Below are 255,394 nucleotides of genomic sequence, written 5' to 3'. Positions count from 1 at the left end.
GACGGCGAGGGAGGGGCTCGTCTTCTCCCCTCAGGCGTCTTTCGCGGAGGGAAAGGCCCTGAGGGGAGAAAGCTCGGGATTAGCCCCCCCCTCCCGGGATATTTCCGCCCCCAAAGGGAAGGGGGTCGTTCGAGGGGGGGGGGCCCTGACCACGCGCAGAGTGGCGCTTTCTCCTCTCCTCTCGATTGTCGGACCGCGCTTAAGAGCCGCTCGTGGCCCCTCTTCCACGCGCGCACACCCACCCACCCACCCACCGACCCAACCTCTGCAGCCGCGCTTTTTATTTTTTTTTAAATAATTTTTATGACTTTCCCATTCGAACATATATAATCACATCATTATTATTATTTTTTTTAAAAAAATAATATTTATTAAATTTTTAACAAGAAAAAGAGTTGCAAAAAAGTAAACGAAAAACACACAGACAAAAACCAAAGTTTAACAAAGAAAAAATAATAATAAAAATCCCTCTTTCTAATATCTTATCACTCATTAACTTATTTTCATGACTTCCTCACACCTCCGTTTTTTGTATTCCATTTAAAAATTTGTTCAGCAAATCCATACCCTCTTAATTGACCCTTAATTGTTTATCCTCACGTATTATAATTTCATATTTTCATCTAATATCAATCCATTCTTGCATATTCTTAGTTTGCCTTATTGCTAGAACCACTTCGTTTCATTCCGTCATTAACATTCAATAATTTTACAGTGTTTCTGTAAATAGATTTTAAATTTCTTCCAATCTTCTTCCACCGACTCTTCTCCCTGGTCTCGGATTCTGCCAGTCATTTCCGCCAATTCCATGTAGTCCATTACTTGCATCTGCCACTCTTCCAAGGTATATAATCACATCATTATTATCCTCTTTGGCTCTTTAGAGCCTATCGACTTCCTTCCCTCCCACATCTTGGCTTTCAAAACTAACCTTTATTTTTAAGCATTTTATATATTTTCCAGTTCTACGATAACTCTGTACTAAATACCTCAAAATTTAAGTAAGTATAGAAAGGTTTAAAAAAAAAAAATCATTACAAGTCTTCAGATAACCCTACTAGTGTTGTTAATTGCTTACAATGATCTTTCAAATAATGAATAAATCTACTCCAGTCTTTTTGGAATATTTGATCATGCTGGTTTCAGATTTTTCCCGTCAGCTTCTCCAGTTCCGCAAAGTCCATCATTTTCATCTGCCACACTTGTAGCCATGCTTTTTAAGCAGCCCTTCTAATATTTGACTGCATGTCGCTTACTGTATTCTGTGTGTGCGTGCACATAAACATAAATTTACACAGACACACAAATATTTATGTACCATTGCGTTTGGAATTCTTCCCCTCCCGTTTTACCATTGCAACAGCGTCGCTGGACTCCAGCTCCCTTCAGCCCTAACTATTGGTCATGCTGGCAGGGGATGATAAGAACAGTGTTGTTGTTGTTTTAATTAATTTCTCATTTTATTTGACGAAATCCATATGCTGCTTGATGGCAATAAAACCTCTCAGCAGTGGAATTTTAAGTTTTTGTTACAGCCTGGAAAGCTCTTTTTTAAAAGGAGCATTACGTCACCCACGAAATCCATCTTTCCACTATAGGAAATGATATGTAGATGAATGACAGCAGTATCTGTGCTTTCAACATTAATAAATAATTTTCTGCAGATATTGTTCTTTCTTTTTTAAAAAATACATTAGAAAATACATCTATGTCTGTTGAAATCTGATCTCACACCCATCAAATATATTTTCAGGTTGGTGATGGAGCCAGTGGCTGCTTTGCGTAGCTGAAGGGAAAGAGGAGGAGAAACTGATTAGTACAAATACAGTGGTGCCTCGCAAGACGAAAAGAATCCGTTCCGCGAGTCTCTTCGTCTTGCGGTTTTTTCGTCTTGCGAAGCAAGCCCATTAGCGGATTAGCGCTATTAGCGGCTTAGCGGATCAGCTGATAAGCGGCTTAGCTGCTTAGAAAAAGGGGGCGAAAAGGGGGGGGGGGAACCGCAGGAACTTGCAAGACATTTTCGTCTTGCGAAGCAAGCCCATAGGAAAATTCGTTTTGCGAAGCACCTCCAAAACGGAAAACCCTTTCGTCTAGCGGGTTTTCCGTCTTGCGAGGCATTCGTCTTGCGGGGCACCACTGTAGTTTATAAGCCAAGAGGAGTCTGGGGAGAAAGCATGTCAAAGCAACAGAACAATATGTGAATTGCCTCCCCAAATCTGTGCCAGAATGGAAGAAATGCCATATCGAGGCATATGGTCCTCTTTCCCTCCCCATTTTATTCTTGTGAAGTACGGTAGGTTAGGCAGACAGTTGGTGACTGGTCCTAGATCACCTATTGAGCTTCATTAGGGGTAGGCAACCTGAGGCCCGGGGGCCAGATGCGGCCCAATCGCCTTTTCAATCCAGCCCACAGACGGTCCGGGAACCAGCGTGTTTTTACATGAGTAGAATGTGTCCTTTTATTTAAAATGCATCTCTGGGTTATTTGTGGGGCCTGCCTGGTGTTTTTACATGAGTAGAATGTGTGCTTTTATTTAAAATGCATCTCTGAGTTATTTGTGGGGCTTGGGATTCATTCATTCCCCCCCAAAAAATATAGTCCAGCCCCCCACATGGTCTGGTGGACCAGCCCACAGCTGAAAAAGGTTGCTGACCCCTGAGTTCCACAGGTGAATGAGAATTTGAACCTGGGTCTCCCCGGTCCTTGTCATATACTCTGATCACTACACCACCTTCATGTTAACTTTGCAAATGTAGATTTAAAAGGTAGTATAGGAAAGAGCAATGCAGGAGATGTAGAACCATCAGCCGCCTCCAAGAGAACCAGTGTAGTGCAGTGTTGGACTAAGACCTTGCAGATTCAGCCGTGAAGGTCCTTTGGGTGACACTGGAGCAGTCTCTGCCTAGCCTGCTTCACATGGTTCTTGTGGTTTAGAGCAGAGCCGTGTACACCACCTTGAGCTCCTTGGAAGAACAGTGAGAGATAAATGCAAGAGTAAATAAATAAATCATAGAATCATAGAGTTGGAAGAGACCACAAGGGCCATCGAGTCCAACCCCCTGCCAAGCAGGAAACACCATCAGAGCACTCCTGACATATGGTTGTCAAGCCTCTGCTTAAAGACCTCCAAAGAAGGAGACTCCACCACACTCCTTGGCAGCAAATTCCACTGTCGAACAGCTCTTCCTGTCAGGAAGTTCTTCCTAATGTTTAGGTGGAATCTTCTTTCTTGTAGTTTGGATCCATTGCTCTGTGTCTGCTTCTCTGGAGCAGCAGAAAACAACCTTTCTCACTCCTCTATGTGACATCCTTTTATATATTTGAACATGGCTATCATATCACCCCTTAACCTCCTCTTCTCCAGGCTAAACATGCCCAGCTCCCTTAGCCGTTCCTCATAAGGCATCGTTTCCAGGCCTTTGACCATTTTGGTTGCCCTCCTCTGGACACGTTCCAGTTTGTCAGTGTCCTTCTTGAACTGTGGTGCCCAGAACTGGACACAGTACTCCAGGTGAGGTCTGACCAGAGCAGAATACAGTGGCACTATTACTTCCCTTGATCTAGATGCTATACTCCTATTGATGCAGCCCAGAATTGCATTGGCTTTTTTAGCTGCCGCGTCACACTGTTGGCACCAAGTTCCCAGGAGTCTCCCAGCACTGGTTAAGCCAGCTACCAAGCCTTAATGCAGAGCTTCCCAAACTGTATGTCGTGACACATGTCGCCTGCAGTGTGTAGGTGTGTCACATGAATGCTCTCCAAGCTGCTCCCAGGGCTGGAAAGGGGTTAGTTTAACCTCCGGTTTGCTAGTAAAACTGAATTACTGTGTCATGATGCATGTCTAAAAAGTGTGTCACCAACATGAAAAGTTTGGAAATCTCCCTTGATGTATTAAAATGCAATGCTGACCCCAACCTACAGATTAAGTCCCAGAGAACGTAGTGTTGCCTCTATTGATGGCAACGAAAAGCCTTTCAGCTGAGAGGTTGGTCATCACAAACTGGGATGTAGAAGAAATGGATGCCAGGGTACTACAGAGGATTGTTTGTTCAACAGACTGAAATTGAGGAACGGAGCAGCTTGGGCAACTGTGTGGATTGGTGTCAGAACCCACACAATCATGACCATGACAGTGACTACTAGATATATATGTGAATTGAAGGTGTCAAGCTTTATGTTTTTGAAAATACTACAATATTTGAATATGTTAAAATGTATTCAATATAATATTTGAAGATAATATTTTATCTGCTATTTTCTTCTTTTTTTGCAGATTAAAAATGCAGTATTCAAACCATAAATGTATCAGAACTTGTAATGTTACACTAATGCTATAAAATACATGGGGTTTTATTCATAAACAAGTCCAGTAGGGTGATAAATTAGAAAAAAAATGGGAATCTGGGTAAAACAGCATAGTACAGTGATTGTAAATGAAATGCCAATTTTCCTTTGTTCGATCCGACAACCTAGATGATAGTGTCTTTTCTTCTTCTCCACCCCCCTATGCCTCAACTGTTTAAAAAGCAAAGACATGTTTAAGTCAGGTTCCGTGTTAAAATATCATTTGTGTTTTAAAAACCAGAATAACTAGAGAATCTCATCTGGAAGAAATGCTGCTACTTGCTAACTCTTCAATGTTCATCTTACACACTCACCAACACAACTAGAACATGCTAACTTGCAGTCTTTCTCAACCTTGGGTCCCCAGATGTTGAACTACAATTCCCATCATCCCTAGCTAGCAGGGCCAGAGCTCAGGGATGATGGGAGTTGTAGTCCAACAACATCTGGGGACCCACAGGCTGAGAAACACTGTGCTAAGGAAACTCCAGCCTGTGGAATCCACACACAAGGGCAGGCATTTCTCCCTAGATTAATGGAATCATTATTCTGTCTTGACCATTGCGAGGGTAGATCAGAAATTCTCATTAGAGCTCTCCGCCTGAAACTGTTTGACAAATTACAACACTGGAGGGGAAGAGCTTCACTTGTTGGATTTCTGCCTGTCACTGCAGCTGTGAAAGGCACAGGTGGCCAGCCTCCCACAAATACCAAATAAACGTATTCATTTCAACCCAAAGCAACATCAGAGGTTTTTAAACTAAAGTTGGATGGCCATTTGCCAGGGATGCATAAGCTGTGATTTCTGCATTGCAGGAGGCTAAAGTAAATGGTCCTTGTTCCTTCCGACTCTACAATTCTATGATTCTATTGTAAATCCTCACCTAAAGGAACTCTTGCCATTTTGTATGGGATGAGCAAAAGAACTGAGGGATAATTCCTTGAGGGTTGTTAAATATGAGACAATTACAGCAGAGTCTTCACCCTTTTTAATATTAAAAGGAAAAACAATTGATGTGGCAACTGAACCACCACTCCGTACCTCACAGGAAATGGTTTGGGAATCACAGCCTTGCTTACTTCCCTCTTCAGTTATTAAAACAAAACCAGCCAACCCCCCCCCCCCGCAAGTGCAAGCCAGAGTTATATACTTCTTTCCCCACAGCCAAGCACCACTTAGGCCCCAAGACATCAAAAATCAGATGAAGCTAAGCAGCGTTGGTTATGGTCCATACACGACCAGGAAACTCCCAGATAGACACCACCTTTATTTCAGTCGTAGAAGAAAAGTGGGGTAAAAGTGTATAATAACAGCTGCAATCCTATGCACATTTACCTGGGACTTGCTTCCCAGCCAACATGCATTAGAGCAGGCATAGGCAAACTCTGGCCCTCCAGATGTTTGGGACTACAATTCCCATCATCCCTAGCTAACAGGACCAGTGGTCAGGGAATACCAGTTGCTGAGGAACATGCATATATTATATACGTAATTTGACTTGTGTGTCCTCTTACCATAGTTAGAACCATGCTCAAGGAAATTTACAGCATGGGGGGAAATACATAATTACAAACATAGCAAAAGTAGTCACAAGCAATAAATAAAAAATTAAAAAGTACACAAATTAAACAATTTCCACATGAATCATAATAAAATTTGAAATAAAGATGTAAAATATTAATATCAAAAACAGCAGCAACATCCTCTAAACAGTAAAGGTAAAGGTAAAGGTACCCCTGCCCGTACGGGCCAGTCTTGACAGACTCTGGGGTTGTGCGCCCATCTCACTTAAGAGGCCAGGGGCCAGCGCTGTCCGGAGACACTTCCGGGTCACGTGGCCAGCGTGACATCGCTGCTCTGGCGAGCCAGAGCCGCACACGGAAACGCCGTTTACCTTCCCGCTGGTAAGCGGTCCCTATTTATCTACTTGCACCCGGAGGTGCTTTCGAACTGCTAGGTTGGCAGGCGCTGGGACCGAGCAGCGGGAGCGCACCCCGCCGCAGGGATTCGAACCGCCGACCTTTCAATCGGCAAGTCCTAGGCGCTGAGGCTTTAACCCACAGCGTCACCTGCGTCCCTTCCTCTAAACAGTATCCCAACCCAAGCATCTGTTCAGCAGCGTCAGCTTTTGTGTTAAGTCAGTCAGGGTCCTGCCCTCCATGGCCAGGTGGGGAAAGGCCTGCAAGCCAAGGAACAGGTGTTCTAGGACTGTCCCAAGATAGATCGCGCTATGGCACCCTTCATAGGATAGAATTCCTGGCTAGATGGGTGCCCTTTGGTCTGATTCAGCACATCTCTCCATTATGTTCTTATTTTTAATTGGTGGTGTGCAGAGTCCCCTCTAAAGCCCTATTACCTGTTTCTCTGCTTTCTTTTTAAAGCTCTCACGCCTTTTAGGATTTGTACCGAATGTGCGACTATTTAAAGCAAGGTCATTCTGTGCACATTCATGAAAGAGAACACAATGCAGCGTTTACACACAAGGAAGGTGGAGGAGGTGTAGTCATGGTTACTCCAAAATTCTTCGAGATGCATCCATTAAAAGAAAGGTTTCCTGGAAAATAATATCCATATATCTATTTCCAGTGCTACTTCTTTACATTCTGCAAAAGAGGGTACTCATGGCTTAGAAGAATGAGAAGTATGGATTCCAGTGCAAGTAACATTGCAACATTTCACAGCTTTTTCCATTTGCATTTCCTGTGCACTTAGGGTGCTTTTTCCTGGTTTTGTTCTCCCTCCTCATCCTGAAGAACGATGAGTTGACACAATGTTGGATCACCCAGTAGTCGTGCTTAAGGCACCAACAAAGCAGGGGTACCCAGAAAAAAATGAGACTTTTCTTAAAGGAATTTGACATTTGATTTTTTTTTTAAATCATCTTCCCCATTTTTCTGTTCTCTATTTATTGCTGTGCCTTTCCCCGCCTAAACGGGGGGGGGGGGGGGCATCCAGCTAATGTAGATTGAAATAATGTGAGGGAATCAGATGACATACATGCTTGTATATTTTAGCATGCATGTGAGCTTTGTGTCATTTTGGAAAAAAATAATAATTGCAGTTTAGCATTGTTTTTGTTTTGAATTGTGCATGGGCACCACAATATTCAGTGCTTGTGGCCTCTAAAGTTCTCAAACTGGCCCTGACTTGACATGTTGGCTGGGGAACTAAAGAAGATGCCTACTGAAATGAGCCCAAAAAGAAATAACATTTTCTCTTCATTTGGGGAATGTTCACGCGCGGAATGTTCACCAGGGACATGAAAAGCTTCACGACTTTTCTAGCCTACTTGTAGTTTTGTGGCCAGTTAAAAGCCATTATAAAACATTCGGTCCAGGAAATTCTACCGTACTTATTATTTCTGTGTGTGTCTTGAAACGGCTTGCCAAAGTTATTTCTAATGCAAGTTGCTGTGAAGTACAGTCTTCCAAGGCAAAATATTTATATAGCAGTTTAGACTCTGCAATGTACCATATTGGCCCTAATATAAGCTGCACCTTTAAAATTCAAGGGGGGGGGGGAGACAATACCAAAATAAAAGCCGCTCCCTTAAAATTCCGCAGGCACTCACACTCGTTCTGTTTTACCGTATGTCTGTTTCAGCAGCAATATCATAAAAGCCAATTTTTGTAAGGTTGCAAATTTAAGCTGCACTTTAACTTTGCACGGTTGGAATTTGGGGAAAAAGTGAGGCTTATATTCAGGCCAATATGGTACTTCACACAGGCAGTAGTAATATCCTATATGTGAAATTTCATGTGCAACTTGTATCCTAGACACTTTTGGTAGAGGTTTGTTGCATGCTTTTGTCCCCATTCTAATCTTTAAACAAAATATTTCCATTAATAATGAAGTGCTATGAACCACCCTGAGATATCCGGATGAAGGGAAGAATACATATCAAATAAATACATAAATAATGACCAAAAAAAGGAATGATGAAAATTATTCTGGGTCTCTCCCTGACCCCAAAGCTAAGTTAGTTGTTGGGCTTTGCTGTGGGGGTATTGGTTGTGGTATAGTAATGTTGGATTGGCTTTTTGTTCTTAAAGGCACATGGTCAGTTTTGCCATTTCAGCAAGTCTCCAGCTCTTAGCAATCCTTTCTTTCATTTCAATAGAAAGGGCTTTTGTGCGACGACTGGCAGACTTCAGGCTTGCAGGATCTCCATTGTTTTTACTAGAACGCTGAGATCCACCAACCAGAAGCAGGTGCACATGACAGGAGCTTCTAATGAATGAATTCTGAAACCGGGAATTTGTTCTACTGTACCAGAATGAACCTGACCTCACAGTCTTTCACACACAAATCTAGTTCTGCTCACCCCCAAGCTACCACCATTTCTGTTCTTTGGATAAGAGGCAGCCATTGTGCTGCTCCTACTGTGGAACAATTGGATGTCTGAAATCCTTGCATTTACTGCAAATTCCCCAAAGTTCTGAGAGTAGATCCATACCTACCTTCTGCTCCCATCCCACCCACAATGCCATTTACTGAAATACCAGAGATTCAGCTCTACAGCTGCAAATAAAATGTTTTGTGTGTTATAAGTGTAATATACAATATGAGACTAGATGGCAATGGCGAGCCTTATGGAAAATTCAATGTATTTTAAAAAACGCTTTTCATAACATTTTTTATATGGGTGTAGATTCCACCCAGGGTTTCCACCACAGCCTACGTGCTGGATCAACTCACAGCACCCATTTTGTACTGTTGTATCCAGTTTTTTAATACAGTGGTACCTCGGTTTTTGAGCGTCTCGGAAGCCAAACGTTCTGGTTTTTGAATGCCAAAAACCCAGAATTAATGTTTCCGTTTTCAAACATGCCTCATTTTTCTCCGTTTTCTCAACTGAACTTGCAGCCAGCCCTTTGCGCTTCGGTTTTCAAACATTTCGGAAGTCGAATGGTCTTCCGGAACAGATTATGTTCGAGAACCAAGGTACCACTGTATGTGTACAGTGGTACCTCGGGTTACATACGCTTCAGGTTACAGACTCCGCTAACCAAGAAATAGTACCGCTGGTTAAGAACTTTGCTTCAGGATGAGAACAGAAATTGTGCACTGGCGGCGCAGCAGCAGCAGGAGGCCCCATTAGCTAAAGCGGTGCTTCAGGTTAAGAACAGTTTCAGGTTAAGAACAGACCTCCAGAACGAATTAAGTACTTAACCCGAGGTACCACTGTATATCAATTTTAAAGGTGTGCAAAGGCATTGAAATGGAAGGGGCCAGTGAAAGCATTATGCGACCGCTTGTCACCACGGCACAGAGCAGGGATAATGAAAATGGTGCCCTTCAGATAGTGCTGGACTACAACTCCCATCAGTCCTTGCCAAGACCACACTCCCTGCACTTGTGGTTACCTGCAACTAGTATACAGCGGGTGGCGCTGCGGTCTAAACCACTGAGCCTAGGGCTTGCCGATTAGGTGGTTGGCGGTTCAAATCCCCACGATGGGGTGAGCTCCCGTTGCTCGGTCCCTGCTCCAGCCAACCTAGCAGTTTGAAAACATGTCAAAGTGCAAGTAGATAAATAGGTATATCCCTCTGGCGGGAAGGTAAACGGCGTTTCTGTGCACTGCTCTGGTTTTGCCAGAAGCGGCTTAGTCATGCTGGCCACATGACCAATGTCTGCCTCCCTCGGCCAGTAAAGCGAGATGAGCGCCGCAACCCCAGAGTCGTCCACGACTGGACTTAACTGTCAGGGGTCCCTTTACCTTTAGTATATAGCTATCATGTGTTCCAACATACACAGTGGACTAACTGGATGAGATTGTTAAGAGGTTTGGACTTTGGTGGGGAGCACCACTGCAGTCACACCCAGCTCTGTCCTTCCCATCTATGGAAACTCAGCTAAAGCAACGGAGTTCATTTGGTTGACCTTGGATGATGGACTCAAGGGCATCCTGATCAAATTTGCAGATGCCACCAAACTGGGAGGGGTGGCTAACACCCCAGAGGACAGGATCACACTTCAAAACGACCTTGACAGATTAGAGAACTGGGCCAAAACAAACAAGATGAATTTTAACAGGGAGAAATGTAAAGTATTGCACTTGGGCAAAAAAAATGAGAGGCACAAATACAAGATGGGTGACGCCTGGCTTGGAGAGCAGTACATGTGAAAAGGATCTAGGAGTCTTGGTTGACCACAAACTTGACATGAGCCAACAGTGTGACGCGGCAGCTAAAAAAGCCAATGCAATTCTGGGCTGCATCAATAGGAGTATAGCATCTGGATCAAGGGAAGTAATAGTGCCACTGTATTCTGCTCTGGTCAGACCTCACCTGGAGTACTGTGTCCAGTTCTGGGCACCACAGTTCAAGAAGGACACTGACAAACGAACGTGTCCAGAGGAGGGCAACCAAAATGGTCAAAGGCCTGGAAACAATGCCTTAGGAGGAACGGCTAAGGGAGCTGGGCATGTTTAGCCTGGAGAAGAGGAGGTTAAGGGGTGATATGATAGCCATGTTCAAATATATAAAAGGATGTCACATAGAGGAGGGAGAAAGGTTGTTTTCTGCTGCTCCAGAGAAGCGGACACGGAGCAATGGTTCCAAACTACAAGAAAGAAGATTCCACCTAAATATTAGGAAGAACTTCCTGACAGGAAGAGCTGTTCGACAGTGGAATTTGCTGCCAAGGAGTGTGGTGGAGTCTCCTTCTTTGGAGGTCTTTAAGCAGAGGCTTGACAACCATATGTCAGGAGTGCTCTGATGGTGTTTCCTGCTTGGCAGGGGGTTGGACTCGATGGCCCTTGTGGTCTCTTCCAACTCTATCATTCTATGCCAGGTTCTGTGGTCTCTGCATTTGCTCAGTGGCAAAGCAGACTCCGCAACCACCTCCCTTACTGTGACAAAGGGTTGAACGATTGTTTCGCTGGCTTCTTCATTTCAATGTAGTCTTTGTGTTGCACTCTTTAGCTTTCATTGTGTGGGTGTGGCATGCCTCAGGACATTTTCTCTGCTTCTCAAAGAGGTAATCTTTTATTAAGAGGGGAAATGTTAGAGGGGACAAAAGCCAAGCAGCTGCTACAGGATCATTGCTTTATTAATAGAAGCTTCCAAAAACCACCTTGCCAAAGTTCTAGTCCATGTAGTCCAAAACGTCTCAATGGCAGGATGGCAAACACTGGGTTAAAACGTCAAGACCATGGGTAGGCAAACTATGGCCCAGGGGCCGCATCCGGCCTGCGGATGGTCCGGGAATCAGTGTGTTTTTACATGAGTAGAATGTGTCCTTTTCTTTAAAATGCATCTCTGGGTTGTTTGTGGGGCCTGCCTGGTGTTTTTACGCAAGTAGAATGTGTGCTTTTATTTAAAATGCATCTCTGGGTTATTTGTGGGGCATAGGAATTTGTTCATTTTTCTTCTTCAAAATATAGTGTCCCCCCCCAAGGTCTGAGGGACAGTGGACCAGCCCCCTGCTGAAAAAGTTTGCTGACCCCTGGTCAAGAGTGTACAGAGGAGCAGCTGTATTAGTCTGTTACAGCTAAAACAAATGCCCTTGCTTAGGGAATCTTAAATAACTCAGGCCAGCGGTTCCCAAACTAGTCCACAGCATCTACAGCATCTTGGAAGAGCTATAACATCATGGGAGGAGTGTTTCCAGGTATCCCAGGGACAGTAAGCAACATCACAAGGGTAGGGGTTTCTAGGACCAAGGCGAAAGTCAAGCTCTCGTTTTTGCTCTTGAATGTTGTTAATGTACCATAATCTTGTTTTATATACTGAAATACTGTTGGTTTGTTTTTTGTATGCTGTCATGTTTGCTATTGTGCTGTTGTTTTATTGTGCATTCCTCTTTTCTTTGCTATATGCCACTTTGAGCATATAGGAAACCATTGGGAACCAATGGCCTAAGTTTTCATGTACCATACTAAAGCACATGTAAGATGCATGGAGTAAAATCTTAATTGGCAGCTCTATAAAGAAGAAAATTGTAAGGGGTGCGAGCAAACTAGTCCGTGACAATCAGCTTAAAAGCTTAAAGAGAGCACACCCTTTTCACAGGTTGGTGATAATTCCCTGAGCACTGCTAGTATGATTGCATTATCAGCTGTAGTGGGAAGGGAGCCATAAGCACAAAACTGTAGATGGCAGAGATATCCTGGCATTGATAAGCTAATTAAGACATGTACAGTGGTTTACGAACTTAATCCGTTCTGGGAAGTCCGTTCTTAAACCGAAGCGTGCTTTCCCATAGCAGCGGGGGACTCAATTTACAAATGAACACACTCAACAGGAAGCGAAACATGTTCTTTTTCCAAGGCAAAATTCACAAACCAAAATACCTACTTCTGGGTTTGCAGTGTTCTTAATTCAAGTTGTTCATAAACTAAGCTGTTCTTAAACCAAAGTACCACTGTAGTGGGTGAAAAAAATAAATAAACCCTGTCTCAATTTAACCCACAAGTGATGGCACTGAACTTCTTGTTCTGGAATGGTGAGCAGGACTAGAGTACACCAGTTTGAAGAGGATGTAAGATGTGATTTAGTAGTCTGCAAATGGCAGACTTTTTCGTTATGCCAAAAAGCATATTTGTATTTTGTTCACCCAGCCCTTTTAAAAAGCTTAGGTAGTTTTCAAAAAGCAGGGCAGCACAGAGAGTTCCATTTTGTTGTGTGCCTGTAGTTTTTTCCCTTTTATGGTTTACTTTGCTTCTAACTTATTTATTGTAAGCCACCAAGGGAACAAATGTCAAATAAATGGCTGAACAGTCACTTCAAAGAAGCATTCGGGGGAGTCTGGAAGAGCGATCTTTGCTTTGTGAATTGCGGTGTAACCAGTTGCACTGAGTTCAATGGGATTTTCTCCGCTAAATAGGTATAGCTTTGCACCCAGACTTTTTAAGGCAGGGAAATAAGCAATGTCTACCCACCAACTCTTCCTATATCCACAGATCTGCTCACCCATCTGGTATCCAGACCCACGACAGTTCAACCCTTTGGACTTTGAATGACAGGCCCTAACCAACTTTGGTTATAGTCTAGGGCAGTGTTTCCCAACCTTGGGCCTCCAGCTGTTTTTGGACTACAACTCCCATCATCCCTAGCTAACAAGACCAGTGGTCAGGGATGATGGGAATTGTAGTTCAAAAACAGCTGGAGGCCCAAGGTTGGGAAACACTGGTCTAGGGGACTGAGTGGGGATTTCAAACCTGATCTCCCAGGTCCAAGTCTAACACTCTACCCACATCACCACACTAGCTTCCTGGAGTATTTCTGCTATGGGGCATATATATAAATAGGTACATAATTATGGGAAAAGCAAAATGTCACTTAGAGAAGGCTCTAAAATACTTTCCTTGAAGCTTGAATTTGCTTTATTCTGGATTGTTTTGTTTGATGTTTTAATGTGTTGTAAACCGCTTTGAGGTTTTTTCTCTTTAAAACATAAAGCAGTATATAAATGAAATTAATATTAAGAACAATAAATCCCATGGGGGGGGGGAATGGTGCCTAGACATTTTGTTGCGCTAATTGCGGGTGGTGCTGTGGGTTAAACCACTGAGCCTAGGACTTGCCGATCAGAACGTCGGCGGTTCGAATCACCGCGACAGGGTGAGCTCCCGTTGCTCGGTCCCTGCTCCTGCCAACCTAGCAGTTTGAAAGCACGTCAAGTGCAAGTAGATAGATAGGTACCGCTCTGGCGGGAAGGTAAACGGCATTTCTGTGCGCTGCTCTGGTTCACCAGAAGCGGCTTAGTCATGCTGGCCACATGACCCGGAAACTGTACGCTGGCTCCCTCGGCCAATAAAGCGAGATAAGCGCCGCAGCACCAGAGTCAGCCACGACTGGACCTAATGGTCAGCAGTCCCTTTACCCTTTACCCCCGTCTAGAGGTAACTGGCAGGGGACGCAGGTGGCGCTGTGGGTTAAAGCCTCAGCGCCTAGGACTTGCCGATCGAAAGGTCGGCGGTTCGAATCCCTGCGGCGGGGTGCGCTCCCGCTTCTCGGCCCCAGCGCCTGCCAACCTAGCAGTTCGAAAGCACCTCCGGGTGCAAGTAGATAAATAGGGACCGCTTACCAGCGGGAAGGTAAACGGCGTTTCCGTGTGCAACTCTGGCTCGCCAGAGCAGCGATGTCACGCTGGCCACGTGACCCGGAAGTGTCTCTGGACAGCGCTGGCCCCTGGCCTCTTGAGTGAGATGGGCGCACAACCCCAGAGTCTGTCAAGACTGGCCCGTATGGGCAGGGGTACCTTTACCTTTACCTAGAGGTAACTGGCACTTTGGTCGTCTCTCAAAAGCCACCTATGAACAGAGGATCGAAGTATTGGAAGACACCAGATCTACCCACTCTGGAAGAATGGCAGATGAAGATGACAGACTATATGGGACTGGCAGAGATGACTGGCAGAATCCGAGACCAGGACAAAGAGACAGTGGAAGAAGATTAGAAGAAGTTTAAAGACTATCTTAATAAACATTATAAAATTAATGAAGGCTAAAAAGATATGGGTTTAAAAATTAGGGGTTTGCAGGGGCACTGATTAAGGAAAAAGAACAGAATTATTAAAAACTATGGGAAATAAGGGAATGGATTTGCTGATTCGATAATGAAATTAGAATACAGAAGGGGGAGGTACGAGGAGGTCGGGGAAGTTAGGTTTAAGAAAATAAGGTTTGAAATTATACTTGTTTTTTGTCTTTTGTTTGTGTATGTTTTTATTGTTGTTTGTGTTTATATGTTTTTATTGGAAACTTTAATAAATATCATTTAAAAAAAAAAATGAACAGAGGATCGAAGAAGCCATGTGGGAAGGCTTTTATCCACTAGAGCAGGCATTAGAACGTACGACTTTTCGGCAGGAGGCATTCCAGAACTGCTTCGCTTGCTCTGGAACAGCCTTGACCAACATGTTAAAAAAAGATACCTGTACCCCTTTTCCCCAGGGCGCATGCCTACAAGCTGGGGGATCTTTGGCCCTTGTTTTAGCCAGCAGCGAATTAGATGGTCTGACTCAGCAAAAGGCAGATTTGCTTTTCCTCGTGACTATCGGCATCCCTAGTGTGGAAACAGCAGAACTCTTCGCCCACAAGCTTGCTACTTCAATGTACCTTCTTCCAAATTATCGTAGATATTAGTAAATCTGCTATCCAAGGGAAGCACATACACAAATGTCACTGTGCATATTTTAATCCAGTTTAATAAAGTCCCATTGCAGATGTTACAGTATATAATATTATAACACACACCCATATTAATCAATGGGTGTTGCTAGTGTCAGCCAAACTCCAGTCTATCCTCTGAATAAATCTGACTGCTCTTAGCTCAGCAGGGCAAAAAGCTTGGCAGATTTAACAGTGTTCAAACACAGCACAGGTGGCATCTTAAAACGTCAAGCAATTATCCTCAATTTCTAAGAGGTTAGGACTAGAAACTAAGAAGAAGAAAAACATTTCAGAGGAAATGAAAGGCTTCTCAGGGAAGAATCCAGATCTTGCTCCAAGCCCTGAAATTAGGGAAGTAACGGTGCCAAGGAGAGTCTGAGCGTACACTGATCTTTCCAAAAGATTCCCTGATAAGTAACACATTTCAAACAATTACTCTTGGTGCCCAGGTTCATCTTTATATGACATGGACTTAGTGGTTTTTAAACCGCGTCCTCTCTTTTCCGCTTGAACTTTTCTCCCCAGATGAAGAATTTCCCTTCTTCCCTAGCACACCAATATTGCACAAGCCTCATCCTAGCTTCAGGGGACCCAGGAGGACAGAGGAGATCACGAAGCAAGAGTAACCAAGTGCAAAAATAGGATTGTTTCAAAAATAAGCAGAGTAGTTTCTATAGAAGAAGGGTACACTGACCATTTAGCTTTTAAAATTATCGTATCAAGACTGTACAATGCATGTGCACAGAACTTTTTTTTTTTAACAGATACATTTGTGCTACAAAATTTGATCAAAAAGAGTCAGCAGCAAGGAGCTCAGAAAACTACTAGTCAGCTGCAGGTGGCAAACTGCATCAAGTGAGTTTGATAGGCCTATGTTAAGTTGGTGGTGGAGTGGATGCATTTTTTCCCCTTTTCAAAGCAAAACATAAGCATGTTGTAGCGGAAACTTGTAGGTTTGATTTTTTTAAAAAACTATAATTTTCAATCCAGCCAGTAGAATTACTACCAATGCCAGTATCTCGCCCTCTGGCTCTAGTTTGTTCAGCGAGGGCCAGCACTCATTATACCTCCATCTAGACAAAGCGTACACTTGTACAAAAAACCCACAAGGGCATTAACTTCTGTAGCCCTTGAGGTGTGTGCAACGCTTGCTGCTGAGTGTAAAGTTGCCGCGGACAAGGCAAAAGAGCAACATTTGGCATGGCAAAAAGTCTTCACTTGAGGAAATGTGCCATTTGGAGGGGTGGGGGAAAGACCCAAAGCAGTGCTCAGGTTGCAGGCAGAACCTGCCTATTCACAGCTCTCTTACGATGTCGAGAGGGCATTAGGGCAGCCACACACATTAGCAAACAGAAGAGATGAGGTTTGCTTAAAATGCAGGCGTCTTCCAACCCCTTTCTGACCACCTCCACTTGGTTTTTGTCCTTACAACCCCCTGAGCAGGGTTCTTTTGTGTGGAGGAGGGTTGGCTTCTTAAATACCTGCTGATGAGCTCATTCTGCACAGACTGATGAAATTCTGCTATTTCCTGCTAAGGGCTAACTAAAATAGAATTGACACACAAACACACATAACCAACTCCCAAGATAGTTGCAAGGAAAACCACATGAGTGGAACCCCACAGCGGAAACACACACTTGGGACATTGGGAGCAGTTAGGAAGTGAAGAAGCAGCGGCAGGGGACAGGTTAGGTACATGCACACAGCTTTTCCATTCTAAATCACTCTCTCTCAAGGCAGGTTTCAGGGTCTGGTCACATGTGTTCACATGCAGTGCATAGTCAGGTATCAAGGCAGAAAACACTGGTTGTCAAGGGGAGGAGCATTTGGAAGAAGACAGGGAGAGGATGCAGGTCCAGTGCAGCACAAGGAACTGGGGCATTGTGAATGAACTCGGGGACACCCAGCGTGGTAGTTTTGCAATTTCCCAGAAAGCTCCCTAGCCAGCGTGGTCCTTGCTTTGCTGCAAGCATCAACCTTTCTACTAAGCCCTAGGCACCTGAGATTTCAACAAGGCAAACCTTCAGTGCATTTCCCACCCCTTAAGCAGATTTCTCCCTCGCTTTCTGGACAGCCCTTCAAAGTCTGGACAATGCTCTTGATTAACTCAGCCCTCCGTCTATGATTCACCAGCCAAGGCCTCCCAGAAGTTTTACAACCGGGGGGACAGGCTTAGGACAAAGGCCTCAAAAATGATGCATCTCACAGAGATGCAGTTCTTGCACCCAACACCTCGGAGCTCTTCAACGCCAACATTCAGCAAGGCTCCCGGCACAAAACTTTCCAGCCGAGCAGAACTTTCCCACTCGACTGGCAATTCTGCCACTTTGCAGCGCACACCTACCAAGAGGAGAGACTGCCTGCATGTGCTTTCAGCCACGTGCCTCAAAATCAGGAAAGGGAGCCTGGGTCCAGGTGTACTCCTAGCTTACAAAAGGCACAAGGCCACAACGTCTCTTCCTGCGCCCCCCTGGGAAAAAAAGAAATCTAAGGCTCTTGTCATTTTGGTTTTTTTGCGCTTAGTTTAAAGTATGATTTCAAGCAAACATCTAAAACTTGAACACAGTGTTCTCAGGTTATGCAGCAGAGAAGGGGAGGCTAAATACGGCCAGACAGCCAAGGAGTCACTACATAGTGCCTATGAGTAGCTAGATAGCCAGCAGAGGGAAAGAGCATCTTAAGGGCTGCCGATGGCTATTGGCTAGTGCACTGGGGTAGGAAAGGCTCTGCAAACTGGTCGCTCATCCCTTGCTAGACTCTTGCACCTGCTTCACCTGACAAGCGACTCTCCTTCAGCCCCCCCGGCCACCCCTCTGTGGCCAGTTTCAGTAAGGTCAGCTGCGGCCACCTCATCTCTCATTTGCCCCTCTTGCCTCTACCCTTCCGGGATGAAGGCTTCCCGGGACCCCCCGCCGATGAGCCGGCTGACGATGCCATGGCAATATTGATCTGTCCATCTTGGATTTCCTGCCTAGCCTCAGCGGGGAGGTGATTGATCTTCTGCTGTGTCTCCAGGTAGAACATGACGTCCCGCAGTTGCTCCTGGACCTCCGTGATCTGCAGGTCCTTCTGCTCACATGTCTCCTTCAGAAGCTTCTCCTCCTCCTTCAGCTTGTTCTGGAGCAAGATCTGGTTGGCTCGCAGGCACTTGTTCATTTCCTGCTCCTCCTTCAGCTCCGTGGTCAGCTTGGACACTTTGGTGTTTAGTTGGGTGCACCTGAAGGGCAGAAAATGAGAGGGAACTATGTTACATTCAGAGACTACTCTGTAGGATGTGGGTATCAAACAGTAGTCCCAGAGGCCATGCCAAGGTAATTACCGTATTTTTCGCTCTATGATGCACCAGACCACAAGACGCACCTAGTTTTTGGAGGAGGAAAAGAAGAAAAAAAAATATTCTGAATCCCAGAAGCCAGAACAGCAAGAGGGATCGCTGCGCATGAAAGCAGCAATCCCTCTTGCTGTTCTGGCTTCTGGGATAGCTGCGCAGCCTGCATTCGCTCCATAAGACGCACACACATTTCCCCTTACTTTTTAGGAGGGAAAAAGTGAGTCTTATAGAGCAAAAAATACGGTACTTCATTATGAATGCAGCAGGCCAGCAACACATGAGCATTCGGCTTTTCATGTGCTCAGCAAAACAATTTAAAAACATTTAAAAAGGGGCAAGCGCCCAGGAAAAAAGACTTTGGTAATCCCACCTGCCATTGAACCCAATGTGGTTTGACTGCACATGATTTTGGCTGCTTAAGGATAAACACAACACAAAGCACGTACTTCCTTTCGACAGATTGCTTCTCTTTGACCAGGTCATTCAGTCTGTGCTCGAGCGAGTCGCATTTCTCAATCGTCTCTTTAAATTTAGTCTTCATGTTGTTAATCTGTTTTTAGAAAAGGAGAAAATGGCACTTTTCAAGCAGGCCAAAGTCTAACTGGGTGTTCTCTCCATAAGGGTTGAGTGTTCTGGAGTGATTCCTAGACTCTGGCCATTTCCTGGGGGAGTCAGTGAAGAAATTTCAAGAAGAGAGATAACAAAGAACTACATAAAAAAACTAAGAATTTGAACTGGAGCTTCCTTCCTTCCTTCCTCCCGCTCCATTTTCCTTTTGGGTTGTGTGTTTTTAGATTGTAAGCCTGAGAACAAGGGTGGTCTTTTTTGGGGAGCCTTTTCTAATGTGCATTATGCAAAGGGCCACAGTTCAGTGGCAGACCACCTGCTTTACTCGCAGAAGGTCCCAGGGACAATCCCTAGGCAGGGCTGGGAGAGAACCCTGCCTGAAATCATGGGAATCCATGGCTAGCCAGTGGGAAAAGTGGCAAGAGCGGCTGGTACACTCATGCCATGTTCATCCTCTGCCCCCAAAAGGCCTGGGTAAAAAGGTCTAGGATTACGTCCAAAATCCTCCCAACCCCGAACTTAGGACCATCAGAGAAGATGCCAACTTGTTGGACCAACTTTAGAGGGAAGAGCAGTATCACCAATTTTGCCCAACCTCCCTCCACTACCAGCATTTCCTTCAACCTGCCATCCTCAGAAGAGCTGAAAGTGCTGCTAGTGCCCATAAGAAACTCACCTCTTCGGCCGTGTCCTTTTCTATTCGGACTATCTTGTTCTCCCAGTATATACGCTGGGACTCCAACTGACTTGTCAGCAAGTAAGAGTACTGTGTTCAGAAGGAAATAAGAGGCAATGAGAAGGGAATATTCCACAGGGAGAGCCGTTCCTGCATTTGACATGGGTCCAGGATTCTGCCCTGACAGTCCCACAAACTCAACAGCTAGCTTGCAACTGAAAAGGACCTGCGGCCTCAGTTGTCCGAGTGCCACTCAAGCTCACACGTAAACAGAGGGCTGCCTGTTGTCTCCATTCATTTGGGTTACTTTGCATTACCCACCCAACTTGCACCAACCGTTAAGGAAGCCAGAGAGAATGTGCAGAAGCAAGAAGAGAAGAAAACCAATGTGGACTTGCCTCTAGCTGTAATGCATCAATCTTCTCTTCTTGGCATATGTCCCCCTCGCACTCATACTGAACTAGCTTCCCGTCTGTTTTGCTGGCCACGAGCCGGTGGACATAATTGTCTAGAGAGAGAGAAATGCAACAACCCTGACTGACTAGCTCCAATTTCCTATTTGGAATTACAAATAGATACAGAAAGCAAGAGTAAAATTCAGTTACTAATTCTACCCACACCCACCATACAACAAGCCCACCCTGTTGGGAATCTCGCAGGCGGAGCACTCAGCTACTTCCAGTCTCGCCCTACAGGAGGAGTTGGCCCCTGCTGAGCTAACAAGCTCAAGCTCAGCCAACCTGCTTCCTGCAATTGTCCCACAGGACCCAGGACCCTTCTTGATTAAAGTTCCATCTAACTCAATACTGTCTATAGTATACCAGCCATTCACAACCTTGGGTCCATGGATGTTGTTGGACTACAACTCCCATCATTCCTAGCCAGCATGCCCAGTGGTCAAGGCTTATGGAGTTGTAGTTCAAGAACATCTGGGGGCTCGAGGCTGAGAAAGGCTGGTCTATACTGATTGTCACTGGCTCTCCAGGGTTTTAGACAGGGGATATTCCCACCCAATGTGAAAATGCCAGGGAATGAACCAGGGACATTCTGCAAGCAAAGCCGGTGCTCTGCTACTGAACTTTTGGGAAACTTCAGTCCTGGCCTTTCTTCAGTTCTACCAGAGAAAGTATTCTGTATATGATTTGCAGAGGAGAATACTACTGAATTTATGATACTGTCTCTGGAAAAAAAAGGAAATGGAAGATTCTAGAGGAGAAGATAGTGATACTATCATAAACACAACAGGAAATGTAATTTGAACATATGGAACTGGGCATGAATTAAAGGATATATAACAAGGGGGGAAATTATGGAATATTATCCCAATATGTGATTGCAGTGGAGATTTTATAACATGGCCATTGATGGAAGGATTTACTATTATTCTATATGGAGGAAGGGTGGTGAGAATTAACAGAGGTAAAGTTAATATTAAAGAAAGAACATGGTTGACTTTTACCAGTAATAATCATAGTTCAGGAACCCCTCTTGGACTTTTTGTGAGAAAAAGAAATGAATGATTCTGAGAGACTTTGACTTAAAAGAAATACTGTTTAACAGAAAGAAGAAAAGACGGGTGTTATCATGGACTGAATGTCTTAATCTTTTCTTTCCCCCCCTGTAACTGGCAGATGGAAAATCAAATGTCCTTTTTACTTTTCTGTAATGTTACTTTTCCTTTTGTCTGTTGCTTTCTGTCTCTTTCCTCTCTTCTTGTTTCTTTCCTTTTCCATTTTTGTCTCTTTTTCTTTTGAGTCGTATGTATGGGGCCTTTGCTAATGTCCAGGGATTGTGTACTCATGGGGGTGGTTCATGGCTGATGGAGGTCCCTGGGTGGGAGACAGGGCAATGTTGGTCTACCTGGATGAGAGGCTGGGAGTAGGAAGGAAGGATGCCAGGTGAGAGCTGGGAGGGGTGCCTACCTTCTGTGGGTGGTGGGGGCTGAGAACTGCCTTTAGGAAAGGACTCTGTACTCTTTTTTCGCAGTAATTATCTTACTGTCTTGTGAAAAACTTTAATAAAAATCTTCTAACAACAACAAAGAACAGTGTTCTGTCCGGCTCAGTACTGCCTACACTGGCTTGTTGTGGCTCTCCAGGGTTTCAGATGCAGACTGATGACATTCCCAGCCCCATTTTGAACTGAACCTGGGACTTCCCACATGCAAAGTAGATGGTCCATTTTCCCTAGAAGGACCAAGAGCCTGACATGGTACGAGGCAGGTTTGGCTCGGCAGCTAAATACCGAAGCACAGATTTAAGGCTCAGCAATGGCTGCTCCTCAAGCAGTGTCAGGTAGAGGAAATACCTCCAGCATAGTCCCAGACTCTGTGATTGGTCAGCTGCATGGCATAGGTGTGCTGCGTCTCCTCAAAGTGCTTGTAGGCGTGCCGGCTAACATAGCGCCCGCATCCAATGTGCCCGCAAATCAGACATATCCACAGGTTCTGCATGAAAAGAAGAATTGTACTGAAGCTCAGAAAAAGCAGACAGACAGCCAGGCCGTGATCCTTACACATGCTGCAAAGTCCCAATGAACAGTGGAATAGCGAGTTTTGAGTAAACATGCAAAGGATCCCATCGTCGGGCAACGAGAGGAACAGAGGGATACTCAAAGGTGGGCTGGGGCACACTGGGACAGGGGGCAGGCCCTGCTTGCCTATCAGGTGCCTAATAATAATAATAATAATAATAACAATAATAATAATAATTTTTTACTTGTATCCTGCCCTCCCTGGCCACAGCCAGGCTCAGAGCGGCTAAGAACAAGTAAAAATAGCACAGTGTACATAAAATTTCACAATCAATTAATTAAAATGCATTCTAGAATCAATTCAGAATCAAATTAATGGCAACTATCGGGTTAGGAGAGAGGGGGTCAGACTGTGCCTTGGCCAAAGTCCTGGTGGAACAGCTCCATCTTGCAGGCCCTGAGGAAAGATGTCAAGTCCCACAGGGCCCTAGTCTCTTATGACAGAGCGTTCCACCAGATTGGGGCCTCGGCCTAAAAAGCCCTGGCTCTGGTCGAGGCCAGCCTAACCACCCTGTGGCCCGGGATCTCCAATATGTCTTTCTTTTGAAGTTGCTCCGTGGGACATACCAGGAGAGGCAGTCCCATAGGTACGAGGGTCCTATTGTGGTATAGGGCTTTAAAGGTTAAAACCAGCCCCTTAAACCTGATCCTGTACTCCACCGGGAGCCAGTGCACCAAAGACTTTACTGATGTGCCAGTTTGCCTTAGCAAATGGGAAATTTGTTTCTTTCTTAGCTTATCTTTTCTTCAAGCAACTGCATGAACCATTTGCAGTTGGGTGGGGACACCCTCTGCGTCTTCTGATCCCTCCTTACTGCAACCCCTATCCCAGTGAGATTTAAAAGTGCATTCAGGGTTGGTTAGCCTGGAGAAAATGGTTCCCTCTGTAAACAGCCCCCGCTGCAGACGATACGAGTATCAACATAAAAATTGCCCCTGTTCTGCGCCCACTCACTTCTTGGACTCCACACTCAAAGCACTTGTTCTCTTCCACAGGTTCCGGCGTCTGGCAGTACCTGCACACAGGACACCTGGAAGAGGCAGGGGAGAGAGAAGTGGTTACAATCCAGGCCGATTAACTTGTGGGAGGTGCAGGGCAAATTCAGCTGCTGCTGAAGTACAACTGCCAGCATACATGAGTCCAGCAACCTGCAGAGGGCACCGCGTTGGCTATCCCTGTTCTAGCCATTTTAAGCACTTCCTAGATAACTCAGTAACTTAAAAGAGAAAGCCAGGACAGGAATATAAGAAATCTGCTAAGAATATGGGATGGGTTAGACCAGGGGTCAGCAAACTTTTTCAGCAGGGGGCCAGTCCACTGTCCCTCAGACCTTGTGGGGGGCCGGACTATATATATTTTTTTTTTGGGGGGGGGGGAATGAACAAATTCCTATGTCCCACAAATAACCCAGAGATGCATTTTAAATAAAGGCACATATTCTACTCATGTAAAAACACCAGGCAGGCCCCACAAATAACCCAGAGATGCATTTTAAATAAAAGGACACATTCTACTCATGTAAAAGCAAGCTGATTCCCGGACCGTCCGCGAGCCGGATTTAGAAGGCGATTGGGCCAGATCCGTCCCCCAGGCCTTAGTTTGCCTACCCATGGGTTAGACTAAGCAACCCTCACTGCTGTTGCTGAAGAGACAGACAGAAGCAGAGGGAATAAAAAGTAGCAACAACATGGTCAAAAAGAGCTTTTGAAAATCGGGTCCACCTTGGCCAAAAGGGTATGCCATCATCTTTAACAGTTTCAGTAATTTTATCTTCCCCTATATCCTAGGTCAGGGAATCACATAAGCGGTGTCCCTACTTCTAATTTTCTTTTATTATTATAGCAACTCTTACAACCTGAGGAGGAGGGTAGGGCACATATGCCAAAAGCTAGTCTTGTAAAAAAGGTTAGAAAGAACAGCTGGCCCAAGGTCATCCAGCGAGTGGCAGAACTCAAGAGATTGAGCCCTAAGAGAAAATATTATGAAAATGATCTACAGGTGGTACATGACCCCAGTCAAACTTGCGAAGATTTATCATCTGCCCAATAATAAATGTTGGAAATGTAATGAGACTGAAGGTACCTTCTTTCACCTTTGGTGGACCTGCCCAAAGATTAAAGCCTTTTGGGAAATGATTTATAATGAAATTAAGAAGGTACTTAAATGTACTTTTCATAAAAAACCAGAGGCATTTCTCTTGGGCATGGTCGGCCAATTGGTGTCATGGAAGGATAGGACTTTTTTTATGTACGCCACTACAGCAGCAAGGATCCTTCTAGCAAAGTATTGGAAGACACAAGAACTCCCCACACTGGAAGAATGGCAGACGAAAGTGATTGACTTTATGGGATTGGCAGAAATGACTGGCAGAATCCGCGACCAAGAGAAAGAGACGGTGGAGGAAGATTGGAAGAAATTTAAAGCTTATCTTAAGAACTGTTATAATATTGATGAGTGTTAAAATGTCAAGGGGAAGGAAGATGCAGAATTACAGCCGAAAATGTTTGATGATTTAAGGTGAAATTGAGAAAGATAACAAATTTAAATTTAATTGGCTAAAATGGTTGCTGAAAAATGGTAAAATAAGGATGTAAAAAGGGTGAGGTATGGGGAAGTCCGAGAAAGGAGGCTTATGAAAATGAGGTTAAGAACTTATATTTGTGTGTTTGTTTGTATTTGTTGATGTTTTTATGTTGTTGTGGTTGTTTTGTTTTAAAATTGGAAAACTAATAAAATTTATTATAAAAAAAAAAGAACTCAAGAGATTGAAACCCAGACCTGCCCTCCATCCATCCCATCACCAAGTGTATGTGCTTCTTCCGTGAAGCCATGAGCACAACCACATCATTCTGTACCCCCACTGCTGTTAAGCCCAAGTGCTTTTTCTCTTCCTTTCCCCCGGCAAAAAAACATAAGAGCAGCCCTTATCAGATCTAAGCCCTATCTAGTCCCAGCACCTTGTACTCACAGTGGCCTCTCAGAAGCCGACAAGCAGGGCCCGGGCACAACAACACTCTCCCCAGCAACTGATCTATAGGCAGGCACCATGCCTCAAACACTGGCGGCAGTGTCAGGTTATGAACTGTTGGCTATTTTAGATGGGGACCTGCCCTACTGTGCAGACTAAAAATAGTGGTGTTTATATAGCCCATTAAAGTAACATGATTTGTTGAAAAAGTCAAGTGAACACGCTAGATCAAACCAAGTCCAGTTTGGGGGAGGTTTGTTTAACCTACATCCCTCCAGGACTTGTTGATCTCGTCCGCCCCAGCCACCAGGGCCATGGCTCATGGATGATGGCAGTTTCAGCTTATGGAGGACCCCTGATTCAGGGCACTGGCAGGTTTTCTGGAACCCTCACATTTAGGCCCACTGCTACATGTTGGAAGGGCAACAAAATTGGGAAAGGCACGCAAACAGCTCGCTCTCTCTCTCTCCCCCCCCCCCCTCCCCGGCAATACTCCAGAATGAAGAGCGCTTCTTACGTGGTGTCCTCCCACCGCTGCAGACACTGGCTGTGGAAGCTGTGGTTGCAAAGCGTTGTGAGAATCCCATTGACGGACTCGTCCATTCTCTCTAGGCAGACAGTGCACTTGGGGAGTTCAGTCAGGTCCATGACAGGAAGACTGGCCCCCTGCAGAGGAGGAGGAGGAAGAAAAAAGGCACATCCAGATTTGTCAGGGTGCTGTTTGATGGCACATGCAACCAAACACATATTTACACTGGCAAAGTGTTCATTTCCCCCCATTCTTCTTTTCGCCTTCTCAATAGCGAAAGGGGATTCTAAGTCCACCAGCCACTTTATAAAAAAAGGTAAAGGTACCCCTGCCCATACGGGCCAGTCTTGACAGACTCTGGAGTTGTGCGCCCATCTCACTTAAGAGGCCAGGGGCCAGCGCTGTCCGGAGACACTTCCGGGTCACGTGGCCAGCGTGACATCGCTGCTCTGGCCAGAGCCAGAGCCAGAGCCGCACACGGTAACGCCGTTTACCTTCCCGCTGGTAAGCGGTCCCTATTTATCTACTTGCACCCGGAGGTGCTTTCGAACTGCTAGGTTGGCAGGCGCTGGGACCGAGCAGCGGGAGCGCACCCCACCGCAGGGATTCGAACCGCCGACCTTTCGATCGGCAAGCCCTAGGCGCTGAGGCTTTAACCCACAGCGCCACCTGCGTCCCAGCCACTTTATACAGAGGCCAAAAACAGCAGTGGTCATCCATGGCGGCACACAGAGCTGTAGTGCCCTAAAAACCGAGCCCAAGTTAGAAACAAAAGCCCACCTGACAAAACAAAACAGGAAGATCGTGTTTGGAGATATAGCTTTGATGGAAAAAATTAAGCCAGTGTCAGATTAGCTAAAGTTCAGGCTAAACCTGGTGCATATATGGCTTCCATGATTTAGCACCTGCAAATGAGGAATAAATAAGTACAGTGGTACCTTGGGTTACAGACGCTTCAGGTTACATACGCTTCAGGTTACAGACTCCGCTAACCCAGAAATATTACCTCGGGTTAAGAACTCTGCTTCAGGATGAGAACAGAAATCGTGCAGCAGCGGCGCAGCGGCAGCAGGAGGCCCCATTAACTAAAGTGGTGCTTCAGGTTAAGAACAGTTTCAGGTTAAGAACAGACCTCCAGAATGAATTAAGTTCTTAACCCGAGGTACCACTGTACTTATTTATTCCTCATTTGTAGGTGCTAAATCATCAGCCTTACATGGGATACAGATTTCTAAAGAGATTTAATAAACTAACATGATTCTGTCTTTATTTTCTATTCCTTATTTGTCTTCCCTATGCGTGTATTAGCTTATGGGAATAAATCACAAGAGCCCTGCATTGGCTTTGCTGTCATTGTTAGCTCTTTACTGCATCTTTTAGATGGTACAAAATGCCTGGAACACGCTCAATGCTTTCCACCAACTGCATACAGCACAGGAAGATCACTAATGGTGGAGAGGCTGTCATTCAATCTGCCAATCCCACCCCCTCCAATTACAGTGGTACCTTGGTTCTCGAATGGCTTAGTTGTCGAACAAATCGACTTTCCTTCCTCTAAACAGAGTCCTGGGCAGTGAACAATGATCAACAAACCGGGAAGTAAGTGTTCCGGTTTGCAAACATTTTTCGGAAGCCAAACATCTGACACGGTTTCTGCTTGAGTGCAGGAAGCTCCTGCGGCCAATCGGAAGCCATGCCTTGGTTTTCGAACAGTTTCAGGAATCGAACGGGCTAAGTTTGAGAACCAATGTACCACTGTACTGATCTTCTCCCCAGACTTCCTCAGAACAGAGTTTGGAAGTCACTGGGCAAAAGAATCAAGGGGCAGATTGGTGTTTAAAAATGCACACAAACAGAGACAAGTTCTTTTGTAGACATTCACAATTGCTGCTGGAACCTTGAGGTGCTGCATCCAGCTGGCTGAAGGAACCTGGGATCCTGAGAGGATGCCAGAGTTGGAAAAGTGTGAAGGAACTTACATCTTCTGACTTGAAGACCTCTGCCCTCTCCACGTAGACCAGCTGGCAAACATCCTCTTCTATGGAATTGAACTGCCGGCCATTGCAAGTCATGTAGAAGCTGTCTGCATCTGCCTACAATTAAAGCAAAAGAGAAGAGACCGAGCTGTTTGTATGGAGAGAGCACAGCCCACTACAGTGAAGAGCAGCACAGAAGCATCTGTGCCAATAGGAGACAAATTGAGATTACTTCCCAGGCCGGTGGTGCTCAGAATCTAGAACACTTTTTAAAAAAGGAAATACCGTATTTTTCGCTCTATAGGACGCACTTCCCCCCTCCAAAAATGAAAGGGAAATGTGTGTGCATCCTATGGAGCGAATGCAGGCTCCTTGGCTTCAGTGGTAGCAACGCAAAGCCTCTGAAGCACAGAGGAAGAGCTCCCCCCCGCGCTCCGGAGGCTTCAAGTTGCTTTCACTGAAGCCGCCTGAAGCCCCCGGAGCACAGGGAACTCCCGCTGCCTTCCGGGGGCTTCAGGCAGCTATCTGCAAGCCTTCGGAGTGTGGCAGGAGTTCCTGCTGCGCTCCGAAGGCTTGCAGATAGCCTCCTGAAGCCTGGAGAGCGAGAGGGGTCGGTGCACACCGATCCCTCTCGCTCTCCAGGCTTCGCTTCGCTGGAGAGGTGCTGCACAGTTTCCCTCTCTGTGCAGCGCCCCTTCAGCGAAGCGGGAAGAGAAATGGAAGGGGCTCCGTTTCTCCTGCCGCTTCGCTGAAGGGGCGCTGAGCAGAGAGGGGGAGATTTTTTTTTCCTGTTCTCCCCCCCCCCCAATAGTCCAGTGCATCCTATGGTCCGGTGCGTCTTATAGAGCCAAAAATACGACAAGTATTTATAATGCACACATTCTAACTCTGCTGAAATCTCAGATGCTGCTGCAAATCCAAATGTTTATTTTGAAAGCACCTGGAGCTGTACAGCACCAAGATTAAGCAAGGCAAAGATAAGATATAAAATTTATAGGTGCCAGAATCAAGTTAAAAACCCAGATTCAAGTTTTAAGAAGCCTGGGATTTTCCATATATGGATACTGCTACATTCCAATAGATTAAATCCTAACTTCACAAATGCACATGAAAGACTTGTATGTGTTTTCTGGTCAGGTTTTATTGGAGACAACCCACCTCCAGCTTCCCTGCTTCTTGCCACCTTAATGCTCAGTCAGAATCCCCTAAGCCCACCTGAGTCAGTGCTTCAAGTCAAACATACAAACTGAATCATTTTAGACAACTGCAAACTGCTTGTGCTGTGTCCAGTAACTGACTGCTGACTCCAAATAGCCCTGAACTGCAAATGGTTTAAAATCAGCAACAGGATTCAAACCCCTGAGTGTCTCCAAAGAAGTAAAGCTGGCAAAAAAAGGTTGTACTTTCCCATAAAAGCCAAGTCTCCCCCACCAAAGGAACCAAACAGCAGAGACCTGAACTTACTTCTCTCCCCTCCAAAATCTTAACACTCTAACACAGCCTTCCCCAATCTGGTACCCTCCAGATGTTTCAGATTGATGGGAGTTGTAGTCAAAACACATGGAGGCCACCCAGTTGGTGAAAGGTTTTCCAGCTCTCAGAACAATCACACAGAAGGTACCCATGGACAGCATAACCAGTTAAACCATTTAAGATGGCATATTGGGCAGATGAGCTGGTGGTGGGTCTCACAGACCTTTATGAACCTAAAATGGCCTCCAGTAGCTCTGGGCTGCATCCAGGTACTCCACAACAGCAGTTTTAGGAAGGTACATGCAGAAGAGCATATGTTTTACTGATGAATGTGCCTCAGTGAATGGTTAAACCTGTTCAGTGGTTACTTGGGTTTGAATTTTGTTTCATTTTTTTCTGGGGTAAAAGTGTGCTTGCCAATCTTGTTCACTACTTCTGGCATCCTGGGAAGAAGAAACAGCTGGGTGTTTCTAAAGCATTTTTTGAAAGAACTGTGTACTTGGAGAAAACTGTTCCCCGCCCCCCTTTGGCCAAAGTAACATTTCATCTCTTGGCTTTTTACCTGTGTACTAAATTTGATCAGGACCATATACTGGTTTGGGGTGGAGTCTCGTATGATCTTCATGTGCTCGATGACATCATAAAAGGAAGCCACAAACTTCATGAGGTCGTGGCTGGTCATCGTGGCAGGCACCGTGAGAATGCACAGCATGGCACTGCGCCGCACGTCTTCTTTCAAGGAGGTCATCTTGCTGCATGAGACGGGAATTAGAACGGTCAGTACGTTCACCGGCATTTTGAAAGCCTCAACCCACCAGTGAAAGCCTTAATTAAAAAGTACCAATGTATTACAGATCTACTTCATGTATTACAGATCTACTTCATCCAAAGGCTTCCACAGCACAGATATTTTGTGTAACAGGGTCTTCTGACGAGGGAATGTATTACTTCTGTCACTTCCCTGCAAAATTGCACTAATTAACCCAAGGGCAGTCAGTGTGGTGCTCCTCCATAGGTTTTGAACTCCAACTCCCATCATCCCGGCCATTGGCCATGTTGGCTGGGGCTGATGGGAGTTGGGAGTCCAAAACATCTGGCATCACACTGGCTACTTCTGGATTAATCTGTAACTTCGTTTTTGGTTTGTCAACCCCACTGAACCTGGTTACCTATTATTGAAAATCACTGCTGTGATAACAAACAGTACAGCAGAAAGGCTCATCTCAAGTTCATCAAGAAGAGGATTAGCAAAGGAAGACGGGCTTCCTTGGTAGGCAGCTGCGAGCTACTGTGGATCTTCTTTTACAAAGGGAGTGGGCAACCGCCAGTCTGCGGGCCAATCTTGGCCCACCAAGCCATTTCCCCTAAACCATGCCCATCAGCGGGCTTCATGATTTAATGCACCACTGATACATGCGTCTGATGCGCAAATATTTGTGCTAGAGTAGCATGAGAATGAGAACTTAAAACGAAAGGGATGGGGGAGAAACTCACAAAAGTTTATGTAAGGCGGGTGGCACTGTGGTCTAAACCACAGAGCCTAGGGCTTGCCGATCAGAAGGTCAGCGGTTCGAATCCCCACGATGGGGTGAACTCCCATTGCTCGGTCCCAGTTCCTGCCCACCTAGCAGTTCGAAAGCACGTCAAAGTGCAAGTAGATAAACAGGTACTGCTCCAGCGGGAAGGTAAATGGCGTTTCCGTGCGCTGCTCTAGTTCGCCAGAAGCGGCTTAGTCATGCTGGCCACATGACCTGGAAGCTGTCGGAGGACAAATGCCGGCTCCCTCTGCCTATAGAGCGAGATGAGCGCCGCAGCCCCAGAGTCATCTGCGACTGGACTTAATGGTCAGGGGTACCTTTACCTTACTTCCCCTTTAAGATTGGCATGAAAGGTACTTTGACAGGTGGTCAGATTTGGTCCCCATGACAGATCCTAATAAGTACAGTGGTGCCCCGCAAGACGAACGCCTCTCAAGACGGAAAACCCGCTAGACGAAAGGGTTTTCCGTTTTGGAGGCGCTTCGCAAAACGAATTTCCCTATGGGCTTGCTTCGCAAGACGAAATGTCTTGCGAGTTCCTGCGGGTTTCCCCCCCCCTTTTCCCCCCTTTTCCTAAGCCGCTAAGCCGCTTATCAGCTGATCCGCTAAAAGCCGCTAAACCGCTAATAGTGCTAATCCGCTAAGCTGTCAATGGGCTTGCTTCGCAAGACGAAAAAACCGCTATACGAAGAGCCTCATGGAACGGATTAATTTCGTCTTGCGAGGCACCACTGTACACAGGTGTGGAGCCAAAAGTGTTCCCCACCTAATGTCAGGAAGAGGCAGACCACTGTCTCCCAGAACCAGGAGGGAATTGAAAAGGGGTGCAGAGAGAAAGTTTCTATGTAGGAGCGCTCTCTGGCTGTGTGCACACAGCCCATTAGGGAAGGATACATAAACTGGGGTGAAGAAAAGGGAGGGGGGGCTGTTTCAACTGCTGCATAGTCCACAGAGCTCAGACCTGGGAATAGCTGCCTAGATTCTACAGTGGTGTGCGTAGGTATTCAGAGCTGCAGAAGCAACTGTAAATGTTATCGTTAACAATAAATACTTAACTATCTGCCATGTGCATTCCTTGGCTGTGAACCACCCATGGCCGCCCCCCCCCCCCGCCCTACAATATGCAGCAGCTGAAAGAATAGCTACAGTACACCCTTGATTTGTGCAAGACCACAAAGAGGCCCAAGACTCAAGGCAGTGTTCAAAATATGAGCAACCGATTTGCACCCTGAAATATCCCAGAACCTTCTTCAACATACAGGGGCTGCATAGCAATGCACAGGGTTCCTAAACAGGTAACAGGAGTTTCCTAAATGGTAGAGAGCCACCACCGTAAAGAAACTAGTGCAAGATTGTGCTGTCAAACGTAACCAAAGTGTTGAACCAAAGTGTAAGTAAATATTTCAAATCAAGAACTTTCCCCCAAATACTTTCCCAGACCCTTTAAAGCATCAGTTAAGGCAATTTTAACCTGCCTCCCTGGACTTTATCCTTTTATTGCACTTTTAAAAAAATGACTAAACCAGAGTTACCTCTTCCAAAATAAATAAAAATAAAAATCCAGGAACTGGATTTATCACATTTCAAAGAGTACCTAGGGATTTGCCTTAAATTAGGTTCAGTTTGGGCTAGTATTGTCTACTCAACCTATTCCAGCACCCACTAACTGATTCATTCATTTATTTCTTAGACTTATATCACACTTTTCCTCTAAGGAGCTCAAGGTGATACCCATTGTTCTCCCTTTCGCCATTTTATTCTCACAACAACCCTGTGAGGTAGGTTAGGCTGAGAATGCACATCTGAGATCTTCAGCAAGCAATAGGTTTGCTCTTCCACTGACTTAAAGCCCTTCCCCTAAGGGAGCAGGAGTTTCACAAAAACCATATAAGGCTTGGATCTGTGACCCGCTTCGCAGAAGCCACCTAAGAGAAGCACTTCCTTACTTTGTCTTGTAGAGGTGCATGATGCCATGAACTATTTCAACCGACGGGTTTCCACTGAAAAAGGAAATCTGGTCTGGAAGCTGCTTCGAGGGGGAATCCGGTGCTGTCCCAACACCCCCACTTTGGCCATTATGTTTACTTCGGTCATCAGGGGAGGATGCCTCAGACGCTTTGCCTTCCTCCATCACTGCTTTCAACGCTTCTTTTTTCATGAATCAAGAAAAGTATAGGTCAAAAATTAATTCATGAAAAATTCAACTGATCTTCTAAAACACTATTTCCATACGTTATAAAGGGAATCTACTCAGAAAGGGCCCTTTGTAAATTGTGTACATCAATGACTACTTCCAAGCCGCAGTTCACTATTTACCAACCCAGGAGCATGTCCAACAGAGTCAGTGAAACCAATCTGAGGGTTTTGTTTCAAGTAGGTGACTTGCAAACTGGTCCTCCAGACGATTTAGTTATAGAAAGGATCAAGAGGACACTGACAGCTCATTTCCATGCATACTGATTCCAAAGCAAGCTCCAGTGTGCCAATGGGGATTCCTTCCTAATAAGTGTGTTTAGGATTGCAGCTCTAACCTAGCAGCCAAAAGGAGCAGCCCCTAGCAATTAAAAACATTTCTCAAGGTAAGTTTGATCACAAAAGGTTGCATCCAATGAAGGCGTTCCATTCACACAAGGACTTCTGCATGTGCAACAGAACATCCCCTCCCTCTTTTCTCCCTACCCCCACAACCAAAAGCTGCTCCAGAGGATTGCAGGAAAACCCAGAAGAGTAGTTCAAAGGGGTGGGGAGGACAGGGAGGGAAAGGTCTGTTATGCTCATGCAAGTCCTTTCATGCAGTTCAAAGCATTGTAAGGCAGGAAAGTTAATCCCTGATCACTCAATACTCCTTCATATCATTGTAGAATTATTAGAATGGGCTTTCCCTATCTGACTCCATCTAGACTACCAAGTCTCATCAACTAAAGTCAACATGGACAATGGTCAAAGATGCTGGGAGTTGTAGTTTAAAACAGCTGGAAGGCATCCTGTTCACTACCCCTTCAATAGGCAGGCATCAGTTCTGAGAATACTTTAAAACTTTAGAACAATCTTGCAAACAAATCTACAGAAGTTGCAGGCTCATAACTATTCACTGTTTGGGGCATGTCCTCGTCTCTAAGAAACAAGGGCCGAGAGCCAAGTCTGTTCCTGTCCTGCCCTCTCTCCCAGCCTAGCCAGTAACAAGAACAACAAAGTTTTCCTGTTTGGTCAATTAGTTCATTCTGGCACTTAACAAGTCTGATTTAGGAGTGGTCCTGTTGTATGGCTAAGTGGAAAGGAAAAAGCTCACACTATCATATGCATGTTAACTGGCTCTGCCTGACACCCACTGATAGTTGTACATTTTCTCGAAGCATAAACTTGCACCTGCATTCTGCCCAGAAGCACGTGGAAGCACCATACCAGTACCTGCATCAGGCTTTATAGTTTCAATGATCATATCAGTCATCTCCCTGCGGCCAATGTGTTGGTGAATGATAGCTGCTTTCTCGACAGGCTCCTTTCCGTCTAAGGAGGCTGTGGCAGCTGCTAGTGATTTCTCCTGGATTTCCTCATCAGACATTTCAGTGGCTAAACAAAAACAGTGATGTGTATTATTATAATAGCTATCCACAAGCTAGAACAAAAACAACAAAAGCAAACACGCCCTTTCAAATCTAAATGATTATATCCATTGCAGTTGAACTAGCCTATTAATTCATTCTTCTTTAAACTTGTTGGAAACTATCCAGTCAGATGGGTGGAGTACAAATAATTAAATGTTTCCGGCCTCCTATTGGTTCAGCATTTGGGCTACAACACACCTGTGACATCATTTAGCTGATCTCAGAGGCACTTGTAGATACAAATCAGGTCATGAGCAAAGCATTACACACACACACACACACACACACACACACACACACACAGTGTAACACAGGTATCCAGGTTTTCCTGTTAGAGCAATTGATAGGATGCTTAATTAGACAACTGCCATCACAATCTTATGAAAGGGCCCTGTTTGATAGGGTCTCTGTCTTGTGCTTCCCCCATCTCCTCCTTGCCATTGTATTAAGTTGTTATTAACAATTTGTCACGTACAATGACAGACATATACGCAGAAACCAGGAGTCTGTGTAGCATTACCCAGGGGGGAAATTAAACATTTTCTAAGATGCCACAGATGAAGACGAGGGCACACTTCTATACCAGTGACTGCTTATTTTATCATAGAATTATTGCCTTGAGTGTACATCCTGCATTCCCAAACATACCACACATTCTGGAAGGGATTTGTTCTGTGTTGTGCACACAAAACGTTGCATTAACTTCTCCTACATAGGCTTCTGCCAGAGGGCTTATTAGTAAACCAAGCACCCCAACTTTCATATATAACTGTTGTTGGAGGGGGAAGCCCTTTTTCATTTCAAACATTATAACACTATGTAGAGTGATACCAGTAACTCTTCATAGTAAATAGCAACAATATGAAGTTTGTCATTAACTTGGGATCACTGCTCTACCTTGCTCAACATGATCTACTTCAACCGGTATCACCTGTGTGATCTCACCTACAGAGACATCTGCTCTTACATAAGCGCCTTTTAACTAGAGGATATAATTCGGTTAGGCTTTCTACCTTGGGGGGTAAAACAATAATAACTGCTGTGCTTTAAAAGTTGTGCTTTTTTCTCCTAAAACACACTGGGGGTCACTGTAGTAGAATTTAAAAAATATTTATGTTTTAGTCCCTCTCTGAGGGACGCAGGTGGCGCTGTGGGTTAAAGCCTCAGCGCCTAGGGCTTGCCGATCGAAAGGTCGGCGGTTCGAATCCCTGCGGCGGGGTGCGCTCCCGCTGCTCGGTCCCAGCGCCTGCCAACCTAGCAGTTCGAAAGCACCTCCGGGTGCAAGTAGATAAATAGGGACCGCTTACCAGCGGGAAGGTAAACGGCGTTTCCGTGTGCGGCTCTGGCTCGCCAGAGCAGCGATGTCACGCTGGCCACGTGACCCGGAAGTGTCTCCGGACAGCGCTGGCCCCTGGCCTCTTAAGTGAGATGGGCGCACAACCCCAGAGTCTGTCAAGACTGGCCCGTACGGGCAGGGGTACCTTTACCTTTTATAATTCGGTTAGGCTTTCTACCTTGGGGGGTAAAACAATAATAACTGCTGTGCTTTAAAAGTTGTGCTTTTTTCTCCTAAAACACACTGGGGGTCACTGTAGTAGAATTTAAAAAATATTTATGTTTTAGTCCCTCTCTGAGAGACTTCCCTCCCTTTCTCTCCACCCCCCCCGGCTTGTTTCCCCCTCATTCTCCCCCGAGCCCCCTCACCGGCCGCGCTGTAAGGAAAGCCGCCCGGCACGGGCGAAGTCTCGGCCAGCTCCAAGCGAAGCACCACCAGCGACACACTCATAGGGCCCGCCCTGGAGGGGCTCCCGAGCCCGCGGGGCCCGAGCGGGGCAGGGAAAGGGGGAAAGAGGCCCAAACCGCCCCTGAGGCGCCAGCTGGGGCTCCTGCTGTTCTTCCGCCGCCTTCTCCGCCGCAGCTCCCTAGGATTATGAGCCACTTCCGCCCCCTGGCTCCCTGACCCTTGACCCGCGCGCGCGCAGGCGCAGAGAGGGAGCGGCGGAAGGGGGCGGGGCGAAGGTTGCCCGATCTTCTGCTGCTTATAAGTGGGCGGGGCTGTCGTGAGGACGTCGCTCGTCCCTCCTTGCCCGTGTTCTCGCGAGAAGCGCCGAGAGGCAGAAGCTGCTGCTGCGAGGGACTCGACGCAAGGCTCGTCTCGGGTCAGAGGTCACCACAGCTGCTTTCTGGGGAGAGGGCGGAAGTGAGGGTGGAGGACAAAGGAGAGAAGGGCAAAATGCGGGGTGCTGGAGGTTGTGGCCTCAGCTTTAGGGAAGGGGGTGTCAGGGACCTTGAAAATGGTCTTTTGCGCGGTGGGAGTCACTCGTGGTGTTTGTCTACTTTTTTGTGATCTCACGTCCCCCATTTTCAGTGTAGAGCTTTTGTTCTCAGGTTGCCCAACCATACAACAACAACAACAACAACAACAATAATAATAATAATAATAATTTTTTATTTATGGGACGCAGGTGGCGCTGTGGGTTAAAGCCTCAGTGCCTAGGGCTTGCCGATCGAAAGGTCGGCGGTTCGAATCCCCGTGGCGGGGTGCGCTCCCGCTGCTCGGTCCCAGCGCCTGCCAACCTAGCAGTTCGAAAGCACCTCCGGGTGCAAGTAGATAAATAGGGACCGCTTACCAGCGGGAAGGTAAACGGCGTTTCCGTGTGCGGCTCTGGCTCGCCAGAGCAGCGATGTCACGCTGGCCACGTGACCCGGAAGTGTCTCCGGACAGCGCTGGCCCCTGGCCTCTTAAGTGAGATGGGCGCACAACCCCAGAGTCTGTCAAGACTGGCCCGTACGGGCAGGGGTACCTTTACCTTTACCTTAATAATAATAATTTTTTATTTATACCCCGCCCTCCCCAGCCAAGGCCGGGCTCAGAGCGGCTTACAAGCAATAATAAAAACAAGATGAATGATTACAAACTTAAAAACAAAAATAAAATACAACATTAAAATAATGGAACATTAAAATATCAAGATGTAGCCTCATCGCAGGAGGAGAAGGAAAAGAAAAAGAAAAAAGAGAGGGAGGGAGGGAATCAATAATAATAATAACAGTAACAACAGTAACAGTAACATGCAAATTATTCAGCAAACTAAAAGCAATACCCAAATAGATGCTAGAATTAAACTGCTGTACGTTAAAAGAACAAATCTATTCAAATATTTATCTATTTCCTATTTAATATATATTCCTTAACCCCGCTTTTCAGGAGATAGCTTTACAAAGCCACACACGTTAACCGAACGCGGCAAAACTCAGTTTAAAACTTGTAAGCAGCACTGCCACTGCTAGAATTTCTGTAGCCCAATTAACATTCTCCCTGGAAAGCAGCAGAGAACTACACTCCCGGCAATTGTGCCTGAGCATTGACTATGCTGGCGGGGGTTGGTGGGGGTTGTGAACAACTGACACCAGACAGAAAGAGTGCACTGATACTGTGCAGATTTACAGGCACAAAGTGATAAGGATAATCTTCAAAGCCTTATACCACCTTCCCTTATCCTAGACTGTTCATACCTTACATGACAGTATGCCCACAACCAGATTGTTGGACATGTAGTGGATATTATTTTCAATGGCAACTCCGCATTTGTGGAAACCTGATCCAATTATAAGATCAGACAAGACTCATTCTACAAGTTTTAAAGCTGCGTTTGAAAACATGCTTGTTCAGTAAAATTTGGAGGGCCACAGGTTTCTGATAAGAGGTGCACAACCTAGCCCTCGGGAAGGAGCCACCTGCATAGACATGGTAAATATTTATAGCTTATCACAGGAATATGGAACTTGTGGCCCTCTTGGTGTTTCTAGATAATAGATCACCACACAGATCCAAAACATCAGATGTGCTTAGTAACCTGAAAATCTACCATTGTAAGAGAAACCTGTGCAGACAAGAAGTTATCCCAAGATCTGGAAACTACTAACTTGCAACAAATCTCTAAAGCGTTTACTTTCCACTTTATATACACAGTTCCAGAAAATGTGTGCTGGGCGGTTCTTCCAAGCCTTCTGTAACCACCATGTCAGGAGATCACACTTCGTACAACGGTTCTGGTACAGACCTCCACACACACGATGGAGAAATTCTTCAACCTGTCCCTATAAAGCTGTGATCTTTGATATGGGTGGTGTTCTCCTTCCTTCCCCAATCAAACTGGCAGCAGGTGAGTATATCAGTGGCATTCCCATCCAGTCTGATATTTGCTGATTGAGCTGCCTTAATATGGAATGTAAAGTGGAATATTCCAAGTCCTTTCTCTGCTATGTAAAATGTGTCTTGTATTATTGTGCCCAACCCCAAGCCAGGGGTGCCTGCGCTTTCCCAGGGTTCAGTTGCCTTGGAAAGAAATCAGTGGAGACTGTGGTGTTCTGAAGATAAATTGTTTTTATTTCCACCTGAGCATAGGATGGAGGGGCTCACAGCATTAACACTCACGACAGAACTTGTTTCTTCATTGTCCCAAGCACACCAGCCGCAATGAGGACACACAATTGGATGTTTAGTTCTTTATTGGCAAAGCACTCAATTTCATAAGCTGCTAAGGTGCAATAATCACATACACTGCTCATGCTAAGTAGTTTGCTAGGCAACTTTTTCTTCAGACTTGTGCTCCGATCCCAGACCCTCCAGGTGTTCTTATTTTCCAGGAACGTCCCTGATTTAATGAAGCCATCCCGGTTTCTGATTTGATCCTGGAATGTCCCGTTTTTTAGGACGTCCCTATTGGACGTCCCTGTTGGAGGGTATGGAGTTATCCAACCCCCAAGTTGTCTGAAGGCAATCCTTTATAGGAAAGTTTTTTTTTAATGTTTAATGTTTTATTATGTTTTTATATATGTTGGAAGCAACCCAGAGTGGCTGGGGCAACCCAATAAGATGTGTGGGGTATAAATGGTAAAATTATCATTATGGAATGGGATGTCCCTATTTTCATTGGAGAAATGTTGGAGGGTATGCAATCTGGACAGGATGGACATGCCTTCTTCAGCTCGTTTAAACCACCTCTTTTGACACAAGCATTGGCGACTTCTGTGTGGGATCTCCAGCTGCTCCTGGAGCCCCTCCTCATCCTTGGAGTGGGAGAGGAGACAGATTTTAATGGCCCCTCTCGCTCTGAGATCCTCTCTTCTTCCATTTCTGTGGCTTCCTGCACCCTACTTCTGACTTCCTGTACTCTTCCTCTTTCCCCTGCCTCACAGGTGGCACAGATCCGCATTCCCCTGGAACATTTTCCTGTCTCCTCTGCTGACTCTTCCAGACACTTGCCTTTCCCTGACACCCATTAGGCTTCCAGGGAAACCAGCCACAACTTGGTTCCAGACACGTTTCTATGTCTCCAGTTCCAGCATCAGCCCAAACTCTCATACACAATTCTACGATTCTATTCTAGACTTCCCCAGGCTGCATCATCCTTGACGTGACAGGTATACCCGATATTAGGGAACAACATTCCTTTCCATAGGAAACACTTGTGGCTGGTAGGAAACCTTTCATGTCCCTGCTCCAATTATTAATGTTGGCTCCTCACCCATCTGCCTTCCTTTATGTAGACTGGGAGTTTCGGCACCATGTGCCCCCTGGCACCATCAAGCAGGCCTTGAGATCGGGAGGGGAGGACGGACCTTGGCTGAGGTACATGAGAGGGGAGCTGCAGCCAGCAGAGTTTCTGCATGAATTTGGAAAGCAGTGCTCCGAGATCGTAAGCCAGCTTTTCTGCTTGTTTTCTGTCACCTGAATCGGGGCCAAGTAGAAGGGCTCACATACAGAGTCCTTATCTCAGGGGCTGGAGAAACTGCAGCCACCTGGCTGTTGCTGGCCTCTGCCTCTGTTCAGCTAACATGGCCAGTGATCAGGGATTTAAAAATTTTTTAAATTTTTTTTAATTTTATTAAAATAATTCAACATTAATACATTCATATAACGAATATACAGACAAACATACATTGAATACAATCCTTAAAAATATTCATACATACCCACACTCAATCCCACACATACTGGGAAAAGGAAGTATGTGATCAGGGATTGTGGTATGAAGTGTCCAGAAACGCCTAGAAGGCTGAAAGGTTCTCCACTCCTATATTTCTATTTAAATTATTATTCTACCCATCACCCTAACCTACAACATTAAAAATAGTTTAAAGCCACTTATAATCGCAGAAATAAGATGCGTCCTAAAAATACGCATATGTCAAAAGCCAGGGCAAAGAAGCTGTGTCTTCAGCATTTGCTAGAAGCTTTGCCATGAATGTGCCAACTGTACCTCTGTGGGGAGAGAATTTCCCAGCTTAGGGACTGCCACAGAGAATGCCCTTTCCTGGGCCGCTGCCACCACCCCAAGCTTCTGAGGACAGTGGGTGATATCGGCACCCAGGGAAGTCTGTAGGGAAGGGGGTGTTTGGTATTTAGGGTCTGAAACAATAATGGAAACATCCATAGGCAGGGAGACATCTCCACCATGAACTGCCTAAGTGCCTTAGCATATTTGCAATTCATACCTCTCACTACAACCCTGTTGGGTAGGCCAGGCTGAGAAAGCATGATCAGTTCAAACCCACCCAGTTTTAAGAGGGAGGGAGCCCTCTGCTCTTTCTTCCATCTCTTCTTTAGCCGTTTTCAACCATTCAGTTCAACTTTGTTCTTTCACACTATAAAAAATGATTCAGTGTGTAGAATATGGCCTGGTATTATTGGGTTGTGTGAAACGTTTGGCGTGATCTTTTCCACTCAAAGATGTTTCAGCCACCGTTTTCCTTTCTCTTTTTACCTCTTCCCACAAGGCAAACTCCTCTGTCCCAGTGGACTCTTTCCTCGCAGATTTGACCAGCATTGGAATGTCAGAGCAGCTTCCCATTATGACTGAAGCTATAAAGTGCATCCGAGCAGAAGGCTTGAAGACGGCCGTCCTGAGTAACAATTTCTATTTGCAAAGTGGAGAAAGTTTTCTGCCCCTTGATCGGCAGCAGTTTGATGTGGTGAGTTCACAGCGTGCAACAGAGATTCCAGTTTTTTTTAAGGCTCTCTTCTCATTAGAGAAATCTTATTATGCTCCGAGAGTTTTGTGTGGCGCAGTGATTCGAGTGTCAGGCTAGGACCTGGGAAACCAAGGCTGAAATCCCCTCTTGGCAATGAAGTTCACTGGGTGATCTTGGCCCAGTCATTGCCTAACCTACCTCACAGGGTCATTGAGCTCATTGGAGGCAAAGGTGAGATATAATTCCACTAAATAAATAGTGTACTGTATTTTTCGCTCTATAAGACACACACTTTCCCCTCCAAAAAGTAAGGGGAAATGTGTGTGCATCTTATGGAGCGAATGCAGGTTCCTTGGCTTCAGTGATAGCAACGCAAATCCTCCATAGTGCAGTAGGAACGCTCCCACCGTGCTCCAGAGGCTTCGCCTTGCTTTCACTGAAGCCTGACGAGCGAGAGGGGTTGGTGCACACCGACCCCTCTTGCTCTCCAGGCTTCAAAGATAGCCGCCTGAAGCCTCCGGAGTGTGGTGGGAGCTCTCCCACTGCACTTCGGAGGCTTTGCGTTCCTTTCGCCGAAGGGTAGGTGCCCCTTCAGCCAAGCGGGAGGAGAAATGGAAGGGGCTCTGTTTCTCCTGCCGCTTCGCTGAAGGGGAGCTGAGCAGAGAGGGGGAGAATTTTTTTTCTTGTTCTCCCCCTCCAAAACAAGGTGCGTCCTATGGTCGGGTGCGTCCTATAGAGAAAAAATACGGTAATCAGAAGACTGACCGGTGAGCAGCTCCACCCAGCTGCCACACTTGGCTCGCAGTGGGCGAGCTCTCCATCCCTATCATAGACAGTGATCCAATTAGAACATTGGTTTATCTTACTTGCATTTAGTAAAGAAAGCTAAAAAGCTTGAAACTGCCCATTCTGCATTTGCAGTTACCATCCATTCATTGTGACTAATGAACTTAAGAAACACTCCGAAACGAGAAATCTCTGACTTCCTTGTGTGCACCCAATCTAATTTTTACTTTACAGTGGTACCTTGCTTCCTGAACTCAAGCCATTCTGGAAATCTGTTCGACTTCCAAAACGTTCGCAAACCAAGGCGCGGCTTCTGATTGGCTGATTGGCCCCGGAAACAATGCCGACGGCCGAAACGGACTTTTGACTTCCAAAAAAGTTCGCAAACTGGAACATTTCTGGATTTATGGTGTTTGGGAGCCTATTTGTTCAGGAGCCAAGCCGTTCAGGAACCAAGGTACCACTATATTTTATTGTCTTTTGTCTTCTAGATAATTGAGTCTTGCCGGGAAGGGGTGTGCAAGCCGGACCTTCGTATCTATAAGTTGTGTTTGGAGAGACTGGGCGTTCAGGCCAAAGAGTCTATCTTTCTGGATGACCTTGGGCAGAACCTAAAAGCAGCTGCCCAGCTGGGCATGAAGACACTCAAGGTGAGCAGAGGTGCAGCTGTGTCAAAGACCGTCACCGCCAGACTTGTAAAACCAGCCTGCCTAACTCACCTGCTCCCCTTCCTTCCTGGAGCCCATGCTTGCTACTTCATCCACCTCTTCATCTCAGGTTGATGACCCAGACTCAGCACTTCAAGAGCTGGAGAGCCACCTGGGCTTTGCCCTGAGATCGTCTGTTCCTTACACATGTTCCGTAAGGTTGGCAATGCAGATCCCCACAGCCCCTCTCCAGAAGTACATTGAAGGCATCCTGGGGGCTCCAGGTATAGAATCTTTTTCCCCTCCCCCACTGTCAGATACCAGGATGAGGAGTAATGTTCTGATGAGGAATGGTGGGAGCCCCCCCCTCCCCCTGCTCATGACCAGGATCCTGCAGCTTCCCAGGAGCAGTATAGATTTGGAGCGGTGGTTTGCAGAGGGGCATAGTTCTGAAGACAAAAGTTGGGACAAACCGGTGGGGTGAACAGCAAGGTGAAGAAGAACTGGAAGAGAAAGAGCCAACAGGCTCTCTCTCACTGGAAAGTGTCCAGTCTGTCAGTCCAAGGTCACATAGGGCAGATAAGGTGGCTACACAAAAAGCACGGTGGTTGCAAGATCAGGTTGCAAGGCGTGGAAGTGACTGGGGGGAAGTGGGTGGAAAACTTAATTGGGGACACCTTCATTCTGAGAATGGCTGCTTTGTTCATTTGCTGTGATCATTAAAGACTCTTTAAATGGTAAGCGACTCTTTTCGCTTTGTCCTGCTTATCTACGGCCAAAGGGTGGGGAGGAAGCTGAGGCCCCAAAGCCTGATACCCGACCTCCAGTATTATGGCATTTTGCACATTCCCGCTTTGGGTGCCCTTCACAGCTAGAAAAGATACAGATCTTGAAAGTGCCAGGACATTCTTCGCTACTCTTCTGTCAGCAGATGACTTTGTGTTCTATAGAGACCCAGCATTGTGTAGTGGTTAGAACAGGGTAAAGGTAAAGGGACCCCTGGCCATTAGGTCCAGTCGTGACCGACTCTGGAGTTGCGGCGCTCATTTTGCTTTATTGGCCGAGGGAGCCGGCTTACAGCTTCCAGGTCATGTGTCCAGCATGACTAAGCCGCTTCTGGTGAACCAGAGCAGTGCACGGAAACGCTGTTTACCTTCCCGCCGGAGCTGTTCCTATTTATCTACTTGCACTTTGACATGCTTTCGAACTGCTAGGTTGGCAGGAGCAGGGACTGAGCAATGGGAGCTCACCCCATCGCAGGGATTCGAACTGCCGACCTTCTGATTGGCAAGCCCTAGGCTCTGTGGTTTATTTTTTATATATATAATAATTTTTATTAATTTTCCAATTTTAAAACAAAGCAACAACAACAACATAAAAGCATCAACCAATACAAACAAACACACAAATATAGATTCTTAACCTCCTTTTCATAAGCCTCCTTTCTCGGACTTCCCCATACCTCACCCTTTTTGCATCCTTATTTTACAGTTTTTCAGCAACCCTTTTAGCCAATTAAATTTAAATTTATTAAATTTCTCAATTTCACCTTAAGTCATCAAACATTTTCAGCTGTAATTCTGCATCTTCCTTCCCCTTGACATTTTAACACTGATCAATATTGTAACAGTTCTTAAGGTAAGCTTTAAACTTCTTCCAGTCTTCCTCCACCGTCTCTTTCTCTTGGTCACGGATTCTGCCAGTCATTTCTGCCAATCCCATAAAGTCAATCACTTTCGTCTGCCATTCTTCCAGTGTAGAGCAGGGTAGGGGACCCTTTTTCAGCCCCTGAGCCCGAAACCTTTGTGAGGAGGTCCAGAGGTCACATTTATCTTTATAGAGCAGGGTACATTCCAAAGTCAGAGGTTTCTGTACAACTCACTCCCCCCCAATATATCAATCCCTCATCCAGGTAAAGGAGAAGCATTATCTCATTTCAGGGACACCTACCATCCAGGCAACCTTCACTCAGCCTCAAAGCTCCCTGAGAGGCATTGAGTCTGTCACCTGTCTCTTTTTCCACTCTCTCCACCTGGCCTACCTGACAGTAGGTTGTTATGAGAATAAAAGGATGGGGGCAAGACCACAGACACCTTTGTGAGCTCCTTGGAGTAAACCCAGTTTCTCTCGCTAATGGCTCCCACTCCCACTTTCAGGGCCTCTGGTGCTACGGCAGTTCAGCCACGGACAGTCCAACCCTACCTACTATGTCAGGTTTGGGGATCGTCAGTTCGTTCTGAGGAAGAAGCCGCCAGGCCCCCTCCTTCCCTCTGCTCATGCTGTGGAGAGAGAGTACAGGTGAAAAGTCTAGCAACTGTCTCCATCCTAGCTCAAAATAGTGGTAAACTGACATACTGGATTAGCCACATGTAACTTGGTGGAAGCAGGAGCATGCAAGCCTTTGAGTTTCATAGTACAGTGGTGCCTTGCAAGACGAAAAGAATCCGTTCCGCGAGTCTCTTCGTCTTGCGGTTTCTTCGTCTTGCGAAGCAACCCTATTAGCGGCTTAGCGGATTAGCGCTATTAGTGGCTTAGCGGCTATTAGCGGCTAAGCGGCTTTTAGCGGCTTAGAAAAAGGGAGAAAAAAGTGAAAAAAATGCAAGACTCGCAAGACGTTTTCGTCTTGCGAAGCAAGCCCATAGGGAAATTCGTCTTCTGAAGCGCCTCAAAAACAGAAAACCCCTTCGTCTAGCGGGTTTTTCGTCTTGCGAGGCATTCGTCTTGCGGGGCACCACTGTATTATAAGGCAGAAGGAGTTCTGCGTTGTTGGAAAGTGTGCAGTCTTTCACTTAACATAAATTGCACAATTTAAATGTCCAATTTTGGGGGTTTGTTTTCCCCTCGTGTTTTGCTTCTTGGGGTCTCCGTTCAGTCATTCCTGAACACATTGGTGAGTTTTCAAGCAGCAGCCTATGAATCACCCTTTTCAAAAAAGGACGGGGAGAGGCAGAAATGCTAACATTTTGTTTATTCATTCCCTTTGTTTATTAGTTGCTTTTTGAGGCTAAGCCCTCACAAAATGAAGCACAAAGAGAAGTAAAAGCATCAGAGTGTGAGAGATACTGAATTAGACCACTGTCCTAAGCTTTCATGAGGAAGGTAAAGGTAAAGGTAAAGGTACCCCTGCCCGTTCGGGCCAGTCTTGCCAGACTCTAGGGTTGTGCGCTCATCTCACTCTAGAGGCCGGGAGCCAGCGCTGTCCAAAGACACTTCCGGGTCACGTGGCCAGCGTCACAAGCTGCATCTGGCAAGCCAGCGCAGCACACGGAACGCCGTTTACCTTCCCGCTGGTAAGCGGTCCCTATTTATCTACTTGCACTTTGACGTGCTTTCGAACTGCTAGGTTGGCAGGTGCTGGGACCGAACGACGGGAGCGCACCCCGCCGCGGGGATTCGAACCGCCGACCATGCAATTGGCAAGTCCTAGGTGCTGAGGTTTTACCCACAGCGCCACCCGCGTCCCTTCATGAGGAAAGGCAGTAGTAAAAAAAGTAAAAGTTTAAGGCCTTCTTGGATGCCAGGATTCCAAGGGAGCAAGCAAATGTTAACTGTAGGAGAGTTCCACATCCCCGGGCCACCAGCTGCAAAGGTCTTGCCTCGTGTGCTGGTCAAGCTAACAGATTTCACAGGCACGGCCCACAAGCAAGGTGTCAGGCAAGGGTCTTGGATTATAGGCAGGTTCTGAAGTGGGACAGGCAGTCCTTATGGTAATTATTTTTTTAATGCAGTGGTACAATGTTCTTTTTAATGTATCTTGTTTAACTTGTCACAGTCAGGTTTTTAAAAGAAATATAAGCACACTTAACAAATTCTTCCGGCGTTAATTCTGGCTTCCTTTACCCTGGCAGGGTTTTGAAGGCTGTTGCAGAGGCTGGTGTTCCAGTTCCTAATGTCCTTGCCTTATGTGAAGATTCAAGGTGCATTTATGGTGTTTGTGTGTGTGTGTTTGAGAATGAATCACTGGGCCTGTGTAATTTTCAGTCACCTCATAAACTCTATACGTTGCTGATTGTAAAAAACAAACAAACAAAAAACCTCCCAAAGCAGCTTAAAAAAGGAGAAAACAATAAAATTATCAGTAAGAACCCCTATTTAAAACATTCAAGCAATAATTAACATCAACGAAGGGCTAAAGACAAGATGGAAATACATGTCAACATTCCACTTGTTTGGGTTGACTTGTGTCAGCAGAAAGGTTTTTAGCAAGCGCCAAAAAGAGTGCAATGAAGTGCCTTATGTCAAATAGGCGGGGAGTTCCAAAGTTTGTATGCTGCCACATTAAAAGATTGATTTATTACAAATTCAGAATGGGTATTATGTGGCACTTGTAACGGTGCCCATTCCGCAAATTGAAGTGGTTGTGTGGGCATATTTGGGGTGAGGCGATCTTGCAGGTAAACTTGTCCCAAGTTGTTAACGGCTTTATGTATCAATAGTAACACCTTCAACTTGGCCCAGTAACATAGCTGTCAACTTTTCCCTTTTCTTGCGAGGAATCCTATTCAGAATAAGGGTATTTCCCTTTAAAAAAGGGAAACGTTGACAGCTATGCCCAGTAATGAATTGGTAACCAGTACAGGTCTCTGAGCGCAGGTGTTATATGCTGAAAGGGTCTTGCTCCTGCCAGCAATTGTGCTGCAGCATTCTGCACTAACTGCAGCTTCTGAATCAAGCACAAAGGAAGCCACACATAGAGTCCATTGCAGTCACCCACTATTGAAGATTCGCCTCTCAAAGCCCTTTCTGCTGCTGCTCAAATCAATCAGTCAGTTTATTATGGTCATAGACCCGCAGTTTTGCTGATGTTCTTGCACTAACATCCTCGTGTCACCCCAGTATCATTGGCACCCCATTTTACCTCATGGACTACTGCACCGGACGGATCTTCAAGGACCCCTCCCTCCCAGGACTGGAGCCCAGCCAACGGACAGAGATTTACACCGCCATGAACAGAGTCCTCTGTAAGATCCACAGTGTGAACATCAAGGCGGCCGGCCTGGAGGATTATGGGAAACATGGTGCGTAAATGTTTGGAGCAATGGCGTTGCTTTTCTCACAATGTGAGGGTATGGAACTGTGATAGCCCTCAAGATGTAGTTAGGCTCCCAGATCCCATCAGTGTTAGTGGTCGGGGACAATGGGAGCTGGAGACTGATAGCTTATCCTCGGATTTGACCTATACAGTGGTACCTCAGGTTACATACACTTCAGGTTACAGACTCCTCTAACCCAGAAATAGTGCTTCAGGTTAAGAACTTTGTTTCAGGATGAGAACAGAAATAGTGCTCCAGCTACGCAGCGGCAGCAGGAGGCCCCATTAGCTTAAGTGGTGCTTCAGGTTAAGAACAGTTTCAGGTTAAGTACGGACCTCCGGAATGAATTAAGTACTTAACCCGAGGTACCACTGTAAAGCCTCAGGCAACTCAGGACCCCAAATCCTCAAGGACTGCCTCTCCCCATATGAACCCACCAAAACCCCCTGACCATCATTTGACACCCTTCTCCATGTAGCCCCTCCATGAGAAGTCCCAAGGGCAGCAACAAATACATGCCTTTTCAACAGTGGCTCCCTGCTGCTTTCCTCAGGGATGCTTGCCTGGTGCCATCATCTCCAGGCCCAAATAAAAAATGTTTATTTTCCTCCAGGCCTTTGGCTTTTAGTTAACCTCCTGGAGTGGGTGGAAGTTTTAAGCCTGCCTTTAAAAACATTATTGTCTTTTAGAGGGTTTTTTCTGTTTTAATGTACAGTGGTACTTCTGGTTATGTACTTAATTCGTTCCGGAGGTCCGTTCTTAACCTGAAACTGTTCTTAACCTGAAGCACCACTTTAGCTAATGGGGCCTCCTGCTGCCGCCACGCCACCGGAGCACGATTTCTGTTCTCAACCCAAGGTACTATTTCTGGGTTAGCGGAGTCTGTAACCAGAAGCGTATGTAACCGGAAGCGTATGTAACCCGAGGTACCACTGTATGTGTTTATTGTAAGGCACACTGAGTCGCTTTCATTAAAAAAATATCAACTACAGTGGTGCCTCGCAAGATGAAAATAATCCGTTACGCAAGTCTCTTCGTCTAGCGGTTTTTTCGTCTTGCGAAGCATCCCTATTAGCGGATTAGCGCTATTAGCGGCTATTAGCGGCTTAGCGGCTATTAGCGGCTTAGAAAAAGGGGGGGGGAAGGGAAAAAACTCGCAAGACATTTTCGTCTTGCGAAGCAAGCCCATAGGGAAATTCGTCTTGCGAAGCGCCTCGAAAAACGGAAAACCCTTTCGTCTAGCGGGTTTTTCGTCTTGCGAGGCATTCGTCTTTCAGGGCACCACTGTAATAAGTTTAAAATAAGAATGACAGCAATAGTAATAGATAATATCTGAAGGGCCACAGGATCCCCATTTCATAGAGCATGGTGCTGGTGTGACCAAGGTTGCAGGTTCGATCCCCATATGGGACAGCTGCATATTCCTGCATTGTAGGGGGGATCAGACTAGATGATCCTCAGACCCCTCTCCAACTCTACAGTTTTACAAACCTATGATTTCTGTGCTCGGTTCTGCAGAACTTGTTTTTTTCAGTACATGCAGAACTTGTTTAATACAGTGAATGCAGTAAACGTAACCCCTTTCTTCCACAGCCTTTCCCAATCTTCCAACATCATATTGTGTCCAACATCTCTTGCCCAATCAGTCATCACAGATTTGACTTGTTCGTCCTTTGTATGCCATTCTAACAACAAATACATTTTGGAGAGATTTTTAACATTAGCGTCTAACAATTCCATTTCCAATTTGGATTTTTCTGTTGCAAAACCATTTTTCTTATCAAGTTTATGCAATGCGTTAATCTGATAATATTGTAACCATCCATCCAATTTATCTTTGATTTGATCAAATGATCTTAATTGAAATCCCTCATTATCTTCCACCAGCAAATCAGCATATTTCAACCATTTACTCTCCATGTTCAACTTTTTCTGTGTCTTTGCTTCCATTGGTGAAAGCCATCTGGGTGTTGTCCTTTCCAAGAGATCTTTATATCTTATAGAACTCTTCTTGGTTGATTTTTAGTGCCGAGAATTTCCTCTGCCATCTTTAATGACATCTTTCTGCTGCAGGTAACTACGTTCAGCGGCAGGTCCAGACGTGGAGCAAACAGTACCGTGCCACAGAGACGCATACCATCCCAGCCATGGAGAGGCTCATTGCCTGGTTCCCGTCCCACCTGCCGGCCAGCGAGGGCCTCTCTGTCGTGCACGGAGATTTCAGGTGTCAAATAACGGCATTCTCTCCCCCTCCAAACACAGTTTTCAGGAGTACCTTTAAACCAGGCATGGGCAATCTCGGCCCTCCAGATGTTTTGGGACTACAACTCCCATGATCCCTAGCTAACAGGACCAGTGGTCAGGGATGATGGGTATTGTTAAGTTGTGGGTGAACATATCAGACGACACAGCGATTCTCCAAACAGCTCTTGTTTATTCACAGGTCAGAACAGAACTGAACTGAAGGGTTCAGCCAGCCTGCTTATATAGAGCTCCAGCACAACGTAACTGTAACAACTTTCTGTAACTATCCAATCACTGAGCATCACTTTTGATCCCTTATTTGCATATGTGGACCTGAACTATCTTCAGTATCCCCCTGCTGGCCCAGGGTGAGAACTTCAGTACATAACAGGAATTGTAGTCTCAAAACATCTGGAGGACCGAGGTTGCCTATGCCTGCTTTAAACCATACGTTTTCAACCTTTTTCAGTCCATGGCTCCCTTGACCAACTCTATTCTTCCCGTGGCAGTTATGTCACCCCTTGCCCAGTTATATCACCCCTTGCCTGCAGAACTGGCAGCCTTTCACCCTTTTTTAAACACACTCCCTTGTGGACTGTTCCCTAAGCCTCCTGCCCTCTCCTTGGCAGTCCTCTGGGCAGCTGCTGCTGTTGCCACCCCTGGTCTCTGAGCTGCCTCCCCTGCCCCAGAGAGATGTGCCTTCTCACATTACCCCATAGGTGCCTGGGAAGCACCCCCTGGTGATACCCAGAGGCACCATTTGCCTGTGGAGCTTGTAGCCAGGGCTGCTGCAACAAACAGCTATGCCAGCCTTTAGGAGGCAGAGTTGCAAGAGGGCATTAGAGGAGGGAGGGAAGGAAAAAGGGATGGAGGCCAATGTTGCCTGCGGCTTCCCTGACCATCATTCAAGACACCCTACGGTGCCACGGCACACTGGTTGAAAACCACTGCTTTACATTATATAAAATAAAATAAATACATAATATGTACCACTTGGTTGTAAAGAAAAGGAGGGAAGAAATCCCTCGAAGCGGTTTACCCCAAAAATAAAACAATAAAATTACCAGCAGTTAAAAACAGCTGCTTAAAACATTCAAAAAATAATTAAAATCAGTGATAAGCTAAAACACGTTTCTACATTCCACATATCTGGGTAGGCTGGTTTAAACAAAAAGTGTTTTTTGGTAGGCACCAATAAGAAGGCAGTGAAGGCACCTACCTGATGTCAACAGGCAGGGAGTTCCAAAGTGTAGGTGCTGCCGGACTAAAAGATTGATTTCTTACAAATGTGGAATAAGTATGTTATGTGGCACCTGTAACAGTGCCTGCTGGGCATGTTACAAATGGCAAAGGTGTGTTCAGATCACGGTTTCTCTCAGAACCTGGGAAAAGGTTAGGGCCAGAGGTTCTGTGAAGGGGAGCTCTCTGTCATGATTCACAACTCCCTCTGTGACTGTCTCTTCTCATGATTGTTTAGAGCAAGGAAGCCAATAGGATGGCCCCTGAAGGTTATGGAGAAGCTGGGGGCACTTATTACAGTGGTGCCCCGCAAGACGAATGCCTCGCAAGACGGAAAACCCGCTAGACGAAAGGGTTTTCCATTTTGGAGGTGCTTCGCAAGACGAATTTCCTTATGGGCTTGCTTCGCAAGACGAAAATGTCTTGCGAGTTTATCCGGCTTTTTTCCCCTCCCCCCCTTTTTCTAAGCCGCTAAAAGCCGCTAAGCCGCTAATAGATGCACCACTGTACAGTGGTGCCCTGCAAGACGAACGCCTCGCGAGACGGAAAACCCGCTAGACGAAAGGGTTTTCCGTTTTGGAGGCGCTTCGCAAAACGAATTTCCTATGGGCTTGCTTCGCAAGACGAAAATGTCTTGCGAGTTCCTGCGGGGTTTTTTTCCTCCCTCCCCTTTTTCTAAGCCGCTAAACCGCTTATCAGCTGATCCGCTAAGCCGCTAAGCTGCTTAACAGCTGATCCGCTAAGCCGCTTATCAGCTGATCCGCTAAGCCGCTTATCAGCTGATCCGCTAAGCCGCTTATCAGCTGATCCGCTAAGCCGCTTATCAGCTGATCCGCTAAGCCGCTTAACAGCTGATCCGCTAAGCCGCTTAACAGCTGATCCGCTAAGCCGCTTAACAGCTGATCCGCTAAGCCGCTTAACAGCTGATCCGCTAAGCCCCTAAGCCGTTAATAGCGCTAAGCCGCTAATGGGCTTGCTTTGCAAGATGAAAAAACCGCAAGACAAAGAGACTCGCGGAACGGATTCTTTTCGTCTTGCGAGGCACCACTGTATTATATGATTTATGATTTATGATTTTATTTTAAATGCATTGGGTTTTTAAATAATACTTTGTGGCGCCCCTGAGAACTTTTCTCATCCTGGTTTTTCTTCTCCACATATTATTAGACAGTTCCCATAATCCCTGACCACTAGCCACACTGGCTGAGGGGAGTTATAGTCCACATCTTTTTGCCATGTAGGGAAGGTCTGCTTTAGAGGAAGCTGGTTGCAAGAAGGTTTTTAATGCACAGCATATAGGAGCCCACACACCTCCGCTTTTAAGGTGGCACCTGCCAGAATTCCTCTGCATCTCCTCCCCTTTTCCTTTGATAGGCTGGACAACCTGATCTTCCACCCAGAGAAGCCTGAGGTGGTCTCTGTCCTCGACTGGGAACTCTCTACCTTGGGCAACCCTCTTTCTGATGTGGCCTACAACTGCCTGGCGTATTATCTGCCTTCCAGCTTCAGTATCCTGAAAGGTACACGCTTATTATCAAGTCATTGGAGAAATATCCATGTGGGTTTGAATAACACAAAACTCGGGAGGAGGTGGGAATGCTTGGTGGAAAATGGTCTCTGGCCCCACGTAGAACTGGAAGCATGACTATTGCTAGAGGTTCTGGTGGAACTCATAATAATAATAATAATAATAATAATAATTTATTTATATCCCACCCTCCACAGCCAAAGCCGGGCTCAGAGCGGCTAACAACAGTAAAATAATACAGCATCCTAAAATCAATTCATTATAAAATCAGTTCAAATCAAATTATTGGCAACCATTGGGCTAGAGTTCTGTGAGGATTACCAAAGGAGGGGGTCAGGCTGTGCCTTGGCCAAAGGCCTGGTGGAACAGCTCTGTCTTGCAGGCCCTGCGGAAAGATGTCAAGTCCCGCAGGGCCCTAGTCTCTTGTGACAGAGTCTTCCTCCAGATCGGAGCCACCGCTGAAAAAGTCCTGGCTCTGATTGAGGCCAGCCTAACCTCTCTGTGGCTTGGGACCTCCAAGATGTTTTTGTTTGAAGACCGTAAGGTCCTCTGTGGGACATACCAGGAGAGACGGTCCCGTAGGTACCAGGGTCCTAGGCCGTATAGGGCTTTAAAGGTTAAAACCAGGACCTTAAACCTGATCCTGTAATCCACCGGGAGCCAGTGCAGCTGGTATAGTACCGGGTGAATGTGATCCCGCAACGAGGACCCTGTAAGGAGTCTTGCCGTGGCATTCTGCACCTGCTGGAGTTTCTGCGTTAGTCTCAAGGGCAGCCCCACGTAGAGCGAATTACAGTAATCCAGTCTGGAGGTGACCGTCGCATGGATCAAAGTGGCTAGGTCATGGCTCATTCTCCTGCATAAGCCACATTGAAATTGAAGAAGGGTGACTCTGCCTGGTCTTTGAGGTTGCCTTCAGGCCCTATTCCATGCCTTCCTTGATTGCTTTTGCTTACTTGGAATGTTCCCCTGAATGGTGACAATGTCTCTTGCTTGGCCTAGAGGGAGAGATCATGTACAAACCCCTCTTGACATCCCCATGACTTCAGTGTAGCCTGTTGTAATTTTTAAAATGTCATAGCCAGCACATTTAAACAGCTGTCAGCCTTGTAAGACCATAAAACACAGTATAATCTGAAATACTTTGCACCACAAAATTTACCTATTCTAATCAAAATCCTTCCACAAAAGTGTCAGAAAACAGGAAAGGCTTGCTACAATTTATGCACAGATAATACACAGATGAGACTTTTTAGTAATTGTATCAGATTGTTGTCACATGTATGATCTTTGCTGTCTAATTTGTTGTTTCTTCAGCTTGTAAACTGCCTTGTGTATACAGTCATACCTCGGGTTACAGACGCTTTTGGTTTCGTGATTTCAGGTTGCGCACTGCGCCGAACCCGGAAGTACTGGAACTGGTTACTTCCGGGTTTCGGCGCTTGCGCATGTGTAGAAGTGCTAAATCGCACTTTGTGCATGCGCAGAAATGCCGAATTGCAACCCACGCGTGCACACATACAGCGCTGCGGGTTGCGAATGCTGCAGGTTGTGAACATGCTTCCTGCACGGATCACATTTGCAACCCGAGCATCCACTGTAGTAATATAGAAAGGCGGTATACAAATTAAAAGTGAAATGAAATGAAATGAAATGAAGAGTCACATCCATCGCTCCACCTAGTTTTGCTTCTGGCCCCACCTCCAGAAAGTTGCCCATGGGGAAATGTAGCCCTTTGACTGAAAAAGGCCCCCCTCCCTCCCTCACACGCTTGCACACCTTGCAGTCTGTGGTGCCAGGCAGCAGCATCCCAGAGTGCTCTTGCGTGGGAGAACTCAGAATATCAGAGCAGACCTAGTTCTTCCCCCCCGTGCCACCATGGTTTCCCCAATTGCAGCTCCTAACCGTTCGCTCACGGAGAAAAGACAAGGGGCAGCCGAGCCAGGAAGGCGAACATGGAGAACAAGACCCTGACCCACCTGACACCGTGTCAGCATCAAGGCATGGAGCCTGGGAGCAAAAAGGCTTGTTTATTTAGGACAACCTGTGGCCCTCCAGATGTTGCCATACACCTAGCTCCTGCCATCCCTGATCGTTGGCCATGGCGGCTTAATAAAGGGCTGCTGGGAACAGGAGTCCAGCAACACATGGAGAGCCACAGATTCTCCCTCCCCCCTGCTTTACACTAGTACAGTGGTGCCTCGCAAGACGAAAAGAATCTGTTCCGCGAGTCTCTTCGTCTTGCGGTTTTTTCGTCTTGCGAAGGAAGCCCATTAGCGGATTAGCGGATTAGCGCTATTAGCGGTTTAGGGGCTTAGCGGATCAGCTGATAAGCGGCTTAGCGGATCAGCTGTTAAGTGGCTTAGCGGATCAGCTGTTAAGCGGCTTAGCGGATCAGCTGTTAAGCGGCTTAGGGGCTTAGCGGATCAGCTGATAAGCGGCTTAGCGGCTTAGAAAAAGGGGGGGGAGGAAAAAAACCCCGCAGGAACTTGCAAGACATTTTCGTCTTGCGAAGCAAGCCCATAGGAAATTCGTTTTGCGAAGCACCTCCAAAACAGAAAACCCTTTCGTCTAGCGGGTTTTCCGTCTTGCAAGGCATTCGTCTTGCGGGGCACCACTGTATCAACCTTTTGGCCCCAGCACCAAGCCCTGATCCTGCTTTCCGTGACTAGCGTTGCTTTCCCTCCTTGCAGGTTTGAGGGACTGCGACCTGAGTCGGCTAGGCATCCCCACGGCGGAGGCCTATTTCCAGATGTATTGCAAGCACATGGGCACCCCAGGAGTCGAGAACTGGAACTTCTACATGGCCTTTTCCTTTTTCCGAGTGGCTGCTATCCTACAGGGTGTGTACAAACGCTCGCTCACAGGTGAGTGGACAAGGACACCAGGAGAGTCAGTGGCCCTTTCTCGTCCAGCATCCTGTTCTCAAAAGTTAAGGAATAATAATAATAATTTTTTATTTAGACCCTGCCCTTCCCTGTTCAGAAAACCGGGCTCAGGACGGCTAACAACAAATTTAAAGCACTTAATTGATGCTACAAAAAACAGCATAAAATACAGTATAAAACGTGAAGGCCCTGGTGAAACAGACCCCTCCCCTCCTCCCCATGGGTCAACGTTTGAGAGGTGGGAGGGACCCCTGGTGTCTCCGTGGCAGCAGGTGATTGGCAGGTGGGTGACCCTGTGGGGGAAGATCCCCACCCCTATTCTACAGCAGCTCCTCAGGATTTTGGATCGGGAGCCTTTACCGTCCCTTTGTTGGTTTCTGTCTTCCTTCACTGTGCAGCAAAATGCTTGTCACAAGACAGTTGTTTACATTCCACAGTCAGAGTACTGTTGGGTTTCCCACGGGAATGGGAGACTGGATGTGACGTTCACTGGTTTCCTGTTTTTCACTGTTCTCCCGGTGTTCTTTGTTTCCGAGGGGAGTTGCTTCTCTGCTCTCGCAGAGGCAAGATGCACGTTTGTATTATCTCAGCATTGAAGTGTAAATAAAGTTAAGAATGTGGCACATACTGCTCATCCTTCCGCTGTGTGGACTACGCTGTTTAGGTTCCAGATAAGGAGCCTATAAATCTCACACCCTTACCTGGAGATGCCAGCAGGGATTGATCCTGGGCCCTTTGGCCTGCAAAGCAACAAAACCTGCTTCCATGGAGATGGCGGTGCTGGCAGTCAGCAGCTGGTCCCTGGCAAGCGGTCAGCCCCGTCACCCATAGTCAGCCATGCCAGTGAGCCTGAAGGTGGTGCCAGGCAAGCTCTTCATATCCACGTCACAGGAAGGTCCACCTGCATATAGAGATGCAACTATAATGGGTAGGTTGGCGAGGAGTGTGCTTCCAGAGGGGGCACAATCACACCATGCCCTTTTTTCTTAAAAAAAATAATTTTTATTGATTTTCTTTTTTTACAACAAATGTCCATCATCATTACTAAACATTCATTTTCCAATTTCCCCCCCTCCCTGTGGCTTCCCTCAGCTTCCATTTCTGGTCTGTTACATCAAATGATACAATCTGCTGTTTGTATTTAGTACTATGTTGTCCCATTGTTTTACAGTCATACCTCGGGTTACAAGACACTTCAGGTTGCGTTTTTTCAGGTTGCAGGCCACCGAAACCCGGAAGTACCAGAACGGGTTACTTCCGGGTTTCAGCAGCTGCGCATGCGCAGAAGCGCTAAATCGCGCTTTGCGCATGTGCAGAAGCCCCACTGCAGGTTGCAGATGCTGCAGGTTGCGAATGTGCATCCCGCATTGATCACGGTCGCAATCCCAGGGTCCACTGTACTTCTTGTTCTCTTTAGATAAAGTTGTAAATGTTTATTTAAATCCTGCCAGTGAATCACACCATGCACTTAAAGCACTTTTGAGCCATGTGACTTCCCCCAGATAATTTTGGGAACTGTAAATTGACATACACACAAAGCCACAATTTCCAGTACCAGTGGTACCTCGGGTTACATACGCTTCAGGTTACAGACTCCGCTAACCCAGAAATAGTACCTTGGGTAAAGAACTTTGCTTCAGGATGAGAACAGAAATCGTGCTCCGGCGGCGCAGCAGCAGCGGGAGGCCCCATTAGCTAAAGTGGTGCTTCAGGTTAAGAACAGTTTCAGGTTAAGAACGGACCTCCGGAACGAATTAAGTTCTTAGCCCTAAGTACCACTGTACTCTTAACAAACTGCCATTCCCACCCTCCTTTGCAGGAAGCCACGTGCTATATACATACGCTGGGTGCTCTTTCAGTGTGTGGTGCGTATCTGTCCACACTCCTGGACCCTCCACTTGAGGCTCCAGCTTCTTCCCTCCAGGCAGAAAGAGCGTCATGTGGACTCAGGCGTGGGGGGTTTCCCTAAAGATGTAGCCTCTGTTCATTCTGCACAGGCCAGGCCAGCTCAGCGACTGCCGGGAGCAGCGGCAAACAGGCCGAATTCATCGCAGACCTCGCCTGGGATTTTGCTACAAAAGAAGGCTTCCGGGTCTTCAAGGGACTTCCAACTCCCATGGCCCCCACCAGGGCGTTCGGTACCTGGGCTGGCCCGAGGCCATTCCCCCGGAGCAGCTACTCCACGCAGGCTCCTGCTTCCAGGTTCCACCTCATCATCTCTCCGGACGGCCTGCCCAGCCGCGTCCAGGAGCTGCACCACAAAGCCAAGAAGTTCATGGAGGCCCACATTTACCCGGCCGAGCAGCTTCTGCGAAACCACCAGGCTTCCTCAAGCCGGTGGACTCCTCATCCCTTGATGGAAGAACTCAAGGCAAGTCCCCTTCCTCCTGGCATCGCACGGGGCAGCACCCTAGTTGGGGCCAGGCAGGTGGCTCCTGGGAGAGAGCATTCCTTACACTGGGTGCCATGAGCAAAAAGGCCCTGCTCCGGTCTTTGTTGCAAAAAAATCTCTCCAAGAGAAGGAGACTTTCTATAGGACACTGTCAAACAACCTCAGATTCCATAGTCTGGTTATTATATCTTCACATCTTGTTCTGTTCCCAATAGTTATGGGAAGAGGTAAGTTGTGTGTTTCTCTCCTCTGATTACAGGAGCATGGGTAGTGCCAGACATGGGGCAGGAGGATAAGCCCCTACACACACCTGCCCCCCCCCCCCCCGGTCATTAACATAAAGTGTTGTTTTTCTTTCAGAGATCTTTACGTGTGGGACACAACTCGCTCACCTAGAATTATACTTTGCTTTTCAGGCCCCCCCCCATTTTTTTCTACTGCCCCACTGCACTGGATATATCATTTCCCACTTCTTCCTCCTCCCCCAGCTTCTGCTGAAAGACATTTCCTCTTCTTCTTTTTTTTTAATACATTTTTATTCAAGATATACAATTACACACATCGAGAAAAAAAAACAAAATACACTTATTAATAAACATATTAATTCTAAATAATTTACATAATACATTATATTCTCTCCCCGTTTATACAAAACACAAACAAAAACAAAAACACCAACATAGAATTCTCTATATTTGGGCTCTATTTAAGAGCCCTGGACTCCCTTCCACCCTTTTGGTAAGTATCAAATAAATTCCACGATCACGTATTTTCTTTTTAATCTTAAATATTAGTTTTTCTCTGTAAGTATTAATCCAAAAACCGCCAGTGCTTTCTACAATTCGTTTCCAATATATTTCCAATATTTACTCCAATTTTTTTGAAATTTCTGTTCATCATGATCTCGTATTCTGTCTGTTAATCTAGCAAGTTCAGCATAATTTACCATTTTAACCTTCCAGTCACTTATGCTAGGTATAATTTCCGTTTTCCAGTTTTGCGCCAACATAATTCTTGCGGCTGTAGTGGCATAGAGGAATAGCATTTTGTCCTCTTTTTGGATTTCTTTACCTGGCATTGCCAGCAAGAAGGCTTCAGGTTTTTTGGGAAAAGTGTATTTAAAGATTTTTTTAAGTTCGTTATAAATTAATTCCCAAAAAACTTTCACTTTGTTACAAGACCACCACATGTGGTAGAGGTCGCCTTCTGCTTCTCCACACTTCCAGCAACTTTTATTCTTTAATCTATACATTTTTGCCAGTTTTGCCGGCGTATGATACCACCTATAAATCATTTTCCAGATATTTTCCCTCAATGCCGTACAAGCCGTAAACTTTATGTTGTTATTCCATAGTTCCAACCATCTTTCAAACTCGATATTGTGACCGATATCCATCGCCCACTTTATCATTACCTCCTTCACCTCCTTGTCTTTTGTGTACCAGTCCAATAATATATTGTAGATCTTAGATAGAACTTTACTCTCACCCTCTACCACTTCTTCATTAAATCTAGATTTTTTATCTTCAAATCCTATTTTCTTTTTATCTTCATTTAATAAACCATTCACCTGATGGTATTGCAACCAGCTAGTAAATTGATTTTTAACCTCCTCATACGGTCTAAGTTTGACACCTTGTTCTGTTTTAATTATAAGTTCTTTATATGTGGCATTCTTTTCTTCCATATTGGTTTTCTTAATAGCCAGTACCTCTATTGGTGAAATCCACCATGGGGTCTTTCTTTCCAGAAGATTTTTGTTCCTCTCCCATACCTGAAATATAGGTCCCCTGAAGATGTGGTTTGAGAAACCCCTGTGTATCTTGGCTTTTCCATACCACAGGTACGAGTGCCACCCGAACCTGTTGTCAAAGCCCTCCAAATCCAATAAATCTGTGTTTTCCAGTTTTATCCAATCCTTTAGCCATACCAAACATGCCGCCTCGTAGTAAAGACTCAAATCCGGCAGGGAGAAGCCCCCTCTTTCTTTTTTATCCACCAATATTTTCATTTTTATTCGGGGTCTTTTCCCTTGCCAGATATATCTTGCGAGAGCTCTCTGCCATTCTTTACATCGACTCAAACCTCTAAGTACAGGAATTGTTTGAAATAAGAACAACATTCTGGGCAGAACATTCATTTTAACTGCCGCTATCCTTCCTAGAAAGGATAGTTTCATTCTCTCCCAGATTTCCAAATCTTTCTTAATCTTCCTCCAGGTGACCTCATAGTTGTCCTTATATAGGTTGATATTTTTTGTCGTAATCCACACCCCAAGATATTTCACCTTCTTAGCTATCATAATTCCCGCCCTTTGTTCTAATTCTGTCATCTCATCCTTTGTTAAATTTTTGACTAACATTTTAGTTTTGTTCTTATTTACCTTGAACCCTGACACAGCACCAAATTCTTCAAGGTTTTGCAGGGCTTCTTGTACACTTTGTTTTGGGTCTTCTAATGTTAATACAATGTCGTCAGCAAAAGCTTTGATTTTATATTCCTTTAATCCAATCTTAACTCCTTTAACCTCTTTTGATTCCCTTAGTCTCTTATTAAATATTTCTAATATTGTTATAAATAGTAAAGGCGACAAGGGGCATCCTTGTCTAGTTCCTTTAAATATATTGAAGGCTTCTGATGTTGAATTGTTTATTACAAGTTTTGCCTTCTGTTCCCAATAAATAGCCTCAATACCTTTTCTGAATTTTTCTCCTATCCCCATCATTTTCAAACTTTTCTTCAGAAAGTCCCAAGAGACATTATCAAATGCCTTTTCGGCATCTATAAATATCAGCGCCGCCTGTATATCTATTCTAGTATCTAAATATTCGATAATGTCTATCACGTTCCTAACATTGTCCCTCAGTTGTCTCCCCGGAAGGAAGCCTGTTTGATCTCTATGAATTCTATTGTTTAATACTTTTTTTAATCTTTCTGCCAATACGTCTGCAAATAGCTTGTAATCGTTGTTCAGTAACGAGATTGGTCTGTAGTTCTTCACGTCTGAGGCATCTACATCCTTTTTAGGAATTAATGTAATATAGGCTTCCTTCCAGGTGTTCGGTATCCTTCCTTCTTTTAAAATGTTATTCATTACTTCACATAGAATTGGTGATACTTGTTCACTTAGTACTTTATAGTATTTGGCCGGTAGGCCATCTGGTCCTGGCGCCTTTCCAATCTTCATCCTTTTTATTGCCCTTTGAATTTCTTCTTGTGTTATCAGCTGATCTAATGACTCTTTTTCTTCCTCTGCTATTTGTTGCAGGTGGTGTTCTTGTAAAAAACCCTCTATTTCACTATCTGTTTCTTTCCCTCTTTTATATAAGTCTTTATAATATTTCTGGAATACCTTTTTTATTTCTTTTGGGTCCTCTATTATCTTGTCTCCATCTTTTATCTTGGATATCGTGTTTTGTTTCCTCCTTTCTCTTATTTGCCACGCTAAATATTTCCCGATCTTATTAGCTGATTCGAAATTTTTCTGTTTCATCATTTTTATTTTCCATTCAATCTCCTCATTAGTTACCATAGAGAATTTGGCTTGTAATATCTTTATATTATTTTTAGCGGCTTCATCGCCGGGATTGATTATCAGTTTTCTTTCATTCTCCATAATCTGTGTTAAAATCTGCTCTTTCTTTTTCCCTTTTTCTTTTCTTAGATGACTATTTTTCTGGATCAGAAAGCCCCTCATGACTGCCTTTCCTGCATCCCATACCGTCTCTATAGCTGTTTCCTGATTTAAATTCCATTTGAAATATTCTCCGATTGTTTCCTTGGCCTTGGCTATTATCCTCTGATCGTTAAATAAAGCTTCATTCATTCTCCATCTGCCTGTTCTAGCGTCTTTAGCTTTTAGCTCAATAGTTACCGGATTGTGGTCGGATATAATTTGTGCAAGGATTTCTGACTTAATTAAATTCTGTACCAATTCTTTTGATATCCAAACACTATCTATCCTCCCCCAGCTCTGCTTTGGGTTTGAAAAATGAGTATACTGTTTAATGGTAGGGTTTTTAAATCTCCAGGCGTCAATTAGGCCCATGTTATTTATCAGCTCGAAAAAAGATCTGGGTAATTTACCTTCTTTCGATTCCTGCTTTTTAGTTGACTTATCCAGGTTTGGTGAGACAACACCATTGAAGTCTCCCATCAGTATCATTTTTTGATCTATCCACTCAAGTAACTTATTGCCTAATTCAGAGAAAAAGACTGATTTTTTATCATTAGGGGCATATATTCCTACCACAATTATTTTTTCTCCTTGAAACATCATCTGCGCCACTATCAGCCTCCCTTGATCATCTTTGTACAACAATTGTGGCTCAAATTTTTCCTTTATATATAATACCACACCTCTTTTCTTAACCTTGTCTGAGGACACAAAGTCCAAACCTAATTTCTTGTTGCTTAAAATTCTCCTGTGCTTATTCGTTACATGAGTCTCTTGTAAACAGACTAGGTCAAGATTCTTTTTTAATAATGTGTGTGAAATCTGATTCCTTTTATTTTTATTATTCATCCCATTCACATTCCAAGTTAATACTTTTAATGCCATTATTGTACACTTCTATTTAAATTATCAAATCTGGCTATAGACTACTGTTCCCTTTCTTCTTTCTCTGGTTCTTCCCCTTCTTCTGGTAAATTGGTCTCTCTCTCTTCTCTTTCACTCCTCTCCTCCTCGCCCTCATCCCCCTGCTTCTCAACCACCTCCTCCTCTCCCACCATCTTTCCAAGATCTTTCTCATATCTCCTTGCAAATTTTTCTAGTTCGGAGGGAGTGGACAGTTTGAATCTTTTTTCTTTAAAGTAAAAGGAGATACCTTCCGGAAACTCCCATCTGTATAAGATCCCATTTTTCTTCAACTGATTGGTTATTTTTTTATAAACGTGTCTCCTTCGAAGAAATCTCGAAGGGATCTCTTTAAATATAATAATTGAGCTTCCTTCTATGTATAATCTTTTACTGTAGTTCTGTTTCAGTATTTCATTTCTTAACTCCAGCGAGTTGAACATAGCCAGCACATCTCCGGGTAGTTTCTTCCCCTTAGCCTTGGCCGATTTTACTTTTATCCGAAAAATATTTGCTAAGGAGCTATTTATCTCTTCTTCCTTCCTGCCTAACCATGTTGCTAGCTCTGTAACCATTTTGGATCTTATATTCTCATTTATTTTCTCCGGTATCCCTCTAAATTTCAAATTTAATTGATTTTGTCTCATCTGAGTCATCGCCAAGCTATCCAGTAACTCTTCTTGTATCTTTCCTATCTCCTTAACTTCTATTTTAATCCTGTCCACCTCCTTCTTACTATCTTTCGCATCTTTTTGCACCCTTTTCGTTGAATCTTCCAGAACCTTAGTTCTTACCGATAGATCTTTAACTTGTCCTGTCAATTCGCTTACCACCCCCTCCAGTTTCTTATTTAAAGTATCCTGTACTTCCAATAGCTTTCTTTCAATATATTGCTCGTTATTTTTAAATTCTTTCCTTATCTCAGCCATCAAGTTATCATAATCTTTGATTTCTTTCCCCTCTTTCCCTTCTTCCTGTCTAGATGGCCTCCTTTCCGTTGGAGTTCCCACTGCTTTTTTCATTTTGTATGTTCTAGCTCCTATAAAAAATTACCATAAGATCCTGTTAATTTCCTCAGCTCCTCTGTTCTTCAAATCCTCCTATCTTCCATCCACTACCGTGGACACTACCATAACACTTAACAGGGCCTATAAGGAGAGTTGGATACCGAATACTTATATTATAACCCTGTCAGCCTTTTAGCTAACACAGAGGGATCCAAGAATCTGCCAAGAACACAAATCCAAAAGTCTGGCTATATCACTTAGAGAAAGCTAGACAGGGGCATAGCAAAAAGTCAGTTATACAGTCTTATGGGGGGGTAGAAGAGAAAAGGGATAAAAAAAGAAAAAAGAAGTCCCAGTCCAAAAAACGTATCTGGTCAGGGGAGCAGGTTGAATAAAAATAAATAGTCTCTAGCACAGAAGGCTTTGGTATCCTGGAGCTCCTTCTCCCAGAATTAACTCAGTCTCCTTCCATATAAACTATATATTCTGCTTGGATGGGAAGATATCTCTCTTTAAAAGTTGTATGGCGAGGGGTATTTGCAGCAATGGTCCCTTCACTTTTGACCCCCTGTCTTTGCGCCACTTTCTTTCACTTCGGTCCCTTAGGTGTTCCTCTTGTGACCGCTCAGATTATATCCGCTTTTTACAGGAGTTTGCAGAAGTTTAACTGCATTTACTGTATACCAGTCTCTGCCTTTCATTCAGAATATTTAAGGACAGAACTGTGGAAAAGGAATTGTCTATTGTTTGATCTTAATTGGAAGCAGTCCCTTCATACATACTGTGCTAAAAAAAAAAACTTTAAGTGTAATTCCGCCGCTCCCCAAACTCACGTCAGCTGCTGCTATGATTATCTCCGATTTGATGGTAACAAGAAATTTCCTTTCTCTTCACTCTATTCCGTTAAGTCCTTTAAATCCTCCTTGCCTCCGTTAAGTCCTTTAAGTCCTTAAGTCCTCCGTTAAGTCCTTTAAGTCCGTTAAATTGTTTCTTTATAACTTTGCCTCAGACTTTTTATACTTTGTGTCTGAGGTCTTTCCTCCACACCCACTTAGCGGTTACTTTCTTACTTCTTGCTTTCTTTCCCCAGCTTTCCGCTATACTCCATTTTGTTCTTACCGCCGGTAGTGAATTCCTTCTCCTTTAGCCGTATTCTCTTTTCCTTTTCGGCTGGGTCCTCCGTTAAATTTAACTTTAACTCAGTTAAATATTTTTAAGCAGTCCTTATCCGCTGTATCCCAGCTTTTCTGCTGTTGTTAGAGAGCCGCCGCTTCTCACACGGAGCCTGAGGCTTCACAACATGGAGGCTGTTGCTTCCCCTTCATGCTGCAGCTCCAGCCCTGTTAAACGGACAACACGGGCGAGCTCCGGCAACATCGCAGGGTGCTTGGTCCCCCAGAATAATCCTCCTGGGGTTTTGGGGTTCACGGAGCCTTCGTGTCCCCTATAGACCTCCTTGTTGTTCGAGACCCCCCCGGAGGGCAGCCTCGCGCTCCTTTCTGTGTCCGCGGCGACCCGGAAGTCTCTCCTGCTGAAAGACATTTCATCAATCACATGCCATATGACTTTGGATTTCTCTCTGTAGTCATAATAACGGCTAGGAACCTGATTTCTAAAAAGAAGAATACGTGCAGGCTCGTTATACACCCTTCTGTGTCCCAGAAAGCCTTGATCTGATTCTTTTTCCCTTGCATCATTCCCAAGTGCAGATTCTTCAGGGTTTCTGTTTTTGGTAGCCCTCCTTTGAAAAGCACCACAAATCCAGTTTGCCCAGCCCAATCCAAGCTTGCTTCTTGGATCCACTGATGTTCCCTGGAGACTGGTGCAGGACGACCTAGCCCTCAGGCCTCTGTCTCAATCTCTGCACCTGCTCTCTCATCCTTCAGGAGAAGGCCAAGTCTGAGGGGCTCTGGAACCTTTTCCTGCCACTGGAGAGTGACCCCGACATGAAGTACGGAGCAGGCCTGACCAACGTGGAGTACAGCCACTTGTGCGAGCTGATGGGGACTTCGCTTCATGCGCCTGAGGTACCCGCCTAACTCAGCGAGGTTGGCCTAAAACAGGCAGGGAGCCCTTTTCAGCCCAAGGGCTACTTCCTTCCTGGAGAACCTTCCAGGGGCCACATGCCAGTCGTGGTTGGGGCCCGAGGGAAGAGTGGGGAGAGCAATCAAGCTGCTCACTTTGGAGATTTTTGCGCGCTCACACATGCAAAGTCATAATAATAATATTATTATTATTATTATTTATTTGTACCCCACCCATCTGGCTGGGTTTCTCCAGCCACTCTGGGCGGCTTCCAACAAAGATTAAAAATACATTAAAATGTCACACCTTAAAAACTTCCCTGAACAGCCTTCAGATGTCTTCTAAATGTCAGGTAGTTGTTATCTCTTTGACATCTGATGGGAAGGCGTTCCACAGGGTGGGTGCCACCACCGAGAAGGCCCTCTGCCTGGTTCCCTGTAGCTTTGCTTCTTGCAGTGAGGGAACCGCCAGAAGGCCCTCAGCACTGGACCTCAGCGTCCGGGCAGAACGATGGGGGTTGTCCACCCCTCATCCAGGACATGTTAGGCCTTATCACCATCCAAGGACATATTCCAGCCCTCAAGGAGAGCGGTGCGGGGCTCCAGCCAGAGAAACCCCTAGGGAAGCTTCAGAGGAGGAAGGCTCAGAGCCAGGGGAGTGGTGGTGGGGCATAGAAAACAGGCCAGAGGATGAAGGGGAGGGGACAGAATGGCTCGATGCTGAACAAGCAACAGGCTGGAGTGAGAGAGAGGAACCAAAGGCAGAAAGCACTGCAGACAGAGGATAGGCAGCTGAGGAGGAGGAGGGGACAGAAGCTCCAGCAGCTTCATAGGAGCCTGCCGGTCCTACTGTATTCAGCTCCCCTCCTCCCTTGTCTTCAAGGGCACATAGGGCTTTGCAAGTAGCAGAGCAAAGAGCTCAGAGGCCCCCACTCCCTGACACAGTTTAAGACGGCTGGAAAAACAGCCAGCCGGGGAGGAGACTTAAGAGGAAATATGTGGCACAGATTGTCAGCTCTGGCAACTGCTTGACTGGGAGCCAGTCTTGCCCGTAGTATTCTGTATTCTGTTTCATTGAATAAAGAATTAGCTTTACTGCTCGTCTCTGAGTCTCTGGGCTGACCAGCTGCTGAAGCAGTCCTGATAACCAGACAGAGGCCCTGATAGCCCAAGGCTCCCAGTCCAGTGGCCCATCTGGTCCAACACCTGCAATGACAGAGCTTATAATCTGTTGACACTCTCTTAATGTTAAGGATTTGGCAATTTGAGGTCTTGCCCTGGACTCACCCCCTACCAGGCATGGCCAGACTACAATTCCCATCATCCCAACCACTGGTCCTGTTAGCTAGGGATGATGGGAGTTGTAGTCCCAAAACATCTGGAGGGCCGAGTTTGGCCATGCCTGTGGCCTAGGCCATTCCTTAGGCTTTGAATTTCGGTTCTAGCAGAGCGTGCAAGAGGCTTTTCTGAATAAAGCTTCTTTTAGCAAACCTCTCCTCATTCTTGGTGCCTGTTGTTGGACGCAGAAACATTACAGCATCCTGTCCGCACTGGGGCCACCCAGATGCCTGTGGGAAAGCAGGACTCGAACACTAGAGCCCCCTCTCATGGTTTTCAGCAGCTTACATTGCTACGCCTGACCACCCCAAAACCCCAGGGAGCTGCGTTGGGCAAATTACATTGGTGCCTCGCAAGACGAAATTAATCCGTTCCGCGAGTCTCTTCATCTTGCTTTTTTTCGTCTTGCGAAGCACCCCTATTAGCGGCTTAGCGGATTAGCGCTATTAGCGGATTAGCGGCTATTAGCGGCTATTAGCGGCTAAGCGGCTATTAGCGGCTTAGCGGCTTAGAAAAAGGGGGGGAGGGAAAAAACTCGCAAGACTCGCAAGACGTTTTCGTCTTGCGAAGCAAGCCCATAGGGAAATTCGTCTTGCGAAGCGCCTCGAAAAACGGAAAACCCTTTCGTCCAGCGGGTTTTTCGTCTTGCGAGGCATTCGTCTTGCGGGACACCACTGTAGTTGGGTCGGCTTTATAAATCAGCTTTGCTATGAGAGCTGGGCCTGTGTTCATCTTCCGTCTCATGGCTGAATGATGGCAACATCCTGTTTGACCTCCTGTCCCTCTTCTCCAGGTATTCAACTGCTCTGCCCCAGACACGGGCAATATGGAGGTGCTTCTGCGCTATGGGACGGAAGCACAGAAGGAACGCTGGCTGCAGCCTTTGCTGGGTGGAAAGATCCGGTCTTGCTTTGCTATGACGGAGCCACAGGTCAGGGCTGTCCTTCCTCTTGGTTCTTGAACACTATGGAAGGAAGTATTGGGATTCTTAATTATTCTTATTAATTAAAACCTTTATTTTGGTAGTACAGTGGCAACTCGGGTCACATACGTTTCAGGTTACAGACTCCGCTAACCTAGAAATAGTACCTCGGGTTAAGAACTTTGCTTCAGGATGAGAACAGAAATCGTCCTCCGGTGGCGCGGTGGCAGCAGGAGGCCCCATTAGCTAAAGTGGTGCTTCAGGTTAGGAACAGTTTCAGGTTAAGAACGGACCTCCGGAACGAATTAAGTACTTAACCTGAGGTACCACTGTAGAGTATGGGTAGGCAAACTAAGGCCTGGGGGCCAGATCCGGCCCAATGACCTTCTAAATCCAGCCCACGGACGGTCCAGGAATCAGTGTGTTTTTACCTGAGTAGAATGTGTGCTTTTATTGAAAATGCATCTCTGGGTTATTTGTGGGGCATAGGGATTCGTTCCTTTTTATTTATTTTTTCAAAATATAGTCTGGCCCCCCACAGGGTCTGAGGGACAGTGGACCAGCCCCCTGCTGAAAAAGTTTGCTGACCCCTGTAGTATATTTACATCATGCCATCTACAAAGCAAACAAACAATAAATGAGGAAGGAATGGTGACACACTGATATAAATTGAGGCAGCCACAGCACTCAAAGTGTTAAAAAACACCCAGGTAAAATCATCATCTTCATAAATAGGCCCAGCACAACTTCCTTAAGACGGCAGCTGAAACAGAAAGTCTTGGGTAAGGTCCTGGGGTCTGAGCTGTTTTATTCAATCCATGTTGTTAGCTTCAGTTTGAGGAAGCAGTGGAACATAAAAACAGCAGATGAATAAATGAACCTTGCTTCTATATTCCCTCTAAAACAAAGCGTCTTCTTTTCTTAGGTTGCTTCCTCCGATGCCACCAACATTGAAGCTTCCATTGTCAAGGAAAAGGACACCTATGTCCTGAACGGGCGCAAATGGTGGATATCAGGTACACTGCACCGTCTCCCCAGTTTTTGGCATCAGGGCTCATCGTTCTGCAGCTGGGATGCTGAGGTGTGGAGTGGGGAAGGAGCAGGCCCAAAATGGCTCAGCCTTTTCCTTGCCCTACAATTTAAGGTTTTCTTGTGGCTTCCAGAGAGTGACGGTGGGCGTCTTCCTAGAGGGCGTCTGGGAAATTTCCTTGTTCCAGATTTCATTGCTTGCCCGTAAGACGCTGCCTGGAAGCCCTTCTCAACAGGAAGTATGGAGCAAAGCAACTCGAAGGGTGCTGTGAGCTTGGGAACTGTGCTCTGCTCTTCAAAGAATTGCCTTGTGGGCATTTTCCAGACGGCCAAAGGAGCTGTGACTGGATGAAATCAGCTCCAAGGCAGAGACGAGGAGTGGAAGCTGCCTGGGGTGGGGGCTTCTTCTGTTTCCAACGCATCGGTGCAAGTCGAGAATGATGATGATGATGATGATGATAATAATAATAATAATAATAATAATAATAATAATAATAATAAATTTTATTTATATCCTGCCCTCCCCAGCCGAAGCCAGGCTCAGGGCGGCTAACAACAATAAAATAGTGCAACGTTCTAAAAACATTTCATTGTAAAAATTAATTAAAATCAAATTGATGGCAACCATTAAGCTAAAGTTCTGTGAAGATTGCCAAAGGAGGGAGTCAGGCTGCGCCCTGACCAAAGGCCTGGTGGAACAGCTCTGTCTTGCAGGCCCTGCGGAAAGATGTCAAGTTCCACAGGGCCCTAGTCTCTTGTGACAGAGCGTTCCACCAGATTGGAACCGCAGCCGTAAAAGCCCTGGCTCTGGTTGAGGCCAGCCTAACCTCTCTGTGGCCTGGGACCTTCAGGATGTTTTTATTTGAAGACCGTAAGTTCCTCTGTGGGATATACCAGGAGAGGCCGTCCCGTAGGTACGAGGGTCCTAAGCCGTATAGGGCTTTAAAGGTTAAAACCAGAAGGAAGGGCATTTGGGGGAGTGTGGTTAGCAAACAGCCAGCCAGCATGGAGGGTAGTACCGATTTCCAACACAGACACCTATCATCCAAACCTCTCTTCCCTGCAGGTTCCTTGGACCCTCGTTGCCAGCTCTGCATCTTTATGGGCAAGACGGACCCCACCGCCCAAAGGCACAAGCAACAGTCCATGTTGCTGGTTCCTATGGACACGCCTGGAATCACCATCCTGAGGCCACTCAGTGTTTATGGCCTGGACGACGCTCCAGGTCAGGAAAAGCATTTTTACTCAGGGTTTTCCCTGAAGGGCTTCCAGGGAAGGAGGGCTGGTATGTGCTGGGCCTCTCTTGCCTTTAGGGTCTTCCACAGATAGGGCACCACCACTGCAAAGGCCCTGTTCCCAGTTGCCAACTGCTTCTGGCAGTACCTGGGGAAGAACCTCCGCAGGTCAAGCGTTGCACTCTTGCTAATTTCAGTGATCATAAACTCATAGAAATTGTAGAGTTGGGAGGGAACCAAAGGGTCATCGCCCTGCAAGGGAGGAATCACAGCTCGAACATTTGTGATCCGTGTTATGAGTTAGTGTTAATAAGTCTTCAATATGAGGCCAAGTCGTGGGACGCAGGTGGCGCTGTGGGTTAAAGCCTCAGCACCTAGGACTTGCCGATCGAAAGGTCGGCGGTTCGAATCCCTGCGGCGGGGTGCGCTCCCGCTGCTCGGTCCCAGCGCCTGCCAACCTAGCAGTTCGAAAGCACCTCCGGGTGCAAGTAGATAAATAGGGACCGCTTACCAGCGGGAAGGTAAACGGCGTTTCCGTGTGCGGCTCTGGCTCTGGCTCTGGCTCTGGCCAGAGCAGCGATGTCACGCTGGCCACGTGACCCGGAAGTGTCTCCGGACAGCGCTGGCCCCTGGCCTCTTAAGTGAGATGGGCGCACAACCCCAGAGTCTGTCAAGACTGGCCCGTACGGGCAGGGGTACCTTTACCTTTACCTTTATGAGGCCAAGTTACTTAGGCAGAGTTCCCCCCCAAGTTGTGATGGGGGTGTTGTGTAACAGCAGCCGGGGAGTGGCAGGGGGTTCCATCTGCCAAGAAATTCTCACTTCCTTCTCTTACCAGCTGGCCATGGAGAAATGACCTTTGACAACGTCCGTGTGCCCCAAGAGAATCTCTTGCTGGGCCCTGGCCGAGGCTTTGAGATAGCCCAGGGGAGGCTGGGCCCAGGAAGGATACACCACTGCATGAGGCTAATTGGCTTTGCGGAAAGGGCTCTGGCCCTCATGAAGGAGAGGGTAAGCAACACAGCATGGCGCGTGGGCTTGAGGGTTCTCATGGAGCAGCTCTCCTCAGCACTTTGGGTCCTGTCCGCCTGTCACTGGGCTCCTTTATCCAGCACAATCTCATTCTGGGCTGCCTCCCTTGCTCCATCTTCCCCAAGCACTAGGCACTTTGCATTGCAGCAGGTGCATAGGGATGCGAGTGGCGCTATGGTGTAAACCACTGACCCTCTGGGCTTGCAGATCGGAAGGTCAGCGGTTCAAATCCCCGCGACGGGGTGAGCTCCCGTTTGGATACACGCTGACCCCATTTGGAGCACTAAAATGAACTTTGAATCCAGAGCATCTCGTAGCCATCCGCATGCTCTTTTCAATCCAGATTGATTCTAGATAGCAGTTCCTTGGTGCACTTTTGAAAACACTCCCCCTGATTATCTTATCCATCCCTTTCAGTTCAATTCAATTTTTTATTTCTACCCTGCCCATGCAGGGACGCGGGTGGCGTTGTGGGTTAAACCACAGAGCCTAGGACTTGCTGATCAGAAGGTCAGCGGTTCAAATCCCCACAACGGGGTAAGCTCCTGTTGCTCAGTCCCTGCTCCTGCCAACCTAGCAGTTCGAAAGCACATCAAAGTGCAACTAGATAGATAGGTATCGCTCCAGCGGGAAGGTAAACGGCGTTTCCGTGCGCTGCTCTGGTTCACCAGAAGTGGCTTAGTCAAGCTGGCCACATGACCCAGAAGCTGTACGCCAGCTCCCTCGGCCAATAAAGCGAGATGAGCGCCGCAACCCCAGAGTCATCCATGATTGGACCTAATGTTCAGGGGTCCCTTTACCTTTTAAACAAGCTATAGCTACACTGACGAGTGGCAGCTCTTCAAGGTTTCAGGCAGTGGTCTGTCCTAGCCCTGTCTAGGGACTTATCTGTCACAGGATCACTGGGCAGTTGCTCACTGGAGAATATACTGTGCATCCAAAAGGGGGCTAAGTGAGTCTCCTTTCACAAGGAGTTCTAGCACCTGGGAGGAGCAGCCACCAAGGAGGCCCTGTCTCAGGTTTCTACCAAGGGCCTTTCCGGAGAGTTTTAAAACCCAGTATGTTAAAACAGGGATTTTTGGTTCCTTGTCACGTAGAGCTTCATAAGTCACCACGAGCACCTCTGAAATGTGCCTAGAAGTAACCTGCTAGCCGTCAAAACCTTTTAAATTTTTTTATTTAAACAAGGAAAATACACTTCAATAACATGCAATAATTAAAAAAGGAAAAAGCAATGGAACTGACTGAAAACTAAATTAAACATACGCACACAGTACAAATTTGGATTGTCTCATTCATACTCCCTGGAAAATAACCCTGATTACCATTATTAGCGTTGGGCAGGAGGAGGGGGTAATAACATTTCTTAAAGGGGACCATTTATATGGAACCAAGGTATTGTGCTTGAGGTCGTACGATCTTCTCTTAAAGCTGAAACAATTCCAAATACTGTAGGAGTCATTTGAACATTGATGTCACCACTAATATACAAAATAAAATAGTTGCCATGCAGTTGAAAGCAAACCTTTTCTTTCTTTCTTTTTTGGTTTGTACCTTGAATTTTAAGTTAGCTTTTGGAACAGATATGGCTGTACCACATTGAAACCTTCTAAATATTTTTCTTTTTTTGTGATAACCCTCCTGGCAGCTCACAATAAATATAGAATCATTTATCTATTTTTAATCTGAACCGTCTTCATGGATGGTTTTCTTCAGTGAAGCTGTCTTTAAATTGGGAGTAAGGATACCCCCTAGAGCTGGCCCTGGTCAGCAGTCTGCCTGAAGTCCTGTGAACCAACTGATGTTGCTACAGTGGCCAAAGTCTTTGGCTAGGTCAGAGCAAAACCCTCAGCCAGGTGTACCTTCCTTGACAGGTGGCATCTCGCGTGGCCTTTGGGAAGCCGTTGGCAGAGCAGGGCACCATCAGGGCAGAAATCGCCGAGTCCCGTGTTGAGATTGAGCAGGCCCGTCTCCTGGTCCTCAAGGCAGCGCACTTGATGGACACTGTTGGGAATAAGGTACGTGCTCAAAGAATCTCGGGGGTCCATGAACCAGCGAGAACCACGGCTGTGGGGAAAGGGAAGTTTTCAACACTGTCATTCCCACCAGCAGCTCACAGCTGGGATGTGAATGCAAGGAGAGCCTTCTGGATCAGGCCAGTTGCGGCAAGTAGCCATTGATGGCCTTATCCATGGATCTGTCAATAATAATAATAATAACAATAATTTTTTTTATTTATACCTTGCCCATCTAGCTGAGTTTCCCCAGCCACTCTGGGGGCTCCCAACAGAATATTAAAAACACAATAAAACGCCAAATGTTAAAAACTTCCCTAAACAGGGTTGCTTTCAGATGTCTTCTAAAAGTCAGGTAGTTGTTTATTTCCTTGAGATCTGATGGGAGGGTGTTCTACAGGGTGGGTGCCACCACCCAGAAGGGCCTCTGCCTGGTTCCCTGTAACCTCATTTCTCGTAGTGAGGAAACTGCCAGAAGGCCCTCGGAGCTGGACCTCAGTGTCCAGGCTCAACGATGGGGGTGAGTTCCATAGTTTAAAGCCCTCTGAGTTGGTGGCAGTGAGTTCCACAGTTCAGCTATGCACTGTTGTGGAGGAGGACTTCATCTCTCCTGAACCTTCCAACATTCAACTTCATTGGATGGCCACAAGTTCTAGTGCTGTGCTTTGCGTGGCGAGTTCCCGCCCCCCACCAGGATAAATAAAGACACGAGACACTATAATTTAAGGTTAATTGGGCGAATTAGGCCACAACTTTATTGAATTCAGGAATGAGAGGCATTGGCTTAGGCATTGGTCCTAATGACTGTCCGGCTCTAGCCCATTAGCTGGAGACACAGGGAAGGGTTAACACTATATCGGGGGAGTCTCCTGCCGAGGCACATCAACTAGGAGCTCCCCCCCGGGTCACCACTCTGGGGCGTGCCTTTGGCCCACACCTCCATAGGCTTCAGACAGGGCCATGCCCCCCGGAGTCCTTTACCGGACCACCCTTCGCTCATTGGGGGGAGGTGATGGTGTTCCTCCCCCCCCCCATCCTCTTAACCCCTTCTTACCAATGCCGGCGAAAAGAGGGCGAGCCCCCTCCGCGCCGGCCCTAAATAGGGCAGGCCACGCCCCCCAGCCAGCTGATTGGCTGGCTGGGGGGGGCAGACCCGGCCGGGATTCCCTTGCTCTCGCGGGGGCTGGAACCAGCCCCCGCTCAAGTGGGGTGGGCGTGAAGCCCGCAACCCCACCTCCTGGGCAGGCCCGGAAGTGGCTTTGTGGTCCTTCCCTTGCCACAGGTGCACAAGAGGGCAAATGATCCCCGCATTTCAGGGGGTTGGACTAGATGACCCTTGCTGTCCCTTCCAACTCTACAGTTCTGTGGTTCTGCGAATCAGAACTGTAGCACTGAGGAACGATGCAGACCTCAGACTCCAGCTCAGATGTGTAGCTGGAGTGGCTTGAGGCTGGAAGGGTGTACTCAAGGAATGGGGAACCTGTGGCCCTCCAGATGTTGTGGAACTCCAGCTCCTATCAGCCCTGGCCAGCACGGCCAATGGTCAGGGATGATGGGTATTGAAGTCCAGCAACATCTGGAAGGCCCCAGGTTCCCCTCCCTTGATCTACACCGTTGCTGAATTTGAGAAAGTGCTGGGACTGGCTTTTCGCTCCTTCACCTGCCACTCATTTCTCCCTTTGGCTCTGTGTTCATGGCTCTGTCCAGTGGCCAGATTGGGCTCTGTGAAGGCAGGAGTGGACACTCCCCCCATCCTGTGCTCTGCTTCTGGTCAGTTTACAAGAGGTGGCATCAAACGGCTTCAGTGGGAATGAAGGCAGGTTGAGAGCTGTGCCCTTATGTATGTGGGGGGAGTCCTGAGGAAGAGCTGACCAACATTTTGTCTCATCTCCTAGGAAGCGGCTCTTGAGATTGCCATGATCAAGGTGGTGGCCCCAAGGATGGCTCTGCGCGTTGTCGACCGAGCGATCCAGGCGAGTGTTTCTCACTCTAGCGGAGGGGCAGGGAAGCTGTGGGAGTCCAGGTGTTCTTGGATGTCTTGACCATTGTCTGGGGCTGATGGGAGTTGAACTCAAACAGTATACAGTGGTGCCTCACAAGACGAAAAGAATCCGTTCCGCGAGTCTCTTCGTCTTGCAGTTTTTTTGTCTTGTGAAGCAAGCCCATTAGCGGCTTAGGGGATTAGCGCTATTAGTGGTTTAGCGGCTTAGCGGATCAGCTGATAAGCGACTTAGCGGATCAGCTGATAAGCGGCTTAGCGGCTTAGCGGATCAGCTGATAAGCGGCTTAGCTGATAAGCGGCTTACCGGATCAGCTGATAAGCGGCTTAGCGGCTTAGGAAAAGAGGGGGGGAGGAAAAATACCCCGCAAGAACTCGCAAGACATTTTCGTCTTGCGAAGCAAGCCCATAGGAAATTCGTTTTGCGAAGCACCTCCAAAACGGAAAACCCTTTCGTCTAGCGGGTTTTCCGTCTTGCGAGGCATTCGTCTTGCGGGGCACCACTGTATATTGATGGGTACAAGGGTCTCGTCACAATTCAAAGGCAAGATAATTTACACTGTATTGAGCCAGGCTTAGCTAACAGGCATCCTCCAGATGTTGCAAGGCTCCAACTCTGGTGAGAGGCAGCATGGTGTAGTGGTTAGAGTATCAGTATAGGAGCTCGGAGACCAAGGTTGAAGAATCGGCCTTCAGTCATGAAGCTCACCTTGGGCTCACTGTCAGCCATCTACCACCCAGGGTTGTTGGGATCAAACGTGGAGAGGGATAATCGTGTACCCCACCTTGTGCAACTTGGAGGAAAGGGCGGGATGGAAATGAAATAAATAAGCACCCATAAAACAATAGGTAATAAAACAATAAACCAGTAGGCTAAAAGCAAAGAAACTAAATTATATAAACATAGGGTCAGAAAATGGTTAAAACCTAATTAAAAGCTGAATTGAGGGCGGGAGGTTCTGGCGAGGCTACTACCTCCGTCACCATTTCTGTCTGGATTATTTAATTATTTTTTTAAAAAAATATTTGGATACCGCTATTTTATAAAAAAATATATCAAAGTAGTTTACACCAATAAAAACATACAGCAGAAGCATTTTTTTTCAATGTTAAAAAGTTAAAAACAAAGTAAAAAAAAACCCAAGCATCAGTAAACCATTGTGAAAGGATGTCTTCTTGATTGCCTGCATAGGCCTGGTGGACTAGAAAAGTGCAGGCGTTTAAAAGTTTGCATAGAAGGCACCCACTGAATCTCCAGTGGCAGAGAGTTCCACAGGATTGGGCCAATGACACTAAAGGCTCAGTTTCTCGTGGTCAAATGAGCCCCACCCACTCAGGAAACGACCAGCAGGTTGTTCTCAGTTAAAAAGGGGGTTCAGAATGAATATACTCCTTCACCTCTTGTTACTTGGCCAAGCCTCTTTGAAATCTAATGCATTGTGCAGATATGTCCTGCACATTAATAATAATAATAATAATAATAACACTGTGTTTTCTCTCTGCTCCCTGGCTTCTTTCTCCTTCCCCTCACCTGGCTTACTCACAGGCTTTTGGAGCAGCTGGACTTAGCAACGACCAACCACTGGCGCAGTTCTTCGCCTGGGCACGGGCTCTCCGCCTCGCCGATGGACCCGACGAAGTCCACCGGGCAGCCATCGCTAAAATGGAGCTCAAGAGCTAACGGAGCCTCGTCCAGGTGGCCACAGAAACCCCCAGCAAGCCAGAGTTGGGGAAAGGGCACTCCGTCTGCAGCTCTGGGGTGAGGTGTGGTGTTGGGGAGGCTATATGGATGTGGCTTGTTTATTGGAAATCCGGTGTCTGTGCTGGCTTCCTTGGGCCACTGCAATAATTATTGAGCTGATTACAGAACGCACAAAGAATCACAGGGGCCGGCTGGCAGCTAGCGAAGGACTTAGCCGTGGGCTGAGAAGGCAACGCAGATTCCTAGCTGTGACCTCTCGGGGTCTCTGCTGAAGAATCTACATGGGTGCATTCAGAGATCCACAAAAGCGATGAACTTTCTTCATATGGTGGGCGACTATGATGGGCAACGGATATTGGAAAGCTACCTGTCCCTTCTGAAGAATCCTGGCTCGCTCGTGTATGAGAAAGCGCTGCCTCGGATCCACCGCAGGATATTTAGTAGTATGGTGGAAAAAATATGGGCGTCCCTTTGTGGATTCTAGTAGAGGAGCCCCTAACCAGCTGCCTTTCAGAGTTTTCTATGCCTTGGCAGGGGGTGAGGATATGCACTCTGATTATATACTTACTGTAATTCACTGAGGGAATCGTGGGGAAGATCGAAATCACCGGAGAAATAGGGATTCTGCAGGGGTCCCAGGGAACGGTTGCATTAAAAGCAGAATGAACACAGCGACTCTGCCGTTTTCTTTTCCAGAATGCAGTTACGAAACCTGAAGTTTTGCTCCAGGATTCTTACAGCTGCCTTTTCGTTCTGCTGGCCTGTATTCTCCTTGGCTGCTAAGCATGGGAATGAAACGAAATTTCAAACGAAATGGAACTAAATCTGAAACTCGTTAAACGAAAGATGTACTGTATTTTTTGCTCCATAGGGTGCACCGGACCATAGGGCGCACCTAGTTTTTAGGGGGGGAAATAAAGAAAAAAAATTATCCCCCCCTCCCAGCTCCAAAGAGCAAAGAAGCCAAGACACCGAGCAGGATGGATCCCGCTCGCAGTCTTGGCTTCGTTTTCAGCCGCGGGGCTGGGGCGGGGGAAGCCCGAGCTTCCCCCGACTCCAGCCCCCAAAACAGGTCCAGGAGCGGCGGCAAGATTGCGCGCAACCTCGCCACCGCTCTCGGAGCTTGCGGATAGCTGCCTGAAGCCCAGGGAGTGCAGCGGGAGTTGGCGCTGCACTCCCCGGGCTTCAGGCTGGTATCCGCAAGCCTTCGGAGCCCGGCGGGAACCCCCGCCGCGCTCCGAAAGCTTCCGGATAGCTGCCTGAAGCCTGGAGAGCGAGAGGGGTCGGTGTGCACCGACCCCTCTCACTCTCCAGGCTTCAGCGAAAGCCTGCAGTCGCTCCATAGAACACACACACATTTCCCTTTCATTTTTGGAGGGGAAAAAGTGCATCCTATAGAGCGAAAAATATGGTACTTAAACAAAAGATGTACTTGGGGGGCGGGAGCGAGTGAAAACAAGGTGCTTATGGGGTGCTTATATGCAGAAGCTGGTTGTTGCCGCCCTCCAGACCTCATGTCGAAAAGGCACCTGAAGAAGGGCCTCGGATGATGAACACAAGGTCAATAGGCAGGGAGTTTCAAAGTGTAGGTGCTGCCACACTGAAATATGGATAACATAAAAGGGTGGGAGAAGTATTATGTGGCACCTCTTCCGCCGTTGGGTCTGGGCTGATGGGATCTGGAGTCCCAACTGAGTGTTGCCATATTTCAAAAAGTAAAAACCAGGAGCATTTTTTTAGGAAGACCACAAAGCTGTTGAGCTTAGAACAACCCCAACGTTCTTGAGCTCCCGCCCCCCCCCAAAAAAAACCACACCAGAAAAATGTGGTTTTTTTCTCTTTACTTGCCAAAGAGCCAAGACAAACTGCCGCCTTCCAGAAATCCCCCCCGGACATCACTTCCGCCTTTGAAATCCCAGTAATGTCTGGGGAAATCCGAAGGTATAGCAGGCCTAAACAACATAGAAGGTTCCCCAGATCTACTCTCTATTTTCCTTGACAGTGTATAAATACATTGAGCAATATTTGCTGGACTAGAACCTGGGAGACACCAGGGTTCAAATCCCCATTTGACAACGGAATCATAGAATTGTAGAGTTGGAAGGGACCCCCAGGGGTCATCTAGTCCAACCCCCTGCATTCCAGGAAACTCAGCTAAAGCAACGGAGTTCATTTGGTTGACCTTGGATGATGGACTCAAGGGCATCCTGATCAAATTTGCAGATGACACCAAACTGGGAGGGGTGGCTAACACCCTAGAGGACAGGATCACACTTCAAAACGACCTTGACAGATTAGAGAACTGGGCCAAAACAAACACGATGAATTTTAACAGGGAGAAATGTAAAGTATTGCACTTGGGCCAAAAAAATGAGAGGCACAAATACAAGATGGGTGACAGCTGGCTTGAGAGCAGTACATGTGAAAAGGATCTAGGAGTCTTGGTTGACCACAAACTTGACATGAGCCAACAGTGTGACGCGGCAGCTAAAAAAGCCAATGCAATTCTGGGCTGCATCAATAGGAGTATAGCATCTAGATCAAGGGAAGTAACAGTGCCACTGTATTCTGCTCTGGTCAGACCTCACCTGGAGTACTGTGTCCAGTTCTGGGCACCTCAGTTCAAGAAGGACACTGACAAACTGGAACGCGTCCAGAGGAGGGCAACCAAAATGGTCAAAGGCCTGGAAACGATGCCTTATGAGGAACGGCTAAGGGAGCTGGGCATGTTTAGCCTGGAGAAGAGGACGTTAAGGGGTGATATGATAGCCATGTTCAAATATATAAAAGGATGTCACATAGAGGAGGGAGAAAGGTTGTTTTCTGCTACTCCAGAGAAGCGGACACGGAGCAGTGGATCCAAACTACAAGAAAAAAGATTCCACCTGAACATTAGGAAGAACTTCCTGACAGTAAGAGCTGTTTGACAGTGGAATTTGCTGCCAAGGAGTGTGGTGGAGTCTCCTTCTTTGGAGGTCTTTAAGCAGAGGCTTGACAACCATATGTCAGGAGTGCTCTGATGGTGTTTCCTGCTTGGCAGGGGGTTGGACTCGATGGCCCTTGTGGTCTCTTCCAACTCTACCATTGTATGATTCAGTCAGAGGGGGCTGAGAGCAGTTGGAGTAAGCAGTGTCTGGAAGGCTCCCATGCTTGGCACAGGAGTGGCACATGCTTAATGGAACTTATGGACAGCAGAACAAAAAAAATTCCTTCCAGTAGCACCTTAAAGACCAACTAAGTTAGTTCTTGGTATGAGCTTTTGTGTGCATGCACACTTCTTCAGATACCTTGGTATCTGAAGAAGTGTGCATGCACACGAAAGCTCATACCAAGAACTAACTTAGTTGGTCTTTAAGGTGCTACTGGAAGGAATTTTTTTTGTTTTGACTATGGCAGACCAACACGGCTACCTATCTGTAACTGGAATTATGGACAGCAGGTTATCTGGAAGGAATGCCACCCTCACACCGGGATAGGGGGCGCAAGTTACTTGCCTTGCCCCGGATTAGGGGCGCAAATTACTTGCCTTGCCCCGGGTGCTGACAACCCACGCTACGCCGCTGGCGTCTTCACCTGGGCGTGTAGTCACGTTGGCAACTTTAGCAAGCAATGACCTAGCCGAGCTCCTGCCCTGCCCGCAACACAGGCTGCTTCACACGTGCTTTGAAGCCCGCAGTCTACAGGGTCCGGTTGTTATTTTTCGCGCGTGCGAACGAGCCACGAGGGCGGCTGTGCCCTCATCAGTCCCGTGGAGAAAGCACGCCGCGCGAGTGTCACCCGTTCGTGACACGCGTAACGTGTGAATCCTCCCGGCTCCGACGCGCAGGGCGCAGCTGAGCGCCGCGGGGGCGGGCCCTCGCCAAGCCGCTTGCCATTGGCTGGCTGGAGGCGGGAGAGGGCCGTTGGCCGACTCGCCGTCCCTCCCCCGGCCAGGCGGAGCATCGGGGGGCAGCCTTTCTCAGGAGGAGACGGCGAGCATGTTGCGAACGCTGGCGCTCCGCTCCGGCCCGCTGCGCCTTCGGGCGGCCCCCTTGCGCCTCGCCGCCAGAGCCTGGTCCGCCGCCGCCCCCGCCGTCCCCGCGCCCAACCCGCGCCCGGAGATCGCCTACACGCAGGTAAGGAGCAGGCCGGAGCGGCCCCGGCTTCTTCCCGGGGGAAGCAGCCGCGCCTCCTGCCCGCCCCGCAGCCTTGCTTCCCTCGGCCGGCAAGAGGTTTCTGGAGCGCGTGCAGAGGGCAGGCTGCTCTCCCTCGCTTTGTTGTTGTTGTTGTTTAGTCGTTTAGTCGTGTCCGACTCTTCGTGACCCCCTGGACCAGAGCACGCCAGGCACTCCTGTCTTCCACTGCCTCTCGCAGCTTGGTCAGACTCATGCTGGTAACCTCGAAAACACTATCCAACCATCTCTTCCTCTGTCGCCCCCTTCTCCTTGTGCCCTCCATCTTTCCCAACATCAGGGTCTTCTCCAGGGAGTCTTCTCTTCTCATGAGGTGGCCAAAGTACTGGAGCCTCAGCTTCACAATCTGTCCTTCTAGTGAGCACTCAGGGCTGATTTCCTTCAGAATGGAGAGGTTTCATCTTCTTGCAGTCCATGGGACTCTCAAGAGTCTCCTCCAGCACCAGAATTCAAAAGCATCAATTCTTCGGCGATCAGCCTTCTTTATGGTCCAGCTCTCACTTCCATACATCACTACTGGGAAAACCATAGCTTTAACTATACGGACCTTTGTTGGCAAGGTGATGTCTCTACTTCTCGCAAGCAACTCGTTTCTCCGAGTTTTCTCCCCAGCTAGGGGGAAAAAGGAGGAGGGGGTCTTCATCCGGATCTTCCGCACCTGCAGAGAGGGCTTATCTTTTTTTTTCTTTTTCCAAAATTTCTTTATTGGTTTTCACATTATAAACAAACAAACACATAAGACAAACCAACACAAATCATAGCCTTATTGGAAATTACACTTATTCACATTGTTAAGTGACTTCCTTACTTCCCCTTGGTTGAATTTCCCTGCATATCCTTTTAACGGTTTTCCAAATCGCAGTTCTTATAAAATTTAACTTACACCTTAACATCCTTAGATCTTCACATTATGAAATTAAACAAATTAATTCATCACTTCACATAAATAAAATACTAAGCCAATTAAGTATCTGCAAGCTGTTTTCAGTTAATTTAACTTAACATATTTAACTAAGTAATTATTAAATTTAATCCACTCTTCCTGATACTCCTCCTCCTTCTGGTTAGGTTGGCAAGCTCTGAAAAATCCATCATCTTCATCTGCCATTCTTCTATCACAGAGAGGGCTTATCTTGCTGCAACAGCTGAACTCTGCAGCCTCCATAACTCCAGGATATATCTGGGAGGAGAAAGTGTTCAAGTTGCAAAGGAAATGGCGGGGTGTGTGTGTGTGGATTTCGGATCAAATTCTGCCCCCCCCCCCCGACCTCCTTAGTGTGAAAAGCCCTGATTTCTAGCCAGATGAGAAGTTTCTCTCTTTCGCCCTGGCCTTTTCCTCTTCTGCTAGATACTGTATTAAGAAACATAAAATGTAGCATTCGCAGGGAAAGGAAGAAAAAAAGGAAGGAACGCCCCTGTCTCTCATTCCCTCTTAATTAGGCAGTCATTTAAAGAGAGGAAAACTCGGGTTTAGCAATCCATAGTTTCTCTTGTGGAAACTTCTGCCACCTTTTTTTAAGGTTGGCTGCAGGTGGAAATAACGGTGGAGGTTCCTGGTTTCTACTGACCACACATCCGCACTCCCTCCTCAGGAATGCTAAAATCTTGAAAAAGGAGCATGCACAGAGCTTCCTGAACTGCAATTTTGCACGTGCAACGCCAGCCTCTTGTCCTGAGCGGCTCTGGAAACACACCCTTTTTTAAAGTGGCACCTGCAACAACATGTTGCAGTATGGAGTGTTGCAGCCATACCCTTTTCCAAGACGACACACCATGACATCCCCTTTTCTGATTTTTGCATTGCCCCCACAACAGTCAGCCAGCCTTGAGGTCCATGCTCAGTCCTCGTTTGGCTGCTTCCGGATCCACCCCCCCCCTTTAATATCACTTAGTAAAGGTAAAGGGACCCCTGACCATTAGGTCCAGTCGTTTTATTGTTTTATTGGCCAAGGGAGCTGGCGTACAGCTTCCGGGTCATGTGGCCAGCATGACTAAGCTGCTTCTGGCAAACCAGAGCAGTGCATGGAAACGCCGTTTACCTTCCCGCCAGAGCGGTACCTATTTATCTACTTGCACTTTGACATGCTTTTGAACTGCTAGGTTGGCAGGAGCAGGGACCGAGCAACAGGAGCTCACCCCGTCGCAGGGATTCGAACTGCCGACCTTCTGATCAGCAAGCCCTAGGCTCTGTGGTTTAACCCACAGCGCCACCGGTGTCCCATTAACATCGCTTGTCCTCCCCAAAAGGTTTGCACTTCTGCAAGCCTGCCGGTCCTCCTCTGCTCTGTCTGGATGGTGTAGTTTTTAGCTGTGTGAGGATCCACACCAGGGGTCAGCAAACTTTTTCAGCAGGGGGCCGGTCCACTGTCCCTCAGGCCAGACCATATTTTGAAAAAAATATATGAACGAATTCCTATGCCCCACAAATAACCCAGAGGTGCATTTTTAATAAAAACACACATTCTACTCATGTAAAAACACCAGGCAGGCCCCACAAATAACCCAGATATGCATTTTAAAGAAAAGGACACATTCTACTCATGTAAAAACATGCCCAGACCGTCCGTGGGCCAGATTTAGAAGGCAATTGGGCCAGATCCGTCCCTCAGGCCTTAGATTGCCTACCCATGATCCACACTCAATCCTGGGTTTTGCAAATGGAGAGAATAGCTAGCTACTGTCTAGAAACTTAATTTTGGGCCAGGGGCTTCTGGTTTCTCAGGAGGAGTCCTCTGCCACTTGCTTAGGCTGTTGCTTCTGTTTTCTTTGAAACTTCCTTGGAGGTTCCTTCCTTCTCCGACTCCCCAACCCTCCATCAAAAGTGATTGGAGGATCCTGTCCCAAATCATTGATAGGTGTCGTTTGTCAGCCACAATTTCCCCAAAGAGCTCTGCGTGGGGCTACCTTTGAAGGGGACCCGGAAACTACAACTAATCCAGAATGTGGCAGCTAGACTGGTGACTGGGAGCGGCCGCCAAGACCACATAACACTGGTCTTGAAAGACCTACATTGACTCCCAGCACAATTCAAAGTGTTGGTGTTGACTTTTAAAGCCCTAAACTGCCTCGGCCCAGTATACCTGAAGGAGCATCTGCACCTCCATTGTTCTGCCCGGACACTGAGGTCCAGCGCCGAGGGCCTTCTGGCAGTTCTCTCATTGCGAGAAGTCAAGTTACAGGGAACCAGGCAGAGGGCCTTTTTGGTAGTGGCACCCGCCCTGTGGAACGCCCTCCCCTCAGATGTCAAAGAAATAAACAACTACATAGAATCATAGAGTTGGAAGAGACCACAAGGGCCATCGAGTCCAACCCCCTGCCAAGCAGGAAACACCATCAGAGCACTCCTGACATATGGTTGTCAAGCCTCTGCTTAAAGACCTCCAAAGAAGGAGACTCCACCACACTCCTTGGCAGCAAATTCCACTGTCAAACAGCTCCTACTGTCAGGAAGTTCTTCCTAATGTTTAGGTGGAATCTTCCTAATGTTTAGGTGGAATCTTCTTCTTTACCTGACTTTTAGAAGACATCTGAAGGCAGAAGCTTTTAATATTTGAAGGACTATTGTATTTTAATCTTTTATTGGAAGCCACCCAGAGTGGCTGGGGAAACCCAGTCAGATGGGCGGGGTATAAATAAATAAATAAATAAATATGTTTTGCAGCCAATTTCCCTATCTAAGGCCATTTGTACTTTTCAAGCAGTATGATACCACTTTAAACAGTCCTGGCTTGCCCCAAAGAATTCTGGGAGTTGTAGTTTGTGAAGAAGACCCAGTCTCTTCCCAGAGCGACAATTCTGAGTGTTCCCTGGAAAGAGGGATTGGTTGTTAAACCAACCTGGGAATTGTCGCTCTGGGAGGGGAATAGGGTCTTCTAGCAACTCTCAGCATCCTTTACAAACTCCAGCTCTTGGGGGGAAATCCTTGATTATTCAAAATGGTATCAGTAGCACTTTAATTGTATCCTGTGATGTTTTGGACTACAACTCCCATCAGCCCCCGCGTTTGTGCTTCCACCATCGTGGAGCTGTGCTGGCTGGGGCTGATGGAAGTTGTAGTCTGGAGGGTACCACGCCGAAGGTGGCTGGCGCTTAGAGCATCTCGGAGGAGATGTAAGACAAGCTGGTTAAGACTTTGAATGTGTGCACTGCTTATATAACATGATTTATCATCTACAAATAATCCTCCTTTTCTTCCCTTTCTCCCCGCCCCTTTCTTTTTTGAGCTTCTGGTGGACTGTGGTCTCAACTTCTTTGGTCATTTTATTCTAATCAGATTTTTGTTAACAGTTCTTGGTGATGTGCCATGCCGTTAGCCAGAGAGAACTAGAAAGGTAGCCAGATTTTCCTGCACGGTGACTTTCGTGTGTTGCCTTAGGGATTGCTGACGGGTGCTTTAGAGATAGTTGTGTGCACTCTGATCCCTGACCAACTCTTTCCTGATAAAAGAAAAAAACCCCACAGCAGTGCAAGCTTTGTTACTTTTGCTGGCGGAGGGGTGGTCATTGTAATTCTTGCATCCATTTGGGAACAGAGTGTGCCTGGCAGATTGGTGACTGTGGGGGCAGAAAAAGGGAAAGAAATCAGCTCTCAGTGGGCCCTTCTGAATATCAACCACTGTACATTTTGCTCTTTCTGAGTGTTGTGATAAGAGGACATCGCATTTGTCTCCCAGACCTGAGGTTCTCACCCCTGGTCTAGAGGTTGATGGGAGGCTGTAAGAATATAATTCAATTCCGAGCACAATTCAGAGTGTTGGTGCTGACCTTTAAAGCCCTAAATGGCCTCGGTCCTGTATACCTGAAGGAGCGTCTCCACCCCCATCGTTCTGCCCGGACACTGAGGTCCAGCGCCGAGGGCCTTCTGGCGGTTCCCTCGCTGCGAGAAGCCGAGTTACAGGGAACCAGGCAGAGGGCCTTCTCGGTAGTGGCACCCGCCCTGTGGAATGCCCTCCCACCAGATGTCAAAGAGAAAAATAACTACCAAACTTTTAGAAGACATCTGAAGGCAGCCCTGTTTAGGGAAGCTTTTACTGTATTTTAATATTTTTAATATTACTGTGTTTTAATATTTTGTTGGAAGCCGCCCAGAGTGGCTGAGGAAACCCAGCCAGATGGGCTGGGTATAAATAATAAATAATAAAATTATTATTATTATTATTATTGCCTGCTGGATCAGGCCCATGGGCCACTGAGACCAGCATCCTGCTCTCACCAGATGCCTGCAGGAAACCCACAAGCAGGACCTGAGCACCAGAACACTGTGTTCTCCTATGGCAGACACCCCCAAACTCAGCCCTCCAGATGTTTTTTGTGACTAAAGTTCCCATCATCCCTGACCACTGGTCCTGTTCGCTACGGATGATGGGAGTTGTAGTCCCAAAACACCTGGAGAGCAGAGTTTGGGGATGCCTGTCCTATGGTTTCCAGCAACAGACTCAGAAGATTGCCATGAATAAAAATATAAGAGAAATGCTTGAGGGCTGAGATCTAAGATAGGAATACTGTATAAGAAAACTTTTCTCTGTCTCCTTTCTGCATGCATGTTTTTATAAACTTCTATCCTTTCACCCTCTTACTCTAAATTAATTTATGTAGTCTCCATGGTGTCCCAGGCCATCAGCCCAAAAAGACTTTGGGGAAAACATGATGGAGACATATAATATTGCAAGTAGTGTGTGCCTTCCTTCTGGGTCTAGTATAAAGTAAGCAGCACATAAGCAGCACACAAAACGCTACCAAACCATTCTACGTGCTAAGTCTTATTTTAGTAATCCAAAAATTGAGAGAGCTATGTACAAGATCTACTACAGAAGCCACAAACAGAAAACACCTTCAAATTGTGTCCAAAAGGAAGATTCAGTCTTTAAAGTTCCTTTAGCCAGGCTCCTGTAGATATCAACAAAAGTAAGTTTGAGCAAACGACGTGTCGTCCATGTTGCGCTCAAGGGTTAGATATCAACAAGGATAAAAGGTAAAGGTAAAGGTACCCCTGCCCGTACGGGCCAGTCTTGACAGACTCTGGGGTTGTGCGCCCATCTCACTTAAGAGGCCAGGGGCCAGCGCTGTCCGGAGACACTTCCGGGTCACGTGGCCAGCGTGACATCGCTGCTCTGGCGAGCCAGAGCCGCACACGGAAATGCCGTTTACCTTCCCGCTGGTAAGCGGTCCCTATTTATCTACTTGCACCCGGAGGTGCTTTCGAACTGCTAGGTTGGCAGGCGCTGGGACCGAGCAGCGGGAGCGCACCCCGCCGCAGGGATTCGAACCGCCGACCTTTCGATCGGCAAGCCCTAGGCGCTGAGGCTTTAACCCACAGCGCCACCTGCGTCCCATCAACAAGGATAAGTTTGATCAAATGAAGTGTCAGTGATGTTACGCACAAGTTAGACAGGGTTTGTCACCTGTTTCGCCCATGAAGAGTCTCGAGCTTCTTCAGTAAATTCTCTCTCACGGTTTTGATATATTTATCAAGTCCAAATGTTACATTTCTTCTTAGATTAAGCTACAATATTTAATTTCTTTCTTCAGGAAATTCTCCCTCAAGATTTTGGTGTATTTACATACATTCAACTTCATAAATGAATAAATGTATTTACATACATTCAACTTTGTAAATGAATAAATGCTCAAGTCAAGAGTAGATGTTGTACATAGCTCTCTCAATTTTTGGATTATTAATATAAGATTTAGAACGTAGAATGATTTGGTAGCGTTTTGTGTGCCGCTTATGTGCTGCTTACTTTAAACTGGTTTACTATGAGAATTGGCAGCATAGGTTCAGTTCTTCAGTTCCCAGATTGGGAAGGTTGCGTAAGTTGATATGCACTCTTATCATGCCTCCTCCGTAATCTGCCTTCTATGAAACAAACAATCAGACTTCATCCTTGTCCATTGTAGAGAAAATGTTGATCTGGAATTTTTGTGTGTGAGTTATGCAGCAGTTGGCAAGATACCCTGACCTCTCAGTTTACGGCCCCAGATTGCAAAAGTTTGGCTTTTGAACTCTTCCGTGGCTTCTCCCCGAAACTTCCACCTTCCTTTTCGTCTCACTTTTGAAACCAAGCAGCTGACAAACCGTTTTGGAAAACGCTGGTTGCCATCTCCCCGCTTCTGCATTTGGACTGCATTAACTCAGGCCCTATCTGCATGCTACCTTTAATGCACTGTGATGCCACTTTAAACAGACACAGTTTTCCCCCCAAATCCTGGGAGCTTTAGTTTGTAAAGGGTGATGAGAGTGGTCAGAAGGGCCCTGATTCCCTTTCCAGTGTTTCAGTTCCCAGAGTTCCCTGGAAGGAGGGGTTGCTTGTTAAACCACTCTGGAAATTGTAGCTCTGTGTTTGTTCACTAGGACATTTGGTCTAGTTTCTGCATTAGTCTGAGATTTCTTTTTAAATCTGTATGAAAATTCATACACACATTTTTCTTCAGATATGTCCATATGTATTTTATCACATAATCCATATTTAATATGCATATTATTCAGAGCATGCAGGTTTGATTGTATTTTATCATGAAATACACATTTTGAACGCATTTTGAAACAGGAACTTTATTGCCCAATTCAGAGAAATGCAAAGTCTAAAAGGTTAAGAGGTATTAATACGCAAAGTGCAAATTGAGTTGGTTTAGTTAAGAATGCAGACCAAACAGATGTCTCTTATTATTACAAACAAATGCTTCCTATATGTGTATAATTTTGTCAGCTGTTCGGAGCTGCTGTCAAAATGAACCGAGAACAGACAATACGGGACCACCTCTCCTGGTATGCCCCACGGAGGACCTTAAGGTCCACAAATAACAACACTTTGGAGGTCCCAAACCTCAAGGTGGTTAGATTGGTCTCAACTAGGGCCAGGGCCTTTTCAGTACTGGCCCCGACTTGGTGGAACGCTCTGTCACAAGAGACTAGGGCCCTATGGGACTTGACATCTTTCCACAGGGCCTGGCCTTTGGTTTGGACTCAGTCTGACCCTTATGTTTCCCTCCCCTTATGGTTTTGATTTATGGGCTACTCTTAAAATGAGACTGCATTTTAAATTTTATTTTAACCCGTATTTTAATAAACTGGGTGTTTGTTTGTCCCCCCTTATTATGTTTTATTGTAATTTTATTGGTGTTAGCTGCCCTGAGCCCAGCTCTGGCCAGGGAGGTTGGGGTATAAATAAAAAATTGTTGTTGTTACTATTACTACAATATCTGGGCCAAATTGTATTAAAACTAGCACTATGGGACAGGTGCTGGCATTTGAAAAGGAGCCACAAAGACTGCCTGTGTGTGCATTCTCTCCCCCAAGCAACCGGGAAGTTCGGGGCAGCAATTATCCTTGATGTAAATGGCGGGTTGTATTTATGTATTTTTACTGGCAAACATCTTAGGCATTTTTTGTGTTGCAAACTGTCAGGCATGCTTGGGCCACTTCTTATTTCTTCTTGAATCAGTTACTTGTTTTGGAAGAGGGTATTGTCCCTTTCGCTATGCTCTGATAAGTGCTTATCTCTGGTGCTTATCTCTGTTTGTGCAGTGTAAATGAGCTGGGCGGCAGTTTCTTAATCAACGGTTGCTGCATGTATCAAAGGTTTTTCATAAATGGCTAAAGAATATGAACACCTAGGGCAGTAGCTGTTTTGAATAGGCCAATATTTCTTGCACTCTTGCTTTCTTGTAATGTTAAGATGCTGTTCAGGCCACTTCTTGAAATTTCTTTCGTCTAGGGTAGTGCTAGAGGGTCCACTTTGGTATTTGAGCATCTGTGGGTCTTCGTTTACAATGGGTTTACAATGGGGTTTACAATGGGGTTTAAAATGGGGTTTAAAATGGGTTTACAATGGGGATGCGGGTGGCGCTGTGGGTTAAACCACAGAGCCTAGGACTTGCCGATCAGAAGGTCGGCGGTTCAAATCCCTGTGACGGGGTGAGCTCCCGTTGCTCGGTCCCTACTCCTGCCAACCTAGCAGTTCAAAAGCACGTCAAAGTGCAAGTAGATAAATAGGTACCGCTCCGGCGGGAAGGTAAACGCCATTTCCGTGTGCTGCTCTGGTTCGCCAGAAGCAGCTTAGTCATTGTTACGGAAAAATTCCGGGTGCTGATTTACCTTGCCACCCGGCTCGTCGGACAATGTCCACGGGTCCTAGCGGAAAAATGAGCTCAGCCGGAGACAGGAGCAATGAACGGAGATCCAAAGTTTATTGCGCAACAGGTTCAAAAAATGGAATTGAACCCCGAGAGTGGGGCGACATAAACTTTTAAAAGTTCCCTCCAGGTCCCAGAATACAGTGCAGAAAACGTCACAAATACATCACAAGAGGTGGGGTTACAAGGATCATCACTACAGGAAAGTGGGTGGTGGGTTTACACAAATCATCACTTCAGTAAGGTGGGGACTACATAGATCATCACTACAGTAAGGTAGGCAGGGCAGAGATTGCATGGATCATCACTACAGTAAGGTAGGCAGGGCAGAGATTGCCTGGAGTAATAGAAATATGCATAAGCGTTTCCTGAGTACAGGTGATGGCAAGACAATGGCACACCCATGCATCGCCCATTACCTGGTATTGTCCGGAGGAAGGGCTTGACTGGACCATCTGACAGGATTAAGGTTTCCCTGAGTACGTGACCTGTCGGTTCGAGGATTATGGCGCTGAGGGTAGCATCATGGAGTCCGGAGGGAATCGAGTAGAATAACATTAAAATGGAGAAGATCGAAGCTTTGGCTGATTTTATATTATTTTCTGAAGTTTTTTGGCTTCTTGCCGGTCAAGTGTATATTATATATTGAGAGCGGAAACAAATGGATACAATGTAACAGGACTTTGACAGTTTTACGAGGTCGCTAGTTTCGGATCCATTGTTGTAGCAGCGGGGAGCCGTCAACAACTTGTCAGGAGGTTAAATGAGGCGTGCAAGAGCTCCCTGAGCTAGCTCCTGCAGGGGAATGCACGTTCCTGATTGGCTAAGGCGCAGCCATTATGGTCAATGGGGAAACAGTATGATACGGTCTACTTGTTAGAAATAGGGCGAACAAGACTTAAGAGGAAACCGTATATAGAAGGAAAAGATATATATATATATATAAGGAGAAGATATTATTTATAAAGTCGAGGGTATAGTGTGGTGCTTGTGCAACAGTGTGGGGTTCAGGAGTCACGGCAGAGCTGGGCGCCGTCGAGGTCATCGCCTCGGGCCCCTTACTCACAAGGAAGAGGGGTGAGGAAAGGTACCCCCCCCTTCCGTATCAGTCATGCTGGTCACATGACCCGGAAGCTGTATGCCGGCTCCCTTGGCCAATAAAGCGAGATGAGAACCACAACCTCAGAGTCGGCCACGACTGGACCTAATGGTCAGGGGTCCCTTTACCTTTTATGGGATTACTTCAGGAAGGGAATGGCACTCCCAAATCTGCCTCTCAACACTAAGGTTCCGCCTAGCTGTGTGTTGGCTCCTGAAGCATCAATCTCTTCGCCGTCAGCCGTCGCTGTGAAGCGTTTGCATCCTAAAAGCTTATAGTCCATGTTTTCACTTGCAGATCTTCATCAACAATGAATGGCACGATGCAGCCAGCAAGAAGACATTCCCGACCGTCAACCCGTCCACAGGGGAGGTTATCTGCCAGGTTGCAGAAGGAGACAAGGTACCACATCAGTGGGGTCAGGGGAAATGCCTATCCCAGTTTGTTTATGCTTCGTGCCGCCTTTGCCAACCCAGTCTCCTCCAGATGTTTTGAAAAGCACGGGTTGGCAAAGGTTAGCAAGTTGGAACAATAGCAGCTGCCTTTAAATGGAATCAGACCATCTAGTACACTCAGGGGTGGCCAACTCTTGTAGCACCCTGCTTGTGGTTAACGCTTAGCTGGAATGAAATATTCAACGCAGCAATAGAGAAATTAAAATAATAATTTATTTGTCAGACAAATAAATATGAGGCACAGTAGTATATGGTTACCAAACTCTGGCCTGGCCTCCTGCCATTCTGGCCAGCACTTATATTTCCTTAATCCAGCCCCCTTGCTCCTCCTGTGGCTGCCTCTGTCCAATCAGCCTGGTTGAAATTCCTATTGGCTGTTTGCTAGAACCAATCACAAAAGATACACCCATTTCCTCTTGTCCTTTTATGGGAAACAAAAAGATATATATTCTTCTATCTATAAATGACAAATAAGTAGTAATATATCTTACATGTGTCTCAACAAGGAACCTTAATTACCAGCTCACCTCGCCCTATTGCCCTCCAAAACAAATGGTTTAATCTCAAATTTTTATCTTAAACAGATGTCAAGGATCTTGAGTTCACATCATCATTGAAAGATCTCCTTCTCTTGAAGGTCTTTTAAACAAAGGCCTGACAACCATATGTGTGCTCTAATGATGTTTCCTGCTTGGCAGGGGGGCTGGGCTGGTGGCTGATGGCCCCTGTGATCTCTTCCAACTATATGAAATAAGAATCTAGCATAAAGATTTAACATTTCTTAGCTTCTAATTCCTTTGCATAATTACATTTAAGCCAATATATTTAATACATAACATAGATAGCTTTTTAGAAGAATAAACCTTTTCAAAGTAAAAAAAGGAAGGAACAGTTTCCAGCCTCAAAATAAGATAGAAAGAAAACCTCTTCTCCAGCCAAGCCAGTTGCCTTTTTCACTGCTCTTGACCTTTCAACCTTAGGAAAATATGGCTCAAGTTTAATGGGAGGCACATGGTTTTATTTTACTATTTACCCACTCTTAATTATGTTTTTCTCTGCTTTTTTTATCTTCTGTAATATGTAGGGTCAGTGTAACCTTGGCTGTCAGCCTGTAATTCCCTTTGACTTTGAGAATTGTTTTCTGCTATAAATCAGGGGGCCCCCTTGTCCAGGAGAATAAACATCTTGCCAAGGTTCTTAGGCAGCTGGTCTTCTGCCTGGCATGAACATTTGAAAATCTTTAAGCTCATTTTAAAATACAGGCCCTGATCAAGCCTTAATAAAAATGCAGGCTATGATTAGATGCCTCACTCTCAAGAGACTGCAATCTACTTTCAGAATTATAAACTGGCAGTGATCTACCCCCATTTTGGGGGGGTTCAGCTCAAAGTTGCTGAACTTTTTTTGGGAATGAAAGACCCATTTTGGGGGTTCAGCTCAAAGTTGCTGAGCTTTTCTAGGGGAGGAGAAGAGCCCCGTTTTGGGGGAGGTTAAAAAATAAGCTTTTAGGAGGATTTCCATTTTATGGGGGGCGGGGTGGGTGGTTTAAAGGCATGGAAAAAAGGGGTAAAGTCACTCACAAAGAGATCTCACAGAGAAAGCTCCGTCTTCCAGAGATCATACAACCATGGAGGGCAGGGCAGGAGTCAGTTTTAGCGATGCTATGGAAAGGGAGCCAGGGATCTACCAAAACCTCATGGGGATCTATCAGTAGATCGTGATCGATCTGTTGGACATCCCTGTAGTACTGGATTGTAACTCTGCATTTCAGCCTCGCCCCTGGCACATGGTAAGAATAATATCACAAGTTTTGTTGCAAAACTGACTGTTACGGTATTTACTATTATTTATTATTTAGTTCCTGCCTTTCTCCCAAGCTGGGATTCAAAGCGGCTTCCCACAGTTAAGAACATCATTATAAAATACCAAGTAGTTAAAAACAGTAGTTAAAATAAATCAAAACACATTTAGGACCAGCAATTAAAACCTAGTTTTCCCTGACAGTGGTGGTTAGCAGCACCTGCGCCTCAGTTTCCAAGGACCTGTCTGGGCAGGAATGTCTCAGCCTGGCAGGCTGACCCCTCTTGGGAAGAAATCCCACAATCTGGGAGCAGCCACAGGAAAGTCTCTCATGTCACCACCAGCCATTCCCCTGATGTTGACTGGAGGATCTTAGCCCCCAGGCAGGTTTTTATGAGGAGATACAATCTCCCAGGTAGCTTAGACTCAAAGAGTCACGTGGCACCTTTAAGTTTTATGGCTCTTGGTACTTTTAGGGGCTTTGATGTAGTCCTCTGCTTGCTTTTGCTTTAATGGAGCCTTGGCAAGTTCTGGCAGATTCAGGAGCTTGTTGCAACTTGGTGACCCTTCTTTTTGCGAGGGGTGTGTGTCCTTAATAAAGATACTAGCCTACAATGGCATTTGGGGTCATATCAGTATGTCTATTCCTGTATTTTAAGCTTCCGTGAGCCTATAGGAACAGGTAGAGCAGTAATTTACCCCCTAAGGGCTTGCAGCTTTCTACAGGTTCTTCCTCTCGATTACACCAAACATAACTTTCCAGCAACATAGAAATCGTCTGATTGAAATTGCAGAGTTTTGAAAAATTGAAAAATAAAGTGCGAGATTGGCTTCATTATTATCAAATAATGGAGGCATATAATTCGGACAAAAAAGTTGGCTTCCAGGTGGAAAAATCAATACTGGAAACAGAATTGTTGGATCCAAAAACTAAGCATTTGTCAAGAATGTATAACTTGTTGCTGAAATGGAACACTCAGGATGAAATGGTGAAATCAGTTATGATTAAATGGGCACAAGATGTTGGACATAACATAATGATGGCTGACTGGGAACAGTTATGGACCACAGGTATGAAATTTACGGCATGTAATGCCTTAAGAGAAAATTTTATGAAAATGTTTTACAGGTGGTACATGACACCAGTCTAGCTTGCAAAAACTTACCATTTGCCCGATAATAAATGTTGGAAATGCAATGAGATTGAAGGTACATTCTTTCACCTTTGGTGGACATGCCCAAGGATTAAGACATTCTGGGAGATGATTTATAATGAAATGAAAAAGGTATTTAAATATACCTTCCTGAAGAAAGCAGAGGCCTTTCTCCTGGGCATGGTCGGCCAATTGGTGCCAAAGAAAGATAGAACATTTTTCATGTATGCAACAACAGCAGCAAGAATACTCATCGCAAAATATTGGAAGACACAAGATTTACCCACCCGGGAAGAATGGCAGATGAAGTTGATGGACTACATGGAATTGGCGGAAATGACTGGCAGAATCCGAGACCAGGGAGAAGAGTCGGTGGAAGAAGACTGGAAAAAGTTTAAAGATTATTTACGGAATTACTGTAAAATTAATGAATGTTAGGAAAATGTTGGAATGAAGTTATATGGCTTTAGTAGCAATGTTATAAGGGATTAAGGATAAATAGATTAATAGAGTATTAAAGGAAAAATAAGGTTAGAATGTGTTAAGATAATTATAAGATTAAAAATAGAGGAAGATGGAAAGGAATTGCTGAAAAAATTAATAGAAGTGGAATACAAAAAGGGAGGTGTGAGGAGGTCGCGGAAACAAGTAAATGAAAGATAAGTTATTGAAAGTATTTGATGTGTTTTAAATTGTGTTTGTTTTGTTTTGTTAGCTTAATGTTAGTGTTTTGTTAGTGTAATGTAGTGTTTTTTTGTATTGTATTGTATGGTTTTTCTTTTCTGTAGTGTCTAAATTGTTGGAAAAGGTAATAAATATTATTTTAAAAAAAGAAAAAGAAATCGTCTGATTGTCTGGCCTTAATCAGAGATTGCGAAACAAACAGGCTACTCCTGGCAGACGGCCACACACAGAGTAAACATTTCCTTGTTTTCCCAGAGTAGCAGCCTTTATACGGCGGCTGCGTTTTGGCAGCAAATATGTGGCTGTTCCTTTTCACATGGTAATGTTATATCTGGGCAGAAGCTGGGTTAGCAAACAGGAATGACACAGCAAAAACTGTACAGCACCCAGGATCTGGTTCCCTGCAGGCAGCACCCAAGGAGGAATTATTAACTGCATAGCATCTGGCCAGGAAGAGCGAGCGAGCAGGAAGGGTGGGGAGAGCTGTCAGTCTGGGTTTCTCTCAGATTCTTGTTTTCCTAAACTTAGGTGTAAAAGGTAAAGGTAAAGGTACCCCTGCCCGTAGGGGCCAGTCTTGACAGACTCTGGGGTTGTGCGCCCATCTCACTTAAGAGGCCAGGGGCCAGCGCTGTCCGGAGACACTTCCGGGTCACGTGGCCAGCGTGACATCGCTGCTCTGGCGAGCCAGAGCCGCACACGGAAACGCCGTTTACCTTCCCGCTGGTAAGCGGTCCCTATTTATCTACTTGCACCCAGAGGTGCTTTCGAACTGCTAGGTTGGCAGGCGCTGGGACCGAGCAGCGGGAGCGCACCCCGCCGCAGGGATTCGAACCGCCAACCTTTCGATCGGCAAGCCCTAGGCGCTGAGGCTTTAACCCACAGCGCCACCTGCGTCCCAAAACTTAGGTGTAGTGCACCACATATCTGCATCAGCCTCAGTTAAGAAAGAAAAAGGTCTTGGGAAAGTTTGTCAGTGTTTTAGATTGCATTTCTCCTATAACACACACATTTTTGTCTGCAATCTTGCCCACACATCTTATTTGCAGGCAATTCTATTATTATTATTATTATTATTATTATTATTTATTATCTCACCTTCTAAACTACCATTTCTAGGAAATTTGCACATGAAATGATTAAAAACGGTTTAAAACACACGCAAAACAAGAAATCCACTTAAAACAAGGCTCAGGGGTCCTCAGTTTAACGGCAGCTGCTACAGGTTTGGTGGACTTTTCTGTCATCAGGTTGTTTCAGTCCGCTGGGAGGAAAATTTACAGTGGTACCTCGGGTTACATACGCTTCAGGTTACATACGCTTCAGGTTACAGACTCCGCTAACCCAGAAATATTGCTTCAGGTTAAGCACTTTGCTTCAGGATGAGAACAGAAATTGTGCTCCGGCGGCATGGCAGCAGCAGGATGCCCCATTAACTAAAGTGGTGCTTCAGGTTAAGAACAGTTTCAGGTTAAGAACAGCCTCCGGAACGAATTAAGTACTTAACCCGAGGTACCACTGTACTGAGATGATAACAAAGTAGAAGAGCAATGTAAGAACCATTGCATCAATACTGACAAGTCCACATAGTAGCGGTTTGTGTTGGACTAGGACCTGGGAGACCAGGGTTCAAATGCCTGTTCGTCTGTGAAGCTCACTGGGTGAAAAATTGTTACAGTGGTACCTCGGGTTACAAACACTTTGGGTTACAGACTCCGCTAACCCGGAAGTAGTGCCTCGGGTTAAGGACTTTACCTCAGGATGAGAACAAAAATCGTGCAGTGGCAGCGGGAGGCCCCATTAGCTAAAGTGGTACCTCAGGTTAAGAATGGATTCATGTTAAGAACCGACGTCCGAAAAGAATTAAGTTTGTAACCAGAGGTACCACTGTATAAAAAAAAGCTCTCTTACATTTTAGAGTTGTTGGATCTTGTAGATAAGATGGTAGGAAACATTCTTATGAGAGACGTAATTTTCCTTAGTAGGCAAATGGGTGGGGAACCTGAGAGACTGTTGGACTCCATCTCCCATTACCACTAGGCAGTGTGTGCAGGAGTCAGGGGTGATGGGAGTTGTAGTCCGGCAACATCTGGAGGACCACAGGCTCCCTGTCTCTCTCACAGAGACACTGCCTCGGCAGATCTCTTGCTTTTCTGAGACCTAGACTTGATGCCCTCACCATGGAAGAATGGGAAGATGCTGTAGACTAGCTTGGTGTCTGAACGGGCAGTTAGTTCTCCAGTGTCTCAGATATGCTTGTGGATTTGCCTGCTCATTGTGTCCCACCTTGATTCTCTTCCAGGCCGACGTCGACAAAGCTGTTCAGGCAGCCAGAGAGGCGTTCAAATTTGGATCTCCCTGGAGGCGGATGGATGCCGCCCACCGGGGCAAACTCTTGCACCGCCTCGCTGATCTGGTTGAGAGGGACCGCGCATACCTGGCGGTATGTTTTGAACTTTTTTCCCCCAGGTGCATTCTCCTCTTTTCCTCTTTTGGATCCTTTCTCCTCTTCTTCTTCACTGAGTTTATATACTGACCTATACCCACAGGTCTCACTTTTGGAAGTGTCTAGCAGCACCTGGTTCCTCAACACAGGAACAGGCAGTGGGGTGGGAAAAATCAGACAAGAGGCCAATCTATTTCAGCAACTCTCACAATGGCCCACCAGGTCCCTGAGTGCAAGAATGCTCTCCCCTCATCCGCGTGCCCCAGAAATTGGTATTTCGAGGTCTGCTGCTTCCGATCCGCAAAGTAGGTTGTAGCCATCTGACATTGAAATTCTACTCAATATTGATTCAGAGTAGATTCCAATATATATTTAGCAGAGTAACAACTTAAATGTGTTGCAGGATTCCCATAAAATAGACCAGAGGCAATTATATTTCATCCTTCAGAGCTTTACTGCTACTGAAGGCAAATGAGCATAATGGTCACAAATCCAATACATTCAGGATTGGCACTGTCCAATAAGAAATCCAGTTGCAGCAGACTTAACTTAAAGCTCACAATAACTTATAATAAGACTAAACCTTAACACTATATACAGAACACCACACCAGACAGAAAAGAGATAGAACGAGAAAGTGTAAAACCCAGGCTCCTTCTGGCCCTACTATTATAGTCAACATGACATTGACAGAAAGAGATAACAGAACCAATTTAAACCAGCTGTACTCAGCTTCTCTGAAGGAATAACCCAAACATCATGAAGTTTCTGCTTGTTTCTTTCACACAAAGAAGCTTCCAGAACCCTCTGGAATTAAGTAGAATATGAAAGATCTCTATACATCAGATCAATACATTCTATACTAAGAAATGCAAACTGACACCATCATGATTAGTAGCCGTCAATAGCCTTATCCTCCCCAAAATTATCTGTATCCTCCTTGAAAGCTATCAAAGTTGTAATGCATCAGGGTTTGTTGATTTCTCTTTGTTCTCAGGCCCTGGAAACTTTGGACAACGGCAAGCCATACTCGATCGCCTATCTGGTGGATTTAGACATGGTTGTCAAACACCTGCGGTAAGGAGTTGTAATCATGCAGGGGCTTGTATTATATGACACTTTGGGGCCTCTTTCAGCCATACCATTATGTGATTCTATATAGCCCTGACCGTTAAAGAGGCATGGGAGGAACATGAGAGCATTGGAGTTTGGCGTGTCTGTCCTATACAAACCTCATGGAAGTAAAGAGGAATCGCACAGGAGCTGTTCCTGGTGTGGTGTGTGCACTCAGCAGCATTGCTCACAGTTTTATAATAATAATAATAATAATTTATTATTTATACCCCGCCCATCTGGTTGAGTTTCCCCAGCCACTCTGGGCGGCTCCCAATCAGTGTTAAAAACAATACAGCATTACATATTAAAAACTTCCCTGAACAGGGCTGCCTTAAGATGTCTTCTGAATGTCAGGTAATTCTTTATCTCTTTGACATCTGATGGGAGGGCGTTCCACAGGTCGGGCGCCACTACCGAGAAGGCCCTCTGCCTGGTTCCCTGTAGCCTCACTTCTCGCAATGAGGGAACCGCCAGAAGGCCCTCGGCGCTGGATCTCAGTGTCCGGGCTGAACGATGGGGGTGGAGATGCTCCTTCAGGTATACAGGACCGAGGCCGTTTAGGGCTTTAAAGGTCAGTTCTGGAGATACCGTATTTTTTGCTCTATAAGACTCACTTTTTCCCTCCTAAAAAGTATGGGGAAATGTGTGTGCGTCTTATGGAGCTGCGCAGCTATCCCAGAAGCCAGAACAGCAAGAGGGATCTCTGCTTTCACTGTGCAGCGATCCCTCTTGTTGTTCTGGCTTCTGAGATTCAGAATATTTTTTTTCTTGTTTTCCTCCTCCAAAAACTAGGTGCGTCTTATGGTCTGGTGCGTCTTATAGAGCAAAAATACGGTAGTTTGGAGGTTAGCGAAAAGATAGACTCCTGGAGTAGCTGTGAATCGGTGTTATTCCTTAGTTCTTTCCCTAAGAACCGGTGCTATAGACCAGCTCAACTCTTGATTTCAGCAGACTCTTGGTTGCAAACAGTCACTCACATGGGATGAGTCTGATCATTATGCATTTATACCGGCTCATTGAAAACAAAGTTAAGCATATATGCCTGTTGACAGATAAGAGCAATAAAAGTCAATAAATGTGCTATGGAAAAAACCAGTGTAAGTACAGATGCCTATTCACAGATCAGAAGAAAAGAAAATTAATAAGGCAATATGGAACGCAGCAGCTGTATTTATTTTGTTCTGTATTATAAAATTCAATGAATGGTCTCCAGGCTTTACCAAAATCATCTGAAACTCTGTGTGTGTTTGTGTGCGCACTCTATTTTTTTTAAAAAAGCCCAATGATTTCAATCACTTCAATCTTAATTTATTTGCTGTTGCTCTTTTTCATTCAGCCATTTTTAGGGAATTGTCAGTGCTCCCCCAATACTTTCTGTCCTGAGTTTTAAGATCGTCAGGGAGGCTCTGCTAACGGTGCCATAAGTGAGCGAGGAACGGGGAGGGGGCACTGGGGCACATGCAGGGTCTTCTCCGTGGTGCCTCTCCACATAGGAACTTCTCCTGAACGAGATTTGATGGTCCCCCATGCTGTTGATGTTTGGGCGTCGGCTTAAAGGTTATTTATTTTGCCAAGCCTTTGGTAGTTATCTGAACACTTTTACGGGAACGGCATTGGCTTTGAGAATTGTTATTGAATTATAAAGGTAAAGGTAAAGGGACCCCTGACCATTAGGTCTAGTCACGGACGACTCTGGGGTTGCAGCGCTCATTTTGCTTTACTGGCTGAGGGAGCCGGTGTACAGCTTCCGGGTCATGTCGGCAGCATGACTAAGCCACTTCTGGCGAACCAGAGCAGCACACAGAAACACCGTTTACCTTCCCGCCGGAGTACGGCAAGGCTGTATATTGTCTCCCTGGTTATTTAACTTATATGCAGAATTCATCATGCGAAATGCTGGGCTGGATGAATCCCAAGACGGAATTAAGATTGCCGGAAGAAATATCAACAACTGCAGATATGCAGATGACACATCCTTGATGGCAGAAAGTGAGGAGGAATTAAAGAACCTTTTAATGAGGGTGAAAGAGGAGAGCGCAAAATATGGTCTGAAGCTCAACATCAAAAAAACTAAGATCATGGCCACTGGGCCCATCACCTCCTGGCAAACAGAAGGGGAAGAAATGGAGGCAGTGAGAGATTTTACTTTCTTGGGCTCCATGATCACTGCAGATGGTGACAGCAGCCACAAAATTAAAAGACGCCTGCTCCTTGGGAGAAAGGCGATGGCAAACCTAGACAGCATCTTAAAAAGCAGAGACATCACCTTGCCAACAAAGGTCCGTATAGTTAAAGCCATGGTTTTCCCAGTAGTGATGTATGGAAGTGAGAGCTGGACCATAAAGAAGGCTGATCACCGAAGAATTGATGCTTTTGAATTCTGGTGCTGGAGGAGACTCTTGAGAGTCCCATGGACTGCAAGAAGATCAAACCTCTCCATTCTGAAGGAAATCAGCCCTGAGTGCTCACTGGAAGGACAGATCCCGAAGCTGAGGCTCCAATACTTTGGCCACCTCATGAGAAGAGAAGACTCCCTGGAAAAGACCCTGATGTTGGGAAAGATGGAGGGCACAAGGAGAAGGGGACGACAGAGGATCAGATGGTTGGATAGTGTTCTCAAAGCTACAATCATGAGTCTGACCAAACTGCGGGAGGCAGTGGAAGACAGGAGTGCCTGGCGTGCTCTGGTCCATGGGGTCACGAAGAGTCGGGCACGACTAAACGACTAAACAACAACAACAACAACAAAGCTGGGTGGGGTATAAGAATATTACAAGAAGAATTAAAACAATAGGCCTGTCAATTTCATAAGAACTTGTGAAGAGCTGGCTGGATCAGGCCAAGCAGGGCCCATCTAGTCCAGCATCCTGTTGTCACAGTGGCCAACCAGATGCCCCAATGGGAAACTGGCAAGCACATAGCTGTCAACGTTTCCCTTTTTTAAAGGGAAATTTCCTTATTCCAAATAGGATTCCTTGCAAGAAAAGGGAAAAGTTGGCAGCTGTAGGCAAGCAGGACCTGAACCCAAGAATGCACTCCCTCCTGCAATTTCTAGCAACCCTTGCTGCCTCTGACTGTGGAGGCAGAGCTTAGCCAATTGGGCTAGTAGCCATCGATAGCTTTCTTTTCCTTCATGAGTTGACCCAATCCTTTTTCAAAGCCATCCAAGTTGGTGGCCATCACTCCCCCCCCCCCCCCCGCAGAAGGGTGTTCCATTGTTTAACTATGCCCTGTACTGATGTTTATGGAGTGTGTGTGTGTCAAAATTATATGACAGCCCCACAGAGGACCTTAAGGTCCATAAATAGCAACACCCTAGAGGTCCCAGGTCCTAAGGAAGTTAGATTAGCCTCAACCAGAGCCAGGGCCTTTTCAACTCTGGTGGAACGCTCTGCCTCATGAGACCAGGGCCCTGCAGGATCTGATTTCTTTCCGCAGGGCCTGTAAGACAGAGTTGTTCCGCCTGGCCTTCGGCTTGGAATCAACTTGATTCCCTCCCCCTCTTTCTTTTCCTTTCTCCTTCTGTGATGGAACTCCTATTTAGGGACTTCCCTGTCTTTTTTCTGGCCCATGTAGGACCAGACTGGAAAGTTAGCCTTGGTGAAGACTTGATGTTTTCATCCCCCCCAAAAAAGTTTTTGATTTTAATGGAAAAAAGTTTCCATTAAAATGAGGCTGTATTTTAATATTTTAATGTTGTATGTTAATCTTGTTTTTAAGTTGTATTTCAATCAATTTTTTATATCAGGTGTTAGCCGCTCTGAGCCCGGTCTTGGCTGGGGAGGGCGGGGTATAAATAAAAATTATTATTATTATTATTATTATTATTATTATTATTATTAATTGTTCTGCGTCAGGTACTATGCCGGCTGGGCTGACAAAATCCAAGGGAAGACCATTCCTCTCGATGGGGACTTCTTCACCTATACCCGCCATGAGCCAGTGGGGATTTGCGGACAGATCATTCCGGTAAGTAAAGGTGCTGTTGGAAGATGGAAGCAGGTCTGTCTCCAGAGCTGGGGATACCAGAAGCTTTTTGTGTTCCGCTCACTGCCTCCTCTAGGTTTGGGCACCATGCCCAGCATGCCCACCCTGTCAGGCCACTCTCCTCCCACACACAAGCTCCTGTCAGGGAGAAAGAGGAAGGAGGAGTTTTTAGAAGACTTTTTAAAAACACTGTTCTCCTTCGGTGTTTGCCCCAGGTGTAACTACAGGGGTACCTCGGTTCTCGAACGTAATCCGTTCCTGAAGACCGTTCGACTTCCGAAATGTTCAAAAACCGAGGCGCAGAGCACTGGCTGCAAGTTCAGTTGGAAAAATGGAAAAACATGCAGTAGAAGCAAGGTGCGCTCGAAAACAGAAGCAATTACTTCTGGGTTTTCGGCGTTTGAAAACCAAAACGTTCGGCTTCCGAGACGCTCAAAAACCGAGGTACCACTGTACTTTGTTAGGTTTGTCATTATTATTATGCTGTATTTTTTCCATGCTGTAAGCCACCTTGAGCATGGTTTTAACCATGGAAAGGAGGCATAATAAATAAAACGATGTATGCAGGCATGTACAGTGGACGCTCAGGTTGCGAATGTGATCATGGGCACGTTCACAACCCGCAGCGATCGCAACCCATGTCTGCGCACGTGCGAGTTGTGATTCGGTGCGCATGCGCAAAGCGCGATTTAGTGCTTCTATGCATGCTCCACCGCCGAAACCCAGAAGTAACCCATTCCGGTACTTCCGGGTTTCGGTGGTCCGCAGTCCGAAAAAACGCAACCTGAAGCGACTTTACCCACTCAGCTCTGTGTTTCTCGGGCAGCACCCTCAGATCCCTTGTGCCACCTACTTACTCTTTCTCACTGTACATAAATAAAACGTGTGTCCGTCCCTGTCCCCCCAATTTCCCTCCTCTTCCTGTGTTTCCTCGATGTTGATCTGGTCCCTTTCTCTTTATTGCAGTGGAACTTCCCGCTGCTGATGCAGGCGTGGAAGCTGGGGCCCGCCTTGGCCACAGGGAACGTGGTGGTGATGAAATTGGCTGAGCAGACGCCTCTGACTGGCCTGTACATGGCCAGCCTGGTCAAAGAGGTGAGAGAGGTCTCCGGGGTGTCTATATGAATAAACACTGTTCAAAACAGAACATGTTGATATGCTTAAACTAAAGGAGTAAAGCGGAAAGGATAAAACCAATTAGGATGCGATAAGGAGGTGAAAATTCAATAACATAAAGATTGCAACGAGAGTACTGAAATTAAAAGTTAAGGAAGTCGAGGTGTGGTGGAGGGGAGTGATAGGGTGGGGTGATGGGAATTCACAAGGGGGGGAAGGATATAGGTTTATATATGTTTATGACAGTGTGTTTTTTCTTTTGTATTGGAATGGTATCTGACCCTTTTATGTAGTATGAAAATTTAATAAATAAAAATTTAAATGTTAAGAGAGAGGTCTCTGGGGCTGCCACTTCGTTCTTCACCCTTCCTTATCCTGCTCGCTGACTCAGACGATGCATGAGCTCCAAACTAACCCTTCCCCCTTCTTCTCCTTGCCTGGGTGCTCAGAAGGCATGGAGGTGCTGAGTTCTGAGCACCCTGGCAAACTTTTGATTTTTGGAACGGACAAGACTATTGTGAAGATTTTCACTTGTCTTTATAAACCTGCAGGCTGGATTCCCTCCAGGCGTTGTGAATGTGATAACTGGCTACGGGCACACCGCTGGGGCAGCCATTTCCTCCCACATGGAAGTGGATAAAGTCGCCTTCACTGGCTCCACAGAGGTGAGGAATATCTGCACGTATGAATCTTCCCCTTTTCTCCCTCCCTTCCGAAAGGCGTAGGATAGGTCACACCCTGTGCCAGGTCTGTAAAGTAGACAATTATTTTAATGTGCAGTTTCATTTCGAGGTGCATATTTTAAACTTGTTTTGGACTTCTGACTTTTACTGATTTCTTTCTTTACAAAAAATAAATACAGTCGTACCTTGGATCTCAAACGACTTGGCTCCCGAACAAATCGGCTCCCAAACGATCGAAGCCCGGAAGTGAATGTTTCGGTTTTCGAACGATTTTCAGAAGCCAAATGTCTGGCACGGCTTCCGATTGGCTGCAGGACGCTCCTACAGCCAATCGGAAGCCGCACCTTGGTTTTCGAATGGTTCCGGGAGTCGAACGGACTCCCAGAACGCATTCTGTTTGAGAACCAAGGTATGACTGTATTATACTTTGAAATATGCCCAAATCATACTTTATGTAGGTAAAACGACCCTCAAGTCTAATAGTTCCAAAATTTGCATTGTAAGAAGCCACAGGAGAAGGAGGGCGCTCTTGTGCTCAGATTCTGTTTGTGGGCATCTGCCATTCCCAGTGGGGCATCTGCGTGGCCACCGTGACAACAGGATGTTGGACTAGATGGGCCATCCAGCAGGCTCTTCTGATGTTCTTCTAAACTGTTATTTTGTTGAAAATCACAGAACAGTTTGTGCAAATGAAACCATGAGATACAGTTATATCCAGTGCAATATTAACCTAAGGTAAAGGTAAAGGGACCCCTGACCATTAGGTCCAGTCGTGGCCGATTCTGGGGTTGCAGTGCTCATCTTGCTTTATTGGCCAAGGGAGCCGGCGTACAGCTTCCGGGTCATGCGGCCAGCATGACTAAGCCGCTTCTGGCGAACCAGAGCAGCGCACGGAAACGCCGTTTACCTTCCTGCCGGAGTGGTACCTATTTATCTACTTGCACTTTGATGTGCTTTTGAACTGCTAGGTTGGCAGGAGCAGGGACTGAGGAACGGGAGCTCACCCCGTCACAGGGATTTGAACCGCGACCTTCTGATTGGCAAGCCCTAGGCTCTGTGGTTTAACCCACAGCGCCACCTGCATCCCCATTGTAAACCCATTTTAAACCCCATTGTAAACCCATTGTAAACGAAGACCCACAGATGCTCAAATACCAAAGTGGACCCTCTAGCACTACCCTAGATGAAAGAAATTTCAAGAAGTGGCCTGAACAGCATCTTAACATCACAAGAAAGCAAGAGTGCAAGAAATATTGGCCTATTCAAAACAGCTACTGCCCTAGGTGTTCATATTCTTTTGAACTGCTAGGTTGGCAGGAGCAGGGACCGAGCAATGGGAGCTCAGCCCATCAAGGGGATTCAAACTGCTGACCTTCTGATTGGCAAGCCCTAGGCTCTGTGGTTTAACCCACAGAGCCACCCGCATCCCTTAATATTAACCTAGCAACATAAATTAAACCATTGGTACAATACATAATCACAACACAGAAAGGCTGCTCCAAGCTGCCACAGGCTCTTTTGGAGTGCGGTGAAGCCAAGAACAATCCTGTGTTCCTATGATTTTAGTATTTCACAGATCAGTTGGTTTACGTAGGCATAGTAGCAGATCACATTTAATAACCAAGCTGCTGATAAGAAAAATAATTGCAAATAAAAAAAGCATACCCTGAAAATTATGGTGATAGATAGATAATTTATTACGGTCGGAGACCAGCTTACAAAACACACCAGATGTCAAAGGAAAAAACAACTACCAGACTTTTAGAAGACATCTGAAGGCAGCTCTGTATAGGGAAGCTTTTAATATCCAAAGGCCTATTGTATTTTAATATTTTGTTGGAAGCTGCCCAGAGTGGGTAGGGAAACCCAGCCAGATGGGCGGGGTATAAATAATAAATTGTTGTTGTTATTATTATTATTGAGCCTTTTGTGAAGCCACCTTAACTAAGCTTTTAGCCTAGGGACTGAGAAGCTGCACATCTTCCCGTGAGAGAGAGTCTGCTAGCTCACTCTCTTCCTGTTCTTCTTCTGGCTGTTCACCTCCCGGTTTTGCCCAGCTATTGTCTTCCGAACTGTGCCCCTCAGCAACCCATTGTTCCAAATCAGCACTACTCCACTGCTCCTGTGGAGTTTCAGGATCCTGGCCACGAGCAGGGGGAGGAGGAGGCTCCCGCCATTCCTCATCAGAGTTGTACTCCCCAGCCTGGTCTCTGACACCAATGGAGGAGGTCCACCAGAGGAGACACCCCACCCATTCCCCAGCCCTCCAATCGTGGTGGTTCCTTAAGCCAACCCTATTTTGTACCGAAGATCAAGCTTGCCCGTCTTTCAATTTCTAGGTTGGTCATCTGATCCAGAAGGCTGCAGCAGAGAGTAATCTGAAGAGGGTGACCCTTGAACTTGGTGGAAAGAGCCCAAACATCATCATGTCTGATGCCGAAAGTAAGAGACATTTCTTAGTAATTCTTTAGTGTTTAAGATATAGTTTTATTTATAAATCCATGACATCACAACATAATACGTTACATAGCTACACAAAAGAACTTTAATGTAACAATAAGGGCACGCAATGATTTAGAACAAACTAAAAGATAAATTTCCAAAAGACACAAAATGTGTCCACTAGGCGTCAGGAACTGCTTAGCCTGGGAAGTATCTCAATAATGACTCTAATCAGAAAGCTTTCTGGAGAAGTGGTGATTATACTTCTCATCTCTAACTGGCCACTTACTACCACCCCTCGTTAAGTTAGGTATTTGCGTATATTTTCAGCTAGCGCAAGAGGCCAGATTTTGAACCACCATCCCTGCAGTGAGAACTTCCACTGATGGGTTAGCTTTAGCCAAGTAGCGGCTATCAGTTACAAGGGTAAAGGTAAAGGGACTCCTGACCATTAAGTCCAGTCGTGGCCAACTCTGGGGGTTGCGGCGCTCATCTCACTTTATTGGCCGAGGGAGCCGGCGTACAGCTTCCGGGTCATGTGGCCAGCATGACTAAGCCGCTTCTGTCGAACCAGAGCAGTGCATGGAAACTCCGTTTACCTTCCCGCCAGAGTGGTACCAATTTATCAACTTGCACTTTGATGTGCTTTTGAACTGCTAGGTTGGCAGGAGCTGGGACCGAGCAAAGGGAGCTCACCCCATCGCAGGAATTCGAACCGCCGACCTTCTGATCAGCAAGCCCTAGGGTCTGTGGTTTAACCTACAGCGCCACCCGCGTCCCTTTAATTACAAGAGTAGGTCTTTGTAAATGAAGCCATTATTGTTTTCAGGAGATAACGAGAGAAGGGACAAGAAAAATAACCTGGTTAACAATGGCTGTATTCTCCTGAAACACTCTGACCTATTATTACACATGCACCACAGAACAGGGCCACCCCACGGTGGATTCATGCAACATATCTTAGCTGGGGTGATTTGTTGGTAATTCTTAATGCTGTTGGTGGTGAAGATAATTGCTTTCCAGATCTCCTGACTTGTGGCTTCCTTCTCCAGTGGACTGGGCTGTTGAGCAGGCTCATTCTGCCTTGTTCTTCAACCAAGGGCAGTGCTGTTGTGCTGGGTCCCGCACGTATGTCCAAGAAGATATATATCACGAGTTTGTGGAGCGGAGCGTGGAGAGGGCGAAATCCAGAGTGGTTGGGAACCCATTTGACCACAAAACGGAGCAGGGCCCTCAGGTGAGAGCACAGAGATTCCAGTTTGCCCTTATAAAACACATTCTGGATTGGAAGAACTGTGAGACATCCTAGACCGGAAAGAATTTCACCCTGGCAAATGGCCCCAAAACAGCTTTCAGTTTATGTATATTTAATTCATTTTTAATACTACCCAGATGGCTATTATTACCATGATAACGCAAATGATGGCTCTACATGTGTGTTCACAGCCAATCTGGAGGCAAGGATGGGGAGGAAAGGAAAGGAGGGGGGGGAAGCATTTGCTGTAGCCAAGAGACTGGGGGCGAAGGGACACAGTCCACCCACAACGTAAGGCTCCCCAGGGGGCCACGGCTCACTGGTTGAAAACCACTGATCTAGAGCAATGTTTCCCAAACTTGGGTCTCCAGCTGTTTTGGGACTACAATTCCCATCATCCCTGACCACTGGCCTTGCTAGCTAGGGATGATGGGAATTGTCAACGTATATATTCAACAAATAAAATATTTTAAAGCTTGTTGTCTACCCAGTCCCAAAGGCAGTCGATTTAAAATACGGATGGGGATCCGGCAGTCCCTTCCAGATGTTATTGGTCTCTCAACTCTCGTCAGCCCCAGCCGGCTTAATCAAGGATCAAGGAATGCGTACAACGGGAGCCCTGACAGATGACATTGTCAGAGGATCTTCATAACCTCATCAACAAAAAGTTGATGTCTTTCATTCTGCCTGTAGAATCGCTGTTCGCGTATGGGCATGTACACATGATGTTGTGTTAAAAGTGTATTTTTCTGTATTCTGAGAAGGATTGAACTGACCTGCCATACCATGCTTTTTTGTCTTCTAGGTGGATGAGACTCAGTATAAGAAGATCCTTGGATACATTGGTACTGGGCAAAAGGAAGGTGCCAAATTGCTCTGTGGTGGCAGTCCAGCTGCAGACAGAGGTTATTTTATCCAGCCAACCATCTTTGGAGATGTGCAGGACAACATGACCATTGCAAAAGAGGAGGTCAGCAGCATAATGTTTTCCTGTACTTGTTAGTCTCTGAATAACAGTGCTGTGGTTAGAGGGGTGTACGCGATCCCTCTCTTTTTCTCTCCTGCTGTATTGGTCTGTGTCTCAGAGCTACAATGGTGGCCTTCAGAACCGACCAACCATCCTCTTTTATCTGTACATTCACTTATGATTTACTTAAAATTACCTGTTGTGATTTTTATTGTAGCACCCCATCTCACTTTGAGTGCTGTTAGCGCAGAGAATGCAAGTTGCAATTTTGGTTTTTACTGAAAATGTCATTGTTTTATTTGCTTTGTAAGCAACTTTGGGGTTTTAGTCTAATCAAGCAGTATATAAATCTTATGGAGATTAAAATAAGATATTTCTAATCCCAAGACTGTTTACAACACAAATGCCAATACAAATATCAGTACTGTAAGAACAAGAACAATCTATTAAAATGCAATTGAATCATTTAGTACAGTCTCAGACACTTCTCAGTGGTTTGATTGGTATCAATGACCAGCAAAGGCCGGAGTGAATAGGAGGCACAAAAAACTGCAGAGTTTGTACTTGCCTTATTTTGTGGGGGGGAGATGATTCTATATTCTGGGTGCAAGGACAGAAAAGGCCTTTCCCCTGCTTGCTATCAGATGGCCAGCATGGTGTAGTGGTTAAGAGCTGTGGACTCGTAATCTGGTGAACCGGGTTCACTTCCCCGCTCCTCCACATGCAGCTGCTGGGTGACCTTGGGCCATAGCTGTTAACTTTCAGATTTGAAAATAAGGGATCAACAGCCTCACCTGTCCCGGGGACAGTCTACGGGATATATAACAATCCAGGATAGCAGCAGGAAATGGCACTGGAATAAGGGAATTTCCCACAAAAAAAGGGAAGGTTGACAGCTATGCCTTGGGCTAGTCACACTTCTCTGAAGTCTCTCAGCCTCACTCACCTCACAGAGTGTTTGTTGTGGGGGAGGAAGGGAAAGGAGGTTGTTAGCCGCTTTGAGACTACTTAGGGTAGTGATAAAGCGGGATATCAAATCCAAACTCCTCCTCCTCCTCCTCCTAAGATCCTGTCTGCCAAACCTATCTGTTTCCATATGCATCCTGCTCTGTCTTACAGATATTTGGGCCAGTCATGCAGATACTGAAATTTAAAACCATAGAGGAAGTCATCCACAGAGCAAACGACACCAAATATGGCCTCGCGGCAGCAGTTTTCACCAAGGACATTGACAAAGCAAATTACATTTCCCAGGGTCTGCGTGCTGGAACCGTCTGGTAAGAGGCTAAACGTTGGGGAGCAGTCACCAAATGCTTTAGGAAATGCTGTAGGAGGAGCACCTGCTTGGCAGGCAGAAGATTATAGGTTCTGTCCCTGGCATCTTCTGGTATGCCAGCAGCTCCTGACTTGAAATCCTGGAGAGCTGCTGTCAGTCATGGTAACAATATTGAGCTAGAGCAGGCATAGGCAAACTTGGCCCTCCAGATGTTTTGAGACTACAATTCCCATCATCCCTGACTACTGGTCCTGCTAGCTAGGGATCATGGGAGTTGTAGGCCAAAAAACATCTGGAGGGCCGAGTTTGCCTATGCTTGAGCTAGCTTTCTATGTTCCTCTTTTCAACGAACTTTTGAAACTGTTATGTATTGCTAACTGTATGACATTCTTCAGAATTTAACTTCCTAGCTGGTTTAACTTTTCTACCCTTTTTTTGGGAAACAATTTGCTAATCTTTGTGGCTGACCAGAAATATCAGATGAGTGGGAACTCACATGGACATGAGGCTGTATTATTTCCTTTGTGGTTTTTTTATTTAAAAAAAGTTTTGAAAAATTCAAAAAATATAAATACATTTGCATAAATGTACACATTTTGTTGCATATGAGCCTATAACTTAATTAAACAATTAAATAAAACAGTCAAAATAATGTCATTTTAAACTTGTAAACTGAGATATATGATAGAAGATGAATGTCAGAGTAATTACATTTACATTATGATGTGCAATTGCATTGTGATGTTTAGATTGGTGAACACAGGCAAATATTTAAACCAGTATCAATTCAGAATTTTACGTTTCAGTTTCCATTCTTTTTGGTTACATATATCAAATGGAGAAATAACAGGCAGTGAAAGTATTACTTCCTTTATTACTCTGTTCATGAGTCCGCCAGTTTAACAAAAGGCCCCTTCCTCTCCTCCTCAAATGTGAAATGCTGGAAGTTCACATCTCATCTTCTGTATTCAAACCTCTCAGACAAATTCAGTGCCTGTTCTCCAAATTTATAGGTGCCTTGGACAAGGCCTGCAGTGTTAGACTTGGTATTGGGTGGACAAGAAATGAGATTATAGCGGTACCTCGGGTTACAGAAGCTTCAGGTTACAGACGCTTCAGGTTACAGACTCTGCTAATGCAGAAATAGTACCTCGGGTTAAGAACTTTGCTTCAGGATGAGAACAGAAATCACGGGGGGGGGGGGGGCGGCAGCGGGAGGCCCCATTAGTTGAAGTGGTATCTTAGGTTAAGAACAGTTTCAGATTAAGAATGGACCTCCAGAACGAATTAAGTTCTTAACCCGAGGTACCACTGTAGTCTTCTGTTACCTAAATGCTCCAGAAATAACTCCTAACCCCCAATGTCTCCTGCAGGATTAACTGCTACAACGTGTTTGGCAGCCAGACACCATTTGGTGGGTACAAAGCGTCTGGACAAGGACGGGAAGGGGGAGAATATGGTCTCACGCCATACATGGAAGTAAAAACGGTGAGGATCTGAAACTCTCGTCCTAGTTTGGTGTTTAAGTATTTTGAAAACTGAAGCTTTTATTTTGCATCTTCCAGTAGAGAATGGCAAGGACTTTCCAAGTAGTAAACAAAACTTGTCTTGCTTATGGGAGAATTGACGGTATTTCACTTTGTACAGAATGGAATAAAGAATTGTCAAATGTTGCTCTCCTTAGCCCACTGAACATTGGTTTCGTAGACATAACATGAAAGCAAGTCTTTCACTAACTCTGGCTTAGACTGCAAACCATGGTTTGTCTGATCTTCTTTCCCAATATTCCCAGAGAATCCCTTGATGACATCCTCAAAGGGAAGAGGAATTCCCAAACCATAGTTCAGGCGTAACACTAAACCACTGTTTGCCTGACCTATGTGGCAAGCCACCTTCAACACCTCACAGCAGATTATGGTTTGGTGGTCATGGTGGTTCAGATGGTGTTGGTTCAGGCCTTATGACAAAGCATGGCTTGGGAATACGTCTAAACCGTGTTCCTGTTTTCAATAAACCATTTTTTGCTGATGGCAACCTTTTAGTTGTGAACAGAAAACCGGGCTTCGATGCAGAATGGTGGCTGCATCTGTCTGCAAGTAAAATTGCAACTGGACAGGACAAGAGCAGTAAATCTTGAACAAATAGGCTCCAAACATTACTATCTTTAAGTGTTGTTTGTGGGGTAACATTGAGCTAATGCTTTGGTATGCTAGGTTATCGTAAAATTCCTACCTTTGGATCATAACAAAAATATTTAGTCACCTTTTAAGTACCTGCTTGGAAGCATTTCTTATGTAAAGAAGGCACTGGAATTCTTCTAGTTTTGAAGAATTGATACCCACCTTAGAGTTAGTTTAAAGCATTGGAGTGAGAAGCAGTTGTCCCAGTATTCCACAGCTTGAGCAATGAATTAGGAGACTTATACAGTGCTGCTTCAATAAGCCAAGCAGATCAGGCATCTTGAAAGCAGTGAAATTTGAGTATTGTTCTGTCCAATGCTAGTGGATGCCTCCAGCCAATTCTGTTGTAAATGGGAAGCTGTAGGGTTTGATTAATCCAGCACAATATTATGTAGACTGTATCCTGTTTTGAGGAAGGGCTGAAGCTCAATGGTAGAGCATGTGCACTGCATGCAAAAGCTCCTAACAGCATCCTAGGTTTCTGCTAAACTGTTTGAAACTGAATTGCATTAACAGGGTTGACATGGGAGTCATCTTGGGACTGGTTGTCTTGTAGAGTGAGAGATGCAAAGTTGGCCAAGTCTAATGAACCATATTCTTTCTAGGTAACCATCAAAGTTCCACAGAAGAATTCTTAAAGGACACCAGCTGTATATCTGAAACCGTCAGTCTAAGCTGCCATACCTCTTGATAGCAGCATTTAAGCAGGATTGAAGTAGAGGAACCTCCTTCATGAAGAAAGCCTTCGCCTCTGCAAGCAACCTAAGATCGTTTATTTCATATATTTTTAAGAAAAATCTTTACTTACCTGCTTATATTTTACTTCACATTGTTTCTGTACCATGCACCCCTATATCTTAATGTTACACTAATGGAGACAGATATCCATTTGAGCTTTAAGAATAATTTCTCAAACTGGTTTTTCAAACTGATTATACGGTACCCATTTATGGCAATCTGGAATGTATCTTGAGGTTTGTTTATAGGAGCAAATACCTAAGTAATGAGAACTTCCGTCCTTTCTCCATGTGTAACCTAAACAGAAACTTACCCTTTTATATAAGAGAGCTCTAAAACTGTCTGCTTATTTTGACAATCAATGCTGTGAAGCCAGCGCAGGCTGTCATTTTTTTTCCTGATCTTATATCAAATACATAAAGAAAATTTCATAGTTGACATGCATTTGTTCAGTTGCTGACCATTTTTGGTTAAAACGGTTACCCTTTTCTATTAGTGCAAGTGGGGTAAGATGAAATAGAGAGAAAAGGATTTGTATAATAGAGGAAGGGACACCCTTTGTGGTTTTCTTCTTCTTCTTTTGAATTCCAAACATGCCAAGACTTTTTCTAGTGATTACAGTGGAAACAAGAAAGATGGATGAATGTTTTGAGCCACTTTCACACCATACATTTAAAGCACCATGATACTACTTTAAATAGTCGTGTCTTTTGGGAGCTGTAGTTTGTGATGGGTGCTGATAGTTTTAGGACACCCTTATTCCCCCCAGAGAGCTACAGTTCCCAGAGTCCCCTGTTTAAACTACACTGAGAATTCTAACTGCATGAAGAGGGTGATAGGGGATCCCCTAACAATTCGCAGCACCCTTTAAAAAAGGCAACTCCCAGGATTCTTTGGGGGAAACCATAAGTTTAAGGTGGTATCATAGTACAGTGGTGCCTCGCAAGACGAAATTAATCCGTTCCGCGAGTCTCTTCGTCTTGCGGTTTTTTCGTCTTGCGAAGCACGGCTATTAGCGGCTTAGCGGCTATTAGCGGCTTAGCGGCTTTAAGATAAAGGAAACAAACTCGCAAGAACTCGCAAGACGTTTCGTCTTGCGAAGCAAGCCCATAGGGAAATTCGTCTTGCGGAACGACTCAAAAACCAGAAAACTCTTTCGTCTAGCGAGTTTGTCATCTTGCGAGGCATTCGTCTTGCGGGGCACCACTGTACTTTCAATGCCTGGTGTGAATGCAGCCTTAGAGTTCTTCACTATTCAAGTGAAAAACATAGGGTTCAAATTCCATGCTCCCTCAGCAGCCACTTTCTTCAGGATTTAGTTTATTTTGGGTTGTCATAGGTTTGCTACTTAGAATATTTGAAAACCCAGCTTTGTTATAAGGTATAAGCAGTGATTTTTTTTATTTAAAAATGTTTAGGGGTACTCTCATTTTGACTCAATAAAATCACCATTTTATAGTTCAAATCGGGGAAAATAAATACAGTAAATGGACAAAAGTACAAAGATTCACAAAATGTTTAGGGATATGCGTACCCCCAGAAAAAAAACCCACTGGGTATAAGCCACCAGGCTATCGCAGGGAAAAATGGATGGTCACAGAGCATCCCTTGTCAACTGTCCATGGATATAGGCTATGTTAAGTTGCGGGTGAACATATCAGATGACACAGCGATTCTTCAAACAGCTCTTGTTTATTCAGAGGCCAGAACAGAACTGAACTGAAGGGCTCAGTCAGCCTGCTTATATAGAGCTCCAGTACGTTACTGTAACAACTTTCTAAAACTATCCAATCACTGAACGTCACTTTCGATCCTTCATTTGCATAACTATCTACAGTATCCCCCTGCTGGCCCAGGGTGAGAACTTCAGTACATAACAGGATATATTATATTACCTGCTGCAAGTCATCTGCAACTAAGGAACCTTAATTTTAATACTCTGAACGCTTTGAAAGTAGGGAGATTGTTGTGTAGACAATATGGTGACTGACAGTTTTTCCCATACAGAATGCAATTGGCTGAGAGGGACATTATTAAAGTGAGTGTGTAAGTTAGCAGCAAGAGGAGTTGGCTTCTGCACACAAGACTTCAAGAACCATCATTGACGGTCCTATGGCTTCCTGGAAGTCCGGAAGCCAGGCAAGCCAGCAAGGCAAGGTTTCATATAGCCACCGATTAAACAAATTCACGGAGCAAAATAATCTGTGTTGCCACATTATGTGGCAGCATGTTTCATATCCTTTATATCGAGGTGAGGAACATCAGGCACAGGGACTGAATGTGGCCCTCCCAGCCTCTCTACATGGCCCTCAGGACTCCCATTAGCCTCCTTGAGTGCTTTTGTGTGGCTGGATGTGTCCTTTCCTGATGCGCCGATCCCTTTTGCTTCCTTGTATGGATGGAGGAGGTGGGAGAGAGAGAAAAGAAACCACTGACATGCTTGGCTGGAATGTAGCCTAATGTCCAAGGGTAACAGTCACATACATTTTACCTTGGGCACTTCTGCCTTTAGCTATGGCAAAAGATGCTATCCTTGAACTCATTCTCTAGCTGCTTAAACTTGCATATCTAAAACCCCATCACCTACAAAAAGGAGCTAGCATCAGGGTTGGGGCATCATCAAGGTTTGCAGAAGTACGGGGGGAAATAAATATTTTCAGGAAGTGAACCATAGGGACTGTTAAGTTGTGGGTGAACATATCAGACAACACAGCGATTCCTCAAACAGCTCTTGTTTATTCACAGGCCAGAACAGAACTGAACTGAACTGAAGGGTTCAGCCAGCCTGCTTATATAGAGCTCCACTAGAACGCAACAGTAACCATTTTCTGTAACTATCCAATCACTGAACGTCACTTTCAATCCCTTATTTGCATATGTGGACCTGAGTGAAAACTATCTACAGTATCTCCTTGCTGGCCCAGGGTGAGAACTTCAGTGCATAACAGGGACAACAAACAGCTTGGCCAAATGGGGACAGAGCAAAAAGTATGACTGGCTACATGATGCTGAACTGGGAGAAGAAGTAACAGAATCTGGGAGGGGAATAAAATGGCATATTGCCGTAAAGGTCATGGCTGGCTCAACAGGAGCACTGCACACTATAGCATTTGGGTGCCAGTCCTATTTGTATTTTATATGCAGGTAAAGATGCGGAACACAGTTTTGCAAGGAAATCCTTGATCCTTTTTTTGTATGCGCAGAGAATTTTGGCCTCATTTCCTGAGAGGGTATCAAAATTAAAAGTACTTTTGCTGCTTATGTATGTTGAATGCACCACCAGGTAGTTTGGTAATATGCTTAAATAAACAGATGACGTTAGAGACCTGAAAGTTGGTACCTAGGAGCCTACCACAGCCCATTGGGCTTTTAAATTTTCTCCCTTAAAATTGGCACCAGAAGTCTCCCCCCACGTTTGTGGAAGCCAAACGTGCCTCAAAGCAGCCTGGAAAAAAAATCCAGAGGGCAAACACTGGCATTTCTTATCTCCTCCACCCTTTACTGAGGACAAAACCATTTTTTATTTGGTACCTATTGGCTGATACAGGGGCAGTTAAAATGCTGTAATTCACAGGCACAAACGTGTGAAAGGAAATGATACACGGTTATGTTCGTGTAAAGACGTGCTCAAAAACAACGTTTTTATTATGTCATTGGGGGTGCGTGTGCTTAACATGGTTAAGAATAGCGGGGTTACATTTGATTATTTTACATAGGTTTTAACTACGGTTAGAGCTCCGCAGCCAAAATGGCCACCAGCCTCGCTTCCTTCTTTCTTCGCTTCTCTCCGGGAGCTTGACGATCGCCAAACATCGCGAGACTTCGCCTCGAAAAGTGGCGAGTGACCCAAACCGCCCCACAAAGGGGCGTGTTCGAAAGGGGGCGGAGCGACGTCGTGCCAAGGAAAACCCCTCCCCTCTGCCGGCATCCAATTCCCTCCCCGCTTTTATTCCTACCCTCAGGTAACCCCGCGCCGAAGCGCCATTAAAAAGCGACGCGAAAGAGAGGAAGGTCCCCGGGCAATAATTAAAAAAAAACCCACACACCCTTAAAAACATCTGTGAAGAAAGGCGGAAGGGCCTTTCACCTACGGCGTCGCGTCGCTCGTGATGCTTGACGCTGCCTATTTCACTCGCCTGATAAGTCCCCCCCCGCCGCGAAAGAGGCCTATTTGGGACCGCTGCTCGCGCGGAGCGAGACGGCGGGAGAGAGAGGGAGCTAAGGCAGGCCCCGGCTCCGAACGCGACCCCGCTGGAGTTGCTCGGCAGATCAGGCGCGGCTGCCCTCGGCGGGGGCGAAGCTGTGGCAATGGCTGGCGGCTCCTTAGCCGGAGTCGAGCCTCGGCGCCTGAGGCGGAGCCCGGATTAGGAAAAGCTGAGGAGAAGGCGGCGGCGGCGGCGGCGGCAATAATAATTTCCTCCACCCCCTCATTCCCCTCAGCCTCCCGGCCCGTGAGGAAAGGCCTCTCGCGCCCTCTTCGCTTTCCTTCCCTGGCTGGGTGGGGATGAGGCGGCAGCCCGGCGGAGGAGGCGGTGGCGGAGGCGGCAGCAGCAGCAGCAGCGCCGGCGGCAGCGGCGCGGGCGGCGACAGCAACGACAGCGACGACACCGACTTGGAGGGGCGGCCCCCCGCCTAGCCCGGCCCCGCTCCCCCTCCTTCCCCCCCACAGGCTCCCCTCGCCGGGCCTGAAGCGGCGGCGGAGGATGTCGGAGGAGCCGGAGGCGGACAAGATGATCAAGGTAGCGGGGCCTGCGGGGCGGCCTTCGTGGACGGCGCGCCGAGGGGTGGGCAGGGAGGAGGAGGAGGCCGCTTAATTGTTCTTTTTTTTATAATTTACTTATTTATACAACAAGGAAAAAAAAAACACACAAAAAAACCACAAATACCAAATTACACCCAAATTACAAAAATAACCATAGCCACGTAATTTTCTTGGCAAACAATAAAACATCTATTGGTCTTAACACTAAAGACCCAACTTCCCGTCTATTCCATATTTCAAATTCAGGTTAAAGGTAAAGGTACCCCTGCCCGTACGGGCCAGTCTTGACAGACTCTGGGGTTGTGCGCCCATCTCACTTAAGAGGCCAGGGGCCAGCGCTGTCCGGAGACACTTCCGGGTCACGTGGCCAGCGTGACATCGCTGCTCTGGAGAGCCAGAGCCACACACGGAAACGCCGTTTACCTTCCCGCTGGTAAGCGGTCCCTATTTATCTACTTGCACCCGGAGGTGCTTTCGAACTGCTAGGTTGGCAGGCGCTGGGACCGAGCAGCGGGAGCGGACCCCGCCGCAGGGATTCGAACCGCCGACCTTTCGATTGGCAAGTCCTAGGCGCTGAGGCTTTAACCCACAGCGCCACCTGCGTCCCAAATTCATGTTACTTACTGCCAATACACATTTTTTCCCCATAATTAAACTTATTCTCAATAAATCTAATTTCTTCTATCTACCTAGCAGCTATTACTGAAGTTCCTCGACTGCTGCAACAGCATTCGAGCAGCAATTGTTCTACTTGAAGCCTGGGTTTAACGTTCAGGGCGCGGTGCCTCTGAGCGTGGGCAGAGTTCGGACGGCGGCAGGGCCTTCGCCGCGGGGCGGAACCCCACCCCACCCCGGCCTCTTGGGAGATTCAAAACAGATACGAGAAAGTGTTGGTCCATGCAGCGCTTGGCTGCCACGAGGAGCCGTGGCGGATAACCCAGCCAGATGGGCGGGGTATAAATAATAAATTATTATTATTATTAGGCTATCGATGGCTACTATTCTCTGCCTCCACACTCAGAGGCAGTAAATGCTTAGGATTAACAGTTGCTGGGAACCACAGGAGGGGAGAGTTCTCTTGTGCTGCGGTCCTGCTTATGGGTTTCCCACAATAGGCATCTGTTTGGCTGCTATGGGAACAAGATGCTGAACTAGATGGGCTCCTTGTGCCTTGATTCAGCAGGCTCTTTCTTATCCTGGACCTTGGCAATCGTGCATCTCTTATATTTTTTATTTATTTATGGCAACCTTCCCTTTTTTTAAAAAAATATATATAATATTTATTAAGTTTTTAACAAAAAAAAGGGTTACAAAGCAATAAACAGTAAACAAAAAACACACAAAGAAAATACAATAACCAAAATTTAACGTAAAAAGAGAAAAGAGAAAAAAAAATCCCTCTTTCTGATATCTTATTACTCATTTACTTATTTTCATGACTTCCTCACACCTCCCTTTTTTGTATTCCAGTTAATAGTTGGTTCAGCAAATCCATACCCTCTTTGTTTACTCTTAATTCTTTATCTTCATGTATTATAACTTCAGTCCAATTTTACTTATTCCTATCTTGCCTTATTGCTAAAACCACTTCATTTCATTCCAACATCATTAACATTCAATAATTTTACAGTGTTTCTGTAAATAATCTTTAAACTTCTTCCAGTCTTCTTCCACCAACTCTTCTCCCTGGTCTCGGATTCTGCCAGTCATTTCCGCCAATTCCATATAGTCCATTACTTTCATCTGCCATTCTTCCAGGGTGGGTAGAGCTTGTGTCTTCCAATACTTTGCGATGAGTATTCTTGCTGCTGCTGTAGCATACATAAAGAAAGTTCTATCCTTCTTTGACACCAATTGGCCGACCATGCCCAGGAGAAAGGCCTCTGGTTTCTTCAGGAAGGTATATTTAAATACCTTTTTCATTTCATTATAGATCATCTCCCATATGGCAACCTTCCCTTCTAACCAGATGATGTTGGGCTCTCATAAACCCAGGGCAGCAGTGGTCAGGAATGATGGGAGCTGTAGTCTCAACTACACCTGGAGACTATACACTGGGGGAAGACTGACTTAATGGCATTTGTAGGTTGCTCTGTGACATAAATTTCCCTGGGTGGCTTATAATAGCCAAGCTTAAACACAAATAGGCATCAAAAATGGACACAGATACAACAAAAACAAAACTCTGCAGCTGCAAAGTTAAATGGATTTAAAAACGGAGGGCCACATGTTGTACTTTATTTTAAAGGCCTGTGCGAACTGGATGCTTTTCCGTCGGTGCTGAAATTATGGTCTTTTCTCAGACTAGCTTTCCTGGGAAATTTGTTCCACAGCCAGGGTGCCTCTTCTTGATGGTTACTTAGAACTGTAGAATTGTAAACTTAGAATGGACTCCAAGGGTCTCACTTCATTTGACAGGGCACCCATTATTCTTATATAATACCCACAAAGCAGCTAGAGTTTTCTAATCACTATACTTATGCTTACAAATATGAGACAGTCACTGCTCACTGGCTTACAATCTTAGTGGACACAATGCAAAAATGAAAGAAGGGTACAGAGGAAAGAAGAAAGCAAGTGTTGAAGCAGCTGCTACTTCACTGGAGAATGGTTGGGGTCAGGTTGGTCTCCCCCTTGCCATGATTCATGGCCAATAAGTCACATGTCCCACAGGTCTGGGCTTGTGGAGTACAGTGACTCAGAATAGTGAATTATTAATCAGAAATGTGTTCCAATGCTTACAAGTTTTGTTCTCTGTTAGGAATATGAGGATTAATTCAGGCCAAGGAAGCTGCCTTATACCGTATCAGACCACTGGTCCATCTAGCTGACAGTGGTGCTCCAGGATCTCAGATAGGAGTCTTTCTCAGCCCTATCTGAGATCCTAGGGATTGAACCCAGGATTTTTTGCATACTCTATCACTGAACTAATAGCAGTAGTAGTAGTAGTGTAGAGCCATTTATATATTCACAGCACTTATCAGAAAATGAAAGAACATTTATTTGTTACTATGGTGTTAGTATTGTAGCTCCATTCACATACACAGCATTCCCAAACAATGATTCTTATTATTGATTTTATAAATTTACTAGGGTCTGTGGCCCAGCTCACTTCACTTGCCAACCCCACTTACCACTGTGCTTGTAGGTCTGGGCCACCTACCAGGCCACCCGGCCACTTGTTTGCTTCACCTCTTGTTCCCTCCTTCTCACCATTTGAAACTGCTGTGATGGCCCAGCAGCTCTGAGGGCCCAATTTGTCATTGCACTGTAGTTTGCAGTGCGCTGTAGTTTGTGTGGCCACACAAACTTTAACGTGGCAGTGTTCTTAACTATTTATTATATGCATGATATATTTCCATCAATATAAGACGACAGGTCTCTGCCTCAGGGTGCTTACGGACTAAAATTGGATATTGGTGAGACAGCAGAGGGAGGAGGCAGGGCAAATAGGAAAATGTTTGATTATTTGGGTTCAACATATTTAATTAAGTATTCAGGGTTCAATGGGAAGAGAAGTCTCTGCCCCAAGATGCTTGCGATAACATACACATGTATGCCTGCACAAGGGAGACTGTAGAGCAGGGATGGCCAAACTTGGCCCTCCAGCTGTTTTGGGACTACAACTCGGATCATCCCTAGCTAACAGGACCAGTGGTCAGGGATGATGGGAACTGTAGTCCCAAAACAGCTGGAGGGCCAAGTTTGGCCATCACTGCTGTAGAGGAGCAGGAAGGAAATGTTTATTGAGGTTTATTGAGGGAAGAATGTGTGGGTGTTGCTGTACACATACATTAAATTTGTACCTCTCTTTATAGACCCAGGTGTGGTGAACCTTTGCCCCTCCAGATGTTGCTGAACTGCAACTCCCATCAGCCTCAGTAAGCATTGCCAATTGCCACGGTTGATAGGACTTGTAGTTCAGCAACATCTGGAGGGTGAAATTTCCCCAATACCTATTGTAGTTGGATGGCTTTAGAAATAGAAAATATAAATACAAGTGTAAAGAAGTCATTCAAGACCAAGGGGTCTACAATAGCATTGACATCTAACTGAAACAGAAGATCAGGATCTAAATGCCAGAGATTCTAAAATGCCTGTGAGTGTATAAAGGTGCCAAAGAGCGAGCTGGCTGTAAGTCACACCATTCAAAGTTGTAATTAAGTCTTTATTAGCAAAAACATGCGCAAACTTAGCTGATGTCAGGTCTAATGAGCACAGCAGTTCATCCCCAGTAGGTCTCACCCCATGAATCCGTTGTCAAGACTGGAAGCCCCTGCTTCCCCATAGCCATCTTAAGTCTCCTCTCCAGGGCTTTTTCCACGCAGTCGGAAACTGCGCATCCATGAAGCCTGTTGCTGCTCCGCCCATTTCAGCCCTTTTCTGGTTTAGGGAGGAGGAGATCTATTGCAGCAGTAGGGGGAGACACTTCACCAGCCTGACTCATCTTGGCCTCCCTTCTCCCACTCGTCTGCTGCAGCTTACGCCTCTGATTCTGGACTTCTTTCTGTCACAGACTCTTGGTATCTGAAGAAGTGTGCATGCACACAAAAGCTCATACCAATAACAAACTTAGTTGGTCTCTAAGGTGCTACTGGAAGGATTTTTTAAATTTTGTTTTGACTGCGGCAGACCAACACGGCTACCAACTGTAACTAGACTCTCCCAGTTGCCTCTTTGGCTTCCGGCACCTCTTCTTCCCAGACTTCTCCCTCTGGCCACTTCTTGTCCCACCCCCAATCCCTGGGCGCTTTGTTCCCCAGCTGGGTCTTCCTTCCACTCCTCTGCATCCAACCAGTCCATGACAAAGGTCATCACTTGGCACCAAAATGACATAATGCTGCCTGCCTGTGTTGCTGCTCCTCTCTCCTGCTGCCTCCCCCTTCCCAATTTATTATTATATATCCAAATTTATTGTAAATGTCTCATAAACAGCAAAATGCTAGAGTTACAGCTAAATAAGATCCAGCATATCAACTGAACAGAACAAATTGGTATTGTAGATTTGTGGATATGCTATTTATATAATTACAATGCTATACAGTACTATATTACACTATATAGGATTTGCAGTTGGCATCACATAGGGCTCTCCAAAGATGATGCTTCAGTTCCATGTTTCTTCTTTTCCTTTTTAAAACAGGAAACTTCTATTTTAGAAGAATATCATATAAACTGGACTCAGAAGCTGGGAGCTGGTATCAGTGGTCCAGTAAGGTAAGAAGATGCATTTTATTGCTGTGATTAAACTCTCAGGATAATAATGAAATACTGAATGCTTTAATTATGCTGTGAGGAGAAATGGATATTCCTTCGCTCATTTCTTACTCGGTTTGTGTAACACATCTTTAATGCTTTTATTTATTAGGCTTCTGTCCGACTATTGCATAAGGTTCCCACCCTCAATTTGCACATACGTAACTCCAGCAGTTCACAGGACTCCTTTACAATGGTTTTTTCTTTTTTAAAATAAATGCACTAAAATGCCATTCTCATATGTGTTTAATCACAGCAAAATGTGACTTTCAGACATGGTCACACACACCTCCAAATTGTTTTGGACTGCTTTTGTGCTCATGCATAGGAGCATAAACCACTTTTTAATCCAGCTACTTAAATAAGCTAGCTGTGGCCCCAGTAGCTCTTTTTTATTTTAGGAACCATGGATCAGGCAGGGGTTATATTTGGGTTCTGACCAATCAAATGGCTTTTCCTATGTTCATCAGGTGTGGGGAGATGCCGTGGCTTCCAGGCAGGATGTTGTGCCCTGTTCAAGGGATGTTTCCCAACATTCTATCTCCAAACATTAATGTGGGAATAATGCAGGAGTCTAGATTGGGAAGGATTTAGACTCTGTCTTCAAATGAGGAATTCATTCATATGTTGGTAGCTTCTTTATAGCTTCCCCACTAACCAAATGATTTTGCTGCTATCTGGACAGAGTCTGCATGAAAAAATCGTCTCAAGAACGGTTTGCACTGAAGATCCTTCTCGATCGCCCTAAAGCTAGAAATGAGGTATAGTCCACTCTTCTTGAAAAATGTTCTATAGATCTGTTGCTCCACTTGTGTGTTCTTCCCCTGCCCACTCAGTTATCCTAAAACAATTTATAGCAGTAAGAAGCACTCCTTAACACACCCCATTAAATATATGTGGGTGGTTGCTGTTTTATTTAGAGCCACTGTGATTTCCTAATTGTCTAATAATTTTCTGTCTATTTTCCATGTCAAATAAAACCAGCATGGCTTACAATGTAAAATAAAGCATAATGCATCAATTTTTTTTTATTAAATATAACTATTATCCTTTGGGAGATCAGGCATTTCATTTCCTTGGTGATGCTGGGCACAATTTGTAGACATTTTTATCTGTTGGTGTCTTTGGCAAGGGACAAGCTTGCTCCATCTTCCATGTGACAGCCCTTTAGATATTTGAAGATGGTTATCATATCTCCTCTCAGTCTGTTCTTTTCTAGGCTAAGCATACCCAGCTCTCTGAACCGTTCATCATAAGACTTGGTTTCCAAGTCTTCTTTAAATTGTGGTGCGCATGTGTGCCTTATGCCCTAGAATCCCTCACTTCACACCTGAGGTTTGCTCTGGTTCTGCCTTAATGGCAGTAAGATTCCACACAGAAGCTTGATGAAATTGCTCTCCACCTGTACTGATGTTAGTGATGGTTCTGGCTGGGCTAGGCTGAAAATCAAACCCCCCCCCCCACTCAGATCTGGAAGTGGAGCAGGCAATGATATCCAGATTACGGGGTCGGGGCTGCTCCTGTCTCATGGTTTCCCCCATAAACTGTTACTCGTGGGTGAAATTTTGGAGGTAGTCCCAGCTTTCTGACGAACCCACACATGGGTGCTCGTGGTGAGTTACTCAGAGGCATTTCTTTATTTCTTCAATTCCCCTTCACTAACTCTGCTGCGTCAAGAAAGTTATTCAACCTTGCCCTGTTGACCCTTGAAAGCCCTGCAGTTGGGATCAGCTTCCTTGAGCCCAGCTTTTGAGCACATCACCAGAAGGAAGCAGGGAAGGCTGCTTAGCAGGCTGCTCCACATTCTTCCCAGAGCAGATGGACCTCTTGGCAAACATTGCTTTGCTGTATCTACTTTGCTTGCCTGTTTGTAATCCTCCTTGTTTTTGCCTGCCTGACGTCTTCTGCAGACTTAGCCAGCCAGCACCCACGTGTGTCTCGCATTCCGCCAACCAGCCTTGATTGCCTTGTTGTTCCTCTGCACAATCGTGCTCCTTTGCCTCTTGCCTGATTCTACCCTACACCCCAAGGCTCAGGCTAAGCATGGGCTTATCTTGGCTTTAAAAATACTGGCGCGCATGCAAGGACAGCCTTTCCCCAGCCTGCTTCCCTCCTGATGTTATGGAGTATAACTCCCTTCAGTCCCAGCCAGGATGGGAGCTCTTCTCCAAAACATCTGGAGGGCAGCAGGTTGGGGAAGGCTGATCAAGAACATGCCAGGCAGCCAGTATAAACTGGAAAAAGAACTGAGCATGTGGCTGATGTGCTTCCCTCATTGCTAAACTAAGTTGATTCTCATATGCTTAAGAATTAGAGGTAAGAACTTCAGGAGGGGCAGTGCTCCTCAAGCTGACCTTAATTCTGCCCGCAGGCAGAGGGGTATAAAAATGGGGTGGGGGAGAAGCAAAGAGACAGTTGCTAAGGCAGATGAGAACGGCTGCATTTTAACTTGTCTTCTCTTCTCCATCAGGTCCGGCTGCACATGATGTGCGCGACACATCCCAATATTGTCCAGATCATTGAAGTTTATGCGAACAGTGTGCAGTTCCCTCATGAGTCAAGTCCAAGGTAAGACTCTGGCAAGGTGGTTTGATTTCTGACTGCATCCTTTCTACAATCAGGCTTTGACGGTGTGGAATTCTGTCTGGAATTTAAAAACCGCCTTTTATCCTAAGCAAACTGCAACTGCCATATGTCTCGTGTCCCCCCCCCCACCCCTTTCATAGTAGCGTGCCTTCCTTTCCATTGTGACAAACGTATTGTTCAGAATATGTCAACATTTTTCTTTCTTCCAGCTGGTCTCACTTCTTAGCCATTTGGTTCCCAGCGTTCAGGACACTGGGGTGTGTGCAGCATAGATAGCGGCCCTTTTTTGAGATAGCCGATGGGCTTTCCTCTTTCTTTTAAAAAAGCTAGTGCTCTTGTGAGGTAAGGCAAAGCATCTCAGATGCATCTTGGGTGCCATTAAGGCTGGCAGAACAGCAAAAGATCACAGGGCAGGATCTGCCAGGAGATTCTCCTGCTCAAGCCTCACAGAAGAAAACAGGAGCTAGAGCTGTCTTGACTTGTCACTTGCCACAAGCTTGCACAAACAGCTGGCAAATGGTAGCATTAATGTGCACATTCCTTTGGAGAAAAGTTCTTGCCCACGACGTGTTTGCTCCCCACTCTCCGGGAGTTTTCTCTTTCAATGATGCCCCAGAAGAACAGATTCCCTGGAATTCCCGAATCCTAAACTGATCTCCTTCTCTTTAATATTGAACTGGGCAGTAGAGCCCAGTTTTTTCAAACCCCGCCTTGGTTTGAAGTGTGGGGTGTTAGCTCTAGTTTTTATTAACGTTTTGACTTTTTTTTTTCATATAACGAACTGGAATACTTTTAAAACAGGGCTCGGCTCCTAATTGTAATGGAGATGATGGAAGGGGGCGAACTGTTTCACAGAATCAGCCAACATCGGCACTTTACTGAGAAGCAAGCAAGCCAAGTAACAAAGCAGGCAAGTTCTTAACTTAACCCCACCCACCCCCAACACCCACCCCGCCCTTGTCTAAGCGAAAAGCATGGGAAGAAACAGCCCATAAAATAACTGACAATTTTACTGGGAGGGCAAGCGGCAAGCTTTTTAAGAAAACAACCCTCTGATCTAATCAGAAGATTGCCTGCTTTGTTATGATCTCCTGGACAGCCTTTCTCTTTTTTGAGTTAAAACTGGAGGACTCCCAAAGTTTTTTTTTAAGGGTGTATGAGGACAAGAATTATTTTCCCTTAACAGAGCCCATCCAAACCTGCCTCTGAAGAGGAGGTCTGCCCGACACCAGTTTCTCGTGTAAAGACTGAGTGGGCTGCCTCCTTTGGGTGGATGGGAGGTGATTTTGCAGTGTCAGGTTGGGCATATCACCTGCTTCCAGCAAAGGCTGATGGGAAGGCAGCAAGGCCTGAACAATGACTTGTCCAAGGATGGAGGAAGCAGCTTATTTTGCTGGCAGATGCTTTGAGCTCCAAGAAACTTTGAATGTATTCTCTTGCAGCATGCAATTTTGTGGATTTCTAGTCTATGCAAATGCATTAAATAAAGAAGAAAAATCACAGGGATAGGGTTAGATATTAATGAAATTCTTGTCCGTGGGCCCTTTACTCAGGGTAAACTTGACATAGCTATGAATTCCCTGCCATCACAGCCACTACAAAGCCTTTGAAGAAAGAGTGACGAAGTGTGTCATCAGCACAGGGTCCCCTAATTCAAGGCAGAAGCATCGTCTTGGGTCAGTTGAGTCTCTTCCAGTTCTTCACACTCTGGAGATCCATGTAGGCCCTACCCTAGTGAATAGGCCAATGTGCAGTTTGGTCACAGTCCAGCAGATGTGAGAGCAAGTCTTGAAACTCAAACCCCTGGACCTTTGTGAGATGTGGGCAGTCTCTGAGCAGTGGAAGGACTAGCTGTTTCTGGGTCCTGTGAAGTATCACTAAGAAGGGGAGACAGCCCCTTCTTAGTACAGTCATACCTTGGAAGTCGAACAGAATCTGTTCCAGAAGTTTGTTCAACTTCCAAAACGTTAGGAAACCAAAGCACGGCTTCCGGAACAGTCATTTCTGGGTTTGTGGTGTTTGGGAGCCAAAACGTTAGAGAACTAAGCTGTTCGAAAACCAAGGTACGACTGTAGTCTGGTCCTCAAGGAATAGCAGGCTGAGAAATACTGTAGCACAAAGCTGAATAAATCAGTTTCCCTTCTGGGAACGAACATGTATTTTTTGTATTCATGTTTGATGTGGTTGCTTGTTCCTATCTCTTGTCATGATTTGTGTTGCTGGTCTTTTTTTAAGGAATATGGTTATATGCCTTGGTGACAGGGTGACCTCTTCTCTCTACCGTTTTTGGGGGTGGTGGGAGGTCTCTAGGTGCCTTGTCTCTTGTTCTAATGAAGTGTTACCTGTGAATCCACCTTTTGTTCTTTCTGTGTGTTTTCTGCTGCGACTATTTCATCGCAATGTAATTGCAGTGCTTTGTTCTGATCTAACACAGGATAATTTCTTCAGGGAGAGTTCTTTCCAGAAAAGTAACTTATTGGAGAAACATTAAATTCTAAGATCCGCGAAGGTTTTTTGCTTTTTGTTTAAAATAATCCTGCTTGAGCAGAGTTCTGTTCATTGTGGATCTGGTAAAAGGCATCATTAAATTCGCCTCCAACTTGCATGTGATGGAGACTCACTAAAGAGTCTCGCTGGTAGATGCCCCAAAGGGATGGTTGTGAATGCTATAACATTTATATTTCCATCTAGTTCCATCCATTTTGGCAGGTTGACAACTACTTTTAAAATACTGTTTTGAAATGATGTTTTATTTTCAGAATCACAAGGTTAAATATATGTAGTTAGAATATTAATCCCGCTGGATTTAAGCATTTGGGGAAAAGATTTCTGCATTGCAGGCGGTTGGACTAGATGACTCGTGGTTCCTTCTAACTCTATGATCCTATGATTTCTTATGTGTTACGTCCTGTTGATTTAGTGGGAGATAACTTTAATTATGGGGACGCAGATGGTGCTGTAGTGTAAACTACTGAGCCTTGGGCTTGCTGATCAGAAGGTCGGCGGTTCGAATCCCTGTGGCAGGGTGAACTCCTGTTGTTTGGACCCAGCTCCTGCCCACCTAGCAGTTCGAAAGCGCATCAAAGTGCAATTAGATAAATAGGTACTGCTCCAGCGGGAAGGTAAACGGCGTTTCCGTGTGCTGTTCTGGTTTTGCCAGAAGCAGCTTAGTCATGCTGGCCACATGACCCGGAAGCTGTATGCCGGCTCCCTCGGCCTATAGAGCGAGATGAGTACGCAACCCCAGAGTCGTTCGCGACTGGACTTAATTGTTAGGGGTCCTTTACCTTTACCTTTTTTAACTTTCATCATATTTCCAGTTAGAATCTGTGGAAGTTAAAAATGCTTGACTTTGTCTGAATTGTTCCTTGCCTATCCTGAGAAGTGTGGGGTGTTAGCTCAAGAGTGCCTGGTTTTATCCAAGGTTGGTTGTGAGTGGACAGAGAAGTATAAATGATGGTTTTTGTGTCAACTTTTAAAATTTCTAGTAATTCCCATTCCAGAGCCCATATATACAGCTTTTCCAAGTCTCACTCCATTCATTTACCATCGGCAGCCTCAATTTTCAGAAAAGAATGCCGTGGAGAATAGTGTGCCCACTGGCCTGCTACCTGCTATATTAATAAAAATATTTACATAATTTTCTATTTCTTGGAGCTAATTGTGCATTTTAGCCTAACATTTTCTGCGAAACAAATTGGCCACCTTTTGGTTTTTATTCTTTTTCATTTCAAAATATGCCCTTAACAAAATTAAAACTGTTAGCACTGAACGTAGGTGGAATGATCTTTGCTTTCAACTTGCACCTTTTGAATGGTGCCCTTAATCTTGCTCTGGTTCTAGGCGGCCTGCCATTCAAAAACAGTCATTGTGTTTCATAGTAGACTTGTGGTTTGCTGTGGCTGCTGCGTGGTCAGCAGTGGCTGGAGCTGGTGATTGGCCCCATAGCAAGTTGCAAACAAGGCAGTAAATCTTCTGTCACCTGCCTTCATCGTTTAAATCTTGCATCAGGGTTGAGCAGAACCTAATCACTTAATAACTTCAGAGATTCAGTTGGACTGTTAACAGCAAATGAAGGGCCACTGTTGAGATACAATTGTACTATTGAAAATGTTTTTTAATAAGTCGGATTAACACTTTAGTCTTGGAAACTGAAAGCAATTAGCAACAAGCTGGGATGGGTGTGTGTGTCTTTCTCTTAATGTTTCCGGTTGACCCTGGGTCAAGGCAAGGCAATTTCAAGCACAACTTTTCCAACTGTCACAAGGTGGGCTTTTGTGGTGTTCCCTCCTCTCCCCCATTGTGGCTCTGCAGGAAAGCGAAGAGGTCCCTGCTCAGGTCTGCTGAGAAGATTAGGAAATGCTTGCTGCACTTCATCCAGCTTAAACACCCAGAGAGGTGAAAGCAGGAGTTGAAAACATTCCCCAAGGGCCCAGGCAGCAGGCCGCCTTAAGCCTGGTTTTGCATACCCTGCTTTGATTTCCTACTTGCACCCTCCCTGACGGAATTCGCTTGCCTCAAACCATGAGAATCTGTGTTGTAAAAACAGAAGGAACCTTTTGCTGTGTAGACGCTTCTTGCCTCAAGCTGGGATGGATGGCTTGACTGATAGAAGCAGCCTGCCAAGGCAGAAACAGCTGTTTGCTGGATGTGTGCCCTCTCCCCACTCCAGCCTCTTTGCCGTTTGCTCAGCAGTTTGTTTTGCCAGATCTCAGACAACCCTTTTGAAGAAATGCTCCACCTGCCCTTAGCAGTGTGCTTTCAGGATCTGTCTTTATTCCCCACATGTATGCATAGTCTTCCAGTATGTGCAGATGGGTAGGATGGGTGGCGGTGATCTAGTGGAGGTTTGTGATCTCAGAACCCCAGAGCACAGAGACTGAGCCAGAGTCAAGAGTTGTGGTTCTGTGTCTTCATCCCAGATCTCCAACTGCTTTTCCTTTGACCTCCTGAGCCATTCTAAGGGACACCCTCTGTGGTGGTGCTGAGGGTATCTACTGTGCTCCTTTTCTTTTTTTAAGTGCAGATGCCATCATGTCAATGAGAGCCTTTTGGTTACTGTGTTTTGACTCCTTGTGCCCTCTTTCCAGATAGCTTTGGCTTTGCAGCACTGTCATTCTTTAAACATTGCACACCGAGACCTCAAGCCTGAGAACCTCCTTTTCAAGGATAATTCTTTGGTAAGATGGAGATTTGCTACTTTGGATGTTGTTAAATCAGCTATGCTGCTGGTTAGTTCAAATCAGAATGTGAAATGGCCACTCTCATTTTGCCCCAAACTCACATTACCTGTCCCTCCAGCCAACGGCAGCCCTTTCTGTCCCTGGGCCCTGTATGAGTTTCCCCTTTACCCCTCTGTATCCTTGGCCCTCTTTTCCTAGACCTCTTGCTGCCTCCCTCCATTCTAACCATTTCCCAACTCCCTAGTTACCATATTTTTTGCTCTATAAGATGCACCAGACCATAAAGCGCACGTAGATTTCGGAGGAGGAAAACGAGAAAAAAAAAAAATTCTGAATCCCAGAAGCCAGAACAGCAAGAGGGATCTGGCTTCTGGGATAGCCGCGCCAAGCCTCTTCAGGGCAGCGGGATGAAGGCTCCCCCTGCCCGAAGAGGCAGAAGCCAGGAGAGGCGCTTCACTGAAGGGGCGCTGCGCAGCTCTCCCTCTTTGCGCAGCGCCATTCGCTCCATAAGACGCACTCACATTTCCCCTTACTTTTTAGGAGGAAAAAGTGTGTCTTATGGAACGAAAAATACGGTATTCTGTCCTCTCCCTTTCAGCCAGCAAACTCCTTGCTTCTTAGCTTCTTTACCCCCCTTTCTTCCCACTCAGGATCACAGCCCTCAGCGCCCGTGTGATCCCTGCCCCTCACCCCCAGTTCTTACATAATTTCTCTCGCAGAATCCATGCTGTTTTGTCCACCTTTGGTTGCTGAGTGTGAAATGTGTGCGCGAGGGGAAAGGTGTGAAATTGGGATTGAGCCCGTCTCTCAAGTGTCCCTTGCTGCTTGCCTTTAGGATGCCCCAGTGAAGCTGTGTGACTTTGGATTTGCGAAGGTGGACCAGGGTGACCTGATGACACCGCAGTTCACTCCGTATTACGTAGCACCTCAGGTAAAGGATGGCTTCCACCAAGAGTGGCCCAGCTAGACCTCTTCTCTGGACATGGATAGAATTAACCTCTGTTGTCTGTGCTCTGGTAACCTTTAGGTTATATTACTGCAATGCATTATACGTGGGGCTGCCCTTGAAGATGATTGAAAACTGCTGCTGGCGTAGAATTCGGCAGCCAGGTTGCTCACTGGGGCAAGGCGGTCTGAGCATTTAACACTAATCTTGGCATGACTGCATTGGCTAACTGTTAATTTCCTGGCCCCATTCAAAGTGCTGCTTTTGATTTATAAAGCCTTATGTGGCTTAGGATCCTAGTACCACAAGGGCCCCTATATGAGCTAACCTGGACCTGTGATCATCATCTGAGACTCTTCTCTGTGTGTCCCCTCCATAGGAGGTCTGCAGGATAGCGACATGAGAAAGGGCCTTTTCAGTCATGGCTCTCTCTCTCTCTCTCTCGTGGAATGCTTGCCCAAGAGAGGCTTGCCTTTCGGTACCAGGCAAAAACATTTCCACCAGGCCTTTGGTTTTTAATTATCTGTGGTCTCCATGAATGGGTGGGATGTTTTAATCCTGCTTTTAAAAATAAGCCTATCTTTTATATTTTTCCTTTGCTGGTTTTAATGTTTTTGTTTGCTTATTCTTAGAAGTTGCTTTGAGCTGCTTTTGTAGAAAAGGTGACTAATAAGTTTAACAAATAATCATAATTGTAGCATAGATCTTCCCAGTACCGTCAGACCTTGGTTCCCAAATGCCTCCATTCTCGTACATTTCGGATCCCAAATGCCGAAAACCCAGAAGTAAATGCTCCGGGTTTTTGAACATTTTTTGGATCCCGACCGTCCAGTTGTTGAATGTTTTGGAAGTTGAATGGTCTTCCGGAATCCGGATTACGTTTGACAACCGAGGTTTGACTATACTCTGGCCTGAACTGAATGTCATCCCTTCCCAAATTTCTCTGATGCTTGTATGTTGTAATGGAACATGAATATGCACAGAACAGAGGTAGCACCATAAGAATCTGCAGAGGTAGTCCCTTGGGCCTGGTTGCTGAAAATGAAACCCCCTAATCTAAACCTCTCTATCTGGGCCACAGGACTCTTCCTGTGCCACACAACTTCTCCATTGGCCATACCCATCACCAGCCCTGTTCTGCACCCTCTCTGTGTGCTTCTGCCTGGCAGGAACATGCCCTTGAATAATGCCTCTTGCTTGCCTGGACGGAGGCTGAATCTGTGGGCGGGTGGGTGTCTAGAAACATCTGACTTTTGCATGGCTGGTATGTAGCCTTTGCATTCTGAAAGGTTGTGCACCCATGCTCTAGAAGTCCCATCAGGTAGTTCTCTGTCCAGGCCCAACAAGCCTGAATGGCACTTGGGCAATAGGGAGTGCTAGTGCACGAGAACTTTCTGGCTGAGAGCCCTGACCAGAGTAGTTGCAATATGCAAAACATTACATATGCAGCACATATGAGCCTATTTTGCCACTCAAGATGTTCTGTTCCTAGGCCCTCTACAAGACCGGGTGTCAGTGTACAAATCTTAGGCATTTCTTTTGAGCTTTGGCAACCTGAGTTTTGGTCTCACATTAAAAATAAATAAATAAAATCTTGAGTTTTCTAGCTCCTGTGTTGGTAAAAATCTGAAAATATGTCAGTAGTGCTTGTTGAAATTTTGGAGGCAAGAGGGAGGCCGAACAGTGTTCCGAGGGAATAGGGTTTTGGTGTGTTATATAACTCCTTTGCCATTATAACTAACGCAAGCAAAATAAATAAGCAGACATTTGCATTTTTTTTTTTTTTTTTTTACCATTCATGGACTTCAGCTTTTATATGCCAGAACAATGACAACTTTTATTTGTTCTGAGATCTTTGAGAGCAGCATTGCAAGAACAGTTGACAGCTACTGACGTGAGAAGCTTGCTTTTAAAAATTCCTTGTGTAAGCAGCATCAGACGCATCTATGAGCCAGTGTAACCAGCAAGTTTTGCTCCCTGCTCCGAGTCCTTGCAGCAGGTGCTGAAGTCTGGTTATGGTGAATGTTTCTTGATCACAAAGGTGTGTCTTTGATGTTTCTCTCTCCTCTTTGCTGTTAATGTCTAAAGATTGCCCATGTTCCCCCTCCACCCCCCGCAGGTACTAGAGGCACAGAGAAGGCATCAGAAAGAGAAATCTGGTATCATTCCTACCTCGCCAACGCCCTACACTTACAATAAGGTATGCTTCTCAACCCAAGTGTCCTTGGCTGTGTTTCAGGAAAACCCAGCAGCTGTCTTTCCATTTGCCTAATTATTCATGGGGAATTTTATGCCCGGCACAGAAGATGGTGGCTGGTATGGAATTCTGCTGTGTTAAGCACCATTTTTTTTGTGGTTTGTTGTTGTTGCTTTATAAAACACATGTTTTCCCCTCTAAGTTAGGGAAATGACTTAAACGTTGCAGACACCAGCTGCAGAAATCAGTTGAAATGATTTTAGAATGTTGTATTATTTTACTGTTGTTAGCCGCTCTGAGCCCGACTTCGGCTGGGGAGGGCGGGATAGAAATAAAATTTTATTATTATTACTATAATTGTGTATAGGGAAGAGGGAGTGGAAATGTGTGTCTGCATGATTACATGGCATTCTTTTGTGACCTCCAGTCAGTTTCCTGGAACTATGTACACCCTCGGTTATATTTCTCCTCCCACCATCAAGCTCTTCCTAGTGTATATTACAAACACTCTTCTGCCACCTGTTTGCATTGTACAGGAGAGACATTTGTGCAGAAAAAGAAAGGGGGGACTCTGTTGTACGCATTGATTTGCCTAATGCAAGACTTACATTTGACTTTCCCCAGTGCAGAGTTTGCCTCTTTCTTCAGTGTGGAATATTTACACAGCCACATCTATTATCAGCACTAATCATATTTGAAAGTTGCTTTTCTCACTCAAAGCAACTTGTGCTAAAATGAGTTAAGAACATCTGGTGCAAGTCTAAAAACACAGCTATACAGCTAAACAAATTGGGGCTTACTAATTGCACCCCACTAAAAGAGACCACAGTGCATCGCTTCAAAGCAAGGGTAAAAGCCCGGGTAAAGAGAAAAGCCTTTGCCTGGTTTCCAAAAATAGATAAAGACTGTGCTAAGCATGCCTCCTGGAGAGAGCATTGTGTAACCAGAGGACTACCACTGACAAGGCTCCAAGCCTCCCAACCACTCATGGAGGGGCACATAAAGAAGGCGCTTAAAGGTAAAGGGACCCCTGACCAGTTGTGGCCGACTCTGGGGTTGTGGCGCTCATCTCCCTTTATTGGCCGAGGGAGCCGGCATACAGCTTCCAGGTCATGTGGCCAGCATGACTAAGCCGCTTCTGGCGAACCAGTGCACGGAAACACTTTACCTTCCCGCTGGAGCGGTACCTATTTATCTACTAGCACTTTGACGTGCTTTCGAACTGCTAGGTTGGCAGGAGCAGGGACCGAGCAACGGGAGCTCACCCCGTCGCGGGGATTCGAACCGCCAACCTTCTGATCGGCAAGCCCTAGGCTCTCTAGTTTAGACCACAGCGCCACCCGCGTCCCTTGGGGGTGCTTGGGGGACCCTTATTCCTTCATCCCAACCCTCTCAAGTCATGCTCCATACAGAGTTAAGATTCCTTTTTATCCTTCTCCCAGAGCTGTGACTTATGGTCCCTGGGTGTCATCATTTACGTGATGCTGTGCGGCTACCCACCTTTCTACTCTAAGCACCACAGTCGGACAATTCCCAAGGACATGCGGAAGAAGATAATGACAGGGAGCTTTGAATTTCCAGAGGAGGAATGGAGCCAGATCTCTGAAATGGCAAAAGACATGGTGCGCAAGTAAGTCCCATCACCAGTGGGTTGTGCAAAACTCTCCCAGGTGGGTGAGTCATGCAGCCTGTAGTGCTTGTTGCGGGGGGGGGGGGGGTCACAGCTAATACAAGCAGGTGGAGGCTTCCATTCACATAGTGGCTACCTCCCAGGCATAAATCGGTCTCTACCACAAGTATCTTTTACCGTGGGGCAGGTGGGGTATGGCTTGGCCGAAATGGTCTTGTGGGCCAAATGGGAAGGTCCTAACAAGGCCCACAGGAGAGGTTTCCTATTCTTTTCCTGCATAATCAGAATGTGCTCTAAAATATACTGAACACTTTCCTGTGGTGTATTGTGTGGGACAGTATCAGTGTCTCGGCCACTTCTAGGGGTTGATTATTTATATATTTATTTATTTATATATTTATATGCCGTTGAACCATGAAAATATATCTCAGCGGTTTACAGCAGTATGAAAACAATAAAATCATAAAAAGTTTTAAACAACAGATGGTTCGCTATTACCTTCTTAATGAGAAAACCCACACTCCCCTGCCTGGTGCCTTCCAAGTTTTGTTGGACTACAGCTCCCGTCCGTGACCATTGGCCGTGCTGGCTGGGGCTGATGGAAGTTAGACGCCAGTACCATTTAACACACAGGACGCCAGGACGCAATGGATGTCGCCTCTCTGTAGGTGTTTGTCTCCCAAATTGACAACTTGAGCTCACTCTGTGAAGGAGGATGAAGATGGTAATCGGAGAAGAGCTGCTCAGGGTTTTATGAAGTCTAAAGGCGCACTTAGAAAAATGGAACAGGATAGGAGTGCATCTTTTAAGGAAAAGGGTTTGTGATTGATGTTTATAACTCCTTAAACTCCTAGGCTGCTGAAGGTGAAGCCGGAGGAAAGGTTGACAATAGAAGGTGTCCTGGACCATCCTTGGCTGAACTCCACGGAGGCTCTTGATAACATTTTGCCCTCTGCCCAGTTAATGATGGACAAGGTTGGTACTATTTTTGACTTTCCTAAATAGATTGTTTTTAAGGATGAAGGAACATTGGTCAGCAGAAAATTATCCCAGCCCATCTGCTTGTCTAGGCCAGTATTTGCAATGGCGATATTCTCCCAAGCGTCTTGTGAGCAAGGATAAATACTTCTCCTCTTTCTTTCTTTTTAATAAAATAAATATTTTTGCCTTTATTAACATTACTAACAACCCAAAAATGTGGTAGCAGGCTATTGCATCATACCACACACAAAGCAAACAAGCAGTAAATAGTAAGAGAAAGAAATGGGGACACATCCATATACAGTGGTGCCTCGCAAGACGAAAAGAATCCGTTCCGCGATTCTCTTCGTCTAGCAGTTTTTTTGTCTTGCGAAGCAAGCCCATTGACGGCTTAGCGGCTTAGCGGCTTTTAGCTGTACAGTGGTGCCCCGCAAGACGAATGCCTCGCAAGACGGAAAACCCGCTAGACGAGAGGGTTTTCCGTTTTGGGGGCGCTTCGCAAAACGAATTTCCCTATGGGCTTGCTTCGCAAGACGAAAATGTCTTGCGAGTTCCTGCAGGTTTTTTCCCCTTTTTCCCCCTTTTCCTAAGCCGCTAAGCCGCTTATCAGCTGATCCGCTGATAAGCCGCTTAACAGCTGATCGCTAAAAGCCGCTAAACCGCTAATAGCGCTAATCCGCTAAGCTTTCAATGGGCTTGCTTCGCAAGACGAAAAAACCGCTATACGAAGAGCCTCACGGTTTGGATTAATTTCGTCTTGCGAGGCACCACTGTAATTCAAAACATCCACATTTCCTGAGCTGGCATGGATGGTGAATGTTGAGCTTCTAAATCTGAAGCAAAGGAAATAAAACTCCCCCAGATGAAGTAAAAGTGTTCTGGATCCCCCTGGAAACACATGGTTTACAGGTAGGTTTTTCATACATGACGTAACTTGTCCTCATGAACACTGGAGTGTTAGTCAGTTTGCGCCATTTGCTGTTGCTGTTGGGGAAAACTGGACCCAAGAGGTGTCCCTCCTGTTGCTGTTTAAAGTTGCAGAGCAAAGATTCGTAATCCTAGGCGACCCATATGTGGTGCTGGGCAGGTTGCAAGGGCAGGAAATTCCAGAGCTGAGGGACAGCCACTAAGGCAAGCTTCCTCAACCTCGTCCCTCCAGATGTTTTTTGGCCTACAACTCCCATGATCCCCAGCTAGTAGGACCAGTGGTCAGGGATGATGGGAATTGTAGTCTCAGAACATCTGGATGGCCGAGGTTGAAGGAAGCCTGCACTAAGGTCACTTCTTTGAACACCCTTAAAGTCCTGACTAAGCACAGGACTCTCAAGAGGGGATGTCTTAAAAGCCGAGTTCGATTTTAGGAGCGGACGCAATCCTCTTGTGCCTGCTGCTCCCTCCCCTCCACGGGCTTTGGATGTCAGAGCCAGGGCAGACACTGGAGCACCGATGGCAGTGTGGTTCTAATAACACATCCCTGTTCAAAGGCAGGTTGTCACATTCCCTTGAAGCTTCCAAAATGATGTTGTTTGACAGCTGACCATGCTGTTACGGAGCCCACTTCCAGGAGATCTGAAATTGTTCACCCAAGCGCTGTCTGTCTGTGCTGTTGATGGAAACCTTGCATGGCAAGTTCATGCCAAGCGCTTTCTAGTTAGAGGGTTTTGTAAATCGCTCCCTCTTGTCAAGAAGTAATCTAAATACAGTGGACACTTGGGTTGCAAACGTGATCCGGGCGGGATGCACGTTCGCAACCCACAGCATTCACAACCCGCAGTGGCACGTCTGTGCCATAGCTGTCAAGTGTCCCTTATTTGAAGGGGCAGTCCCTTATTCCAGCACCATGTCCCGCTGCTGTCCCTTATTGATGGATGTCCCTTAAATGTCCCTTAAATGATGTCCCTTAAATTTCAAAGGAAGCAGCTCCTCTCCCTCCCTGCTGGCCAGGGAGGAGGGAGGCTCCAACTGTGTTGCTTGGCTGTGTTGCTCACCCAATCAGAAGTCTAAGAACGACTGGGGGGTGGAGCTTGCATGCCTTGTGTGTGGCTAGTTAATGCAAGCTGAGGGGTTTTTGGAATGCTGGACGCCATTTTGTTGCACGTGCTGCTGCAAACTTTGCAGTGCAAAGCCAGGCCGGGGAGCCATCTTAAGTTGAGGCTGCATAGGCCTTGTGGTGCATGTGATTCAGATTCTATTCAGTTGGTTGGACAGTGTTCTCAAAGCTACCAGCATGAGTTTGACCAGACTGCAGAAGGACAGGAAGACTGGAGTGCCTGGAACAGGTGAGGCTGCAGGTCCCTTATTTTGGCTGCTGGTCCCTTATTTTCAAGGCTGCTGGTCCCTTATTTTCAAATCTGTAAGTTGACAGCTATGGTCTGTGCACGTGTGGGTTGCGATTCGGTGCTTCTGCACATGCGCAAAGCGCGATTTAGCGCTTCTGCGCATGTGCAACCTCCAAGACCCGGAAGTAACCCGTTCCAGTACTTCCAGGTTTCGGCATGTCTGTAACCCAAAAATACCGCAACCTGAAGTCTGTAACCCGAGGTATGGCTGTATTAGGCTGCTGAGTGATCATTCTGAGCCAACCTTATTTTGGGGTCTGCATCCCTTGGGGTGGCTCGCATCTCTCTGTGGCCTTCAGGAAGCAGGTGCTGACTCAGGCTTAACACTCTTCTTGCGGTTGGTTTCTGTTATCACTTCTATGCGTTCATTCATAACCTGACTTGTGACTTCTTTGCCTCCCTCTTCTCTCTTGCCCCCCGCCCCGCCCTTACTGTACCAGGCAATGGTTGCTGGGATTCAGCAAGCACACGCAGAGCAGCTGGCCAACATGAGGATCCAGGATCTCAAAGTCAGCCTCAAGCCCCTCCATTCTGTCAACAACCCTATCCTGCGCAAGAGGAAGCTGCTGGGGTAAATATCCCAGAGCAAAGGCTACAGGAGGGGGCAGTACAAGGACAGGGGAAGGAAAGAGCTGAAAAGAGCTTAAATGCTTATTAGGGAAGAAGAGTGAGAGAAGCCTTGCAGAGTGGGGATGGGAACTCGTGGCGTTCCGGACATGGTTGGACTCCAGCCGCCATCAGACCCAGTCAGCATGGACAGCAGTCAGGCATGAGTGGGAATTGCAGCCTAATACCTGGATGGCCACAGGCTCCAAACTCCCGGCCCCCCAATAAAAAAATCTGCTAAAGCAAGAAACTTGTCCTTGAGAAGGAGCTGGCCTGTGTGGCCTGTTTGAAAAACACAGCGGACACCGGTCTTGGAGGTCTTGTTTAGGGAATCTTTTAATGTTTGATGTATTAGAGTATTTTAATATTTTTTTGGAAGCCGCTCAGAGTGGCTGGGGAAGCCCAACCAGATGGGCAGGGTATAAATAATTTATTATTATTATTATTATTATTATTATTATTATTATTATTATTATTATAGTATTCCGCTTCCTCCAGAGCAGGGATGGGGAGCCTGCAGCTCTCCAGATGTTTTTGGGCTCCTGGCCACATTGGTCCCAGCCACAAGTCCCCCACTGCTATAGCAGAGGAGCTGGGGACCTGCCCAAAAGCGGACAAGTGGGGCTAGGAAAGTCATGGGCATTGGGGGTTGGGATGGTGTATTGCTCTTGAGGGTGGCTCCCTTCTGGAAGGAGAAAGAGTTGCTCTGAAGCTCTTCTTGCCCATCAAGACAGTGAAAGGGAAGAACAGCAAAGGGAAGAGGAGAGCTTTTTTTAAAAAAAAAAGAAGGGAAAATTGTTTTACTTTCAATATCTTCATCATAATCTGCAGTAATGGATGCATGATGCTGTTGGGAGAATTTCTTCACAGCCACTAAATATGTGCTTGGCAGGAAGGAAAATTGTTTTTCTTTCAGCGTCTTCATCATAATCCACAGTAATGGATGCATGATGCTGTTGGGAGAATTTCTTGATAGCTACTAAATATGTGCTTGGCAGGGAGCTGGAGTGGTGGGGAATCCCAGAAGATGGAATAAGTGTAGAAGGAGGGAACAAGCTCAAAGGCAAGGAATCTCCATCTTGGTCGCTCCCTTACCTCCGGCACAAGCTTTTTTATGGGCGGCTAATGTCTTTCTTAGGCAAAACAAGAACCCAGAACTCACACCTGATATTAGCTGAAGGAGGCTCTGGGAGACCCTGAAGCTTGGGGCACTCACATTTCTCCCCTGTCTCATTACAGAACGAAACCGAAGGACAGCGTGTATATCCACGATCCTGAGAACAGCAGCGAAGACTCCAATGTCGCCCTGGAAAAGCTCCGTGACGTGATTGCCCAGTGCATCCTGCCACAGGCTGGTAAAGGTCGCAGATTTTAAGACAAGCTGTGTTTGTGGGAGAGGGAGATGGTGGGAGGGCCGCAGGTCGCCTGTGCTTTTGAACCCTTTTTCCAACAGCCACAGTTTGCACGTCACACTGGTTTACAGCAGCATGGAAGCATAACGGTACACGCAGGTCCTGCTTACCGAAAACAGTGCATTCCCTGGAAATCATTGGTTAGGCGAGCATTTGCCTAATGAGTCCGTGATTTCCATTATGATACAATACAATACAATACAATACAATACAATACAATACAATACAATACAATACAATACAATACAATACGATAATCTTTATTGTCATTGTCCCATACAGAACAACGAAATTGAAAAATCTAAATAAAACATTCAAAACCCAACAAGTCTATTATCCCAGCTATCCCAACCTGGTTAGCCCCCTAAAAACTCTGATACCCCATTTTTAAATACAGTATACTCCCATAGAGACTCCTTACACTGCGTTTAAAACCAAAATCGGATTTGGGTAGAAACTGTTTCTCAGGTGGCTAGTCCTAGTCTTTATAACCATGTACCTTCTTCCAGAAGGCAGAAGCTGAAAGAGATAATTTCCGGGGTGCGTACTATCCTGCACTAACTCTGCAGCTTTCTTATGGCACCTGGAAGCATAGATTTGATCCAAGGTGGGAAGCGTGCCCCTAATTATTCTCTCCACAGTCTTTACAACCTTGGACAGCATTGTTTTTCCCCTGACCGTGCAGCTCCCAAACCACACACAGAGACCATAAGTTAATACACTCTCCACAGTACAATGGTAAAATGCCATCAAGAGGTCCTTTGAGAGATTGTTTTCCGGAGGATTCCATTGTTTTCTATGGGAACATTTCTAATCCATTATCTCTCCCACCCCCCTTCTCACCATGGTTTCTTCCTAAAATGGCTGCAGCCAAGCAGCGAGAAAGAGAAACAAAGGAAAAACAAATTTGTCTTATCTCTCCTGCTCCCTGATTTGTTTAATCTCGCTCTCTGCTCCCTCTCTCTCTGGTTGCTGCACCAAAATAGCTGTCTTTGATCAGCAAACAAGTACAGAAGTGGGCAAGCTGTGGCTGTTTGAATATCTGAATCGGCCATGTGTATAACAAGATTGGGGCATCATTCTTTGTGTTCGGATAAGCGAATATGCGGATAACAAATGGGCAGATAGCGAAACCTACGTGTATAATATCTCACAACACAGCCAGAGTAACAGTGCGGGAGAACATTTACTGGAACGAGCTAATAAGAACAGGAAAATGTAAAATGTCTGTGTGAGGGATAACACTGAAGTTACCAGGTGGGCTTCCTTCAAAACAACATTTCATAAGTAGGGCACCACAACTGAGAACTTACACCCCCTGTTGATTGTATTTTCTTTATCTAGAAATGGAACTCTTCGTTACTGAGTGTTCACACATTAAAGTTTTCTCTCTGTCTGACGTGTGTATCTGTTGTAAGGACAGCTGTGTCTGGCCCAGTGACCTTGTCAAAGGCCTAGACTGGCCCCATATCCCAAACTATCCCTCTGTCTCCCTCTACTGGCCACTTACCATTTCACCACCACTGACATGCAATTAATACTGGTTTCTAGACTTTCCCAGCATTCTGCTCTGGGAGTGGAACTGAAAAATAATGCATATTTTACATCCCACTTTTCTGTCTTCAAAAACAAAAAGGCGGCTAACAAAATGTTTTTTTAGAAAGCCATTAAAGCAAGTTAATGTAGCAAGACCTCCGGGTGTAGGGTGGTATAGAAATTCAGTGAATAATGATGATAAAATACTACTTTTACATGCGGTGAGATATGCTTGCCTTGGAATCCACCCAGAGCAGAACACGGATAGTTAAACATATGTTTAATTCAGTAGCGTAACAGTCAGAACAAGCAGCCTTTATATCTTGCGTTAACGTTGTAGCTCTAGTTTCCTGATCTAGCATAACTTCAGTTCCATAATGGCTATTATACTATATCCCTCATCTCATTTCTCTTTGTGTGTGTGTCCTTCGCAGCCACTCTCTCCCCCCTCGCTGTCATTTCCCCAACAGACAGACTCTTACCTGCCAGCCTCAGTCCCCGCAAGGCTCCATACCATTCCCCTCCTGTCAAATCATTTCCTCACTTGCTCTTCTGTCACAGCAGCTCTTAGCCATGTGTTGGAAGGCCGCCACCAACACGACCAGGCAGGCCTTGTCTTAGGAGCATTGCATGACAGGTGCAGTGATTGAAAAGGCCTTCTGTGAATAGCCACACGGCCTTGTGCTTCCTAGTTATCCAGAAAAACCAAGGGCGCCTTTCTTTATGGTTCCTGCCCTCCTGCCTGCACATCCTTATAAAATCTTGATGCTAGGCTGGTGCAGTGGCGTAGCGTGGGTTGTCAGCACCCGGGGCAAGGCAAGTAATTTGCGCCCCCTAACCCGTGGATTTGCGCCCCCTAACCCTACCCCTAACCCTAACCCCCAGATGTTGCGCCCGGTGCGGCCGGGCCCCCCTGCACCCCCACACTATGCCACTGGGCTAGTGCCTTTCTGAGTCGAGGCCCTCATTCTTTGGAATTTGCCATGGGGATGTCAGGCCAAGCTCCTTCACTCCTGGCATTTAGGCACCTTGTCAAAATGCACATCTTAGGCGTCTTCTTTACGTTACTGGTTCTGATCTGATTTTAACTGTTGTTTCGTTGCTGATTTTGTATTTTTAACTGCAGGTCGTAAGCTGGTTAAATAAAAATGGGCCCTTCTTCCACCATCTCCCTTTCACTTATTCCCACAGTAAAACTGGTGATGAAAGGAAGAATAGTGGTAACTTGTGTCCCATCCCCCCTGCCTTTTCACTCCATGTTGAGCAGCTGGGGAGGTGGGCAAGCACTGCAAAGAAATGGGAAAGAGCAGAAAACAAACTGGGAAATAAAAAAAAGAGCTGTTAAAATCCATATGGAAAAGTCAGCTCCAGGAACGGGCAAATTCCTAGTGTGTTTCTGCTATATCTTTACAAACAGGAAAGTGCAGCTCAGCCTGGTTAAGTTAACTACAGCAATTATTATTATTATTATTATTATTATTATTATTACTACATATTTACACCCTGCTTTGCTCCCAAGTTGGGACTCAAGGCGGCTCACAACATTGTAAAATACAAAAAAAAAAAACCAAAAAAATAGTACAAAACGATGATTGAAATACATCTAAACACATTTAAAAGCCAACCATTAAAGTAGTTTGTCCTCACAGTGGCCCAGTTGTCAGCATCATCTTGGTTTCCAAAGGCCTGTCGGAATAAGAAGGTCTTAACCCTGCTGGCAGAAGGATAACTAAGATGGAGCAAATCTAACCTCTCTTGGCTTTGTTGGATTAATTGTACCTGTCAGGTAGCTTCACTGGATTACGTTTATGAAGGAGCAAATAGGAAAACTTTCCCTTGAGAGGCACTTACTCAAAAATGGACTTGAAACTTAAAAGGTTTTGGATTGTGGCTTTTCTGGATGGCAAGGACCCTCCCCACTGCAAACAGCCAGTGAACCCCCCAGGATTCCCTCTCCTGAATGCCTCTTATGTGATTTCTACGATGGGGCAAAGTTATGGGACCTCTGCAGACATCAGAGTTACGAGATCTGTGGCCTTGTGCATTCCCCTGCCCATTGACCCCCCCCACACTTTTATTTTGGGGCTGAACCGCAGAACATTTGATGCATCTGCACTGCTGTGGGGTTGGGGGTACAGTTGCCCTTCTCCTCCCATCTGTGCAGCCTGGCGTGGGCTGTGAGGGACCCTCCTGTGACGCTTTTCCCATTCTGAAACAGGTGAGAATGAAGACGAGAAGCTGAACGAGGTGATGCTGGAAGCCTGGAAATATAACAGGGAGTGTAAATTGTTGCGAGACACGCTGCAGACCTTCAGCTGGAACGGTAAATATTTCTTGGCATTAAAAAAGAGCAGGGAGCCCAGCCTCAAGAGGCCTTAAGCACAGCTGAGCGCCCCTTCTGCCCCACTCTCTGGTTTCCCCAGCCTTGATATCACCTCCACTCGACATAATCTGTCTCATGGAGTTGTGAAAATAAAGAGGGACGTTCTGTGTATGCACTCTTTAGCTCCTTGGAGGTCAGTCAGGATCCAAATGTGATAACAAGAGTCGTGTGAAGCTGCAGCTCTCTGTCCATGCTCAGTGATGGCTCTGTTATCGCCGTACTGAACTGTTTGCAAAAAAAACTTGCCAGCTTTTGTTAACTTCAGGAACTGTTGCAAAGGCTGAAAAGGGCCGTCCTTCAAGTTCTGCTTAGAACCAAGAGACACCTCCTCTGACTTGATTCTTTGCCTGGCCTATGGTTGCATCAACACATAATGCTAAGCCATGGTTTGTTTTAACCATTTGCTCTGTAAACCACAAGTCGCCCTTCATATAGGCAAAGAAATCATAGCTGCTTAGCTGCTGCTGTTGCCTTGTGCCTCTGTAGCTTGGTATCTGGAGTGGGGTGGCTAAGCAAACCATGGTCAACCAGGGCTGTTCAGTTCAGACACAGTGCCAAACCATAGTTAAAGCCAGCCACAGTTTGTAAGCCAGCAAAAAATCATTGCTTCACATTTTGGTTTGTTGCCAGGAGGCAAGCCATGGTTTCATGTCGTATTTGAACTAAGCCAATGAATGCATTTAATAGTGTCTTTCTTTTTCCCCATTTCACCAGTTTGGGACTAACCAAGGTCATGTCTTCTATTTTAGGCAGAGGATTCACAGACAAAGTGGACCGACTAAAACTTGCAGAAATTGTGAAACAAGTTATTGAAGAACAGACAAACTCCCATGACTCTCAGTAGCTGGAGCTGCCTATTCTTAACAAAGCAAAAACACCCCTCCTTTTTTTTAACCATTTGAGATTTCTCCTTTAAAATGTAAAAAAGTATTTTTATGTAAATTAATAAATCACAATTATTTCATTTAAATTTTCATGCAGCTTGAGAAATGCTGTATAGATGTAGATAACGAGAATCATTGGTACTGTAATATTTTTTTAAAAGCTCAGTTCCTCAGAATATATATATATATATATAATATAATTTTTATGTACCGTTTTAACACATGACTGTTAGACGGGGCAAATTATGATTGTCTTCTTTTCAATAACCAGATGCTGTCTTCTCTCCCTCCAGCTGCCTGTATCAAATAGTTAACAGCCTGTATCACTTAGCCTTGTTCTATCTCTGCCCTTTGCATTCAGCTCAGTAAATTACTTGAACTTAGCACTGAAGGATACGAACAGCATGATTGTCCTTTGCAACTTTTCTTCCAAGGCAGCTGCTTTGATGGCAGAAGAGCTGGCTGTGGAGGGTGACCCAAAGAGCCTCTAGCAGAGGCAGCCTGCCTGCTCCTGGGTCTCGAGTTTCATGCTGCCCCTCTTCCCCACCTATCCCACTTCTGAAGCTGAAAAAGGACAGAAACCGGCCCTCTAACCTGGATAGGTTGGTTTTCTTCCTTTCCTTTTTTAAAACAAATTCATTTAACAAAGATCTGTACATATTTCTAGTTTTTTATCTTACGACACGTTTGCGTTTTACGACTTGACGGATGACGGTTTTATAGAATTATTTTGGTACAATCCCTTGTGCCGTTTAGCCTGTAAAGTGCCGCTTCAAGGCTTCTTAGGAGCTGTTGACTTTTCACGTGGATACTTTTTCATTGCTCACTCACTTCTGGGATTGTTTACACTTGGTTTCCTGAGCCATATTGCCTCATCAGTTGCTATGCTCCATTTTTTGTCCTTTTACCGCTATTTAGCTCATTGCTCACTAGCTGCCTCTGCCATAATTTTGTGTAAGTCAGGACTGGAACCCTTGCCTAACAAGGATGCTGTCTCAATGTGTAACAGCCTTTTTCTTAGTTCTTTCCAACAATTCCCAGTGGAAAGTATTAAACTGATTGGTAAATTTTCAGGTGGGTGCCCTATGTTTTTTGGTTTCGGTCTTCGGCGCTGACAGCTGTGCGATCAGGCTGGGAGGAAGGTACGTCAACAGGTCACCCTCCATGCTTCTTCACAGCTAATAAATTGGGGCAAGGCGTAAGTACAAAACCATGAGAGCCAGTGTGGTGTAGTGGTTAAGAGCGGTAGTCTTGTAATCTGGTGAACCGGGTTCGCGTCTCCGCTCCTCCACATGCAGCTGCTGGGTGACCTTGGGCCAGTCACACTTCTTTGAAGTCTCTCAGCCTCACTCACCTCACAGAGCATTTGTTGTGGGGGAGGAAGGGAAAGGAGAATGTTAGCCGCTTTGAGACTCCTTAAAGGGAGTGAAAGGCGGGATATACAAATCCAAACTCCTCCTCTTCTTCTTCATGATCTGACTTGGACACTAAGAGCACGCACCAGGAAACTATTGGAGAAGCCCTTCTCTGGACATGCCCACAAGACAAATGTCAAGAGAAGATGGGCCTTCTGAAGTCTTGCTCACAGCAGGATTATATTCACTGCTGCTGTGCAGAGCGAGGTTCATAGAATTAGAATTGGCCCAAAGGGTCGTCTATTCCAACCTCCTGCACTGCAGATGGAGGCTTCTACTTACAAGAGCAATGCTGAAGTGGAAAGAGGCTCTTCAATGCTCTTCCAAAGTTCCAGGTGAGGTGAATCTTTACCACCAGCTTGTCAACTGGAATTTACTTCTGTGTGGGAACATCAAACTATCCAGAAGCCAATGTCTCTGGTCCTGTTCTCAGTGAAATAAACAGCAGCGTCTTCCCTTTCAGTATTGTTCTGCTCTGAAAATTGGCACCCGTATTCTTCAAGAATTTGACACACACCTTTGTTTTGGAACCACTGTTCCTCGATTTCTCTCGCCATGGAGGGCATTACGAGTGACTGGCTTGCAGTGGTGTGATGAAGAACTTGCAACAGTGGTTGTCTTGCCATTTTCTGCAGAAATTCTGTGACAACTTACATGTGCAAAGAGTAGACTGTGGTGAAACAAGTGTGGCTTTGAGGATGTTCTTAAATTCCAGTAGCTGACCCCCTCCCCGCTAGCATAAGCAGTTCCCAGAATGCTCTGCTTTCACCACTCTGGTTAACAAGACTTGGCAACTCTTGCCAGATCCGTCACTTTGAACATAAGGAAAAAATGGATTAGATTAAGGTTAGTATGGCAACTTGAGGTTGAAGATCAAATGCTGTTATTCCCCCCCCCTTTATTACAAAAGATTAATTTTATTTCCTTAACTGTTTTAAGTGGGTTTATTTTTAAAAAATGCCTTGTTATGCTTCCAGCATATCTTATTTTAAAGGAGATTAAATGACTGAGATCTCTGGGTTGGTTTTGGTTCTAAGTATGTGTTTCATAATACAATACAAGGCAAGGCAGATATTGGATAGGAGTTTTGCTTTCAACGGACAAGTCCATGGGGAGTAGGTTGCTGAGGAAGAATTCTTGAAAATACCAACAGCCCACTCAGTAGCTCAACCACTAAGCATGTGTAGAACTTAGGCATGGGTATTTTGTTTACTTCAGAGGAATACTCGCACGGATTTGCCGTCACTTTTGAAATAAACTAGGGGAGCCCTTGCAGGAAAGAGAGCTTCATACATACATAGGAAACCTCTGCATCAGTAGCTGTTTTCTGAGTTGGGTGGACAGAAAGCAGTAAGCAAAATGGGACAAAATGAGTTGTGCAACCTTCTGTTTTTCCACCCTGGCAGTGCTTCTGGGATAATGGCTCTAGCCACCTTCCCCAACCACGTCCTCCACATTTTTTGGACTGCAACTTGTATCATCCTTTTTTAAAAAATAGTTTTCGTTTTCTAATATGCAAAAAGCAGTAATAGCAATAATAAAGGAAGCAGAGAAAAAGTGATCTAAACAAGAAAGGGAATGGAATGCTATGAGGTGAGAGAAGGGAGTGCTAGTACTCCAAAAACAGCATTATAATTCCAGACGATTGTCCTTCATAAGCATATTATCCAAAGGAAACCCTGAGGTAGCTGCCAGTTGTGTTCCTTTAAAGTATGATGCAATAGAAGGTTTTAGAAAAGCTGTCCTTCGCTTTCGGATTGCGCAGGGTTCAGCTGCATTTTGTTATAATTTCTTCCGTTAAAGCAATGGTCCAGATCTGGTGGTACCAGGAGTCTTGCAAGTCTCCTGCAGCTGACTTCCAGCGTTTGGCCGAACCAACTTGACAGTTGGCCATGCTGTATGGTTGACCCAAGTTGTAGTCCAACAAATCTGGAGGGCATCAAGTTGGGGAAGGCAACTATAGAGGATTTGTGTGTACGGAAAACTTCCAACTTTCCCTTTGGCCAGAAAAAAACCTGTTTGCCAAGGTACCAGATTCATAACAGCACCTGCCAATCATTTGTGGAACTGGAAATTCAGGTGGGTTTCTTTTTTTCTGATGCAATGTTTTCCACATTTATTTTCCCTGTTGGAATTTTCTGAGCAACCCCTCACTAAGGTAGGCATCATGTTCCAACTAGCTAATATGAGCTTGTCTGGTTTGTTATTCAGAGTAGCAGAGACTTGTCCAGGAAAGGGGAGTTTGTTCTGAGGCTGGCTGGCAGCATGGGTGTAGCTGTGAATCCTAAATTCAATCGTCGTTCTCTCAAAATCTTCTTTCTTCACCATTTCAGTGTGTCTTTTTGTTGTACCATGGTTCGGTTCTCTTCCCCTGCCCATCAGTATTATTATATAAATGTAAATATTATGCATTGGTGTACATAAATAATTTTACTAAAACTTTTAAAAGTATCTGGCTCTTGTTGTTTTTGTTTTTGTTTTTAAAAAGTTTTCGAAATTAAATTGCAGATTAGCATTTTAGCAACGGGTATCGTCTCAAGATCAGTCGAGTGCCCTCATGGCCAGATAGCCAGTTTCCCCAGCCATCTTCTGCATGGCAAAATTGGGCAGAGTAAAAAGTCTTTCTGCATTTTGCAGAATAATGAGGTCTGTTGCTAAACTCCACCAGTTTATGATGAAGGGCTTCCCATTGCTCATGTCATGCATTCAGAGCTTGTTGGCATTGACAGTTTGGCTTATGAGGGTGCAGATCTAAATCAGAGGTGGGGAACCTGTTCTTTACATATGTTGGCAGACTCCCAATTCCTGTCCACCCCAACCTGCAAGGACAGGTATATGATAGAAATTGGAGTCTTGGAGATCTCCCATCCCTGGTCTAAATGCTCTTTCCATCACAGTTTTGTCAGTTGCCCCAATATTTTAAGTATGTATATATGTTGCAAAGCGTTGGAATAAAGGACTAGACCAGTTCAAAGCGGCCTAGACTAGTTCAAACCAGTTTGGACCAGCACAAATCAGCATGGACCGGTTCAAACCAGCCTAGACCTGTTGCAACCAGTCTGAGCTACTTCCAACCAGTCTTGGCCAGTTCTCTGACGTTATCCGATTCACTCGAAAATGGTTCCAAACTGTTGCAAATTGTCCCCTGAAAGGTTTGGCTGTGGAAAGAGAAAGGTTTACAGTGGTGCCCCGCAAGACGAATGCCTCACAAGACGGAAAACCCGCTAGACGAAAGCGTTTTCCGTTTTGGAGGCGCTTCGCAAAACGAATTTCCTATGGGCTTGCTTCGCAAGACGAAAATGTATTGCGAGTTCCTGCGGGTTTTTTCCCCTCCCCCCCCTTTCCTAAGCGCTAAGCCGCTTATCAGCTGATCCGCCAAGCCGCTTATCAGCTGATCCGCTAAGCCGCTTATCAGCTGATCCACTAAGCCACTTATCAGCTGATCCGCTAAGCCGCGAATAGCGCTAATCCGCTAAGCCGCTAATGGGCTTGCTTCGCAAGACGAAAAGACCGCAAGACGAAGAGACTCGCGGAACGGATTCTTTTCGTCTTGCGAGGCATCACTGTATATCATAGGTCAAACAATCATCCCTCAAGGCCTTAACCTGCAGAAAAACATTTTTTTGAAAAAAAATCCCTAACCCGCGACAATTTCAGTAAAAATCTGATTCACTCAAAAATGGTGCCAGACTTTTGCAAATTGTCCCCCTTCAGCACTTCACAGTCCTGCTGGAAACCAACGCTTGAATCCAAGGCTGTCTATTGGAAGGCGAATTTGGAGGGTGTGCAGGGAGGAGCACACCCTACTGTGAAGAAGAGGGGGGAATCCCGTTGGGAAAGGAAGAGTGCTGCTGCGCTGGGGGAAGAGCAATGGCGCCTACAACCTGTTGCCAAAATCTACGCTGCTCTTCCCTGGGATACATGTTCCAGATTCACTCCTGGCCCCCAAGGAAAGGGGGTCAGACTTGGTTTATTCAGCTGATTAAATAAGAGACAATTGACTTCTCAGGTCAGAAAAAGGGTCTGCAATACTTCCAATTTTTGTTACACCCCCCCCCCCAGCCTTTGAAGAGCATCCTTTCTTAAAGACTATCTACACCTCCTGCGGAACGCAGGTGGCGCTGTGGGTTAAACCACAGAGCCTAGGACTTGCCGATCAGAAGGTCGGCGGTTCGAATCCCCGCGACGGCGTGAGCTCCTGTTGCTCAGTCCCTGCTCCTGCCAACCTAGCAGTTCGAAAGCATGTCAAAGTGCAAGTAAACGGCGTTTCCGTGCGCTGCTCTGGTTTGCCAGAAGCGGCTTAGTCCTGCTGGCCACATGACCTGGAAGCTGTACGCCGGCTCCCTCGGCCAGTAAAGCAAGATGAGCGCCGCAACCCCAGAGTCGGCCACGACTGGACCTCATGATCAGGGGTCCCTTTACCTTGACACCCTCCTGCATATTTAGTTTTGTATACCACTTCTCAGTTTCCTGGTTCACCTGCAACTGTCACTTTATTTGTACTGAAACAGTCACTTGGGCCTTGAGCAGAATGTGTTTCTTCCAAGGCCTGGGAGGAGCATTTCCTTCCCACTGGTTGCTTCCTGAATAGGATTTTCAGGTCCACCAAAAAATTGTAAGATCCATGGTCGAACATCTTCCTCTGTGGGACCAGGAGACAAGGCTGCCTCTTTCTGTGATGCATGTATGATGCTGGTTGGGTGGGCAGTGGTTTTCAACCAGGGTGCTGTGGCACCCTTTGGTGCCTTAAATGATGGTCAAGGGTGCCGCAAGCAACACTGGCCTCTGTCCCTCTTTCTCTCCCCATTCCTTCTTGCATCTCTGCCTCCCAAAGGTTTGCACAGCTGTTTGTTGGCTACAAGCTCCCCAGGCGAACGGTGGCTCTGGAGCTGGCTAGGGGGTACTTCCCAGGCCCCTGTGGGGCAGCATGAGGAGGCACCTCTCTTTAGGGAAGGGGCGGCAGCTGTGGCTGTCCAGAGGACTCCGAAGGAGAGGGGAAAGGAGAAGAAGGAACACTCCACAAAGGAAGGAGTCAGAAAAAGGACGAGAGGCTGCCAGCTCTGCTGGCAAGGGGTGACATAGCTGGGCTCCTGAGCCTCACAGAAAGAATGTAGTTGGTCAAGTGAGCCATGGACTCAAAAAAGTCCAAAACCTCTGGGCTAAGGGAAACCCAGCCAGATTGGGGGGGGGGGTATTAAAAATAAATTATTATTATTATAATTATTGGCAGTTTCTCAAGTCTTTAAAAATTGTTACACACACTTGTCTTGGCTCCTCACCTCCATGCAACATGTAAGGTGAGAAACTCTGTCACAACAGTAATATTAAGATCTGCCTTGCTTTGACTGGTTCCTGCCACCGCTCATTTTTCTCTGACCCATCATGGATTTAGCCCCAACCCCAAGAAACTAGTAACTGAAAGGAGGTGGGTCATGGGAATTGCCAAGCAGCTCCATCTCATCTGCCCCCAACCCCATACCACCCTCTCTCCTAAAATAGACCGGGGTCACTGAGTCCTTCCCGGGAGTAGAATTAGCCGTTCTGGAAGATTCCTAAAATGTTATTAATCCAGAGTTCAGAGTTAAGAATTCAAAGGCCCCAAATATAAAATAAACGTTCATAAATGTACACGGTAAACACATAAGTAAGTACAGGGGAGCAATCCTGTCAGCTTCTTTAGGAGACAACAAGAGTCTGCAGGATGCAAATAATAGAAAAAGTATTAAACTGTACATTTCAAAGAATATATATATATATATCACCCTAGCGTTGCATGGCATTAACATTGTTCTAACCACTAGGCCACACGGCCTCTCCTAGCGCCTTGGCACTGAGGCTGGGAATTCCATCTTCTCAACTGCCATTGCCTAGCAACGGAGCTTGTGACCGTTTGAGGTTCCTCAGCATCTCGAGGTTGGAGGAGGTGGCCAGTAGTGACCTTCTTTCCGTCACTACAGGAGAGGATGGCGTCCCGAAGACTCCTGGAGGTAAGTGTAGGTTGCCATGGCCAGGGGACTTAACTCTGGAACCTACCTGTATGAACTTTATTATGGTCACAGACCAGGATAAAAAAAAGAAAGAGCATATAAATAAAGTAGCAGTTAGAATTATTATTTTTTAAACCGATAATTGTTAGAGCAAATGAGGACAAAGAAACAGGCATAGGATAAAACATCTGAATAAAATACAAGATTAAACACGGATAAAGGATGGATAAAAACTGATAATTAAAACAGATAAGAACTAAAAAAACAAGCAAAGACACGCAGTTAAAACAACTGTAAGAGGCTGCAGAGTAGAAGCCTCTGAAACAGAGGACACTCAAAACATTAGAAACTGCTGTGCAAATATGGTTAAAACAGACAATTGAAACAATGTACAACAATAAATTGAGAAATAATTTGTTGTAGTAAAGGGGCTCTGGCCGCTCGCCCCTCCCTCACCTGCCCTTACCCTCCAGCTGGGTCAGGTTTCTGGAACGGAGGCCGGCAGCCATTTGCTTTTTGACAAAAGAAAACGCAACAGAAATGGCAATGCTGCCACCACTCCGTCTCAGGGCACCAGGAGGCAGAGTCCAAGGGAGAAGACTATGCTCCTTTGTTACCAGTTGCCCCACTCTGCAAGCTGCTTCCGCAAACTTGCAGGCAGAAATTCATCAGGTATAGCGTAACCAAGTACCGTATTTTTCGCTCTATAGGAAGCACTTTTTCCCCTCCAAAAATGAAGGGGAAATGTGTGTGCGTCCTATGGAGCGAATGTAGGCTCCTTGGCTTCGCAGCGGCGTGCCTGACCTGGAAGCCGGAGGCTCCAGCTTTGCTAAAGGGGCGCTGCGCCTTCTCCCTCTCTGCGCAGCGCCTCTCCTGAGAGAGAGAGAAGGCGCTGCGCAGCACCCCTTGAGCGACGCACCTGTCCTGGAAGCCGGAGGAGGAACAGAAGGGACTCCTTCTGTTCCTCCTCCCGCTTCGCAGCAACGTGCCTGTCCAGCAAAACCCAAGGAGTAACAGAAGGGTCTCCTTCTGTTCTTTCTCCAGCTTCGCTGAAGGGCGCTGCGCCTTCCCCCTCTCTGCGCAGCGCCTCTCCTGAGAGAGAGAGAAGGCGCTGCGCAGCACCCCTTGAGCGACGCACCTGTCCTGGAAGCCGGAGGAGGAACAGAAGGGACTCCTTCTGTTCCTCCTCCCGCTTCGCAGCAACGCGCCTGTCCAGCGAAGCCCAAGGAGGAACAGAAGGGTCTCCTTCTGTTCTTTCTCCAGCTTCGCTGAAGGGCGCTGCGCCTTCTCCCTCTCTGCGCAGCGCCTCTCCTGAGAGAGAGAGAAGGCGCTGCGCAGCACCCCTTGAGCGACGCACCTGTCCTGGAAGCAGAAGGGTCTCCTTCTGTTCTTTCTCCAACTTCGCTGAAGGGCGCTGCGCAACGCCTCTCTGCGCAACGCCTCTCCTGTGAAGGCGCAGCGCCCCTTCAGAGATGTGCCTGTCCTGGCTTCTGCCTTAGCCCTGCGCAGCCTCTTTGGGCAGGGGGAGCCTTCATCCCGCTGCTCTGAAGAGGCTTGGCGTGGTTATCCCAGAAGCCAGAACAGCCGCACGGTATCCCAGAAGCCAGATCCCTCTTGCTGTTCTGGCTTCTGGGGTTCAGAATAATTTTTTTGTTGTTTTCCGCCTCCCAAAACTAGGTGCGCCCTATGGTCCGGTGCGCCCTATGGTGCAAAAAATACGGTAGTCAGGCGTTGGACTTAGATTTTCCCTCAGATTGGCACATAAGACAAAAGAAAGTTTCTTTTTAAAAAAATTATTTAAAAAAACACAAAGTTAACATGCTTAAAAAGCAGGCACATCTTTTGTATCTTGCAGGCAGATAAAATAAAGACATTGTTTAGTATTGCTAACTAAGATACTCACTTCTAAGAACAAAGACAGAGATAGGATAGTTTCAAAGTCCTTCAGTAGATCCGCATTACAAAGGCAGCAGGAATCTCCATTACAAAGAGACACGAGATGGCTGCCAGCAAGGTGGTACACTAATAGCTAGGCGAATCGCAGGTTGCAGAGCGCTCTTTCTCAGCCATTCTTAGGATCTTTATTCCCAGGTAATTAAAAGACTGATAACAACACTAGGTGGGTGTGAATAGCTGGAGCCCCAGGTGTCAAGCCCCCAAATCAAACTAGAGAACTTCCTTCCTAAGATAACAATTTACACATTTGGAGACTGTCGGTCTGCAGGGTTAAAGCAACAGACCTCTTTCCCATAACTCTTGTGGCTTTTTGATTACCCACCATACTCTGCTCCTTTCTTGACCAAAGTTTGAAATCCTTAACTTCACTACAAATGTACAACAATAAACTATCCCAGGGAGTTGACTCAGAGTCAGGGCTTTTCATGCCGGACTATTTTTGTTTTTTGTTTTTTTAATAGATATTTATTAGATTTTCCAATTTGGTACAAAAAACAAAAATACAAAAATACAAAAGTACACAATCAAAAAAAAAAAGAAAGAAAGAAAGAAACAAAACAAAACAAAACAAAACAGATATAGTTTCCAAAACTTATTTCTATTACCTTGTTTCTCGAACCTCCTCTCACTTCCCCCTTTTGTATTCCAGTTCAAATCTTAATTCAGCAAATCCTTATTTTAACTTATTTATAACTTATTTTAATATTACTCCACTTTTACTTTACAGCTGGTAACCACTTAATTTCTGTCCAACAGCATTCTAACATTCATTAATTTTGCAATATATCTGCAAATAATCTTTAAATTTCCTCCAATCTTCTTCCGCCGACTCTTTTCCCTGGTCTCGGGATGCCGGACTATTTTGAGTTGGGCGATGGTCTGCGCCTACAGATCTGTACACAAAATCTGGCGACCATCCAGGTCATCTTCTGCTCTTTGCCTAACAGCAAAAGGTCAAATTTTTGCTTTTGCGGAAGGTCGGCGAGCCTCACCAGTAGGGGATCCATGATCTTACTACATGCCTCTTCATAAAAGGGACATCTAAAGAACAAGTGTTCTGGGCTTCCTATCTCTCCCAATGGACAGGGACAAAGTCTCTGAGCATACGGGACCCTTCTAAAGGCTCCATCCAGGACCGGCGAGGGAAGAGCCGCGCTTCTGGCGAGTGTAAAGGCCCTTCTTGCATTCCTAGATACAAGAAAGAAGAGATATGCTGCCGGTGCGGCTATATCTCTCTCGATTTCTCCAATTCTATAGTCGGGGCACCTAGCACAGTCCTGCTGTCTCTCGGTGTCTAATATTCTTTGCCTGACCGTAGCATTTGCCTGGCCCAATCCCAGACTTAGAAGGGCTTGATGGGCAAAATCCAGTTTCCGGAGGGTGTTCAGGACTGCAGTCTGCCAGCCCGAGTGGAATTGGTCAAAGAGGATCAAAGGGGCTATCCCTCGGAGGAGCAGATTCAATGTCAGCCATTTGTAGATTGATGTTAGGCAGATGCTAGCCTCCACTCTCATCATCCCTGTTAAGTTGTGGGTTGACATAGCAGACGACACAGCGATTTCTCCAAAGCAGCTCTTTATTTTGTAAGCTGGAATAGAACTGACTAGCAAACAGCTCAGCCGGCCTGCTTTTATAGGCAGCCGCCTGTCAACATTGTAGCAACAACAACCCAGAGTTTCCCGCCTAAAATAACTGACGTGGACCTGAGTGAAAACTATCTACAGACCTGAGTGAAAACTATATACAGTATCCCCCTGCTGGCCCAGGGTGAAACTTCACTACATAACACCCCTCCCCACCGAGATAAGGCATTAGTTACAATCGTAATGGTTTCCTTATATACAGCACTACGCATAATGGTTCAATTAGGCACAAAAGCATATCGGTTACATTTCCCATACTTAGACCAACAGTGATACATGTCCAACGACATAGTCCTTTAAATAAGTTGGGTGCTTGGAAACTCTGCCAGACCGCCGGGGACTGGTAGCCAAGTCCGGAGGGCCACACAGTTGTTGCTGAGGCTGTGGTGCGACCCTAGGTGGCGTTGGAACCAAATCCCCTGGATCCGCTGCTGTGGGTGGAGCCTTCGCAAGTGGAGTGGTCTGAGTCTGTGGTAAGTCTGGCAGACCCTCTGAAGTGGCTTGGTTCGGCTCCACGCTGGCAGTTTGCGAGGGAGGTGTAGGTGGGGCCTCGCCATCTGTAAGTGTCTCTTCTGGAGCCGCAAGCGCAGTTGGGGGCACCACGGTAGTGTCCAAGTCCCCAACCCTGCGCCTAAGCTGGTCTATGTGCCATCGCCACAAGCGTCCGTCTTCGAGTGCCACCTGGTACGAGCGAGGTCCAGTGACTCCCACTACTGTGGCTGGCACCCAAGGAATGTCCCCCACATAGTTCCGGGCAAAGACCTGGTTTCCTGGGACAAATGACCGTGGCGCGTTGGCGCAGCCTGGGGGTTCGGCCACAGCAAAGTCCGGGTGCAGCCGGTCGAGCGGTGACCTGAGGCGGCGGCCCATAAGCAGTTCAGCAGGACTCCGCCCTGTGGCCGCATGAGGGGTGATGTGTTGCACGAACAAGTATTTGGCGACCCGCTCGTGCCAGTCTCCCCGGTCCAGGCACGCCAGTGCCTCTTTTGCCGAGCGCACCATTCTCTCCGCTTGCCCATTGCTGGATGGATGAAAGGGTGCCGTTAGGGCATGGCGGATGCCCAGTCCCAAAAGATACCACTCAAACGTGCCTGACGTGAACTGCAGTCCGTTGTCGGAGACAAGGACATCAGGACACCCATGCATTGCAAACAGGCCTCGCAGCACCCGGATGACGGCCTCGGTAGTGGTGGAGGGCATCAGGGCCACCTCCAGCCATTTGGAATAGGCGTCCACCACTACCATAAAGGTCCGGCCGTGAAAGGGGCCAGCCAGATCGATGTGCACCCTCGACCAGGGTGTCTTTGGCGTCTCCCAGGTGTGTCCCTTACTTGCCGGTGGTGCAGGCCTCGACTCTTGGCACGCATGACAGGCGGACACCCAGGCAGTGATGGCATCGTCCATATTAGGCCACCAGACGTAACACCGAGCCAACGCCTTCATTTTGACAATTCCCGGGTGGCCAACGTGCAGAGCCTCCAGGACGCTCTGACGGAGTCCCTGGGGAATTACAACGCGGTCTCCCCACAGCAGACAGCCGCGATGAGCCGAGAGTTCATGTTGTCTGGTTGCGAAGGGCTGGAACTCTGATGCAAAAGGCCCTTGTGGCCACCCCCTCCACACCCAGTTGAACACCCGGCTGATGGTGCAATCCTGGGCAGACGCGGAGGCCACAGTGGCAGCCGATACAGGCACTGCCGGAAGATCCTCAATCAGGAGGAGCGATGAAGCTGGAGCCGGGTCTTCCACAAATGCTGGAAGAGGGCAACAGCTGAGGGCGTCGGCATGGCCCATCGATTTCCCGGGGCGATGGATGAGCCGGTAGTGGTAGGCAGCCAGGAAAACTGTCCATCGCAGCATGCGTGGCGAGAGGACCGGTGGAGTTGGACGATCACCGGTGAGGAGGCCCAGGAGTGGCTTGTGGTCAGTGATGAGGTCAAAAGTCCTGCCATAGAGGTATTCATGGAACCTCTTCACTCCAGCCACAAGTGCCAGTGCCTCCTTGTCGAGCTGGCTGTAATTCTGTTCCGTCGGAGATAGCGTCCTGGAAAAGTAGGCGAGCGGTGCTTCTCTTCCGTCTGGAAAACAGTGACTAAGGACAGCGCCAATGCCAAAAGGTGAGGCGTCGCAGGCAAGGACCAGCGGCCTGGATTCACTGTACTGTACCAGCACACTGTCCGATGAAAGGAGAGCCTTGACCGCATTGAAGGCCGCCGTCTCCCGATGACCCCAGGCCCAAGGCATCTTTGTGCTAAGGAGTCGGTGAAGAGGCTCAGCCACTGTGGTTTTGTGGGGCAGGAACATGTTATAAAAGTTCAGCAGCCCCAGGAACGCCTGAAACTCGGTCTTGTTCTTTGGGATGGGGGCCTGCTGGATAGCGCGGATCTTGGATGTGGTCGGGTGAAGGCCAGAGGCGTCGATAAGATAGCCCAGGAACTCTACCTGTGGAACGGCGATCTGGCACTTTTCCCTCTTTACCTTGAGCCTGGCCTCTTGGAACCTGGTCAGCACGGCACGGAGGCGCTCGAACAGCTGCTGGTGTGAGTCTGCAGACACCAAGACGTCATCAAAATATGGTACCACTCCCGGAAGCCCTTGCAGGAGACGCTCCATAAGGCTTTGGAAAATGCCAGGAGCCACACTCACCCCGAACTGCAACCGGCGGCAACGGAATGCCCCTCGGTGGGTGACGATCGTCTGGGCTTCAGCAGTGGCATCATCGACGGACAGTTGTTGATAGGCTTGGGCAAGGTCCAGCTTAGTGAAGACCTTACCCTCACCCAGGGAATGCAGCAGGTGTTGGACAACAGGAACCGGATAAGCGTGCTGCTGAAGTGCCTTGTTGATCGTGCACTTGTAGTCAGCGCAGATTCTCACCGACCCATCTGGCTTGACAGGCGTGACGATGGGGGTTTCCCACTTGGCGTGGTCAACCAGCTCCAAAACTCCTTGGGCGATCAGTTTGTCCAGTTGTTCGTTCCCCTTAGCCTTGAGAGCAAAGGGAACCCGGCGTGGCTTTAGCTTGATGGGGGCGACTTGTGGATCAAGGCTAAAGGAGATCGGCGTACCTGTATATTGCCCCAAGGTGCCGTCAAAAACCTTGGCAAAGTCTTTGACCAGACCCTCAGTCTCTGTGTTAGAGATGCAGTTGATGCCGGTGACTTCCAGGCCGAGGGCATCAAACCAGTCTAGCCCTAGGAGGCTTGGCCGCTGACCTTCGACCACCACCAACCGGAGCAGGCCCGAAAAATCCTTGAAGGCGACCCAGAACCGGCCAACGCCTACCACGGGGATGTTGTTTCCCTGGTAGTCTCTCAGGTGTACGCGGTGAGAGTTGAGTTGCCTTTTGGACACTCTGGGTACCAGTCTTTTGATGGTGCTCCAAGACACGATGGACAGGGCAGACCCGGTGTCGATCTCCATGTCACATGGAGCTCCTTCAGTGAGCACCATGACGTTCAGCTTGCGTCGTGTAGGCGAGTCGTTTTGGCCAATCGTGGTTCCAGACGGGCAGCGGCAGTTGGTGAGAGCGAAACAGCTTTCCTTGGCAGACTGGAGTGAAGACTTGGACTTGCGAGTCAGTGAAGGGGGGTGTCAGACGGAGCCGATCGGCAGACCTTAGCGATGTGGCCCCTTCTGGAACACTTCCAACAGATGGCGTCTCTGAATCGACACTTGGCACGGGAAGGGTTGCCTCCGCAGCCGGCACATTCCGGTTGGCCCTTGGACTTCTGTTGGAACTTCCTGGGCTCCTGCTTTGTCTGGTGCATGTCATCGTCTTCACTGGAGGATGCCTCATCACTGCTGGCCTCTTCATGATGCACCGGAACTGGCTTCCTAGCAAGACGCGGCTGCTGGACTTGCAGATCTCCTGGGTGGAGCGTTCAGCAGCTTCTGAGGCCACAGCCTCCTCAATGGCTTTCTGTAGCGTGAGGTCTGGCTTGGCGAGGAGACGCCGTTGCAGATGGATGTCCCGGACCCCGCAGACGATTCGATCCATCAGGGCATCGTCTAAGTCTTGGAACTCACAGTGCATTGCAGCCTGCCGCAGGGCGGTGGTGTAGTTGTTGATTGACTCCCCCTCTGCCTGGTTCTGGTGGTAGAACGCATGGCGGGCAGCAATCTTGGACGGCTTTGGTGCGTAGTGGTTGCGGAGCTTCTCTTGGATCGTGTCCCACGGTGTTGCCTGGACTGCTTCAGGCGCAACCAATGCTCGGGCCGTCTCGAACACCTCAGGCCCACAGAGGCTGAGGAATAGGCCCCGCTTACGCTCCTGTGATACTTGTGTCAGCTCGTTGGCTTGGACGTAGCAGATGAACCAAGCGAGGTAGGAGTTCCATGATTCAGAGGCTGGTGCAAACGGTGGTAGAGGCACAAGTGAAGCCATGATTCTGATGCCGGAGTGAAGGGCGATGGATGGAACACCGTGCACTAGCCAGAACAGTCAGCTCTGAATTGGTTCTGTCCAGTGATTTCACTCAGTGATTTCGCTCTGTGATTCAGCTCAGTGATTCAGCTCAGTTCAGAGGCTGGCCGCATCTGGCTGTGCTCTGATGTCCATCGATCCCATCCTCGTCGCCAGTGTTAAGTTGTGGGTTGACATAGCAGACGACACAGCGATTTCTCCAAAGCAGCTCTTTATTTTGTAAGCTGGAATAGAACTGACTAGCAAACAGCTCAGCTGGCCTGCTTTTATAGGCAGCCGGCTGTCAACATTGTAGCAACAACAACCCAGAGTTTCCCGCCTAAAATAACTGACGTGGACCTGAGTGAAAACTATCTACAGACCTGAGTGAAAACTATCTACAGTATCCCCCTGCTGGCCCAGGGTGAAACTTCACTACATAACAATCCCCGTTTCCAATCTAATCCATGCATTTGAGACAAAATCTGGGGACTTGGAGGAGAGCTCTAAGAAGTCAAGAAGTATCTGGGGACTTGGAGGAGAGCTCTAAGAAGAGGGAATCAAACTGATTCTAAGCCAAAGGTCAGGTGGAACAACTCTGTCTTTTTGGCCCTGCGGAAAGAAATCAGATCCTGCAGGGCCCTGGTCTCATGAGATAGAGCATTCCACCAGGCCGGAGCCAGTGTTGAGAAGGCCCTGGCTCTGGTTGAGGCTAATCTAACTTCCTTAGGGCCTGGGACCTCTAGGGTGTTGCTATATATGGACCTTAAGGTCCTCTGTGGGGCATACCAGAAGAGGCGGTCCCGTAGGTACGAGGGTCCTAGGCCATGAAGGGCTTTAAAGGTCAAAACCAGCACCTTAAATCTGACCCTGTACTCCACCGAGAGCCAGTGCAGCTGGAAAAGCACTGGGTGAATATGCTCCCATGGCAGAGACCCCGTGAGGAGCCTCGCTGCAGCATTCTGCACCCGCTGGAGTTTCTGGGACAGCTTCAAGGGCAGCCCCACGTAGAGCGAATTACAGTAGTCAAGCCTGGAGGTGACCATCGCATGGATCACTGTGGCCAGGTTGGGGCGGGAAAGGTAAGGGACCAACTGCTTGATGAGGTGAAGGTGGAAAAATGTCGCCTTGGCTGTTGTAACCTGTGCCTCCATGGAAAGGGAGGTGTCAAGGATTACACCCAAACTCTTACCCGAAGGCTTGAATGAATAGAAGGATGAATAAGGTCTCTAAGGAAATGGAGGCCAGAGATTTTCAGTTTGTTTCCCAACCTACCTCGTCTGTGCTTTCCTGATCAACACAAAAACATGAATGGGTCTGATCCATTCTTCACATTCTGACGTTCCTGTTTCTCTTTTCTCATGGACAGGGAATTGATTTTGATGAAGATCAAATATCGGAAATCAGCCTGGAAGATGGGGAGGATCTTCCTCCAAGGTAATCCTGTGCTAATCCCCTCCCCCATAATCAATTGCTTTTAAAAAAGAACCCGGTGGTGGTGCTTGGGGTCTTTGAAGGATGGGAGGCAATAAACCCTTTTGACAAAAGTGCTACTCCTCTCTCCCCTCAGCATCCCAACCACAGCTTCTCCGGATGCGGCTGATCTTCCTCCTGAAAGCATCAGCAAGGACCGGCTGAAGAACAGATTTACGGATGTCGTCGCAACCATGAAGAATGGGAAGATCCGAAGGAAGGCGCTCCAAGATCTTTCCGCCCTCCTGAAGAAGATCCAGGAATATGTGAGTTGCGTGGCGAGTTCCCATCTCCCCCACAGAAATAAAGACACAGGACACCAGTATTTTAGGTTAATGGGCAAAATTAGGCCACAACTTTATTGATTACAGGAATTGAGCGGTATTGGCTTAGGCATTGGTCCTATCGACTAACCGGCTTCAGCTGATTGCTAGAAGACCGGCAAAGATTAACCACCAGTAGGGGGAGTCCTGCTGATGTACATCAACTAGGAGCTCCCCCGGGGTCACCCCTCGAGGTCGTGCCTTAGGCCCTCACCTCCATAGGCTTCGGACAGGGCAACGCCCCACGGAATCCTTTACCGGACTACCCTTCAATTTGGGGGAAGGTGATGGCGCTTCCTTCCCCCCTTTCATCTGCATATCAATACCCTTACCAATGCCTAACCGCCAATGCCAAGGGAGTTGTGACGATTTGCCACGAGGTAGGCAAAAAACCAAATGGCTGGTGCCAATTTGCCAAGTGGGAAAAATTCCTACCAGGCCCCTTGACGGCGACCAACTGAAGTCCATAGCAATGTCAAAGAGCCAAACCTAAAGGGTGGGAGGGTGGGAAAACCGGAGCTGCTGGGGCGCTGGGAGAAAAAGGGAAATCCTCAGGCGCACCGGCCCTAAATAGCGCTGGCCACACCTCCCAGGCCAGCCGATTGGCTGGCAAGGGAGGTGACGCGCCCGAGGATTCCCTGCTCTTGCGGGGGCTGCAAGCCAGCCCCCGAGTACGTAGGGGGAGGGCATGAAGCCCACAACCCCACCTCCTCTCCAGCTCAGAAGTGGCTTTACTGAAGGGAAGCATTGCAACCATGCAGGGCTGTCAAGGCCTTCAGGCTGCCGCTTCTAGGTGCCCAAGGGACCATCAGGCATCCCAGCACATACTCAATTTGGAGAACAGAGCTGGGCCATAGTGAGTAAAACGGCTGAGAAAAGAAGAAAAAAGCAAACATTAGGAAAAGAGGGGTGGGAAGTCAAAAAGAACTGGATTTTTTTCTGTAGAGGATGCTAAATGTTTTGGAATGTTTGGAAGATTTAATAAAAATGTTATAGGAAAAATGGTGATGGGTTGCTTCTCTTCTCTGGGTTTCTTCTCAGCCATCGGTAGCGGTTCCTGCATCCTCCTTTGGCCAACTGGTGGCGATTTCCTGCCTTTGTGCATTGGATCCGGACCCGGAGAGCAGGCAGCGGGCAGCAGAGGCTCTCTGCCATCTTCTGCCCATCCTGCGGTGCAACGAAGGTAAGTCTAGAAGAATGTATCCCAGCATGGGGTGGGGGTGAGCAAGACCCAAACTAACCCTTTGGCTTTTCTTTGCAGAGATGCTGCCACGAACATCATGGAACCAAACACTTATCACCAGAGCTGAGAAGGTCCTCAGATCCACCGGAGGACCAGTTCCTGAATTGTTCGTGAATAATTGTTACTCTCTTGCCAGGGTAAGTCGCTGTCTCTCAAGCCACATGTTCTGGGTTCCGCACAGGCAGCACCTGGGCTTTCTGCTCCCCAGCTCTGCCCTGTGGGCATCTCTGACCTTCCTCTCTTGCTTCAGGTCTTTGGCGCCTTTCTCCCTGCGGAGCAGCTCTTGGAGGCCATGTGCTTCCTGGCCAGAGACCTGGTTGTCGAGAGCAGCTTCAACCCACTGGATATCTCCCACTTACTGCAAGAATTCATCAAGCAGTTTGGCGGCACAAAAGTGGAGGTAAGGCATCTGCAAAGGTAGGAGAGAAGAAGATTCTCTGCTTTGGTGTAGGGGAGGCAACCTCATGCCATTGGGTGGCCAGGACACATGTTAGTTGAGAGGGGCCTGGCAATGTCAGGACAAGAACCGCAGCCAAGGGTCCTGAGAAACATGGATTCAGGGATGGGGAATCCTCCTCCTTCTGGGAGTAGACTGGCAAGCTTCTTCTCTTGGCCCACAATGGATAGGAGAACTGGTGCCCTGGAGCTGCCTGGGTCCAATACTCCCAAGGACCTTGAGTGGTACCTTGGAATGAAGATGGCTGTGGTGGCACAGGTCAAGGGTCCCTCTTTCAATGAGGGATGGAGGGATCCGCCTGCAGACAGCCCCGCTTCCTTGTACTCCCCAAGCAACCCTCTCCTTTTCTCTGACAGGTGAAGGTGCTGCTGAAGGCCTTCTATAAGATCAGCCAGGGGCCTACAGTGCAAGGCAGAAGCATGGCCGTCTTCGCTTTGTCCATCTTGTCGCACCACCACCTGGCGACAGTGGTGGAATATCTCCTCCAGTTTCCTTTCGGGTATGGAGCCCTCCAGGTTCTACTGGGCTAAGGGGGAGGTTGGCAAGCTGCAGGGCTTGCTCAGAAAGCCCTTGCTGCCATTTCCTCTCTCTGGAGCATGGCAGCAAGCAGAAGACTTGAAGCTGACCATTGCTCTTGTTTTTGCATTCACAGAGACTGCGAGAGAGTGTGGAAGGAGGTGTTAGCATCGGCCGACCCAGAACAACTGATCCATCTTACGGCCAAGCAGCTTTACGAAAGCCCCTTGGCGGAATCTGCCACCGAAGTGGTAAGGACCACCTGCTTTCTGGCTTCCTTCTTCCCTGGGTAATATCTAGGGATTCCTGTATTCTGCAGGAAAGCAGATAAAGTGACTTGCACCCCTCTCTCTTCCAGCAACATCTCACCAGCCTGTTGCACGCCATCCTCAGGATGGAGGACTACAAGGCAGCTGTGCGCCAGAACTTCCCACAGCTGCTCATCGCTCTCCTGGGGATGGTTATGAACTTCCATTACGACCAGGAATTCCTTGGGTGAGTAGTGTGTTGCAAAGGGACCAATGGAGTCCTTTCCCCTTCAGCCTCGGGGGGTTTCCTGTCCAGCTTGGTTTTGCAAGGGAGGCTCTCCTTCAGGCGGCTGCTAGGGAGGAGGGATGGGGAAGGAATTTGAGTGTGTGGCAATGACCCTCCTGGTAAAACTGGCCTTGCTTTTGTTGCAGAGGGGCTAAGGAAGTTCTGCACCTCCTTCTTGGCACCACTGGAGAGCAAGTGGAGGCGGCCATCATTGACCAACTTTTCTGCCGGGAGACTTTCAGCCAGGGGTTGTCTGCCATGGTGAGGTAAGAGGAAGGACGCGGTGACCTTCCCCAGTGGTCTGGCAAATGGAGCTGAAGGCACGGGATCGGACTGTGCCCGTTTGCTTCCTGCGGTGTCTTTGACTTCCTTACCAAGATCTGTTTCTCCATTTCAGAGCTGTCGGAAAGCGACGCTGGTGGATCCCTCCCATGGTGGAAAGCATCATCGCTGCTCTCAAGGACCAGGAGTTTGCCGGAATGCCACAAGTCGCGGCAGCTATCTACATCGAGGTGAGGGGGACTGACGCGGGAGGAAATGGGTGCAGCAAGGAGGCCCTGGCTTGGTTTCTGCCAAGTGTTGGGCTGCTTTGAGCCTACGGACTGTTGCCTGTTTTAGTGCTCCTCAGAGTAGACCCATTGGATTTGATGTACATGACAAACTTTGGTGCATTCACTTCAGTGGGTTTGCTCTGTGCAGAATTGCAAATGGTGGGTAAAAGGAGAACCTGCCTCAGTCTCTCATCACTGAAGTGTTTTTTTCTCTTTGGGCCTCTTTAGCTGCTCAGCTGCCGTCTGGAGGTCTATCCCTGTGAAGATACACTGGAGCAGCTCCTCAACTGGCTGGAACACGACCACCTGCAAGTCCGGAAGCTCAGCGTCAGCGGGATATCCCTGCTTCTGGACTCTGACATGGCAAGTGATGCTCAGAGGGAGGGAGGGAGGGGGGGGTACAGATCTCGATTCTAATCATGGTCCAGCACTCTTTTGCTGGCACAATACTGAAGGGCCTGTGCTAAAAGGCGTGAGGCCTTTCAGACCTTTGAAAAGATTCTCTCTTTTGTGTAGGACCCTTCGCTTCTGCGGCTGTTGCTGCTGGATTCCCTCCCTTCTGCAGAAGCCGATGTCCTCCCAGAGTTGATAGAGCTAGTAGACCAAGCCTACCATTCCAGGGAGCTGGGAGAGGAAAACCTGAAGATGCTGGCGGCAACCTACTGCGGTCTGGCTGCCCATGTGAGTGTTAGGGAAAACATGACATCACACCCGGTGGAGGGGGAATGCTTTGGAAGAGGAATGGTGGGGTTTAGACTGGCATGCAGCAGAGATGTTCTGGCTTCAGGATGGTCTTCCTCTGGAGCACCTTCTCTTGGAAGCCTGCCTGGAAAATGCAGGAGGAGAGTCACCCCTGCCCCCAGTCTCCCCCAGGAGGATAGGGGGCTGAGCAGCCCCAAAACACCCCAGTGGGCAGAAGAAAGGAAGGTGATCTGATGAGAAATACAACCTCTGATATTTTCTGCCTACAGGAGGAAGCCTCCGTCCGGGCATCAGCCATCGAACATCTGGGGCTGCTTCGGGGCTGGGTGAGAGACCAAAGGCTTCCCATAACAACAACAGAAGAGGAAGCCATTCACGAACTGGTTGTGGTCCTCATTCACCTCGAAGACGAGGACGTGGTGGCCAAGGTGAGGGCCAAAGAGGTGGACTTACACAGTAGGAGGGAGGGATTGTTCTCAGGAGCTTACGAGACTATGTACTGCAATTTGTAACCCTCTTCTCTTCTTGTGCTGCAGGCCGCAAGGAGGGCTCTTTCCCATCTAGCCCCAGAAGTGAAGTGGTGGGCTCGTTCCAACAAATTTAGCCTCCACTTTGCTCTCCACCAGGCTGCCAAGCATCTGGTAAGGTCCCTCTGCTTTGTTGGCAGCTTTGCCCAGGCATGTCTCTGGGAGTGCAAGGCTCTTCTGCCGTGCTCTCAAGCTTCTCTGATGCCACTTCTCCTTTGTCTTTGCCCACAGAGCAAGACCTTCAGCAAGGACATCCTTCGGAGTGCTGCCTTGACATGTACGAAGCCGTCCGCCAACAGGCTGCCATCAGTCTCCAGGGTGGCAGCTCTGCTTCTGGGTAAGTCAAGCAACGTCCTTCCCTGGTAGGGATGGACAGAAACATCTTGGTAACAATGGCAGGGAGGATGGACATGTCTCCAGGCCACCTGCTAGGTAGGCCTCCATCTGTGCCCAGATCTTGCTCTGAGTGCTCCGCAAGGGTGGAGACCTCTAGAGCATGCCTGTCCTCCTGCCGAGCTGCCTCTGTCTCCACTTGCTTTGCATCGAGATGACGTCCCTTTTCTTGCCTCTTTCTCTCTCTAGGTCATCTGGCTTTCCGGGATGCCAGTTTCATCCACCATCAAGACATGGCATCCTATGGAACATGTGAGTGAGACGTACGGAGGGCAGGGAGGGATGCTTCTGCTGAGAAAGGTCTTCAGGGGAAGGCAAATTCTCAGGTGTATGTTCAGACAGAGGTGCCACAAGATGAACATGCAAAGAGAATTGGCATGTGACTTCACTGCTCTCTCTCTCACACAAACACACCTGACGGCTGTTTTCATATTGTTGATGGATGGCTCTTTTCCTGTGTATCTCCGCCTTGCTCAACCTTTCTCCCTTGCCACTCAGGGCTGGAAGAGATGCAGCAGCACGAGGAAGAAGGGATCAGGCAGACAGGGAGGAGCTGCCTGAACATCATGCAGCGGGCCTATAAACATCGGAAGAAAGGCAGGGTCCAGCGCTTTTTGAGGAGGCTGCTCCACTGCGTTCACAGGGAACCTTATCCGCAGGACTTCCTGAGCTGCATGCCAGGTGAGTGAGGCATCTGGTGGGCTATTGGGACACCTGGTGGGCTGTCTGGATGGGACGTTTCTCAAGGAGCCTCTTTCTCCTCCTGACAGAACATCCGGAGTTGCGCCAGGCCAAGACAACGTAACATCAGAGTTGTGCCGCAGAGATACCATCTTCTGCTCTCCGCGGGATCCAGTCTGGACCAGCGCCAGGAACATCAACGCCACCAGGATGGACCAAGAGGAGTGGTGCTGCCCTCACGACCCTCCGTACACAGCGGTAGGAAACCTTTTTGTTGTTGTGTTTCTTGTTGATGTTGATGTTGTTTTGGATTGTTGATTTTATTGATTTTGAATCTCAGGGTGGTTCACAACACCAAGTATACGAAGCACAAAATACATAATAAGAATAATCACTGCACAAAATTCATAATAAAAATATCAGAACATAATATAAATTAAAATAATAAAAACATACTAAAAATAGCCACAAGACTAATGTATGCACACTAATAAACAATACAAAAGCCCTGAAACAACACTCCAGCCCACCAATACAAAATCTAAATCAACGTAACACATTTAACAACCATTTAAAACAACCCCACCTTCTTGAAGAAGGCTGATATATTAGATTTAGAAGGTTGGAATACAAGGTTTACATGGCACACCTACCTATCATACAACAAAGTGGCAGTGCATAAGGACTTTTAAAATCATATAGTCAGAATTTCATTATACAAGGTCTGGGATAAGTACCACAGACTATTAGAGCCCAAAATACCCTGGTGGGTATCCCCAGTGGAGATGATAACGGTAAAAAAGACAAACATGGACACAAATTGGGCAACTTACCAACAATTAATAAAGGTAGAACAGGGCCAATTAAAAATCGTATGAAGAAATTAAACAGTATTGTAACGGCTGGATTCAATATCACCAAATAGTGCATATATTTAATCAGGATAAGAAAATTGGTTTTGGAGAAAAGAAGTCATTATTACAAAAGGAATTAGTACAAACTAATAAAAAGACCCTATCTAGGATGTATGATCTACTTTTGGAATGGAAACTCAAGGATGAGATGCTAAAGGACGTGATGATAAAGTGGGCACAGGATTTTGGCCACAACATAATGTTAGCTGTGGAAATTTGACATCAAGTTCACAGCATGCTATACAATAAGGGAGAATCTAATGAAAATGATCTATCGATGGTACTTAACCCCCACCCCGAGGAATCGGCAAAAATCTATAAGCAAAAAAACAATGTGTGCTGGAGATGTAACACCGAGATAGGAACAATGTACCATATATGGTGGGCTGTAAGGAGATAAAAAGCTTTTGGAACAAAGTTCATGAAGAAATCATTAAGATTTTTTAAAAAACCATTCAATAAGAAACCAGAAGCGTATGTTGCAAACCTATAAGGAATACCTGTTACCCATTTAAAATATGCTCAAGAATCGACAGACGCAGCAGTGGTTATCATTTATAAGGGCCTGTAATTTTGGCAACTCGTCCTCAGTAGTGTTGTTGAGGTCATGAAACTTCACTCTGCATTTGCCTTCCAGGACTATTTTACAAAAACCTCCTGATTTGGCAAGGAGACAGTCAGGAGCAAGTCTATTAGCTGCTGATATCTAGTTCAAATCCTCAATCTCAGACTGCAACTGTCGGAGGATATGTGTAGTGGCATTGATGGTTTTCTCCAACCTGCATGTTAGGGCAAATAGTGCTTCACGGTTTTGTTCAGCCACAACTCCTGGATGTATGCCGATGGTGAGGATGCTAACGAAGCCTCCACCAATAGCACCCACAGACCAGGCCAGGAAAATCTCATCACTGCACTGTTCCCCTTGGACTTCTCTCCTTTTTCTGTTTCTAAGAGAGGGTAGAGGAGGAAAAGCCTCCACAGTCACAGGGAAAGTAAAGGCACCTATTCCCACACACTGATAATCACCAGGGTGGTAATTAGTGGCTAGTCCATTATACAAGAACCAAAGATTGGGGTCCTTGATCAGCCAGCCAGAACAGATGGATCCCTGTCCGGTGAAGTTACTGTATATTGGCGAAAGTATGGATACAGATCTGAGGATGTGGTGTTGCTTTGGTAAGAGGTGTTGAAGGAACCAAAACTTAGCAGTGCACTGTGTGTAATTTCCCAGCCAACCTTTATGTTGGTGGTGCTGGACATGCGACCAATCTTTCCATTTGGCGTTCCATGATCCAGAGGCATAACAACAAAAGCACAAGCCCTGGGTGGTTCTGGAGAACCGGAAATATCGGTAGGAGGTATCATTCATTTCAGAAGGAGGTGTCACGAAAAGGCCACTTTGATTATACAGTAGGCCTGCCAAGACAATGTCAGGGTCCCTGATTAGTCTTGGGATGAGGGACATGTCAGCTACCTTTCTAGGGTGTTCATAATAAAGGGTGACATTTTCTCCATATATTTGAAACATCTGCTTAGCATTCTTTACAAAAACATTTTCTTTTGTCATTGGTCTCCTCAAGGTCAAGATGCACATCAGGGTTAACATCAACTTCATCATGATCAAGGAACTCCATGGGTTCAAGGAGCCCAAGGATACCAACAATTCCTCGTGGGTAGTAAAAGAAGATAAGAAGAACAGTTATTATTACTGTAAGAAGAACTGGAGGTAACCAAGATCAGAGCATACCTGGAGAGTGAGCCAACCCTCTGTTCAGCCGCACCCCTCTTCATCAAACATATCTTTTAATTTATAAAATCCCTGAACTTCTAATTTCTTCCACCAACTAGGCTCCTTTTGACCCTCCTGCATATATTTTAATGGCATCCACCTTGAGTATGTTGGCATCCATTTTGTATTCCAGTTCTTCCAGATTCCTAACAGTTTTCCTTGGTCCAATTGTCTTCTTAAAAGCTGTGTTAATATCTCTGTTAAATAGCCCTTCTCTTCCTATTCTTTCATTTATTTCATTCTCCAGTCTTATCCATTTAATCCCTTCCTTATATCCAATATCTATTAGATTTTTCAATTGGAACGTTTCATAGTAAAATTCTAAGTTCAGTATTCCCCATCCCATCTCTTCTTGAGATGAATAATTTACTATGTCTGGGGTTCTAACTCTTTTACTTCCAAAAATCCAATTTTAAAATACCTTATTCCATGTTTTGAACCATATTTTCCTAATGGGTAGTGTGATTACTTGAAATAAATATAATAATTTCGTTACCAAAAACATTTTAACTGCTCTAACCCTACCTAGAATAAATAAATTCTTATTATTCCATGGTTTTATATCCTTCTTGATCTTTCTCCTCGCTTCTTTGTAATTTACATCTGGAATCCTAGCACTATTTTTAATAATATTTACCCCAAGTATTCAATTTTTTTCCTATTGATATCCATCTTTGTCATTTTTGCAATTTCCTTCTTCTCCTCTTTCTTTACATCCCAAAATAAAATTTCAGACTTCTCCAAATTTAATCCCCGACTCCTCTTTAAAGTCCTTCAGGATTATCATAAGTTCTCTTACACCCTCTAAGGGGTTTGTAAATAATAATAGGATAGCAGCTGCATACATGTTTAACTTAATTTCTTCCTTTCCTTTCTTATATCCTTTTATCCTTACTGAGTTTCGTATTCTGTCTGCCAAGTACTTCATACCCAATGCAAATAGTAGTGGTAAGAGTGAACATCCTTTTTTAACTCCTCTTTGTATATTGAATTGATCTGGAACCCCCTCGTTCACTCTGACCACAGCCTTCCCTTCTCTATACAATTCCCGGATTGCTTCGACAGAGTTCTCTCTTAATCCTACCTCCTGCATAATATTCCATAAGAATTTATGTCTAATTGTGTCGAAGGCCTTATACACATCCAATTTTAAGACCACCAATTTTCCTTTTACCCTGCTTGTTAATAAATGTATTTATTAAAACAATAAAAAATAAATAAAAAAAAATAAATAAAAAAAATATACAAAATATATTTATTAAATGTATTTATTAAAACACATTTCTTATATGATGGCCTATGTATCTTCCCTTAACAAATCCATATTGATCTTCCTTAATTATTTTAGGTAGTATCTTTTCCAGTCGCCTTGCCAGGATCTTTGTAAATATCTTATAGTCTTGATTTAATAGGCTAATTGGTCTGTATGACCCCACCTCTGTAGGGTCCTTTTGTAGTTTTTCAATTACTACTATTTCCACTAGTTTCCAAGTATGTGGGGCTTTCCCCCCTTCTAAGATATTATTAAATACTTTTTTTCAGTTTTGAGCCCAGGATATCAATTGTTTCTTTATAAAAGTCTGCCGTAATTCCATCTAATCCTGGGGATTTCTTACTTTTAAATGATTTAACTACATTCTCTATTTCTTCCAGAGAAATTTCCTCCTTCAGTCTTCATCTATCAGTTTCTTCGATTTTAAACCCTAAACTTTCCCTACTTATATTTTTATTTTCTTCTTTATATAAAGATTGATAGAATTCTGCAAATTCTTTCCTTATTTCTCTAGAGCTTTGTGTAAGTATTTTCCTTCTGGTCTTAATGGCCTTCACCCTCTGTTTATCCCTCCTTTTCTTTAAATAGTTTGCCAGTCTCTTATATGATCCTATTGAGGTTCTCTGAAAATAATTTTGGATCATATTATCTCTCTTCCAGCTATATCCAGCTCATCCAATTCCTGTTTTAACTTTCTTAACTGCTCCTGTCTTCTCCTTAGAAATTTAACCTGTTGCTGTTGTTGCAAGATTTAATTTTTTCTTGTCTCCCCAAGTACCAATCCTTCTTAATCGCAATCTCTTTCAGGATACGATGTCCTCTTATAACAGCTTTGAAAGCGTCCCATACTACCGGGATCTCGGCTGAAGCATTGTTTTCTTTAAAATACCAACCAGTTTGTTTTCTAATATATTCCCTGTCAATCTCTTTTGCCATTATTAGGTTATTGTACCGCCATCTCCTACTTTTTCCATCCTCTTCCAGTCCCAGCTCCACAAATAGTGGAGTATGGTCTGAAATCCATATTCCCATAGTCTTTGCTGTTCTAACACTGATTTCATTCCATTCTTTAATTAGCTCGTAGTCAATATAAGAGAAAGTCTTGTGTCTTTAATTTTTAAGAATATAAATCTACCATCATTATCTTTTTTCTGGCTCAGAACCTCTGGCTTAAGATTTGCATTACATAGTATAGCGACCCCTCTAGCCTTGTTTGTCGCTTTCGATTCTGCTATTAGGCCCCATTGCTGAGAGCATAACAAAGGTCTATTGTTTGCTTTGCCTCTATGAGTCTCCTGAAGGCATAGTATATCCACTTTCGTTTTCTTTGCCAATGTCAGTACCCTGTAGCGTTTGGTGTTTGAGGCCAGCCCATTAACATTTAAAGATAAAACCTTTAAAGATCTATCCATTATCCCAGCTACTGTTTATTTTTTGAATCCCTCTGTGTACATATATTATATTTTCAATTCTGGCCCATTCAACTCCCCCCTGAGACTCAGTTAGGGATCTCCATGATCCCTGTCTCATGGTATCTTGGAGAACCACACTCCTCTCCCTTCGCTCTTGGAAAGTTTATATCAGAAAAAGCAACATATATATATTTACAAAAGACCATTTTAGATGTCGCTAGTATATATTATTTCTTGCTGTTTCCTTCCCCTCTCGACTTCCGTCTTCTTTTATTCTCTTGTCTCTGCACTGGAGATTCTTGAGATTCTTCACTCGACTCTCCCTGTTGGTCTACCTGCAATTCTTCTGAACATGAGAGTTCTTGCTCAGTCTGTCCTTGTAGTCCAACTCCTAAATCAGCTAGCATTTTTTTTTTGCTTCACCAGGGTTCTTAGCAGAATATTTCCTGCTGTCTTTAAAAACCAACAGTGTAGCAGGGTAGGCCCAGGTAAAGAGGATTTTATGATTGTAGAGAGCTTGTGCAAACCGCTGCATACGTTTCCTGTCTTGAAGCGTTTCCTGAGAAAAGTCTTGTCTCACTATGACCTTTCGCTGTTTAAACGGCAGGTCTGCTTTCTGCCGGAGTGATTTATAAATCTGACCTCTTAACTTCTCTCTTGTGAGTGCCATAATTACAACCCTGGGAAGTCCAGAGCCTCCTTGTGATGTGAACACCCGGTGCACTCTCTCAATTTCATTCTGCTCAATTTCAATTCCTTGTTCTTTGAGCCATTGTAACATCTCCTTTTCCAGGTCCTTATTCCCAATATCTTCAGAAATACCAGAGAATTTTAAATTCCTTCTGCGCTATCGTTCATTTGTGAAATCCTTTTTGTCACAGATTCTGTTTTGTTTACGTTTGCATCAGCTACCTCTTTTGCATACTCTGCTATTTTCATAACTTTTTCTACTGTAGCAGTCATTCTTCTCATCTCTCCTTTCAAGTCTTGCATATCAGTGTGGACATTTGCTTCCGAACGCTGAATCATTTCACCCAGCTTTTTCAAAGACTTGGCCATCTTGTTAAGTCCTTCTCAAGTCTTTCCCAAATAAATAGATAAACCACCGCTTTAAACACTAACTCACCCCAATCCAGGACTTGGACCTAAGACCAGTTTTCAATGAGTTAGTTCAGCTATCAGATTGCAGAGTTATTTGTTTTTCAGGCTTCTAATTAGTAAAGTTCCAAGAGCGAGACGGGTGTGCGTCTACCCACGCCGACGCATGCGCAGTTCTGCTTGCACCTGGCTTTAGAGCTACTACAATTGGTGGTAATTTCAATTCTGCCTATTTAGGTGTGAAGGCTATTTGAGCTTGAATTTTAGACAGAAAATCACGTCCCAAAAGGGGAATGGGATATTCTGGTACATAAAGAAACTGATGGGTGAGGGGCCTCCCTTAAATCTGGCACTCTTGGGGTTGCAGAAAGGGTTTTAGGGTTTTATTGCCGGCTCAGACTGGTTTGAACATGTCTAGGCTGGTTTGAACTGGTCCAAGCCGGGTGGTACAGGTCCAAACCGGTTGGAACTGGTTCAGACCGGTTGGAACTGGTCCAAGCCGGTTTGAACCAGCTGAAACTAGTTGGGTAAAGTCCAGGTGGGTTCCAACATGCCCAGACCAGTTTGAACTGGCCCAGACTGGTTGGAACTGGCTCAGACTGCTTGGAACAGGCTGGTTTGAACCGGTCCAAGTCAGTTGAAACAGGTCCAAGCCCTTTGGAACCGGTCTAGGCCGGTTTGTGCTGGTACAAGCCAGTTTGAACCGGTCTTGGCCGGTTTGAACAGGTCTAGTCTGGTTTGAAACGGCTCACACCAGTTTGAGCAGTTCTAACTGGGTTGGAACTGCCCAGACAGGTTGGAGCAGGTCCATACCAGTTGGAGCAGGTGCAGGTCATTTGAAACTGAATTTGACTGGTTCAAACCAGCCTAGACCAGTTCAAACCGGCTTCGACCAGCACAAATCAGCTTGAACTGGTTCAAACCAGTCTAGACCTCTTCCAACCAGTCTGAGCTAGTTCCAACCAGTCTGGGCAAGTTGGATCCCGCCTGGACCTCTTCCAACTGGTTTGTGCTGGTTCCAACTGGCTTGGGCTGGATCCAACTGGTATGAAATGATTCCAACAGGTCTAGGCTGGTTCCAAGCGACATAGACCTGTTCCAACCAGCCTGGACCGTTGTAACAAACTTGGGCCAGTTTCAAATGACCTGCACCTGCTCCAGCCTGTCTGGCCCAGTTCCAACCCATTTGGAACTGTTCAAACCGGCCTAGAATGGTACAAACCTGCCTTGACTGGTTCAAACCGGCTTGGACCAATACAAACCGGCCTAGACTGGTTCATACTGGCCTAGACCGGTTACAACCAGCTTGGACCTGTTTCAACCAACTTGGACCGGTTCAAACCAGTCTAGACCTGTTCCAACCAGTCTGGGCCTGTTCCAACTGGTCTGGGCAAGTTGGAACCCACCTGGACCTTTTCCAACTGCTTTGAGCTGGTTCCAACCGGCGTGGACCGGACCCAACTGGTATGAACTGGTTCCAACTGGTCTGGTCTGGTTCCAAGCGACATAGTCCTGTTCCAACCGGCCTGGACCTGTTCTAACCTGCTTGGGCCAGATTCAAATGACCTGCACCTGCTTCAACTGGCCTGGACCTGCTCCAACCTGTCTGGGCCAGTTCCAACCCACTGTCTGGACCAGTTCCAACCCCACACCAATCCAAGTCGGTTGAAACAGGTCCAAGCTGGTTGTATCTGGTCTAGGCCAGTTTGGACCGGTCTAGGATGGTTTGTGCTGGTCCAAGCCGGTTTGAACCGGTCAAGGCAGGTTTGTACCATTCTAGGCCGGTTTGAACAGTTCCAAATGGGTTGGAACTGGCCCAGACAAGTTGGAGCAGTTGCAGTTGGAGCAGTTGCAGGTCATTTGAAACTGGCCCAAGCTGGTTACAACGGTCCAGGCTGGTTGGAACAGCTCTATGTCACTTGGAACCAGCCCAGACCAGTTGCAATCATTTCATACAAGTTGGATCCAGCCCAAGCCACTTGGAACCAGCCCAAACCAGCTGGAAAAGGTCCAGGTGGGTTGCAACTAGCCCAGACCAGTTTGAACTGGCCCAGACTGGTTGGAACTAGCTCAGACTGGTTGGAAGAGGTCTAGACTGGTTTGAACCAGTCCAAGCTGATTTGTGACGGTCGAAGCCGGTTTGAACTGGTCCAGGCTGGTTTGTACCTGTCAAATTCAGTTTCAAATGACCTGCACCTGCTCCAACTGGCCTGGACCTGCTCCAACCTGTCTGGGCCAGTTCCAACCCACTTGGAACTGCTCAAACTGGCATGGGCCATTTCAAACTGACCTAGACCTGTTCAAACTGGCTTGTACTGGCACAAACCGGCCTAGACTGGTTCAAACTGGCCTAGACTGGTTCCAACCGGCTCGGACCTGTTTCAACCAACTTGGACCGGTTCAAACCAGCCTAGACCTGTTCCAACCAGTCTGAGCCTGTTCCAACCAGTCTGGGTCAGTTCAAACTGGTGTAGGCAAGTTGGAACCTGCCAGGACATTTCCCAGTTGGTTTCAGCTGGTTCAAAGCGGCTTGGACCGGTTCCAACCGGTCTGAACATGTTCCAACCGGCTTTGATCATGTTCCACCCGTTCAAACCAGTCTTGGGAACTTGGAATCCGCCTGGACTTTTTCAAACTGCTTTGGGCTGGTTCCTACTGGCTTGGACCGGAACCAACCAGTATGAACAGGTCCCAGCAGGTCTGGGCTGCTTCCAAGTGACACAGAGCTGTTCCAACTGGCCTAGACCTCTTCAAACTGGCTCGGACCAGCAGAAACCAGCCTGAACCAGTTCAAACCAACCTAGACAAGTTCAAACCAGCTTGGACCGGCACCAACTGGCCTAGACCGGTTCAAACCAGCCTAGACCAGTACAAACCTGTCTTGACCGGTTCAAACTGGCTTGGACCGGTTCAAACCAGCCTAGACCTGTTCCAAGCAATCTGAGCCAGTTCCAACCAGTTTGGGCCAGTTCAAACTGGTCTGGGCGAGTTGGAACCCACATGGACTTTTCCCAACTGGTTTCAGCTGGTTCCAACTGGCTTGGACTGGTTCCAACTGATCTGAACTGGTTCCAACAGAATTGATGGTAACAGGGCGCCAGGGCACTGAATGTGGACCTTTCAGTACCGCATTTCCAAATCAGGTGACTGCATTTTGATCGGGAACAAAGGGAAGAGAATCTCTGAGAATCTGGTGAGAAGCACTTCACAAGGGACATAGCGATGTGGGGGGAGTGTTCAACAGCTTGTAAGTCAAGCACTCCACCAGGCTGTATGATAGCAAATTTCAAAAGGGCTTTCTCAGGGGACTATGGTGTCAAACTGACCCCAGAGACTTTAAGAACGGATTGTGAGCTGAATTGGCCAAGCCAGGTTGCGTGGCGAGTTCCCACCTCTCACCTATCCGACTATCCGGCTTCAGCCTGCTTGCTTGAAAATCCGGAAGGGTTAACACCAGCAGGGGGAGCCCTGCTGATGCACATCAACTAGGCATTCCCCCAGGGTCACTGCTTGGGGGCGTGCCTTGGACCCTGGCCTCCATAGGCTTCAGACGGGGCCATGCCCCCCAGAATCCTTTATCGGACTACCCTTCAATATCCAGGGGAAGTGATGGCACTCCTCCCCCCATACATCTACTTAACAATACCCATACCAATGCCTAACCACCACTCGAGCAAAGCTCGCCCCCAGTATCCTCAGACCTGCAACCAATCCCTAATCCCTGCAGATCTGTCAGCCAACCAAACATCGTTTCCCGCATTGGAAAGATGCACGCCATCCTCGTGGTAGAACTGAACTGGATGTTGGGGTGGTCAATGTGCCCCCCCCCCCAGCGCTGCCACTCTACGAGTCACTGAGCGTTCCGGGATCTTTCTGGATTTGTTTATAGCAATAGGACATTGGCATCCCTCCAAGTGCGCCTTTCCAACAGTAGTGACCAAATTATAACTAAATTTGGGAAAGAAATCCTCAGATCATCAAAATCATTGAAAATGTTCCACATTAAGTCCACGCCCTTCCGGTAGGCCAAATCTAACTAGCCTGGGCCAGTTTCAAATGGCATCCATCTGTTCCAACCGGCCTGGACCTGCTTGAAGCTGTCTGGAACTGTTCAAACTTGCTTGGGCCTGTTCAAACCAGCCTAGACCTTAGACTGGTTGAAACAGGTCTGGGCTGGTTTGAACCGGTCCAAGTCGGTTGAAACAGGTCCAAGCCAGTTAAAACCGGTCTTGGCCTGTTTGAACCTATCTAAGCCAGTTTGTGCCGGTCCATGCTGGTTTGACCTGGTCTTGGCTGTTTTGTACCGTTCTAGGCCAGTTTGAACAGGCCAGTTCCAACCCACTTGGAACTGCTCAAACTGGCTTGGGCCGTTTCAAACTGGCCTAGACCTATTCAAACCAGCCAAGACTGGTTCAAACTGGCTTGTACCGGCTCAAACCGGCCTAGACCGGTTCAAAGTGGCCTAGACCGGTTCCGACCGGCTCGGACCTGTTTCAACCGACCTGGACCAGTTCAAACAAGCCTAGATCTGTTCCAAGCAATCTGAGCCAGTTCCAACCAGTCTGGGCCAGTAAAAACTGGTCTGGGCAAGTTGGAACCTGCCTGGACTTTTCCCAATTGGTTTCAGCTGGTTCAAACAAGCTTGGACCGGTTCCAACCGGTCTGAACAGGTTCCAACAGAATTGATGGTAACAGGGTGCCAGGGCACTGAATGTAGACCTTTCAATACCGCATTTCCAAATCAGGTGACTGCATTTTGATCGGGAACAAAGGGAAGCGAATCTCTGATAATCTGGTGAGAAGCACTTCACAAGGGACATAGCGATGCGGGGGAAGTGTTCAACAGCTTGTAATTCAAGCACTCCACCAGACTGTATGATAGCAAATTTCAAAAGGGCTTTCTCATGGGACTATGGTGTCAAACTGACCCCAGAGACTTTGAGAACGCATTGTGAGCTGAATTGGCCAAGCCAGGTTGCGTGGCGAGTTCCCACCTCTCACCTATCCGACTATCCGGCTTCAGCCTGCTTGCTTGAAAATCCGGAAGGGTTAACACCAGCAGGGGGAGCCCTGCTGATGCACATCAACTAGGCATTCCCCCAGGGTCACTGCTCGGGGGCGTGCCTTGGGCACTGGCCTCCATAGGCTTCAGACAGGGCCATGCCCCCCGGAATCCTTTATCAGACTACCTTTCAATATCCGGGGGAGCAAAGCTCGCCGCCAGTAACCAATCCCTAATCCCTGCAGATCTGTCAGCCAACCAAACATCGTTTCCCACATTGGAAGGATGCACGCCATCCTCTTGGTAGAGGGTCACCTTGCTGCCTAGAAACAGGTTTGGGCTGGTTTGAACTGGTCCAAGTCGGTTGAAACAGGTCCAAGCTGGTTAAAACCGGTCTTGGCCCGTTTGAACCTGTCTAAGCCAGTTTGTGCCGGTCCAAGCCGGTTTGAACCGGTCTTGGTTGGTTTGTACCGGTCTAGGCCTGTTTGAACAGGTCTAGGCCAGTTCCAACCCACTTAGAACTGCTCAAACTGGCTTGGGCCATTTCAAACTGGCCTAGACCTATTCAAACCAGCCAAGACCGGTTCAAACTGGCTTGTACCGGCACAAACCGGCTTAGACCTGTTCAAAGTGGCCTAAACCGATTCCAATCGACTTGGACCTGTTTCAACCGACCTGGACCGGTTCAAACCAGCCTTGACCTATTCCAAGCAGTCTGAGCCAGTTCCAACGAGTCTGGGGTATTTCAAACTGGTGTGGGCAAGTTGGAACCTGCCTGGACTTTTCCCAATTGGTTTCAGCTGGTTCAAACCGGCTTGGACCTGTTCCACCCGTTCAAACCAGTCTTGGGAACTTGGAATCTGCCTGGACTTTTTCAAACTGCTTTGGGCTGGTTCCTACTGGCTTGGACCGGAACCAACCAGTATGAACGGGTCCCAGTGTTACGATATGAGAGCAACGCAGCTGCAAACTTGCAGCTTGGTGAAAACATCACATGATGTGGCTAGCTGTGGGAAAGAATCTTCCCGGAAGTTCACAGGCTTCACAAAGATTTGTGCAGTGTGTAATATGAGACCTTCCTGTTGCGTATGTGAAGGACGTCTTTGTCACTTGCTTGCTGAACACTGAACTCTTCGGACATGTTTTCTGTAGTGCTGCAAAGTCAGAAATAAAGAGATGTAAATAGACTTTCTGACTATCTCCTTTCCCTGCTAGAGAAGCAAGGAGGGAGGGGGTGTGCATTTTCCACGCTGGGAAATGTCGCCTATCAAGATCTTCCTTGACTGCGGGGATGCCAGCCAGGGCAGATCACCGGTAAACAAGTTCCGGGAACCAACGAGGGGGGCCAGCCTCTCTCAAGGGGGCTTGTTTTCCAACATGTGGTAGTAGAGGATGGTCGATGGATCGTAAACATCCTCTGCAAAGAATGTGGTAGCACGCGGATGGTGGCTACAAAGCAACGACTAAGGACGGCTGGTGGAAACGTGTTTTGATGATTTACGACGTTCCACGGACCCCTGACGGTTGCTGTTTGATGGCTGGATGGTGTACGCAGATTGAAAATTCTCCAGTTCACTCAAAAGGGCTGCTGTTTTTGGATTAAAATGGAGCCAGAGAAAGCCACATACCAAGCATTCCAGGGGAGAGCTGATAACTGCCGTTGCCTAGCGATGACGTGAGTACTTTCTGGGGCTGATTTATGAGCTCGTTAGCTTCCAAGGCAAAGGGAAACAAGCCGGAGCAGTAAAATTAGCTCAGAGGCTGCAAAGAACTGTTGGAAGAGACTTTCCAAGCTGAGCTAGCTGCCAGGTGCTTGCAGTTTGAAAACAGCTTATAGACTTTTGGATTTTCCAGCTCGTAGCTGAAAGCTGAAGCTTGGAATTAAGATGACTCTGTTCTCTCAGAAACTGAGTGGGCAAAACTGGGAAGAATGGTGTTTTGCAATGGAATACCTGCTGGTGGGAGAGCAGCTTTGGCACTTAGTGCAACCCCCACAGCCTGTTGCTGTGCAAGCACAGGGGAAGAAGGCTGCAGTTCAAAGTGAGCTGAAGCAGCGTATGATCAGAATTCTGACTGAAAGTGTGGAAGCTTATCTTGTGCCAGTCCTACAGGGTGCCAAAGAACCAAGGGTCGCTTGGGAATCCCTCCGGAAAGCTTGTGAAGCTGGAGTGGGAAGCAAGGGCCGAGAGTTGGCTGCACCAGAGGGGGAGAGCCAAGATGGCGCTGGCCAGATTCTTGAGAGCTCATCGAAAGCTGGGAGGAGCTTTGAGCCCCCAAGAGGGAGTGAAGGGACTGTTGCTGCTGTTGCAGTTGATGTTCCTGTTCTTGCTGCAATAGCTGTTGCTGATGGGGGGAGTGAAGCTCAGAAATCAAGCACCCCCACTACTTTTGCTACAGAGCAGCAAGCTGTAGGTCTGAACGCTGTTCATTGTTACAATTGTGACCAGACTGGGCATATTTGGAGGAACTGTAAGGAACTGGAGGAACTGTCAACAGAAAGGAGCTAGAGGGGGCTCTGCAAAGCCTGAGGCTTCAGGCAAAGGTCAAGCCGAGTCCCAGGCAGAACCAGCTAAGGCTTTGCTGTCGACAAAAGCCGCATTTTCGGTGGAAAACACATTTGTTTTGGACACGGGAGCGACCCAGCACATGGCATCGCGCCGGGAATTGTTTTCTACGTTTGAGAAGCAATGCTTCACTGTGAAACAGGCCAATGGCCAGGAGATGGAAGCGACAGGGATCGGGACTGTATATTTGGAAAGCCTAAACTTGACTATAAACAATGTGTATTTTGTTCCTGATTTAAAGTTCAGTATGTTGAGTGTATCTCAGATGACAAAGAAAGGACTGTTGTCCTATGATAAGCAGAGTTGCAAAATCTTTAAAGATGGAGAACTGGATCTTTCTGCCAGAGAGAAAGACGGACTGTATCTCTTAACTTTTGATAAGAATGATTACAAAAGTTGTACTGCATGTGAGTCTAAAATGCTTTCTCTTGTAGGTATATCGGACGGAGCCATGGATAAAAAGGCACCTAAGATTACCAGTGTTTTTCAGTGAGTGTATGCTGATGTAATTGGTCCTCTAGCACCATCTAGAGGCAATGCAAAATACTACCTTGTATTGGTTGATCACTATTCTCAATATGTATGGCTATATATATTGGAATCACCCAAAGAAACCTTAGCAAGGTTTAAGGATTTTTGTGATAAGGTTAAGAGTGTTCATGATGCTAATATTGATTATCTTTTCACAGATGAGAAGCCAATTTTTCTTTCACAGGATTTTCAGGATTTCCTCAAAAGACAAGGGATAGAGATTGCTGTCTCAGGAGCTGCATGGAACAAAAGTGTGTGTGTAAAGGTGAACAAAGAGTTGAAAAATGGCATGAATGCACAATTGCTGAGTTCACATTTGCCACGTGAGTATTGGGCTGAATCTTTATCGGCATTTTGTTATACTTGGGTGAGAAAGGTTTCAAAAGGTATGGAAAGTTCTCCTTTTGAGAGGCTATTCCACAGGAAACCTTCTGTAACGCATTTTAAGGTTTTGGGATCTCACATCCAGACAGAAACTCGAGATGGGATAAAGAATGCCAGAGGCATTTTTTGTAGGTTATGAAAAGGGTCTCCACAGAGTAATTTTGTCTGAATCTGGTCAGGTGATTCTCACAAAGTTTCTAGAGAGCACTCCGAGACAGGAGACAGAGGTTTTTCACACATTTCCCACTGATGACAATTCAGATGATGATTATGATGATTATGATTATTCTGGTACTGAGAGTGACACAGAAAGCTCAGGAAGTTCTCTTGACACAGTCATTGAGAGAGGTTCACACACAATGGCTAGACCTTCACAGGTTAAGGTTGAACCACTGTTTACTGTTGGAAATGGTTCTCCAAAAGGTCCTGAAGATGAACCAGTCAGCAGAGAGGATCAGCACCTCATTCGCAGGTCTGAGAGAATCACAAAGGGCGTACCACCCAAGAGGTATTCTCAAGAGTTTGCTAATTCAGCTGTTGCATGTGTTACTATTGTTGACAACTCAAGCCTGGTAAAAAGTGTGTCTAAGTCAGAGACAAAGACACGACAGGGAGTTGCTAAGCGTAACACTACCTTCCCTAGCCAAGGTAATGCAGATGCACTCATTCCTTGGAAAACAGACAACCAGAGAGTTACATTGGTGAAAACAGTGGCGGGTAGTTCCAATGGTGGAACTGAAACAACAGGGGATTGTTACGTGTATAACAACTGTTTGTTTTCTTCTCTAGATCAAGCTTTGTTCACAGCTAACGTTGATTCATATGGGTGAGGATGTTACGATATGAGAGCAACGCAGCTGCAAACTTGCAGCTTGGTGAAAACATCACATGATGTGGCTAGCTGTGGGAAAGAATCTTCCCGGAAGTTCACAGGCTTCACAAAGATTTGTGCAGTGTGTAATATGAGACCTTCCTGTTGCGTATGTGAAGGACGTCTTTGTCACTTGCTTGCTGAACACTGAACTCTTCGGACATGTTTTCTGTAGTGCTGCAAAGTCAGAAATAAGGAGATGTAAATAGACTTTCCCTGCTAGGGAAGCAAGGAGGGAGGGGGTGTGCATTTTCCACGCTGGGAAATGTCGCCTATCAAGATCTTCCTTGACTGCGGGGATGCCAGCCAGGGCAGATCACCAGTAAACAAGTTCCTTGTTTTCCAACACCCAGCAGGTCTGGGCTGCTTTCAAGTGACACAGAGCTGTTCCAACCGGCCTAGACCTCTTCAAACCGGCTCGGACCAGCAGAAACCAGCCTGGACTGGTTCAAACTGGCCTAGACCAGTTCCAACCGGCTTGGACCGGTTCAAACCAGCCTAGACCGCTACAAGCCTGCGTTGACCGGTTCAAACTGGCTTGGACCGGCAGAAACCTGCCTAGACTGGTTCATACTGGCCTAGACTGGTTCCAACCGGCTTCGACCTGTTCCAACTGACTTGGACCGGTTCAAACCAGCCTAGACCTGTTCCAAGCAATCTGAGCCAGTTCCAACCAGTCTGGGCCAGTTCAAACTGGTCTGGGCGAGTTGGAACCCGCATGGACTTTTCCCAACTGGTTTCAGGTGGTTCCAACTGGCTTGGACTGGTTCCAACTGATCTCAACTGGTTCCAACAGAATTGATGGTAACAGGGCGCCAGGGCACTGAATGTGGACCTTTCAGTACCGCATTTCCAAATCAGGTGACTGCATTTTGATCGGGAACAAAGGGAAGCGAATCTCTGAGAATCTGGTGAGAAGCACTTCACAAGGGACATAGCGATGCGGGGGGAGTGTTCAACAGCTTGTAAGTCAAGCACTCCACCAGACTGTATGATAGCAAATTTCAAAAGGGCTTTCTCAGGGGACTATGGTGTCAAACTGACCCCAGAGACTTTGAGAACGCATTGTGAGCTGAACTGGCCAAGCCAGGTTGCGTGGCGAGTTCCCACCTCTCACCTATCCGACTATCCGGCTTCAGCCTGCTTGCTTGAAAATCCGGAAGGGTTAACACCAGCAGGGGGAGCCCTGCTGATGCACATCAATTAGGCACTCCCCCAGGGTCACTGCTCGGGTGCGTGCCTTGGACCCTGGCCTCCATAGGCTTCAGACGGGGCCATGCCCCCCAGAATCCAGGACCAAGGAGAAGAGTCGGTGGAAAAAATTGGAAAAAATTTAAAGTATATCTTCAAAAATATTGTAAAATTAAGGATTGTTAGAAAGATGCTGGAAAAAGAAAATTATATGGTTTTGGTAGAAATGATATAAAGGATTAAGTAAAAATGAATTGATGAAATTGATGAAAGAGAGAATGTAAAATAATAATATATTAAGATAAATTAAGTTAAAAACAAGGTTGGAAGGATTTGCTGAAATAACAATTTGAACTAGAATACAAAAATGGGAGGTGTGAGGAGGTCAAGGAAATAAGTAAAGGAAGAAAGTTAAGTTAAGGTTTAATCTGGGTTTTTTTTTCTTTTTTAATGATTGTATTTTTTCTTTGTATTTATTTTTTGTTTTTTGTATTTTTCTTCTTTCTTTTTGTAATTCTTAAATTCTGAATAAACATTATTAAAAAAAACAACAGAATCCTTTGTCGGACTACCCTTCAATATCTGGGGGAGGTGATGGCGCTCCTCCCCCCATACAACTACATAACAATACCCATACCAATGCCTAACCGCCACTTGAGCAAAGCTTGCCGCCAATACCCTCAGACCTGCAACCAATCCCTAATCCCCGCAGATATGTCAGCCAATCAAACAGGTGTTCAGACCCCTGGGCTCTCACTTGTGGGGTGCCTCAGGGTTCTGTCCTCTCCCCCATGCTTTTCAACATTTACATGCAGCCGCTGGGAGAGATCATCAGGAGGTTTGCGCTGGGTGTTCATCAGTATGCGGATTATACCCAGCTCTACCTTTCTTTCAAATCAGAACCAGTGAAGGCGGTGAAGGTCCTGTGTGAGTGTCTGGAGGCGGTTGGAGGATGGATGGGTGGCTAACAGATTGAGGTTGAATCCTGACAAGACAGAAGTACTGTTTTTGGGGGACAGGAGGCGGGCAGGTGTGGAGGATTCCCTGGTCCTGAATGGGGTAACTGTGCCCCTGAAGGACCAGGTGCGCAGCCTGGGAGTCATTTTGGACTCTCAGCTGTCCATGGAGGCACAGGTCAAATCTGTATCCAGGGCAGCTGTTTACCAGCTCCATCTGGTACGTAGGCTGAGACCCTACCTGCCGCAGACTGTCTCGCCAGAGTGGTGCATGCTCTGGTTATCTCTCGCTTGGACTACTGCAATGCGCTCTACGTGGGGCTACCTTTGAAGATGACCCGGAAACTACAACTAATCCAGAACGCGGCAGCTAGACTGGTGACTGGGGGCGGCCGCCGAGACCATATAACACCAGTCTTGAAAGACCTACATTGGCTCCCAGTGCGTTTCCAAGCACACTTCAAAGTGTTGGTGCTGACCTTTAAAGCCCTAAATGGCCTCGGTCCAGTATATCTGAAGGAGCGTCTCCTCCCCCATCGTTCTGCCCGGACACTGAGGTCCAGCTCCGAGGGCCTTCTGGCGGTTCCCTCACTGCAAGAGGCCAAGTTACAGGGAACCAGGCAGAGGGCCTTCTCAGTAGTGGTGCCCTCCCTGTGGAACGCCCTCCCATCAGATGTCAAAGCGATAAACAACTAACTGGCTTGGACGAGACCCAACTTGTATGAACTGGTTGTGACTGGTCTGGGCTGGTTTGAAGTGACATAGTCCTGTTCCAACCGGCCTGGACCTGTTCTAACCAGCTTGGGCTAGTTTCAAATGACCTGCACCTGCTCCAACTGGCCTGGACCTGCTCCAACCTGTATGGGCCAGTTCCAACCCACTTAGAACTGCTCAAACTGCCTTGGGCTATTTCAAACCGGCCTTGACCGGTTCAAACCAGCTTGGACTGGTTCAAACTGGACTCAACAGGCTCCAACTGGCTTGGACTGGTTCAAACGGGCCTAGACCGGTTTCAACCAACTTGGACTGGTTCAAACCAGCCTAGACCGGTTCCAACCAGTCTGGCCCAGTTTAAACTAGTCTGGGTATGTTGGAACTTACTGGACTTTTCTCCAACTAGTTTGAGACGGTTTAAACCGGCTTGGACCGGTTCCAACCGGCTGGGACCTGTTGTACTCAGCTTCGACTGGTTCAAACCAGCCTAGACCTGTTCCAACCACTTCAAACCTTAATATTGTATCCCTAGAAAATGCTCTATGGAAGCACATACTTTGTCACTGGTTATCTCTATGGCACAATCTCCCAAACTTGTACTTGATACAATGTATGTGGAGAGATGATTTCCAGAGCCCATGGGTAAAAAATTTACAGCTGAAAATCACGGCAATGGGAATCTCCCCATCCAAATTACTAGAGCAGGACATAGTCCCAGCTAAAAGATCAGTAACCTGTAAGCTAGAGGAGATGGACTTACAGCAGAAAATGGTCTTGGGCAATGGTACCTGCTCACCTCTAAATCTTGGTTTATTACCCCTCTTAAGGCTCCCAAACTATTTGAATTCCTTAGCTTCCTCAGCTCATAGATATGCCTTTGTAAAGGCAAGATTCAACACCTTCCCATCGAACGTGCTGAGATATAGATTCTCCAATGGACAGATATCGCTCTTATGTGATTGTAATTGTGGGGCACCGGAATCGTTACATCACATAATTTTTGACTGTGCTCTTCACTTACCGGCTGGGAGCAAGTTTCTTGCTCAATATCTTAAGGGAATTGCCGATGATACGATTGAAGCCAAACTGAGATATCTACTGATTGACGATGACCCCCTAAGATCACTCATGGTTGCCAGATTCTTGATCAGCGTCCTATCCCTAAAGAAGAGAAACGGTCTCCTGTGTGGCTCGGATAATCCCTTTAAACCATGATCTATGTTTTAGGCGATATCACCATTGTTTTAAACCATGATCTATGTTTTAAGCGATATCACCATTGATATCCATGATTAATTTATGAGCAGAGGGCGATGTATAGGTTACAAATTTATTGTAATGTATGATGGTCGTCCTTGTTTTTGTTTTGCTTCGGTTCCTGTTTGTCTTTTGTAAGTTTAGGCGATTTTAAATCTGGAGGTCTAAATATAATATGTTGGTATGGGAAACTGTCGTGTAACGGGCCAAAGGCCGTAATAAAGATCAATCCAATCCACTTCAAACTGGTCTGGGGAAGTTGGACCAGTTCAAATTGGTCTGGAGAGCTTGGAATCTGACTGAACTTTTTCAATCTGGTTTGGGCTTGTTCCTACCGGCTTGTACCAGATCCAACCAGTATGAACTGGTTCCAACAGGTCTGGGCTGGTTCCAAGTGACATAAACCTGTTCCAACCAGCTTGGCTCTGTTCCAACCAGTCTGGGCCAGTTCAAACCGGTCTGGGCAAGTTGGAACCCGCCTGGACTTTTTCAACTCTTTTGGTCTGGTTCCAACCATCTTGGATCGGATCCAACCATTATCAACTGTTTCCAACAGATCAGGGCTGGTTTCAAGAGACATACTCCTGTTCCACCTACCTGGACATGTTCCAACCAGTCTGAGCTAGTTCCAACCAGTCTGGGCCAGTTCAAACTTTGGACTGGCACATACTGGCCTCGACTGGCTCAAACCGGATTGGACCAGCACACGCCGGCCTAGTCCTGTTCAAACCGGCTTGAACTGGCAAAAACCGGCCTAGACCGGTTAATGCCAGCCTAGACCTTTTCAAACTGGCTTGCACCAGTTCCACCTGGTTTGAACAGGATCTAACTGCCTGGACCAGTTCCAACCTGCTTGAACTGGTTCAAAACTGTCTAGACCTGTTCCTGTGTAAGCTAGTTCCAACCAGTTTGGGCTAGTTCAAACTAGTCTGGCCAAGCTGGAACCCGCCTGGACCTTTTCTAACTGGTTTGGGCTGGTTCCTACTGGCTTGGGCCGGTTCAAACCATCCTAGCCCGGTTGAAACTGGCCAAGACCAGTTCAAACCGGCCTCGACCGGTCTGAACAGCTTCCAAATAGCTTGGACCAGTTCAAACCAACCTAGACAGGTTCCAACCAGTCTGGACAAGTTCAAACTGGTCTAGGCAAGTTGGAACCCGCTGGGACCTTTTCCAACTGGTTTGTGCTGATTCCAACCGGCTTGGACTGCATCCAACTGGTATGAAATAATTCCAAATGGTCTGGGCTGGTTGCAAGCGACATAGATCTGTTCCATCCAGCCTGGACCTGTTCTAACCAGCTTGGGCCAGTTTCAAATGACCTGCACCTGCTCCAACTGGCCCAGACCTGCTCCAACCCATCTGGGCCTGTTCCAATCCACTTGGACCTGTTCAAACAGGCTTGGACCAGCACAAACCGGCCTAGACTTGTTCAAACTGGCTTGGACCAGTTCCAACTGGTCTCAACAGGTTCAAACCGGCTTGGACCGGTTCCAAACGGCCACGACCTGTTCCAACCAGCTTGGGCCGGTTTCAAATGACCTGTACCTGCTCCAACTGGCTTGGACCGACTCCAAACTGTCTGGGCCAGTTCCAACCCACTTGGAACTGTTCAAACTGGCTTGGGCTGGTTCAAGCCGTCCTAGACTGGTTCCAACCAGTCTGGACCGGTTCCAACCAGTCTGGACCAGTTCAAACTGGTCTGGGCAGGTTGGAACCCACCTGAACCTTTTCCAACTGGTTTGTGCTGGTTCCAACCGGCTTGGACCAGATCCAACTGGTATGAATTTGTTCCAACTGGTCTGGGCTGGTTCCAAGCGACATAGACCTGTTCCAATTGGCTTGGACCTTGCCTAGTCAGCTTGTGCAGGATTCAAATGACCTGCACCTGCTGCAACTGGCCTAGACCTGCTCAAAGCTGTCTAGAGCTCTTCAAACTGGTTTGGGCCAGCTCAAACTGACTTGGACCAGCACAAACTGGCCTGAACCTGTTCAAACTGGCTTGGACCAGTTCAAACAGGTCTCAACAGGTTTGAGCTGGCTTAGACCGGTTCGAACAGGTTTCAACAGGTTCGAACCGGCTTGGACCGGTTCCAACCAGCCTAGACCTGTTCGAAACAGCGTGGGCCAGTGTCAAATGACCTGCACCTGCTCCAACTGTCCTGGTCCTGCTTGAAGCAGTCTGGAACTGTTCAAACTGACTTTGGCCGTCTCAAACCAGTCTAGACCTGTTCAAACTGGCTTGGACCAGCACAAACTGGCCTAAACCGGTTCAAACCAGGCTTGACATGTTCAAACTGGCTTGAACCGCTTCCAGCCAGTCTCAAAAGGATCCAAACTGCTTGAACCAGGTCAAAACAGCCTCGACCAGTTCAAACCTGCTTGGACCACCACAAACCAGCTGAGACCAGCACAAACCAGCCTAGATCTGTTCCAAGCAGTCTGAGCTAGTTCAAACCAGTCTGGGCCAGTTCAAACTGGTCTGAGCAAGTTAGAACCAGCCTGGACTTCTTCCAATTGGTTTGAGCGGGTTGAAACTGGCTTGGACGGGCTCAAACAGGCCTAGACCTATTCAAACCGGCATGGAAAGGTTCAAACTGGTCTAAACATGTTCCAACCGGCTTGGACTGGTTCAAACCAACCTAGACCAGTTCCAACCAGTCTGGATGAGTTCAAATTGGTCTGGGCAAGTTGGAACCCACCTGAACCTTTTCCAACTGGTTTGTGCTGGTTCCAACCGGCTTGGACCATATCCAACTGGTATGAACTTGTTCCAACTGGGCTGGGCTGGTTGCAAGTGACATAGACCTGTTCCATCCGGCCTGGACCTTTTCTAACCAGCTTGGGCCAGTTTCAAATGACCTGCACCTGCTCCAACTGGCCCGGACCTGCTCCAACCCGTCTGGGCCGGTTCCAAACCACTTGGACCTGTTCAAACTGGCTAGGACCAGCACAAACGGGTCTAGACCAGTTCAAACCAACCTAGACTGGTTCAAACCAGCTTGGACGGGTTCAAACCAGCCTAGACTTGTTCAAACGGGCTTGGAGCGGTTCCAACTGATCTCAACAGGTTCCAACTGGCTTGGACCGGTTCCGACCAGTCTGGACCTTTTCCATCCAACTTGGCCAGTTTCAAATGACCTGCACCTGCTCCAACTGGCTTGGATCTGCTCCAAACTGTCTGTGCCCTAACCCGCTGGGTCATAATTTCACAAAAAAAATCTGACATTCTGCAATTCACTCTGGTGCCAAACTGTTGCAAATGCTCCCCTGCAAGGTTTTGCGGTGAAAGCAGAAGGGTTTTTATCCTAGGCTAAGAAATCAGCCCTCGATGACTTAACCTGTGAAAAAAAAATTCTAAGCCCCGGGGTCACAATTTCAGCAACAATCTACAATTCTTCAATTCACTCAAAAATGGTGCCAAACTGTTGCAAATCCCCCCCGGAAAGGGTTTTTATTATAGGCCAAGAAATCAGCCCTCGACGACTTAACCTGCGGAAAAACATTTTTCTGAAACCATCTGTGATGGCCTGGGATTCCGATTCAGAGGCTGAACCAGAGGAATCCCAGCCTGCACAGGAGTCCCCGCCTCCAGGGCCGGCTGAACTGGGGCAGGGCCTTGATTCTGAAGCGCCTGCACCTGTGCCGGATCCTCAGGAGCAGGCACCAGGTGATCCCACTCTGGCTCCAGAGGTGGTTGAGGACTCAGTGCCTGCAGGTGAGTCTCCCCCTGGGCCCAGTAACCCTTCAGCCTCTCCTGAACTGCAGAGGCTCAGGGCAGAGAGGCGAAGGGAACTGGTTTCTCCCAGGAGGAGTGCTCGCCTTAAGGCCAGGAGAGGCGGGTCTCCTGGGGGCCGGGACCGCCCCTGGCCTCAGAACAGATAAAGGCCAGTCGGCCCGGTCCCAGGTTGTGGGAGCAACGTCGTTGTTGAGTAGCTGTTCCTGCCCAGACCCAGACCTGACTCTCCAGTGCCCCTGTCCCCGCCCGGCTTCCTGCTTCGGACCTCGCCCCGCACCTTGTGGACTGTTTCCAGGCTATTGACCCAGGACCGGACTTTTGACTATTTTGACTGGCTATTGACCCAACACCTTGTGGACTGTTTCCAGGCTATTGACCCAGGCCAACGGTAACCTTTCCCCCGGGACCAGCACAATCCCTAAGCTGCAGGGGTGACAATTTCAGCAAAAATCTGACTTTCGGCAATTCACTCAAAAATGGTCCCAACGCTTGCAAATGCTCCCCTGAAAGCTTTGGCGATCGAAACAGAAGACTGTTTCTCACAGGACAAGAAATCAGCCCTTGACAACTTAACCGGCGGAAAATGATTTTTTTGAAAAAAGTCGTAAGCCCCGGGGTCACAATTTCAGAAAAAATGTGACTTTCTCCAATTCACTCAAAAATGGTGCCCAACAGTTTTAAATGCTCCCCTGATAGGTTTGGCAGTTGAAACAGAAGGCTTTTTATCAAAGGAAAAGAAATCAGCCTTCAACAACTTAACCGGGGGAAGAAGATGTTTTGGAAAAAATCCCTAAGCCCCGGGGTCACAATTTCAGAAAAAAATCTGACTTTCGGCAATTCACTAAAAAATGGTACCCAACGGTTGCAAATTGTCAGGGAACTGACATCAGAGCGAGAAGCGGAGGCAGGGCTCCAGAGCGATGCCGGAGAGGGAACCAGTCGGGGGGAAGGAATTCAGCATGACACCAATAGAGAGGAGATGGAGGAATCAGTGTCAGGGCTCCAAGACCCTTCAACCGAAACCAGCGGAGAGAGCGCTGGCACGCCCCTGCCGTCTCCTTACTTGCGCAGACGCGTTCCGTGCAGGGAACATAGGAGGAGACTTGGGGTCAAACAGCTTTTATGCTGGAAGAGATTCCAGAAACGCCCACTGACGGATTCTGCAAGTGACTAACAGGTCACGGAGGGCGAGCTCTAACCCTAAACATGGTTGAGCAAACAAACTGACTAAACTGAAGGCAATTTGCGCACAAGTAACCCACTCATAACCATTACACAAATGCTACCTTGAAAGGTTTGGCCTTCGAAAAAAGGCTTTTTTTATTTTTATAATATTTATTAAATTTTAGTTTAACAATAAAATACATAGATAATAACACAATCTTTTCCAATATCCACATTTCATATTCATCTTTGGACTTCCTCACAACCCTTGTTCCTGCTTTCTAAACTCATAAATTTTACCAGCAAATTATTAACTTGGTTTAATTCATATAATATAATTTTCCAATATTAATATCTCAAATTTTGGGATTTAACATACTCTTATTGAAACTTAATCATAAAATGCTACTTATCCAAAATTTATCTTTTCGTCTTCCAATTAAATTTAAATTTATATTCTTTATACCTAGTTTGTTGAAGCCATGTTTTTGCTAATCTTACATCTTTCTTAACATTCATACAATTTACAATGTTTTTGTAGATAGTCTTTAAATTTCTTCCAGTCTTTCTCCACCAGTTCTTCTCCCAGGTCTTGGATTCTGCCAGTCATCTCCGCCAATTCCATATAGTCTATCAGTTGCATCTGCCATTCTTCCAGTGTGGGTAATTCTTGAGTTTTCCAGCTTTAAGCGATGAGTATCCTTGCTGCTGGGACGCAGGTGGCGCTGTGGGTTAAAGCCTCAGCGCCTAGGGCTTGCCGATCGAAAGGTCGGCGGTTCGAATCCCTGCGGCGGGGTGCGCTCCCGCTGCTCGGTCCCAGCGCCTGCCAACCTAGCAGTTCGAAAGCACCTCCGGGTGCAAGTAGATAAATAGGGACCGCTTACCAGCGGGAAGGTAAACGGCGTTTCCGTGTGCGGCTCTGGCTCGCCAGATGCAGCTTTGTCACGCTGGCCACGTGACCCGGAAGTGTCTCCGGACAGCGCTGGCCCCTGGCCTCTTAAGTGAGATGGGCGCACAACCCCAGAGTCTGTCAAGACTGGCCCGTACGGGCAGGGGTACCTTTACCTTTTACCTATCCTTGCTGCTGTTGTAGCATACATAAAAAAGATTCGATCCTTCTTTTGCACGCTCTGATCAACAATGCCTAAGAGAAAGGCCTCTGGTTTCTTAAGGAAGGTATACTTAAATACCTTTTTCAGTTCATTATAAATCATTTCCCAGAAAACCTTCACTCTAGGGCAAGTCCACCAGAGGTGAAAGAATGTTCCTTCAGCTTCTTTACACTTCCAACATTTATTATCAGACACATGGTATATCTTTGCAAGCTTGACTGGAGTCATGTACCACCTATATATCATTTTCATAATGTTTTCTTTCAAGGCATTACATGCCGTAAATCTCAAACCTGTGGTCCATAACTTTTCCCAGTCAGCAAACATGATGTTATACCCTATGTCCTGTGGCCGAAAAAGAAGGCTTTTTATCACAGGACAAGAAATCAGACCTCGACAACTTAACCGGCGGAAAAATATTTGTTTGAAAATATCCCTAAGCCCCGAGGTCACAATTTCAGAAAAAATCTGACATTTGGCAATTCACTCAGAAATAGTGCCCAACTGTTGCATATGCTCCCCTGAAAGGTTGGGGGTTGAAACAGAAGGCTTTTTATCAAAGGACAAGAAATCAGCCCTCGACAATTTAACCGGCGGAAGATGATTTTTGTGAAAAAATCCCTAAGCCCCGGGGTCACAATTTCAGAAAAAAACTGACTTTCGGCAATTCATTCAAAAATGGTGCCAATCTGTTGCAAACGATCCCCTGAAAGGTTTTTCAGCGGAAACAAATGGGTTTTTATTATCGGAAAGAGAATTAGCCGACGACGTCTGAACCACTTTTTTTTGAAAAAATCCCTAAGCCGCGCTGTCACAATTTCAGCAAAAATCTGACGTTCTGCAATTCATTCAGAAATGGTGCCAATCTGTTGCAAACGATCCCCTCAAAGGTTTTTCGGTGGAAACAAATGGGTTTTTCTCATTGAAACAGAATTAGCCGAAGACGTCCGAACAACTTTTTTTTGGAAAAAAACCCTAAGCCGCGCGGTCACAATTTCAGCAAAAATCTGACGTTCTGCAATTCATTCAGAAATGGTGCCAATCTGTTGCAAACGATCCCCTCAAAGGTTTTTCGGTGGAAACAAATGGGTTTTTCTCATTGAAACAGAATTAGCCGAAGACGTCCGAACAACTTTTTTTTGGAAAAAAACCCTAAGCCGCGCGGTCACAATTTCAGCAAAAATCTGACGTTCTGCAATTCATTCAGAAATGGTGCCAATCTGTTGCAAACGATCCCCTCAAAGGTTTTTCGGTGGAAACAAATGGGTTTTTCTCATTGAAACAGAATTAGCCGAAGACGTCCAAACAACTTTTTTTTGGAAAAAAACCCTAAGCCGCGTGGTCACAATTTCAGCAAAAATCTGACGTTCTGCAATTCATTCAAAAATAGTGCCAATCTGTTGCAAACGATCCCCTCAAAGGTTTTTAGGTGGAAACAAATGGGTTTTTATTATCGGAAAGAGAATTAGCCGAAGACGTCTGAACCACTTTTTTTTTGAAAAAATCCCTAAGCCGCACGGTCACAATTTCTGCAAAAATCTGACTTTCTGCAAATCATTCAAAAATGGTGCCAATCTGTTGCAAACGATCCCCTCAAAGGTTTTTCGGTGGAAACAGATGGGTTTTTATCATTGAAACAGAATTAGCCCTCAATGTCTGAACAACTTTTTTTGAAAAAATCCCTAAGGCGCGCGGTCACAATTTCTGCAAAAATCTGACTTTCTGCAATTCATTCAGAAATGGTGCCAATCTGTTGCAAACGATCCCCTCAAAGGTTTTTTGGTGGAAACAAATGGGTTTTTATTATCGGAAAGAGAATTAGCCGACGACGTCTGAACCACTTTTTTTTGAAAAAATCCCTAAGCCGCGCGGTCACAATTTCAGCAAAAATCTGACGTTCTGCAATTCATTCAAAAATGGTGCCAATCTGTTGCAAACGATCCCCTCAAAGGTTTTTAGGTGGAAACAAATGGGTTTTTATTATCGGAAAGAGAATTAGCCGAAGACGTCTGAACCACTTTTTTTTTGAAAAAATCCCTAAGCCGCACGGTCACAATTTCTGCAAAAATCTGACTTTCTGCAATTCATTCAGAAATGGTGCCAATCTGTTGCAAACGATCCCCTCAAAGGTTTTTCGGTGGAAACAGATGGGTTGTTATCATTGAAACAGAATTAGCCTTCAACGTCCGAACAACTTTTTTTGAAAAAATCCCTAAGGCGCGCGGTCACAATTTCTGCAAAAATCTGACTTTTTGCAAATCATTCAAAAATGGTGCCAATCTGTTGCAAACGATCCCCTCAAAGGTTTTTCGGTGGAAACAGATGGGTTATTATCATTGAAACAGAATTAGCCGACAACGTCTGAACAACTTTTTTTTGCAAAAATCCCAAACTGCGTGGGCACAATTTCAGCAAAAATCTGACGTTCTGCAATTCATTCAGAAATGGTGCCAATCTGTTGCAAACGATCCCCTCAAAGGTTTTTCGGTGGAAACAGATGGGTTTTTATCATTGAAACAGAATTAGCCCTCAATGTCTGAACAACTTTTTTTGAAAAAATCCCTAAGCCGCGCGGTCACAATTTCTGCAAAAATCTGACTTTCTGCAATTCATTCAGAAATGGTGCCAATCTGTTGCAAATGATCCCCTCAAAGGTTTTTTGGTGGAAACAAATGGGTTTTTATCATTGAAACAGAATTAGCCCTCAATGTCTGAACAACTTTTTTTGAAAAAATCCCTAAGCCGCGCGGTCACAATTTCTGCAAAAATCTGACTTTCTGCAATTCATTCAGAAATGGTGCCAATCTGTTGCAAACGATCCCCTCAAAGGTTTTTCGGTGGAAACAAATGGGTATTTCTCATTGAAACAGAATTAGCCGAAGACGTCCGAACAACTTTTTTTTGGAAAAAAACCCTAAGCCGCGCGGTCACAATTTCAGCAAAAATCTGACGTTCTGCAATTCATTCAAAAATAGTGCCAATCTGTTGCAAACGATCCCCTCAAAGGTTTTTAGGTGGAAACAAATGGGTTTTTATTATCGGAAAGAGAATTAGCCGAAGACGTCTGAACCACTTTTTTTTTGAAAAAATCCCTAAGCCGCACGGTCACAATTTCTGCAAAAATCTGACTTTCTGCAATTCATTCAGAAATGGTGCCAATCTGTTGCAAACGATCCCCTCAAAGGTTTTTCGGTGGAAACAGATGGGTTGTTATCATTGAAACAGAATTAGCCTTCAACGTCCGAACAACTTTTTTTGAAAAAATCCCTAAGGCGCGCGGTCACAATTTCTGCAAAAATCTGACTTTTTGCAAATCATTCAAAAATGGTGCCAATCTGTTGCAAACGATCCCCTCAAAGGTTTTTCGGTGGAAACAGATGGGTTTTTATCATTGAAACAGAATTAGCCCTCAATGTCTGAACAACTTTTTTTGAAAAAATCCCTAAGGCGCGCGGTCACAATTTCTGCAAAAATCTGACTTTCTGCAATTCATTCAGAAATGGTGCCAATCTGTTGCAAATGATCCCCTCAAAGGTTTTTTGGTGGAAACAAATGGGTTTTTATTATCGGAAAGAGAATTAGCCGACGACGTCTGAACCACTTTGTTCTGAAAAAATCCCTAAGCCGCGCGGTCACAATTTCAGCAAAAATCTGACGTTCGGCAATTCATTCAGAAATGGTGCCAATCTGTTGCAAACGATCTCCTCAAAGGTTTTTCGGTGGAAACAAATGGGTTTTTATTATCGGAAAGAGAATTAGCCGAAGACGTCTGAACCACTTTGTTCTGAAAAAATCCCTAAGCCGCGCGGTCACAATTTCAGCAAAAATCTGACGTTCGGCAATTCATTCAGAAATGGTGCCAATCTGTTGCAAACGATCTCCTCAAAGGTTTTTCGGTGGAAACAGATAGGTTTTTATTATCGGAAAGAGAATTAGCCGAAGACGTCTGAACCACTTTTTAAAAAAAAAATCCCTAAGCCGCAGGGTCACAATTTCAGGAAAAATCTGACGTTCTGCAATTCATTCAAAAATGGTGCCAATCTGTTGCAAACGATCCCCTCAAAGGTTTTTCGGTGGAAACAGATGGGTTTTTATCATTGAAACAGAATTAGCCGACGATGTCTGAACAACTTTTTTTTGCAAAAAACCCAAAGCCACGCGGGCACAATTTCAGCAAAAATCTGACGTTCTGCAATTCATTCAAAAATGGTGCCAATCTGTTGCAAACGATCCCCTCAAAGGTTTTTCGGTGGAAACAGATGGGTTTTTATCATTGAAACAGAATTAGCCCTCAATGTCTGAACAACTTTTTTTGAAAAAATCCCTAAGCCGCGCGGTCACAATTTCTGCAAAAATCTGACTTTCTGCAATTCATTCAGAAATGGTGCCAATCTGTTGCAAATGATCCCCTCAAAGGTTTTTTGGTGGAAACAAATGGGTTTTTATTATCGGAAAGAGAATTAGCCGACGACGTCTGAACCACTTTTTTTTTGCAAAAATCCCTAAGCCGCGCGGGCACAATTTCAGGAAAAATCTGACGTTCTGCAATTCATTCAGAAATGGTGCCAATCTGTTGCAAACGATCCCCTCAAAGATTTTTCGGGGAAAACAGATGGGTTATTATCATTGAAACAGAATTAGCCGACGACGTCTGAACAACTTTTTTTTGCAAAAATCCCTAAGCTGCGTGGGCACAATTTCAGCAAAAATCTGACGTTCTGCAATTCATTCAGAAATGGTGCCATTCTGTTGCAAACGATCCCCTCAAAGGTTTTTCGGTGGACACAGATGGGTTTCTTATCATTGAAACAGAATTAGCCCTCAACGTCCGAACAACTTTTTTTGAAAAAATTCCTAAGCCGCGTGGGCACAATTTCAGCAAAAATCTGACGTTCTACAATTCATTCAGAAATGGTGCCAATCTGTTGCAAACGATCCCCTAAAAGGTTTTTCAGTGGAAACAAATGGGTTTTTATTATCGGAAAGAGAATTAGCCGAAGACGTCTGCACCACTTTGTTTTGAAAAAATGCCTAAGCCGCGCGGTCACAATTTCAGCAAAAATCTGACGTTCGGCAATTCATTCAGAAATGGTGCCAATCTGTTGCAAACGATCCCCTCAAAGGTTTTTCGGTGGAAACAGATGGGTTGTTATCATTGAAACAGAATTAGCCGACGACGTCTGAAATACTTTTTTTTGCAAAAATCCCTAAGGCGCGCGGTCACAATTTCTGCAAAAATCTGACTTTTTGCAAATCATTCAGAAATGGTGCCATTCTGTTGCAAACGATCCCCTCAAAGGTTTTTCAGGGAAAACAGATGGCTTATTATCATTGAAACAGAATTAGCCGACGACGTCTGAAATACTTTTTTTTGCAAAAATCCCTAAGCCGCGTGGGCACAATTTCAGCAAAAATCTGACGTTCTACAATTCATTCAGAAATGGTGCCTATCTGTTGCAAACGATCCCCTCAAAGGTTTTTCGGTGGAAACAAATGGGTTTTTATTATCGGAAAGAGAATTAGCCGAAGACGTCTGAACCACTTTGTTTTGAAAAAATCCCTAAGCCGCGCGGTCACAATTTCAGGAAAAATCTGACGTTCTGTAATTCATTCAAAAATGGTGCCAATCTGTTGCAAACGATCCCCTCAAAGGTTTTTCGGTGGAAACAGATGGGTTGTTATCATTGAAACAGAATTAGCCGACGATGTCTGAACAACTTTTTTTTGCAAAAAACCCAAAATTTCAGCAAAAATCTGACGTTCTGCAATTCATTCAAAAATGGTGCCAATCTGTTGCAAACGATCCCCTCAAAGGTTTTTCGGGGAAAACAGATGGGTTATTATCATTGAAGCAGAATTAGCCGACGACGTCTGAACAACTTTTTTTTGCAAAAATCCCAAACTGCGCGGGCACAATTTCAGCAAAAATCTGACGTTCTGCAATTCATTCAAAAATGGTGCCAATCTGTTGCAAACGATCCCCGCAAAGGTTTTTCAGTGGAAACAGATGGGTTGTTATCATTGAAACAGAATTAGCCGACGATGTCTGAACAACTTTTTTTTGCAAAAAACCCAAAGCCACGCGGGCACAATTTCAGCAAAAATCTGACGTTCTGCAATTCATTAAAAATGGTGCCAATCTGTTGCAAACAATCCCCTCAAAGGTTTTTCGGTGGAAACAAAGGGTTTTTATTATCGGAAAGAGAATTAGCCGACGACGTCTGAACAACTTTTTTTTGCAAAAATCCCTAATCCGCGCGGGCACAATTTCAGCAAAAATCTGACGTTCTGCAATTCATTCAGAAATGGTGCCAATCTGTTGCAAACGATCCCCTCAAAGGTTTTTCGGGGAAAGCAGATTTGTTATGATCATTGAAACAGAATTAGCCGACGATGTCTGAACAACTTTTTTTTTGCAAAAATCCCTAAGCCGCGCGGTCACAATTTCAGCAAAAATCTGACGTTCTGCAATTCATTCAAAAATGGTGCCAATCTGTTGCAAACGATCCCCTCAAAGGTTTTTTGGTGGAAACAAATGGGTTTTTATCATTGAAACAGAATTAGCCGACGACGTCTGAACAATTTTTTTTGCAAAAATCCCTAAGCCGCGTGGGCACAATTTCAGCAAAAATCTGACGTTCTGCAATTCATTCAGAAATGGTGCCAATCTGTTGCAAACGATCCCCTCAAAGGTTTTTCGGTGGAAAAAAATGGGTTTTTATTATCGGAAAGGGAATTAGCCGAAGACGTCTGAACCACATTGTTTTGAAAAAATCCCTAAGCCGCGCAGTCACAATTTCAGCAAAAATCTGACTTTCTGCAATTCATTCAGAAATGGTGCCAATCTGTTGCAAACGATACCTCAAAGGTTTTTCGGGGAAAACAGATGGCTTATTATCATTGAAACAGAATTAGCCGACGACGTCTGAAGAACTTTTTTTTAAAAAAAATCCCTAAGCCGCGAAGTCACAATTTCAGCAAAAATCTGACGTTCTGCAATTCATTCAGAAATGGTGCCCATCTGTTGCAAACGATCCCCTCAAAGGTTTTTCACTGGAAACAGATGGGTTTTTATCATTGAAACAGAATTAGCCCTCAACGTCTGAACCACTTTGTTTTGAAAAAATCCCTAAGCCGCGCAGTCACAATTTCAGCAAAAATCTGACGTTCTGCAATTCATTCAGAAATGGTGCCAATCTGTTGCAAACGATCCCCTCAAAGGTTTTTCGGGGAAAGCAGATTTGTTATTATCATTGAAACAGAATTAGCCGACGATGTCTGAACAACTTTTTTTTGCAAAAATCCCTAATCCGCGTGGGCACAATTTCAGCAAAAATCTGACGTTCTGCAATTCATTCAAAAATGGTGCCAATCTGTTGCAAACGATCTCCTCAAAGGTTTTTCGGTGGAAACAGATGGGTTTTTATCTTCGAAACAGAATTAGCCCTCAACGTCCGAACAACTTTTTTTGAAAAAATCCCTAAGGCGCGCGGTCACAATTTCAGCAAAAATCTGACGTTCTGCAATTCATTCAGAAATGGTACCATTATGTTGCAAATGATCCCCTCAAAGGTTTTTCGGTGGAAACAAATGGGTTTTTATTATCGGAAAAAGAATTAGCCGAAGACGTCCGAACAACTTTTTTTTGAAAAAATCCCTAAGGCGCGCGGTCACAATTTCTGCAAAAATCGGACGTTCTGCAATTCATTCAGAAATGGTGCCAATCTGTTGCAAACGATCCCCTCAAAGGTTTTTCGGTGGAAACAGATGGGTTTTTATCACTGAAACAGAATTAGCCCTCAATGTCTGAACAACTTTTTTTGAAAAAATCCCTAAGCCGCGCGGTCACAATTTCTGCAAAAATCTGACGTTCTACAATTCATTCAGAAATGGTGCCAATCTGTTGCAAACGATCCCCTCAAAGGTTTTTCGGTGGAAACAAATGGGTTTTTATTATCGGAAAGAGAATTAGCCGACGACGTCTGAACCACTTTTTTTTTGCGAAAATCCCTAAGCCGCGCGGTCACAATCTCAGCAAAAATCTGACGTTCTGCAATTCATTCAGAAATGGAGCCAATCTGTTGCAAACGATCCCCTCAAAGGTTTTTCGGGGGAAACAGATGGGTTATTATCATTGAAACAGAATTAGCCGACGACGTCTGAACAACTTTTTTTTGCAAAAATCACTAAGCCGCGTAGGCACAATTTCAGCAAAAATCTGACGTTCTGCAATTCATTCAGAAATGCTGCCAATCTGTTGCAAACGATCCCCTCAAAGTTTATTCGGTGGAAACAAATGGGTTTTTATTATCGGAAAGAGAATTAGCCGAAGACGTCTGCACCACTTTGTTTTGAAAAAATCCCAAAGCCGCGCGCTCACAATTTCAGCAAAAATCTGACGTTCGGCAATTCATTCAGAAATGGTGCCAATCTGTTGCAAACGATCCCCTCAAAGGTTTTTCGGGGAAAACAGATGGGTTATTATCATTGCAACAGAATTAGCCGACGACTTTCTGCAATTCATTCAGAAATGGTGTCAATCTGTTGCAAACGATCCCCTCAAAGGTTTTTCAGTGGAAACATATGTTTTTTTATCATTGAAACAAAATTAGCTCTCAACGTCTAAACAACTTTTTTTAAAGAAATCCCAAAGCCGCGCGGTCACAATTTCAGCAAAAATCTGACGTTCTGCCATTCATTCAAAAATGGTGCCAATCTGTTGCAAACGATCCCCTCAAAGGTTTTTCGGTGGAAACAGATGGGTTTTTATCATTGAAACAGAATTAGCCGAAGACATCTGAACAACTTTTTTTAAAAAAATTCCTAAGCCGCGCGGTCACAATTTCAGCAAAAATCTGACGTTCTGCAATTCATTCAGAAATGGTGCCAATCTGTTGCAAACGATCCCCTCAAAGGTTTTTCGGTGGAAACAGATGGGTTTTTATCATTGAAACAGAATTAGCCGAAGACATCTGAACAATTTTTTTTGAAAAAATCCCTAAGCCGCGCGGGCACAATTTCAGCAAAAATCTGGCGTTCTGCAATTCATTCAAAAATGGTGCCAATCTGTTGCAAACGATCCCTCAAAGGTTTTTCGGTGAAAACAAATGGGTTTTTATTATCGGAAAGAGAACTAGCCGACGACGTCTGAACCACTTTTTTTGAAAAAATTCCTAAGCCGCGCGGTCACAATTTCTACAAAAATCTGACTTTCTGCAATTCATTCAAAAATGGTGCCAATCTGTTGAAAACGATCCCCTCAAAGATTTTTCGGTGGATAAAATGGGTTTTTATCGTTGAAACAAAATTAGCCCTCAACGTCCGAAAAACTTTTTTTGAAAAAAAACCCGAAGCCACGCGGTCACAATTTCAGCAAAAATCTGACGTTCTGCAATTCATTCAAAAATGGTGCCAATCTGTTGCAAACGATCCCCTCAAAGGTTTTTCGGTGGAAATAGATGGGTTTTTATCATTGAAACAAAATTAGCCGAAGACGTCCGAACAAATTTTTTTTGGAAAAAATCCCTAAGCCGCGCGGTCACAATTTCAGCAAAAATCTGACGTTCTGCAATTCATTAAAAATGGTGCCAATCTGTTGCAAACGATCCCTCAAAGGTTTTTCGTTGGAAACAAATGGGTTTTTATTATCGGAAAGAGAATTACCCGAAGACGTCTGAACAACTTTTTTTTTGAAAAAATCCCTAAGCCGCGAAGTCACAATTTCTGCAAAAATCTGACGTTCTGCAATTCATTCAGAAATGGTGGCAATCTGTTGGAAACGATCACCTGAAAGGTTTTTCGATGGAAACAGATGGGTTTTTATCATTGAAACAAAATTAGCTCTCAACGTCTGAACAACTATTTTTAAAGTAATCCCTAAGCCGCGCGGGCACAATTTCAGCAAAAATCTGACGTTCTGCAATTCATTCAGTAATGGTGCCAATCTGTTGCAAACGTTCCCCTCAAAGGTTTTTCGGTGGAAACAGATGGGTTTTTATCATCGAAACAGAATTAGCCGACGACGTCTGAACAACTTTTTTTGCAAAAATCCCTAAGCCACGCGGGCACAATTTCAGCAGAAATCTGACGTTCTGCAATTCATTCAAAAATGGTGCCAAACTGTTGCAAACGATCCCCTGAAAGGTTTTTCGGTGGAAACAGAGGGGTTTTATCATTGAAACAGAATTAGCCCTCAACGTCCGAACAACTTTTTTTGAAAAAATTCCTAAGCCGCGCGGTCACAATTTCAGCAAAAATCTGACGTTCTGCAATTCATTCAGAAATGGTGCCAATCTGTTGCAAACGATCCCCTCAAAAGTTTTTCGTTGGAAACAGACGGGTTTTTATCATTGAAACAGAATTAGCCCTCAACGTCCAAACAACTTTTTTTGAAAAAATCCCTAAGCCGCGCGGTCACAATTTCAGCAAAAATCTGACCTTCTGCAATTCATTAAAAAATGGTGCCAATCTGTTGCAAACGATCCCCTCAAAGGTTTTTCGGTGGAAACAGATGGGTTTTTATCATTGAAACAGAATTAGCCGAAGACACCCGAACAACTTTTTTTGAAAAAATCCCTAAGCCGCGCGGGCACAATTTCAGCAAAAATCTGACGTTCTGCAATTCATTCAGAAATGGTGCCAATCTCTTGCAAACGATCCCCTCAAAAGTTTTTGGTTAGAAACAAATGGGTTTTTATCATTGAAACAGAATTAGCCCTCAACGTCCGAACAACTTTTTTTGAAAAAATCCCTAAGCCGCGCGGTCACAATTTCAGCAAAAATCTGACTTTCTGCAATTCATTCAAAAATGGTGCCAATCTGTTGCAAACGATCCCTCAAAGGTTTTTCGGTGAAAACAAATGGGTTTTTATTATCGGAAAGAGAACTAGCCGACGACGTCTGAACCACTTTTTTTGAAAAAATTCCTAAGCCGCGCGGTCACAATTTCTACAAAAATCTGACTTTCTGCAATTCATTCAAAAATGGTGCCAATCTGTTGCAAACGATCCCCTCAAAGATTTTTCGGTGGATAAAATGGGTTTTTATCGTTGAAACAAAATTAGCCCTCAACGTCCGAAAAACTTTTTTTTGAAAAAAAACCCGAAGCCACGCGGTCACAATTTCAGCAAAAATCTGACGTTCTGCAATTCATTCAAAAATGGTGCCAATCTGTTGCAAACGATCCCCTCAAAGGTTTTTTGGTGGAAACAGATGGGTTTTTATCATTGAAACAAAATTAGCCGAAGACGTCCGAACAACTATTTTTTGGAAAAAATCCCTAAGCCGCGCGGTCACAATTTCAGCAAAAATCTGACATTCTGCAATTCATTCAGAAATGGTGCCAATCTGTTGCAAACGATCCCCTGAAAGGTTTTTCGGTGGAAACAGATGGGTTTTTATCATCGAAACAGAATTAGCCGACGACGTCTGAACAACTTTTTTTGCAAAAATCCCTAAGCCACGCGGGCACAATTTCAGCAGAAATCTGACGTTCTGCAATTCATTCAAAAATGGTGCCAAACTGTTGCAAACGATCCCCTGAAAGGTTTTTCGGTGGAAACAGAGGGGTTTTATCATTGAAACAGAATTAGCCCTCAACGTCCGAACAACTTTTTTTGAAAACATCCCTAAGCCGCGCGGTCACAATTTCAGCAAAAATCTGACTTTCTGCAATTCATTCAAAAATGGTGCCAATCTGTTGCAAACGATCACCTGAAAGGTTTTTCGGTGGAAACAGATGGGTTTTTATCATTGAAACAAAATTAGCTCTCAACGTCTGAACAACTATTTTTAAAGTAATCCCTAAGCCGCGCGGGCACAATTTCAGCAAAAATCTGACGTTCTGCAATTCATTCAGTAATGGTGCCAATCTGTTGCAAACGATCCCCTCAAAGGTTTTTCGGTGGAAACAGATGGGTTTTTATCATCGAAACAGAATTAGCCGACGACGTCTGAACAACTTTTTTTGCAAAAATCCCTAAGCCACGCGGGCACAATTTTAGCAAAAATCTGACGTTCTGCAATTCATTCAGAAATGGTGCCAATCTGTTGTAAATGATCCCCTCAAAGGTTTTTCAGTGGAAACAGATGGGTTTTTATAATTGAAACAGAATTAGCCGAAGACGTCCGAACAACTTTTTTTTTGAAAAAAATCCCTAAGCCGCGCGGTCACAATTTCAGCAAAAATCTGATGTTCTGCAATTCATTAAAAAATGGTGCCAATCTGTTGCAAACGATCCCTCCAATGTTTTTCGGTGGAAACAAATGGGTTTTTATTATCAGAAAGAGAATTAGCCGAAGACGTCTGAACCACTTTTTTTTGAAAAAATCCCTAAGCTGCGCGGTCACAATTTCTGCAAAAATCTGACGTTCTGCAATTCATTCAAAAATGGTGCCAATCTGTTGCAAACGATCCCCTCAAAGTTTTTTCGGTGGAAACAAATGGGTTTTTATTATCGGAAAGAGAATTAGCTGAAGACGTCTGAACCACTTTTTTTTGAAAAAATCCCTAGGCCGCGCGGTCACAATTTCTGCAAAAATCAGACGTTCTGCAATTTATTCAGAAATGGTGCCAATCTGTTGCAAACGATCCCCTCAAAGGTTTTTCGGTGGAAACAGATGGGTTTTTATCATTGAAAAAGAATTAGCCCTCAACGTCCGAACAACTTTTTTTGAAAAAATCCCTAAGCCGCGCGGTCACAATTTCTGCAAAAATCTGACGTTCTGCAATTCATTAAAAAATGGTGCCAATCTGTTGCAAACGATCCCCTGAAAGGTTTTTCGGTGGAAACAGATGGGTTTTTATCATTGAAACAGAATTAGCCCGCAACGTCCGAACAACTTTTTTTTGAAAAAAAACCCTAATCAGCGCGATCACAATTTCAGCAAAAATCTGACGTTCTGCAATTCATTCAGAAATGGTGCCAATCTGTTGCAAACGATCCCCTGAAAGGTTTTTCGGTGGAAACAGATGGGCTTTTATCATCGAAACATAATTAGCCGATGACGTCTGAACCACTTTTTTTGCAAAAATCCCTAAGCCGCGCGGTCACAATTTCTGCAAAAATCTGACTTTCTGCAATTCATTCAAAAATGGTGCCAATCTGTTGCAAACGATCCCCTCAAAGCTTTTTCGGTGGAAACAGATGGGTTTTTATCATTGAAACAGAATTAGCCCTCAATGTTCGAACAACTTTTTTTGAAAAAATCCCTAAGCCGCGCGGTCACAATTTCTGCAAAAATCTGACTTTCTGCAATTCATTCAAAAATGGTGCCAATCTGTTGCAAACGATCCCCTCAAAGGTTTTTCGGTGGAAACAGATGGGTTTTTATCATTGAAACAGAATTAGCCGAAGACGTCCGAACAACTTTTTTTTTGAAAAAAATCCCTAAGCCGCGCGGTCACAATTTCAGCAAAAATCTGACGTTCTGCAATTCATTCAAAAATGGTGCCAGTCTGTTGCAAACGATCCCTCAAAGGTTTTTCGGTGGAAAGAAATGGGTTTTTATTATCGGAAAGAGAATTAGCCGAAGATGTCTGAACAACTTTTTTTTGAAAAAATCCCTAAGCCGCGCGGTCACAATTTCTGCAAAAATCTGACGTTCTGCAATTCATTCAGAAATGGTGCCAATCTGTTGCAAACGATCCCCTCAAAGGTTTTTCGGTGGAAACAGATGGGTTTTTATCATCGAAACAGAATTAGCCCTCAACGTCCGAACAACTTTTTTTGAAAAAATCCCTAAGCCGCGCGGTCACAATTTCTGCAAAAATCTGACTTTCTGCAATTCATTCAAAAATGGTGCCAATCTGTTGCAAATGATCCCCTCAAAGGTTTTTCAGTGGAAACAGATGGGTTTTTATCATTGAAACAGAATTAGCCGAAGACGTCCGAACAACTTTTTTTAAAAAAAAAATCCCTAAGCCGCGCGGTCACAATTTCTGCAAAAATCTGACGTTCTGCAATTCATTAAAAAATGGTGCCAATCTGTTGCAAACGATCCCTCAAAGGTTTTTCGGTGGAAACAAATGGGTTGTTATTATCGAAAAGAGAATTTGCCGAAGATGTCTGAACAACTTTTTTTTGAAAAAATCCCTAAGCCGCGCGGTCACAATTTCAGCAAAAATCTGACGTTCTGCAATTCATTCAAAAATGGTGCCAATCTGTTGCAAACGATCCCCTCAAAGGTTTTTCGGTGGAAACAGATGGGTTTTTATCATTGAAACAGAATTAGCCCTCAAGGTCCGAACAACTTTTTTTTAAAAAATTCCTAAGCCGCGCGGTCACAATTTCTGCAAAAATCTGACGTTCTGCAATTCATTCAAAAATGGTGCCAATCTGTTGCAAACGATCCCCTCAAAGGTTTTTCGGTGGAAACAGATGGGTTTTTATCATTGAAACAGAATTAGCCGAAGACGTCCGAACAAATTTTTTTTTTGAAAAAAATCCCTAAGCCGCGCGGTCACAATTTCAGCAAAAATCTGACGTTCTGCAATTCATTCAAAAATGGTGCCAATCTGTTGCAAACGATCCCCTCAAAGGTTTTTCGGTGGAAACAGATGGGTTTTTATCATTGCAACAGAATTAGCCCTCAACGTCCGAACAACTTTTTTTGAAAAAATTCCTAAGCCGCGCGGTCACAATTTCTGCAAAAATCTGACGTTCTGCAATTCATTCAAAAATGGTGCCAATCTGTTGCAAACGATCCCCTCAAAGGTTTTTCGGTGGAAACAGATGGGTTTTTATCATTGAAACAGAATTAGCCGAAGACGTCCGAACAACTTTTTTTTTGATAAAAATCCCTAAGCCGCGCAGTCACAATTTCAGCAAAAATCTGACGTTCTGCAATTCATTAAAAAATGGTGCCAATCTGTTGCAAACGATCCCTCAAAGGTTTTTCGGTGGAAAGAAATGGGTTTTTATTATCGGAAAGAGAATTAGCTGAAGATGTCTGAACAACTTTTTTTTGAAAAAATCCCTAAGCCGCGCGGTCACAATTTCAGCAAAAATCTGACGTTTTGCAATTCATTCAAAAATGTTGCCAATCTGTTGCAAATGATCCCCTCAAAGGTTTTTTGGTGGAAACAAATGGGTTTTTATTATCGGAAAGAGAATTAGCCGAAGACGTCTGAACCACTTTTTTTTGAAAAAATCCCTAAGCCGCGCGGTCACAATTTCTGCAAAAATCTGACGTTCTGCAATTCATTCAGAAATGGTGCCAATCTGTTGCAAACGATCCCCTCAAAGGTTTTTCGGTGGAAACAGATGGGTTTTTATCATCGAAACAGAATTAGCCCTCAACGTCCGAACAACTTTTTTTGAAAAAATCCCTAAGCCGCGCGGTCACAATTTCTGCAAAAATCTGACTTTCTGCAATTCATTCAAAAATGGTGCCAATCTGTTGCAAATGATCCCCTCAAAGGTTTTTCAGTGGAAACAGATGGGTTTTTATCATTGAAAAAGAATTAGCCGAAGACGTCCGAACAACTTTTTTTTAAAAAAAAATCCCTAAGCCGCGCGGTCACAATTTCAGCAAAAATCTGACGTTCTGCAATTCATTAAAAAATGGTGCCAATCTGTTGCAAACGATCCCTCAAAGGTTTTTCGGTGGAAACAAATGGGTTGTTATTATCGGAAAGAGAATTTGCCGATGACGTCTGAATAACTTTTTTTTGAAAAAATCCCTAAGCCGCGCGGTCACAATTTCTGCAAAAATCTGACGTTCTGCTATTAATTCAGAAATGATGCCAATCTGTTGCAAACGATCCCCTCAAAGGTTTTTCAGTGGAAACAGATTGGTTTTTATCATTGAAACAGAATTAGCCCTCAATGTCCGAACAACTTTTTTTGAAAAAATCCCTAAGCCGCGCGGTCACAATTTCTGCAAAAATCTGACGTTCTGCAATTCATTAAAAAATGGTGCCAATCTGTTGCAAACGATCCCCTCAAAGGTTTTTCGGTGCAAGCAGATGGGTTTTTATTATCGGAAAGAGAATTAGCCGAAGACGTCTGAACCACTTTTTTTTTGATAAAAAAACCTAAGCCGCGCGGTGACAATTTCAGCAAAAATCTGACGTTCTGCAGTTCATTCAAAAATGGTGCCAATCTGTTGCAAACGATCCCCTCAAAGCTTTTTCGGGGGAAACAAGAGGGTTTTTATTATCGGAAAGAGAATTAGCCGAAGACGTCTGAACCACTTTTTTTTTGAAAAAATCCCTAAGCCGCGCGGTCACAATTTCAGCAAAAATCTGACGTTCTGCAATTCATTCAGAAATGGTGCCAATATGTTGCAAACGATCCCCTGAAAGGTTTTTCGGTGGAAACAGATGGGTTTTTATCATTGAAACAGAATTAGCCCGCAACGTCCGAACAACTTTTTTTTGAAAAAAAACCCTAATCAGCGCGATCACAATTTCAGCAAAAATCTGACGTTCTGCAATTCATTCAGAAATGGTGCCAATCTGTTGCAAACGATCCCCTCAAAGGTTTTTCGGTGGAAAAAAATGGGTTTTTATTATCGGAAAGAGAATTAGCCGAAGACGTCTGCACCACTTTGTTTTGAAAAAATCCCAAAGCCGCGCGGTCACAATTTCAGCAAAAATCTGACGTTCGGCAATTCATTCAGTAATGGTGCCAATCTGTTGCAAACGATCTCCTCAAAGGTTTTTCGGTGGAAACAGATGGGTTTTTATCATTGAAACAGAATTAGCCGAAGACGTCCGAACAACTTTTTTTAAAAAAAAAATCCCTAAGCCGCGCGGTCACAATTTCAGCAAAAATCTGACGTTCTGCAATTCATTAAAAAATGGTGCTAATCTGTTGCAAAAGATCCCTCAAAGGTTTTTCGGTGGAAACAAATGGGTTGTTATTATCGGAAAGAGAATTAGCCGATGACGTCTGAATAACTTTTTTTTGAAAAAATCCCTAAGCCGCGCGGTCACAATTTCTGCAAAAATCTGACGTTCTGCTATTCATTCAGAAATGGTGCCAATCTGTTGCAAACGATCCCCTCAAAGCTTTTTCGGTGGAAACAGATGGGTTTTTATCATTGAAACAGAATTAGCCCTCAATGTTCGAACAACTTTTTTTGAAAAAATCCCTAAGCCGCGCGGTCACAATTTCTGCAAAAATCTGACTTTCTGCAATTCATTCAAAAATGGTGCCAATCTGTTGCAAACGATCCCCTCAAAGGTTTTTCGGTGGAAACAGATGGGTTTTTATCATTGAAACAGAATTAGCCGAAGACGTCCGAACAACTTTTTTTTTGAAAAAAATCCCTAAGCCGCGCGGTCACAATTTCAGCAAAAATCTGACGTTCTGCAATTCATTCAAAAATGGTGCCAGTCTGTTGCAAACGATCCCTCAAAGGTTTTTCGGTGGAAAGAAATGGGTTTTTATTATCGGAAAGAGAATTAGCCGAAGATGTCTGAACAACTTTTTTTTGAAAAAATCCCTAAGCCGCGCGGTCACAATTTCTGCAAAAATCTGACGTTCTGCAATTCATTCAGAAATGGTGCCAATCTGTTGCAAACGATCCCCTCAAAGGTTTTTCGGTGGAAACAGATGGGTTTTTATCATCGAAACAGAATTAGCCCTCAACGTCCGAACAACTTTTTTTGAAAAAATCCCTAAGCCGCGCGGTCACAATTTCTGCAAAAATCTGACTTTCTGCAATTCATTCAAAAATGGTGCCAATCTGTTGCAAATGATCCCCTCAAAGGTTTTTCAGTGGAAACAGATGGGTTTTTATCATTGAAACAGAATTAGCCGAAGACGTCCGAACAACTTTTTTTTTAAAAAAAATCCCTAAGCCGCGCGGTCACAATTTCTGCAAAAATCTGACGTTCTGCAATTCATTAAAAAATGGTGCCAATCTGTTGCAAACGATCCCTCAAAGGTTTTTCGGTGGAAACAAATGGGTTGTTATTATCGAAAAGAGAATTTGCCGAAGATGTCTGAACAACTTTTTTTTGAAAAAATCCCTAAGCCGCGCGGTCACAATTTCAGCAAAAATCTGACGTTCTGCAATTCATTCAAAAATGGTGCCAATCTGTTGCAAACGATCCCCTCAAAGGTTTTTCGGTGGAAACAGATGGGTTTTTATCATTGAAACAGAATTAGCCCTCAAGGTCCGAACAACTTTTTTTTAAAAAATTCCTAAGCCGCGCGGTCACAATTTCTGCAAAAATCTGACGTTCTGCAATTCATTCAAAAATGGTGCCAATCTGTTGCAAACGATCCCCTCAAAGGTTTTTCGGTGGAAACAGATGGGTTTTTATCATTGAAACAGAATTAGCCGAAGACGTCCGAACAAATTTTTTTTTTGAAAAAAATCCCTAAGCCGCGCGGTCACAATTTCAGCAAAAATCTGACGTTCTGCAATTCATTCAAAAATGGTGCCAATCTGTTGCAAACGATCCCCTCAAAGGTTTTTCGGTGGAAACAGATGGGTTTTTATCATTGCAACAGAATTAGCCCTCAACGTCCGAACAACTTTTTTTGAAAAAATTCCTAAGCCGCGCGGTCACAATTTCTGCAAAAATCTGACGTTCTGCAATTCATTCAAAAATGGTGCCAATCTGTTGCAAACGATCCCCTCAAAGGTTTTTCGGTGGAAACAGATGGGTTTTTATCATTGAAACAGAATTAGCCGAAGACGTCCGAACAACTTTTTTTTTGATAAAAATCCCTAAGCCGCGCAGTCACAATTTCAGCAAAAATCTGACGTTCTGCAATTCATTAAAAAATGGTGCCAATCTGTTGCAAACGATCCCTCAAAGGTTTTTCGGTGGAAAGAAATGGGTTTTTATTATCGGAAAGAGAATTAGCTGAAGATGTCTGAACAACTTTTTTTTGAAAAAATCCCTAAGCCGCGCGGTCACAATTTCAGCAAAAATCTGACGTTTTGCAATTCATTCAAAAATGTTGCCAATCTGTTGCAAATGATCCCCTCAAAGGTTTTTTGGTGGAAACAAATGGGTTTTTATTATCGGAAAGAGAATTAGCCGAAGACGTCTGAACCACTTTTTTTTGAAAAAATCCCTAAGCCGCGCGGTCACAATTTCTGCAAAAATCTGACGTTCTGCAATTCATTCAGAAATGGTGCCAATCTGTTGCAAACGATCCCCTCAAAGGTTTCTCGGTGGAAACAGATGGGTTTTTATCATCGAAACAGAATTAGCCCTCAACGTCCGAACAACTTTTTTTGAAAAAATCCCTAAGCCGCGCGGTCACAATTTCTGCAAAAATCTGACTTTCTGCAATTCATTCAAAAATGGTGCCAATCTGTTGCAAATGATCCCCTCAAAGGTTTTTCAGTGGAAACAGATGGGTTTTTATCATTGAAAAAGTATTAGCCGAAGACGTCCGAACAACTTTTTTTTAAAAAAAAATCCCTAAGCCGCGCGGTCACAATTTCAGCAAAAATCTGACGTTCTGCAATTCATTAAAAAATGGTGCCAATCTGTTGCAAACGATCCCTCAAAGGTTTTTCGGTGGAAACAAATGGGTTGTTATTATCGGAAAGAGAATTTGCCGATGACGTCTGAATAACTTTTTTTTGAAAAAATCCCTAAGCCGCGCGGTCACAATTTCTGCAAAAATCTGACGTTCTGCTATTCATTCAGAAATGATGCCAATCTGTTGCAAACGATCCCCTCAAAGGTTTTTCAGTGGAAACAGATTGGTTTTTATCATTGAAACAGAATTAGCCCTCAATGTCCGAACAACTTTTTTTGAAAAAATCCCTAAGCCGCGCGGTCACAATTTCTGCAAAAATCTGACTTTCTGCAATTCATTCAAAAATGGTGCCAATCTGTTGCAAACGATCCCCTCAAAGGTTTTTCGGTGGAAACAGATGGGTTTTTATCATTGAAACAGAATTAGCCGAAGACGTCCGAACAACTTTTTTTTTGATAAAAATCCCTAAGCCGCGCGGTCACAATTTCAGCAAAAATCTGACGTTCTGCAATTCATTCTAAAATGGTGCCAGTCTGTTGCAAACGATCCCTCAAATGTTTTTCGGTGGAAACAAATGGGTTTTTATTATCAGAAAGAGAATTAGCCGAAGACGTCTGAACCACTTTTTTTTGAAAAAATCCCTAAGCCGCGCGGTCACAATTTCAGCAAAAATCTGACGTTCTGCAATTCATCCAAAAATGGTGCCAATCTGTTGCAAACGATCCCCTGAAAGGTTTTTCGGTGGAAACAGATGGGTTTTTATCATTGAAACAGAATTAGCCCTCAACGTCCGAACAACTTTTTTTGAAAAAATCCCTAAGCCGCGCAGTCACAATTTCTGCAAAAATCTGACGTTCTGCAATTCATTAAAAAATGGTGCCAATCTGTTGCAAACGATCCCCTCAAAGGTTTTTCGGTGCAAGCAGATGGGTTTTTATTATCGGAAAGAGAATTAGCCGAAGACGTCTGAACCACTTTTTTTTTGAAAAAAAAACCTAAGCCGCGCGGTGACAATTTCAGCAAAAATCTGACGTTCTGCAGTTCATTCAAAAATGGTGCCAATCTGTTGCAAACGATCCCCTCAAAGCTTTTTCGGGGGAAACAAGAGGGTTTTTATTATCGGAAAGAGAATTAGCCGAAGACGTCTGAACCACTTTTTTTTTGAAAAAATCCCTAAGCCGCGCGGTCACAATTTCAGCAAAAATCTGACGTTCTGCAATTCATTCAGAAATGGTGCCAATCTGTTGCAAACGATCCCCTGAAAGGTTTTTCGGTGGAAACAGATGGGTTTTTATCATTGAAACAGAATTAGCCCGCAACGTCCGAACAACTTTTTTTTGAAAAAAAACCCTAATCAGCGCGATCACAATTTCAGCAAAAATCTGACGTTCTGCAATTCATTCAGAAATGGTGCCAATCTGTTGCAAACGATCCCCTCAAAGGTTTTTCGGTGGAAAAAAATGGGTTTTTATTATCGGAAAGAGAATTAGCCGAAGACGTCTGCACCACTTTGTTTTGAAAAAATCCCAAAGCCGCGCGGTCACAATTTCAGCAAAAATCTGACGTTCGGCAATTCATTCAGTAATGGTGCCAATCTGTTGCAAACGATCTCCTCAAAGGTTTTTCGGTGGAAACAGATGGGTTTTTATCATTGAAACAGAATTAGCCGAAGACGTCCGAACAACTTTTTTTTAAAAAAAAATCCCTAAGCCGCGCGGTCACAATTTCAGCAAAAATCTGACGTTCTGCAATTCATTAAAAAATGGTGCCAATCTGTTGCAAAAGATCCCTCAAAGGTTTTTCGGTGGAAACAAATGGGTTGTTATTATCGGAAAGAGAATTAGCCGATGACGTCTGAATAACTTTTTTTTGAAAAAATCCCTAAGCCGCGCGGTCACAATTTCTGCAAAAATCTGACGTTCTGCTATTCATTCAGAAATGGTGCCAATCTGTTGCAAACGATCCCCTGAAAGGTTTTTCGGTGGAAACAGATGGGTTTTTATCATTGAAACAGAATTAGCCCTCAATGTCCGAACAACTTTTTTTGAAAAAATCCCTAAGCCGCGCGGTCACAATTTCTGCAAAAATCTGACTTTCTGCAATTCATTCAAAAATGGTGCCAATCTGTTGCAAACGATCCCCTCAAAGGTTTTTCGGTGGAAACAAATGGGTTTTTATTATCGGAAAGAGAATTAGCCGAAGACGTCTGAACCACTTTTTTTTGGAAAAAATCCCTAAGCCGCACGGTCACAATTTCAGCAAAAATCTGACGTTCTGCAATTCATTCAAAAATGGTGCCAATCTGTTGCAAACGATCCCCTCAAAGGTTTTTCGGTGGAAACAGATGGGTTTTTATCATCGAAACAGAATTAGCCCTCAATGTCCGAACAACTTTTTTTGAAAAAATCCCTAAGCCGCGCGGTCACAATTTCTGCAAAAATCTGACTTTCTGCAATTCATTCAAAAATGGTGCCAATCTGTTGCAAACGATCCCCTCAAAGGTTTTTCGGTGGAAACAGATGGGTTTTTATCATTGAAACAGAATTAGCCGAAGACGTCCGAACAACTTTTTTTTGAAAAAATCCCTAAGCCGCGCGGTCACAATTTCTGCAAAAATCTGACTTTCTGCAATTCATTCAAAAATGGTGCCAATCTGTTGCAAATGATCCCCTCAAAGGTTTTTCAGTGGAAACAGATGGGTTTTTATCATTGAAAGAGAATTAGCCGAAGACGTCCAAACAACTTTTTTTTTGAAAAAAATCCCTAAGCCGCGCGGTCACAATTTCAGCAAAAATCTGACGTTCTGCAATTCATTAAAAAATGGTGCCAATCTGTTGCAAACGATCCCTCAAAGGTTTTTCGGTGGAAACAAATGGGTTTTTATTATCAGAAAGAGAATTAGCCGAAGACGTCTGAACCACTTTATTTTGAAAAAATCCCTAAGCCGCGCGGTCACAATTTCAGCAAAAATCTGACGTTCTGCAATTCATTCAAAAATGGTGCCAATCTGTTGCAAACGATCCCCTCAAAGGTTTTTCGGTGAAAACAAATGGGTTTTTATTATAGTAAAGAGAATTAGCCGAAGTCGTCTGAACCACTTTTTTTTTGAAAAAATCCCTAAGCCGCGTGGTCACAATTTCTGCAAAAATCTGACGTTCTGCAATTCATTCAGAAATGGTGCCAATCTGTTGCAAACGATCCCCTCAAAGGTTTTTCGGTGGAAACAGATGGGTTTTTATCATTGAAACAGAATTAGCCCTCAACGTCCGAACAACTTTTTTTGAAAAAATCCCTAAGCCGCGCGGTCACAATTTCTGCAAAAATCTGACTTTCTGCAATTCATTCAAAAATGGTGCCAATCTGTTGCAAATGATCCCCTCAAAGGTTTTTCAGTGGAAACAGATGGGTTTTTATCATTGAAACAGAATTAGCCGAAGATGTCCGAACAACTTTTTTTTTGAAAAAAATCCCTAAGCCGCGCGGTCACAATGTCTGCAAAAATCTGACGTTCTGCAATTCATTTAGAAATGGTGCCAATCTGTTGCAAACGATCCCCTGAAAGGTTTTTCGGTGGAAACAAATGGGTTTTTATCATTGAAACAGAATTCGTTCTCAACGTCTGAACAACTTTTTTTAAAGAAATCCCTAAGCCGCGCGGTCACAATTTCAGCAAAAATCTGACGTTCTGCAATTCATTAAAAAATGGTGCCAATCTGTTGCAAACGATCCCTCAAATGTTTTTCGGTGGAAACAAATGGGTTTTTATTATCAGAAAGAGAATTAGCCGAAGACGTCTGAACCACTTTTTTTTGAAAAAATCCCTAAGCCGCGCGGTCACAATTTCTGCAAAAATCTGACGTTCTGCAATTCATTAAAAAATGGTGCCAATCTGTTGCAAACGATCCCGTGAAAGGTTTTTCGGTGGAAACAGATGGGTTTTTATCATTGAAACAGAATTAGCCGAAGACGTCCAAACAACTTTTTTTTGAAAAAATCCCTAAGCCGCGCGGTCACAATTTCTGCAAAAATCTGACTTTCTGCAATTCATTCAAAAATGGTGCCAATCTGTTGCAAATGATCCCCTCAAAGGTTTTTCAGTGGAAACAGATGGGTTTTTATCATTGAAACAGAATTAGCCGAAGACATCCGAACAACTTTTTTTTTGAAAAAAATCCCTAAGCCGCGCGTTCGCAATTTCAGCAAAAATCTGACGTTCTGCAATAATTAAAAAATGGTGCCAATCTGTTGCAAACGATCCCTCAAAGGTTTTTTGGTGGAAACAAGTGGGTTTTTATTATCGGAAAGAGAATTAGCCGAAGACGTCTGAACAACTTTTTTTTAAAAAAATCCCTAAGCCGCGCGGTCACAATTTCAGCAAAAATCTGACGTTTTGCAATTCATTCAAAAAAGGTTCCAATCTGTTGCAAACGATCCCCTCAAAGGTTTTTCGGTGGAAAGAAATGGGTTTTTATTATCGGAAAGAGAATTAGCCGAAGACGTCTGAACCACTTTTTTTAAAAAAAATCCCTAAGCCGCACGGTCACGATTTCAGCAAAAATCTGACGTTCTGCAATTCAGTAAAAAATGGTGCCAATCTGTTGCAAAAGATCCCCTCAAAGGTTTTTCGGTGGAAACAAATGGGTTTTTATTATCGGAAAGAGAATTAGCCGAAGACGTCTGAACCACTTTTTTTTTGAAAAAATCCCTAAGCCGCGCAGTCACAATTTCAGCAAAAATCTGACGTTCTGCAATTCATTCAAAAATGGTGCCAATCTGTTGCAAACGATCCCCTCAAAGGTTTTTCGGTGGAAACAGATGGGTTTTTATCATCGAAACAGAATTAGCCCTCAATGTCCGAACACCTTTTTTTGAAAAAATTCCTAAGCCGCGCGGTCACAATTTCTGCAAAAATCTGACTTTCTGCAATTCATTCAAAAATGGTGCCAATCTGTTGCAAACGATCCCTCAAAGGCTTTTCGGTGGAAACAAATTGGTCTTTATTATCGGAAAGAGAATTAGCCGAAGACGTCTGAACCACTTTTTTTTGAAAAAATCCCTAAGCCGCGCGGTCACAATTTCTGCAAAAATCTGACTTTCTGCAATTCATTCAAAAATGGTGCCAATCTGTTGCAAACGATCCCCTCAAAGGTTTTTCGGTGAAAACAGATGGGTTTTTATCATTGAAACAGAATTAGCCGAAGACGTCCGAACAACTTTTTTTGAAAAAATCCCTAAGCCGCGCGGTCACAATTTCAGCAAAAATCTGACGTTCTGCAATTCATTAAAAAATGGTGCCAATCTGTTGCAAATGATCCCCTCAAAGGTTTTTCAGTGGAAACAGATGGGTTTTTATTATCGGAAAGAGAATTAGCCGAAGACGTCTGAACCACTTTTTTTAAAAAAAATCCATAAGCCGCGCGGTCACAATTTCTGCAAAAATCTGACCATTCTGCAATTCATTCAAAAATGGTGCCAATCTGTTGCAAACGATCCCTCAAAGGTTTTTCGGTGGAAACAAATGGGTTTTTATTATCAGAAAGAGAATTAGCCGAAGACGTCTGAACCACTTTTTTTTGAAAAAATCCCTAAGCCGCGCGGTCACAATTTCTGCAAAAATCTGACGTTCTGCAATTCATTAAAAAATGGTGCCAATCTGTTGCAAACGATCCCGTGAAAGGTTTTTCGGTGGAAACAGATGGGTTTTTATCATTGAAACAGAATTAGCCGAAGACGTCCAAACAACTTTTTTTTGAAAAAATCCCTAAGCCGCGCGGTCACAATTTCTGCAAAAATCTGACTTTCTGCAATTCATTCAAAAATGGTGCCAATCTGTTGCAAATGATCCCCTCAAAGGTTTTTCAGTGGAAACAGATGGGTTTTTATCATTGAAACAGAATTAGCCGAAGACATCCGAACAACTTTTTTTTTGAATAAAATCCCTAAGCCGCGCGGTCGCAATTTCAGCAAAAATCTGACGTTCTGCAATAATTAAAAAATGGTGCCAATCTGTTGCAAACGATCCCTCAAAGGTTTTTTGGTGGAAACAAGTGGGTTTTTATTATCGGAAAGAGAATTAGCCGAAGACGTCTGAACAACTTTTTTTAAAAAAAATCCCTAAGCCGCGCGGTCACAATTTCAGCAAAAATCTGACGTTTTGCAATTCATTCAAAAAAGGTTCCAATCTGTTGCAAACGATCCCCTCAAAGGTTTTTCGGTGGAAAGAAATGGGTTTTTATTATCGGAAAGAGAATTAGCCGAAGACGTCTGAACCACTTTTTTTTAAAAAAATCCCTAAGCCGCACGGTCACGATTTCAGCAAAAATCTGACGTTCTGCAATTCATTAAAAAATGGTGCCAATCGGTTGCAAAAGATCCCCTCAAAGGTTTTTCGGTGGAAACAAATGGGTTTTTATTATCGGAAAGAGAATTAGCCGAAGACGTCTGAACCACTTTTTTTTTGAAAAAATCCCTAAGCCGCGCAGTCACAATTTCAGCAAAAATCTGACGTTCTGCAATTCATTCAAAAATGGTGCCAATCTGTTGCAAACGATCCCCTCAAAGGTTTTTCGGTGGAAACAGATGGGTTTTTATCATCGAAACAGAATTAGCCCTCAATGTCCTAACACCTTTTTTTGAAAAAATTCCTAAGCCGCGCGGTCACAATTTCTGCAAAAATCTGACTTTCTGCAATTCATTCAAAAATGGTGCCAATCTGTTGCAAACGATCCCCTCAAAGGTTTTTCGGTGGAAACAAATGGGTTTTTATTATCGGAAAGAGAATTAGCCGAAGACGTCTGAACCACTTTTTTTTTAAAAAAATCCCTAAGCCGCGCGGTCACAATTTCAGCAAAAATCTGACGTTCTGCAATTCATTCAAAAATGGTGCCAATCTGTTGCAAACGATCCCCTCAAAGGTTTTTCGTTGGAAACAAATGGGTTTTTATTATCGGAAAGAGAATTAGCCGAAGACGTCTGAACAACTTTTTTTTGAAAAAATCCCTAAGCCGCACGGTCACGATTTCAGCAAAAATCTGACGTTCTGCAATTCATTAAAAAATGGTGCCAATCTGTTGCAAAAGATCCCCTCAAAGGTTTTTCGGTGGAAACAAATGGGTTTTTATTATCGGAAAGAGAATTAGCCGAAGACGTCTGAACCACTTTTTTTTTGAAAAAATCCCTAAGCCGCGCAGTCACAATTTCAGCAAAAATCTGACGTTCTGCAATTCATTCAAAAATGGTGCCAATCTGTTGCAAACGATCCCCTCAAAGGTTTTTTGGTGGAAACAGATGGGTTTTTATCATTGAAACAGAATTAGCCCTCAACGTCCGAACAACTTTTTTTGAAAAAATCCCTAAGCCGCGCGGTCACAATTTCTGCAAAAATCTGACTTTCTGCAATTCATTCAAAAATGGTGCCAATGTGTTGCAAATGGTCCCCTCAAAGGTTTTTCAGTGGAAACAGATGGGTTTTTATCATAGAAACAGAATTAGCCGAAGACGTCCAAACAATTTTTTTTTTGAAAAAAATCCCTAAGCCGCGCGGTCACAATTTCAGCAAAAATCTGACGTTCTGCAATTCATTAAAAAATGGTGCCAATCTGTTGCAAACGATCCCTCAAAGGTTTTTCGGTGGAAACAAATGGGATTTTATTATCAGAAAGAGAATTAGCCGAAGACGTCTGAACCAATTTTTTTTGAAAAAATAACTAAGCCGCGCGATCACAATTTCTGCAAAAATCTGACGTTTTGCAATTCATTCAAAAATGGTGCCAATCTGTTGCAAACGATCCCCTCAAAGGTTTTTCGGTGGAAACAAATGGGTTTTTATTATCGGAAAGAGAATTAGCCGAAGACGTCTGAAGCACTTTTTTTTGAAAAAATCCCTAAGCCGCGCGGTCACAATTTCAGCAAAAATCTGACGTTCTGCAATTCATTAAAAAATGGTGCCAATCTGTTGCAAACGATCCCCTCAAAGCTTTTTCGGTGAAAACAAATGGGTTTTTATTATCGGAAAGAGAATTAGCCGAAGACGTCTGAACCACTTTTTTTTGAAAAAATCCCTTAGCCGCGCGGTCACAATTTCTGCAAAAATCTGACGTTCTGCAATTCATTCAGAAATGGTGCCAATCTGTTGCAAACGATCCCCTCAAAGGTTTTTCGGTGGAAACAGATGGGTTTTTATCATTGAAACAGAATTAGCCCTCAACGTCCGAACAACTTTTTTTGAAAAAATCCCTAAGCCGCGCGGTCACAATTTCAGCAAAAATCTGACGTTCTGCAATTCATTCAAAAATGGTGCCAATCTGTTGCAAACGATCCCCTCAAAGGTTTTTCGGTGGAAACAAATGGGTTTTTATCATTGAAACAGAATTAGCCGAAGACGTCTGAACCACTTTTTTTTAAAAAAATCCAAAAGCCGCGTGGTCACAATTTCTGCAAAAATCTGACGTTCTGCAATTCATTCAGAAATGGTGCCAATCTGTTGCAAACGATCCCCTCAAAGGTTTTTCGGTGGAAACAGATGGGTTTTTATCATTGAAACAGAATTAGCCCTCAACGTCCGAACAACTTTTTTTGAAAAAATCCCTAAGCCGCGCGGTCACAATTTCTGCAAAAATCTGACTTTCTGCAATTCATTCAAAAATGGTGCCAATGTGTTGCAAATGGTCCCCTCAAAGGTTTTTCAGTGGAAACAGATGGGTTTTTATCATAGAAACAGAATTAGCCGAAGACGTCCAAACAATTTTTTTTTTGAAAAAAATCCCTAAGCCGCGCGGTCACAATTTCAGCAAAAATCTGACGTTCTGCAATTCATTAAAAAATGGTGCCAATCTGTTGCAAACGATCCCTCAAAGGTTTTTCGGTGGAAACAAATGGGATTTTATTATCAGAAAGAGAATTAGCCGAAGACGTCTGAACCAATTTTTTTTGAAAAAATAACTAAGCCGCGCGATCACAATTTCTGCAAAAATCTGACGTTTTGCAATTCATTCAAAAATGGTGCCAATCTGTTGCAAACGATCCCCTCAAAGGTTTTTCGGTGGAAACAAATGGGTTTTTATTATCGGAAAGAGAATTAGCCGAAGTCGTCTGAAGCACTTTTTTTTGAAAAAATCCCTAAGCCGCGTGGTCACAATTTCTGCAAAAATCTGACGTTCTGCAATTCATTCAAAAATGGTGCCAATCTGTTGCAAATGATCCCCTCAAAGGTTTTTCGGTGGAAACAGATGGGTTTTTATCATTGAAACAGAATTAGCCGAAGACGTCCGAACAACTTTTTTTGAAAAAATCCCTAAGCCGCGCGGTCACAATTTCTGCAAAAATCTGACTTTCTGCAATTCATTCAAAAATGGTGCCAATCTGTTGCAAATGATCCCCTCAAAGGTTTTTCAGTGGAAACAGATGGGTTTTTATCATTGAAAGAGAATTAGCCGAAGACGTCCAAACAACTTTTTTTTTGAAAAAAATCCCTAAGCCGCGCGGTCACAATTTCAGCAAAAATCTGACGTTCTGCAATTCATTAAAAAATGGTGCCAATCTGTTGCAAACGATCCCTCAAAGGTTTTTCGGTGGAAACAAATGGGTTTTTATTATCGGAAAGAGAATTAGCCGAAGACGTCTGAACCACTTTTTTTTAAAAAAAATCCCTAAGCCGCGCGGTCACAATTTCTGCAAGAATCTGACGTTCTGCAATTCATTCAAAAATGGTGCCAATCTGTTGCAAACGATCCCCTCAAAGGTTTTTCGGTGGAAACAGATGGGTTTTTATCATCGAAACAGAATTAGCCGAAGACGTCCAAACAACTTTTTTTTTTTGAAAAAAATCCCTAAGCCGCGCGGTCACAATTTCAGCAAAAATCTGACGTTCTGCAATTCATTAAAAAATGGTGCCAATCTGTTGTAAACAATCCCTCAAAGATTTTTCGGTGGAAACAAATGGGTTTTTATTATCGGAAAGAGAATTAGCCGAAGACGTCTGAACCACTTTTTTTGGAAAAAATCCCTAAGCCGCGCGGTCACAATTTCTGCAAAAATCTGACGTTCTGCAATTCATTCAAAAATGGTGCCAATCTGTTGCAAACGATCCCCTCAAAGCTTTTTCGGTGAAAACAAATGGGTTTTTATTATCGGAAAGAGAATTAGCCGAAGACGTTTGAACCACTTTTTTTGGAAAAAATCCCTAAGCCGCGCGGTCACAATTTCTGCAAAAATCTGACGTTCTGCAATTCATTCAGAAATGGTGCCAATCTGTTGCAAACGATCCCCTCAAAGGTTTTTCGGTGGAAACAGATGGGTTTTTATCATTGAAACAGAATTAGCCCTCAATGTCCGAACAACTTTTTTTGAAAAAATTCCTAAGCCGCGCGGTCACAATTTCTGCAAAAATCTGACTTTCTGCAATTCATTCAAAAATGGTGCCAATCTGTTGCAAACGATCCCTCAAAGGTTTTTCGGTGGAAACAAATGGGTTTTTATTATCGGAAAGAGAATTAGCCGAAGACGTCTGAACCACTTTTTTTTGAAAAAATCCCTAAGCCGCGGGGTCACAATTTCAGCAAAAATCTGACGTTCTTCAATTCATTCAGAAATGGTGCCAATCTGTTGCAAACGATCCCCTCAAAGGTTTTTCGGTGGAAACAAATGGGTTTTTATTATCGGATAGAGAATTAGCCGAAGACGTCTGAACCACTTTTTTTTGAAAAAATCCCTAAGCCGCGCGGTCACAATTTCTGCAAAAATCTGACGTTCTGCAATTCATTCAGAAATGGTGCCAATCTGTTGCAAACGATCCCCTCAAAGGTTTTTCGGTGGAAACAGATTGGTTTTTATCATTGAAACAGAATTAGCCCTCAACGTCCGAACAACTTTTTTTGAAAAAATTCCTAAGCCGCGCGGTCACAATTTCTGCAAAAATCTGACTTTCTGCAATTCATTCAAAAATGGTGCCAATCTGTTGCAAACGATCCCCTCAAAGGTTTTTCGGTGAAAACAGATGGGTTTTTATCATTGAAACAGAATTAGCCGAAGACGTCCAAACAACTTTTTTTTTGAAAAAAATCCCTAAGCCGCGCGGTCACAATTTCAGCAAAAATCTGACGTTCTGCAATTCATTAAAAAATGGGGCCAATCTGTTGCAAACGATCCCCTGAAAGGTTTTTCGGTGGAAACAAATGGGTTTTTATTATCGGATAGAGAATTAGCCGAAGTCGTCTGAACCACTTTTTTTTGAAAAAATCCAAAAGCCGCGTGGTCACAATTTCTGCAAAAATCTGACGTTCTGCAATTCATTCAGAAATGGTGCCAATCTGTTGCAAACGATCCCCTCAAAGGTTTTTCGGTGGAAACAGATGGGTTTTTATCATTGAAACAGAATTAGCCCTCAACGTCCGAACAACTTTTTTTGAAAAAATCCCTAAGCCGCGCGGTCACAATTTCTGCAAAAATCTGACTTTCTGCAATTCATTCAAAAATGGTGCCAATCTGTTGCAAATGGTCCCCTCAAAGGTTTTTCAGTGGAAACAGATGGGTTTTTATCATTGAAACAGAATTGGCCGAAGACGTCTGAACCACTTTTTTTTGAAAAAATCCCTAAGCCGCGTGGTCACAATTTCTGCAAAAATCTGACGTTCTGCAATTCAATCAGAAATGGTGCCAATCTGTTGCAAACGATCCCCTCAAAGGTTTTTCGGTGGAAACAGATGGGTTTTTATCTTTGAAACAGAATTAGCCCTCAACGTCCGAACAACTTTTTTTGAAAAAATCCCTAAGCCGCGCGGTCACAATTTCTGCAAAAATCTGACTTTCTGCAATTCATTCAAAAATGGTGCCAATCTGTTGCAAATGATCCCCTCAAAGGTTTTTCAGTGGAAACAGATGGGTTTTTATCATAGAAACAGAATTAGCCGAAGACGTCCAAACAATTTTTTTTTTGAAAAAAATCCCTAAGCCGCGCGGTCACAATTTCAGGAAAAATCTGACGTTCTGCAATTCATTAAAAAATGGTGCCAATCTGTTGCAAACGATCCCTCAAAGGTTTTTCGGTGGAAACAAATGGGTTTTTATTATCAGAAAGAGAATTAGCCGAAGACGTCTGAACCAATTTTTTTTGAAAAAATAACTAAGCCGCGCGGTCACAATTTCTGCAAAAATCTGACGTTTTGCAATTCTTTCAAAAATGGTGCCAATCTGTTGCAAACGATCCCCTCAAACGTTTTTCGGTGGAAACAAATGGGTTTTTATTATCGGAAAGAGAATTAGCCGAAGACGTCTGAAGCACTTTTTTTTGAAAAAATCCCTAAGCCGCGTGGTCACAATTTCTGCAAAAATCTGACATTCTGCAATTCATTCAGAAATGGTGCCAATCTGTTGCAAACGATCCCCTCAAAGGTTTTTCGGTGGAAACAGATGGGTTTTTATCATTGAAACAGAATTAGCCGAAGACGTCCGAACAACTTTTTTTGAAAAAATCCCTAAGCCGCGCGGTCACAATTTCTGCAAAAATCTGACTTTCTGCAATTCATTCAAAAATGGTGCCAATCTGTTGCAAATGATCCCCTCAAAGGTTTTTCAGTGGAAACAGATGGGTTTTTATCATTGAAACAGAATTAGCCGAAGACGTCCAAACAACTTTTTTTTTGAAAAAAATCCCTAAGCCGCGCGGTCACAATTTCAGCAAAAATCTGACGTTCTGCAATTCATTAAAAAATGGTGCCAATCTGTTGCAAACGATCCCTCAAAGGTTTTTCGGTGGAAACAAATGGGTTTTTATTATCGGAAAGAGAATTAGCCGAAGACGTCCAAACCACTTTATTTTGAAAAAATCCCTAAGCCGCGCGGTCACAATTTCAGCAAAAATCTGACGTTTTGCAATTCATTAAAAAATGGTGCCAATCTGTTGCAAACGATCCCTCAAAGGTTTTTCGGTGGAAACAAATGGGTTTTTATTATCGGAAAGAGAATTAGCCGAAGACGTCTGAACCACTTTTTTTTGAAAAAATCCCTAAGCCGCGCGGTCACAATTTCTGCAAGAATCTGACGTTCTGCAATTCATTCAAAAATGGTGCCAATCTGTTGCAAACGATCCCCTCAAAGGTTTTTCGGTGGAAACAGATGGGTTTTTATCATCGAAACAGAATTAGCCCTGAACGTCCGAACAACTTTTTTTGCAAAAATCCCTAAGCCGCACGGTCACAATTTCTGCAAAAATCTGACTTTCTGCAATTCATTCAAAAATGGTGCCAATCTGTTGCAAACGATCCCCTCAAAGGTTTTTCGGTGAAAACAGATGGGTTTTTATCATTGAAACAGAATTAGCCGAAGACGTCCAAACAACTTTTTTTTTGAAAAAAATCCCTAAGCCGCGCGGTCACAATTTCAGCAAAAATCTGACGTTCTGCAATTCATTAAAAAATGGGGCCAATCTGTTGCAAACGATCCCCTGAAAGGTTTTTCGGTGGAAACAAATGGGTTTTTATTATCGGATAGAGAATTAGCCGAAGTCGTCTGAACCACTTTTTTTTGAAAAAATCCAAAAGCCGCGTGGTCACAATTTCTGCAAAAATCTGACGTTCTGCAATTCATTCAGAAATGGTGCCAATCTGTTGCAAACGATCCCCTCAAAGGTTTTTCGGTGGAAACAGATGGGTTTTTATCATTGAAACAGAATTAGCCCTCAACGTCCGAACAACTTTTTTTGAAAAAATCCCTAAGCCGCGCGGTCACAATTTCTGCAAAAATCTGACTTTCTGCAATTCATTCAAAAATGGTGCCAATCTGTTGCAAATGGTCCCCTCAAAGGTTTTTCAGTGGAAACAGATGGGTTTTTATCATTGAAACAGAATTGGCCGAAGACGTCTGAACCACTTTTTTTTGAAAAAATCCCTAAGCCGCGTGGTCACAATTTCTGCAAAAATCTGACGTTCTGCAATTCATTCAGAAATGGTGCCAATCTGTTGCAAACGATCCCCTCAAAGGTTTTTCGGTGGAAACAGATGGGTTTTTATCATTGAAACAGAATTAGCCCTCAACGTCCGAACAACTTTTTTTGAAAAAATCCCTAAGCCGCGCGGTCACAATTTCTGCAAAAATCTGACGTTCTGCAATTCATTCAAAAATGGTGCCAATCTGTTGCAAATGGTCCCCTCAAAGGTTTTTCAGTGGAAACAGATGGGTTTTTATCATTGAAACAGAATTGGCCGAAGACGTCTGAACCACTTTTTTTTGAAAAAATCCCTAAGCCGCGTGGTCACAATTTCTGCAAAAATCTGACGTTCTGCAATTCATTCAGAAATGGTGCCAATCTGTTGCAAACGATCCCCTCAAAGGTTTTTCGGTGGAAACAGATGGGTTTTTATCATTGAAACAGAATTAGCCCTCAACGTCCGAACAACTTTTTTTGAAAAAATCCCTAAGCCGCGCGGTCACAATTTCTGCAAAAATCTGACTTTCTGCAATTCATTCAAAAATGGTGCCAATCTGTTGCAAATGATCCCCTCAAAGGTTTTTCAGTGGAAACAGATGGGTTTTTATCATAGAAACAGAATTAGCCGAAGACGTCCAAACAATTTTTTTTTTGAAAAAAATCCCTAAGCCGCGCGGTCACAATTTCAGCAAAAATCTGACGTTCTGCAATTCATTAAAAAATGGTGCCAATCTGTTGCAAACGATCCCTCAAAGGTTTTTCGGTGGAAACAAATGGGTTTTTATTATCAGAAAGAGAATTAGCCGAAGACGTCTGAACCAATTTTTTTTGAAAAAATAACTAAGCCGCGCGATCACAATTTCTGCAAAAATCTGACGTTTTGCAATTCATTCAAAAATGGTGCCAATCTGTTGCAAACGATCCCCTCAAAGGTTTTTCGGTGGAAACAAATGGGTTTTTATTATCGGAAAGAGAATTAGCCGAAGACGTCTGAAGCACTTTTTTTTGAAAAAATCCCTAAGCCGCGTGGTCACAATTTCTGCAAAAATCTGACGTTCTGCAATTCATTCAAAAATGGTGCCAATCTGTTGCAAACGATCCCCTCAAAGGTTTTTCGGTGGAAACAGATGGGTTTTTATCATTGAAACAGAATTAGCCGAAGACGTCCGAACAACTTTTTTTGAAAAAATCCCTAAGCCGCGCGGTCACAATTTCTGCAAAAATCTGACTTTCTGCAATTCATTCAAAAATGGTGCCAATCTGTTGCAAATGATCCCCTCAAAGGTTTTTCAGTGGAAACAGATGGGTTTTTATCATTGAAAGAGAATTAGCCGAAGACGTCCAAACAACTTTTTTTTTGAAAAAAATCCCTAAGCCGCGCGGTCACAATTTCTGCAAGAATCTGACGTTCTGCAATTCATTCAAAAATGGTGCCAATCTGTTGCAAACGATCCCCTCAAAGGTTTTTCGGTGGAAACAGATGGGTTTTTATCATCGAAACAGAATTAGCCGAAGACGTCCAAACAACTTTTTTTTTTTGAAAAAAATCCCTAAGCCGCGCGGTCACAATTTCAGCAAAAATCTGACGTTCTGCAATTCATTAAAAAATGGTGCCAATCTGTTGTAAACGATCCCTCAAAGATTTTTCGGTGGAAACAAATGGGTTTTTATTATCGGAAAGAGAATTAGCCGAAGACGTCTGAACCACTTTTTTTTGAAAAAATCCCTAAGCCGCGCGGTCACAATTTCTGCAAAAATCTGACGTTCTGCAATTCATTCAAAAATGGTGCCAATCTGTTGCAAACGATCCCCTCAAAGCTTTTTCGGTGAAAACAAATGGGTTTTTATTATCGGAAAGAGAATTAGCCGAAGACGTCTGAAACACTTTTTTTGGAAAAAATCCCTAAGCCGCGCGGTCACAATTTCTGCAAAAATCTGACGTTCTGCAATTCATTCAAAAATGGTGCCAATCTGTTGCAAACGATCCCCTCAAAGGTTTTTCGGTGGAAACAGATGGGTTTTTATCATTGAAACAGAATTAGCCGAAGACGTCCGAACAACTTTTTTGGAAAAAATCCCTAAGCCGCGCGGTCACAATTTCTGCAAAAATCTGACTTTCTGCAATTCATTCAAAAATGGTGCCAATCTGTTGCAAATGATCCCCTCAAAGGTTTTTCAGTGGAAACAGATGGGTTTTTATCATTGAAAGAGAATTAGCCGAAGACGTCCAAACAACTTTTTTTTTGAAAAAAATCCCTAAGCCGCGCGGTCACAATTTCTGCAAGAATCTGACGTTCTGCAATTCATTCAAAAATGGTGCCAATCTGTTGCAAACGATCCCCTCAAAGGTTTTTCGGTGGAAACAGATGGGTTTTTATCATCGAAACAGAATTAGCCGAAGACGTCCAAACAACTTTTTTTTTTTGAAAAAAATCCCTAAGCCGCGCGGTCACAATTTCAGCAAAAATCTGACGTTCTGCAATTCATTAAAAAATGGTGCCAATCTGTTGTAAACGATCCCTCAAAGATTTTTCGGTGGAAACAAATGGGTTTTTATTATCGGAAAGAGAATTAGCCGAAGACGTCTGAACCACTTTTTTTTGAAAAAATCCCTAAGCCGCGCGGTCACAATTTCTGCAAAAATCTGACGTTCTGCAATTCATTCAAAAATGGTGCCAATCTGTTGCAAACGATCCCCTCAAAGCTTTTTCGGTGAAAACAAATGGGTTTTTATTATCGGAAAGAGAATTAGCCGAAGACGTCTGAAACACTTTTTTTGGAAAAAATCCCTAAGCCGCGCGGTCACAATTTCTGCAAAAATCTGACGTTCTGCAATTCATTCAAAAATGGTGCCAATCTGTTGCAAACGATCCCCTCAAAGGTTTTTCGGTGGAAACAGATGGGTTTTTATCATTGAAACAGAATTAGCCGAAGACGTCCGAACAACTTTTTTTGAAAAAATCCCTAAGCCGCGCGGTCACAATTTCTGCAAAAATCTGACTTTCTGCAATTCATTCAAAAATGGTGCCAATCTGTTGCAAATGATCCCCTCAAAGGTTTTTCAGTGGAAACAGATGGGTTTTTATCATTGAAAGAGAATTAGCCGAAGACGTCCAAACAACTTTTTTTTTGAAAAAAATCCCTAAGCCGCGCGGTCACAATTTCTGCAAGAATCTGACGTTCTGCAATTCATTCAAAAATGGTGCCAATCTGTTGCAAACGATCCCCTCAAAGGTTTTTCGGTGGAAACAGATGGGTTTTTATCATCGAAACAGAATTAGCCGAAGACGTCCAAACAACTTTTTTTTTTTGAAAAAAATCCCTAAGCCGCGCGGTCACAATTTCAGCAAAAATCTGACGTTCTGCAATTCATTAAAAAATGGTGCCAATCTGTTGTAAACGATCCCTCAAAGATTTTTCGGTGGAAACAAATGGGTTTTTATTATCGGAAAGAGAATTAGCCGAAGACGTCTGAACCACTTTTTTTTGAAAAAATCCCTAAGCCGCGCGGTCACAATTTCTGCAAAAATCTGACGTTCTGCAATTCATTCAAAAATGGTGCCAATCTGTTGCAAACGATCCCCTCAAAGCTTTTTCGGTGAAAACAAATGGGTTTTTATTATCGGAAAGAGAATTAGCCGAAGACGTCTGAAACACTTTTTTTGGAAAAAATCCCTAAGCCGCGCGGTCACAATTTCTGCAAAAATCTGACGTTCTGCAATTCATTCAAAAATGGTGCCAATCTGTTGCAAACGATCCCTCAAAGGTTTTTCGGTGGAAACAAATGGGTTTTTATTATCGGAAATAGAATTAGCCGAAGACGTCTGAACCACTTTTTTTTGAAAAAATCCCTAAGCCGCGTGGTCACAATTTCTGCAAAAATCTGACGTTCTGCAATTCATTCAGAAATGGTGCCAATCTGTTGCAAACGATCCCCTCAAAGGTTTTTCGGTGGAAACAGATGGGTTTTTATCATTGAAACAGAATTAGCCCTCAACGTCCGAACAACTTTTTTTGAAAAAATCCCTAAGCCGCGCGGTCACAATTTCTGCAAAAATCTGACTTTCTGCAATTCATTCAAAAATGGTGCCAATCTGTTGCAAACGATCCCCTCAAAGCTTTTTCGGTGAAAACAAATGGGTTTTTATTATCGGAAAGAGAATTAGCCGAAGACGTCTGAACCACTTTTTTTTGAAAAAATCCCTAAGCCGCGCGGTCACAATTTCTGCAAAAATCTGACGTTCTGCAATTCATTCAGAAATGGTGCCAATCTGTTGCAAACGATCCCCTCAAAGGTTTTTCGGTGGAAACAGATGGGTTTTTATCATTGAAACAGAATTAGCCCTCAACGTCCGAACAACTTTTTTTGAAAAAATTCCTAAGCCGCGCGGTCACAATTTCTGCAAAAATCTGACTTTCTGCAATTCATTCAAAAATGGTGCCAATCTGTTGCAAACGATCCCTCAAAGGTTTTTCGGTGGAAACAAATGGGTTTTTATTATCGGAAATAGAATTAGCCGAAGACGTCTGAACCACTTTTTTTTGAAAAAATCCCTAAGCCGCGCGGTCACAATTTCAGCAAAAATCTGACGTTCTGCAATTCATTCAAAAGTGGTGCCAATCTGTTGCAAACGATCCCTCAAAGGTTTTTCGGTGGAAACAAATGGGTTTTTATTATCGGAAAGAGAATTAGCCGAAGACGTCTGAACCACTTTTTTTTGAAAAAATCCCTAAGCCGCGCGGTCACAATTTCAGCAAAAATCTGACGTTCTGCAATTCATTCAAAAATGGTGCCAATCTGTTGCAAACGATCCCCTCAAAGGTTTTTCGGTGGAAACAAATGGGTTTTTATTATCGGATAGAGAATTAGCCGAAGACGTCTGAACCACTTTTTTTTGAAAAAATCCAAAAGCCGCGTGGTCACAATTTCTGCAAAAATCTGACGTTCTGCAATTCATTCAGAAATGGTGCCAATCTGTTGCAAACGATCCCCTCAAAGGTTTTTCGGTGGAAACAGATGGGTTTTTATCATTGAAACAGAATTAGCCCTCAACGTCCGAACAACTTTTTTTGAAAAAATCCCTAAGCCGCGCGGTCACAATTTCTGCAAAAATCTGACTTGCTGCAATTCATTCAAAAATGGTGCCAATCTGTTGCAAATGATCCCCTCAAAGGTTTTTCAGTGGAAACAGATGGGTTTTTATCATAGAAACAGAATTAGCCGAAGACGTCCAAACAATTTTTTTTTTGAAAAAAATCCCTAAGCCGCGCGGTCACAATTTCTGCAAAAATCTGACGTTCTGCAATTCATTAAAAAATGGTGCCAATCTGTTGCAAACGATCCCTCAAAGGTTTTTCGGTGGAAACAAATGGGTTTTTATTATCAGAAAGAGAATTAGCCGAAGACGTCTGAACCAATTTTTTTTGAAAAAATAACTAAGCCGCGCGGTCACAATTTCTGCAAAAATCTGACGTTTTGCAATTCTTTCAAAAATGGTGCCAATCTGTTGCAAACGATCCCCTCAAACGTTTTTCGGTGGAAACAAATGGGTTTTTATTATCGGAAAGAGAATTAGCCGAAGACGTCTGAAGCACTTTTTTTTGAAAAAATCCCTAAGCCGCGTGGTCACAATTTCTGCAAAAATCTGACGTTCTGCAATTCATTCAGAAATGGTGCCAATCTGTTGCAAACGATCCCCTCAAAGGTTTTTCGGTGGAAACAGATGGGTTTTTATCATTGAAACAGAATTAGCCGAAGACGTCCAAACAACTTTTTTTTTGAAAAAAATCCCTAAGCCGCGCGGTCACAATTTCAGCAAAAATCTGACGTTCTGCAATTCATTAAAAAATGGTGCCAATCTGTTGCAAACGATCCCTCAAAGGTTTTTCGGTGGAAACAAATGGGTTTTTATTATCGGAAAGAGAATTAGCCGAAGACGTCTGAACCACTTTATTTTGAAAAAATCCCTAAGCCGCGCGGTCACAATTTCAGCAAAAATCTGACGTTTTGCAATTCATTAAAAAATGGTGCGAATCTGTTGCAAACGATCCCTCAAAGGTTTTTCGGTGGAAACAAATGGGTTTTTATTATCGGAAAGAGAATTAGCCGAAGACGTCTGAACCCCTTTTTTTTGAAAAAATCCCTAAGCCGCGCGGTCACAATTTCTGCAAAAATCTGACTTTCTGCAATTCATTCAGAAATGGTGCCAATCTGTTGCATACGATCCCCTCAAAGGTTTTTCGGTGAAAACAGATGGGTTTTTATCATTGAAACAGAATTAGCCGAAGACGTCCAAACAACTTTTTTTTTGAAAAAAATCCCTAAGCCGCGCGGTCACAATTTCAGCAAAAATCTGACGTTCTGCAATTCATTAAAAAATGGGGCCAATCTGTTGCAAACGATCCCTCAAAGGTTTTTCGGTGGAAACAAATGGGTTTTTATTATCGGAAAGAGAATTAGCCGAAGACGTCTGAACCACTTTTTTTTGAAAAAATCCCTAAGCCGCGCGGTCACAATTTCTGCAAAAATCTGACGTTCTGCAATTCATTCAGAAATGGTGCCAATCTGTTGCAAACGATCCCCTCAAAGGTTTTTCAGTGGAAACAGATGAGTTTTTATCATTGAAACAGAATTAGCCGAAGACGTCCGTAGAACTTTTTTTTAAAAAAAAATCCCTAAGCCGCGCGGTCACAATTTCAGCAAAAATCTGACGTTCTGCAATTCACTAAAAAATGGTGCCAATCTGTTGAAAACGATCCCTCAAAGGTTTTTCGATGGAAACAAATGGGTTTTTATTATCGGAAAGAGAATTAGCCGAAGACGTCTGAACCACTTTTTTTAAAAAAAATCCCTAAGCCGCGCGGTCACAATTTCAGCAAAAATCTGACGTTCTGCAATTCATTCAAAAATGGTGCCAATCTGTTGCAAACGATCCCTCAAAGGTTTTTCGGTGGAAACAAATGGGTTTTTATTATCGGAAAGAGAAGTAGCCGAAGACGTCTGAACCACTTTTTTTTGAAAAAATCCCTAAGCCGCGCCGTCACAATTTCAGCAAAAATCTGACGTTCTGCAATTCATTCAAAAATGGTGCCAATCTGTTGCAAACGATCCCCTGAAAGGTTTTTCGGTGGAAACAGATGGGTTTTTATCATCGAAACAGAATTAGCCCTCAACGTCCGAACAACTTTTTTTGAAAAAATTCCTAAGCCGCGCGGTCACAATTTCTGCAAAAATCTGACTTTCTGCAATTCATTCAAAAATGGTGCCAATCTGTTGCAAACGATCCCCTGAAAGGTTTTTTGGTGGAAACAGATGGGTTTTTATCATTGAAACAGAATTAGCCGAAGACGTCCATACTATTTTTTTTTTAAAAAAAAATCTCTAAGCCGCGCGGTCACAATTTCCTCAAAAATCTGACGTTTTGCAATTCATTCAGAAATGGTGCCAATCTGTTGCAAACGATCCCCTGAAAGGTTTTTCGGTGGAAACAAATGGGTTTTTATCATCGAAACAGAATTAGCCCTCAACGTCCGAACAACTTTTTTTGAAAAAATTCCTAAGCCGCGCGGTCACAATTTCTGCAAAAATCTGACTTTCTGCAATTCATTCAAAAATGGTGCCAATCTGTTGCAAACGATCCCCTCAAAGGTTTTTCGGTGAAAACAGATGGGTTTTTATCATCGAAACAGAATTAGCCGAGGACGTCCAAACTATTTTTTTTTTGAACAAAATCCCTAAGCCGCGCGGTCACAATTTCAGCAAAAATCTGACGTTTTGCAATTCATTCAAAAATGGTGCCAATCTGTTGCAAACGATCCCCTCAAAGGTTTTTCGGTGGAAACAGATGGGTTTTTATCATTGAAACAGAATTAGCCCTCAACATCCGAACAACTTTTTTTGAAAAAATCCCTAAGCCGCGCGTTCACAATTTCTGCAAAAATCTGACGTTCTGCAATTCATTCAGAAATGGTGCCAATCTGTTGCAAACGATCCCCTCAAAGGTTTTTCGGTGGAAACAGATGGGTTTTTATCATTGAAACAGAATTAGCCCTCAACGTCCGAGCAACTTTTTTTTGAAAAAATCCCTAAGCCGCGCGGTCACAATTTCAGCAAAAATCTGACGTTCTGCAATTCATTCAAAAATGGTGCCAATCTGTTGCAAACGATCCCCTGAAAGGTTTTTCGGTGGAAACAGATGGGTTTTTATCATCGAAACAGAATTAGCCCTCAACGTCCGAACAACTTTTTTTGCAAAAATCCCTAAGCCGCGCGGTCACAATTTCTGCAAAAATCTGACTTTCTGCAATTCATTCAAAAATGGTGCCAATCTGTTGCAAACGATCCCCTGAAAGGTTTTTCGGTGGAAACAGATGGGTTTTTATCATCGAAACAGAATTAGCCCTCAACGTCCGAACAACTTTTTTTTTGAAAAAAATCCCTAAGCCGCGCGGTCACAATTTCAGCAAAAATCTGACGTTCTGCAATTCATTAAAAAATGGTGACAATCTGTTGCAAACGATCCCCTCAAAGGTTTTTCGGTGGAAACAGATGGGTTTTTATCATTGAAACAGAATTAGCCCTCAACGTCCGAACAACTTTTTTGGAAAAAATTCCTAAGCCGTGCGGTCACAATTTCTGCAAAAATCTGACGTTCTGCAATTCATTCAGAAATGGTGCCAATCTGTTGCAAACGATCCCCTCAAAGGTTTTTCGGTGAAAACAGATGGGTTTTTATCATTGAAACAGAATTAGCCGAAGACGTCCAAACAACTTTTTTTTTGAAAAAAATCCCTAAGCCGCGCGGTCACAATTTCAGCAAAAATCTGACTTTCTGCAATTCATTCAAAAATGGTGCCAATCTGTTGCAAACGATCCCTCAAAGGTTTTTCGGTGGAAACAAATGGGTTTTTATTATCGGAAAGAGAATTAGTCGAAGACGTCTGAACCACTTTTTTTGAAAAAATTGCTAAGCCGCGCGGTCACAATTTCAGCAAAAATCTGACGTTTTGCAATTCATTCAAAAATGGTGCCAATCTGTTGCAAACGATCCCCTCAAAGGTTTTTTGGTGGAAACAGATGGGTTTTTATCATTGAAACAGAATTAGCCCTTAACGTCCGAACAACTTTTTTTTGAAAAAACCCCTAAGCCGCGCCGTCACAATTTCAGCAAAAATCTGACGTTCTGCAATTCATTCAAAAATGGTGCCAATCTGTTGCAAACGATCCCCTCAAAGGTTTTTCGGTGGAAACAGATGGGTTTTTATCATCGAAACAGAATTAGCCCTCAACGTCCGAACAACTTTTTTGGAAAAAATTCCTAAGCCGCGCCGTCACAATTTCAGCAAAAATCTGACGTTCTGCAATTCATTCAAAAATGGTGCCAATCTGTTGCAAACGATCCCCTGAAAGGTTTTTCGGTGGAAACAGATGGGTTTTTATCATCGAAACAGAATTAGCCCTCAACGTCCGAACAACTTTTTTGGAAAAAATTCCTAAGCCGCGCGGTCACAATTTCTGCAAAAATCTGACGTTCTGCAATTCATTCAAAAATGGTGCCAATCTGTTGCAAACGATCCCCTCAAAGGTTTTTCGGTGAAAACAGATGGGCTTTTATCATTGAAACAGAATTAGCCCTCAACGTCCGAACAACTTTTTTGGAAAAAATTCCTAAGCCGCGCGGTCACAATTTCTGCAAAAATCTGACTTTCTGCAATTCATTCAAAAATGGTGCCAATCTGTTGCAAACGATCCCCTCAAAGGTTTTTCGGTGAAAACAGATGGGTTTTTATCATTGAAACAGAATTAGCCGAAGACGTCCAAACAACTTTTTTTTTGAAAAAAATCCCTAAGCCGCGCGGTCACAATTTCAGCAAAAATCTGACGTTTTGCAATTCATTAAAAAATGGTGCCAATCTGTTGCAAACGATCCCTCAAAGGTTTTTCGGTGGAAACAAATGGGTTTTTATTATCGGAAAGAGAATTAGCCGAAGACGTCTGAAACACTTTTTTTTGAAAAAATCCCTAAGCCGCGCGGTCACAATTTCTGCAAAAATCTGACGTTCTGCAATTCATTCAGAAATGGTGCCAATCTGTTGCAAACGATCCCCTCAAAGGTTTTTCGGTGAAAACAGATGGGTTTTTATCATTGAAACAGAATTAGCCAAAGACGTCCAAACAACTTTTTTTTTGAAAAAAATCCCTAAGCCGCGCGGTCACAATTTCAGCAAAAATCTGACGTTCTGCAATTGATTCAAAAATGGTGCCAATCTGTTGCAAACGATCCCCTCAAAGGTTTTTCGGTGGAAACAAATGGGTTTTTATTATCGGAAAGAGAATTAGCCGAAGACGTCTGAACCACTTTTTTTTGAAAAAATCCCTAAGCCGCGCGGTCACAATTTCAGCAAAAATCTGACGTTTTGCAATTCATTAAAAAATGGTGCCAATCTGTTGCAAACGATCCCTCAAAGGTTTTTCGGTGGAAACAAATGGGTTTTTATTATCGGAAAGAGAATTAGCCGAAGACGTCTGAACCACTTTTTTTAAAAAAAATCCCTAAGCCGCGCGGTCACAATTTCTGCAAAAATCTGACGTTCTGCAATTCATTCAGAAATGGTGCCAATCTGTTGCAAACCATCCCCTCAAAGGTTTTTCGGTGGAAACAGATGGGTTTTTATCATTGAAACAGAATTAGCCCTCAACGTCCGAACAACTTTTTTTGAAAAAATCCCTAAGCCGCGCGGTCACAATTTCAGCAAAAATCTAACGTTCTGCAACTCATTCAAAAATGGTGCCAATCTGTTGCAAACGATCCCCTGAAAGGTTTTTCGGTGGAAACAGATGGGTTTTTATCATCGAAACAGAATTAGCTCTCAACGTCCGAACAACTTTTTTTGCAAAAATCCCTAAGCCGCGCGGTCACAATTTCTGCAAAAATCTGACGTTCTGCAATTCATTCAAAAATGGTGCCAATCTGTTGCAAACGATCCCCTCAAAGGTTTTTTGGTGAAAACAGATGGGTTTTTATCATTGAAACAGAATTAGCCGAAGACGTCCAAACAACTTTTTTTTTGAAAAAAATCCCTAAGCCGCGCGGTCACAATTTCAGCAAAAATCTGACGTTTTGCAATTCATTAAAAAATGGTGCCAATCTGTTGCAAATGATCCCTCAAAGGTTTTTCGGTGGAAACAAATGGGTTTTTATTATCGGAAAGAGAATTAGCCGAAGACGTCTGAACCACTTTTTTTTGAAAAAATCCCTAAGCCGCGCGGTCACAATTTCTGCAAAAATCTGACGTTCTGCAATTCATTCAGAAATGGTGCCAATCTGTTGCAAACGATCCCCTCAAAGGTTTTTCGGTGAAAACAGATGGGTTTTTATCATTGAAACAGAATTAGCCGAAGACGTCCAAACAACTTTTTTTTTGAAAAAAATCCCTAAGCCGCGCGGTCACAATTTCAGCAAAAATCTGACGTTCTGCAATTGATTCAAAAATGGTGCCAATCTGTTGCAAACGATCCCTCAAAGGTTTTTCGGTGGAAACAAATGGGTTTTTATCATTGAAACAGAATTAGCCGAAGACGTCCAAACAACTTTTTTTTTGAAAAAAATCCCTAAGCCGCGCGGTCACAATTTCAGCAAAAATCTGACGTTTTGCAATTCATTAAAAAATGGTGCCAATCTGTTGCAAACGATCCCTCAAAGGTTTTTCGGTGGAAACAAATGGGTTTTTATTATCGGAAAGAGAATTAGCCGAAGACGTCTGAACCACTTTTTTTTGAAAAAATCCCTAAGCCGCGCGGTCACAATTTCTGCAAAAATCTGACGTTCTGCAATTCATTCAGAAATGGTGCCAATCTGTTGCAAACCATCCCCTCAAAGGTTTTTCGGTGGAAACAGATGGGTTTTTATCATTGAAACAGAATTAGCCCTCAACATCCGAACAACTTTTTTTGAAAAAATCCCTAAGCCGCGCGTTCACAATTTCTGCAAAAATCTGACGTTCTGCAATTCATTCAGAAATGGTGCCAATCTGTTGCAAACGATCCCCTCAAAGGTTTTTCGGTGGAAACAGATGGGTTTTTATCATTGAAACAGAATTAGCCCTCAACGTCCGAACAACTTTTTTTTGAAAAAATCCCTAAGCCGCGCGGTCACAATTTCAGCAAAAATCTGACGTTCTGCAATTCATTCAAAAATGGTGCCAATCTGTTGCAAACGATCCCCTGAAAGGTTTTTCGGTGGAAACAGATGGGTTTTTATCATCGAAACAGAATTAGCCCTCAACGTCCGAACAACTTTTTTTGCAAAAATCCCTAAGCCGCGCGGTCACAATTTCTGCAAAAATCTGACTTTCTGCAATTCATTCAAAAATGGGGCCAATCTGTTGCAAACGATCCTCTCAAAGGTTTTTCAGTGAAAACAGATGGGTTTTTATCATTGAAACAGAATTAGCCGAAGACGTCCAAACAACTTTTTTTTTGAAAAAAATCCCTAAGCCGCGCGGTCACAATTTCAGCAAAAATCTGACGTTCTGCAATTGATTCAAAAATGGTGCCAATCTGTTGCAAACGATCCCTCAAAGGTTTTTCGGTGGAAACAAATGGGTTTTTATCATTGAAACAGAATTAGCCGAAGACGTCCAAACAACTTTTTTTTTGAAAAAAATCCCTAAGCCGCGCGGTCACAATTTCAGCAAAAATCTGACGTTTTGCAATTCATTCAAAAATGGTGCCAATCTGTTGCAAACGATCCCCTCAAAGGTTTTTCGGTGGAAACAAATGGGTTTTTATTATCGGAAAGAGAATTAGCCGAAGACGTCTGAACCACTTTTTTTTGAAAAAATCCCTAAGCCGCGCGGTCACAATTTCAGCAAAAATCTGACGTTTTGCAATTCATTAAAAAATGGTGCCAATCTGTTGCAAACGATCCCTCAAAGGTTTTTCGGTGGAAACAAATGGGTTTTTATTATCGGAAAGAGAATTAGCCGAAGACGTCTGAACCACTTTTTTTTGAAAAAATCCCTAAGCCGCGCGGTCACAATTTCTGCAAAAATCTGACGTTCTGCAATTCATTCAGAAATGGTGCCAATCTGTTGCAAACGATCCCCTCAAAGGTTTTTCGGTGGAAACAGATGGGTTTTTATCATTGAAACAGAATTAGCCCTCAACGTCCGAACAACTTTTTTTTGAAAAAATCCCTAAGCTGCGCGGTCACAATTTCAGCAAAAATCTGACGTTCTGCAATTCATTCAAAAATGGTGCCAATCTGTTGCAAACGATCCCCTGAAAGGTTTTTCGGTGGAAACAGATGGGTTTTTATCATCGAAACAGAATTAGCCCTCAACGTCCGAACAACTTTTTTTGCAAAAATCCCTAAGCCGCGCGGTCACAATTTCTGCAAAAATCTGACTTTCTGCAATTCATTCAAAAATGGTGCCAATCTGTTGCAAACGATCCTCTCAAAGGTTTTTCAGTGAAAACAGATGGGTTTTTATCATTGAAACAGAATTAGCCGAAGACGTCCAAACAACTTTTTTTTTGAAAAAAATCCCTAAGCCGCGCGGTCACAATTTCAGCAAAAATCTGACGTTCTGCAATTGATTCAAAAATGGTGCCAATCTGTTGCAAACGATCCCTCAAAGGTTTTTCGGTGGAAACAAATGGGTTTTTATCATTGAAACAGAATTAGCCGAAGACGTCCAAACAACTTTTTTTTTGAAAAAAATCCCTAAGCCGCGCGGTCACAATTTCAGCAAAAATCTGACGTTTTGCAATTCATTCAAAAATGGTGCCAATCTGTTGCAAACGATCCCCTCAAAGGTTTTTCGGTGGAAACAAATGGGTTTTTATTATCGGAAAGAGAATTAGCCGAAGACGTCTGAACCACTTTTTTTTGAAAAAATCCCTAAGCCGCGCGGTCACAATTTCAGCAAAAATCTGACGTTTTGCAATTCATTAAAAAATGGTGCCAATCTGTTGCAAACGATCCCTCAAAGGTTTTTCGGTGGAAACAAATGGGTTTTTATTATCGGAAAGAGAATTAGCCGAAGACGTCTGAACCACTTTTTTTTGAAAAAATCCCTAAGCCGCGCGGTCACAATTTCTGCAAAAATCTGACGTTCTGCAATTCATTCAGAAATGGTGCCAATCTGTTGCAAACGATCCCCTGAAAGGTTTTTCGGTGGAAACAGATGGGTTTTTATCATTGAAACAGAATTAGCCCTCAACGTCCGAACAACTTTTTTTTGAAAAAATCCCTAAGCCGCGCGGTCACAATTTCTGCAAAAATCTGACTTTCTGCAATTCATTCAAAAATGGTGCCAATCTGTTGCAAACGATCCTCTCAAAGGTTTTTCAGTGAAAACAGATGGGTTTTTATCATTGAAACAGAATTAGCCGAAGACGTCCAAACAACTTTTTTTTTGAAAAAAATCCCTAAGCCACGCGGTCACAATTTCAGCAAAAATCTGACGTTCTGCAATTCATTAAAAAATGGTGCCAATCTGTTGCAAACGATCCCTCAAAGGTTTTTCGGTGGAAACAAATGGGTTTTTATTATCGGAAAGAGAATTAGTCGAAGACGTCTGAACCCCTTTTTTTTGAAAAAATCCCTAAGCCGCGCGGTCACAATTTCTGCAAAAATCTGACTTTCTGCAATTCATTCAAAAATGGTGCCAATCTGTTGCAAACGATCCCCTCAAAGGTTTTTCGGTGAAAACAGATGGGTTTTTATCATTGAAACAGAATTAGCCGAAGACGTCCAAACTATTTTTTTTTTAAAAAAAATCCCTAAGCCGCGCGGTCACAATTTCTGCAAAAATCTGACTTTCTGCAATTCATTAAAAAATGGTGCCAATCTGTTGCAAACGATCCCCTGAAAGGTTTTTCGGTGGAAACAGATGGGTTTTTATCATCGAAACAGAATTAGCCCTCAACGTCCGAACAACTTTTTTTGCAAAAATCCCTAAGCCGCGCGGTCACAATTTCTGCAAAAATCTGACTTTCTGCAATTCATTCAAAAATGGTGCCAATCTGTTGCAAACGATCCTCTCAAAGGTTTTTCAGTGAAAACAGATGGGTTTTTATCATTGAAACAGAATTAGCCGAAGACGTCCAAACAACTTTTTTTTTGAAAAAAATCCCTAAGCCGCGCGGTCACAATTTCAGCAAAAATCTGACGTTCTGCAATTGATTCAAAAATGGTGCCAATCTGTTGCAAACGATCCCTCAAAGGTTTTTCGGTGGAAACAAATGGGTTTTTATCATTGAAACAGAATTAGCCGAAGACGTCCAAACAACTTTTTTTTTGAAAAAAATCCCTAAGCCGCGCGGTCACAATTTCAGCAAAAATCTGACATTTTGCAATTCATTCAAAAATGGTGCCAATCTGTTGCAAACGATCCCCTCAAAGGTTTTTCGGTGGAAACAAATGGGTTTTTATTATCGGAAAGAGAATTAGCCGAAGACGTCTGAACCACTTTTTTTTGAAAAAATCCCTAAGCCGCGCGGTCACAATTTCAGCAAAAATCTGACGTTTTGCAATTCATTAAAAAATGGTGCCAATCTGTTGCAAACGATCCCTCAAAGGTTTTTCGGTGGAAACAAATGGGTTTTTATTATCGGAAAGAGAATTAGCCGAAGACGTCTGAACCACTTTTTTTTGAAAAAATCCCTAAGCCGCGCGGTCACAATTTCTGCAAAAATCTGACGTTCTGCAATTCATTCAGAAATGGTGCCAATCTGTTGCAAACGATCCCCTGAAAGGTTTTTCGGTGGAAACAGATGGGTTTTTATCATTGAAACAGAATTAGCCCTCAACGTCCGAACAACTTTTTTTTGAAAAAATCCCTAAGCCGCGCGGTCACAATTTCTGCAAAAATCTGACTTTCTGCAATTCATTCAAAAATGGTGCCAATCTGTTGCAAACGATCCTCTCAAAGGTTTTTCAGTGAAAACAGATGGGTTTTTATCATTGAAACAGAATTAGCCGAAGACGTCCAAACAACTTTTTTTTTGAAAAAAATCCCTAAGCCACGCGGTCACAATTTCAGCAAAAATCTGACGTTCTGCAATTCATTAAAAAATGGTGCCAATCTGTTGCAAACGATCCCTCAAAGGTTTTTCGGTGGAAACAAATGGGTTTTTATTATCGGAAAGAGAATTAGTCGAAGACGTCTGAACCCCTTTTTTTTGAAAAAATCCCTAAGCCGCGCGGTCACAATTTCTGCAAAAATCTGACTTTCTGCAATTCATTCAAAAATGGTGCCAATCTGTTGCAAACGATCCCCTCAAAGGTTTTTCGGTGAAAACAGATGGGTTTTTATCATTGAAACAGAATTAGCCGAAGACGTCCAAACTATTTTTTTTTTAAAAAAAATCCCTAAGCCGCGCGGTCACAATTTCAGCAAAAATCTGACGTTTTGCAATTCATTAAAAAATGGTGCCAATCTGTTGCAAACGATCCCCTGAAAGGTTTTTCGGTGGAAACAGATGGGTTTTTATCATCGAAACAGAATTAGCCCTCAACGTCCGAACAACTTTTTTTTGAAAAAATCCCTAAGCCGCGCGGTCACAATTTCAGCAAAAATCTGACTTTCTGCAATTCATTCAAAAATGGTGCCAATCTGTTGCAAACGATCCCCTCAAAGGTTTTTCGGTGGAAACAAATGGGTTTTTATCATTGAAACAGAATTAGCCGAAGACGTCCAAACAACTTTTTTTTTGAAAAAAATCCCTAAGCCGCGCGGTCACAATTTCAGCAAAAATCTGACGTTTTGCAATTCATTAAAAAATGGTGCCAATCTGTTGCAAACGATCCCCTGAAAGGTTTTTCGGTGGAAACAGATGGGTTTTTATCATCGAAACAGAATTAGCCCTCAACGTCCGAACAACTTTTTTTTGAAAAAATCCCTAAGCCGCGCGGTCACAATTTCAGCAAAAATCTGACTTTCTGCAATTCATTCAAAAATGGTGCCAATCTGTTGCAAACGATCCCCTGAAAGGTTTTTCGGTGGAAACAGATGGGTTTTTATCATCGAAACAGAATTAGCCCTCAACGTCCGAACAACTTTTTTTGCAAAAATCCCTAAGCCGCGCGGTCACAATTTCTGCAAAAATCTGACTTTCTGCAATTCATTCAAAAATGGTGCCAATCTGTTGCAAACGATCCTCTCAAAGGTTTTTCAGTGAAAACAGATGGGTTTTTATCATTGAAACAGAATTAGCCGAAGACGTCCAAACAACTTTTTTTTTGAAAAAAATCCCTAAGCCGCGCGGTCACAATTTCAGCAAAAATCTGACGTTCTGCAATTGATTCAAAAATGGTGCCAATCTGTTGCAAACGATCCCTCAAAGGTTTTTCGGTGGAAACAAATGGGTTTTTATCATTGAAACAGAATTAGCCGAAGACGTCCAAACAACTTTTTTTTTGAAAAAAATCCCTAAGCCGCGCGGTCACAATTTCAGCAAAAATCTGACGTTTTGCAATTCATTCAAAAATGGTGCCAATCTGTTGCAAACGATCCCCTCAAAGGTTTTTCGGTGGAAACAAATGGGTTTTTATTATCGGAAAGAGAATTAGCCGAAGACGTCTGAACCACATTTTTTTGAAAAAATCCCTAAGCCGCGCGGTCACAATTTCAGCAAAAATCTGACGTTTTGCAATTCATTAAAAAATGGTGCCAATCTGTTGCAAACGATCCCTCAAAGGTTTTTCGGTGGAAACAAATGGGTTTTTATTATCGGAAAGAGAATTAGCCGAAGACGTCTGAACCACTTTTTTTTGAAAAAATCCCTAAGCCGCGCGGTCACAATTTCTGCAAAAATCTGACGTTCTGCAATTCATTCAGAAATGGTGCCAATCTGTTGCAAACGATCCCCTGAAAGGTTTTTCGGTGGAAACAGATGGGTTTTTATCATTGAAACAGAATTAGCCCTCAACGTCCGAACAACTTTTTTTTGAAAAAATCCCTAAGCCGCGCGGTCACAATTTCTGCAAAAATCTGACTTTCTGCAATTCATTCAAAAATGGTGCCAATCTGTTGCAAACGATCCTCTCAAAGGTTTTTCAGTGAAAACAGATGGGTTTTTATCATTGAAACAGAATTAGCCGAAGACGTCCAAACAACTTTTTTTTTGAAAAAAATCCCTAAGCCACGCGGTCACAATTTCAGCAAAAATCTGACGTTCTGCAATTCATTAAAAAATGGTGCCAATCTGTTGCAAACGATCCCTCAAAGGTTTTTCGGTGGAAACAAATGGGTTTTTATTATCGGAAAGAGAATTAGTCGAAGACGTCTGAACCCCTTTTTTTTGAAAAAATCCCTAAGCCGCGCGGTCACAATTTCTGCAAAAATCTGACTTTCTGCAATTCATTCAAAAATGGTGCCAATCTGTTGCAAACGATCCCCTCAAAGGTTTTTCGGTGAAAACAGATGGGTTTTTATCATTGAAACAGAATTAGCCGAAGACGTCCAAACTATTTTTTTTAAAAAAAAAATCCCTAAGCCGCGCGGTCACAATTTCTGCAAAAATCTGACTTTCTGCAATTCATTAAAAAATGGTGCCAATCTGTTGCAAACGATCCCCTGAAAGGTTTTTCGGTGGAAACAGATGGGTTTTTATCATTGAAACAGAATTAGCCCTCAACGTCCGAACAACTTTTTTTGCAAAAATCCCTAAGCCGCGCGGTCACAATTTCTGCAAAAATCTGACTTTCTGCAATTCATTCAAAAATGGTGCCAATCTGTTGCAAACGATCCTCTCAAAGGTTTTTCAGTGAAAACAGATGGGTTTTTATCATTGAAACAGAATTAGCCGAAGACGTCCAAACAACTTTTTTTTTGAAAAAAATCCCTAAGCCGCGCGGTCACAATTTCAGCAAAAATCTGACGTTCTGCAATTGATTCAAAAATGGTGCCAATCTGTTGCAAACGATCCCTCAAAGGTTTTTCGGTGGAAACAAATGGGTTTTTATCATTGAAACAGAATTAGCCGAAGACGTCCAAACAACCTTTTTTTTGAAAAAAATCGCTAAGCCGCGCGGTCACAATTTCAGCAAAAATCTGACGTTTTGCAATTCATTCAAAAATGGTGCCAATCTGTTGCAAACGATCCCCTCAAAGGTTTTTCGGTGGAAACAAATGGGTTTTTATTATCGGAAAGAGAATTAGCCGAAGACGTCTGAACCACTTTTTTTTGAAAAAATCCCTAAGCCGCGCGGTCACAATTTCAGCAAAAATCTGACGTTTTGCAATTCATTAAAAAATGGTGCCAATCTGTTGCAAACGATCCCTCAAAGGTTTTTCGGTGGAAACAAATGGGTTTTTATTATCGGAAAGAGAATTAGCCGAAGACGTCTGAACCACTTTTTTTGAAAAAAATCCCTAAGCCGCGCGGTCACAATTTCTGCAAAAATCTGACGTTCTGCAATTCATTCAGAAATGGTGCCAATCTGTTGCAAACGATCCCCTGAAAGGTTTTTCGGTGGAAACAGATGGGTTTTTATCATTGAAACAGAATTAGCCCTCAACGTCCGAACAACTTTTTTTGAAAAATCCCTAAGCCGCGCGGTCACAATTTCTGCAAAAATCTGACTTTCTGCAATTCATTCAAAAATGGTGCCAATCTGTTGCAAACGATCCTCTCAAAGGTTTTTCAGTGAAAACAGATGGGTTTTTATCATTGAAACAGAATTAGCCGAAGACGTCCAAACAACTTTTTTTTTGAAAAAAATCCTAAGCCACGCGGTCACATTTCAGCAAAAATCTGACGTTCTGCAATTCATTAAAAAATGGTGCCAATCTGTTGCAAACGATCCCTCAAAGGTTTTTCGGTGGAAACAAATGGGTTTTTATTATCGGAAAGAGAATTAGTCGAAGACGTCTGAACCCCTTTTTTTTGAAACAAATCCCTAAGCCGCGCGGTCACAATTTCTGCAAAATCTGACTTTCTGCAATTCATTCAAAAATGGTGCCAATCTGTTGCAAACGATCCCCTCAAAGGTTTTTCGGTGAAAACAGATGGGTTTTTATCATTGAAACAGAATTAGCCGAAGACGTCCAAACTATTTTTTTTTAAAAAAAATCCCTAAGCCGCGCGGTCACAATTTCAGTAAAAATCTGACGTTCTGCAATTCATTCAGAAATGGTGCCAATCTGTTGCAAACGATCCCCTGAAAGGTTTTTCGGTGGAAACAAATGGTTTTTATCATCGAAACAGAATTAGCCCTCAACGTCCGAACAACTTTTTTGGAAAAAATCCCTAAGCCGCGCGGTCACAATTTCTGCAAAAATCTGACTTTCTGCAATTCATTCAAAAATGGTGCCAATCTGTTGCAAACGATCCCCTCAAAGGTTTTTCGGTGGAAACAAATGGGTTTTTATCATTGAAACAGAATTAGCCGAAGACGTCCAAACAACTTTTTTTTTGAAAAAAATCCCTAAGCCGCGCGGTCACAATTTCAGCAAAAATCTGACGTTTTGCAATTCATTAAAAAATGGTGCCAATCTGTTGCAAACGATCCCCTGAAAGGTTTTTCGGTGGAAACAGATGGGTTTTTATCATCGAAACAGAATTAGCCCTCAACGTCCGAACAACTTTTTTGGAAAAAATCCCTAAGCCGCGCGGTCACAATTTCTGCAAAAATCTGACTTTCTGCAATTCATTCAAAAATGGTGCCAATCTGTTGCAAACGATCCCCTCAAAGGTTTTTCGGTGGAAACAATGGGTTTTTATCATTGAAACAGAATTAGCCGAAGACGTCCAAACAACTTTTTTTTTGAAAAAAATCCCTAAGCCGCGCGGTCACAATTTCAGCAAAAATCTGACGTTTTGCAATTCATTAAAAAATGGTGCCAATCTGTTGCAAACGATCCCTCAAAGGTTTTTCGGTGGAAACAAATGGGTTTTTATTATCGGAAAGAGAATTAGCCGAAGACGTCTGAACCACTTTTTTTTGAAAAAATCCCTAAGCCGCGCGGTCACAATTTCTGCAAAAATCTGACGTTCTGCAATTCATTCAAAAATGGTGCCAATCTGTTGCAAACGATCCCCTGAAAGGTTTTTCGGTGGAAACAGATGGGTTTTTATCATCGAAACAGAATTAGCCCTCAACGTCCGAACAACTTTTTTGGAAAAAATCCCTAAGCCGCGCGGTCACAATTTCTGCAAAAATCTGACTTTCTGCAATTCATTCAAAAATGGTGCCAATCTGTTGCAAACGATCCCCTCAAAGGTTTTTCGGTGGAAACAAATGGGTTTTTATCACTGAAACAGAATTAGCCGAAGACGTCCAAACAACTTTTTTTTTGAAAAAAATCCCTAAGCCGCGCGGTCACAATTTCAGCAAAAATCTGACGTTTTGCAATTCATTAAAAAATGGTGCCAATCTGTTGCAAACGATCCCTCAAAGGTTTTTCGGTGGAAACAAATGGGTTTTTATTATCGGAAAGAGAATTAGCCGAAGACGTCTGAACCCCTTTTTTTTGAAAAAATCCCTAAGCCGCGCGGTCACAATTTCTGCAAAAATCTGACGTTCTGCAATTCATTCAGAAATGGTGCCAATCTGTTGCAAACCATCCCCTCAAAGGTTTTTCGGTGGAAACAGATGGGTTTTTATCATTGAAACAGAATTAGCCCTCAACATCCGAACAACCTTTTTTGAAAAAATCCCTAAGCCGCGCGTTCACAATTTCTGCAAAAATCTGACGTTCTGCATTTCATTCAGAAATGGTGCCAATCTGTTGCAAACGATCCCCTCAAAGGTTTTTCGGTGAAAACAGATGGGTTTTTATCATCGAAACAGAATTAGCCCTCAACGTGCGAACAACTTTTTTGGAAAAAATTCATAAGCCGTGCGGTCACAATTTCTGCAAAAATCTGACGTTCTGCAATTCAGTCAGAAATGGTGCCAATCTGTTGCAAACGATCCCCTCAAAGGTTTTTCGGTGAAAACAGATGGGTTTTTATCATTGAAACAGAATTAGCCGAAGACGTCCAAACAACTTTTTTTTTGAAAAAAATCCCTAAGCCGCGCGGTCACAATTTCAGCAAAAATCTGACGTTTTGCAATTCATTCAAAAATGGTGCCAATCTGTTGCAAACGATCCCTCAAAGGTTTTTCGGTGGAAACAAATGGGTTTTTATTATCGGAAAGAGAATTAGTCGAAGACGTCTGAACCACTTTTTTTTGAAAAAATTGCTAAGCCGCGCGGTCACAATTTCAGCAAAAATCTGACGTTTTGCAATTCATTCAAAAATGGTGCCAATCTGTTGCAAACGATCCCCTCAAAGGTTTTTCGGTGGAAACAGATGGGTTTTTATCATTGAAACAGAATTAGCCCTTAACGTCCGAACAACTTTTTTTTGAAAAAATCCCTAAGCCGCGCCGTCACAATTTCAGCAAAAATCTGACGTTCTGCAATTCATTCAAAAATGGTGCCAATCTGTTGCAAACGATCCCCTCAAAGGTTTTTCGGTGGAAACAGATGGGTTTTTATCATCGAAACAGAATTAGCCCTCAACGTCTGAACAACTTTTTTGGAAAAAATTCCTAAGCCGCGCCGTCACAATTTCAGCAAAAATCTGACGTTCTGCAATTCATTCAAAAATGGTGCCAATCTGTTGCAAACGATCCCCTGAAAGGTTTTTCGGTGGAAACAGATGGGTTTTTATCATCGAAACAGAATTAGCCCTCAACGTCCGAACAACTTTTTTGGAAAAAATTCCTAAGCCGCGCGGTCACAATTTCTGCAAAAATCTGACGTTCTGCAATTCATTCAAAAATGGTGCCAATCTGTTGCAAACGATCCCCTCAAAGGTTTTTCGGTGAAAACAGATGGGCTTTTATCATTGAAACAGAATTAGCCCTCAACGTCCGAACAACTTTTTTGGAAAAAATTCCTAAGCCGCGCGGTCACAATTTCTGCAAAAATCTGACTTTCTGCAATTCATTCAAAAATGGTGCCAATCTGTTGCAAACGATCCCCTCAAAGGTTTTTCGGTGAAAACAGATGGGTTTTTATCATTGAAACAGAATTAGCCGAAGACGTCCAAACAACTTTTTTTTTGAAAAAAATCCCTAAGCCGCGCGGTCACAATTTCAGCAAAAATCTGACGTTTTGCAATTCATTAAAAAATGGTGCCAATCTGTTGCAAACGATCCCTCAAAGGTTTTTCGGTGGAAACAAATGGGTTTTTATTATCGGAAAGAGAATTAGCCGAAGACGTCTGAACCACTTTTTTTTGAAAAAATCCCTAAGCCGCGCGGTCACAATTTCTGCAAAAATCTGACGTTCTGCAATTCATTCAGAAATGGTGCCAATCTGTTGCAAACGATCCCCTCAAAGGTTTTTCGGTGAAAACAGATGGGTTTTTATCATTGAAACAGAATTAGCCGAAGACGTCCAAACAACTTTTTTTTTGAAAAAAATCCCTAAGCCGCGCGGTCACAATTTCAGCAAAAATCTGACGTTCTGCAATTGATTCAAAAATGGTGCCAATCTGTTGCAAACGATCCCTCAAAGGTTTTTCAGTGGAAACAAATGGGTTTTTATCATTGAAACAGAATTAGCCGAAGACGTCCAAACAACTTTTTTTTTGAAAAAAATCCCTAAGCCGCGCGGTCACAATTTCAGCAAAAATCTGACGTTTTGCAATTCATTAAAAAATGGTGCCAATCTGTTGCAAACGATCCCTCAAAGGTTTTTCGGTGGAAACAAATGGGTTTTTATTATCGGAAAGAGAATTAGCCGAAGACGTCTGAACCACTTTTTTTTGAAAAAATCCCTAAGCCGCGCGGTCACAATTTCTGCAAAAATCTGACGTTCTGCAATTCATTCAAAAATGGTGCCAATCTGTTGCAAACGATCCCCTGAAAGGTTTTTCGGTGGAAACAGATGGGTTTTTATCATCGAAACAGAATTAGCCCTCAACGTCCGAACAACTTTTTTTGCAAAAATCCCTAAGCCGCGCGGTCACAATTTCTGCAAAAATCTGACTTTCTGCAATTCATTCAAAAATGGTGCCAATCTGTTGCAAACGATCCCCTCAAAGGTTTTTCGGTGAAAACAGATGGGTTTTTATCATCGAAACAGAATTAGCCCTCAACGTCCGAACAACTTTTTTGGAAAAAATTCCTAAGCCGTGCGGTCACAATTTCTGCAAAAATCTGACGTTCTGCAATTCATTCAGAAATGGTGCCAATCTGTTGCAAACGATCCCCTCAAAGGTTTTTCGGTGGAAACAGATGGGTTTTTATCATTGAAACAGAATTAGCCGAAGACGTCCAAACAACTTTTTTTTTGAAAAAAATCCCTAAGCCGCGCGGTCACAATTTCAGCAAAAATCTGACTTTCTGCAATTCATTCAAAAATGGTGCCAATCTGTTGCAAACGATCCCTCAAAGGTTTTTCGGTGGAAACAAATGGGTTTTTATTATCGGAAAGAGAATTAGTCGAAGACGTCTGAACCACTTTTTTTTGAAAAAATTGCTAAGCCGCGCGGTCACAATTTCAGCAAAAATCTGACGTTTTGCAATTCATTCAAAAATGGTGCCAATCTGTTGCAAACGATCCCCTCAAAGGTTTTTCGGTGGAAACAGATGGGTTTTTATCATTGAAACAGAATTAGCCCTTAACGTCCGAACAACTTTTTTTTGAAAAAATCCCTAAGCCGCGCCGTCACAATTTCAGCAAAAATCTGACGTTCTGCAATTCATTCAAAAATGGTGCCAATCTGTTGCAAACGATCCCCTGAAAGGTTTTTCGGTGGAAACAGATGGGTTTTTATCATCGAAACAGAATTAGCCCTCAACGTCCAAACAACTTTTTTGGAAAAAATTCCCTAAGCCGCGCGGTCACAATTTCAGCAAAAATCTGACGTTTTGCAATTCATTAAAAAATGGTGCCAATCTGTTGCAAACGATCCCCTCAAAGGTTTTTCGGTGGAAACAAATGGGTTTTTATTATCGGAAAGAGAATTAGCCGAAGACGTCTGAACCACTTTTTTTTGAAAAAATCCCTAAGCCGCGCGGTCACAATTTCAGCAAAAATCTGACGTTCTGCAATTGATTCAAAAATGGTGCCAATCTGTTGCAAACGATCCCCTCAAAGGTTTTTCGGTGGAAACAAATGGGTTTTTATTATCGGAAAGAGAATTAGCCGAAGACGTCTGAACCACTTTTTTTTGAAAAAATCCCTAAGCCGCGCGGTCACAATTTCAGCAAAAATCTGACGTTTTGCAATTCATTCAAAAATGGTGCCAATCTGTTGCAAACGATCCCCTCAAAGGTTTTTCGGTGGAAACAGATGGGTTTTTATCATTGAAACAGAATTAGCCCTTAACGTCCGAACAACTTTTTTTTGAAAAAATCCCTAAGCCGCGCCGTCACAATTTCAGCAAAAATCTGACGTTCTGCAATTCATTCAAAAATGGTGCCAATCTGTTGCAAACGATCCCCTGAAAGGTTTTTCGGTGGAAACAGATGGGTTTTTATCATCGAAACAGAATTAGCCCTCAACGTCCAAACAACTTTTTTGGAAAAAATTCCCTAAGCCGCGCGGTCACAATTTCAGCAAAAATCTGACGTTTTGCAATTCATTAAAAAGTGGTGCCAATCTGTTGCAAACGATCCCCTCAAAGGTTTTTCGGTGGAAACAAATGGGTTTTTATTATCGGAAAGAGAATTAGCCGAAGACGTCTGAACCACTTTTTTTTGAAAAAATCCCTAAGCCGCGCGGTCACAATTTCTGCAAAAATCTGACGTTCTGCAATTCATTCAGAAATGGTGCCAATCTGTTGCAAACTATCCCCTCAAAGGTTTTTCGGTGAAAACAGATGGGTTTTTATCATTGAAACAGAATTAGCCGAAGACGTCCAAACAACTTTTTTTTTGAAAAAAATCCCTAAGCCGCGCGGTCACAATTTCAGCAAAAATCTGACGTTCTGCAATTGATTCAAAAATGGTGCCAATCTGTTGCAAACGATCCCCTCAAAGGTTTTTCGGTGGAAACAAATGGGTTTTTATTATCGGAAAGAGAATTAGCCGAAGACGTCTGAACCACTTTTTTTTTAAAAAATCCCTAAGCCGCGCGGTCACAATTTCAGCAAAAATCTGACGTTTTGCAATTCATTAAAAAATGGTGCCAATCTGTTGCAAACGATCCCTCAAAGGTTTTTCGGTGGAAACAAATGGGTTTTTATTATCGGAAAGAGAATTAGCCGAAGACGTCTGAACCACTTTTTTTTAAAAAAATCCCTAAGCGGCGCGGTCACAATTTCTGCAAAAATCTGACGTTCTGCAATTCATTCAGAAATGGTGCCAATCTGTTGCAAACCATCCACTCAAAGGTTTTTCGGTGGAAACAGATGGGTTTTTATCATTGAAACAGAATTAGCCCTCAACGTCCGAACAACTTTTTTTGAAAAAATCCCTAAGCCGCGCGGTCACAATTTCAGCAAAAAATCTAACGTTCTGCAATTCATTCAAAAATGGTGCCAATCTGTTGCAAACGATCCCCTGAAAGGTTTTTCGGTGGAAACAGATGGGTTTTTATCATCGAAACAGA

At 44.8% G+C, this 255,394-nt stretch overlaps 6 protein-coding genes and 2 long non-coding RNA genes across 16 annotated transcripts; 5 read left to right on the top strand and 3 right to left on the bottom strand.

The window, feature by feature from the left end:
* Positions 1 to 15,482: 15,482 nt before the first annotated feature.
* BRAP (BRCA1 associated protein) lies at positions 15,483 to 36,605 on the bottom strand. 2 transcript variants are annotated; one of them, XM_079987687.1, is made up of 12 exons: positions 36,366 to 36,605; positions 34,465 to 34,626; positions 33,003 to 33,201; positions 30,081 to 30,270; positions 28,049 to 28,162; positions 26,058 to 26,206; positions 23,527 to 23,602; positions 22,347 to 22,485; positions 20,438 to 20,547; positions 20,040 to 20,129; positions 19,243 to 19,346; positions 15,483 to 18,682 (listed from the first exon to the last, which is right to left on the bottom strand). In XM_079987687.1, exons 1-12 carry the CDS (start codon positions 36,445 to 36,447, stop codon positions 18,322 to 18,324), a joined length of 1,776 nt encoding a protein of 591 aa, XP_079843813.1. In that variant the 5' UTR covers positions 36,448 to 36,605; the 3' UTR covers positions 15,483 to 18,321. The 2 variants fall into 2 exon arrangements, with proteins under 2 accessions (XP_079843813.1, XP_079843812.1); XM_079987686.1 differs by having other exon boundaries at positions 33,003 to 33,204; positions 36,366 to 36,603.
* A 113-nt stretch (positions 36,606 to 36,718) lies between these two features.
* On the top strand, positions 36,719 to 77,949 carry ACAD10 (acyl-CoA dehydrogenase family member 10). Of its 3 annotated transcripts, none has more exons than XM_079987447.1 (21): positions 36,719 to 36,809; positions 38,635 to 38,827; positions 40,215 to 40,363; positions 41,445 to 41,639; positions 42,917 to 43,075; positions 43,203 to 43,356; positions 45,229 to 45,370; positions 46,921 to 46,989; positions 47,909 to 48,090; positions 50,179 to 50,329; positions 52,963 to 53,108; positions 55,810 to 55,983; positions 58,002 to 58,375; positions 65,869 to 66,009; positions 68,138 to 68,275; positions 69,192 to 69,282; positions 70,362 to 70,520; positions 71,369 to 71,541; positions 73,437 to 73,580; positions 75,473 to 75,550; positions 77,123 to 77,949. In XM_079987447.1, exons 2-21 carry the CDS (start codon positions 38,644 to 38,646, stop codon positions 77,255 to 77,257), a joined length of 3,138 nt encoding a protein of 1,045 aa, XP_079843573.1. In that variant the 5' UTR covers positions 36,719 to 36,809; positions 38,635 to 38,643; the 3' UTR covers positions 77,258 to 77,949. The 3 variants fall into 3 exon arrangements, with proteins under 3 accessions (XP_079843573.1, XP_079843575.1, XP_079843574.1); XM_079987449.1 differs by having other exon boundaries at positions 36,798 to 36,820; XM_079987448.1 differs by lacking the exon at positions 36,719 to 36,809 and adding an exon at positions 37,697 to 37,792.
* Positions 77,950 to 81,234: 3,285 nt separating this feature from the next.
* On the top strand, positions 81,235 to 114,414 carry ALDH2 (aldehyde dehydrogenase 2 family member). Its single transcript, XM_079987518.1, has 13 exons — positions 81,235 to 81,393; positions 91,978 to 92,082; positions 98,073 to 98,213; positions 99,214 to 99,293; positions 103,190 to 103,301; positions 104,286 to 104,414; positions 104,987 to 105,100; positions 107,458 to 107,560; positions 108,613 to 108,797; positions 109,621 to 109,785; positions 110,902 to 111,059; positions 112,432 to 112,546; positions 113,844 to 114,414. Exons 1-13 carry the CDS (start codon positions 81,256 to 81,258, stop codon positions 113,874 to 113,876), a joined length of 1,578 nt encoding a protein of 525 aa, XP_079843644.1. The 5' UTR covers positions 81,235 to 81,255; the 3' UTR covers positions 113,877 to 114,414.
* Positions 114,415 to 118,121: 3,707 nt separating this feature from the next.
* Positions 118,122 to 150,543, top strand: MAPKAPK5 (MAPK activated protein kinase 5). 3 transcript variants are annotated; one of them, XM_079987524.1, is made up of 14 exons: positions 118,122 to 118,715; positions 123,882 to 123,955; positions 124,680 to 124,755; positions 126,465 to 126,562; positions 127,382 to 127,494; positions 131,675 to 131,760; positions 132,599 to 132,694; positions 134,829 to 134,909; positions 136,349 to 136,536; positions 137,391 to 137,511; positions 140,297 to 140,427; positions 141,702 to 141,823; positions 145,629 to 145,733; positions 146,543 to 150,543. In XM_079987524.1, the coding sequence occupies exons 1-14, from the start codon at positions 118,680 to 118,682 to the stop codon at positions 146,635 to 146,637; spliced, it is 1,422 nt and encodes a 473-aa protein (XP_079843650.1). In that variant the 5' UTR covers positions 118,122 to 118,679; the 3' UTR covers positions 146,638 to 150,543. The 3 variants fall into 3 exon arrangements, with proteins under 3 accessions (XP_079843650.1, XP_079843649.1, XP_079843651.1); XM_079987523.1 differs by having other exon boundaries at positions 118,134 to 118,715; positions 127,382 to 127,490; positions 131,671 to 131,760; XM_079987525.1 differs by having other exon boundaries at positions 118,138 to 118,715; positions 127,382 to 127,490; positions 131,671 to 131,760; positions 141,702 to 141,817.
* LOC307222430 lies at positions 137,679 to 138,678 on the bottom strand. The gene is made up of 2 exons (XR_013841759.1): positions 138,302 to 138,678; positions 137,679 to 137,827 (listed from the first exon to the last, which is right to left on the bottom strand). It is a non-coding gene; the product is annotated as an uncharacterized lncRNA (long non-coding RNA).
* Positions 150,544 to 153,976: 3,433 nt separating the features above from the next.
* On the top strand, positions 153,977 to 167,597 carry LOC307223306 (uncharacterized protein; the record flags this gene model as incomplete). Of its 4 annotated transcripts, none has more annotated exons than XM_079989252.1 (11): positions 153,977 to 154,079; positions 163,453 to 163,520; positions 163,654 to 163,822; positions 164,921 to 165,259; positions 165,373 to 165,522; positions 165,936 to 166,078; positions 166,232 to 166,346; positions 166,454 to 166,590; positions 166,776 to 166,895; positions 167,027 to 167,141; positions 167,409 to 167,597. In XM_079989252.1, exons 4-11 carry the CDS (start codon positions 165,143 to 165,145, stop codon positions 167,595 to 167,597), a joined length of 1,086 nt encoding a protein of 361 aa, XP_079845378.1. In that variant the 5' UTR covers positions 153,977 to 154,079; positions 163,453 to 163,520; positions 163,654 to 163,822; positions 164,921 to 165,142. The 4 variants fall into 4 exon arrangements, with proteins under 4 accessions (XP_079845378.1, XP_079845379.1, XP_079845377.1 ...); XM_079989253.1 differs by lacking the exon at positions 153,977 to 154,079 and adding an exon at positions 162,686 to 163,165; XM_079989251.1 differs by lacking the exon at positions 153,977 to 154,079 and having other exon boundaries at positions 163,262 to 163,520.
* Positions 167,598 to 167,731: 134 nt separating this feature from the next.
* LOC307223307 (uncharacterized protein) lies at positions 167,732 to 172,165 on the top strand. Its single transcript, XM_079989255.1, has 8 exons — positions 167,732 to 167,861; positions 168,152 to 168,310; positions 168,419 to 168,523; positions 168,641 to 168,746; positions 168,992 to 169,054; positions 169,301 to 169,483; positions 169,573 to 169,741; positions 171,978 to 172,165. The coding sequence occupies exons 1-7, from the start codon at positions 167,826 to 167,828 to the stop codon at positions 169,605 to 169,607; spliced, it is 687 nt and encodes a 228-aa protein (XP_079845381.1). The 5' UTR covers positions 167,732 to 167,825; the 3' UTR covers positions 169,608 to 169,741; positions 171,978 to 172,165.
* A 16,011-nt stretch (positions 172,166 to 188,176) lies between these two features.
* LOC307223308 lies at positions 188,177 to 192,656 on the bottom strand. The gene is made up of 3 exons (XR_013842065.1): positions 191,195 to 192,656; positions 189,686 to 190,159; positions 188,177 to 188,695 (listed from the first exon to the last, which is right to left on the bottom strand). It is a non-coding gene; the product is annotated as an uncharacterized lncRNA (long non-coding RNA).
* Positions 192,657 to 255,394: the final 62,738 nt, after the last annotated feature.

This window comes from Podarcis cretensis (genome assembly GCF_951804945.1).
Source record: "Podarcis cretensis genome assembly, chromosome: 8".
NCBI lineage: Eukaryota > Metazoa > Chordata > Lepidosauria > Squamata > Lacertidae > Podarcis > Podarcis cretensis.
Note: the sequence above shows the minus strand (reverse complement) of the source record. Positions and strands in the feature narration are given on the sequence as shown.

Coding starts and splice junctions, on each gene's coding strand:
- MAPKAPK5 (XM_079987524.1), top strand. CDS start 118,680: ATGTCGGAGGAGCCGGAGGCGGACAAGATGATCAAG. Junction 123,956..124,679: donor GGTATCAGTGGTCCAGTAAG/GTAAGAAGATGC, acceptor CTATCTGGACAG/AGTCTGCATGAAAAAATCGT. Junction 136,537..137,390: donor GCAAAAGACATGGTGCGCAA/GTAAGTCCCATC, acceptor TTAAACTCCTAG/GCTGCTGAAGGTGAAGCCGG.
- BRAP (XM_079987686.1), bottom strand. CDS start 36,447: ATGAGTGTGTCGCTGGTGGTGCTTCGCTTGGAGCTGGCCGAGACTTCG. Junction 22,486..23,526: donor TTGAGTGTGGAGTCCAAGAA/GTGAGTGGGCGC, acceptor CTTTTCATGCAG/AACCTGTGGATATGTCTGAT. Junction 20,548..22,346: donor AGTCTGGGACTATGCTGGAG/GTATTTCCTCTA, acceptor CTCTCTCTCTAG/ACAATTATGTCCACCGGCTC.
- ACAD10 (XM_079987447.1), top strand. CDS start 38,644: ATGTGTGCTGGGCGGTTCTTCCAAGCCTTCTGTAACCACCATGTCAGG. Junction 41,640..42,916: donor ATCGGCAGCAGTTTGATGTG/GTGAGTTCACAG, acceptor TTTGTCTTCTAG/ATAATTGAGTCTTGCCGGGA. Junction 58,376..65,868: donor CCTTGATGGAAGAACTCAAG/GCAAGTCCCCTT, acceptor CTCATCCTTCAG/GAGAAGGCCAAGTCTGAGGG.
- LOC307223307 (XM_079989255.1), top strand. CDS start 167,826: ATGCTGGCGGCAACCTACTGCGGTCTGGCTGCCCAT. Junction 167,862..168,151: donor ACTGCGGTCTGGCTGCCCAT/GTGAGTGTTAGG, acceptor TTCTGCCTACAG/GAGGAAGCCTCCGTCCGGGC. Junction 168,747..168,991: donor GGTGGCAGCTCTGCTTCTGG/GTAAGTCAAGCA, acceptor TTCTCTCTCTAG/GTCATCTGGCTTTCCGGGAT.
- ALDH2 (XM_079987518.1), top strand. CDS start 81,256: ATGTTGCGAACGCTGGCGCTCCGCTCCGGCCCGCTGCGCCTTCGGGCG. Junction 103,302..104,285: donor TTTGCGGACAGATCATTCCG/GTAAGTAAAGGT, acceptor TCTTTATTGCAG/TGGAACTTCCCGCTGCTGAT. Junction 109,786..110,901: donor TGACCATTGCAAAAGAGGAG/GTCAGCAGCATA, acceptor TCTGTCTTACAG/ATATTTGGGCCAGTCATGCA.